General features: G+C 40.9%; 4 protein-coding genes across 4 annotated transcripts; all 4 read left to right on the top strand.

Annotated features, from left to right (window-relative positions):
• The first annotated feature begins 19,467 nt into the window (after positions 1-19,467).
• LOC125450321 (deleted in malignant brain tumors 1 protein-like) lies at positions 19,468-87,591 on the top strand. Its single transcript, XM_059652930.1, has 28 exons — positions 19,468-19,577; positions 24,117-24,239; positions 26,699-26,725; positions 29,296-29,319; positions 30,741-30,767; positions 32,201-32,212; positions 32,355-32,477; positions 34,078-34,104; positions 35,932-35,961; positions 38,127-38,138; positions 38,356-38,478; positions 43,793-43,819; positions 47,966-48,110; positions 52,335-52,540; positions 54,840-54,962; positions 56,056-56,082; positions 59,265-59,276; positions 62,349-62,360; positions 62,578-62,700; positions 67,677-67,706; positions 68,238-68,360; positions 70,444-70,470; positions 74,616-74,760; positions 78,951-79,156; positions 81,444-81,566; positions 82,660-82,686; positions 84,430-84,441; positions 87,509-87,591. The coding sequence occupies exons 1-28, from the start codon at positions 19,511-19,513 to the stop codon at positions 87,589-87,591; spliced, it is 2,046 nt and encodes a 681-aa protein (XP_059508913.1). The 5' UTR covers positions 19,468-19,510.
• Positions 87,592-87,728: 137 nt separating this feature from the next.
• LOC132210773 (deleted in malignant brain tumors 1 protein-like) lies at positions 87,729-110,355 on the top strand. The gene is made up of 10 exons (XM_059652931.1): positions 87,729-87,860; positions 92,839-92,868; positions 93,400-93,522; positions 95,606-95,632; positions 98,550-98,694; positions 101,715-101,920; positions 104,208-104,330; positions 105,424-105,450; positions 107,194-107,205; positions 110,273-110,355. Exons 3-10 carry the CDS (start codon positions 93,513-93,515, stop codon positions 110,353-110,355), a joined length of 633 nt encoding a protein of 210 aa, XP_059508914.1. The 5' UTR covers positions 87,729-87,860; positions 92,839-92,868; positions 93,400-93,512.
• A 142-nt stretch (positions 110,356-110,497) lies between these two features.
• On the top strand, positions 110,498-133,116 carry LOC132210774 (deleted in malignant brain tumors 1 protein-like). The gene is made up of 10 exons (XM_059652932.1): positions 110,498-110,624; positions 115,603-115,632; positions 116,164-116,286; positions 118,370-118,396; positions 121,314-121,458; positions 124,479-124,684; positions 126,973-127,095; positions 128,185-128,211; positions 129,955-129,966; positions 133,034-133,116. Exons 3-10 carry the CDS (start codon positions 116,277-116,279, stop codon positions 133,114-133,116), a joined length of 633 nt encoding a protein of 210 aa, XP_059508915.1. The 5' UTR covers positions 110,498-110,624; positions 115,603-115,632; positions 116,164-116,276.
• A 145-nt stretch (positions 133,117-133,261) lies between these two features.
• Positions 133,262-160,586, top strand: LOC125450326 (deleted in malignant brain tumors 1 protein-like). Its single transcript, XM_059653072.1, has 12 exons — positions 133,262-133,385; positions 138,362-138,391; positions 138,923-139,045; positions 141,130-141,156; positions 145,303-145,447; positions 147,821-148,026; positions 152,535-152,682; positions 153,764-153,972; positions 156,870-157,045; positions 157,521-157,921; positions 159,672-159,943; positions 160,096-160,586. Exons 3-12 carry the CDS (start codon positions 139,036-139,038, stop codon positions 160,281-160,283), a joined length of 1,782 nt encoding a protein of 593 aa, XP_059509055.1. The 5' UTR covers positions 133,262-133,385; positions 138,362-138,391; positions 138,923-139,035; the 3' UTR covers positions 160,284-160,586.
• Positions 160,587-221,790: the final 61,204 nt, after the last annotated feature.

Below are 221,790 nucleotides of genomic sequence, written 5' to 3' on the forward strand. Positions count from 1 at the left end.
GCTAGGTTTCTATTCAAGCTGCTTTATTTCCTCCTGTACCATATATCTGAAAGCTTCACCATAAGTATCTTGCGTGTTGCCTAATTGAACACTTTCCAGAATTCCAAACACATTACCTCCACTTTAACCATCCAGTCAGGCAATTCAGTTATTGATTTTAAATATTACGGACTGCATATTTCCTCTGTTCTCATTTTCTTCAATGTTCCTCTGTCACCTTTTCTCTGTAAGACTTTAATTTGTTTTATGAACCTGATAATGTTGACCATTTACATTAAAATATAATTGTTTCTCAGGAAATGCATTTTTGCCAGGAATTTATTATTGCCAGCAGTGAGGCACTGACTGGCAGGCAAATCAAAGCCCAACATAAATGTTATTCACGACCTTCTTTGAGCTGTTCATGCCCACAATATTCTGTGTAACTAGAACAAAAAGTTCCGAAGAAAAAGAATGGGAGTTTTATTATTGAATAAGACACTGGCTCCTTTTGTAATGATTCATCAAACTGCCCTTTCTTCTCTTGATGTCCAAGGTGAAGTGCTTTGACAGCTGAGGCTGTTGGTTAGTGAGGTGGTTATATAGGAATGTTGTCAGAGGCAAACCTATCAATTTTATTTCCACAATTATTTGTGATTTCTATCACCATATCAGTGCAACTTGGAATGGACGGAGACCATGTGGATTTTATGATTCTGATGCAGTTACATAAATACCAACTGTGGCTTATAAAGCAATAATTCATTCAAATGTAGATTTTATGACTATAATATGACTATAAAGTTGGCTCAATGTTAACTTTTCCGAACAGCCGCTCCCCTCTCCTGTTGACTCAGTGTAGAATAATCACGTGATAAATATACATTTAACTTCTGTGAGACACTTCAAGTTGAACATTTAAATATACAACACAAAAACATCTTTTGTTGATCTCTGAGTCATGTTACTGATACATTTGAGATGAGTTATATGCATCAGTATCTGTGGAAGTGAATTTCCTCTGACCCCCCTCCTGCTCTGTCAATGTAGCGCTGGTGGAAACCCTGTGTTAACATATTGTAAGATGTTATACTACAATTTAAATGGTAAGAACTATATGAAATACAATTATAGACTGAATGTTGAAAGAGAGCCAACCTAATGTTTACTAATCCTATTTAGCTACAAGATTCATTTCAGGTTCCAATATTTAACATAATCTATTATATTTATTGTGAGTACAAAATAAATGGTGCTGTATAAAAACAGTGGTTTATGGATCCATTTTGGAATGCCAGTTCATGATAATTAATAGAAATAGAAAATAGAACATTACAGCACAGTACAGGCCCTTCGGCCCTCGATGTTGTGCCGACCTGTCATACCGATCTCAAGCCCATCTAACCTACACTATTCCATGTACGTCCATATGCTTATCCAATGACGACTTAAATGTACCTAAAGTTGGTGAATCTACTACCCTTGCAGGCAAAGCATTCCATTCCCTTACTACTCTCTGAGTAAAGAAACTACCTCTGACATCTGTCCTATATCTTTACTAGATAACCGGGCACCGGTCTCTTGTTCTTTTCTTTTAACTGAGAAGTTCTTCTGTCTTGAGGACCAAACCCTAAACATCAGGCCTTATGCTCTATGTTAGCCACTGTCGCCTGCGCATGATCAGACGCATCCTGAACTTTAATTGGCTATTAGTTCATAAACAATGTATCAATACGTCATGGTCAACCTTGGATTGGCTAGGTAATATCTTCCCAATTCCTGATTGGTTTCTTGAAAAATAATGCTCATCTTAGTGACATCACTTTCTACTGTCTCCTCATTCATTCTACATCATATCGCTCACTTTTTAAGATTGTCCATTTTATAACCGATTGACTCTCTAAGCTTATCAATTCGCTAGGTTTTGTCTCGATAACATGGTGCCAACGAATCTATTTATGCTTCTGCTTAGAACATTTTGTGTCATGTTCTGGTGTTCATCTGTCATGGCAAATGATGCATCTGAAAGTTTTCCAAAGTTCTCTAAGAGCCATGTGTGACTCTACAATAACCATTGATAGTAAAATAAATAAAAGCTCAAAATAATCATACAATTTAATACATATTGGCCTATTACATTTTTCTTAGATTTAACTCAAAGACAAAGCTTTGTTTTTAAATGGTATGTCCACTTCAAAGCATTCTCACTCATTAGCCTAAGTTTATTTTGGCTTGAACCATAGAACAGTAATAAAACCAAAAACTTTACCTTGATCTAGCCATACACCGTCTTCCCTAAAGAAACTGTTTCAACAATAAACTACAATTAAACAAAGTATAATTGAACTTTCCTTTTCTTAATCATTTTAAACTAATCAACTATTGAGAAATAACTTAATCCTACAATGTGAATCAAGTTTCCACCCCAAAATTGCAGTGGACTCCAGAAGTTTGAGTCTGGAGACTGTTTGCAGACGTAGCCCTGCCCATTGTTGCCATTGATGCTGTATGAATCTGCCAGCCAAACTGATTGATCAGCAACTCTCTGAGGTGAGTCTTCCGCTTGACAATGGATGGAAGTCTTACCTTTAGTTCCTTGGAGAATTAAGTGACCGTCGGGCAGCTAAGTTTGTTGGAAATGCAGTACACTGAATGGTTTGGCCACAGAATGGGAGATCCTTCCCAATGCATCAACATACCAGTCACATGGAGGACTGCAAAAAATATACTCAATAAACCTCCAGCATTTTGAATTTAAAAGTGTGGCAATTTCAAACTAATGAGAATGAGGAGATATAATATAAACCTTCTGATAGATTGTTAATGGGAACAATCTCGCTAGCCGTCAATGTACAAAAAAGGCGTGCTTTAATGGTAATTTCCTCAGTTGAGGTATCATTCAAGCAATTCCAAATGCCTGAAAGTCTAAACTACACAATAGATGCTGCTGTCATGTCGGAAATTGTGAGAGAAACTGTATGTGGACACCAGATGCAGTGCTAACTATATGCACAAACTTAATTGTTCCTGGTACTGAGCTGATCAGCACCAAGAGTTCAAGTGTTATATTAAATGGGTTAATCCTTTCTCCATAATGACAGGCTGTCACTGAACTTTTTTCAACATTAGATCACCAAAGTCATCAACCATAATTTCAAGGATTTTAGCTGTTGGGAAAGGAATATGCAAGTAATTAAGAATCAACTGCTCTTTGGGGATTGATAACTTCTCAGGCTAAACACATATTGTAAGTTGCTCGGACATGAGCTCGAACTTTTCTCTCTGGAGAGAAGGAGGAAGAGAGGTGACCTGATCGAGGTGTACAAGGTAATGAGAGGCATGGATAGAGTCGATAGCCAGAGACTTTTCCCCAGGGCAGGATTGACTGCCACGAGGGGGCATAGTTTTAAGATGTTAGGAGGAAGGTATAGAGGAGACGTCAGAGGGAAGTTCTTCACCCAGAGAGTTGTGAGCGCATGGAATCGTTTACCAGTGGTAGTCGTGGAAGCAGGGTCATTAGTGACATTTAAGCGACTGCTGGACATGCACATGGACAGCAGTGAATTGAGGGGAATGTAGGTTAGGTTATTTTATTTTTGGATTAGGATTATTCCACGGCACAACATCGTGGGCCGAAGGATCTGTACTGTGCTGTACTTTTCTATGTTCTAAGTTAGAAAGCAAAAATGATTGCAAACAACCAATTTCTGTGAATGAAGTTATATTGAGGTTATATAGGTCACTGGTGAGGCCTCTTATGGAATATTGTGCCTAGTCTGGTCACCCAGTTATGAGGAGGATATTGTCAAGCTGGAGCGGGTTCTAAAGAGATTTACCAGGGTGTTGCCAGGTATGGCAGCTTTCAGTTGTAAGGAAAGACTAGATAGGCTGAGACTTTTTTCATTGGCATGTTGGAGGTTGAGAGGTGACCTGACAGAAGTTTATAAAATAATGAGAGATATAAATAAAGTTGATGGTAGTTGTCTTTTCCCTAAGATGGGGATTTTCAAGACTGGGAACCACATTTTTAAGGTGAGAGGAGAAATATTTAAGAAAGACGTGAGGTAATTTTTTTTAACAGAAGGTGATTCATGTGTGAAATGAACTTCCTGATGAAGTGATGGATGTGAGTACAATGACAGTGTTTGAAAGACATTTAGACGGATGTATGAATAGGAAAAGTTCAAAGGGATACAGGCCAGGAGCAGGCAGGTGGGACTAATCTAGTTTAGGATTAAGTTCAGCATGGCCTGGTTGGACCAAAGGGTCTGTTTCTGTGATTCATGTCTCTCTGTGTAAAACATCCTAGTGGCTAAATCAGTTGGCTTGTGATGCTGAGCGTTACCAGCAGCGTGGCTTTCAGTTCTTGTACCAGGTAAAAACTTTTCCATGCACGCTTGCCTTTCATGATTTTGGTGGGGGTATGGAGACCTTCATGTTGAACTCATCCTCCACTCCCATTCTCTCTCTCTGTCTCTCTCTGTCTCTCTGTCTCTCTCTCTCTCTCTCCATTCAGAGAGTAGCCTATGGGACTATGACAACATTCAGTGGAGTTGCAGAAGTGTAGACACAGCACATGGGACCCTGAAAGATGAACTCCCTTAGAGGATAGTATATTTAAAATATTCCTCTCTTTACTAAAGAAAGCTCAATTATTTACAACAACAAGTGGGCTTATGAGTCTATATAACATATAGATAATTTGCTAATGTGTCCAGATCTCATGGTGATAACTTTGTCTGGAGTTGCCATTGATTTTCATAGCATTTAATGATGCTATCAATTAGTCGTGTTCTTGTTTTGAAGTTTTTCTTTCACAGACTGTATTTGCTGTTCCAAAACTTACTTATCCTGAAGCATTACAACCAAGGTCAGCTGTATCCCAATAAAACCAGAGCATTTTGTGGACATTCTAACAATATGTTTTTGACCTTCCCTTGCTTGCTATCAACCCACATCATACAATGATCACACACATTTTTTAAGTGGATTAAATTGGGTTTTTGATAGGGATATCTGTTTATTAGCATGACCCTCAGATGCTGTAATGGACAAAGACATTAACTGCTGTCTCAAGCATGTTTAAGACTGTCAACCTGTGTTTTAACTGAAGGTTAACTTACATACTGATTGCTCAAGCATGGTAGGCCTCACCAACATGATGCTTTTGAGCACTGTTCATCACATCATGTTAATGATAAAAGTCTAATATCAATTGCTCACCAGAGATTGATGCACTTTCTGGGTTAGTTTGTTTAATCCAGTAAAGTACATTGTAAGTTATAAAGCAGACATGTGTGTATTTGCAAATACAAACTGAGCTAACGAGTAGTGTTGTAACATTGTATACACATAGCACATGGAGTACTTAAAGGTGAATTCTGTTACAGGCAAGGTACACTTACGACAGTAAACAAAAAAAAGTGACAAAATGATTTCATGTCAGGAAGATTGAAACATAACCAAGATATTACTTGGCTTTTTAATATTTATTGCCAGTCTCCAATCTGCAGCTGCAATATGAATATTTGGAGACAGAATGCAGAAAATTAGTTTTAACAGAGAACAAAATGACATCTTCTTTGGATCAATATTGATTTCCAAATGTTAGGTAAAAAATGGCTGATGATCTGATATTACGCATAATACACTGTGGTTGAGGACCAGGTTCACTCCTGATATTTTTATAATTACATTTGGAAGCAACACCAAGTCTAAACACAAAAAGTAACCGAGATGCCATGCTCCCAGTGCCATGCCCCAACTCATTAGAACACATATTGGAAATTCATGATTTTGGAGTAATGTATTTAAATCATATGGAGAAACTCTGCACTCCTGCTGTGGACTCTAACCATGAAAATTCCCCATCAGAATGTGAAGTCAGGCAAGTGTGACACAATGGTTAGCACTACTGCCTCACAGCACCAAGACTGGGTTTGATCCCAGCCTTGGATGACTGTCTGTGGAGTTTGCATGTTGTATGGGTTTGTACCAGGTGTTCCAGTTTCTTCTCACAATCCAAAGATATGCAGGTTAGGTGAATTAGCCATGCTAAATTGCCCGTAGTGTCTGGAGATGTGCAGGTTAGGTAGATTACCCCTGGGAAATTCAGGATTGTGGGGATAAGATAGGGGCTGGCTTTTGGTTGGAAGCTCTTTGGAGGATTACTGAGGACTTTATGGGCCAGAAAAGCCTCTTTTTGCACTGTAGAGGATCCTGTGAGTTACTCCATAGAAGCCTGCGTTTCTGGGCCTGAAATTTTCCTCAGCAAACTTTCGAGAAAAGCCCAGGCTGTTTAGAGCAAAATCAGTTCAAGAATCCCTCTCCATATTTTCTTCGTGCTATCACATTACTTTGTGCTTTCACAAATTTGTAGCTTGGTGTAATTGCCAGCAGCCTTCATCACCAGTCCTAATTGTGAGAACAACAATGCTGTTACAAGTTGTAAAAACATTAGACAACAGTTTGATTTTACTATCTGTAAGTAAACATCAAATTATGATGTTGAAAAGTCAACAAGCAGTAAAGATTTCTTTGGAGGTGATTATAATTTTTACTTGGCTGTACGGTCTTGGTGAAAATGTTCCCTATCTTCTAATATTTCTTCCAACTATTTTAATGCCCCCCCCCCCTCAGCTGTAATTGAGCTCAGTTCTTTGATTTAAATTAATGCTGTATGAATAGATTTTCATTGTTCCAACATGCTGTTGAAATGATGAACAAATTAGTATTTTGCTTTAAACTTCAGAATTTGCAGAGTTAATTTAATAAATTAGAACCACAGTGTATTCCATTTCTTATCAAATTCCTCCTCTGCCTTCGCTGTATTTAACTTTCTTTTCCACTGATTTTCATGAAATTATATTGGTTCTTATCTTTTGAAACATCTTATAGCCTGTATTTAAGAATAAGTGGCAACACAAGTGGACAAGGTGGTCAAGATTCGATTAGATTCCCTACAGTGTGGAAACAGGCCCTTTGGCCCAACGAGTCCACACTGCCCCTTGAAGCATCCCACCCAGGCCCATTCCCCTGAACATTATGGGCAATTTTAGCAGAGCTGATCCACCTGGCCTGCACATCTTTAGATTGTGGGAGGAAACTGGAGCACCCGGAGGAAACCCACGCAGACACAGGGAGAATGTGCAAACTCCACACAGACAGTCACCTGGGGCTGGATTGAACCTGGGTCCCTGGTCCTGTGAAGCTGCACTGCTAATGTTCACCATCACTTCAAGGAGCAAGTATTGGGTACAATGCCATCTAGTAGTTGATATGTTGATGTTTTCTAAAGATCAGAATATGGTTTAGGAATGTTCGTGTTTATAAAAGTGATAATTGTAAGAATGTACAGATTAAATATGAGCGCAAGGAAATGACGCAGCATTGTATCATGCATTTATACATGAAATGATTACTTTACAGGTAAAGTAGAGAAATAGAAAAACAAAATATACCAAGGAAAAGTCCATCTGGATTCCCAACTTGTTAGTTTAGGGACTGACTTGCCTTTCTGTTGAGTAAAAATGAAAAGATTCATAGTGTAAATCAGTGCTCATAATATCTGGCATCAAAAACTCGTAGTTCTTACCATGTTTGTTATAATCCTGGACCAGATCTCTAAATTTATGCTCTGATCAGCAACTTTTTAGAAGTCACAGGAAAGATATTACTAAACTGGAGAGGGTTAGAAAAGATTGACCAGGACATTACCGGAACTGGAGAGTTTGAGTTACATAACTAGGCTGGATAGGCTGGGGCATTTTTTAAACTGGAGTGTAGGAGGTTGAGGAGTGAACTTAGAGAAGTTTATAAAATCAAGAGGGGCATGGACTAATTGAATGGCAAAGGTCTTTTCCTTCAGTTGGGGGGGCATTAAAACAATGGGCATATTTTTAAGGTGAGAGGGGAAAGATTTGACAAAGACATGGGTGGCAACTTTTTTTTTACACAAAGGGTGATTAGGGTGTGTAATGAACTGCCAGAGGAAATGATGGATGCAGGTACAGTTACAATGTTTGAAAGACATTTGGATAAGGACATGGATAAGAACTGTTTGGAGAGATATGAGCCAAACGTAGGCAGGTGGGACTAGTTTATTTTGGAAAATATGGTCGGCATGGACTTGTTGACTGAAGGGACCGTTTCCATACTGTATGGTTCTCTGGCTCTAAGAAGGGAAGTGTGTGATCCAGAGGATTTACTAGAAGAACAAAGCCACAGGATTGTTCAGTTTTGAGCAAACAGCATTTGGCACAAAGGATCAATTGGCTACCTTTCACATCTCAATTTGCGCTGTTTTTACATCATTTCGCAGATATGATGTTCTGCCTGCAAGGGGGTGATTTCCCAGCATCCAAGGATACACACCCTAATGAAAGAGCAGGCAGTTGAGCAGAGGGGGAGGGTTGCCTTGTTAGTAAGAAATGAAATTAAATCAATAGCAAGAAACAAAGTCAGAGAGTGTAGAATCTTCATGGGTAGAGTTGAGTAACCACAAGGAAGAAATTTGGGAAATGTGTACAGGCCTCCGAGCTGAAATAACTCCATACAATCTGGTCTCCCGTCACCAAGTCATCCTTTATTTACATGGGGAAAATCCTTGATGCAGCTCCCTTACAACCAGCTCTCAGAATGAACATAATGTCTAACACTCTTGTTCTTATCTGTCAGCCCCAATCAGGGAACTTATATCTATGAGGTCCACCTGGCTGACTTTGTTACAATCACTGCATCCCATTCCCTCTGTGTCCGAGAGTGTAGACCAGTTCCTTTTCTTGTAGCTCCTCCTGCGGCATTTAAGCACCAGGTCAGGTTCCTTTGACTCTGCCTCAGGAATAGGTGTCATGTAATGCACAGTAGCTCACCTCTAGTGCCCAGAGCATCTTGGAAGAAATTCAAACACTTTTTCAGGTGGCAAGGGCATCGGGGCAGGACATACACCGTGTCCACCTCTGAGTCTGAGTCCTTTCGATGTTTGATGGAGAGGGAGAACCCAATAGTTACAACAGCCATTCCAACTGTTTGAAGGAGCCAGGCACATTTTGCTCCTGCACTGTTTGTGAATTTGCAGTTTTCAGATGGTCCACATGCTTGTTCAGGACTGTTGCACCTACCCAAACGTTATACATCACAGTACCTGACCTTATGTTTACCCTGCCTCATACGCACACAGGGCGATTCCAATGGTTCCTACACCAAACGTCATCATGTAAACTGTCTCTCTCACTTGGCAGAGTCTGGTGTCTGGCACTGACATTCACAATATAATTTCACACCTTTCTAGGTCCATGAAAGTCAGACTTATCCTGGTGCAAAGTCTTCTCCTCATTAGCAACTCTACTGGAGCTATCCCTGTTGTTAAATGAGGATAATCAAATAGGAACCGAGTCAGTTTGGTGTCTAGTGAAGCTGTAAGCTGTTTCTTTAAGCCTGCCTTCAAAGTTTGGATTGCTCTTTCTGCCAGACCATTGAATAATGGATGGAATGGAGCTGTCCTTATATGTTGAATCGCATTCGACTTTAGGAAACACTCAAATTCCCTGTTGTTTCTCCAGTCATTGAGAAATGACTCAAGGGGAGGTGATAGTAGCCTAATGGTACTATCGCTAGAATATTATTCCAAAGCCCCAGCTAATGTCCTGGGGACATGGGTTTGAATCCCACCATGGCAGATGGAAGCATTTAAATTTAAATTTGGTGGAATTGGAATTAAGAATCTAATGATGACCATGAATCCATTTTCAATTGCTGAAAATACTCATGTGGTTCACTAATGCCCTTTAGGGAAGGAAGCTGACATCATTACCTGGTCTGGCCTACATGTGACTCCAAACCCACAGCAAATTGGTTGACTCTTAAATGACTCTCTGGGCAGCTAGGGATGGGCAATAAATGATGGCCTAAGCTGCAGCACCCTTATCCCATGAACGAATAAAAAAAGTGTCATCCCAGCTCAGCTGATGATCTGAGCCATAGGGAGGCTGCAGAGGATGGAATGTGAATCTGTGAACCAGAAATAAGCAAACACATATTTACTGTCACTGTTTCTAGTACCTGAAAATAAGATTAGTGGACCCAAAGCCATCAAGGTCACCACGTACAGATTTAGCAGGTAATGCAGGCATGTACTATTAGTAAGGAAGATATCTGTGGAAAAGACATTGATTGAGTGCAGCTGCTGGCTAGGGATCAGGCCAAGTCTTGGCAGAAGAAGAATTAAAATCTTTTTTGAGAAAGACACAGTTTAGAAGCACTTTGGATGAGCTATAATACAGTGTGGCATATTACTGTGAGATAAATACTGTGTGGCTATGAGGTAGCCTCATATATTTTCCCAAATGCTACTTTACCACATCTGGCTGTCCAATATCAGGTGACACTGCAGTTGAGCAACCATGTATCTCTTACATTCCATTCTGTACACCCTCTTCCACTCTCAACCCTCCCCTTGTGTTTTTATAGCTTTAGATAGCCAAGAAGTGCCAGCTGGCCAGCCAACGGTATCTGAGGATGAAGGCCCAGAGAGAGTGCACAGTTGACCTGGCACTCCTAGTCACAATCTCAGATATTGACAATGTGTGAATCTTGGAGGGTGGCAACGAGGTGGGACTAGCACATGAGAAGTCACCAGGCATAAGTGAACTGTAAGTAACCTGGAGAAAAGGACAGTGTGTGTACCAATTCCCCAGCAGCCGAGATTATGTGTGAATACAGTTGTAAAGGACAGACATGTGGACTTTGAATGGAAAGTACAACTGAAAAGGCTGGTGGTATGCACACAGAAATGTTTTGTGGATTAGCACCATGCCAAAAGCTGTTGTTACTGTAAAGAAGCATGGAATTCTCATGGAGAGACAGTCCTTTCAAACATGCACCATGAGTACACAAGAATCTGATCATAATGCAGTGACTGATTAGCAATGTCTCAGCTTGCCTACGGTGTGGGCAGAAGATGTCCATTGTCTGAAAACTGCAGACGATTCACAGACAATGGATATGAAATCTATGATTATCATTCAAGTCCAGTTTGGCGCAGTGCACATTCAGACTGCTGCCAACAGGTTTGTTTTTGAACTTGGAGTTTTTAATTCATGAACACTAAGGTACAAATTTTCAATGCCTTGGTTCAAAAATAACTTTGTCCATTGTATTATTTTAAGGTTTACCCTTTTCAATGAACAATGACAAAGGAAGTTCATATGAGTGCTTTAATCTCTTTGATGTGATTTGGCATCTTTGGACAATATGTGTTGCCTACCCCTAATTGCCCTTGAACTGAATAGTTTATTTTTAGGGTGTAATTAAGAACCATTCACATTGCTGCAGGTCTGGAGTCACATGTAGGTCAGACCCAGTAAGGATCGCAAAATTTCATTCCTGAAGGTCATTAACGATCCAAGTAGGTTTTAACAATAAACAAGTGATAGTTTTGTGGTTTTCCATTAGTGAGGCCAGTTTTCAGTTCCAGATTGATTAAATTAATTTAAAATTCTACCAGCTGCTGTGTGTGGGATTTTAACCAAAGCATTAACCTAGGCCTCTGAAGCAACATTGCCATTATGCCTTCATTTTTGTTAAACTTCTCTCCACTAGATTTTTGTCTCTGTGTTGCAGCCAAGAATGAAACACAAAACCTGCCCCAACAGCGAGAGAAAGGCAGTGAAAATATTCATGAGAGAAAGTCTGTGAAGGTGGGAATATGTGATGATATGATAAGGCTAAGTGCACTTAAATAAAGCTACTGCTTTGAAATAATCTATGTTATGACTCGGTGACTTCACAGAATGGATTTTGTATTGGTTTAAATAATGCCTAGCAGATATAGAAAATACACACAGTTAAGATGAAAGTAAAGCTTGAGAAGAACGACATACTGAACTGTTAACAAATATATGTTCACATGAATTTATAAAAGATATAATTAAATATTGCAAAGCACATTTTGTAGGTACAAGCACATATGTTTATCTTCGTTGATAACGTTGCTATGTATAAAGATAAAAAAAAGTCTATAATATCTCCTTCTGTTCACTGACACAATTCTAACTTCTGCTTGTCATAGGGATAGTTTCCAGTAATCAGGCAGGGAATTGATAATCACGCTATGACTAGAATGTGGACATTGCTAGCTGGCCAGCATTTATTGCCTGTCCCTATTTGCCCTTGAGAAGGTACTGGTGAGCTGCCTTCTTGAACCACTGCAGCTCACATGCTGCGGGTTGACCCACAATACTGTTAGCGAGGCAATCCCAGGATTTTGACCCACTGACAGTGAGGGAGTCAGGATGATGAGTGGCTTGGAGGAGAGGGTGAAGGTGGTGGTGTTCCCATATATCTGCTGCCCTTGTCCTTCTAGATGGAAGTGTTCATGGGCTTGGAAAGTGTTGTCTGAGGATCTTTGGTGAATTTCTGCAGTGGATCTTATAGATAGTACACACTGCTGCTACTGAGCATCAGTAGCAGAGGGAGTGGTTGCTTGTGGATGTAGTGCCAATCAAGCAAGCTTCCTTGCCCTGAATGGTGTCAAGCTTCTAGAGTGTTCTTTGGACTGCACCCATCCAGGCAAGTGGAAAGTATTCTATCACACTCCTAGCTTATGCATTTTAGATGATGGGCAAGGGGGTGAGCTACTTGCTACGGTATTCCTAGCCTTTGACCTAGCCTAGCCTTTTGTAGCCACTGTACTTATGTTGTGAGTCCTGATGAGGTTCTGGTCAGTGGTAACGACCACAAGTTTAATAATGGGGATTCAGTGATAAAACACCATTGAATGTCAAGATTGTCTCTTGTGATGGTCATTGCCTGACATTTACGTGGCACAAATACTGCTTGCCACTTGTCGACCCAAGCCTGGATACTGCTCAGATCTTGATGCTTTTGAACATGGACTACTTCAGTTTCTGAGGAATCATCAAAGGTGCTGAACCTTATGCTGTCATCAGCAGACATCCTCAGTTATGACCTTATGATGGATGGAAGGTCATTGATGAAGCAGCTAATGATGTTTGGACCTAGGACACCACCCTGAGGAACTCCTGCAGAGATTTCCTGGGCTGATACAACTGGCCTTCGACAACCACAACCATCTTCCTACATGCCATGATTCCAACCAGCAGAGACTTTGCCCCCAGTGCCCATTGATTCCAATTTTGTTAGAGGTCCTTGATGCCACACCTGTTCAAATGCAGCATTAATCTCAAAGACAGTCACTCTCACCTCACATCTGGAATTCAAGTCATTTGTCCATGTTTGAACCAAGGCTGTAACAAGGTTAGGATCTGAGTGGACTTGGTGAATCTCCAACTGGGAATGGTTGGCTTCAAGGAATTGAGGAGGGAAACTCCAATTGGGAAAGAAGAGAGAGGCTGCAATTGATCATGAATTTCCTCTCTCTTCCAAAATGACCTTCAGCTTCATGTTTCATGTTTATGTCTAGTTGATGTGTTTCTAGTTTGGTTTCCTTAATTTTGTTGACAGCTTTGATGATTCAGCCCTGTGAACCCATTGAAGCTCACTTTAGTGGGAGCTCCCTTTATTCAGTAAAGCTGTGCTCAGTGTTTCATAATGTTACAATTATGTACTGTGGACGGTTAACTCAGTTGGCTGGCTGGCTAGGTTATGATGCTGAGTAATGCCAACAGTGTAGGTTCAATTCCTATAAAGTGAAGCACGCCCTGTCTTCTCAATCTCTCCCCTTACTTGAGGTGTGATGTCCCACTTTTCTCTCTCTTCCTCTCCCTCTCTCTCTCTCTCTCTCTCTCTGTCTGTCTAATGAGAGAGCAGCCCTCTGAGGCTATGGCAACTTTATGATATATTACACAAACCCACTGACTCCCACAGCTACCTGGATTATACATCTTCACACTCAACTTCCCGTAAAGACTCCATCCCATTCTCTCAGTTTCTCTGTCTCTGTCACATATGTTCAGATGAGGCCAACTTCAACAAGGGAGCCTCCGAAATGTCCACCTTCTTCCTCAACCGAGGATTCCCCAGCTTCACTGTCGACAGGGCTCTCAACCAGGCCCAACCCATCTCCCGCACTTCTGCCCTCTCCCCTTCTTTTCCCTCCCACAACTGCGATAGGGTTCCCCTTATCCTCACCTACCATCCCACCAGCATCCACATCCAGAAGATCATCAGACACCATTTCTGCCACCTCCAGCAGGATGCCACCACTGGACACATATTCCCCTCCATTCCCTTGACGGCTTCTGCAGCGACTGTTCCCTCTGGGATATCCTGGTCCACACTTCCTTCACCCCCAACATCTCCCCACAGCCCTACGGCACCTTCCCCTGTAACCAGCGAAGGTGCAACACCTGTCCATTTACCTCCTCCCTCCCCAGTATCCAAGGACCCAAACATACCTTACAAGTGAAACAACACTTCACCTGCATTTCCCAAAATCTAGTCTGCTGCATTCGCTGCTCACAATGTGGTCTCCTCTACACTGGGGAAATGAAGCATAGGCTTGGCACCTGCTTTGCAGAACATCTATGTTCTGCTTGCAAGAAAGACCCTGAGCTACCTGTCGCCTGCCACTTCAATGCACTACTCTGCTTCCTGGCCAACATCTCTGTCTCTGGCTTACTGCAGTGTTCCAGTGAAGCCCAATGCCAGCTGAAGGAACAACACCTCATTTTCCACTTGGCGACCCTACAGCCCTCTGGACTCAACATTGAGTTCAATAATTTTAGGGCCTAAGCTCTTCCATGTCCCAGCCCCCTACCCCACACACTAGGCCTTGCTACCACATAGTCTGCCACTACACATCCCCTGTTGTTAGTCACTAACAGTCCCCATTAACAACTATTCACCCTCCCAGCCTGATCGTTAGGAACTTCTTTGTCTGTCCAGCTGTCTTTCTCTCTCTCTGGGCTCTATCTTATCGTTTACTCCCTACCCCACCCATCTCCCTATTTTCTGCATATAAACTTACATTTTCCCAGCCACCATCAGTTCTGAGGAAGGGTCACTGGACCTGAAATGTTAACTCTGTTTTCTCCTCCACAGATGCTGCCAGACCTGCTGAGCTTTTCCAGCAACTTTGTTTTTGTTTATGATGCATTACACTGGAAAGAATTGGACATATATAACACAGCAACTGCTGGTCAGTCCCCAGTTTCTAACTTTGCTTGTTTGTTGAGATTCATAGCTCTTTTAGGAAAACATTTTATCATAGTTTGCTGACTGAAACTTGTACAATGGCCACATCTCTGTCTCCTCCTGAACATGCCCAGTGCTAACAATTTACTTAACCTGGAGATATTTTGAACCAAGGCCCAACAAAGCCAAAACCAGTTTGAAATATTATACTTCCCTTGGGCACAACTCACTCATTGTGGAACAGCAACATATCAATGCATGGAGAATATAGTGCCAACAGGCTATACTTTAGCCAATAGAATTCTGTTAACCTTTCATCTTTTCTACTCTGTTTAAAACTTCAGGGAAGTTGTGAACAAGTTGTCAGCCATTCCCACCAGCAAAGTAGGAAATCCAATAGAAGGATGTCTGTTAACAGGTAGAATTCCAGACCGGTAATCCCAGATGGGCTGAATTTATGCACACTTCTCATATGATGTGCCACGCAATTGGAATGGAGTTGGGATACAAGAGAATCTAACGTCATTGTCAGGTCCATAGTGATGGCTTAAAAATAGTTTCATTTATGTCCCGAATGCGCACACACCAAAAGATACTCCAACAAGGTCAAACATGGATGTTACAGATTTAAATAGGGAGAAAGGGGGGCGCGGATAGAAGATAGATAAAGGAGAAGATAGGTGGAGAGGAGACAGACAAGTCAAGGAGGCGGGATTGGAGCCAGTAAAGGTAAGTGTAGGTGAGGAGTTAGGGAGGGGATAGGTCAGTCCAGGGAGTACGGACAGGTCAAGGAGGCGTAATGAGGCTAGTACGTAGGAGATGGGGGTGGGGTTTGAGGTGGGACGAGTGGATAGGTGGGAGGACAGGTTAAGGAGGCAGGTATGAGCTGGGCTGGTTTTGGGATGTGGTTGGGGGAGCAAAGATTTTGAAGATTGTGAAGTCCACATTGACACCATTGGGCCACAGCATTCCTGTTTATCCATCTTCTATGTGCACTCCTCTTTCTCCCAATTTATTTCAGAATCCCCTTCCCCGCCCCCCTTTCTGAAGAAGGGTCTAGGCCCGAAACATCAGCTTTCCTGCTCCTCTGATGCTGCTCGGCCTGCTGTGTCTATCCAGCTCTACACATTGTAATCTCAGATTCTCCAGCATCGGCAGTTCCTACTATCTCTGAGACAGATTTACCACGTTCTACCATACTACTTTTATGGTCCCGAGACAATTTGTGTAATGATTGAAAGCGAAGCCAGGATTACATCGCTGCTTTTGTCTGCGGCAATGTGAATGGTATCAAACTGCTGCCATTTCTATGTGATAGGAAAGTCCAAGACGCCACATCATTCCTTTGCAAATTTTCAAGATTAGAATCATTTTTGAGGTCAGAAGAAAGGAAAGATGAGCCTGCTTGCCGAGCTGGTAAGTTTGTTTGCAGGCATTTCATCACCATGCTACACACATACCACCTCCAGTGAAATGTCAGTGTTCTGTCCTGTTTGCTTTTTATGCATCTCAGTTTGTTGGGTTGGGTGCCGTCACTTCCCGACTTGTTTCTTTGTGGTTGGTACATGGGGTCCAGCTCCACATGTTTTTCATGGAGATCCCGTTTGAGTGCCAGGCGTCCAGGAATTCTCGTGCATGTCTTTATTTGGCTTTTCCTACAATAGCTACTTTGTCCCTGTTGTTCATGTGTATTGAAATGGATGATAGTTTGGGGTCATAGTTTTAAGGTGTTATGAGGAAGGTATAGAGGAGATGTCAGAGGGAGGTTCTTCACCCAGAGAGTTGTGAGCGCATGGAATACTTTGCCAGTGGTAGTCATGGAAGCGGGGTCATTAGTGACATTTAAGCGACTGCTGGACATGCACATGGACGGCAGTGAATTGAGGGGAATGTAGGTTAGGTTATTTTATTTTTGGATTAGGATTATTCCACGGCACAATATCGTGGGCCGAAGGGCCTGTACTGTGCTGTACTTTTCTATGTTCTATGTTCTATAGTTAGTCACATCTCTTGGTAGCCAGTTGGTGTTTGTCACTTATTTCAATACACATGGACAAAAAGGGACACCAGTTTGCCTCGGGCTATGTGGCCATACCAGGACATGCCAAGCAAAGACATGCACGAGAATTCCTGGAGGCCTGGCACTCAGATCAGAGCTCCAATAACAAACATGTAGAGCCTCACCCCGTATAATTACTACTACCAAGAAACAAATCCAGAAGCAATGCGACCTGCACCAGTAAACCGAGGCACATAATTTAGAAGCGGAACAGAACACTGATGCTTCACTGGAGGTGCACTGATGATGTTACTGAGCATGGTGACGAAATGTCTGAAAACAAACTTAAAACAGCTTGGTAAGCAAATCAACAACCACATCAACAACCTCAGCTACAAATCTTCTCAAAAACCTTGTTCCCTCTAATTCCCCGAGGCCCTGCATGGCAGCATAGTCTGGAACCAGAAGTCAACGCTGCGATCGGCGTAACATCTTTAACAACTGGTTGTCGACCATGTTATTTTTAATCAAGCTGTTTGGACGTGTCATTACACACCTCTGCAGCAGGCAGAACTTGAGCCAAAATCTTCTAGCTTAGAGGGTGGAGCATTACCACTGATTAACAAATCACTTCCTCCACTTTCTTACATGATCTAAAAATCAGATTGTGTCTGAATCAGGGCACGATTTCAACACAATGCATGTCATACGTGCTTAATGGGCAATTTGTCAAAATGCTATGGAGTAAGGGGCAATATAGATCAGTCACTGATCTATCTGATGATATGTGCATGAAATAAGCAGAGTAATCTAACTAAAGATTGAAAGGGAAGAGACACCCTGTGCCTGAAGAGACATTGTTCTAACCAAGACTGTACTAATTCTTACAGAGTGAAGAAATAGTTAGAACGACTTTACTATGCTTATGTTCAGTTTTTTGATAGAGTAGAATATACAAGATTTACCAACCAAACCCATCTTATGAGGCCTGGGGTAAACCAAGCCAGGCATAGAAGTCAGACCAAGTCATCCACTCCCAAACCATTTTTATATTAAGCCCATAATAGCATTACTTTGCGATGCAGCTTTCTAAATTTACATGGCAGGAATAGCACATATTTTGCCATCAGTACACTGATCAACAGAAAATGTTATTAATATAATACTGAATTAATAAACTGTACATTGGAAAGCAGATGACTTCAATTGATTTAATGAAGGTAAAGTGCATATGTTAGCAATTCTGGGGCCTGTTACTTGCAAGTTGAAAGTGTTAATTATTTGAAAAAGTATTGACTAGATGTTTATATTGTTGCCCTTCTCTGAGAGACAATGGTATATCCATCGATGAAGATACAGTGGAGACACTGAAGAGTTCTATAAAGCTCAATTAAATTAAGTACTTAAATGAATAACACATGCTTTTCACTGATATTTCAATCACTGCCTTTCACTATCCTGGGTTATGCAACTGACCCCAGAAGTTATTACCCAGGACAGTTAGCAGCTGGCCAAGTTGAACTCTTCTCAATGTCTTCATCACATCTCCTGACATAGGGTACTTCCTGCTGAGTTATTCTTTTAAGTTCTGCTGAAAATCAAGGATTTTCCTCGGCTGCTTAATACACAGGTCGTTGTCTGAAGTGCGTGCCTTATTTGGAACTATTCGTGAATGCGATCAATCCTGAATGTTTCAACATTATTTGGTAGAGACAGCATACAATCATAGAATCCCTACAGTGTAGAAGCAGGCCATTCAGCCCACTGAGTCCACACCGACCCTCCAAACAGCATCCTACCCAGACCCCTATTCTATCCCTGTAACCCCACATTTCCCATAGCTAATCCTGCACACTCCTGGATACTACAGGAAATTTAGCATTGCCAGTTCACCTGACCTGTACATTTTCAGACTGTGGGTGGAAACCTATGCAGACCCAGGGAGAATATTTGATTACCCGACTGTCTGTCCCCAAGAGTACAATCAAACCTGGGCCCCTGGCCCTGTGAGGCAACAGCGCTAACCACTACGCCATTGTGCAGTTACTAATTACTGAACAACCTTAGCTCATAGCAGACCTGACTGAGCCAGTGTAATTCCACTCACATAAAAGCTTCTTATCAGTTCCTGTTATCTTCAGCCTTATCCAGCAATACTCAGAGATCATAAAACATGCTATCATGACCATTATCCAGTATGTATATAGCCTAATAATATAAAATTCCATTTGCAATATTTCCACGACATTAACAAGCAATGCAAATTTCCCTATCAGTTTATTGGGTGTTATTTTGAAAGTATACACACTTAAAAAAATCAAATTATATTACTTAATCGTATAGAAGTTTATGACACACCCACTTCTGTAGTTTGGGTATAAATGAAAAGTGCTGTCTGTAGCCTTTTATCATACCAAAATGGCATCCAAAACAAAAGTTCTTTTATATGTCTTTCTCATGACATTTACTTATGCTGAGAGCTACGGTAAGTAAAGAAAATGACAATTACTACGATAAATGTTATTTTATTCAAAAGATATACTGACAAGTTATTATTTTAAATTATTCAGTTGAATGAAGGCCAGTCCATGTCATTGTGAATTTTGTTATTTAAGTATATTTAATCTTTTAAAGAGATGAACTCAAAATAAAGAATAAAAATATATGATTTCAAATTCTGATTCATATTGGTGTTAGCATGTTTTTCAGTCTTAAAAACAGAATTGACACATTGCTGAATATTACAAATAGAGTCTTGCTTTGGACAGGGTACAGAAAAGGTTTACCAGGGTGTTGCCTGGTGTGGGGCATTTTAGCTGTGAGGAAACATTCGGTAGACTGGGTTTGTTTTCACTGGAATACAGAAGGTTGAGGAGTGACCTGACGGATGTTCATAAGATTGTGAATGGCATGGATAGTGTGGAAAGCATGAGGCTTCTTCTCAGCATGGACAGGTCACTTATGAGGGGGTCACAGGTTCAAGATGTGGGGAAAGAAGTCTAAAAGAGATGTGCGAAGCAGGTTTTTCACGCCAAGGGTGGTGAGTATTTGGAATTCGTTGCCGGGGAGGTGGTCGAGGCTGACCCAATAGAAGCTTGCAAGGAGCACCTGGATGAAGATATGAATAGGAGGGACTAGAAGGATACAGATCCTGTCAGTGAAGAAAGTTTTAGTACGAAAGGGCAAATGTGTCAGTGTAGGATTGGGGGGCCAAAGGGCATGTTCCTGTGGTGTGCTGTTCTTTGTTCTTTGTCCTTTGTCCTGTGTTCATTTCCTGATAGCAGCACGTAGTTAGTTTGCTTTACTTCTAACTGATAAGAAAATCAGAAAGTAGATGAAAAATGCACTTTAAAATCCAATGAAGTATGAAAAATAATTTTGCTCATTGAAAGTTTTTTTTGATAGACTACTTTACTGCAACAGCATTCAACAACAAATATTCTTAATTTGAAGGTGATTTTTTTCATGACTATGCTATGCAGTACAGATATACACATGGTTTAAAATAGTAACCGAAGATTGTTGAGTAATATTTCAGTCTAAACACTCAGTGTCAGTCTCCTTCAAATGTGAAAACTGAAGTTACATAATATACTTGGTTCAAATGTCAAGGTTTGCTCACTATTAAGGAATCAGTGGTAAATTGCAAGCTTATGTCTTTTACATACTAACAGAGCACAGATCTGGGATTTTACAATTCTGTTTCTATTATATTATCAGATAAAATTAATCAGACTCCAGTCCCAGCACCCAACCTGGTGCACATGAATTGGAAAATCTGTTGTTTTGCCCAATTTGGAGCAAATACCATTTTCAAAGCTATGAAACCGGATTGAGAAGTAACCCTTCCTCAGGCAATTATAATCCTGAATTAAATTAAAATTTCAGGAACAGTTCCCTTGTAAATTACACAAATTTCAGTGAAACATGCTATATAGACAAAAAAGATGAAAACAGATCCTGGTAGAAAGTCCAAATCTCCTTTCAACTAATTTTTAGAGCAAGATTGTTGCTGTTTCTATGCTTTTGAAATCTAGTTTTTGTTGTCATATTAATCTTGCTGGTGCGTATTTTATTTGCGTCTGTATTTCATCATCTGAAGTCTTCTGTTGAACCTCATTCTCTTAAAGACTTGCTGCTAACTACTGAAGTGGCTAACAAAATTTTCAAGGAGATGGGTAAAATCTGTAACCACTCTATGATATTAACAAAATTGGGAAGGTTGGAGTCCCTTTTGCTTTTCCTATAGTGCTGTAGGTTAGCATCTCCAGATCAAATGACATTTCAGGAAGTATGTTTACCTCCGCCAATATCTAAATAACTGTCTTTACAGATCAACAGATTCGTAAGTATTTGTCAGAGGAGATCTGTTGTTATCACTTGCACTTCTCTGAAGAAGTAACAATCAAATTATGACTTTGCTAGTTGGAGGAGTGGTTTAAGATGCAACTGTAAATATTGCAAAATAATAAGCTTCTCATTGAACTGTAGAAACTGTAAATTCACAAATACAATCGCAATATATGTACACACAGATTAGAAATAAGACGAGTCCAAAAACTTTTACAAAATAATTATAGGGTCAATTTCTGAATTATTTGTGAAGAGCAGATATGATAACATTGCAGCTGTTATTTGATGGCACTAGTAGCTGTGATATTATCTGTTGAACAGTTGTTTTTTGGGATTCAAGTTCCGCTGATTCATTTTTTAACTGGTTTGCAGCATTCTGAGTGAGATGTTTTTCCTTTCCCTACTTGCGTTGTGGGGGTGCTTACTTGTTGTTCTCAAGCTACGACATTCACTGCTAATAACACATGGCTAGTATCGAAGATTTCTTTCAAACCCTTTCTTTTGTATATTCCTGGAAGATGAAATCCTGAAACTATCTGGAAGAGGTTGCTCTCTTTCATGAGATGATGGGGAGCAATGGATTTAATCATACAGTCATACAGCATGAAAACAGAAGCGTTGGTCCAACCAGTCCACGCCAACTATTTCTTCAAACTAAGCTAGTCTTGCCTTTGTTTAGCCCACATCCCTCCAAACCTTTCCTATTCATGTACTTATCCAAATGTCTTTTAAACATTGTAGCTGTACCTGCATCCACCTCTTCCTCTGGCAATTCATTCCTCAGATAACCCACGGTCTGTGTAAAATCTCAAGTCATTATGTCTCTGTTTGAAGTTTTTTCAAAACCTTTAGGTGTTACACTCCATCAGAGCCAATTAAGCACAGCATCCCTGCTCTTGTACTCTTTGCTCCTATTAATAAAGCCCAAGATACTCAATGAAATATCGACTGCTCTCTCCAGCTATCCTGTCACCTTTGATGACTTAAATACATTTGCACCTAGTTTCTCTCTGTTCCTGAGCTGTGTTTAGAGATTAATTCTCATTTTATCTCGTTTCTCCATACACTTTTGACCAGAATACATCTCAAATATCTCTGGTTTGAACTTAACTTGTCATCCATGTGCTACTTCACCAAGCTGCCAAAGTATTTTTGGAGTACTGCACTGCCGTCTTTCCAGTTTACAATGCTTCCAAGTTTAATGTTGGAATTGCATCCTGTACACTGAGGTGTAAATTATTAATATATATCAAAGCAAAAGGAAGGCAAGTATCCCAATATTGACTGCTGGAAACTCCACTACAAACTTTCCTGTAGCCCCTCCCTCAAAATTGATTAATCTTTATTCTTTGATTCCTGTAATTCTGCCAATTTTGTATCCATATTGCTCCTGATCCTTTTATTCCATGAACTCCAACATTGCTTGTAGGTCTGTTGTACAGTTAAACACCTTTTCAAAGCTCACGTGCACCACATCAAAGGATTGCTTTCTTCAACCATCTCTGTTATCTCTTCAAAAATTTCCAGAAGTTTTTTAAACATAATTTTCCCTCAGAGAATCCATGGTGTTTCTCATTAATTAACTTATATTTGTTGATGGGTCTATTAATTCTATCCTGAATGATTGTTCCTGAAAGTTTTCATGCCCCTGAAGTAAACTGACAGTTGGTAATTGTTATGTTTATCTTTACAATATTTTTGAGCAAGGGCATAATGTTTACAATTCTCCAGTCTTCTGGTACTGCTGCTGAGTTTAAGGAAGACCAAAAAATTATGGCCCTGTGCCTCCTCAATTTCTACTCTCATTTCCTTCAGTATCCTTGTATTAATTTCATCGTGTTCCAGTGCTTTGTTAGCTTTAACTACAAACAGCCTTTTCAATACTTCTTCCTTATCAATTTTGAGCTCAGGAAATGTGCTATTGAATGAACTTTCTCATCTATCAGCATGTCCTGGGTATCACCTGCTTCTCCCATAAACATAGAAAATAATACTAATTTAAAACCTTCGCCATGCCCACTGTTTCCATGTGTGGAAATCTTTGTTGCTTCCTAACTGACCTATGGAAGATTTTAAGATTTACTCTTATGCTAGCTGCCAAACTCTTTTCAGAATCCCACTTTGCTTCTAATATTGGAATTTTACCCTCTTTTCTGAAACTCCTATGTTCATCATGATTCTAAATTGTATTTTCTACTTTATACCTATGATAAACAACCTGTATTTTGTTTTCTTAATTTCTATTTCCTTTCTCGTCCAGGGACTCTGCACTTGGTTGTCCTCCGTTTTCCTTTAAGGGAATATACTTTGGCTATGCCCTAATTGTCTCTTTTTTGCAGGTAGCCTATTGTTCAGCTATAACTTTTCCAATCAACCTTTGTTTTATGTCTATCAGGCCCAGTTCCATCTTGCTCCCGTGAAGTCAACTCTACCCCACTTAATTGTTTGCACTCTGCATTGCTCATTGGTGTTCCTAACTCTTGACCTCTGTGTCCCTTCAGCTACCACTATCCCAGTCTACATTTGTATAATTAATGTATTCCATTATAATTACTCTATAATTTCCTTTCAGATTTGCTCCTCACCAGAGAAATATTATAAAATTGCAATTTGAGACCTTGCTAAAATTATAAATATCTTCTAATCTAATTTAATATTCACTGTTCAACAGGATATGGCTCATGCCGGTACAACTGTGGAAGATATACGTCCGATTGTTCCTGTGATTACAATTGTTGGTATAATGGCAGTTGTTGCTCCGATTTTTGTGATGAATGTTCTTACATGGGCAATGGTAAGAGAATTTTCAGAAAATGAACTAATCTTTAAGTATATGTCCAAAATTGATACATTCCAAAGAGGACCAGGGGGCCAAAGTGTTAAGCAGCAGGAGCTTTGTGATGGGGATGTTCACTGTATAGGCAGCAAAGTTAGAAAGAGATCTGCCTGTCTGAAAAAGCTGAAGACATTATATTATCGGACCTTCAGTTGACATTCCACTACACTTACACAAATGCTCAATAAAGATAAAATTATAAAGAACTGAGGAACAGCCAATGTACCAATGAGATTTTCTTGAAAGTTATTGTGAATTCGTATTGTTGAGACCTTATGATATTAGATGCTTTTTCTGTGCTGTGTAATATTATCGATGGTATTACTTTCAAGACTTTTCTATATTGACTCAAATGTTGAAATCAGTTTAACCTAGCCCACAGAAATTCTGTTCAGTTACATTGTCAGCTTTGAAACATGCCTTTCACATAATTAACTTTTATTCTCAATTTTACTGCTACGGAAGATGTCTGTGATGAGGAAAGGAGACACCAGTGGTAGTAGATGTATTCTTTTTGTTTCAACTAAATGGGATAAGGAAGACGGAGAGGGTTACAGCTTCATGTTACATAGGACATAGAACAGTACAGCAGAGTACTTCGGCCCAAGATGTTGAGCTGACCTATTATCCTACTCTAAGATCAAGCTACCCTGCATACCCTACATTTTACAATCATCCATATGCCTGCCCAAGAGTCGCTTAAATATCCTTACTATATCTGACTCCACTACCACCGTTGGCAGCGCATTCCATGCACCCACTACTCTGTGTGAAGAGCCTACCTCTAATATCTCCCCTAGACCTTCCTCCAATCACCTTAAAATTATACCGCCTTGTAATAGTCATTTTCACCCTGGGGAAGAAGTCTCTGGTTATCCATTCTATTTATGCCTCTCATCATCTTGTACATCTCCAACAAGTCGCCTCTCATCCTTCTTCACTCCAATGAGAAAGGTTCTAGCTCCTTCAACCTTTCCTCATAACACCTGCCCTCCAGTCCAGGCAGCACCCTCTCTAAAGCTTTCACATCCTTCCTCAACCGGAACTGAACATAACATTTCAAGTGTGGTCTAACCAGACTTTTATAGAGCTGCAGCATAACCTCGCGACTCTTCAACTCAATTCCCCTGCCAATGAAAGCCAACACACCATATGCCTCCTTAACAAACCTATCAACTTGGGTAGCAACTTTGAGGGATATGAACATGGACCCCAAGATTTTTCTGTTCCTCCACACTGCCAAGACTCCTGCCATTAACCCCGTATTATGTATTCCAATTTGACCTTCCAAAATGAATCATTGCTTACCTTTCTGGGCTGAATTCCATCTGCCACTTCTTTGCCCATCCTGTCAATGTCCCACAGCAATCTACAACAGCCCTCCACTCTATTCACAACTCCACCAACCTTCATGTCATCAGCAAACTTTCTAATCTACCCTTCCACTTCCTCATCCAAGCCATTTCGAAAGATCACAAAGATCAGGGGTCCCAGAACGGATCCCTGTGGAACACCACTGGTCACCAAGCTCCAAGCTGAGTACTTTCCATTTACTATCACCCTCAGTCTTCTATCGGACAGCCAATCCTGTATCCAGGCAGCCAAATTTCCCTGAATGCCATGCTTCCTTACTTTCTGAAGTAAGCCTGCCATTGGGAGCCTTATCAAATGCCTTGCTAAGATCCGTATACACCAAATCCACTCCTCTACCTTCATCAATGTGGTTTGTCACATCCTCAAAGAATTTAAGAAGGCTTGTGCGGCATGATCTGCCCCTCACAAAGCCATGCTGTCTATTTCTAATCAAACCATGCTTTTTCAAATAGTCATAAATACTATCTCTCAGAATCCTCTCCAATAATTTGCCCACCATAGCAGTAAGACTGACTGGTCTGTAATTTCCAGGAATATCCCTATTCCCTTTCTTGAACAAGGCATTAACATTTGCCACCCTCCAATCATTTGGTACTACTCCAGTGGACAGTGAGGTTTAGACAGTGACAGTCATATAAAGGCAGATGAGAACAGATATTTAGGATGTAATTATCTTCCCAAAGATGGGTGATTGAACCAGGCTGAAAACTCAAGCAGTGTTCCTTAAAATACCACCCGAACTGGTCTCTGGCTAGGATGGAACCACCTCATGCAATAGGTCGGTATTGTACTCACATGTGAATTTTCCCACTTTCATTAATTTGCCTAATATTGTGTTTGATTTCTGGATGGTGGTGGAGGTGTATGTATTGTGCTATGGGTGACAGACTGGCTGCACTAGTGAGCCTTTGTTCATTAATGCCAATAGCACCCAACGTTAACTATTTCTCTTTATCATGTGTTATTATTAATCTTTCTATTAATGATAGAATGTGCTTCAAAATACTTGCAAAATCAAATAAGCTGAATGTGTTCCTTTATAGGATACTGTCATTCCAATTTCGCAACAGGTCAGTACGATTTAAATTCATTTTCTTTCAATTGGTTGGTTTTGTGCATTTGCCAATGACATTATTGTTGGAGCTGGCTCGTGGGGGTCAAATGCCTTACTTCTGCTCCTAATTCATATTCTTGCATGTATATTTGCATATCCCATTTAATCCTGTGTTAAGTCTCTAACCACATACATACTCATGCCATCACTAAGGCTTTTCTACCTTGATAACATAATTCCACTTAATCTTAATTCAATCTTGAAACAAGAAATCTGTAATCCTCTACAACAAATTCTTGGCTGGTCTCCTACAATTTATCCTCCATAACCCAAAGATTGCTCATGAGGCTGCTGTCTGAACTGTCAACCCACTTGGGGCCCATTACTTCCAAGGTTGTCACACAAGTTAAAAATTTAACCAAAGTACCCACACTATTGTCTGATGAACTCAGGTTAACAGAAAACATTGAACATGTTACTGGACTTAACAGAAAAACACAATTTACTGCAAATAAATCAACTCTAACTGCAAGAAAACAGAAATATGAGTTATCAACATATAACTGCACTAGTTGAAACTCTGTCTTCTTAAGCCCCTGTATACCCATACAGGCAAACACAGTCAAATAAGCTAACATAGCATTATGAGTGGAGGGCAAAATAGGAAAGACAGTTCAATCTGTTGGACTTGATGAGGCATCCTTTTGCTTCCCAGGGCCCTCTGATCATTTATCTCCTTGCTTCTGGATACTTTCAATTTCTGGCAGAAATCACAGGTTGATTTGCACTCTAATTGCAAAGTCTTTCAGTTATTCATTAGAGGTAATCACTTACAGTGATTGGTGGAAAAGAATATCTAGCTGTCAACCAGGCTTTGGTTACTTCATACAGAGACAGAGAGTGACATTTTTCTCCTCTGCAGTCTGGAACCTTCGTTACCTGTATTGTTCACACCCAAAGTGTTCACACTGCCAGGACTGAATCAGAGAGTTATCATTGTCTGATGACTTTTGGATCTGCGAATGATCCTCGCCGCGTAAACCAAACAGCAATCTGTTACTGGGCAAAGCTCACTCTGCACACACTGTCCTGGTGCTGTTGCATCTTAACTCTCTTCTCCCAGGGCTGAACAAAGCAACTGGGTAAACACAGCAACTTGTACCTAAATGAACACCACTGGGAGGTGAGCATCACTGACTGGCCAGCATTTATTGCCTATTCCAAGCTGTCCTTGACAAGGTACCTTGAAGACAGCTAGTTCTTTAATAGCACAAAAACAAAGTTGCTGGAAAAGCTCATCAGATCTGGCAGCATCCGTGGAGGAGAGAACCTAGTTAACATTTTGGGTCTAGTGACCCTTCCTCAGAACTGAGGAACTGAGGAAGGGTCACTGGACCTGAAACGTTAACTCTGTTTTCTCCTTCACAGATGCTGCCAAACCTGCTGAGCTTTTCCAGCAACTTTGTTTTTGTTCCTGATTTACAGCATCCGCAGTTCTTTTGGTTTTTAATTCTTCAATGGTCTCTGCATGCTATCAATGAAACTGTGAACTCAGAACTCAGAACCTGTGATTGAGATAACTGTCGTCTTTAAAACTCAGACAAGTATTCATTCCTGAAGGGATATATGATAACCCTTCAGGAAATGTCAATAAAAAGTTTGGGCTGCATATCTAAGGAAAGATGTGCTGGTTTTGGAGGGGACCCGGAGGTTTACAAGAATGATGCTAGGGATGAAGGGCCTTTTTTTTGCTTTATTCATTTATGGGATGAGGGTATCAGTGGTTAGGCAGCATTTATTGTCCATCCCCAATTTCCCAGAGGGCAGTTTTGAGTCACCTGTATTGCTGTGGGTCTGGAGTCACATGTAGGCCAAACCAGGTAAGGATGGCAGTTTCCTTCCCTAAAGGACACTACTGAACCAGTTTGGTTTTTCCAACAATCAGCAATAGTTTTGTGGTCATTATTAGATTCTTGAATCCGGATATTTATTGAGTTAAAATTCCACCATATGCCTGGGCGGGATTCAAATCCGGATATGAGAATGTTATCTGGATCTCTGAATTAACAATCCAGCAATAACACCACGAGGCCATCACCGTCCCCCCACCACCACCCCTAATCAACCTATCAAAGAAGTAACCATTGAGGATTCTGGGTCGATATTTGATGCAGTTCAGAGGATGAGGGCAATCTCATTGAAACTTACAGAACACTGACAGCCCTGGATAGAGTGGAAATGTCAAAGATGTTTCCACTAGTAGAAGGCACTACTACCCAATGACACAACATCATATTGAAAGGATAATCCTTTACAATTGAGATGAGGTTAAATTTCCTCTGCCAGAGGATAGTTACTCTGCGGAATTCACAGATGCAGAAGGATGTGGAGCCGAGTTATTGTGTGCCCTTAAGACAGTGATAAGTTCTTGATGAGTAAGAGGATCTGGGGATATGGGGGAAAGCAGAAGAATGGGTTTGAGAAACATATCAGCCATGATTGAATGATGGAGCGGATTCGACAGGTCAAATGACCTAATTAGCAAATATTCTTGATATTAATGCATGATTTCTAATGTTTTGACAGAGTTTACTACATTATCAACAACAGGTAGGAAAATGCCTTAATCAAATGTATTCATTCATATTTGAATGATTAAATTTCATTAAATGTGTTGCACTTGCTTCAACCAACTTCCCCACCATCCCGGTTCCGAACAAACTGCGAATCATTATTCCTATATGCTTATTGACCAAACTAGTGTATTTCAGTAAAATACACTGAACATATTGAATAATTTACTGCTCTCTGGTAAAGTATTATGTAGAGCAATCACATTCCTGGAAAATAAATTTCTTTTCAGCTGCGTCCTCAGTGTATGCTCGAAAATTACAATTTTTTTTGCATTCCCCAACAAGGGGCAATATCATGGACTGAATTTGATGGGTTATCTGTAAGAGAGAAAGTGGTCAGATTTGTGGCTAAAATTAGATTACTGTCTGTTTGATGATGTGCCTGATGAGATGAGCCGAAAATGATGCCAGACCTACACGGGACTGGGGCCACCAAGGTGTTTCATTTCCTCCTGGTACACCAGCTATACCGGGAGTGGGCACCTCTCTTGGTGTGTCACAGAGTTCTGGTCTCAGACCGGTCACTGCTCCAAGGGTTGGATCTTCCTTGTTGAGAGCATAAAACATCGTCAGGACATCGTAGACTATGGAGAAAGTACAGGTAATTGGGATGAATGGAGCCTGATATCTATTTGTCTGTACAGACATGATTGGCCGATGCCTGGTTCTATGTTGTATGCATCCGTGACTCTACATTTGAAGGTCTCACTTTATACAAATCAAAGGGACATCTCGTGAAAAACTAAAGATCTTGTCAAATAGTACTGGACTCCTCAGTAATTATGCTGTGGTGCTAGGTGCCAACACTTGTTGTACAATCTATCCCTACAATTCTTGCTGGTATTGATGCTCTAGTGGAATCTCCTCATATACTTCTATATTCCTGTATATTAATGGAATTGTCTATTTCTTTTCGATCGTTTGCTGGTCTGGCTTACAACTATTTGCCCATCAAATTCAATTATAATTACATCCGCGACAGTCTCACCCCTATCTATGAGACTATGTATTTTTCTGAATTGCCTGTTTGAAATCTCTAAGGCAATTCAATATTGATTTTCAAATATTCCTTATCACTCATTTGAAAAGTCTTGAATCTCGGTCAAGTTGACTTGTGCCAATTCCCCATTTTCTCTGTAGCACACAATTTGCATCCCTCCAAACAGATTGATGCCACTATTATCAGACTGGAGCAACACTTAATAAAGCAATAATGGACACATCTTGAGTAAGCTGGGTGATAGGAGCATTAATATAAAATAATTGGCAGAAGGCAATACCAGACTGAATCAATATGTTTTCTTTCATGCTGTTGCAAAGGATCACATGAGATCTGCCACAAGAAAGGGTATGGCATATATTCTTGAGACTAAAACATTATTTTTAATGTTTTGACAGCCCCTCCTGAAATAACGTCAACACCAGGTATGGCAAATATCTTCAGGAAACTGTATTGAATCTCTTTTCAGTGATGAAAGTTCATTAGATGTGTTTTGTTTGCTTCACCCAAACCACACCACCAGCTTCATAAACCACCAAACCCCAACAACTAATCATTGCCCCCGATACGTTCACAGGCCAAACCTGGTCTAAAATACCTTGGACATAGTTCATGATTCACTGATCTGTGGTGGAGTATGATGTAAAGCAATCACTTGCCAGGAAAATAAATTTCTTCTCAGCTCTGTCTTAAGTGTTTACTGTAAAATTCAATGTTTTTAAAAATTCTACAACAAGGGACAATATCATCTAATTTTATGGGTTACCTGGAAGAGAGTATGCAGTCAGATATAGAACTCAAATTAGATCACTGTAGTGGTGTTGGTGTGCCTGGCAACATGAACCAATCATTGTCAGACCTGCACGGGACTGGGTCCGCCCAATGTTCCATTTCCTCCCGGTACCCCAGCCATACCGGGAGCTGCCACCTCTCCTGGAGTGATCCAGATCCAGAATGGTCTCAGACTGATCGCTGCTCTAAGGGTTGGGCCTTCCTCCTTGAGAGCATAAAATACCACGGCATCGTAGACAATGCACCAAGTGCAGGTAAACAGGATGTGTATAGTCTGGCATTTATATGTCAGTGTAGACATGATTAGCTAAACCGCCTCATTCTGTAATATGTGTGCTCCCATGACGCGACATGTGGAGGTCTCACTTCACACAAGTCCATGGGATCATTCTGGAAAAACTGAAGTCAGACAAATTTATCAAATGGTCTTGGGCTCACCTCAGTAGTTAATGCTGTGGTGCTGGGGCCCCATACTTGTTGTACAATCAATCCCTATAATTCTTGCTGGTATTGATGCCCGAGTGGGGCCTCCTCATGTACTTCTTTATTCACGTCTTTTAATGGACTTGTCTATTCCTCTTGATTGTTCTCTTGTCTCACTTCGACTTTCAATTATCATCTACATCTGCAACAGTCCCACCACTCTCTACCTGAGGATGTTTTGCTCTGAACTGCCTGTTTGATTTCACAATGTAAATTCAGTATTGATTTTCCAGTTTTGCTGATCGCTCATTTGGAAAGTCTTGGACCTTGACCACGTCAATACCTGCCCATTCCCCATTTTTTCTGACATTCCCTCTTTGAATCCGTCCATTCAGATTGATGTTCCTGTTATAAAACGAGGTCAACACTTAATAAAGTCACAAAGGACATATTACGTGAATGTACTGGGCGATAGGAACATTACTTTGGAACAATTGGCATAAAGTTATTTCAGACCTAATCGTATTCACTTTTAAATGTTGTTTGAAAAGATCACATCATGTTTGAAGCTTGAAGATGTATGGCAATAATTCCTGTTACTAAAACATTATTTTTTATATTTTGACCGTACCTCCTTGAACAGCAGTAACAGCAGGTATGGAAAATATTGTGATGAGAATGTGTTGATCCACTTTTCAATGATGAAAGTTCAATATATTGCTCTGATTCTAGTAATCTATAACTTTGTTAACAGTCAACATAACTTCAGACCTAACTCAGTTTTCACTCTATAACAGATATCGTTTCATGCCAAGATAACTGTGGAGCATATAACTCTGTGTGTTCCTGCAGTTATGACTGTTCTTACTATGGCAACTGTTGCCCAGATTTCTGTGATCAGTGTGCTTACATGAATTCTGGTAAGTGGATTTTTAGCGAATACTTAAATTTATATTTGTAGGCGCATTATCATTATAAAACTCAGTGATAGTCCTGAGCCTTGGACGCGTAGAAAGATTCTTGCTCCTTTTATGCATTATTGTAGTGAAGTTTAGATGCTATGTGATTTCTCTTCCGGCAGCATATGGTGTGATCCATGATACTATGATGAGGATAGATCTGTGCTGTACCGTTTCAAACGTCTGGATCAGTCTTAGAGTCCGTGGCTGAGAAATATATTTCCATCATACCCAGGTTTCCAGGAACTCAATACCGTCCACATTTTTTGTGAGGGCATTGGACGGGTGTTAGAAATATGTCCTGGATATTATCCAGTAGATCATCAAGATCATCGATCTTCCTGTCGATCGATCGATCTGTCAGGATCAGATGTCAACTGGGTTTTCCTAAGAATGAGAATGTTGAGATTTTTCTGTTGATGTTTAGAATTTGGGGACATTTCCCGCAAGTAGTGTCACATGTGGTGAATGACTTTGCTTTGTACTTCAATGGCTCAGGTCAGATCACTTGCTCTCTGAGACATTGCTCACCTTGTCATCATCGTGGGGGTCGGATAGATCAATTGGCTGGATGGCTGCTTTGTAATGCAGAGTGATGTCATCAGTGTGGTCCTAATGGCACCATTGGCTGAGGTTTCTACAAAGAACTCTTGTTTTCAGCTACTACACTTGCCTGTTGTGTATTAACCCTCTGGTTAAACCAACACCAGTCTCTCTCTAATGACAGAGCAGCCCAATGTTCTGGTAAGCCTATGGTCACTTATCACCCTCTGGAGCCTGCAGTAGGTCAGGCAGCACAGTTGAAGAGATGATGCAAGGAGGGAAAAGGAGGAAAGGGAGGCAGCTTTCAACACAATGCCACATTCACTCAGTGGCTTCAAGGAACACAATCCTTACATCAACCTCATCAAGGAACAACTGATGTGACGACTCTCATTTCCAAAGCGGTCGCTCATTGAAATATCTTACTACTGGCAGAGAGAACTGCATTGTCCTCTGACATTGTCAGTCACCTCCGAATTTGCCATCCTTATAGGAAGTTACTGACCCTCGGAGTGACGAGGCAGTTGTGTTTATATTTTGTCCCCCTGGTCATCTGTGGCTTTGTCATGTTATACAAGATATCATTAACTGAATAAAAACAGAAATTGTTGGAAAAACTCAGCAGGTCTAGTGGCATCTGTGAAGGAAAAAATCAGAGTTAACGTTTTGGGACCGGTGACCTTTCCTCAGAACCGTTCTGCTGAAGGATCACCAGACCCCAAACGATAACTCTGAACCATAACAGCTAAGACATCCACTACTGAATTTATGCCGGTGTGCAGCACATTTCATTTTATTTATAGATGTACATTTATTGTCGTCATTGAATTCGGTTTGAGACTAGCTGCCTGAAGATCTTATCATTTTCTCCTGATCATTTGTTTTCAATCTCAGAATACCTGAAATTTATAGCCTCTTTTTCTCATGTTTTTATATTAATATTTTTACAAGCAGTAATGGCGAAAGATTCTTCCTACGTACTTGACAAATTCAATAAGTTGTATATGTTCCTCTATAGGATACTGTGGTGAATATTCAACAACAGGTCAGTAAGAGTTAAATTAATTTGTTTTGATTTGTCGGTTTGTACATTCGGGGACACTGAGCCATTCACAGTAATTGATCTGAATGACCATACTCAAAGAATCATATCATTGGTTTGGTGTTGTCTTTGTGTATTCTGTCTAAATCCTCCGTATTTGCTCTTTAAATTAGAGATCATCTGAAACTCTGCTGCCAGTTCTCCATTTGAGTTACAACTGGCCATCGCATGTAATGACCCAGGAGCACTACTATCTCCACCGTTTCTAAACGTGGGGGGAAATTGTCATTTATCTAGACTGCTGTCTCAGGCTAACATTCACAGTATCTTTCTTAGGCACAGATAAGCTAGACATTGATGACCTCATGAAGACATTGTCTGGTCATGATTTTTTTTGTTTAATTCTGATCAAAAGCATGAACTGATTTTGGAGCTTGAAAATTATGGAATCAACGATTGGCATAACATCTGCACGAGATGAACTTGGAGCAGGGCATGGTCATTTGGGCCCTCGACTTATTTCCACCATTCAACACGAGCACAAGCTTCCAAGTCCCCCACAAACCCTGAATCATTCCTCCTGACTCCTTTGCAGACAAAACTGTTCTAAATTACCTTGAACACGTTCAGTAATTCATGGCTCTGAGATGGAGTATTAAATACAGCAATCACTTCCAGGAAAATAAATTTATTCTCAGCTCTGTCTTAAGTGTTTATTCCAAAATGTGGGCCAAAATATGTCAGCGACCACCTGTTCTTCCATTTCCTCCTTGCACACCAGCAATACCAGGAGTGTCCATCTCTCCTGGAGTGACACAGAACTGTTGGGCTCAGGCTGGTCACTGCTCCAAGAGTTGGTCTTCCTCCTTGAGATCATGAAATGCCAGGGCATCATAGGTTAAGAAGCAAGTGCAGGTGAATGGAATGGGTGTAGTTTGCGTTTTGCTTGTCAGCACAAAAATGTTGGGATGAAGGGCCTGTTCTCATGCAGCATTGTGTTATGACTCTTTCCCTGGAGGCTTCTCATTGTATAAATGAAAGGATTAACTCATGAAATACTAAAGTGCACTGATCTGGTCAAATGGTGTTAGGCTTGTTTCAGTAATTATTCTGTGGTGTTGGGAACCAATCCTTGTTCTACTACCAATCCCTATCATGCTTGCTGACACTAATGCTCTCGTGGAGCCTCCTCATATGGATCTTTATTCATGCCTTTTAATAGAGTTTTCTATTCCTGCTCAATTGTACACCTTGCATCTACTTATATGTCAGAGACAGTAGGAACTGCCGATGCTGGAGAATCTGAGATAACAAGGTGTAGAGCTGGATGAATGCAGCAGGTCAAGCAGCATCAGTGGAGCAGGAAAGCTGATGTTTCGGGTCTCTATGTTCATCGGATTTCAATTATCATCTACATCCGCAACGGTCTCACCACTTTTTATTTCTGAATTGACCATTTGATTTCTCAATGACAGTTCAATACTGATTTTCTAATATTGATTATTGCTTCATTGGAATGTCTTGAACCTTGAAAATGGCAACACCTGCCAATACTTCATTTTACCTGGAGCTCCCTGTTTGAATCTATCCAGTCAGATTGGTGCCCCTGTTCTAATTCTGGATCAAAAACTAATGAAGTCATAAAGAACATTCAATGTGAATATGCTGGGTGATGGCAGCATTAATTTAAAACAATTAACATAAAGTCATATCAAACCAAATCATTCTTCCTTCTTTAAATCTGTTCAAATGGATCACATGAGGTTTGAGGCTTGAAAGGGTATGGCAAATATTCTTAATACTAATGCATGATTTTTCATGTTTTGACAGACTTTATTACAACAGCAGAAACATCAATAGGTATGGAAAGTATATTCAAGCAAATATATTCATTCACATTTGAATGATTAAATTTCACTAAATGTGTTTCGCTTGCTTCCACCAACTCCCCCACCATCCACACCCCCAACAATACTCTAATCATTATTCCTGACACCTTTATTGACCAAACCTGGCCAAAAATACCCTGAACGTATCGAATTATTCACTGCTCTCTGGTCGCGTATTATGTAGATCAATCACATTCCTGGAAAATAAATTTCTTCTCAGCTGCGTCCTCAGTGTTTGTTCGAAAATTACAGCCCCTCTTTTGCATTCCCCAGCAAGGGGCAATATCATGGACTGAATATGATGGGTTATCTGTAAGAGAGAAAGTGGTCACATTTGTGGCTAAAATTAGATTACTGTGTGTTTGATGATGTGCCTGATGAGATGAACCAAAGAAGATGCCAGACCTGCACGGGCCTGGGCCACCAAGTGTTTCATTTCCTCCTTCACAGGCCAAACCTGGTCTAAAATACCTTGAGCATATTTAATGATTCACTGATCTGTGGTAGAGCACGATGTAAAGCAATCACTTTCCGGGACAATAAATTTCTGCTCAGCTCTGTCTTAAGTGTTTAGTCTAAAATTCAATTTTTTCAAGAATTCTACAACAAGGGACAATATCGTAGTCTGAATTTTGTGGGTTACCTGGAAGAGAGAAAGTGGTCACGTTTCTGGCTAAAATTTGGTGACTGTCGTATTGTTGGTGTGCCTGCCAACAGGAAGCAAATATCACGTCAGCTCTCCAATTGAATGAGTCCACCCATTGTTCCATTTCCTCCTGGTACCCCAGCCATTCCGGGAGCAGCCACCTCTCCTGGAGTGATCCAGATCCAGAATGGTCTCAGAGTGGTCACTGCTCAAAAGGTTGAGTTTTCCTCGTTGAGAGCATTAAAATTTTAGGGCATCATAGTCTATGGAGGAAGTGCAGGTAAATTGGATGACTATAGTTTGGCATTTGTATGTCAGCATAAACATGATTGGCCAATGCCTGTTCCTATGCTGTATGCCTCCAAGACTCCACAGATGGAGGTCTCAATTCATACAGATCAAAGAGATGTCTCATGTAAACCTAAAGTCAGCCAAAGTTGTCTAATGGTCTCGGGCTTGCCTCAGTAGTTATGCTGTGGTGCTGGGAGCCTCTGCTTGTCCTTCAATCTCTCGCAACAATTCTTCCTGGTATTGATGCTTAAGTGGAGCATTCTCATAAACATATTTATTCATGTCTTTTAATGGATTTGTCTATTCCTTCTCGATTGTTCATTCATCTTGATTCTACTTTTATGTCCATAGGATGTCAATTATCATGTAGGGCATCGAATCTAATCTACATCTGCAATAGTCTCACCACTCTGTACATGAAGATTTTTTTTTCTGATTTGCCTGTTTGATTTCACAATGAAAATTCAATTTTGATTTTCTAGTTTTGCTGATCGCTCAGTTGGAAAGTCTTGACTCTTGACCATGTCAACACCTGCCCATTCCCCATTTTTTCTGACATTCCTTTTTTGAATCCCTCCAGTCAGATTAGTGTTCCTGTTATAAAACCAGGTCAACACTTTATAAAGTCATAAAGGGCATCCGATATAAATATGATGGGTGACAGGAGCATTAATTTAGAACAATTGGCATAAAGTTATTTCAGACCTCATGTGTATGCTTGTCTGCTTCTCCTGTTTTGTCTATAAGACTTCAATGGTTATTGGCATCTGCAACAGTCTCACCACGCTGGAGCTGAGGATTGTTTTCTGAATTGACTGTTTCTTTTCACGATCACAATACAACATTGTTGTTCCAGTTTTGCTCATCTGTTAGCTGGATATTCTTTTAACGATGAGCATGTCCACATCTGCAAATTCCCAATTTTTCATAGAGCTCCCTGATTGTATGCTTCCAGTCAGTTTAGTGCCCATGTTATAATGCTGGACAAACACTTAATAAATTCATAAAAGATATCCCATGTGAATGTGCTGGGTAATAGGGGTATTATTTTAAAACAAATTTATATCAGACTGAATCAATCTTCTTCCTCTGATGCTGTTGAAAACTATCAAATAACATTTGAAGTTTGAAGGAGTATGAGAAATATTCTTGTTACTAATGCATTATTTTTTATATTTTGACCATGCCTCCTGGAACAGCATCAACAACAGGTATGGAAAATATTTTCAAGAAAATCTATTCATTCATTTTTCAATCATTAAAGTCCATGACCGTTGTGTGAACGGTTTTCAAGGATTGAGTGAAGATTTGTGGCTCGGGTGCTGTTTGTAAATGTTGTACATCTACATTTCTCTGACAATTATAATCTGCAACCGTCTTTCGAATCACCATGACTTCAGACCTAACTCAGCATTCACTTTATCACAGAAATCGATTCATGCCGATACAACTGTGGAGGGTATGCATCGGGATGTTCCTGCGATTATAACTGTGCTTACTATGGCAACTGCTGCCCAGATTTCTGTGCTCAGTGTTCTTACATCAATTCTGGTAAGTGGACTTCCAAAAAAAAACCTACTTATTAAATTTATTGTGTGTGTATTTTGATTAGAAAACAGCTATTAGATCAAGAACAGAACTTCAAAAAATCTTGTTGCTCCTTTTCTGGTTCCATACAGTTGTCACGCAACTTTTTCACTGCAGTGTATGTGGTGATCCATGATATTGGGTTTTTGTACCATTGCAAAGAAAACACTGTCGCTATGGAACAGAGTGGCTGCAAAACTTGCTTCCATATCAACCAAGTTGGCAACATCCCGATACAGACTTGATTTCACTGAGAGCAATGGGCAGGAATTTGGAAGTGTGCAAAGTAGATAGACCACAATATCAGTCAGTGAAAAACATTGTTTTGACTTCAGTCTGTGTGCTGTTTCCATCCAGCCAACGTCCTTGCTTAGACTCATGGAGCTGATCACATATTTAGTGACAGGAACAACCACACATCAGCCCGATTATAAAAGGATTGTCAACTACTTGGCTGTTACTGTTGTTACGATATCAGCTGATGATAATCCTGGACACATCAAACCTTCGAGTGAAACCTGGTTTGACAGACCACAAGTTTTATTTTTGCAATTTTGTGACTGTGGTATTCGGTTACTGAACATAATGTGATAGGCTGCCAATATACTTGGAACAAAAGAACATAAGTTTACCAGAGAAAAGAAAATAAAAAGAAACAAAGATTTATAATTAAGTATGACATGATTAGAAGGAATTTCAGATTTTAGATTTTCACAGTTAAATGATCCCTCAATACTAATATCAGAGTCTCTTAAGACATGAGTCAATGTAAATCAAAGAAGGCCTTGGGGTGGAGGAGGAGAAAGAGAATGCCATTCAGCCTGTCGAGCCTGCCGTGCATTCAATACCATCACAGATAATCACCACTTCAATTCTTTTTACCCACCCCATCACCAAAGCCCTGTATACCACTGGTAATCAGAAATCTACCAATCTCTGCCTTAAGCATTCTCAAGGACTGAACTTCTGAGATGGAGTTCCAAAGGCTCAAAATCTTAACATTAAATTTTCTTTCTCTTCATCTCAGATCAAAATGGCATCTGTCGTATTTTTAGCTTCGCTCCCTGTTTCTGGACCCCACAACCGAGGAAACATCGTATCTGCATCTACACTATCAATCGCAATATCTACTTTGTAAAGTTCAATGAAATCATTTCTCATTTTTCAAAGCTCCAGAGAACACAACCGCAACTTGCCCAATCTCTCATAATAAGTCAGTCCCACCATCTTGGGAACAGGCCTGGCGAACCTCAATTGCAGTCCCTCAGAGGAAATAATATCTTTCCTGAGGAAAGGAGTCCAAAACTGTACACAGTACTCCAAGTGCAATTTAATCTGAAGCAGGAATTCACTATTCTCGGATTTGTATCATTGATAGACACTTGTGAGGTGCCAGAAGACTGGAGGTTGTCCAACGTGGTGCCACTATTTAAGCAAGGTGTTAAGGAAAAACCAGATATCTACAGAGCAGAGGGTCTGACATCAGTGGTGGGCAAGTTTTTATAGAATCCTTACAGAGTGGAAGCAGACCCTTTGGCCCAACAGGTCCACACCAACCCTCAGAGCATCCCACCAAGACCCAACCCCTATAACCCACCTAATCTATGCATCGCTGAACACACAGGGCAATGTAGCATGGCCAATCCACTGAACCTGTATATCTTTGGATTGTGGGAGGAAAGCGGAGCACTCAAAACAAACCCATGGTGTCATGGTGAGATTGTGCACACTCCACACAGACACTTAACCAAAGGTAGAATTCAACCTGGGTCCCTGGCGCTGTGAGTTTGCAATGCTAACCACTGAGTCACCATGCCACCCCAAAGGAGAAATTGCATTGCCTGACTGTGAATCAAATCTGGGCCACAGTAGTGAGAGCACCAAATCCTAACCACGAGACTACCAGGGAAGGCACTTTGTTGGAGGAAGTCCTGAGGGACAGGATTTACATGTATTTGGAAAGGCAAGGACCCATTAGGGACAGTGGACATGGTTTTTGCGTGGGAAATCATGCCTCACTAAATTGATTGAGTTTTTTGAAAAGTAACAAAGAGGATTGATGAAGGCAGAGGCATGTATGTGATCTATATAGACTTCAGAAAGGCATTTGACAAGGTTCCTCATGGTCCACTGGTTAGCTAGTTTAGATCACATGGAATAAAGAGAGAACTAGCCATTTGGACACAGAACTGGCTGGAAGGTCAAAGACAGAAGTGGTGGGGGCTTACTTTTCAGACTGGAGGCCTCTGACCAGTGATGTGTCACATGGATCATTGCTGAGCCCACTGCTTTTCACAATTTATATAACTTACTCAGATGTGAACACGGGAGGTATGGTTCGTAAGTTTGCAGGTGACACCAACGTTGAAGACATAGTGGACAGCGAAGCTGGTTACCTCAGAGTACCATGGGATCTGGAACATATGGGCCAATCGGCTGAGGAGTGGCAGATGATGTTTAATTTAGATAAATGTGAGGTGCTGCATTTTGGAAATGCAAATCAGGGCACGACTTATACACTTAATGGTAATGCCCTGGGGAGTTGTGCTGAAAAAACAGCTCTTGGAATACGGGTTCATAGTTCCTTGAATGTGGAGTCGCATGTAGACAGGATAATAAAGAAGGTATTTGGTATGCTTGCCTTGATTGGTCAGTGTATATTGAGTATAGGTGTTGGGCGGTTATGTTGTGGCTGTGCAGGACATCAGGCCATTTTTGGAACACTGCATGCATTTCTGGTCTCCGTGCTGTTGGAAGGCTGCTGTGGAATTTGAAATGGTGCAGAAAAGATTTACAAGGATGTTGCCAGGGATGGAGAGTTTGAGTTATAGTGAGAGGCTGAATAGGCTGGGGCTATTTTCCCTGGAGAGTTGGCGGCTACAGAGGTTTGTAAAATCATGTGGGGCATGGACAGGGTTAAATGGGCAAGGTCTTTTCCCCAAGGTAGGGGAGCACAAAACTAGAGAGCATAAGTTTAAGGTGAGAAGGAAAAGACATAAAAGGGACCTAGGAGGCATCTTCACACAGAAGGTGGTGTATGTGTATGGAATGAACTGCCACAGGAAGTGGTGGAGGCTGGTACAATTACAACATTTAAAAGGCATCTGGATGGTTATATGAATTGAAGGATTTGAAGCTACCTGGGCCAAATATTGGCAAATAGACCAGATTCATTTAGGATATCGGGTCTGCATGGATGAGTTAGATTGAAGGGTCTGTTTCTGTGCTGTACAGCTCCTTGACACTATGACTCTGTAACTCAAATTGTCTTGCTTCAAATGCTAACACTCCATTGGTCTTCCTAATAGCTTGCTGTGCCTGCACGTTCGTCTTCAGTGAAGTGTGGACAAAGCCACTTCTGTTCCTTTGCACATCTACACTTTGCAATCTCTGAACATCAAAGAAATACTCTGCTCATCTGTTTCTCTGATTAAAGTGGATCACCCCACGTTTTCCACATTATATTCCATCTGTCATGTTTTTACTCATTCACAAAGCCTGTTCAAACCTCCCTGAAGCCTTTACATTTTTCCAACAACACATCCTTTGTCTCATCCACAAATTTGGAAACACTACATTTGGTCCCTACATCCAGGACATTGTGAACAGTTTGGGCCAAGTGTTGATCATTGCAGCACTACAATAGTCACAGCCGACCAATGTTTCAATGAGGAACTTTTCACAGAAGTTTCTAAGGAAGTCTGTAGTGTTGAACAGAACCAGTAAATGCAGCTCTGGAGCAGTCTGATCTCAGGCCTTTCTATACAAGCAGGTGGTGAGAATTGAAGAGGTAGAATTTTCATTTCCTCAAGCTTGAAGCCTGATTTTGAAACTTCACGGAAGACAGCAATATGTAAATATTCAAATGTATATTGTTTACAAGCAAAATATTTTTAAAATTGGCAAAATTACCACTTGATTGAAGACTTTTGCTCATACTGTGAACCGTGCAATTTACTTCAGACAAAGTGAAAGTTTTTTTTCTGCAGAGTATAGTATTATTCATTACAAAATTGTCAGGACTCATTTATGCTGCACTCAATTATTGAGACTCGGTCAGTCTGGTTAATGGGAACTCAGTGCAGTTATATGTCGGTGTTAGGGTCTCTTCTTTGACACTGCTATGTGTTTTCTGCAGCTTTACTGCTAGAGGTAGTGAGGTTTATTCCACGAAGGAAGGCGAGATCACGAGAGAGAAAAAAGTCATGGATGCTCAGTTTTAACTTACATTTTACAGTAGTGTGATGTAGGCATTCAGGTATATTTGCAAACAGTGAAGTTCTTAAAAACCTGATTGTTGTAATTTTAAGATGCTACAATTATTTCTGCCATATTCTCAAAATAGTATAGCGATCAATTCATGGTACACAGACAAAACAAGTTGTGCAAGGCCTTTTAACTGAAAGGCTAGATTTATTTCCCGATGAACACGATGAGCAGAATTTTCACCCCAGTCGTAGGTGAGTATAGAGATCATCTGGTGAAGAGACTTGTGCCTTCAGCCAGTGTACCAGACTCATCCCGCCACTGGACCGTTTAGGTAGAGCAGCCAGCCTGCCAGTGTCTGCTAGTCAATCACAGTGAAGTAACTGAGGCTTAATTGACCTTTTCAGAGGCGGATGGTGAAAACCAGGAAACAAAACAGACGATGCTGGAAAAGCTCAGCAGGTCTGGCAGCATCTGTGAAGGAAAAAACAGACTATACATTTCTGGTCCGGTGACCCTTCCTCAAAATTGATGGTACATGGGAAAATGTCAGTTTAAGTGCAGAAAAAAGCGGGACGGGGATGGGGTAAGGAGGCAGTAATAGCATAGAGCCTAAAATGAGAGAAGAATAGCTGGACAGACGAACAGTTGATAATGATAAGGCTGGGAGGGTGAACAGTTGTTAATTGGAACTATTAGTGGCTAAGAACAGTTAGTGAGTAATGGCAGGCTATGTGGTAACAGGGCCTGGCATGTGGGGTTGGGGCCTGCAGCATGGAAGAGATTAGGCCCTAAAATTATTGAACTCAATATTGAGTCCATTGGGCTACAGGGACCCCAAGTGGAAAATGAGATGTTGTTCTTCCAGCTTGCATTGAGCTTTGTGAGGACACTGCAGCAAGCCAGAGACACAGATGTTGGTGAGGGAACAGGTGATGCATGAAAGTGGCAGCAGCTAGTTCAGGGTCTATTTTAATAAGCAAGCAGAATGTGGATGTTAGCGCTTTAATTTGGATTTGAGTGTAAAGTTTTTGAGATACTAACCTACTGTTTTCAATTCTATTATTCGTAGGATACTGTTATGCCACTACATCTAGCCGTAAGTAAAATTTGAACATGTTTGCTGTTTAGTAACTTGCAACCTGGAGTAAATATGTCAATGTTGTCATTTTCCAAAATTCACTTTGTAGACCTTTGTGGGGAGAGCTCGTGTCAACAAATAAATTACCTTTAGTATTGATTAAATCTTTATATATTTAAATGTCAGTATATTCAGTGAAGAAGACATTGTTGAATATTGAGTCATCAGGTAGAGCGCTGTATCACCTCCCCTTGACCATCAATAATATTATCATCACAAACCCTCTGTCCCAACTTAATGAGCAATCCAAGCACTACAAGTATCAACTCCATGGGATCAGCCATAACAACATGATGTCATTATGGCCGTGTCAGAGCCAGTTATTCTGTAACAAGTGGATCTCTTCCTGGCTCCCAAAGCCTGTCATTCAGCCAGAAACAAAACTCAGGGTCAGATTGAAGCATCTCTACTTGCTATGATGGTTGCTGTTGTAAAAGCACAAAAGGACCTTGACATGACCCAGGACTCAAAACCTCGTTGGTTGGAAGCCCACACATCAGGTTAACTATTCAATCCATGCATCATGCGTGTCCCATTGCTGCAGAGTGCACCAAGGATAGAATGCTCTGAAAAACTTCAGAAGCCCTTTTGACAGCACCTGTCAAATCTGCAATGTCCACTGCCGACAAGAAAAACAGCAGTCGGTTCCTAGGAATTTCACCACCTCCAACCTCCCTCAAAGCCTTACACCATTTCAACATATCACCGTTCATCCATCATTACTGGATCAAAATGCTGAAATTGTTGACCTGACAGAATTATAGGAATATTTTGACGACAAAGGGACTAAAAATGGAGGTGATGGCCCTATGGTATTACCGCTGGACAGTTAATACAGAGACCTGTATAATGTTCAGGGGACCTGGGTTCAATTCCCACTGTGACAGATGGTGGAATTTGAATTCAATACATGTCTGGAATTAAGAATCCAATGATAAGCATAACTCTGTTGTTGATTGTCGCGAAAATTCTACCTCGTTCATTAATGTCCTTCAAGGAAAGAAACTGCCATCCTTACCTGGTCTAGCCTACATGTGCCTCCAGAACCACAGCAATGGGGTCGACTTTTCACTGCTGTCTGGCATTTAGGAATGGACAATAAATGCCAGCCGAGCCAGTGACGCGCTCATCCTGTTAATGAATAAAGAGAAAAAAACATGGACTGTAGCAGCTCAATGAGGAGTCCAACAGTATATTCTCAAGGGTATTCAGAAGGATCTATAAATGGTAGCCTGTATGGTGACACCTATATCATAACAAAGTTAACATTCAAGGTTAGATGAAGTAAATACAAAAAGGGATGACGAAATATGATGACAATAGATTAATAATGAATGGAATTCTTTCTTCAATTCAAGTTGAAAAATTGTCATAAGTTTTTTGAGGTTATCAGCCTATTTTCAAGTTGCAGTTTCAATGTATTGTGTCTCTTTCACTTGTCAAAAGTAGTTTATTAGCTGTTTATGGTTAACTGACACATTTTCCCAGTTTTATTCTGTACTTGGTAAAATCTTTTCAGCCCTAGCATCATTTTACATATCTCTAGCTGCACTGCTCCATGGGAAGAGAATCTCAAAGTCTCACTGTCTTCTGAGTTTTAATTATTCTCATCTCTGAGTTAAAGAGGCAACTCAATATGTTTAAACTGTGTATCTCATTCTAGTTAACAAAGTGTGGAGCTGGATGAACACAGCAGGCCAAGTAGCATCTCAGGAGCACAAAAGCTGACGTTTCGGGCCTAGACCCTTCATCAGAGGCATTTGTGCTCCTAAGATGCTGCTTGGCCTGCTGTGATCATCCAGCTCCACACTTTGTTATCTTGGATTCTCCAGCATCTGCAGTTCCCATTATCACTATTTCATTCTAGTCTCCCTTACAAAGGAATCATCCTCTCAGTTACCACCCTTTCAAATCTCAACAACAAGAACAACAAAGTTGCTGGAAAAGCTCAGCAGGTCTGGCAACTTCTGTGCAGGTGAAAACAGAGTTAACGTTTTGGGTCCAGTGACCCTTACAAACAACTGGTGAATCTTTCAGGTCTCCTCGTAACATCTTTTTTTCAATAAGATCACCGCGCTCTCTTCTAACATTAAATGGAAACAACTAGTTTTCATAAGATAACACTTGCATTCTGAGTATCAATTGAGTCAACCATCTCTGAACTGCATTGGATGTATTATATCCTTTCTTACATAATAAAATCACATCTGGTGTGTTAATATGTTTGCTGCAATGTCTCCATTCCAAACATCTTAGTAGGATCTCTCATTTTGTGGATACGATGTCTTGTGCTCGGATAAAGTAATGTTCAAGGCAGCAACTATCTGCTATTTCACCAGGTTGTTACTCCACAGATGAGACCAAATTGTTGCTGAGTTACGCAACAATGGAGCCACGTTTGTCAAAACTACGGTATAATTGAGAGATGAAAATTTGACAGTTACGGGGAAAGATAAAATGCCAACTTCCACTTCTGGAAACATTGTAAATACTAATGGAAAATTGTCTTTAAATTGCAGAAATCTAATGGTCTGCAGTGCAGCAGCAAAAGAAAACAATTCACTGAAGACTAGGCACAGTAAATTGCATTGGAGCAGGAATGTTCCACTGCTGCATGCTTCAGCTATTCTACAGTACAGAGTTAACATTCACACCGAAAGATCACAAAACTTTATGCATCTTTTTGGGCAAGAGTACAACAAAACCTATAAGTTGATATTTGGAATACTCTCAGCAGGCAGCAATTCTGAATCAACTGCTTTGATAAACATTTATTTTGATATCTACATATTATTCTATATATTTGGCTCCACCAAATACTGTCCAAGTATATTCAGTGAAAGTGGAAGGGTCCAGCTATGAATTCTTACATGTGATTAACAATTGTGTTATCTGGCCTCAGCCAAAACTATGGTAGAGTGTTATTGGGCTCAGTATCCAGATCGCCATGCGGCTTTAATGCAGAGCTGTGATCAGGCTTTCCTCTTCATCGTCCCTGGCGTGGAATTCTGATGAAATCAGAATCTAGTTCATCTTTTGGTTAACCCGTGAGCATTCACTATCAAAACTGGAGGAAGGTCAACAGTGACATAAGAATCTTACTAGATGGTGCTTGGCAACAATGGAGCCATGTGGCAACAGGCAGTAGAGATTACCAGGGAAGGAGGATGAACCAGGATTAAATCCATCAGAAATTGAACTGGACAAGTGTAAAATTAATGTGGCCACAAGGTCAGGTCGAAGGCTATAAATTCAGTGATGAGTAACTCATCCCGAATGCCCAAAGTTTGTCCACCATCTTCAAGGCACAACCCATCAGTGTGACAGAATGCTTTCCACTTGTATGGATGTGTGTCATTCCAAGAAAAGACACCATCCTAGAAAAAGCAGCCCTCTTGCTTACAACTCAATCCACCTCTTAACCATTCATTCTGTCCATGTCTGATGCAGAATGGCAGCAGTAGGTATCATCTACAAGACACTGCTGAAACTCTATCAACTGCACCATCCAAACCTATTACCTGTGCTACCTGTAAGGAAAAGGGCAGGATTTGCATGGGAGCACCTCCTATAAGACACACACAATGCTGAATTGTTTGTACATCTCTGTTCCTTTAGCACCACTGGGCCAAAACCCTCTAATCCCTTTCCTCAACTGCACTGCAGGCATGCCTCAATTCAAGGATTGCAGCGGGTCAGAAACGGAGCTCATCACCACATTCCCAATGGTAATTGGGGTGGGCAATAAACGCTAGCCTAACCAATAAAGCCATATCTAGTGAAAGGGCAGTTGTGACAACGTGAATCACCAACCAGGTCTGAAGTAAGAAAAGCCAAAAGTACTGCGATTGCTGTAAATCAGAAACAAAAACAGAAATTGTTGGAAATGCTCAGCAGGTCCGGCAGCGTCTGTCGAGAGAACTCAGAGTTAATGCTTTAGGTCGCGTGACCCTTCTTCAGAACCTGAAGCCTGAAGCAATGCCTACTTAGACGTTTTACATTCAGGACAATTAGTGAATACTTTGGTTAGAAAGAAAAAGTATAGGTTGCTCTTTTGCCATGTATTCCAATAAATTAACTGATCTATTTCCTTCCTGATAATAGCTACTTGTGGAGGGTACCTGGATGCTGCCAATGGAACTATCAGTAGTCCCAATTATCCATACAACTATCCAGATAATGCAGCATGCTTTTGGTACATAAGAAGAAACGTAAACCAAAGAATCGTGCTGGTATTCACTGAAATACAGTAAGTGAAATTGTTTCAGAGATAATGGGAACTGCAGATGCTGGAGATTCCAAGATAATAAAATGTGAGGCTGGATGAACACAGCAGGCCAAGCAGCATCCCAGGAGCACAAAAGCTGACGTTTCGGGCCTAGACCCTTCATCAGAGAGGGGGATGGAGGGAAGGAACTGGAATAAATAGGGAGAGAGGGGGAGGCGTACCGAAGATGGAGAGTAAAGAAGATAGGTGGAGAGGGTGTAGGTGGGGAGGTAGGGAGGGGATAGGTCAGTCCAGGGAAGACGGACAGGTCAAGGAGGTGGGATGAGGTTAGTAGGTAGCTGGGGGTGCGGCTTGGGGTGGGAGGAAGGGATGGGTGAGAGGAAGAACCGGTTAGGGAGGCAGAGACAGGTTGGACTGGTTTTGGGATGCAGTGGGTGGGGGGGATGGGGCCACCCGAAGGTTGCAGGAACAGCAACTCATATTCCGCCTGGGAACCCTGCAGCCATATGGTATCAATGTGGACTTCACCAGTTTCAAAATCTCCCCTTCCCCCACTGCATCCCTCAACCAGCCCAGTTCATCCCCTCCCCCCACTGCACCACACAACCAGCCCAGCTCTTCCCCCCCACCCACTGCATCCCAAAACCAGTCCAACCTGTCTCTGCCTCCCTAACCGGTTCTTCCTCTCACCCATCCCTTCCTCCCACCCCAAGCCGCACCCCCAGCTACCTACTAACCTCATCCCACCTCCTTGACCTGTCCGTCTTCCCTGGACTGACCTATCCCCTCCCTACCTCCCCACCTACACCCTCTCCACCTATCTTCTTTACTCTCCATCTTCGGTACGCCTCCCCCTCTCTCCCTATTTATTCCAGTTCCCTCCCTCCATCCCCCTCTCTGATGAAGGGTCTAGGCCCGAAACGTCAGCTTTTGTGCTCCTGGGATGCTGCTTGGCCTGCTGTGTTCATCCAGCCTCACATTTTATTATCTTAAGTGAAATTGTTTCCACTTTTATATTATAGGAGTAGATATGACAGAAGTATTGGTGTCAATTACATTGCTGATTCACTTAAATTGCGTCAGTTCTCTGGGGCGGGGGGTGGGTGGGTGATGTGGGGCAGAATGTTATGTTGAGTGCCAGGTATTTTTGATCGCCAGAAGATGCGGTGAAACTGAAATACACTCTTCAGAAAATCAGCAAGGAGCTATTCTCCCTGTTGCTGACAAGGAATAATATGTTGAATCTGTTAGGAGTCAGAGGGATGTGGCTTAAAGTGAGACGTATGGCACAATCAGGCAACAAGTGCGGTCAGGCCCATCTCGACATCAAGATCACTTTGGTTCATGTTTTATGCTTTTCACGAGCTGGCCTGGCAAACTTCTCATTCGGAAATGTCACAATGACAATGGATGATCACTGTTGTCTGTTAAATCCCCGTACCCATTTCACAACTAATCAGATTATTGTTCAGCATTCCATTTTACCAATCTTACCAAACAAGCTTAACATCAAGTAAACGCAACAATGAAACCAGAGCGAGCACCTGCTGGATTCAGCTCACAGATCTTCATGTTGGAAAATGGATATCAATATCTCTGGAAATGCTAAATGCGATATGATCACACATCCAGACTGATGACAGCAGACTGCTGCTTGCTCTTATTGTCTTCACCCACTTTGAGCCTACTTGGATGCTCACACCACCCTTATCTTGCATTGCTTTCCCTTACATTGTTATGCTTGGTACTGTCAACCAGAGATACCTGGCTCATATTGCTGCTGTTTTGCCCCGCTGTTTACTGCAGACATAAAACCAGGAAGCCTGTCATAGTTGTCAGCAAGCCACAGTCAAGGTAAGGGAGATACGCTTCGCTCATATCTGCTGCAACAGTAAGTCCAGTACCAGCCCAGGTCCTGCCTGAGGTGGTCAGAGTCAGAATCCATTTCTCCATAAGGGGTGAGGAGTGGAATGATGGGGAAGTCATCGCCCGTCTTGACTCTTTTGCCACTGAGAATCTTTATTATCGCCAAGAATTGCAGAGAAACAGTTATTTCGTGAGATGAAAGTGTGTGGCACAGATGTTACTTACACAGGCGGTGGTGCCCCACACGAGTGAGTAGAAAGTGCCAGGGTCATGCAGGATTTGGTGTGTCAGAGCTTGGATACTGTGTGTGAGAGAGTTTGAGAGGGAAAAGAGAGTCAATGTCCATGTACAAGATGAGTACACCAGCAGAGATAGAGTGAGTTTGAGATATTGGAGAGGAGATGGTAGCACTTCCTCTGGTGGAGTGGAGAAGGATATTTACATTCTTCCTACAGCGATGTTCTCTGAAATAAGTGGCAACCTTGTGCCATGCTGGTACGACCTGGTGTTGTGGCCTCCACATGCTGGTCCTGTGGAGGAGGAAGCCTTGACTGAACACCACCCGGTCCAGCTGCACCTCCAGTTCAATGCCTACACAATGGGATACCATCAGCCCCCAGACTGCCGTGTGTGGAGTAAATAATAAATACAGTGCAGGTATGAAAAAATCTCACATGACGGACTGAAGCATGAGATCAGAATTCTTTCCTGCCTGGCTGATGAACAGTTGAGTCGAGATCAACATTTTACTGTGAGGAATACCATAAATGTAATCCGGTAACAAGTGTTAAGGAATCTGAAAATCAGACCAATCAGACTTCAAAAGGAGAGATCGATAAATCTTGATGAAATAGATATAATTTCAAGAAATAAACTCACAGAGGAGGGATTGGTAGACAAACTGTTCTTAGATTATTATAGATTAATATAAATTACTGAAATGACAACAGAAATAAATTTTCAGTCGGCCTGGCAGCCACTGCAGAGAGAGACTGAAAGATAACAGTTTGTCATTCCTGTGAGGAGGCCAGATGTACGGGTATTTCCAGTATTTTCAGTTTTTAGTTCAGGTCTCTAGCATCTGCAGTACTTTACTTATGTACAAGTGAATAAACAGTGGAAGAAGATAGATAATCGAGTGTGTACAAGACAGGATTATTCATTGTGGAAATTGGAGAATTAAAAGATGTGCCTGCTAATCATTCATTGAAAGCATTCTGTCAATGAGAAGTCACTGTCTGCATGGGCAATCCCATATTAGTACACCTGTCAAAGACATTTCATTACAAATCAAAACAGGTTTTCTTCTGAGTTCGTATCGTCGAGAGTGTTGTGCATTATAGAATCCAGAGAACTACAGTCGGACTTCGATTCGGAATTTCCTCCAGAGTCTCCCCATTTTGCTCCTGTATCTGTGATGGGAAAATGATTTGTTCAGTCTATCCAATGTTTCTACAGATCTTCTCCTGAAGTTACAGGAATTCCTAGCATGCATTCTCCTATCCTGACAAGAACGAATAGAACCAAACCAGGTCTTTGATATATTGCTTGGAAAGACCTTTTACTCGGGATGTATGGAAGCTGCATTATATTGAATTGGGCACACAATTGCTTAAAATGCTTATTATGATGCGTGGGAAGAAAGCAGTCAGGGTAGAAGAAATGAAATTGGAACTGGATAGATTCTCAGTTACATGCTTGATCATTGTGAAAAGTTGGGAAAGGATTTAAATTAAATTTATCAAATTACTTGCTGTCAGGAATCACAAATCATATTAGATCTGTTGAAAGAATGGAATAAGATGCATTATATGTGAGTGAGTGATGACTCAGAGCAACCTTCTCATATCATCACTTGTTTCTGGGTTCAAGACTTGCTCCAGGACTTGACACAAAAATCAAGACTTATGCTCCAGTGTAAAAAGAATATCTTCAATGTTGGTCATGCTGCCTGGTGGATGAACCTGAAATTGAGGTCCTATGTGCCTGCCGGGGTGGATACAGAAAATTCTACACTACTATTTCAAAAGAGAGCTGGGACTTTATTTTTCAATCAACATAATGAACATAGATTATGCTATTGCTTTTTGTGTGATTTTATTGGTCTATCCTCTGTTTACCATATTTCCAACATTACAATAGAGTCTACAATTCAAAGCTATAACATTGGCTCTGACATGCTTGTCATGAAATGTGCTTTATATATAATCCTTGTCCATTTTTTACATGACCAGTATTTTCACATGTTCTTTGCTTCAACCCTGAAATGCACGCAAGAACGCGTATCTATAAAAGTACAATTTACTAAGTCAATTGAGTAATAATCATCAGTAAATTACTGCTGCATTAAATTTCAAACTCTGTTGATTCTTGTTACAGGCTAGAAGTTACATCAAGTTGTTCATACGATTATATTGAAGTTTTTAATGGGCCATCAACGCATAGTGATTTGCTTTCAAAATTTTGTCAAGGATCACATCTGAGATTTGTATCATCATACAATAGTATGACAATTTATTTTAGAACTGATTCCAGTGTTACTAGACGTGGGTTTACAGCAAACTACTACACTCTGGACAATGATGGTGAGTTATTGTTCTCTCATTGTTGTCTCCAAAGACCAAAAATGTACTTTAGCCACAAAGAAATGTTGTGAAATTAGGAATTGATGTGTCTTAAACATTGAAATTTCAATTTGAAAAGCTTTGTTAGTATATTGAGGTTAAAAAAGAAGACAAAATGCCAGATTTAAATTGTCAATTGTTAATTGTGTAAAGTTAGTCTTGAAGTTGTGCACCCGTTATAAAAGTCGCCCAAGTTCATTTCCGTTGTTTTCTATCACAATGTCTGTTTCATGCAGTGATAACAAGTTCTGAATGTACCACATATTTTAAAATAAGTTATCATCAGGTTTTTCCTCGTTTCAAACACCAATTAACATTATAGCACAGGAACAGGACCTTCGGCCCACTAAGCCTGCACTTGACACGTGACACCATTCTGAACTAAAACCTTTTTGCATCTACATGGTCCATGTACCTCTATTCTCTGTCTGGTCGTGTATCTGTAAAGCTGCCTCTCAAATGTTGCTGGTGTGTCTGCTTCTACCACCTCCTGTGGCAGTGCATTCCAGGCATTTACCACCCTCTCTATAAAAAAACTTGCCTCTCAACATTCCAAATGTGGCCTAACTAATGTATTATAATGCTGCAACATGATTTGCTAATTTTTATAAACTATGCCCCAACCGATGAAGCCAAACATGCCGTATGCCTTCTTGACTACTTTATCCGTTCCTGTCACCACTTTCTGGGAACTGCAGACCTGTGCACCAAGATCCCTCTGTACATTGATGCTTCTGATGTTTCTGACATCCCCTCTTGTATTAAACCTTTCAAAATGCATTTTCTCACCTTCCTCTGGATTAAATTCCATCTGCCGTTTCTCTGCCCAAGTCTCCAGCCTATCTAAATCCTGCTGTATCCTCCGGCAATCCTCCTCACTATCCACAGTTCCCTCAATCTTTGTGCCATCCACAAACCTACTTATCAGACCACCTACATACTCCTCCAAATCATTTATAAATGTATTACAAACAACACGGCTCCCAGCACTGATCCCTGTGAACACCACTGTTCACCACTGGAGGACCAATCGAGAAAATACCCTTCTACTGTTACTCTCCATCTTCTGTGATCAAGCCAGTTCTGTTATCCATCTTATCAGCTCATTGCAGATCCCATGTCACTTTACCTTTTACATCAGCCTGCCTTGAGGGACCTTGTCAAAGGCCTGGCTAAAGTCTACGCAGAAAACATCCACCACACTACTCTCATCAATTAACTTTATCCCTTCCGCAAAAATTCTGCCACATTTGTCAGATACAACCTCCCCTGCACAAAATCATGCTGCCTGTTGCTAATAAGTCCATATTTTATCCAAATGTGAATAAATCCTGTCTCGAGGAATCTTCTCCAATAATTTCCTTACCAGTGAAGTAATGCTTATCAGCCTGTAATTTCCAGGACTATCTCGAGTGCCCTACTTAAACAAAGGAACAATATTGGCTATTCCCCAGTCTGCTGGGACCTCTCCTGTGACTAATTCTTCAAAAGTTAAAAAATATTCTCTACTTATCAATGAACCACTGCATTTACTACTTTTGTGATCGATTTATGTGAGGCACCAGATCCCTCTGTTTCCATATCATATTGACCTGTTTAATTTTAAACAATTATGTGCTCCGGTTATGTTTATTTCAAGATATATAGCCATGTATTTATCTAGATTGAAATTCATTCATAAATTTCCAGCTCAATCTGCAAGTTGATTAATTTTTTCTTATAAGTCTGATGAAGGCTCTAGGCCCGAAACATCAACTTTTGTGCTCCTGAGATGCTGCTTGGCCTGCTGTGTTCATCCAGCTCTACACTTTGTTATCTTGGATTCTAGAGCATTTGCAGTTCCCATTATCACTAATTTTTTCTTATGTTGTGTTGCAGCTCTTTCCTGTAGTAACTATAACACCAACTTGATGTCATCTGCAGATTAGTGAAGTGAATTTCCAGTTCCTAAGTCCAGGTTATTTATATATATTTTGCAAAACAGTGAATGTAGGATCATTTTTTTCTGAAGCCTGCGTACCATCATTTGTCAACTGAATAACTACAATGAGTTGCTCCTCTCTATTTTCTTGTTTACAGCTAGTTTGAAGGAATATGGCAAATTTTCTTCTTAATAATGCAATACTTGTATATTTGACCCTACCTCCTGGAACCGATTCGTACACAGTTACTGAAAATATTTTCTAGGAAATGCATTCAGTCACTTTTCAATTATTAAAGTTCCTTTCTCTGGAATAACTGAGCATTCACTTGCTAACAGAAGTCGGTTCATGCCGATATAACTGTGGAGGATATTCATCAGGATGTTCCTGCGATTACAACTGTCCTTACAATGGCAACTGCTGCCTGGATTTCTGTACTCAGTGTTCCTACATCAATTCCGGTAAGGGGAATTTCAGCAATAATTTAACTTTCGTATTTCATTACAGATGTGGAGCTGAAGGAACACAACAGGCCAGGCAGCATCAGAGGAGTAGGAAAGTTGATGATTCAGGTTGGGAATCTTCTTCAGGTCCCGAGCCAAAACCTCAGCTTTCCTGGTCCTCTGGTGCTGCCTGGCCCATTGTCTTCTTCCAGCTCCACACTGTGTTCTCTCTGACTCCAAAATCTACAGTTCTTACTATTTCTGAGTTAAATTCAGATGATGTGAAATTTTTCTTTCTGCAGTCTATGCTGTGATCTGTGATCTTACATGAGAAAAAGTCTGTTCTATCAAGTTTCAAACAGCTGGTGCAGTCTGAAACAAAGTGGCAGAAAAATATGTTTCCATAGCACTCAGGTTTCCAGTGGCTCGATACAGTCCTGGACATGCGTCAGAATTAAGTCCTAGGGTTACACCATCAAAACAATTCATTGAGGTTTGAACACAACGTTGTATTCACCCAGGGTCTTCAAGGAACAAACACCTGACATCAATATCACCAAGGGACAACTTCAGTGACAACTCTCTTTCCCAAAGCAGGTGCTCTTTGAAATTTCTCGCTACTGGCAGACAGAGCCGCAGTGATGGTGGCTAAGAGCACAATATTCACCTCTCAGTTTGCTGCTGACTGCGTCAAAGGAGGTGATTGATCAGTCCAAGTTATTTATATTTGCGCTCTGGTCACTTGTGGCTTGGTAACATTTTGCAGGGTATCATTGACTGAATACACATGCCTTTGTAAGTTCTGCATTTAAATACCAAGATTACAACACAACAGCAAAGACAGCTACTGCTGAATTTATGCTGGTGTGCAGAATATTTCATTCTATTTCTGGACATACATATAGTGTCGGCATTGAATACTGCGTGTGAAAATCCGCCTGCAGCTCTGATCATTTTCTGCCTGATCATTTGTTTTGTCAATCTCAAAACCAGCTAAAATTTATGACCTCTCTTTGTCATGTGTTATATTACTATTTTTATGAATAGTTGTTGTACATGAATGTTCCTATGTCACTGACGAGTTCAATAATTTACATGTATTCCTCTGCAGGGTACTGCGGTGAAAACTCAACAACAGGTCAGTCCGAGTTAAATTAATTTGATTGAATTTGCTAGTGTGTACAGGTGGGGATATTGTGCCAGTAATAGTTACTGATCTTAATTTCCGTGCTCAGAAAATCATTTCACTGATTTGGTGCAGTCTTTGTATATTCTGTCTAAATCCTCTGTATTGTCGCTGGGGACGAGAGATCATCTGAAACTCTGCTGCCCATTCTCTGTTTGACTTATAACTGGCCATCAGACGTTAAGAATCAGTGAGATCAGAATCTCTCTTTTTTCTTTAACTGTGTTCAAAAACATCACATGATGTTGCATCTTCGACGATTACGGCATCAGCTATTAGCATCACATCGACAGGAGGTGAATTTGGAACACCAGGAGGCCTTTGACCCCTCCAGTCACTTCAACCATTCAATATGAGCATGTGTTGCATCATTCCCCTCAAAGGACTTCAAAGTTACCCATGATTCCTCTGGAGACCAGAATTGGTCTCAATTCCCTTGAATGCATTTAACGCCTCACTGCTCTGAGTTTCAGAATTCCGAACAGCAATTGCTTTTCGGGAAAACAAATTTCTTCTCGGCCCTGTCTTAAGTATTTATTACAAAATTACATCCCTTTTTGGGCTTCCCCAGCAGGAGGCAATATCATGGCCTGAATTTTATGGGGACACTGTTGGAGAGAAAGCAATCATGTATACGGCTAATTGAGCTGACACAAGTGTAGATGCTGTGCCTGTTGGAACAAGCCCAAAATTATGCCGACCCACGTGAGTCAGAGGCCACCTGTTGTTTCATTTCCTCCTGGTATACCCACATTACTGGGCATGGCCTCCTCTCCTGGTGTGGCAGCGTGTTGCTCGTGTTAGATTGGATACTTCTCCGAGATAATGGGAACTGCAGATGCTGGGGATTCCAAGATAATAAAATGTGAGGCTGGATGAACACAGCAGGCCAAGCAGAGGAGGGTAACTTCTTCAGGTTAGGCATCCCTGGAAGAGGCTTCGCAGTGAGGTTAAAATAGTATCAGAGATAATGGGAACTGCAGATGCTGGGGATTCCAAGATAATAAAATGTGAGGCTGAATGAACACAGCAGGCCAAGCAGCATCTCAGGAGCACAAAAGCTGATGTTTCGGGCCTAGACCCTTCATCAGAGAGGGGGATGGGGGGAGGGAACTGGAATAAATAGGGAGAGAGGGGGAGGCGGACCGAAGATGGAGAGTAAAGAAGATAGGTGGAGAGAGTGTCAATGGGAGAGAGATTCCCTGAGGTTGGTCCGGAGGGAGGAGGGTAACTTCTTCAGGTTAGGCATCCCTGGAAGAGGCTTCGCAGTGAGGTTAAAATAGTATCAGAGATAATGGGAACTGCAGATGCTGGGGATTCCAAGATAATAAAATGTGAGGCTGGATGAACACAGCAGGCCAAGCAGCATCTCAGGAGCACAAAAGCTGACGTTTCGGGCCTAGACCCTTCATCAGAGAGGGGGATGGGGGGAGGGAACTGGAATAAATAGGGAGAGAGGGGGAGGCGGACCGAAGATGGAGAGTAAAGAAGATAGGTGGAGAGAGTGTCAATGGGAGAGAGATTCCCTGAGGTTGGTCCGGAGGGAGGAGGGTAACTTCTTCAGGTTAGGCATCCCTGGAAGAGGCTTCGCAGTGAGGTTAAAATAGTATCAGAGATAATGGGAACTGCAGATGCTGGAGATTCCAAGATAATAAAATGTGAGGCTGGATGAACACAGCAGGCCAAGCAGCATCTCAGGAGCACAAAAGCTGACGTTTCGGGCCTAGACCCTTCATCAGAGAGGGGGATGGGGGGAGGGAACTGGAATAAATAGGGAGAGAGGGGGAGGCGGACCGAAGATGGAGAGTAAAGAAGATAGGTGGAGAGAGTGTCAATGGGAGAGAGATTCCCTGAGGTTGGTCCGGAGGGAGGAGGGTAACTTCTTCAGGTTAGGCATCCCTGGAAGAGGCTTCGCAGTGAGGTTAAAATAGTATCAGAGATAATGGGAACTGCAGATGCTGGAGATTCCAAGATAATAAAATGTGAGGCTGGATGAACACAGCAGGCCAAGCAGCATCTCAGGAGCACAAAAGCTGACGTTTCGGGCCTAGACCCTTCATCAGAGAGGGGGATGGGGGGAGGGAACTGGAATAAATAGGGAGAGAGGGGGAGGCGGACCAAAGATGGAGAGTAAAGAAGATAGGTGGAGAGAGTGTCAATGGGAGAGAGTCTAGGCCTGAAACGTCAGCTTTTGTGCTCCTGAGATGCTGCTTGGCCTGCTGTGTTCATCCAGCCTCACATTTTATAATCTACTTCTCCGAGAGTTGGTTTTTCCCATTGAGAACATACAATGCCTCCGCATAGTAGGCTATGGAGTAAGTACGGGTAGGTGGGACTTGTATGCTTTGGCATAAATACAGACACGGTGGGCTGAATGGACTGCTCCTACTTTGTATGGCTCCATGACTCTTTCTGTGGAGGTATCACTAGATACAAATCAAAGGGCCATCTCATGAAATGCTAACATGAACAGCCCTTGTCACGTGGAGTTGAGCTCACCTCAGTATTTATGCTGTGGTGCTGGAGCCTATTCTTGGTTTACAATCTGTCCCTCCCATTCTTGCTGGTATTGAAGCTGTCGCAGAACCTCATTTTTTAGTCACATTTTTTAATGTCATTGTCCATTCCTTCTTGATCAAATGCTTGTCTGCTTCTACTATTTTGGAATTACGAGCTTCAGTTGGCACCTGCATCTGCAACAGTCTCACCATTCTCTGTTTGAGGATTTATTTTCTGAACTGTCTGTTTCTTTTCTCGATCACAGTACGATACTGATTTTCTAGCATTGCTCATCTGTTAGCTGCAAATTCTTGAACCTTCAACATGTTGTCACCCGCGAATTCCCCATTTTTTGTAGAGCTCCCCATTTTTGTGCCCCCAGTCAGATTGGTGCCCATGTTATAATACTGGATCAAGGCTTAATAAAATCATAAAAGACATCCCACATGAATGCACTGTGTAATAGGGGCATTAATTTCAAACAATTTGCAATCAGTTATATCAGACTGAATCAATCTTCTTTCTTCAATGCTGTTGAAAAACATCAAATGACGTTTGAGGCTTGAAAGAGTAGGGCAGATATTCTTGTTACTAATGCATTGTTTTTGATATTTTGACCATGTCTCCCGGAACAGCAGTGACAGCAGGTACGGAAAACATTTTCAATTTCATATTCATTCAATTTTCAATGATTCAATTTCATGACATTTCTCTGAAAATTGTAATCTGTAATTATATTTATAATCATAATAACTTCAGAATGAACTTAGCATGAGATGAATTTGGAACACGAGATCGCCTTTGACCCCTCAAGCCACTTCCACCATTCGACAAGAGCATGAGTTGCCTCGTTTCCCACAAAGGCCTCATGATTGCCCATGATTCCTTCGTAGACCAAACTTGGTCTGGGTGAGCTTGAATATATTCAAAGACTCATTACTTTGAGCTTGAGAGCCCCAACGAGTCATTGCATTCAAGCAAAATAAATTTCTTCTCAGTTGTGTCTTAAGTGTTGATGCCAAAATTATATTCTTTTATTGTCGTCCCCAAGAAGAGGCAACACTGTTGTCTCAATTTTACGAGGTAACTGTCAGAGAAAATGTGATCACATATGTGGCTAAGTTAGCTTAGTCTGGTGTTGGTGCTGTGCCGATTGGAACGATTCCAAAATTATGCCAGGCCCAAGCATGTCAGAGGCCATCTGTTGTTTCATTTCCTCCTGGTATACGAACAATACTGGGCATCGCCTCCTCCTGGTGTGATGGAGAGTTGCTGGTGTTAGATAGGATACTTCTGCAGGGGTTGGTCTTCTTCCTTGAGAAAACACAGTGCCTCTGCATAGTAAGCTACAGAGCGAGTGCAACTAACTGCTATCAGCATGGTTTGGCACAGGCACGGACACATGCACTGAATGGGCTCTTTCTATGTTGTATGACTTCGTGATTCTTTCTGTGGAGGCCTCACTTGACACAAATCAAAGGGCCATCTCATGAAATACTAACGCAAACAGACCTTCTCACATGGAGTTGAGCTCACCTCATTAATTATGCAGTGTTGCTGGGAGCCTATTCTTGGTGTATGATACCAATCTTGCTGATCTTGAAGCTGTCGCAGAACCTCCATACGTGCTTTTTTAATCACATTTTTAATGTAATTGTCTATTCCTCCTGGATCAAAGTCTTGTCTGCTTCTCCTATTTTGAAGATAGGAACTTCGATTAGCACCTACATCTGCAGTAGATTCACCACTCTGAATTGCCTGTTTCCTTTCTCGATCTCAATATGATATTTATGTTCCAGTATTGCTCACCTGCTGTAACTGCCTCGTGCTCCCAAGAGGAGCTCGAACATTTCATACACTTCACCAACACCTTTCACCCTGACCTCAAGTTCACGTGGACTATCTCCCACGCATCCCTCACCTTCCTGGACCTCTGTGTCTCCATGTCAGGGAACCACGTAGAACCAGACATCCATTTCAAGCCCACCGACTCCTACAGCTACCTAGAATACACCTCCTCCCACCCACATTCCTGTAAAATTCCATCCCCTATTTCCAATTCCTTTGCCTCGACCGCATCTGCTCCCAGGATGAGGCATTCCACTCCTGTACATTTCAAATGTCCTCGTTCTTCAAAGACCGCAACCGCCCCCACGCAGTGGTTAAGGCCGCCCTCCACCATGTGTCCCACAGCTCAACACTCACACCCTGTCGCCACATTAACCGCCAAAAGAAAATTCCATCGTCCTTGTTGAAATGCCCATCAGCCAAGGTTAAATGATGGAATGGACTCGATGGGCCGATTCATCTTACTTCCACTCCTATGTCTTATGGTCTTATGGTCCTCACACACCACCCCACCAACCTCTGGATACAACGCATCATCCTCCAACACTTCCGCCATCTACAATCCAACCCCACCAAAGACAGTTTTCCATCCCCACCCTTGCCTGCTTTCCAGAGAGACCACTCTGTGACTCACTTGTCAACTCCACATTCCCCTCCAACCCCACAACACCCGGAACTTTCCCCTCAACCACAGCAATTGCTACATCTCCTCCCTCACCCCCATCCCAGGCCCCAAGAAGGCTTAACACCTCAAGCTGAGGTTCACCTGCACATCTGCCAATGTGGTATACTGCATCCGCTGTACCCATTGTGGTTTCCTCTACATCGGGGAAACCAAGCGAAGGCTTGGGGACCGCTTTGCAGAACACCTCCGCTCGGTTCGCAATAAACAACTGCACCTCCCAGTCGCGAACCATTCCAACTCCCCCTCACATTCCTTCCACAAGCCTGGGCCTCCTGCAGTGCCACAACGATACCACCCAAATGTTGCAGGAACAGCAACTCATGTTCCGCTTGGGAACCCTGCAGCCCAATGGCATAAATGTGGATTTAATGACCTTCAAAATCTACCCTCCCCCACAGCATCCCAAAACCAGCCCAGCACGTCCCCGCCTCCCTAACCTCTTCTTACGCTCACCTATTCCCTCCTCCCACCTCAAGCCGCACCTCCGTTTCCTACCTACTACCCTCATCCCGCCCCCTGGACCTGTCTGTCCTCCCCAGACTGACCTATCCACTGCCTACCTCCCCACCCACACTCACCTCCACAGCTCAAACGCCAGCCCTTAAACTTGTCTGTCTCCTCTCTACCTATCTTCTCCTCTATCCGTCTTCGGTCTGCCTCCCTCTCTCTCCCCATTTATTTCAGAACCCTCTCCCCATCACCCTTTTCCGATGAAGGGTCCAGGCCCAGAACATCAGCTTTTGTGCTCCTGAGATGCTGCTTGGCCTGCTGTGTTCATCCAGCTCCACACTTTGTTGTCTCGGATTCTCCAGCGGCTGCAGTTCCCATTATGTCTTGCTCATCTGTTCGTTGGATATTCTTTAACGATGAACATGCCAACGCCAGCAAATTCCCCATTTTTCGTAGAGCTCCCTGTTTGTATGCTTCCAGTCAGATTGGTGCCCATGTTATAATACTGGATCAACACTGAATAAAAAAGTCATAAAATAAATTCCACATGAATGTGTTGGGTAATCGGAACAATAAGTTCAAATAATTTGCAGCAAGTTAAATCAGACTGAGTCAAACATCTTCCTTTAATACTGTTGAAAAATATCAAATAACATTTGAACCTTGAAAGAGTTTGGTGAATACTCCTGTCACTAATGCATTATTTTTCATATTTTGACCATGGCACCTGCAACAGCATCGACAACAGGTACGGAAAATATTTTCAAGAAAATCTATTCATTCATTTTTCAATCATTAAAGTCCATGACCGTTGTGTGAACGGTTTTCAGGGATTGAGTGAAGATTTGTGGCTCGGGTGCTGTTTGTAAATGTTGTACATCTACATTTCTCTGACAATTATAATCTGCAACCGTCTTTCGAATCACCATGACTTCAGACCTAACTCAGCATTCACTTTATCACAGAAATCGATTCATGCCGATACAACTGTGGAGGGTATGCATCGGGATGTTCCTGCGATTATAACTGTGCTTACTATGGCAACTGCTGCCCAGATTTCTGTGCTCAGTGTTCTTACATCAATTCTGGTAGGTGGACTTCCAGAAAAACAACCTACTTATTAAATTTATTGTGTGTGTATTTTGATTAGAAAACAGCAATTAGGTCAAGAATACAACTTCAAAAAATCTTGTTGCTCCTTTTCTGGTTCCATACAGTTGTCACACAACTTTTTCTCTGCAGTGTATATGGTTATCCATGATATTGGGTTTTTGTACCATTGCAAAGAAAACACGGTCGCTCTAGAACAGAGTGGCTGCAAAACTTGCTTCCATATCAACAAGTTGGCAACATCTCGATACAGACTTGATTTCGCTGAGAGCAATGGGCAGGAATTTGGAAGTATGCACAGTAGATGGATCACTATATCAGTCAGTGCATAACATTGATTTGACTTCAGTCTGTATGCCGTTTCAATCCAGCCAACATCCTTGCTTAGAGACATGGAGCCGAGCACATATTTAGTGACAGGAACAACCACACATCAGCCCGATTATAAAAGGATTGTCAACTACTTGGCTGTTACTGTTGTTACGATATCAGCTGATGATAATCCTGGATACATCAAACCTTCGAGTGAAACCTGGTTTGACAGACCACAAGTTTTATTTTTGCAATTTTGTGACTGTGGTATTCGGTTACTGAACATAATGTGATAGGCTGCCAATATACTTGGAACAAAAGAACATAAGTTTACCAGAGAAGAGAAAATAAAAAGAAACAAAGATTTATAATTAAGTATGACATGATTAGAAGGAATTTCAGATTTTAGATTTTCACAGTTAAATGATCCCTCAATACTAAAATCAGAGTCTCTTAAGACATGAGTCAATGTAAATCTAAGAAGGCCTTGGGGTGGAGGAGGAGAAAGAGAATGCCATTCAGCCTGTCGAGCCTGCCGTGCATTCAATACCATCACAGATAATCACCACTTCAATTCTTTTTACCCACCCCATCACCAAAGCCCTGAATACCACTCTATCTGCACTATCAATCTCTTTAATTCTTTGTAAGCTTCAATGAAATTACCTTTCATTCTTCAAAACTCCAGAGAACACAGACACAACTTGCCCAATCTCTCATAATAAGACAGTCGCACAATCTTAGGAACAGGCCTGGCGAGCCTCATTTGCAGACCCTCAGAGGCAGTAATATCTTTCCTGAGAAAAGGAGTCCAAACTGTCCTCAGTATTCCAGGTGCAGTTGAATCAAGTACCAATACAATTGAAGCAGGTCTTCACTATTCTTGAATTAGTATCATCGATAGCCATTTGTGAGGTGCCAAAAGACTGGAGGTTATCCAATGTGGTGCCGCTATTTTAGCAAGGTGGTAAGGAGAAACCAGATATCAAGAGAGCAGAGGGTCTGACATCAGTGCAGGGCAAGAATTTACAGAACCCTTACAGAGTGGAAACAGGGCCTTTGGCCCAACGAGTCCACACTGAACCTCAGCGTATCCCACCCAGACACAACACCAATAACCCACTTTATCTACACATCCCTGAACACACAGGGCAACATAGCATGGCCAATCCACTGAGCCTGCAAATCTTTGGATTGTGGGAGGAAAGCAGACCACCCAAAAGAAATCCATGTTCTCACGGTGAGAATGTGCACACTCCATACAGACACTTAACCAAAGGTGTTATTGAACCTGGGTCCCTGGTGCTGAGAGTTTGCAATGCTAACCACTGAGTCACCATGCCGCCCCAAAGGAGAACTTGCATTGCCTGACTGGGAATCAAACCCAGGCCACGGTGGTGACAGTGCCAAATCCTACCATTAATCTACCAGGGAAGGCAAGTTGTTGGAGTGAATCCTGAGGGACAGGATTTACATGTATTTCACAGGCAAGGACCCATTAGGGATAGTGGACATGGCTTTTGCATGGGAAATCATGTCTCACTAACTTGATTGAGTATTTTGAAAAGTAGCAAAGAGGATTGATGAAGGCAGAGGCGTGTGCATGATCTATATAGAATACAGTTATGCATTTGACAAGGTGCCTCATGGTAGACTGGTTAGTCAGTTTAGATCACATGGAATAAAGACAGAACTAGCCAATTGGATACAGAACAGGCTGGAAGGTCAAAGACAGAAGTGGTGGGGGCTTACTTTTCAGACTGGAGGCCTCTGACCAGTGTTGTGTCACATGGATCATTGCTGAGCCCACTGCTTTTCACAATTTATATAACTTACTCGGATGTGAACACGGGAGGTATGGTTCGTAAGTTTGCAGGTGACACCAACGTTGAAGGCATAGTGGACAGCGAAGCTGGTTACCTCAGAGTACCATGGGATCTGGAACATATGGGCCAATCGGCTGAGGGGGGGCAGATGGATTTTAATTTCATTAAATGTGAACTCCTGTGTTTTGGAAAGGCAAATCAGGGCAAGACTTCTACACATAATGGTCAGTCACTGAAGAGTTTTGCTGAAAAAACAGCCCTTGGCGTGTAGGTTCATAGATCCTTGAATGTGGAGTCGCATGTCAACAGAATAACAAAGAAGGTATTTGGTATACTTGCCTTGATTGGTCAGTGTATATTGAGTATAGGTGTTGGGCGGTTATGTTGTGGCTGTGCAGGACATCAGGCCACTTTTGGAACACTGCATGCATTTCTGGTCTCCGTGCTGTCTGAAGGATGTTGTGGAACTTGAAAAGGTGCCAAAAAGATTTACAAGGCTATTGCCAGGGTTGGAGGGTTTGAGTTGTAGTGTGAGGCTGAATAGGCTGGGGCTATTTTCCCTGGAGAGTTGGAGGCAAAGGTGTGACCTTACAGAGGTTTATAAAATCATGTGGGTCATGGACAGGGTTAAATAGGCACGGTCTTTTCCCCAGGGTAGGGGAGCACAAACCTAGACAGCATAGGTGTAAGGTGAGACGGGAAAGATTTAAAAGGGAACGAAGAGGGAACTTCTTCACACAGAAGGTGGTGTGTGTGTATGGAATGAACTGCCACAGGAAGTGGTGGAGGCTGGTACAAATGCAACATTTAAACGGCATTTGGATGGTTACATAAATAGAAGGTTTTGAAGATATCTGGGCCAAAGGTTGGCAAATGGGACTAGGCTGTCAGGTCTGAATGGATGAGTTGAACCGAAGGGTCTGTTTCTGTGCTGTACAGCTCCATGACGCGATGACTCTGTAACTCAAACTACCTTGCTTCATATGCTAACATTCCATTGGTCTTCCTAATAGCTTGCTGTGCCTGCACGTTCGTCTTCAGTGAAGTGTGGATAAAGCCACTTCTGTTCCTTTGCACATCTACACTTTGCAATCTCTGAACATCAAAGAAATACTCTGCTCATCTGTTTCTCTGATTAAAGTGGATCACCCCACGTTTTCCACATTATATTCCATCTGTCATGTTTTTAGCCATTCACAAAGACTGTTCAAACCTCCCTGAAGCCGTTACATACATTTGGTCACGACCTCAAAGACATTGTGAACAGTTTGGGCCAAGTGTTGATCATTGCAGCACTACAATAGTCACAGCCGACCAATGTTTCAATGAGGAACTTTTCACAGAAGTTTCTAAGGAAGTCTGTAGTGTTGAACAGAACCAGTAAATGCAGCTCTGGAGCAGTCTGATCTCAGGCCTTTCTATACAAGCAGGTGGTGCGAATTGAAGAGGTAGAATTTTCATTTCCTCAAGCTTGAAGCCTGATTTTGAAACTTCACGGAAGTCAGCAATATGTAAACATTCAAATGTATGTTGGTAACAAGCAAAATATTTTTTACATTGGCAAAATTACCACTTCATTGAAGACTTTTGCTCATACTGTGAACCGTGCAATTTACTTCAGACAAAGTGAGACTTTTTTTTCTGCAGAGTACAGTATTATTCATTACAAAATTGTCAGGACTCATTTATGCTGCACTCAAATATTGAGACTGGGTCAGTCTGATTAATGGGAACTCAGTGCAGTTATCGATGTCCGGCCTTGGGGTCTCTTCTTTCAAACTGCGAAGTGTTTTCTGCTGCTTTACCGCTAGAGGTAGTGAGGTTAATTCCACAAAAGAAGATGAGATCACGAGAGAGAAAAAAGTTGTGGATGCTCACAGTTTCACCTCATATTTTACAGGAGTGTGACGTAGGTATTCAGATATATTTGCAAACAGTGATGTTCTTAAAAATCTGATTCTTGTAATTTTAAGATGCTACATTTATTTATGCGTTTGTCCCCTTCATGGTACTCGGCTGCTGAGTATGCTATTTCATGTAACACTTTAAAAACTTGGAGTCAGCAGCCTCAAAACAGGTTCATTTCAGGATTTTTCAGGGCCCATGTTAGAGGCAAAACAGCACTGGAGGCCAGGGTGGATGAAGCCCAGAGAATATCCTGTGTGCCTAGGGAGCAGGAGTCCACTCCACTCTTCTCTCCCTCCGGTTGCTCACTCTCTTACCAATGAATAAAACCCATTGCAACATTCCAGTGTCAAACACTCCCATTCTCATGCTAACTGCTGTAATGTGTCCAATATGGTGGAGTAGTATAACATTTATTCTTTACACTGAAGTCTGGGAAAGGGTCCCAATGTGTTTCAAAAGAATTTTTTAAACTTCTAGCCATGAATATGATATACCTTTAAGTATTGCTTTCAACTCCTCCGCAATGGGCTGGTTGAGGTGAGGGGAATGCATTAGATTTCTGCTTGACACCCAGACATCACTCAATCTCATTAATGAGTGCTGGCAAGCACTTTGTGTGGCATTGCCTCTTATATGCCTCTAACACACAAATGGTGCACATCTTTGCCTAAGACAAGCTAGACTGACCCTAACCTTTTTTCATGCTTATACCATTCTGTGATCCCAAACAAATGACATGTGTAACATAGGCGGTGATTTTAATCATCAGTGATGCCAATCTTGTCAGTCAGGTCTATCCGAACAACTGTAATTTTTAAAAGGGGTTAAATTACTGTTCATTAATGCATAAACATGAGTGACTTGTTTAAAAACTCTTAGCAAAATAATATAATTATGTTCCTCTGCAGGCTATTGCAATGCTGTTAGCACCACTGTTGGTGAGTAATATTTACATGGTAACTCTGACACCTTTATACTTTTCTGATAAATATTCTGAGTAGATGAGACTAAGAGCATTGCAGAACTTTTAATTTCTCAGCCAAAACTTCCAATTTCTTGAAAGTAACAGTATTGCTTGACAAAAGACTTCTGCATTTCTCCATTTGGATCCCAATGAGATTCTCACATAATTTGGCCCTCTCTTCCAGACATTGCCCCCTTTATCATCCTCAAGATATGTGCATCGGAGCCCTCGATACATTTTCAATTTCATGTATTCCAGCCAATCTTTCCTCTTCTCAAATCATTCGCTCTCTTCATTCAGTTCCTTTTCAATGACTCACTTGGACGCGGTGAATATTAAAAGATTCCTTCACTGTTATGTGCTCAGACTCGACAGACTTCCTTCCACTTGGTATGACCCCGCCCCCCACCCACAACCCTGCCTCACCCTGCAACCCTCTGCATGCAGCCACTGAACCTCCAAGAAGCCTCTTCAGATCTATAACTAACCATTTACTGTATGACAGGGTACGGCTCATGCAGATACAACTGCGGAGGACAATCTTCAGGTTGTTCCTGTGATTACAATTGTTGGTACAATGGCAGCTGTTGCTTTGATTTCTGCGACCACTGCTCTTACATGGGTGACGGTAAGCAAACTTATAAAGCTGAAGCCGGTATTTAGATACTTGCTCCAGTTCAAAATTAATGAGTGTGAATACTTTTTGCAGTTAGGACAAATTGTACGGCCTCGTCGCTCTATCACAGTGTGATTGAATAGAGGAGAAGACACGTGAAGAATGCATCAAGGGCACAAAAGCAGAAATTAGGAAACGGCAACACAGTGGTTAGCACTGCTGCCTCACATTGTCAGGGATGAGCGTTCGATTCTGGCCTTGGGCAACTGTGTTTGCACGTTCTCCCTGTGTCTGTGTGGGTTTCTCTGTCAGCTTTTCCAGTATCTCTCACGTGTTGGTTGGATAGGCCATGCTAAATGTGGGGTTACGCGGATCAGGTAGAGAGTTGGGTTTGGGTGGGATGCTCTTTAGAGGTTTGGTGCAGAGGTGTTGGTCCAAATGGGAAACTGACCAGCTGAATAAACAATAAACCAAGGGCCAAGTTAAGGTGATGATGACCTGGTTTGGTTATGTGTAACCTGGAGAATGGATGATTCAAAAGTGTTGTACAATGTGGGAAGTCAGCTACAAATGTTGTAACAATCTCAGTGAGGCAGATGGGACGAGAGCAATATTTTTGAGAATAAGTGGATTGATGTCAAGAGTGAAGATGTTCACAAGATAAGTATCGACCGCTAAAGGTTTTTGGAGTCAGAAGTAACAGGATAGATGCCACAGCTGAATGCTTTCCCAGAGTCAACACCAGGATTTAGAAGGAGATGGTAAGAACTGCAGGTGGTGGAGACAGAGATACAGCAGTATGGAGCTTCTTCGGAAGGGTCCTGTCAACTTTACTGCTCCTCTGATGCTGCCAGGCCGCTGTCTTCCTCCAGAAGCACACTGTGTTGCCAGGATTTATGAAGCTTCTGGGAATGAATATTAAAATTTGTCTAGTCCTGGGATTGAAGGATGAAACAAAATTATTATGAAGCTTAAAGTCGAGAGTCGAGGTATTCCAGAGCTTCATGTTTCGAGTCAAGTTGTTTCAGCGGTCAGGTTTGGAATCCAGGATTTTTGTTGTACTCAAGTCAAGAATCAATGACATACGTACTGCCTATTAAAAGCTTGGGGACGAATTCTGGAGAAAACCTGTTTCTCCTAGCAATTATGGAATTACGAGAGTCAATGTTAGATGCAATTGTGATTCATGTGAAAGTTTGCAGAGTAAGAATAATTTTGGAAATCAGGTTAAGAGAGAAGTGGTTTTCAAGGGCTGTCCCAGCAGTGAATCTGCTCCATTGATGAGCTGAAATGGATTGAGGACAATGTGCAGTGCAACCCGAATTATAGCTGCTTTCATTCTCGGTATTGTCTTGGAACCGATAAAATAATTTTGAAAAATTACTCTCAGTTCCCAGTTAGTCCTATAAATGTTCAATAAAAAGTGTAAGAACTGCAGATGGTGAAAACCAGGCAACGAAACAGAAGATGCTAGAAAAGCTCAGCAGGTCTGGCAGCATCTGTGAAGGTCAAAACAGAGTTAACATTTCTGGTCCAGTGACCCTTCCTCAAAATTGATGGTACATGGGAAAGTGAAAGTTTATATGCAGAAAAAAGGAGGACGGGGATGGGGTAAGGAGTTAACAATAGGATAGAGCCTAAAGAGAGAGAAGGGCAGTTGGACAGACAGAGTTGATAATGATAAGGCTGGGAGGGTGAACAGTTGTTAATTGGGACTATTAGTGACTAAGAACAGTTCGTGAGTAATGGCGGGCTATGTGGTAACAGGGCCTGGCGTGTGGGGTTGGGGCCTGCAGCATGGAAGAGAATAGGCCCTAAAATTATTGAACTCAATACTGAGTCCATTGGGCTACAGGGACCCCAAGTGGAAAATGAGATGTTGTTCTTCCAGCTTGCATTGAGCTTTGTGAGGACACTGCAGCAAGCCAGAGACACAGATGTTGGTGAGGGAACAGGTGATGCATTAAAGTGGCAGCAGCTAGTTCAGGGTCTATTTTAATAAGCAAGCAGAATGTGGATGTTAGCGCTTTAATTTGGATTTGAGTGTAAAGTTTCTAAAATACTAACCTACTGTTTTCATTTCTGTTATTCATAGGATACTGTTATGCCACTACATCTAGCCGTAAGTAAAATTTGAACATGTTTGCTGCTTAGTAACTTGGAGCCTGGAGTAAATATGTCAATGTTGTCATTTTCCAAAATTCACTTTGTAGACTTTTGTGGGGGAGCTGGTGTTAACAAATAAATTACATTTAAATATATGAAGATTTAATCAATAATAAATGTCAGTATATTCAGTGAGGAATACATTTTTGAATATGAGTCATCAGGTAGAGCGCTGTATCACCTCCCCTTGACCATCAATAATATTATCATCACAAGCGCCCGCCCAAATTAAATGAGGAATCTAGGCTCTACAAGCATCAACTCCGTGGGATCAGCCATAACAACATGATGTCATTATGACCGTGTCAGAGCCAGTTATTCTGTAACAAGTGGATCTCTTCTTGGCTCCCAAAGCCTGTCTTTCAGCCAGAAACAAAACTCAGGGTCAGATTGAAGCATCTCTACTTGCTATGATGGTTGCTGTTGTAAAAGCACAAAAGGACCTTGACATGACCCAGGACTCAAAACCTCGTTGGTTGGAAGCCCACACATCAGGTTAACTATTCAATCCACGCATCATGCGTGTCCCATTGCTGCAGAGTGCACCAAGGATAGAATGCTCTGAAAAACTTCAGAAGCCCTTTTGACAGCACCTGTCAAATCTGCAATGTCCACTGCCGACAAGAAAAACAGCAGTCGGTTCGTAGGAATTTCACCACCTCCAACCTCCCTCAAAGCCTTACACCATTTCAACATAGCACCATTCATCCATCATTACTGGATCAAAATGCTGAAATTGTTGACCTGACAGAATTATAGGAATATTTTGACGACAAAGGGACTAAAAATGGAGGTGATGGTCCTATGGTATTATCACTGGACAGTTAATACAGAGACCTGTATAATGTTCAGGGGACCTGGGTTCGATTCCCACTGTGACAGATGGTGGAATTTGAATTCAATAAATGTCTGGAATTAAGAATCCAATGATAAGCATAACTCTGTTGTTGATTGTCGCGAAAATTCTACCTCATTCATTAATATCCTTCAAGGAAAGAAACTGCCATACTTACCTTGTCTAGCCTACATATGACTCCAGAACCACAGCAATGGGGTCGACTTTTCACTGCTGTCTGGCATTTAGGAATGGACAATAAATGCCAGCCGAGCCAGTGACGCACTCATCCTGTTAATGAATAAAGAGAAAAAAACATGGACCGAAGCAGCTCAATGAGGAGTCCAACATTATATTCTCAAGGGTATTTAGAAGGATCTATAAATGGTAGCCTGTATGGTGACACCTATATCATAACAAAGTTAACATTCAAGGTTAGATGAAGTAAATACAAAAAGGGATGACGAAATATGATGACAATAGAATAATAATGAATGGAATTATTTCTTCAATTCGAGTTGAAAAATTGTCATAAGTTTTTTGAGGTTATCAGCCTATTTTCAAGTTGCAGTTTCAATGTATTGTGTCTCTTTCACTTGTCAAAAGTAGTTTATTAGCTGTTTATGGTTAACTGACACATTTTCCCAGTTTTATTCTGTACTTGGTAAAATCTTTTCAGCCCTAGCATCATTTTACATATCTCTAGCTGCACTGCTCCGTGGGAGGAGATTCTCAAAGTCTCACTGTCTTCTGAGTTTTAATTATTCTCATCTCTGAGTTAAAGAGGCAACTCAATATGTTTAAACTGTGTATCTCATTCTAGTTAACAAAGTGTGGAGCTGGATGAACACAGCAGGCCAAGTAGCATCTCAGGAGCACAAAAGCTGACGTTTCGGGCCTAGACCCTTCATCAGAGGCATTTGTGCTCCTGAGATGCTGCTTGGCCTGCTGTGATCATCCAGCTCCACACTTTGTTATCTTGGATTCTCCAGCATCTGCAGTTCCCATTATCACTATCTCATTCTAGTCTCCCTCACAAAGGAATCATCCTCTCAGTTACCACCCTTTCAAATCTCAACAACAAGAACAACAAAGTTGCTGGAAAAGCTCAACAGGTCTGGCAGCATCTGTGCAGGTTAAAACAGAGTTAACGTTTTGGGACCAGTGACCCTTACAAACAACTGGTGAATCTTTCAGGTCTCCTTGTAACATCTTTTTTTCAATAAGGTCACCGCGCTCTCTTCTAACATTAAATGGAAACAACTAGTTTTCATAAGATAACACTTGCATTCTGAGTATCAATTGAGTCAACCATCTCTGAACTGCATTGGATGTATTATATCCTTTCTTACATAATAAAATCACATCTGCTGTGTTAGTATGTTTGCTGCAATGTCTCCATTCCAAACATCTTGGTCAGATCTCTCATTTTGTGGACACGATGTCTTATGCTCGGATAAAGTAATGTTCAAGGCAGCAACCGTCTGCTATTTCACCAGGTTGTTACTCCACAGATGAGACCAAATTGTTGCTGAGTTACGCAACAATGGAGCCACGTTTGTCAACACTATGGTATAATAGAGAGATGGAAATTTGACAGTTACGGGGAAAGATAAAATGCCAACTTCCACTTCTGGAAACATTGTAAATACTAATGGAAAATTGTCTTTAAATTGCAGAAATCTAATGGTCTGCAGGGCAGCAGCAAAAGAAAACAATTCACTGAAGACTTGGCAAAGTAAATTGCATTGGAGCAGGAATGTTACACTGCTGCATGCTTCAGCTCTTCTACAGTACAGAATTAACATTCACACCGAAAGATCACAAAACTTTATGCATCTTTTTGGGCAAGAGGACAACAAAACCTATAAGTTGATATTTGGAATACTCTCAGCAGGCAGCAATTCTGAATCAACTGCTTTGATAAAAATTTATTTTGATATCTACATATTATTCTATATATTTGGCTCCACCAAATACTGTCCAAGTTTTCCAGTGAACGCGGAATCGTCCCACTATGAATTCTTATATGTGATTAACAATTGTGTTATCTGGCCTAAGCCAAAACTATGGTAGAGTGTTATTGGGCTCAGTATCCAGATCGCCATGCGGCTTTAATGTAGAGGTGTGATCAGGCTTTCCGCTTCATCGTCTCTGGCGTGGAATTCTGATGAAATCAGAATCTAGTTCAGCTTTTGGTTAACCCGTGAGCATTCACTATCAAGACTGGAGGAAGGTCAACAGTGACATAAGAATCTCACTAGATGGTGCTTGGCACCAATGGAGCCACGTGGCAACAGGCAGTAGAGATTACCAGGGAAGGAGGATTAACCAGGATTAAATCCATCAGAAATTGAACTGGACAAGTGTAAAATTAATGTGGCCACAAGGTCAGGTCGAAGGCTGTGAATTCAGTGATGAGTAACTCACATCCTGAATGCCCAAAGTTTGTCCACCATCTTCAAGGCACAACCCATCAGTGTGACAGAATGCTTTCCACTTGCCTGGATGTGTGTCATTCCAAGAAAAGACACCATCCTAGAAAAAGCAGCCCTCTTGCTTACAACTCAATCCACACCTTAAACATTCATTCTGTCCATGTCTGATGCAGAATGGCAGCAGTAGGTATCATCTACAAGACACTGCTGAAACTCTATCAACTGCACCATCCAAGCCTATTACCTGTGCTACCTGTAAGGAAAAGGGCAGGATTTGCATGGGAGCACCTCCTATAAGACACACACAATGCTGAATTGTTTATACATCTCTGTTCCTTTAGCACCACTGGGCCAAAACCCTCTAATCCCTTTCCTCAACTGCACTGCAGGCATGCCTCAATTCAAGGATTGCAGCGGGTCAGAAACGGAGCTCATCACCACATTCCCAATGGTAATTGGGGTGGGCAATAAACGCTAGCCTAACCAATAAAGCCATATCTAGTGAAAGGGCAGTTGTGACAACGTGAATCACCAACCAGGTCTGAAGTAAGAAAAGCCAAAAGTACTGCGATTGCTGTAAATCAGAAACAAAAACAGAAATTGTTGGAAATGCTCAGCAGGTCCGGCAGCGTCTGTCGAGAGAACTCAGGTTAATGCTTTAGGTCGCGTGACCCTTCTGCCGAACCTGAAGCCTGAAGCAATGCCTACTTAGATGTTTTACATTCAGGAAAATTAGTGAATACTTTGGTTAGAGAAAGAAAAAGTATAGGTTGCTCTTTTGCCATGTATTCCAATAAATTAACTGATCTATTTCCTTCCTGATAATAGCTACTTGTGGAGGGTACCTGGATGCTGCCAATGGAACTATCAGTAGTCCCAATTATCCATACAACTATCCAGATAATGCAGCATGCGTTTGGTACATAAGAAGAAACGTAAACCAAAGAATCGTCCTGGTATTCACTGAAATACAGTAAGTGAAATTGTTTCCACTTTTATACTATAGGAGTGGATATGACAGAAGTATTGGTGCTCGGGGGGGGCGGGGGGTCGGTGGGTGAGTGATGGGGCAGAATGTTATGTTGAGTGCCAGGTATTTTTGACCGCCAGAAGATGCGGTGAAACTGAAATACACTCTTCAGAAAATCAGCAAGGAGCTATTCTCCCTGTTGCTGACAAGGAATAAAATGTGGAAGCTGTTAGGAGTCAGAGGGATGTGGCTTAAAAAGTGAGACGTGTGGCACAATCAGGCAACAAGTGCGGTCAATGAAACCAGAGCGAGCACCTGCTGGATTCAGCTCACAGATCTTCATGTTGGAAAATGGATATCAATATCTCAGGAAATGCTAAATGGGATATGATCACACATCCAGACTGATGACAGCAGACTGTTTGCTTGCTCTTATTGTCTTCACCCACTTTGAGCCTCCTTGGATGCTCATACCACCCTTATCATGCATTGCTTTCCCTTACATTGTTATGCTTGGTACTCTCAACCAGAGATACCTGGCTCATATTGCTGCTGTTTTGCTGCGCTGTTTACTGCAGACATAAAACCAGGAAACCTGTCATAATTGTCAGCAAGCCAGTCAAGGTAAGGGAGATATCCTTCGCTCATATCTGCTGCAACAGTAAGTCCAGTACCAGCCCAGGCCCTGCCTGAGGTGGTCAGAGTCAGAATCCATTTCTCCATAAGGGGTGAGGAGTGGAATGATGGGGAAGTCATCGCCCGTCTTGACTCTTTTGCCATTGAGAACCTTTATTATCGCCAAGAATTGCAGAGAAACAGTTATTTTGTGAGATGAAAGTGTGTGGCACAGATGTTACTTACAAAGGTGGTGGTGCCCCACACGAGTGAGTAGAAAGTGCCAGGGTCATGCAGGATTTGGTGTGTCAGAGCTTGGATACTGTGTGTGAGAGAGTTTGAGAGGGAAAGGAGAGTCAGTGTCCACGTACAAGATGAGTACACCAGCAGAGATAGAGTGAGTTTGAGATATTGGAGAGGAGATGGTAGCACTTCCTCTGGTGGAGTGGAGAAGGATATTTACATTCTTCCTACAGCGATGTTCTCTGAAATAAGTGGCAACCTTGTGCCATGCTGGTGTGACCTGGTGTTGTGGCCTCCACATGCTGGTCCTGTGGAGGAGGAAGCCTTGACTGAACACCACCCGGTCCAGCTGCACCTCCGGTTCAATGCCTACACAATGGGATACCATCAGCCCCCAGACTGCCGTATGTGGAGCAAATAATAAATACAGTGCAGGTATGAAAAAATCTCACATGACGGACTGAAGCATGAGATCAGAATTCTTTCCTGCCTGGCTGATGAACAGTTGAGTCGAGATCAACATTTTACTGTGAGGAATACCATAAATGTAATCCGGTAACAAGTGTTAAGGAATCTGAAAATCAGACCAATCAGACTTCAAAAGGAGAGATCGATAAATCTTGATGAAATAGATATAATTTCAAGAAATAAACTCACAGAGGAGGGATTGGTAGACAAACTGTTCTTAGATTATTATAGATTAATATAAATTACTGAAATGACAACAGAAATAAATTTTCAGTCGGCCTGGCAGCCACTGCAGAGAGAGAGTGAAAGATAACATTATTGTTAAATCAGTTTGTCATTCCTGTGAGGAGGTCAGATGTACGGGTATTTCCAGTATTTTCAGTTTTTAGTTCAGGTCTCTAGCATCTGCAGTACTTTACTTATGTACAAGTGAATAAAGAGTGGAAGAAGATAGATAATCGAGTGTGTACAAGACAGGATTATTCATTGTGGAAATTGGAGAATTAAAAGATGTGTCTGCTAATCATTCATTGAAAGCATTCTGTCAATGAGAAGTCACTGTCTGCATGAGCAATCCCATATTAGTACACCTGTCAAAGACATTTCATTACAAATCAAGATAATAAAATGTGAGGCTGGATGAACACAGCAGGCCAAGCAGCATCCCAGGAGCACAAAAGCTGACGTTTCGGGCCTAGACCCTTCATCAGAGAGGGGGATGGGGGGAGGGAACTGGAATAAATAGGGAGAGAGGGGGAGGCGGACCGAAGATGGAGAGTATTACAAGAGAGTTGCAATGGGAGAGAGATTCCCTGAGGTTGGTCCGGAGGGAGGAGGGTAACTTCTTCAGGTTAGGCATCCCTGGAAGAGGCTTCGCAGTGAGGTTAAAATAGTATCAGAGATAATGGGAACTGCAGATGCTGGAGATTCCAAGATAATAAAATGTGAGGCTGGATGAACACAGCAGGCCAAGCAGCATCCCAGGAGCACAAAAGCTGACGTTTCGGGCCTAGACCCTTCATCAGAGAGGGGGATGGGGGGAGGGAACTGGAATAAATAGGGAGAGAGCCTGCTGTGTTCATCCAGCCTCACATTTTATTATCTTGGAATCTCCAGCATCTGCAGTTCCCATTATCTCTGATACTATTTTAACCTCACTGCGAAGCCTCTTCCAGGGATGCCTAACCTGAAGAAGTTACCCTCCTCCCTCCGGACCAACCTCAGGGAATCTCTCTCCCATTGCAACTCTCTTGTAATACACTCCATCTTCGGTCCGCCTCCCCCTCTCTCCCTATTTATTCCAGTTCCCTCCCCCCATCCCCCTCTCTGATGAAGGGTCTAGGCCCGAAACGTCAGCTTTTGTGCTCCTGGGATGCTGCTTGGCCTGCTGTGTTCATCCAGCCTCACATTTTATTATCTTGGAATCTCCAGCATCTGCAGTTCCCATTATCTCTGATACTATTTTAACCTCACTGCGAAGCCTCTTCCAGGGATGCCTAACCTGAAGAAGTTACCCTCCTCCCTCCGGACCAACCTCAGGGAATCTCTCTCCCATTGCAACTCTCTTGTAATACTCTCCATCTTCGGTCCGCCTCCCCCTCTCTCCCTATTTATTCCAGTTCCCTCCCCCCATCCCCCTCTCTGATGAAGGGTCTAGGCCCGAAACGTCAGCTTTTGTGCTCCTGGGATGCTGCTTGGCCTGCTGTGTTCATCCAGCCTCACATTTTATTATCTTGGAATCTCCAGCATCTGCAGTTCCCATTATCTCTCATTCCAAATCAAAACAGGTTTTCTTCTGAGTTCGTATCGTCGAGAGTGTTGTGCATTATAGAATCCAGAGAACTACAGTCGGACTTCGATTCGGAATTTCCTCCAGAGTCTCCCCATTTTGCTCCTGTATCTGTGATGGGAAAATGATTTGTTCAGTCTATCCAATGTTTCTACAGATCTTCTCCTGAAGTTACAGGAATTCCTAGCATGCATTCTCCTATCCTGACAAGAACGAACAGAACCAAACCAGGTCTTTGATATATTGCTTGGAAAGACCTTTTACTCGGGATGTATGGAAGCTGCATTATATTGAATTGGGCACACAATTGCTTAAAATGCTTATTATGATGCGTGGGAAGAAAGCAGTCAGGGTAGAAGGAATGAAATTGGAACTGGATAGATTCTCAGTTACATGCTTGATCATTGTGAAAAGTTGGGAAAGGATTTAAAGTAAATTTATCAAATTACTTGCTGTCAGGAATCACAAATCATATTAGATCTGTTGAAAGAATGGAATAAGATGCATTATATGTGAGTGAGTGATGACTCAGAGCAACCTTCTCATCTCATCACTTGTTTCTGGGTTCAAGACTTGCTCCAGGACTTGACACAAAAATCAAGACTTATGCTCCAGTGTAAAAAGAATATCTTCAATGTTGGTCATGCTGCCTGGTGGATGAACCTGAAATTGAGGTCCTATGCGCCTGCTGGGGTGGATACAGAAAATTCTACACCACTATTTCAAAAGAGAGCTGGGACTTTATTTTTCAATCAACATAATGAACATAGATTATGCTATTGCTTTTTGTGTGATTTTATTGGTCTATCCTCTGTTTACCATATTTCCAACATTACAATAGAGTCTACAATTCAAAGCTATAACATTGGCTCTGACATGCTTGTCATGAAATGTGCTTTATATATAATCCTTGTCCATTTTTTACATGACCAGTATTTTCACATGTTCTTTGCTTCAACCCTGAAATGCACGCAAGAATGCGTATCTATAAAAGTACAATTTACTAAGTCAATTGAGTAATAATCATCAGTAAATTACTGCTGCATTAAATTTCAAACTCTGTTGATTCTTGTTACAGGCTAGAAGGTACATCAAGTTGCTCATATGATTATATTGAAGTTTATGATGGGCCATCAACGCATAGTGATTTGCTTTCAAAATTTTGTCAAGGATCATATCTGAGATTTGTATCATCGTACAATAGTATGACAATTTATTTTAGAACGGATTCCAGTGTTACTAGACGTGGGTTTACAGCAAACTACTACACTCTGGACAATGATGGTAAGTTACTGTTCTCTCATTGTTGTCTCCAAAGACCAAAAATGTACATTAGCCACAAAGAAATGTTGTGAAATTAGGAATTGATGTGTCTTAAACATTGAAATTTCAATTTGAAAAGCTTTGTTAGTATATTGAGGTTAAAAAAGAAGACAAAATGCCAGATTTAAATTGTCAATTGTTAATTGTGTAAAGTTAGTCTTAAAGTTGTGCACCCGTTATAAAAGTCGCCCAAGTTCATTTCCGTTGTTTTCTATCACAATGTCCGTTTCATGCAGTGATAACAAGTTCTGAATGTACCACATATTTTAAAATAAGTTATCATCAGGTTTTTTCTCGTTTCAAACACCAATTAACATTATAGCACAGGAACAGGACCTTCGGCCCACTAAGCCAGCACTTGACACGTGACACCATTCTGAACTAAAACCTTTTTGCATCTACATGGTCCATGTACCTCTATTCTCTGTCTGGTCGTGTATCTGTAAAGCTGCCTCTCAAATGTTGCTGGTGTGTCTGCTTCTACCACCTCCTGTGGCAGTGCATTCCAGGCATTTACCACCCTCTCTATAAAAAAACTTGCCTCTCAACATTCCAAATGTGGCCTAACTAATGTATTATAATGCTGCAACATGATTTGCTAATTTTTATAAACTATGCCCCAACCGATGAAGCCAAACATGCCGTATGCCTTCTTGACTACTTTATCCGTTCCTGTCACCACTTTCTGGGAACTGCAGACCTGTGCACCAAGATCCCTCTGTACATTGATGCTTCTGATGTTTCTGACATCCCCTCTTGTATTAAACCTTTCAAAATGCATTTTCTCACCTTCCTCTGGATTAAATTCCATCTGCCGTTTCTCTGCCCAAGTCTCCAGCCTATCTAAATCCTGCTGTATCCTCCGGCAATCCTCCTCACTATCCACAGTTCCCTCAATCTTTGTGCCATCCACAAACCTACTTATCAGACCACCTACATACTCCTCCAAATCATTTATAAATGTATTACAAACAACACGGCTCCCAGCACTGATCCCTGTGAACACCACTGTTCACCATTGGAGGACCAATCGAGAAAATACCCTTCTACTGTTACTCTCCATCTTCTGTGATCAAGCCAGTTCTGTTTTCCATCTTATCAGCTCATTGCAGATCCCATGTCACTTTACCTTTTACATCAGCCTGCCTTGAGGAACCTTGTCAAAGGCCTGGCTAAAGTCTACGCAGAAAACATCCACCACACTACTCTCATCAATTAACTTTATCCCTTCCGCAAAAATTCTGCCACATTTGTCAGATACAACCTCCCCTGCACAAAACCATGCTGCCTGTTGCTAATAAGTCCATATTTTATCCAAATGTGAATAAATCCTGTCTCGAGGAATCTTCTCCAATAATTTCCTTACCAGTGAAGTAATGCTTATCAGCCTGTAATTTCCAGGACTATCTCGAGTGCCCTACTTAAACAAAGGAACAATATTGGCTATTCCCCAGTCTGCTGGGACCTCTCCTGTGACTAATTCTTCAAAAGTTAAAAAATATTCTCTACTTATCAATGAATCACTGCATTTACTACTTTTGTGATTGATTTATGTGAGGCACCAGATCCCTCTGTTTCCATATCATATTGACCTGTTTAATTTTAAACAATTATGTGCTCCGGTTATGTTTATTTCAAGATATATAGCCAAGTATTTATCTAGATTGAAATTCATTCATAAATTTCCAGCTCAATCTGCAAGTGGATTAATTTTTTCTTATGAAGTCTGATGAAGGGTCTAGGCCCGAAACGTCAACTTTTGTGCTCCTGAGATGCTGCTTGGCTTGCTGTGTTCATCCAGCTCTACACTTTGTTATCTTGGATTCTACAGCATCTGCACTAATTTTTTCTTATGTTGTGTTGCAGCTCTTTCCTGTAGTAACTATAACACCAACTTGATGTCATCTGCAGATTAGTGAAGTGAATTTCCAGTTCCTAAGTCCAGGTTATTTATATATATTTTGCAAAACAGTGAATGTAGGATCATTTTTTTCTGAAGCTTGCGTACCATCATTTGTCAACTGAATAACTACAATGAGTTGCTCCTCTCTATTTTCTTGTTTACGGCTAGTTTGAAGGAATATGGCAAATTTTCTTCTTAATAATGCAATACTTGTATATTTGACCCTACCTCCTGGAACCGATTCGTACACAGTTACTGAAAATATTTTCTAGGAAATGCATTCAGTCACTTTTCAATTATTAAAGTTCCTTTCTCTGGAATAACTGAGCATTCACTTGCTAACAGAAGTCGGTTCATGCCGATATAACTGTGGAGGATATTCATCAGGATGTTCCTGCGATTACAACTGTCCTTACAATGGCAACTGCTGCCTGGATTTCTGTACTCAGTGTTCCTACATCAATTCCGGTAAGGGGAATTTCAGCAATAATTTAACTTTCGTATTTCATTACAGATGTGGAGCTGAAGGAACACAACAGGCCAGGCAGCATCAGAGGAGTAGGAAAGTTGATGATTCAGGTTGGGAATCTTCTTCAGGTCCCGAGCCAAAACCTCAGCTTTCCTGGTCCTCTGGTGCTGCCTGGCCCATTGTCTTCTTCCAGCTCCACACTGTGTTCTCTCTGACTCCAAAATCTACAGTTCTTACTATTTCTGAGTTAAATTCAGATGATGTGAAATTTTTCTTTCTGCAGTCTATGCTGCGATCTGTGATCTTACATGAGGAAAAGTCTGTTCTATCAAGTTTCAAACAGCTGGTGCAGTCTGAAACAAAGTGGCAGAAAAATATGTTTCCATAGCACTCAGGTTTCCAGTGGCTCGATACAGTCCTGGACATGCGTCAGAATTAAGTCCTAGGGTTACACTATCAAGACAATTCATTGAGGTTTGAACACAACGTTGTATTCACCCAGGGTCTTCAAGGAACAAACACCTGACATCAATATCACCAAGGGACAACTTCAGTGACAACTCTCTTTCCCAAAGCAGGTGCTCTTTGAAATTTCTCGCTACTGGCAGACAGAGCCGCAGTGATGGTGACTAAGAGCAGAATATTCACCTCTCAGTTTGCTGCTGACTGCGTCAAAGGAGGTGATTGATCAGTCAAAGTTATTTATATTTGCGCTCTGGTCACTTGTGGCTTGGTAACATTTTGCAGGGTATCATTGACTGAATACACATGCCTTTGTAAGTTCTGCATTTAAATACCAAGATTACAACACAACAGCAAAGACATCCACCGCTGAATTTATGCTGGTGTGCAGAATATTTCATTCTATTTCTGGACATACATATAGTGTCGGCATTGAATACTGCGTGTGAAAATCCGCCTGCAGTTCTGATCATTTTCTGCCTGATCATTTGTTTTGTCAATCTCAAAACCAGCTGAAATTTATGACCTCTCTTTGTCATGTGTTATATTACTATTTTTATGAATAGTTGTTGTACATGAATGTTCCTATGTCATTGACGAGTTCAATAAGTCACATGTATTCCTCTGCAGGGTACTGCGGTGAAAACTCAACAACAGGTCAGTCCGAGTTAAATTAATTTGATTGAATTTGTTAGTGTGTACAGGTGGGGATATTGTGCCAGTAATAGTTATTGATCTTAATTTCCGTGCTCAGAAAATCATTTCACTGATTTGGTGCAGTCTTTGTATATTCTGTCTAAATCCTCTGTATTGTCGCTGGGAACTAGAGATCATCTGAAACTCTGCTGCCCATTCTCTGTTTGACTTATAACTGGCCATCAGACGTTAAGAATCAGTGAGATCAGAATCTCTCTTTTTCCTTCAACTGTGTTCAAAAACATCACATGATGTTGCATCTTCGACGATTACGGCATCAGCTATTAGCATCACATCGACAGGAAGTGAATTTGGAACACCAGAAGGCCAATTGACCCCTCCAGTCACTTCAACCATTCAATATGAGCATGTGTTGCAACATTCCCCTCAAAGGACTTCAAAGTTACCCATGATTCCTCTGGAGACCAGAATTGGTCTCAATTCCCTTGAATGCATTTAACGCCTCACTGCTCTGAGTTTCAGAATTCCGAACAGCAATTGCTTTTCGGGTAAACAAATGTCTTCTCGGCCCTGTCTTAAGTATTTATTACAAAATTACATCCCTTTTTGGGCTTCCCCAGCAGGAGGCAATATCATGGCCTGAATTTTATGGGGACATTGTTGGAGAGAAAGCAATCATGTATACGGCTAATTGAGCTGACACAAGTGTAGATGCTGTGCCTGTTGGAACAAGCCCAAAATTATGCCAACCCACGTGAGTCAGAGGCCACCTGTTGTTTCATTTCCTCCTGGTATACCCACATTACTGGGCATGGCCTCCTCTCCTGGTGTGGCAGCGTGTTGCTCGTGTTAGATTGGATACTTCTCCGAGAGTTGGTTTTTCCCATTGAGAACATACAATGCCTCCGCATAGTAGGCCATGGAGTAAGTACGGGTAGGTGGGACTTGTATGCTTTGGCATAAATACAGACACGGTGGGCTGAATGGACTGCTCCTACTTTGTATGGCTCCATGACTCTTTCTGTGGAGGTATCACCAGATACAAATCAAAGGGACATCTCATGAAATGCTAACATGAACAGCCCTTGTCACGTGGAGTTGAGCTCACCTCAGTATTTATGCTGTGGTGCTGGAGCCTATTCTTGGTTTACAATCTGTCCCTCCCATTCTTGCTGGTATTGAAGCTGTCGCAGGACCTCATTATTTAGTCACATTTTTTAATGTCATTGTCCATTCCTTCTTGATCAAATGCTTGTCTGCTTCTACTATTTTGGAATTACGAGCTTCAGTTGGCACCTGCATCTGCAACAGTCTCACCATTCTCTGTTTGAGGATTTATTTTCTGAACTGTCTGTTTCTTTTCTCGATCACAGTACGATACTGATTTTCTAGCATTGCTCATCTGTTAGCTGCAAATTCTTGAACCTTCAACATGTCGTCACCCGCGAATTCCCCATTTTTTGTAGAGCTCCCCATTTTTGTGCCCCCAGTCAGATTGGTGCTCATGTTATAATACTGGATCAAGGCTTAATAAAATCATAAAAGACATCCCACATGAATGCACTGTGTAATAGGGGCATTAATTTCAAACAATTTGCAATCAGTTATATCAGACTGAATCAATCTTCTTTCTTCAATGCTGTTGAAAAACATCAAATGACGTTTGAGGCTTGAAAGAGTAGGGCAAATATTCTTGTTACTAATGCATTGTTTTTGATATTTTGACCATGCCTCCTGGAACAGCAGTGACAGCAGGTACGGAAAACATTTTCAATTTCATATTCATTCAATTTTCATTGATTCAATTTCATGACATTTCTCTGAAAATTGTAATCTGTAATTATATTTATAATCATAATAACTTCAGAATGAACTTAGCATGAGATGAATTTGGAACACGAGATCGCCTTTGACCCCTCAAGCCACTTCCACCATTCGACAAGAGCATGAGTTGCCTCGTTTCCCACAAAGGCCTCATGATTGCCCATGATTCCTTCGTAGACCAAACTTGGTCTGGGTGAGCTTGAATATATTCAAAGGCTCATTACTTTGAGCTTGAGAGCCCCAACGAGTCATTGCATTCAAGCAAAATAAATTTCTTCTCAGTTGTGTCTTAAGTGTTGATGCCAAAATTATATTCTTTTATTGCCATCCCCAAGAAGAGGCAACACTGTTGTCTCAATTTTACGAGGTAACTGTCAGAGAAAATGTGATCACATATGTGGCTAAGTTAGCTTAGTCTGGTGTTGGTGCTGTGCCGATTGGAACGATTCCAAAATTATGCCAGGCCCAAGCATGTCAGAGGCCATCTGTTGTTTCATTTCCTCCTGGTATACGAACAATACTGGGCATCGCCTCCTCCTGGTGTGATGGAGAGTTGCTGGTGTTAGATAGGATACTTCTGCAGGGGTTGGTCTTCTTCCTTGAGAAAACACAGTGCCTCTGCATAGTAAGCTACAGAGCGAGTGCAACTAACTGCTATCAGCATGGTTTGGCACAGGCACGGACACATGCACTGAATGGGCTCTTTCTATGTTGTATGACTTCGTGATTCTTTCTGTGGAGGCCTCACTTGACACAAATCAAAGGGCCATCTCATGAAATACTAACGCAAACAGACCTTCTCACATGGAGTTGAGCTCACCTCATTAATTATGCAGTGTTGCTGGGAGCCTATTCTTGGTGTATGATACCATTCTTGCTGGTCTTGAAGCTGTCGCAGAACCTCCATACGTGCTTTTTTAATCACATTTTTAATGTAATTGTCTATTCCTCCTGGATCAAAGTCTTGTCTGCTTCTCCTATTTTGAAGATAGGAACTTCGATTAGCACCTACATCTGCAGTAGATTCACCACTCTGAATTGCCTGTTTCCTTTCTCAATCTCAATATGATATTTTTGTTCCAGTATTGCTCACCTGCTGTAACTGCCTCGTGCTCCCAAGAGGAGCTCGAACATTTCATACACTTCAGCAACACCTTTCACCCTGACCTCAAGTTCACGTGGACCATCTCCCACGCATCCCTCACCTTCCTGGACCTCTGTGTCTCGATGTCAGGGAACCACGTAGAACCAGACATCCATTTCAAGCCCACCGACTCCTACATCTACCTAGAATACACCTCCTCCCACCCACCTTCCTGTAAAATTCCATCCCCTATTTCCAATTCCTTTGCCTCGACCGCATCTGCTCCCAGGATGAGGCATTCCACTCCTGTACATTTCAAATGTCCTCGTTCTTCAAAGACCGCAACCGCCCCCACGCAGTGGTTAAGGCCGCCCTCCACCATGTCTCCCACAGCTCAACACTCACACCCCGTCGCCACATTAACCGCCAAAAGAAAATTCCATCGTCCTTGTTGAAATACCCATCAGCCAAGATTAAATGGTGGAATGGACTCGATGGTCCAATTCACCTTACTTCCACTCCTATGTCTTATGGTCTTATGGTCCTCACACACCACCCCACCAACCTCTGGATACAACGCATCATCCTCCAACACTTCCGCCATCTACAATCCAACCCCACCAAAGACAGTTTTCCATCCCCACCCTTGCCTTCTTACCAGAGAGACCACTCTGTGACTCGCTTGTCCACTCCACATTCACCTCCAAACCCACAACACCCGGAACTTTCCCCTCAACCACAGCAACTGCTACACCTCCTCCCTCACCCCCATCCCAGGCCCCAAGAAGGCTTAACACCTCAAGCCGATGTTCACCTGGACATCTGCCAATGTGGTATACTGCATCCACTGTACCCGGTGTGGTTTCCTCTGCATCGGGGAAACCAAGCGAAGGCTTGGGGACCGCTTTGCAGAACACCTCCGCTCGGTTCGCAATAAACAACTGCACCTCCCAGTCGCGAACCATTCCAACTCCCCCTCACATTCCTTCGACAAGCTTGGGCCTCCTGAAGTGCCACAACGATACCACCCAAATGTTGCAGGAACAGCAACTCATGTTCCGCTTGGGAACCCTGCAGCCCAATGGCATAAATGTGGATTTCACAGCCTTCAAAATCTCACCTCCCCCACCGCATCCCAAAACCAGCCCAGCATGTCCCTGCCTCCCTCACCTCTCCTTACTCTCACCTATTCCCTCCTCCCACCTCAAGCCGCACCTCCGTTTCCTACCTACTACCCTCATCCCGCCCCCTGGACCTGTCTGTCCTCCCCAGACTGACCTATCCCCTTCCTACCTCCCCACCCACACTCATCTCCACAGCTCAAACGCCAGCCCTTAAACTTGTCTGTCTCCTCTCTACCTATCTTCTCCTCTATCCATCTTCGGTCTGCCTCCCTCTCTCTCCCCATTTATTTCAGAACTCTCTCCCCATCACCCTTTTCCGATGAAGGGTCCAGGCCCAGAACATCAGCTTTTGTGCTCCTGAGATGCTGCTTGGCCTGCTCTGTTCATCCAGCTCCACACTTTGTTGTCTCGGATTCTCCAGCGTCTGCAGTTCCCATTATGTCTTGCTCATCTGTTCGTTGGATATTCTTTAACGATGAACATGCCAACGCCAGCAAATCCCCATTTTTCATAGAGCTCCCTGTTTGTATGCTTCCAGTCAGATTGGTGCTCATGTTATAATACTGGATCAACACTTAATAAAGTCATAAAATAAATTCCACATGAATGTGTTGGGTAATCGGAACAATAAGTTCAAATAATTTGCAGCAAGTTAAATCAGACTGAGTCAAACACCTTCCTTTAATACTGTTGAAAAATATCAAATAACATTTGAACCTTGAAAGAGTTTGGTGAATACTCCTGTCACTAATGCATTATTTTTATATTTTGACCATGGCAACTGGAAAAGCATCGACAACAGGTACGGAAAATATTTTCAAGAAAATCTATTCATTCATTTTTCAATCATTAAAGTCCATGACCGTTGTGTGAACGGTTTTCAGGGATTGAGTGAAGATTTGTGGCTCGGGTGCTGTTTGTAAATGTTGTACATCTACATTTCTCTGACAATTATAATCTGCAACCGTCTTTCGAATCACCATGACTTCAGACCTAACTCAGCATTCACTTTATCACAGAAATCGATTCATGCCGATACAACTGTGGAGGGTATGCATCGGGATGTTCCTGCGATTATAACTGTGCTTACTATGGCAACTGCTGCCCAGATTTCTGTGCTCAGTGTTCTTACATCAATTCTGGTAAGTGGACTTCCAAAAAAACAACCTACTTATTAAATTTATTGTGTGTGTACTTTGATCAGAAAACAGCTATCAGGTAAAGAATAGAACTTCAAAAAATCTTGTTGCTCCTTTTCTGGTTCCATACAGTTGTCACGCAACTTTTTCTCTGCAGTGTATGTGGTGATCCATGATATTGGGTTTTTTGTACCATTGCAAAGAAAACACGGTCGCGCTAGAACAGAGTGGCTGCAAAACTTGCTTCCATATCAACCAAGTTGGCAACATCTCGATACAGACTTGATTTCGCTGAGAGCAATGGGCAGGAATTTGGAAGTGTGCAAAGTAGACGGATCGCTATATCAGTCAGTGCATAACATTGTTTTGACTTCAGTCTGTATGCTGTTTCGATCCAGCCAACGTCCTTGCTTAGACTCATGGAGCCGAGCACATATTTAGTGACAGGAACAACCACACATCAGCCCGATTATAAAAGGATTGTCAACTACTTGGCTGTTACTGTTGTTACGATATCAGCTGATGATAATCCTGGACACATCAAACCTTCGAGTGAAACCTGGTTTGACAGACCACAAGTTTTATTTTTGCAATTTTGTGACTGTGGTATTCGGTTACTGAACATAATGTGATAGGCTGCCAATATACTTGGAACAAAAGAACATAAGTTTACCAGAGAAGAGAAAATAAAAAGAAACAAAGATTTATAATTAAGTATGACATGATTAGAAGGAATTTCAGATTTTAGATTTTCACAGTTAAATGATCCCTCAATACTAAAATCAGAGTCTCTTAAGACATGAGTCAATGTAAATCAAAGAAGGCCTTGGGGTGGAGGAGGAGAAAGAGAATGCCATTCAGCCTATCGAGCCTGCCGTGCATTCAATACCATCACAGATAATCACCACTTCAATTCTTTTTACCCACCCCATCACCAAAGCCCTGAATACCACTCTATCTGCACTATCAATCTCTTTAATTCTTTGTAAGCTTCAATGAAATTACCTTTCATTCTTCAAAACTCCAGAGAACACAGACACAACTTGCCCAATCTCTCATAATAAGACAGTCGCACAATCTTAGGAACAGGCCTGGCGAGCCTCATTTGCAGACCCTCAGAGGCAGTAATATCTTTCCTGAGAAAAGGAGTCCAAACTGTCCTCAGTATTCCAGGTGCAGTTGAATCAAGTACCAATACAATTGAAGCAGGTCTTCACTATTCTTGAATTAGTATCATCGATAGCCATTTGTGAGGTGCCAAAAGACTGGAGGTTATCCAATGTGGTGCCGCTATTTTAGCAAGGTGGTAAGGAGAAACCAGATATCAAGAGAGCAGAGGGTCTGACATCAGTGCAGGGCAAGAATTTACAGAACCCTTACAGAGTGGAAACAGGGCCTTTGGCCCAACGAGTCCACACTGAACCTCAGCGTATCCCACCCAGACACAACACCAATAACCCACTTTATCTACACATCCCTGAACACACAGGGCAACATAGCATGGCCAATCCACTGAGCCTGCAAATCTTTGGATTGTGGGAGGAAAGCAGACCACCCAAAAGAAATCCATGTTCTCACGGTGAGAATGTGCACACTCCATACAGACACTTAACCAAAGGTGTTATTGAACCTGGGTCCCTGGCGCTGAGAGTTTGCAATGCTAACCACTGAGTCACCATGCCGCCCCAAAGGAGAACTTGCATTGCCTGACTGGGAATCAAACCCAGGCCACGGTGGTGACAGTGCCAAATCCTACCATTAATCTACCAGGGAAGGCAAGTTGTTGGAGTGAATCCTGAGGGACAGGATTTACATGTATTTCACAGGCAAGGACCCATTAGGGATAGTGGACATGGCTTTTGCATGGGAAATCATGTCTCACTAACTTGATTGAGTATTTTGAAAAGTAGCAAAGAGGATTGATGAAGGCAGAGGCGTGTGCATGATCTATATAGAATACAGTTATGCATTTGACAAGGTGCCTCATGGTAGACTGGTTAGTCAGTTTAGATCACATGGAATAAAGACAGAACTAGCCAATTGGATACAGAACAGGCTGGAAGGTCAAAGACAGAAGTGGTGGGGGCTTACTTTTCAGACTGGAGGCCTCTGACCAGTGTTGTGTCACATGGATCATTGCTGAGCCCACTGCTTTTCACAATTTATATAACTTACTCGGATGTGAACACGGGAGGTATGGTTCGTAAGTTTGCAGGTGACACCAACGTTGAAGGCATAGTGGACAGCGAAGCTGGTTACCTCAGAGTACCATGGGATCTGGAACATATGGGCCAATCGGCTGAGGGGTGGCAGATGGATTTTAATTTCATTAAATGTGAACTCCTGTGTTTTGGAAAGGCAAATCAGGGCAAGACTTCTACACATAATGGTCAGTCACTGAAGAGTTTTGCTGAAAAAACAGCCCTTGGCGTGTAGGTTCATAGATCCTTGAATGTGGAGTCGCATGTCAACAGAATAACAAAGAAGGTATTTGGTATACTTGCCTTGATTGGTCAGTGTATATTGAGTATAGGTGTTGGGCGGTTATGTTGTGGCTGTGCAGGACATCAGGCCACTTTTGGAACACTGCATGCATTTCTGGTCTCCGTGCTGTCTGAAGGATGTTGTGGAACTTGAAAAGGTGCCAAAAAGATTTACAAGGCTATTGCCAGGGTTGGAGGGTTTGAGTTGTAGTGTGAGGCTGAATAGGCTGGGGCTATTTTCCCTGGAGAGTTGGAGGCAAAGGTGTGACCTTACAGAGGTTTATAAAATCATGTGGGTCATGGACAGGGTTAAATAGGCACGGTCTTTTCCCCAGGGTAGGGGAGCACAAACCTAGACAGCATAGGTGTAAGGTGAGACGGGAAAGATTTAAAAGGGAACGAAGAGGGAACTTCTTCACACAGAAGGTGGTGTGTGTGTATGGAATGAACTGCCACAGGAAGTGGTGGAGGCTGGTACAAATGCAACATTTAAACGGCATTTGGATGGTTACATAAATAGAAGGTTTTGAAGATATCTGGGCCAAAGGTTGGCAAATGGGACTAGGCTATCAGGTCTGAATGGATGAGTTGAACCGAAGGGTCTGTTTCTGTGCTGTACAGCTCCATGACGCGATGACTCTGTAACTCAAACTACCTTGCTTCATATGCTAACATTCCATTCGTCTTCCTAACAGCTTGCTGTGCTTGCATGTTCGTCTTCAGTGAAGTGTGGATAAAGCCACTTCTGTTCCTTTGCACATCTACACTTTGCAATCTCTGAACATCAAAGAAATACTCTGCTCATCTGTTTCTCTGATTAAAGTGGATCACCCCACGTTTTCCACATTATATTCCATCTGTCATGTTTTTACCCATTCACAAAGACTGTTCAAACCTCCCTGAAGCCGTTACATACATTTAGTCACGACCTCAAAGACATTGTGAACAGTTTGGGCCAAGTATTGATCATTGCAGCACTACAATAGTCACAGCCGACCAATGTTTCAATGAGGAACTTTTCACAGAAGTTTCTAAGGAAGTCTGTAGTGTTGAACAGAACCAGTAAATGCAGCTCTGGAGCACTCTGATCTCAGGCCTTTCTATACAAGCAGGTGGTGAGAATTGAAGAGGTAGAATTTTCATTTCCTCAAGCTTGAAGCCTGATTTTGAAACTTCACGGAAGTCAGCAATATGTAAACATTCAAATGTATGTTGGTAACAAGCAAAATATTTTTTACATTGGCAAAATTACCACTTCATTGAAGACTTTTGCTCATACTGTGAACCGTGCAATTTACTTCAGACAAAGTGAGACTTTTTTTTCTGCAGAGTACAGTATTATTCATTACAAAATTGTCAGGACTCATTTACGCTGCACTCAAATATTGAGACTCGGTCAGTCTGGTTAATGGGAACTCAGTGCAGTTATCGATGTCCGGCCTTGGGGTCTCTTCTTTCAAACTGCGAAGTGTTTTCTGCTGCTTTACCGCTAGAGGTAGTGAGGTTAATTCCACAAAAGAAGATGAGATCACGAGAGAGAAAAAAGTTGTGGATGCTCACAGTTTCACCTCATATTTTACAGGAGTGTGACGTAGGTATTCAGATATATTTGCAAACAGTGATGTTCTTAAAAATCTGATTCTTGTAATTTTAAGATGCTACATTTATTTATGCGTTTGTCCCCTTCATGGTACTTGGCTGCTGAGTATGCTATTTCATGTAACACTTTAAAAACTTGGAGTCAGCAGCCTCAAAACAGGTTCATTTCAGGATTTTTCAGGGCCCATGTTAGAGGCAAAACAGCACTGGAGGCCAGGGTGGATGAAGCCCAGAGAATATCCTGTGTGCCTAGGGAGCAGGAGTCCACTCCACTCTTCTCTCCCTCCGGTTGCTCACTCTCTTACCAATGAATAAAACCCATTGCAACATTCCAGTGTCAAACACTCCCATTCTCATGCTAACTGCTGTAATGTGTCCAATATGGTGGAGTAGTATAACATTTATTCTTTACACTGAAGTCTGGGAAAGGGTCCCAATGTGTTTCAAAAGAATTTTTTAAACTTCTAGCCATGAATATGATATACCTTTAAGTATTGCTTTCAACTCCTCCGCAATGGGCTGGTTGAGGTGAGGGGAATGCATTAGATTTCTGCTTGACACCCAGACATCACTCAATCTCATTAATGAGTGCTGGCAAGCACTTTGTGTGGCATTGCCTCTTATATGCCTCTAACACACAAATGGTGCACATCTTTGCCTAAGACAAGCTAGACTGACCCTAACCTTTTTTCATGCTTATACCATTCTGTGATCCCAAACAAATGACATGTGTAACATAGGCGGTGATTTTAATCATCTTTGATGCCAATCATGTCAGTCAGGTCTATCCGAACAACTGTAATTTTTAAAAGGGGTTAAATTACTGTTCATTAATGCATAAACATGAGTGACTTGTTTAAAAACTCTTAGCAAAATAATATAATTATGTTCCTCTGCAGGCTATTGCAATGCTGTTAGCACCACTGTTGGTGAGTAATATTTACATGGTAACTCTGACACCTTTATACTTTTCTGATAAATATTCTGAGTAGATGAGACTAAGAGCATTGCAGAACTTTTAATTTCTCAGCCAAAACTTCCAATTTCTTGAAAGTAACAGTATTGCTTGACAAAAGACTTCTGCATTTCTCCATTTGGATCCCAATGAGATTCTCACATAATTTGGCCCTCTCTTCCAGACATTGCCCCCTTTATCATCCTCAAGATATGTGCATCGGAGCCCTCGATACATTTTCAATTTCATGTATTCCAGCCAATCTTTCCTCTTCTCAAATCATACGCTCTCTTCATTCAGTTCCTTTTCAATGACTCACTTGGACGCGGTGAATATTAAAAGATTCCTTCACTGTTATGTGCTCAGACTCGACAGACTTCCTTCCACTTGGTATGACCCCGCCCCCCACCCACAACCCTGCCTCACCCTGCAACCCTCTGCATGCAGCCACTGAACCTCCAAGAAGCCTCTTCAGATCTATAACTAACCATTTACTGTATGACAGGGTACGGCTCATGCAGATACAACTGCGGAGGACAATCTTCAGGTTGTTCCTGTGATTACAATTGTTGGTACAATGGCAGCTGTTGCTTTGATTTCTGCGACCACTGCTCTTACATGGGTGACGGTAAGCAAACTTATAAAGCTGAAGCCGGTATTTAGATACTTGCTCCAGTTCAAAATTAATGAGTGTGAATACTTTTTGCAGTTAGGACAAATTGTACGGCCTCGTCGCTCTATCACAGTGTGATTGAATAGAGGAGAAGACACGTGAAGAATGCATCAAGGGCACAAAAGCAGAAATTAGGAAACGGCAACACAGTGGTTAGCACTGCTGCCTCACATTGTCAGGGATGAGCGTTCGATTCTGGCCTTGGGCAACTGTGTTTGCACGTTCTCCCTGTGTCTGTGTGGGTTTCTCTGTCAGCTTTTCCAGTATCTCTCACGTGTTGGTTGGATAGGCCATGCTAAATGTGGGGTTACGCGGATCAGGTAGAGAGTTGGGTTTGGGTGGGATGCTCTTTAGAGGTTTGGTGCAGAGGTGTTGGTCCAAATGGGAAACTGACCAGCTGAATAAACAATAAACCAAGGGCCAAGTTAAGGTGATGATGACCTGGTTTGGTTATGTGTAACCTGGAGAATGGATGATTCAAAAGTGTTGTACAATGTGGGAAGTCAGCTACAAATGTTGTAACAATCTCAGTGAGGCAGATGGGACGAGAGCAATATTTTTGAGAATAAGAGGATTGATGTCAAGAGGGAAGATGTTCACAAGATAAGTATCGACCGCTAAAGGTTTTTGGAGTCAGAAGTAACAGGATAGATGCCACAGCTGAATCCTTTCCCAGAGTCAACACCAGGATTTAGAAGGAGATGGTAAGAACTGCAGGTGGTGGAGACAGAGATACAGCAGTATGGAGCTTCTTCGGAAGGGTCCTGTCAACTTTACTGCTCCTCTGATGCTGCCAGGCCGCTGTCTTCCTCCAGAAGCACACTGTGTTGCCAGGATTTATGAAGCTTCTGGGAATGAATACTAAAATTTGTCTAGTCCTGGGATTGAAGGATGAAACAAAATTATTATGAAGCTTAAAGTCGAGAGTCGAGGTATTCCAGAGCTTCATGTTTCGAGTCAAGTTGTTTCAGCAGTCAGATTTGGAATCCAGGATTTTTGTTGTACTCAAGTCAAGAATCAATGACATACGTACTGCCTATTAAAAGCTTGGGGACGAATTCTGGAGAAAACCTGTTTCTCCTAGCAATTATGGAATTACGAGAGTCAATGTTAGATGCAATTGTGATTCATGTGAAAGTTTGCAGAGTAAGAATAACTTTGGAAATCAGGTTAAGAGAGAAGTGGTTTTCAAGGGCTGTCCCAGCAGTGAATCTGCTCCATTGATGAGCTGAAATGGATTGAGGACAATGTGCAGTGCAACCCGAATTATAGCTGCTTTCATTCTCGGTATTGTCTTGGAACCGATAAAATAATTTTGAAAAATTACTCTCAGTTCCCAGTTAGTCCTATAAATGTTCAATAAAAAGTGTAAGAACTGCAGATGGTGAAAACCAGGCAACGAAACAGAAGATGCTAGAAAAGCTCAGCAGGTCTGGCAGCATCTGTGAAGGTCAAAACAGAGTTAACATTTCTGGTCCAGTGACCCTTCCTCAAAATTGATGGTACATGGGAAAGTGAAAGTTTATATGCAGAAAAAAGGAGGACGGGGATGGGGTAAGGAGTTAACAATAGGATAGAGCCTAAAGAGAGAGAAGGGCAGTTGGACAGACAGAGTTGATAATGATAAGGCTGGGAGGGTGAACAGTTGTTAATTGGGACTATTAGTGACTAAGAACAGTTCGTGAGTAATGGCGGGCTATGTGGTAACAGGGCCTGGCGTGTGGGGTTGGGGCCTGCAGCATGGAAGAGAATAGGCCCTAAAATTATTGAACTCAATCCTGAGTCCATTGGGCTGCAGGGACCCCAAGTGGAAAATGAGATGTTGTTCTTCCAGCTTGCATTGAGCTTTGTGAGGACACTGCAGCAAGCCAGAGACACAGATGTTGGTGAGGGAACAGGTGATGCATTAAAGTGGCAGCAGCTAGTTCAGGGTCTATTTTAATAAGCAAACAGAATGTGGATGTTAGCGCTTTAATTTGGATTTGAGTGTAAAGTTTCTAAAATACTAACCGACTTTTTTCATTTCTATTATTCATAGGATACTGTTATGCCACTACATCTAGCCGTAAGTAAAATTTGAACATGTTTGCTGCTTAGTAACTTGGAACCTGGAGTAAATATGTCAATGTTGTCATTTTCCAAAATTCACTTTGTAGACTTTTGTGGGGGAGCTGGTGTTAACAAATAAATTACATTTAAATATATAAAGCTTTAATCAATAATAAATGTCAGTATATTCAGTGAGGAAGACATTTTTGAATATTGAGTCATCAGGTAGAGCGCTGTATCACCTCCCCTTGACCATCAATAATATTATCATCACAAGCGCCCGCCCAAATTAAATGAGGAATCTAGGCACTGCAAGTATCAACTCCGTGGGATCAGCCATAGCAACATGATGTCATTATGACCGTGTCAGAGCCAGTTATTCTGTAGCAAGTGGATCTCTTCCTGGCTCCCAAAGCCTGTCATTCAGCCAGAAACAAAACTCAGGGTCAGATTGAAGCATCTCTACTTGCTATGATGGTTGCTGTTGTAACAGCACAAAAGGACCTTGACATGACCCAGGACTCAAAACCTCGTTGTTTGGAAGCCCACACATCAGGTTAACTATTCAATCCACGCCTCATGCGTGTCCCATTGCTGCAGAGTGCACCAAGGATAGAATGCTCTGAAAAACTTCAGAAGCCCTTTTGACAGCACCTGTCAAATCTGCAATGTCCACTGTCGACAAGAAAAACAGCAGTCGGTTCGTAGGAATTTCACCACCTCCAACCTCCCTCAAAGCCTTACACCATTTCAACATATCACCATTCATCCATCATTACTGGATCAAAATGCTGAAATTGTTGACCTGACAGAATTATAGGAATATTTTGACGACAAAGGGACTAAAAATGGAGGTGATGGTCCTATGGTATTATCACTGGACAGTTAATACAGAGACCTGTATAATGTTCAGGGGACCTGGGTTCGATTCCCACTGTGACAGATGGTGGAATTGGAATTCAATAAATGTCTGGAATTAAGAATCCAATGATAAGCATAACTCTGTTGTTGATTGTCGCGAAAATACTACCTCGTTCATTAATATCCTTCAAGGAAAGAAACTGCCATCCTTACCTGGTCTAGCCTACATGTGACTCCAGAACCACAGCAATGGGGTCGACTTTTCACTGCTGTCTGGCATTTAGGAATGGACAATAAATGCCAGCCGAGCCAGTGACGCGCTCATCCTGTTAATGAATAAAGAGAAAAAAACATGGACTGTAGCAGCTCAATGAGGAGTCCAATAGTATATTCTCAAGGGTATTTAGAAGGATCTATAAATGGTAGCCTGTATGGTGACACCTATATCATAACAAAGTTAACATTCAAGGTTAGATGAAGTAAATACAAAAAGGGATGACGAAATATGATGACAATAGATTAATAATGAATGGAATTATTTCTTCAATTCGAGTTGAAAAATTGTCATAAGTTTTTTGAGGTTATCAGCCTATTTTCAAGTTGCAGTTTCAATGTATTGTGTCTCTTTCACTTGTCAAAAGTAGTTTATTAGCTGTTTATGGTTAACTGACACATTTTCCCAGTTTTATTCTGTACTTGGTAAAATCTTTTCAGCCCTAGCATCATTTTACATATCTCTAGCTGCACTGCTCCGTGGGAGGAGATTCTCAAAGTCTCACTGTCTTCTGAGTTTTAATTATTCTCATCTCTGAGTTAAAGAGGCAACTCAATATGTTTAAACTGTGTATCTCATTCTAGTTAACAAAGTGTGGAGCTGGATGAACACAGCAGGCCAAGTAGCATCTCAGGAGCACAAAAGCTGACGTTTCGGGCCTAGACCCTTCATCAGAGGCATTTGTGCTCCTGAGATGCTGCTTGGCCTGCTGTGATCATCCAGCTCCACACTTTGTTATCTTGGATTCTCCAGCATCTGCAGTTCCCATTATCACTATCTCATTCTAGTCTCCCTCACAAAGGAATCATCCTCTCAGTTACCACCCTTTCAAATCTCAACAACAAGAACAACAAAGTTGCTGGAAAAGCTCAGCAGGTCTGGCAGCATCTGTGCAGGTTAAAACAGAGTTAACGTTTTGGGTCCAGTGACCCTTACAAACAACTGGTGAATCTTTCAGGTCTCCTCGTAACATCTTTTTTTCAATAAGATCACCGCGCTCTCTTCTAACATTAAATGGAAACAACTAGTTTTCATAAGATAACACTTGCATTCTGAGTATCAATTGAGTCAACCATCTCTGAACTGCATTGGATGTATTATATCCTTTCTTACATAATAAAATCACATCTGGTGTGTTAGTATGTTTGCTGCAATGTCTCCATCTACAAGACACTGCTGAAACTCTATCAACTGCACCATCCAAGCCTATTACCTGTGCTACCTGTAAGGAAAAGGGCAGGATTTGCATGGGAGCACCTCCTATAAGACACACACAATGCTGAATTGTTTATACATCTCTGTTCCTTTAGCACCACTGGGCCAAAACCCTCTAATGCCTTTCCTCAACTGCACTGCAGGCATGCCTCAATTCAAGGATTGCAGCGGGTCAGAAACGGAGCTCATCACCACATTCCCAATGGTAATTGGGGTGGGCAATAAACGCTAGCCTAACCAATAAAGCCATATCTAGTGAAAGGGCAGTTGTGACAACGTGAATCACCAACCAGGTCTGAAGTAAGAAAAGCCAAAAGTACTGCGATTGCTGTAAATCAGAAACAAAAACAGAAATTGTTGGAAATGCTCAGCAGGTCCGGCAGCGTCTGTCGAGAGAACTCAGAGTTAATGCTTTAGGTCGCGTGACCCTTCTGCCGAACCTGAAGCCTGAAGCAATGCCTACTTAGATGTTTTACATTCAGGAAAATTAGTGAATACTTTGGTTAGAGAAAGAAAAAGTATAGGTTGCTCTTTTGCCATGTATTCCAATAAATTAACTGATCTATTTCCTTCCTGATAATAGCTACTTGTGGAGGGTACCTGGATGCTGCCAATGGAACTATCAGTAGTCCCAATTATCCATACAACTATCCAGATAATGCAGCATGCTTTTGGTACATAAGAAGAAACGTAAACCAAAGAATCGTGCTGGTATTCACTGAAATACAGTAAGTGAAATTGTTTCCACTTTTATACTATAGGAGTAGATATGACAGAAGTATTGGTGCTCTGGGGTGGGGGGGCGGGTGGGTGATGGGGCAGAATGTTATGTTGAGTGCCAGGTATTTTTGACCGCCAGAAAATGCGGTGAAACTGAAATACACTCTTCAGAAAATCAGCAAGGAGCTATTCTCCCTGTTGCTGACAAGGAATAAAATGTGGAATCTGTTAGGAGTCTGAGGGATGTGGCTTAAAAAGTGAGACGTGTGGCACAATCAGGCAACAAGTGCGGTCAATGAAACCAGAGCGAGCACCTGCTGGATTCAGCTCACAGATCTTCATGTTGGAAAATGGATATCAATATCTCAGGAAATGCTCAATGGGATATGATCACACATCCAGACTGATGACAGCAGACTGTTTGCTTGCTCTTATTGTCTTCACCCACTTTGAGCCTACTTGGATGCTCACACCACCCTTATCTTGCATTGCTTTCCCTTACGTTGTTATGCTTGGTACTCTCAACCAGAGATACCTGGCTCATATTGCTGCTGTTTTGCTGCGCTGTTTACTGCAGACATAAAACCAGGAAACCTGTCATAATTGTCAGCAAGCCAGTCAAGGTAAGGGAGATATCCTTCGCTCATATCTGCTGCAACAGTAAGTCCAGTACCAGCCCAGGCCCTGTCTGAGGTGGTCAGAGTCAGAATCCATTTCTCCATAAGGGGTGAGGAGTGGAATGATGCGGAAGTCATCGCCCGTCTTTACTCTTTTGCCATTGAGAACCTTTATTATCGCCAAGAATTGCAGAGAAACAGTTATTTTGTGAGATGAAAGTGTGTGGCACAGATGTTACTTACAAAGGTGGTGGTGCCCCACACGAGTGAGTAGAAAGTGCCAGGGTCATGCAGGATTTGGTGTGTCAGAGCTTGGATACTGTGTGTGAGAGAGTTTGAGAGGGAAAGGAGAGTCAGTGTCCACGTACAAGATGAGTACACCAGCAGAGATAGAGTGAGTTTGAGATATTGGAGAGGAGATGGTAGCACTTCCTCTGGTGGAGTGGAGAAGGATATTTACATTCTTCCTACAGCGATGTTCTCTGAAATAAGTGGCAACCTTGTGCCATGCTGGTACGACCTGGTGTTGTGGCCTCCACATGCTGGTCCTGTGGAGGAGGAAGCCTTGACTGAACACCACCCGGTCCAGCTGCACCTCCGGTTCAATGCCTACACAATGGGATACCATCAGCCCCCAGACTGCCGTGTGTGGAGTCAATAATAAATACAGTGCAGGTATGAAAAAATCTCACATGACGGACTGAAGCATGAGATCAGAATTCTTTCCTGCCTGGCTGATGAACAGTTGAGTCGAGATCAACATTTTACTGTGAGGAATACCATAAATGTAATCTGGTAACAAGTGTTAAGGAATCTGAAAATCAGACCAATCAGACTTCAAAAGGAGAGATCGATAAATCTTGATGAAATAGATATAATTTCAAGAAATAAACTCACAGAGGAGGGATTGGTAGACAAACTGTTCTTAGATTATTATAGATTAATATAAATTACTGAAATGACAACAGAAATAAATTTTCAGTCGGCCTGGCAGCCACTGCAGAGAGAGACTGAAAGATAACTTCATTGTTAAATCAGTTTGTCATTCCTGTGAGGAGGCCAGATGTACGGGTATTTCCAGTATTTTCAGTTTTTAGTTCAGGTCTCTAGCATCTGCAGTACTTTACTTATGTACAAGTGAATAAATTGTGGAAGAAGATAGATAATCGAGTGTGTACAAGACAGGATTATTCATTGTGGAAATTGGAGAATTAAAAGATGTGTCTGCTAATCATTCATTGAAAGCATTCTGTCAATGAGAAATCACTGTCTGCATGGGCAATCCCATATTAGTACACCTGTCAAAGACATTTCATTACAAATCAAAACAGGTTTTCTTCTGAGTTCGTATCGTCGAGAGTGTTGTGCATTATAGAATCCAGAGAACTACAGTCGGACTTCGATTCGGAATTTCCTCCAGAGTCTCCCCATTTTGCTCCTGTATCTGTGATGGGAAAATGATTTGTTCAGTCTATCCAATGTTTCTACAGATCTTCTCCTGAAGTTACAGGAATTCCTAGCATGCATTCTCCTATCCTGACAAGAACGAACAGAACCAAACCAGGTCTTTGATATATTGCTTGGAAAGACTTTTTACTCGGGATGTATGGAAGCTGCATTATATTGAATTGGGCACACAATTGCTTAAAATGCTTATTATGATGCGTGGGAAGAAAGCAGTCAGGGTAGAAGGAATGAAATTGGAACTGGATAGATTCTCAGTTACATGCTTGATCATTGTGAAAAGTTGGGAAAGGATTTAAAGTAAATTTATCAAATTACTTGCTGTCAGGAATCACAAATCATATTAGATCTGTTGAAAGAATGGAATAAGATGCATTATATGTGAGTGAGTGATGACTCAGAGCAACCTTCTCATCTCATCACTTGTTTCTGGGTTCAAGACTTGCTCCAGGACTTGACACAAAAATCAAGACTTATGCTCCAGTGTAAAAAGAATATCTTCAATGTTGGTCATGCTGCCTGGTGGATGAACCTGAAATTGAGGTCCTATGCGCCTGCTGGGGTGGATACAGAAAATTCTACACCACTATTTCAAAAGAGAGCTGGGACTTTATTTTTCAATCAACATAATGAACATAGATTATGCTATTGCTTTTTGTGTGATTTTATTGGTCTATCCTCTGTTTACCATATTTCCAACATTACAATAGAGTCTACAATTCAAAGCTATAACATTGGCTCTGACATGCTTGTCATGAAATGTGCTTTATATATAATCCTTGTCCATTTTTTACATGACCAGAATTTTCACATGTTCTTTGCTTCAACCCTGAAATGCACGCAAGAATGCGTATCTATAAAAGTACAATTTACTAAGTCAATTGAGTAATAATCATCAGTAAATTACTGCTGCATTAAATTTCAAACTCTGTTGATTCTTGTTACAGGCTAGAAGTTACATCAAGTTGCTCATATGATTATATTGAAGTTTATGATGGGCCATCAACGCATAGTGATTTGCTTTCAAAATTTTGTCAAGGATCACATCTGAGATTTGTATCATCATACAATAGTATGACAATTTATTTTAGAACTGATTCCAGTGTTACTAGACGTGGGTTTACAGCAAACTACTACACTCTGGACAATGATGGTGAGTTATTGTTCTCTCATTGTTGTCTCCAAAGACCAAAAATGTACTTTAGCCACAAAGAAATGTTGTGAAATTAGGAATTGATGTGTCTTAAACATTGAAATTTCAATTTGAAAAGCTTTGTTAGTATATTGAGGTTAAAAAAGAAGACAAAATGCCAGATTTAAATTGTCAATTGTTAATTGTGTAAAGTTAGTCTTGAAGTTGTGCACCCGTTATAAAAGTCGCCCAAGTTCATTTCCGTTGTTTTCTATCACAATGTCCGTTTCATGCAGTGATAACAAGTTCTGAATGTACCACATATTTTAAAATAAGTTATCATCAGGTTTTTTCTCGTTTCAAACACCAATTAACATTATAGCACAGGAACAGGACCTTCGGCCCACTAAGCCTGCACTTGACACGTGACACCATTCTGAACTAAAACCTTTTTGCATCTACATGGTCCATGTACCTCTATTCTCTGTCTGGTCGTGTATCTGTAAAGCTGCCTCTCAAATGTTGCTGGTGTGTCTGCTTCTACCACCTCCTGTGGCAGTGCATTCCAGGCATTTACCACCCTCTCTGTAAAAAAACTTGCCTCTCAACATTCCAAATGTGGCCTAACTAATGTATTATAATGCTGCAACATGATTTGCTAATTTTTATAAACTATGCCCCAACCGATGAAGCCAAACATGCCGTATGCCTTCTTGACTACTTTATCCGTTCCTGTCACCACTTTCTGGGAACTGCAGACCTGTGCACCAAGATCCCTCTGTACATTGATGCTTCTGATGTTTCTGACATCCCCTCTTGTATTAAACCTTTCAAAATGCATTTTCTCACCTTCCTCTGGATTAAATTCCATCTGCCGTTTCTCTGCCCAAGTCTCCAGCCTATCTAAATCCTGCTGTATCCTCCGGCAATCCTCCTCATTATCCACAGTTCCCTCAATCTTTGTGCCATCCACAAACCTACTTATCAGACCACCTACATACTCCTCCAAATCATTTATAAATGTATTACAAACAACACGGCTCCCAGCACTGATCCCTGTGAACACCACTGTTCACCATTGGAGGACCAATCGAGAAAATACCCTTCTACTGTTACTCTCCATCTTCTGTGATCAAGCCAGTTCTGTTTTCCATCTTATCAGCTCATTGCAGATCCCATGTCACTTTACCTTTTACATCAGCCTGCCTTGAGGAACCTTGTCAAAGGCCTGGCTAAAGTCTACGCAGAAAACATCCACCACACTACTCTCATCAATTAACTTTATCCCTTCCGCAAAAATTCTGCCACATTTGTCAGATACAACCTCCCCTGCACAAAACCATGCTGCCTGTTGCTAATAAGTCCATATTTTATCCAAATGTGAATAAATCCTGTCTCGAGGAATCTTCTCCAATAATTTCCTTACCAGTGAAGTAATGCTTATCAGCCTGTAATTTCCAGGACTATCTCGAGTGCCCTACTTAAACAAAGGAACAATATTGGCTATTCCCCAGTCTGCTGGGACCTCTCCTGTGACTAATTCTTCAAAAGTTAAAAAATATTCTCTACTTATCAATGAACCACTGCATTTACTACTTTTGTGATTGATTTATGTGAGGCACCAGATCCCTCTGTTTCCATATCATATTGACCTGTTTAATTTTAAACAATTATGTGCTCCGGGTATGTTTATTTCAAGATATATAGCCAAGTATTTATCTAGATTGAAATTCATTCATAAATTTCCAGCTCAATCTGCAAGTGGATTAATTTTTTCTTATGAAGTCTGATGAAGGGTCTAGGCCCGAAACATCAACTTTTGTGCTCCTGAGATGCTGCTTGGCCTGCTGTGTTCATCCAGCTCTACACTTTGTTATCTTGGATTCTACAGCATCTGCACTAATTTTTTCTTATGTTGTGTTGCAGCTCTTTCCTGTAGTAACTATAACACCAACTTGATGTCATCTGCAGATTAGTGAAGTGAATTTCCAGTTCCTAAGTCCAGGTTATTTTTATATATTTTGCAAAACAGTGAATGTAGGATCATTTTTTTCTGAAGCTTGCGTACCATCATTTGTCAACTGAATAACTACAATGAGTTGCTCCTCTCTATTTTCTTGTTTACAGCTAGTTTGAAGGAATATGGCAAATTTTCTTCTTAATAATGCAATACTTGTATATTTGACCCTACCTCCTGGAACCGATTCGTACACAGTTACTGAAAATATTTTCTAGGAAATGCATTCAGTCACTTTTCAATTATTAAAGTTCCTTTCTCTGGAATAACTGAGCATTCACTTGCTAACAGAAGTCGGTTCATGCCAATATAACTGTGGAGGATATTCATCAGGATGTTCCTGCGATTACAACTGTCCTTACAATGGCAACTGCTGCCTGGATTTCTGTACTCAGTGTTCCTACATCAATTCCGGTAAGGGGAATTTCAGCAATAATTTAACTTTCGTATTTCATTACAGATGTGGAGCTGAAGGAACACAACAGGCCAGGCAGCATCAGAGGAGTAGGAAAGTTGATGATTCAGGTTGGGAATCTTCTTCAGGTCCCAAGCCAAAACCTCAGCTTTCCTGGTGCTCTGGTGCTGCCTGGCCCATTGTCTTCTTCCAGCTCCACACTGTGTTCTCTCTGACTCCAAAATCTACAGTTCTTACTATTTCTGAGTTAAATTCAGATGATGTGAAATTTTTCTTTCTGCAGTCTATGCTGTGATCTGTGATCTTACATGAGAAAAAGTCTGTTCTATCAAGTTTCAAACAGCTGGTGCAGTCTGAAACAAAGTGGCAGAAAAATATGTTTCCATAGCACTCAGGTTTCCAGTGGCTCGATACAGTCCTGGACATGCGTCAGAATTAAGTCCTAGGGTTACACCATCAAAACAATTCATTGAGGTTTGAACACAACGTTGTATTCACCCAGGGTCTTCAAGGAACAAACACCTGACATCAATATCACCAAGGGACAACTTCAGTGACAACTCTCTTTCCCAAAGCAGGTGCTCTTTGAAATTTCTCGCTACTGGCAGACAGAGCCGCAGTGATGGTGGCTAAGAGCACAATATTCACCTCTCAGTTTGCTGCTGACTGCGTCAAAGGAGGTGATTGATCAGTCAAAGTTATTTATATTTGCGCTCTGGTCACTTGTGGCTTGGTAACATTTTGCAGGGTATCATTGACTGAATACACATGCCTTTGTAAGTTCTGCATTTAAATACCAAGATTACAACACAACAGCAAAGACATCCACCGCTGAATTTATGCTGGTGTGCAGAATATTTCATTCTATTTCTGGACATACATATAGTGTCGGCATTGAATACTGCGTGTGAAAATCCGCCTGCAGTTCTGATCATTTTCTGCCTGATCATTTGTTTTGTCAATCTCAAAACCAGCTGAAATTTATGACCTCTCTTTGTCATGTGTTATATTACTATTTTTATGAATAGTTGTTGTACATGAATGTTCCTATGTCACTGACGAGTTCAATAAGTTCCATGTATTCCTCTGCAGGGTACTGCGGTGAAAACTCAACAACAGGTCAGTCCGAGTTAAATTAATTTGATTGAATTTGTTAGTGTGTACAGGTGGGGATATTGTGCCAGTAATAGTTATTGATCTTAATTTCCGTGCTCAAAAAATCATTTCACTGATTTGGTGCAGTCTTTGTATATTCTGTCTAAATCCTCTGTATTGTCGCTGGGAACTAGAGATCATCTGAAACTCTGCTGCCCATTCTCTGTTTGACTTATAACTGGCCATCAGACGTTAAGAATCAGTGAGATCAGAATCTCTCTTTTTCCTTCAACTGTGTTCAAAAACATCACATGATGTTGCATCTTCGACGATTACGGCATCAGCTATTAGCATCACATCGACAGGAAGTGAATTTGGAACACCAGAAGGCCAATTGACCCCTCCAGTCACTTCAACCATTCAATATGAGCATGTGTTGCAACATTCCCCTCAAAGGACTTCAAAGTTACCCATGATTCCTCTGGAGACCAGAATTGGTCTCAATTCCCTTGAATGCATTTAACGCCTCACTGCTCTGAGTTTCAGAATTCCGAACAGCAATTGCTTTTCGGGTAAACGAATGTCTTCTCGGCCCTGTCTTAAGTATTTATTACAAAATTACATCCCTTTTTGGGCTTCCCCAGCAGGAGGCAATATCATGGCCTGAATTTTATGGGGACATTGTTGGAGAGAAAGCAATCATGTATACGGCGAATTGAGCTGACACAAGTGTAGATGCTGTGCCTGTTGGAACAAGCCCAAAATTATGCCAACCCACGTGAGTCAGAGGCCACCTGTTGTTTCATTTCCTCCTGGTATACCCACATTACTGGGCATGGCCTCCTCTCCTGGTGTGGCAGCGTGTTGCTCGTGTTAGATTGGATACTTCTCCGAGAGTTGGTTTTTCCCATTGAGAACATACAATGCCTCCGCATAGTAGGCCATGGAGTAAGTACGGGTAGGTGGGACTTGTATGCTTTGGCATAAATACAGACACGGTGGGCTGAATGGACTGCTCCTACTTTGTATGGCTCCATGACTCTTTCTGTGGAGGTATCACCAGATACAAATCAAAGGGCCATCTCATGAAATGCTAACATGAACAGCCCTTGTCACGTGGAGTTGAGCTCACCTCAGTATTTATGCTGTGGTGCTGGAGCCTATTCTTGGTTTACAATCTGTCCCTCCCATTCTTGCTGGTATTGAAGCTGTCGCAGAACCTCATTTTTTAGTCACATTTTTTAATGTCATTGTCCATTCCTTCTTGATCAAATGCTTGTCTGCTTCTACTATTTTGGAATTACGAGCTTCAGTTGGCACCTGCATCTGCAACAGTCTCACCATTCTCTGTTTGAGGATTTATTTTCTGAACTGTCTGTTTCTTTTCTCGATCACAGTACGATACTGATTTTCTAGCATTGCTCATCTGTTAGCTGCAAATTCTTGAACCTTCAACATGTCGTCACCCGCAAATTCCCCATTTTTTGTAGAGCTCCCCATTTTTGTGCCCCCAGTCAGATTGGTGCCCATGTTATAATACTGGATCAAGGCTTAATAAAATCATAAAAGACATCCCACATGAATGCACTGTGTAATAGGGGCATTAATTTCAAACAATTTGCAATCAGTTATATCAGACTGAATCAATCTTCTTTCTTCAATGCTGTTGAAAAACATCAAATGACGTTTGAGGCTTGAAAGAGTAGGGCAAATATTCTTGTTACTAATGCATTGTTTTTGATATTTTGACCATGCCTCCTGGAACAGCAGTGACAGCAGGTACGGAAAACATTTTCAATTTCATATTCATTCAATTTTCATTGATTCAATTTCATGACATTTCTCTGAAAATTGTAATCTGTAATTATATTTATAATCATAATAACTTCAGAATGAACTTAGCATGAGATGAATTTGGAACACGAGATCGCCTTTGACCCCTCAAGCCACTTCCACCATTCGACAAGAGCATGAGTTGCCTCGTTTCCCACAAAGGCCTCATGATTGCCTATGATTCCTTCGTAGACCAAACATGGTCTGGGTGGGCTTGAATATATTCAAAGACTCATTACTTTGAGCTTGAGAGCCCCAACGAGTCATTGCATTCAAGCAAAATAAATTTCTTCTCAGTTGTGTCTTAAGTGTTGATGCCAAAATTATATTCTTTTATTGTCGTCCCCAAGAAGAGGCAACACTGTTGTCTCAATTTTACGAGGTAACTGTCAGAGAAAATGTGATCACATATGTGGCTAAGTTAGCTTAGTCTGGTGTTGGTGCTGTGCCGATTGGAACGATTCCAAAATTATGCCAGGCCCAAGCATGTCAGAGGCCATCTGTTGTTTCATTTCCTCCTGGTATACGAACAATACTGGGCATTGCCTCCTCCTGGTGTGATGGAGAGTTGCTGGTGTTAGATAGGATACTTCTGCAGGGGTTGGTCTTCCTCCTTGAGAAAACACAGTGCCTCTGCATAGTAAGCTACAGAGCGAGTGCAACTAACTGCTATCAGCATGGTTTGGCACAGGCACGGACACATGCACTGAATGGGCTCTTTCTATGTTGTATGACTTCGTGATTCTTTCTGTGGAGGCCTCACTTGACACAAATCAAAGGGCCATCTCATGAAATACTAACGCAAACAGACCTTCTCACATGGAGTTGAGCTCACCTCATTAATTATGCAGTGTTGCTGGGAGCCTATTCTTGGTGTATGATACCATTCTTGCGGGTCTTGAAGCTGTCGCAGAACCTCCATACGTGCTTTTTTAATCACATTTTTAATGTAATTGTCTATTCCTCCTGGATCAAAGTCTTGTCTGCTTCTCCTATTTTGAAGATAGGAACTTCGATTAGCACCTACATCTGCAGTAGATTCACCACTCTGAATTGCCTGTTTCCTTTCTCGATCTCAATATGATATTTATGTTTCAGTATTGCTCATCTGCTATAACCACCTTGTGCTCCCAAGAGGAGCTTGAACATTTCATACACTTCATCAACACCTTTCACCCTGACCTCAAGTTCACGTGGACCATCTCCCACGCATCCCTCACCTTCCTGGACCTCTGTGTCTCCATGTCAGGGAACCACGTAGAACCAGACATCCATTTCAAGCCCACCGACTCCTACAGCTACCTAGAATACACCTCCTCCCACCCACCTTCCTGTAAAATTCCATCCCCTATTTCCAATTCCTTTGCCTCGACCGCATCTGCTCCCAGGATGAGGCATTCCACTCCTGTACATTTCAAATGTCCTCGTTCTTCAAAGACCGCAACCGCCCCCACGCAGTGGTTAAGGCCGCCCTCCACCATGTCTCCCACAGCTCAACACTCACACCCCGTCGCCACATTAACCGCCAAAAGAAAATTCCATCGTCCTTGTTGAAATACCCATCAGCCAAGATTAAATGGTGGAATGGACTCGATGGTCCAATTCACCTTACTTCCACTCCCATGTCTTATGGTCTTATGGTCCTCACACACCACCCCACCAACCTCTGGATACAACGCATCATCCTCCAACACTTCCGCCATCTACAATCCAACCCCACCAAAGACAGTTTTCCATCCCCACCCTTGCCTGCTTTCCAGAGAGACCACTCTGTGACTCGCTTGTCCACTCCACATTCATCTCCAAACCCACAACACCCGGAACTTTCCCCTCAACCACAGCAACTGCTACACCTCCTCCCTCACCCCCATCCCAGGCCCCAAGAAGGCTTAACACCTCAAGCTGACGTTCACCTGGACATCTGCCAATGTGGTATACTGCATCCACTGTACCCGGTGTGGTTTCCTCTGCATCGGGGAAACCAAGCGAAGGCTTGGGGACCGCTTTGCAGAACACCTCCGCTCGGTTCGCAATAAACAACTGCACCTCCCAGTCGCGAACCATTCCAACTCCCCCTCACATTCCTGCGACAAGCTTGGGCCTCCTGCAGTGCCACAACGATACCACCCAAATGTTGCAGGAACAGCAACTCATGTTCCGCTTGGGAACCCTGCAGCCCAATGGCATAAATGTGGATTTCACAGCCTTCAAAATCTCACCTCCCCCACCGCATCCCAAAACCAGCCCAGCATGTCCCTGCCTCCCTAACCTCTCCTTACTCTCACCTATTCCCTCCTCCCACCTCAAGCCGCACCTCCGTTTCCTACCTACTACCCTCATCCCGCCCCCTGGACCTGTCTGTCCTCCCCAGACTGACCTATCCCCTTCCTACCTCCCCACCCACACTCATCTCCACAGCTCAAACGCCAGCCCTTAAACTTGTCTGTCTCCTCTCTACCTATCTTCTCCTCTATCCATCTTCGGTCTGCCTCCCTCTCTCTCCCCATTTATTTCAGAACTCTCTCCCCATCACCCTTTTCCGATGAAGGGTCCAGGCCCAGAACATCAGCTTTTGTGCTCCTGAGATGCTGCTTGGCCTGCTCTGTTCATCCAGCTCCACACTTTGTTGTCTCGGATTCTCCAGCGTCTGCAGTTCCCATTATGTCTTGCTCATCTGTTCGTTGGATATTCTTTAACGATGAACATGCCAACGCCAGCAAATCCCCATTTTTCATAGAGCTCCCTGTTTGTATGCTTCCAGTCAGATTGGTGCTCATGTTATAATACTGGATCAACACTTAATAAAGTCATAAAATAAATTCCACATGAATGTGTTGGGTAATCGGAACAATAAGTTCAAATAATTTGCAGCAAGTTAAATCAGACTGAGTCAAACACCTTCCTTTAATACTGTTGAAAAATATCAAATAACATTTGAACCTTGAAAGAGTTTGGTGAATACTCCTGTCACTAATGCATTATTTTTATATTTTGACCATGGCAACTGGAAAAGCATCGACAACAGGTACGGAAAATATTTTCAAGAAAATCTATTCATTCATTTTTCAATCATTAAAGTCCATGACCGTTGTGTGAACGGTTTTCAGGGATTGAGTGAAGATTTGTGGCTCGGGTGCTGTTTGTAAATGTTGTACATCTACATTTCTCTGACAATTATAATCTGCAACCGTCTTTCGAATCACCATGACTTCAGACCTAACTCAGCATTCACTTTATCACAGAAATCGATTCATGCCGATACAACTGTGGAGGGTATGCATCGGGATGTTCCTGCGATTATAACTGTGCTTACTATGGCAACTGCTGCCCAGATTTCTGTGCTCAGTGTTCTTACATCAATTCTGGTAAGTGGACTTCCAAAAAAACAACCTACTTATTAAATTTATTGTGTGTGTACTTTGATCAGAAAACAGCTATCAGGTAAAGAATAGAACTTCAAAAAATCTTGTTGCTCCTTTTCTGGTTCCATACAGTTGTCACGCAACTTTTTCTCTGCAGTGTATGTGGTGATCCATGATATTGGGTTTTTTGTACCATTGCAAAGAAAACACGGTCGCGCTAGAACAGAGTGGCTGCAAAACTTGCTTCCATATCAACCAAGTTGGCAACATCTCGATACAGACTTGATTTCGCTGAGAGCAATGGGCAGGAATTTGGAAGTGTGCAAAGTAGACGGATCGCTATATCAGTCAGTGCATAACATTGTTTTGACTTCAGTCTGTATGCTGTTTCGATCCAGCCAACGTCCTTGCTTAGACTCATGGAGCCGAGCACATATTTAGTGACAGGAACAACCACACATCAGCCCGATTATAAAAGGATTGTCAACTACTTGGCTGTTACTGTTGTTACGATATCAGCTGATGATAATCCTGGACACATCAAACCTTCGAGTGAAACCTGGTTTGACAGACCACAAGTTTTATTTTTGCAATTTTGTGACTGTGGTATTCGGTTACTGAACATAATGTGATAGGCTGCCAATATACTTGGAACAAAAGAACATAAGTTTACCAGAGAAGAGAAAATAAAAAGAAACAAAGATTTATAATTAAGTATGACATGATTAGAAGGAATTTCAGATTTTAGATTTTCACAGTTAAATGATCCCTCAATACTAAAATCAGAGTCTCTTAAGACATGAGTCAATGTAAATCAAAGAAGGCCTTGGGGTGGAGGAGGAGAAAGAGAATGCCATTCAGCCTATCGAGCCTGCCGTGCATTCAATACCATCACAGATAATCACCACTTCAATTCTTTTTACCCACCCCATCACCAAAGCCCTGAATACCACTCTATCTGCACTATCAATCTCTTTAATTCTTTGTAAGCTTCAATGAAATTACCTTTCATTCTTCAAAACTCCAGAGAACACAGACACAACTTGCCCAATCTCTCATAATAAGACAGTCGCACAATCTTAGGAACAGGCCTGGCGAGCCTCATTTGCAGACCCTCAGAGGCAGTAATATCTTTCCTGAGAAAAGGAGTCCAAACTGTCCTCAGTATTCCAGGTGCAGTTGAATCAAGTACCAATACAATTGAAGCAGGTCTTCACTATTCTTGAATTAGTATCATCGATAGCCATTTGTGAGGTGCCAAAAGACTGGAGGTTATCCAATGTGGTGCCGCTATTTTAGCAAGGTGGTAAGGAGAAACCAGATATCAAGAGAGCAGAGGGTCTGACATCAGTGCTGGGCAAGATTTTACAGAACCCTTACAGAGTGGAAACAGGGCCTTTGGCCCAACGAGTCCACACTGAACCTCAGCGTATCCCACCCAGACACAACACCAATAACCCACTTTATCTACACATCCCTGAACACACAGGGCAACATAGCATGGCCAATCCACTGAGCCTGCAAATCTTTGGATTGTGGGAGGAAAGCAGACCACCCAAAAGAAATGCATGTTCTCACGGTGAGAATGTGCACACTCCATACAGACACTTAACCAAAGGTGTTATTGAACCTGGGTCCCTGGCGCTGAGAGTTTGCAATGCTAACCACTGAGTCACCATGCCGCCCCAAAGGAGAACTTGCATTGCCTGACTGGGAATCAAACCCAGGCCACGGTGGTGACAGTGCCAAATCCTACCATTAATCTGCCAGGGAAGGCAAGTTGTTGGAGTGAATCCTGAGGGACAGGATTTACATGTATTTCACAGGCAAGGACCCATTAGGGATAGTGGACATGGCTTTTGCATGGGAACTCATGTCTCACTAACTTGATTGAGTATTTTGAAAAGTAGCAAAGAGGATTGATGAAGGCAGAGGCGTGTGCATGATCTATATAGAATACAGTTATGCATTTGACAAGGTGCCTCATGGTAGACTGGTTAGTCAGTTTAGATCACATGGAATAAAGACAGAACTAGCCAATTGGATACAGAACAGGCTGGAAGGTCAAAGACAGAAGTGGTGGGGGCTTACTTTTCAGACTGGAGGCCTCTGACCAGTGTTGTGTCACATGGATCATTGCTGAGCCCACTGCTTTTCACAATTTATATAACTTACTCGGATGTGAACACGGGAGGTATGGTTCGTAAGTTTGCAGGTGACACCAACGTTGAAGGCATAGTGGACAGCGAAGCTGGTTACCTCAGAGTACCATGGGATCTGGAACATATGGGCCAATCGGCTGAGGGGTGGCAGATGGATTTTAATTTCATTAAATGTGAACTCCTGTGTTTTGGAAAGGCAAATCAGGGCAAGACTTCTACACATAATGGTCAGTCACTGAAGAGTTTTGCTGAAAAAACAGCCCTTGGCGTGTAGGTTCATAGATCCTTGAATGTGGAGTCGCATGTCAACAGAATAACAAAGAAGGTATTTGGTATACTTGCCTTGATTGGTCAGTGTATATTGAGTATAGGTGTTGGGCGGTTATGTTGTGGCTGTGCAGGACATCAGGCCACTTTTGGAACACTGCATGCATTTCTGGTCTCCGTGCTGTCTGAAGGATGTTGTGGAACTTGAAAAGGTGCCAAAAAGATTTACAAGGCTATTGCCAGGGTTGGAGGGTTTGAGTTGTAGTGTGAGGCTGAATAGGCTGGGGCTATTTTCCCTGGAGAGTTGGAGGCAAAGGTGTGACCTTACAGAGGTTTATAAAATCATGTGGGTCATGGACAGGGTTAAATAGGCACGGTCTTTTCCCCAGGGTAGGGGAGCACAAACCTAGACAGCATAGGTGTAAGGTGAGACGGGAAAGATTTAAAAGGGAACGAAGAGGGAACTTCTTCACACAGAAGGTGGTGTGTGTGTATGGAATGAACTGCCACAGGAAGTGGTGGAGGCTGGTACAAATGCAACATTTAAACGGCATTTGGATGGTTACATAAATAGAAGGTTTTGAAGATATCTGGGCCAAAGGTTGGCAAATGGGACTAGGCTGTCAGGTCTGAATGGATGAGTTGAACCGAAGGGTCTGTTTCTGTGCTGTACAGCTCCATGACGCGATGACTCTGTAACTCAAACTACCTTGCTTCATATGCTAACATTCCATTGGTCTTCCTAATAGCTTGCTGTGCTTGCATGTTCGTCTTCAGTGAAGTGTGGATAAAGCCACTTCTGTTCCTTTGCACATCTACACTTTGCAATCTCTGAACATCAAAGAAATACTCTGCTCATCTGTTTCTCTGATTAAAGTGGATCACCCCATGTTTTCCACATTATATTCCATCTGTCATGTTTTTACCCATTCACAAAGACTGTTGAAACCTCCCTGAAGCCGTTACATACATTTGGTCACGACCTCAAAGACATTGTGAACAGTTTGGGCCAAGTATTGATCATTGCAGCACTACAATAGTCACAGCCGACCAATGTTTCAATGAGGAACTTTTCACAGAAGTTTCTAAGGAAGTCTGTAGTGTTGAACAGAACCAGTAAATGCAGCTCTGGAGCACTCTGATCTCAGGCCTTTCTATACAAGCAGGTGGTGAGAATTGAAGAGGTAGAATTTTCATTTCCTCAAGCTTGAAGCCTGATTTTGAAACTTCACGGAAGTCAGCAATATGTAAACATTCAAATGTATGTTGGTAACAAGCAAAATATTTTTTACATTGGCAAAATTACCACTTCATTGAAGACTTTTGCTCATACTGTGAACCGTGCAATTTACTTCAGACAAAGTGAGACTTTTTTTTCTGCAGAGTACAGTATTATTCATTACAAAATTGTCAGGACTCATTTACGCTGCACTCAAATATTGAGACTCGGTCAGTCTGGTTAATGGGAACTCAGTGCAGTTATCGATGTCCGGCCTTGGGGTCTCTTCTTTCAAACTGCGAAGTGTTTTCTGCTGCTTTACCGCTAGAGGTAGTGAGGTTAATTCCACAAAAGAAGATGAGATCACGAGAGAGAAAAAAGTTGTGGATGCTCACAGTTTCACCTCATATTTTACAGGAGTGTGACGTAGGTATTCAGATATATTTGCAAACAGTGATGTTCTTAAAAATCTGATTCTTGTAATTTTAAGATGCTACATTTATTTATGCGTTTGTCCCCTTCATGGTACTCGGCTGCTGAGTATGCTATTTCATGTAACACTTTAAAAACTTGGAGTCAGCAGCCTCAAAACAGGTTCATTTCAGGATTTTTCAGGGCCCATGTTAGAGGCAAAACAGCACTGGAGGCCAGGGTGGATGAAGCCCAGAGAATATCCTGTGTGCCTAGGGAGCAGGAGTCCACTCCACTCTTCTCTCCCTCCGGTTGCTCACTCTCTTACCAATGAATAAAACCCATTGCAACATTCCAGTGTCAAACACTCCCATTCTCATGCTAACTGCTGTAATGTGTCCAATATGGTGGAGTAGTATAACATTTATTCTTTACACTGAAGTCTGGGAAAGGGTCCCAATGTGTTTCAAAAGAATTTTTTAAACTTCTAGCCATGAACATGATATACCTTTAAGTATTGCTTTCAACTCCTCTGCAATGGGCTGGTTGAGGTGAGGGGAATGCATTAGATTTCTGCTTGACACCCAGACATCACTCAATCTCATTAATGAGTGCTGGCAAGCACTTTGTGTGGCATTGCCTCTTATATGCCTCTAACACACAAATGGTGCACATCTTTGCCTAAGACAAGCTAGACTGACCCTAACCTTTTTTCATGCTTATACCATTCTGTGATCCCAAACAAATGACATGTGTAACATAGGCGGTGATTTTAATCATCTTTGATGCCAATCATGTCAGTCAGGTCTATCCGAACAACTGTAATTTTTAAAAGGGGTTAAATTACTGTTCATTAATGCATAAACATGAGTGACTTGTTTAAAAACTCTTAGCAAAATAATATAATTATGTTCCTCTGCAGGCTATTGCAATGCTGTTAGCACCACTGTTGGTGAGTAATATTTACATGGTAACTCTGACACCTTTATACTTTTCTGATAAATATTCTGAGTAGATGAGACTAAGAGCATTGCAGAACTTTTAATTTCTCAGCCAAAACTTCCAATTTCTTGAAAGTAACAGTATTGCTTGACAAAAGACTTCTGCATTTCTCCATTTGGATCCCAATGAGATTCTCACATAATTTGGCCCTCTCTTCCAGACATTGCCCCCTTTATCATCCTCAAGATATGTGCATCGGAGCCCTCGATACATTTTCAATTTCATGTATTCCAGCCAATCTTTCCTCTTCTCAAATCATATGCTCTCTTCATTCAGTTCCTTTTCAATGACTCACTTGGACGCGGTGAATATTAAAAGATTCCTTCACTGTTATGTGCTCAGACTCGACAGACTTCCTTCCACTTGGTATGACCCCACCCCCCACCCACAACCCTGCCTCACCCTGCAACCCTCTGCATGCAGCCAATGAACCTCCAAGAAGCCTCTTCAGATCTATAACTAACCATTTACTGTATGACAGGGTCCGGCTCATGCAGATACAACTGCGGAGGACAATCTTCAGGTTGTTCCTGTGATTACAATTGTTGGTACAATGGCAGCTGTTGCTTTGATTTCTGCGACCACTGCTCTTACATGGGTGACGGTAAGCAAACTTATAAAGCTGAAGCCGGTATTTAGATACTTGCTCCAGTTCAAAATTAATGAGTGTGAATACTTTTTGCAGTTAGGACAAATTGTACGGCCTCGTCGCTCTATCACAGTGTGATTGAATAGAGGAGAAGACACGTGAAGAATGCATCAAGGGCACAAAAGCAGAAATTAGGAAACGGCAACACAGTGGTTAGCACTGCTGCCTCACATTGTCAGGGATGAGCGTTCGATTCTGGCCTTGGGCAACTGTGTTTGCACGTTCTCCCTGTGTCTGTGTGGGTTTCTCTGTCAGCTTTTCCAGTATCTCTCACGTGTTGGTTGGATAGGCCATGCTAAATGTGGGGTTACGCGGATCAGGTAGAGAGTTGGGTTTGGGTGGGATGCTCTTTAGAGGTTTGGTGCAGAGGTGTTGGTCCAAATGGGAAACTGACCAGCTGAATAAACAATAAACCAAGGGCCAAGTTAAGGTGATGATGACCTGGTTTGGTTATGTGTAACCCGGAGAATGGATGATTCAAAAGTGTTGTACAATGTGGGAAGTCAGCTACAAATGTTGTAACAACCTCAGTGAGGCAGATGGGACAAGAGCAACATTTTTGAGAATAAGAGGATTGATGTCAAGAGTGAAGATGTTCACAAGATAAGTATCGACCGCTAAAGGTTTTTGGAGTCAGAAGTAACAGGATAGATGCCACAGCTGAATGCTTTCCCAGAGTCAACACCAGGATTTAGAAGGAGATGGTAAGAACTGCAGGTGGTGGAGACAGAGATACAGCAGTATGGAGCTTCTTCGGAAGGGTCCTGTCAACTTTACTGCTCCTCTGATGCTGCCAGGCCGCTGTCTTCCTCCAGAAGCACACTGTGTTGCCAGGATTTATGAAGCTTCTGGGAATGAATACTAAAATTTGTCTAGTCCTGGGATTGAAGGATGAAACAAAATTATTATGAAGCTTAAAGTCGAGAGTCGAGGTATTCCAGAGCTTCATGTTTCGAGTCAAGTTGTTTCAGCGGTCAGGTTTGGAATCCAGGATTTTTGTTGTACTCAAGTCAAGAATCAATGACATACGTACTGCCTATTAAAAGCTTGGGGACGAATTGTGGAGAAAACCTGTTTCTCCTAGCAATTATGGAATTACGAGAGTCAATGTTAGATGCAATTGTGATTCATGTGAAAGTTTGCAGAGTAAGAATAATTTTGGAAATCAGGTTAAGAGAGAAGTGGTTTTCAAGGGCTGTCCCAGCAGTGAATCTGCTCCATTGATGAGCTGAAATGGATTGAGGTCAATGTGCAGTGCAACCCGAATTATAGCTGCTTTCATTCTCGGTATTGTCTTGGAACCGATAAAATAATTTTGAAAAATTACTCTCAGTTCCCAGTTAGTCCTATAAATGTTCAATAAAAAGTGTAAGAACTGCAGATGGTGAAAACCAGGCAATGAAACAGAAGATGCTAGAAAAGCTCAGCAGGTCTGGCAGCATCTGTGAAGGTCAAAACAGAGTTAACATTTCTGGTCCAGTGACCCTTCCTCAAAATTGATGGTACATGGGAAAGTGAAAGTTTATATGCAGAAAAAAGGAGGATTGGGATGGGGTAAGGAGTTAACAATAGGATAGAGCCTAAAGAGAGAGAAGGGCAGTTGGACAGACAGAGTTGATAATGATAAGGCTGGGAGGGTGAACAGTTGTTAATTGGGACTATTAGTGACTAAGAACAGTTAGTGAGTAATGGCGGGCTATGTGGTAACAGGGCCTGGCGTGTGGGGTTGGGGCCTGCAGCATGGAAGAGAATAGGCCCTAAAATTATTGAACTCAATACTGAGTCCATTGGGCTACAGGGACCCCAAGTGGAAAATGAGATGTTGTTCTTCCAGCTTGCATTGAGCTTTGTGAGGACACTGCAGCAAGCCAGAGACACAGATGTTGGTGAGGGAACAGGTGATGCATTAAAGTGGCAGCAGCTAGTTCAGGGTCTATTTTAATAAGCAAACAGAATGTGGATGTTAGCGCTTTAATTTGGATTTGAGTGCAAAGTTTCTAAAATACTAACCTACTGTTTTCATTTCTATTATTCATAGGATACTGTTATGCCACTACATCTAGCCGTAAGTAAAATTTGAACATGTTTGCTGCTTAGTAACTTGGAACCTGGAGTAAATATGTCAATGTTGTCATTTTCCAAAATTCACTTTGTAGACTTTTGTGGGGGAGCTGGTGTTAACAAATAAATTACATTTAAATATATAAAGATTTAATCAATAATAAATGTCAGTATATTCAGTGAGGAAGACATTTTTGAATATTGAGTCATCAGGTAGAGCGCTGTATCACCTCCCCTTGACCATCAATAATATTATCATCACAAGCCCCCGCCCAAATTAAATGAGGAATCTAGGCACTGCAAGTATCAACTCCGTGGGATCAGCCATAGCAACATGATGTCATTATGACTGTGTCAGAGCCAGTTATTCTGTAACAAGTGGATCTCTTCCTAGCTCCCAAAGCCTGTCATTCAGCCAGAAACAAAACTCAGGGTCAGATTGAAGCATCCCTACTTGCTATGATGGTTGCTGTTGTAACAGCACAAAAGGACCTTGACATGACCCAGGACTCAAAACCTCGTTGGTTGGAAGCCCACACATCAGGTTAACTATTCAATCCACGCATCATGCGTGTCCCATTGCTGCAGAGTGCACCAAGGATAGAATGCTCTGAAAAACTTCAGAAGCCCTTTTGACAGCACCTGTCAAATCTGCAATGTCCACTGCCGACAAGAAAAACAGCAGTCGGTTCGTAGGAATTTCACCACCTCCAACCTCCCTCAAAGCCTTACACCATTTCAACATATCACCATTCATCCATCATTACTGGATCAAAATGCTGAAATTGTTGACCTGACAGAATTATAGGAATATTTTGACGACAAAGGGACTAAAAATGGAGGTGATGGTCCTATGGTATTATCACTGGACAGTTAATACAGAGACCTGTATAATGTTCAGGGGACCTGGGTTCGATTCCCACTGTGACAGATGGTGGAATTGGAATTCAATAAATGTCTGGAATTAAGAATCCAATGATAAGCATAACTCTGTTGTTGATTGTCGCGAAAATTCTACCTCGTTCATTAATATCCTTCAAGGAAAGAAACTGCCATACTTACCTGGTCTAGCCTACATGTGACTCCAGAACCACAGCAATGGGGTCGACTTTTCACTGCTGTCTGGCATTTAGGAATGGACAATAAATGCCAGCCGAGCCAGTGACGCGCTCATCCTGTTAATGAATAAAGAGAAAAAAACATGGACTGTAGCAGCTCAATGAGGAGTCCAATAGTATATTCTCAAGGGTATTTAGAAGGATCTATAAATGGTAGCCTGTATGGTGACACCTATATCATAACAAAGTTAACATTCAAGGTTAGATGAAGTAAATACAAAAAGGGATGACGAAATATGATGACAATAGATTAATAATGAATGGAATTATTTCTTCAATTCGAGTTGAAAAATTGTCATAAGTTTTTTGAGGTTATCAGCCTATTTTCAAGTTGCAGTTTCAATGTATTGTGTCTCTTTCACTTGTCAAAAGTAGTTTATTAGCTGTTTATGGTTAACTGACACATTTTCCCAGTTTTATTCTGTACTTGGTAAAATCTTTTCAGCCCTAGCATCATTTTACATATCTCTAGCTGCACTGCTCCGTGGGAGGAGATTCTCAAAGTCTCACTGTCTTCTGAGTTTTAATTATTCTCATCTCTGAGTTAAAGAGGCAACTCAATATGTTTAAACTGTGTATCTCATTCTAGTTAACAAAGTGTGGAGCTGGATGAACACAGCAGGCCAAGTAGCATCTCAGGAGCACAAAAGCTGACGTTTCGGGCCTAGACCCTTCATCAGAGGCATTTGTGCTCCTGAGATGCTGCTTGGCCTGCTGTGATCATCCAGCTCCACACTTTGTTATCTTGGATTCTCCAGCATCTGCAGTTCCCATTATCACTATCTCATTCTAGTCTCCCTCACAAAGGAATCATCCTCTCAGTTACCACCCTTTCAAATCTCAACAACAAGAACAACAAAGTTGCTGGAAAAGCTCAGCAGGTCTGGCAGCATCTGTGCAGGTTAAAACAGAGTTAACGTTTTGGGTCCAGTGACCCTTACAAACAACTGGTGAATCTTTCAGGTCTCCTCGTAACATCTTTTTTTCAATAAGATCACCGCGCTCTCTTCTAACATTAAATGGAAACAACTAGTTTTCATAAGATAACACTTGCATTCTGAGTATCAATTGAGTCAACCATCTCTGAACTGCATTGGATGTATTATATCCTTTCTTACATAATAAAATCACATCTGGTGTGTTAGTATGTTTGCTGCAATGTCTCCATCTACAAGACACTGCTGAAACTCTATCAACTGCACCATCCAAGCCTATTACCTGTGCTACCTGTAAGGAAAAGGGCAGGATTTGCATGGGAGCACCTCCTATAAGACACACACAATGCTGAATTGTTTATACATCTCTGTTCCTTTAGCACCACTGGGCCAAAACCCTCTAATGCCTTTCCTCAACTGCACTGCAGGCATGCCTCAATTCAAGGATTGCAGCGGGTCAGAAACGGAGCTCATCACCACATTCCCAATGGTAATTGGGGTGGGCAATAAACGCTAGCCTAACCAATAAAGCCATATCTAGTGAAAGGGCAGTTGTGACAACGTGAATCACCAACCAGGTCTGAAGTAAGAAAAGCCAAAAGTACTGCGATTGCTGTAAATCAGAAACAAAAACAGAAATTGTTGGAAATGCTCAGCAGGTCCGGCAGCGTCTGTCGAGAGAACTCAGAGTTAATGCTTTAGGTCGCGTGACCCTTCTGCCGAACCTGAAGCCTGAAGCAATGCCTACTTAGATGTTTTACATTCAGGAAAATTAGTGAATACTTTGGTTAGAGAAAGAAAAAGTATAGGTTGCTCTTTTGCCATGTATTCCAATAAATTAACTGATCTATTTCCTTCCTGATAATAGCTACTTGTGGAGGGTACCTGGATGCTGCCAATGGAACTATCAGTAGTCCCAATTATCCATACAACTATCCAGATAATGCAGCATGCTTTTGGTACATAAGAAGAAACGTAAACCAAAGAATCGTCCTGGTATTCACTGAAATACAGTAAGTGAAATTGTTTCCACTTTTATACTATAGGAGTAGATATGACAGAAGTATTGGTGCTCTGGGGTAGGGGGGCGGGTGGGTGATGGGGCAGAATGTTATGTTGAGTGCCAGGTATTTTTGACTGCCAAAAGATGCGGTGAAACTGAAATACACTCTTCAGAAAATCAGCAAGGAGCTATTCTCCCTGTTGCTGACAAGGAATAAAATGTGGAATCTGTTAGGAGTCTGAGGGATGTGGCTTAAAAAGTGAGACGTGTGGAACAATCAGGCAACAAGTGCGGTCAATGAAACCAGAGCGAGCACCTGCTGGATTCAGCTCACAGATCTTCATGTTGGAAAATGGATATCAATATCTCAGGAAATGCTCAATGGGATATGATCACACATCCAGACTGATGACAGCAGACTGTTTGCTTGCTCTTATTGTCTTCACCCACTTTGAGCCTCCTTGGATGCTCACACCACCCTTATCATGCATTGCTTTCCCTTACGTTGTTATGCTTGGTACTCTCAACCAGAGATACCTGGCTCATATTGCTGCTGTTTTGCTGCGCTGTTTACTGCAGACATAAAACCAGGAAACCTGTCATAATTGTCAGCAAGCCAGTCAAGGTAAGGGAGATATCCTTCGCTCATGTCTGCTGCAACAGTAAGTCCAGTACCAGCCCAGGCCCTGTCTGACGTGGTCAGAGTCAGAATCCATTTCTCCATAAGGGGTGAGGAGTGGAATGATGCGGAAGTCATCGCCCGTCTTTACTCTTTTGCCATTGAGAACCTTTATTATCGCCAAGAATTGCAGAGAAACAGTTATTTTGTGAGATGAAAGTGTGTGGCACAGATGTTACTTACAAAGGTGGTGGTGCCCCACACGAGTGAGTAGAAAGTGCCAGGGTCATGCAGGATTTGGTGTGTCAGAGCTTGGATACTGTGTGTGAGAGAGTTTGAGAGGGAAAGGAGAGTCAGTGTCCACGTACAAGATGAGTACACCAGCAGAGATAGAGTGAGTTTGAGATATTGGAGAGGAGATGGTAGCACTTCCTCTGGTGGAGTGGAGAAGGATATTTACATTCTTCCTACAGCGATGTTCTCTGAAATAAGTGGCAACCTTGTGCCATGCTGGTACGACCTGGTGTTGTGGCCTCCACATGCTGGTCCTGTGGAGGAGGAAGCCTTGACTGAACACCACCCGGTCCAGCTGAACCTCAAGTTCAATGCCTACACAATGGGATACCATCAGCCCCCAGACTGCCGTGTGTGGAGCAAATAATAAATACAGTGCAGGTATGAAAAAATCTCACATGACGGACTGAAGCATGAGATCAGAATTCTTTCCTGCCTGGCTGATGAACAGTTGAGTCGAGATCAACATTTTACTGTGAGGAATACCATAAATGTAATCCGGTAACAAGTGTTAAGGAATCTGAAAATCAGACCAATCAGACTTCAAAAGGAGAGATCGATAAATCTTGATGAAATAGATATAATTTCAAGAAATAAACTCACAGAGGAGGGATTGGTAGACAAACTGTTCTTAGATTATTATAGATTAATATAAATTACTGAAATGACAACAGAAATAAATTTTCAGTCGGCCTGGCAGCCACTGCAGAGAGAGAGTGAAAGATAACATCATTGTTAAATCAGTTTGTCATTCCTGTGAGGAGGCCAGATGTACGGGTATTTCCAGTATTTTCAGTTTTTAGTTCAGGTCTCTAGCATCTGCAGTACTTTACTTATGTACAAGTGAATAAACAGTGGAAGAAGATAGATAATCGAGTGTGTACAAGACAGGATTATTCATTGTGGAAATTGGAGAATTAAAAGATGTGCCTGCTAATCATTCATTGAAAGCATTCTGTCAATGAGAAGTCACTGTCTGCATGGGCAATCCCATATTAGTACACCTGTCAAAGACATTTCATTACAAATCAAAACAGGTTTTCTTCTGAGTTCGTATCGTCGAGAGTGTTGTGCATTATAGAATCCAGAGAACTACAGTCGGACTTCGATTCGGAATTTCCTCCAGAGTCTCCCCATTTTGCTCCTGTATCTGTGATGGGAAAATGATTTGTTCAGTCTATCCAATGTTTCTACAGATCTTCTCCTGAAGTTACAGGAATTCCTAGCATGCATTCTCCTATCCTGACAAGAACGAACAGAACCAAACCAGGTCTTTGATATATTGCTTGGAAAGACTTTTTACTCGGGATGTATGGAAGCTGCATTATATTGAATTGGGCACACAATTGCTTAAAATGCTTATTATGATGCGTGGGAAGAAAGCAGTCAGGGTAGAAGGAATGAAATTGGAACTGGATAGATTCTCAGTTACATGCTTGATCATTGTGAAAAGTTGGGAAAGGATTTAAATTAAATTTATCAAATTACTTGCTGTCAGGAATCACAAATCATATTAGATCTGTTGAAAGAATGGAATAAGATGCATTATATGTGAGTGAGTGATGACTCAGAGCAACCTTCTCATCTCATCACTTGTTTCTGGGTTCAAGACTTGCTCCAGGACTTGACACAAAAATCAAGACTTATGCTCCAGTGTAAAAAGAATATCTTCAATGTTGGTCATGCTGCCTGGTGGATGAACCTGAAATTGAGGTCCTATGCGCCTGCTGGGGTGGATACAGAAAATTCTACACCACTATTTCAAAAGAGAGCTGGGACTTTATTTTTCAATCAACATAATGAACATAGATTATGCTATTGCTTTTTGTGTGATTTTATTGGTCTATCCTCTGTTTACCATATTTCCAACATTACAATAGAGTCTACAATTCAAAGCTATAACATTGGCTCTGACATGCTTGTCATGAAATGTGCTTTATATATAATCCTTGTCCATTTTTTACATGACCAGAATTTTCACATGTTCTTTGCTTCAACCCTGAAATGCACGCAAGAATGCGTATCTATAAAAGTACAATTTACTAAGTCAATTGAGTAATAATCATCAGTAAATTACTGCTGCATTAAATTTCAAACTCTGTTGATTCTTGTTACAGGCTAGAAGTTACATCAAGTTGCTCATATGATTATATTGAAGTTTATGATGGGCCATCAACGCATAGTGATTTGCTTTCAAAATTTTGTCAAGGATCACATCTGAGATTTGTATCATCATACAATAGTATGACAATTTATTTTAGAACTGATTCCAGTGTTACTAGACGTGGGTTTACAGCAAACTACTACACTCTGGACAATGATGGTAAGTTATTGTTCTCTCATTGTTGTCTCCAAAGACCAAAAATGTACTTTAGCCACAAAGAAATGTTGTGAAATTAGGAATTGATGTGTCTTAAACATTGAAATTTCAATTTGAAAAGCTTTGTTAGTATATTGAGGTTAAAAAAGAAGACAAAATGCCAGATTTAAATTGTCAATTGTTAATTGTGTAAAGTTAGTCTTGAAGTTGTGCACCCGTTATAAAAGTCGCCCAAGTTCATTTCCGTTGTTTTCTATCACAATGTCCGTTTCATGCAGTGATAACAAGTTCTGAATGTACCACATATTTTAAAATAAGTTATCATCAGGTTTTTTCTCGTTTCAAACACCAATTAACATTATAGCACAGGAACAGGACCTTCGGCCCACTAAGCCTGCACTTGACACGTGACACCATTCTGAACTAAAACCTTTTTGCATCTACATGGTCCATGTACCTCTATTCTCTGTCTGGTCGTGTATCTGTAAAGCTGCCTCTCAAATGTTGCTGGTGTGTCTGCTTCTACCACCTCCTGTGGCAGTGCATTCCAGGCATTTACCACCCTCTCTGTAAAAAAACTTGCCTCTCAACATTCCAAATGTGGCCTAACTAATGTATTATAATGCTGCAACATGATTTGCTAATTTTTATAAACTATGCCCCAACCGATGAAGCCAAACATGCCGTATGCCTTCTTGACTACTTTATCCGTTCCTGTCACCACTTTCTGGGAACTGCAGACCTGTGCACCAAGATCCCTCTGTACATTGATGCTTCTGATGTTTCTGACATCCCCTCTTGTATTAAACCTTTCAAAATGCATTTTCTCACCTTCCTCTGGATTAAATTCCATCTGCCGTTTCTCTGCCCAAGTCTCCAGCCTATCTAAATCCTGCTGTATCCTCCGGCAATCCTCCTCATTATCCACAGTTCCCTCAATCTTTGTGCCATCCACAAACCTACTTATCAGACCACCTACATACTCCTCCAAATCATTTATAAATGTATTACAAACAACACGGCTCCCAGCACTGATCCCTGTGAACACCACTGTTCACCATTGGAGGACCAATCGAGAAAATACCCTTCTACTGTTACTCTCCATCTTCTGTGATCAAGCCAGTTCTGTTTTCCATCTTATCAGCTCATTGCAGATCCCATGTCACTTTACCTTTTACATCAGCCTGCCTTGAGGGACCTTGTCAAAGGCCTGGCTAAAGTCTACGCAGAAAACATCCCCCACACTACTCTCATCAATTAACTTTATCCCTTCCGCAAAAATTCTGCCACATTTGTCAGATACAACCTCCCCTGCACAAAACCATGCTGCCTGTTGCTAATAAGTCCATATTTTATCCAAATGTGAATCAATCCTGTCTCGAGGAATCTTCTCCAATAATTTCCTTACCAGTGAAGTAATGCTTATCAGCCTGTAATTTCCAGGACTATCTCGAGTGCCCTACTTAAACAAAGGAACAATATTGGCTATTCCCCAGTCTGCTGGGACCTCTCCTGTGACTAATTCTTCAAAAGTTAAAAAAATATTCTCTACTTATCAATGAACCACTGCATTTACTGCTTTTGTGATCGATTTATGTGAGGCACCAGATCCCTCTGTTTCCATATCATATTGACCTGTTTAATTTTAAACAATTATGTGCTCTGGGTATGTTTATTTCAAGATATATAGCCAAGTATTTATCTAGATTGAAATTCATTCATAAATTTCCAGCTCAATCTGCAAGTGGATTAATTTTTTCTTATGAAGTCTGATGAAGGGTCTAGGCCCGAAACATCAACTTTTGTGCTCCTGAGATGCTGCTTGGCCTGCTGTGTTCATCCAGCTCTACACTTTGTTATCTTGGATTCTACAGCATCTGCACTAATTTTTTCTTATGTTGTGTTGCAGCTCTTTCCTGTAGTAACTACAACACCAACTTGATGTCATCTGCAGATTAGTGAAGTGAATTTCCAGTTCCTAAGTCCAGGTTATTTTTATATATTTTGCAAAACAGTGAATGCAGGATCATTTTTTTCTGAAGCTTGCGTACCATCATTTGTCAACTGAATAACTACAATGAGTTGCTCCTCTCTATTTTCTTGTTTACAGCTAGTTTGAAGGAATATGGCAAATTTTCTTCTTAATAATGCAATACTTGTATATTTGACCCTACCTCCTGGAACCGATTCGTACACAGTTACTGAAAATATTTTCTAGGAAATGCATTCAGTCACTTTTCAATTATTAAAGTTCCTTTCTCTGGAATAACTGAGCATTCACTTGCTAACAGAAGTCGGTTCATGCCGATATAACTGTGGAGGATATTCATCAGGATGTTCCTGCGATTACAACTGTCCTTACAATGGCAACTGCTGCCTGGATTTCTGTACTCAGTGTTCCTACATCAATTCCGGTAAGGGGAATTTCAGCAATAATTTAACTTTCGTATTTCATTACAGATGTGGAGCTGAAGGAACACAACAGGCCAGGCAGCATCAGAGGAGTAGGAAAGTTGATGATTCAGGTTGGGAATCTTCTTCAGGTCCCAAGCCAAAACCTCAGCTTTCCTGGTCCTCTGGTGCTGCCTGGCCCATTGTCTTCTTCCAGCTCCACACTTCTCTCTGACTCCAAAATCTACAGTTCTTACTATTTCTGAGTTAAATTCAGATGATGTGAAATTTTTCTTTCTGCAGTCTATGCTGCGATCTGTGATCTTACATGAGGAAAAGTCTGTTCTATCAAGTTTCAAACAGCTGGTGCAGTCTGAAACAAAGTGGCAGAAAAATATGTTTCCATAGCACTCAGGTTTCCAGTGGCTCGATACAGTCCTGGACATGCGTCAGAATTAAGTCCTAGGGTTACACTATCAAGACAATTCATTGAGGTTTGAACACAACGTTGTATTCACCCAGGGTCTTCAAGGAACAAACACCTGACATCAATATCACCAAGGGACAACTTCAGTGACAACTCTCTTTCCCAAAGCAGGTGCTCTTTGAAATTTCTCACTACTGGCAGACAGAGCCGCAGTGATGGTGGCTAAGAGCACAATATTCACCTCTCAGTTTGCTGCTGACTGCGTCAAAGGAGGTGATTGATCAGTCAAAGTTATTTATATTTGCGCTCTGGTCACTTGTGGCTTGGTAACATTTTGCAGGGTATCATTGACTGAATACACATGCCTTTGTAAGTTCTGCATTTAAATACCAAGATTACAACACAACAGCAAAGACATCCACCGCTGAATTTATGCTGGTGTGCAGAATATTTCATTCTATTTCTGGACATACATATAGTGTCGGCATTGAATACTGCGTGTGAAAATCCGCCTGCAGTTCTGATCATTTTCTGCCTGATCATTTGTTTTGTCAATCTCAAAACCAGCTGAAATTTATGACCTCTCTTTGTCATGTGTTATATTACTATTTTTATGAATAGTTGTTGTACATGAATGTTCCTATGTCACTGACGAGTTCAATAAGTTCCATGTATTCCTCTGCAGGGTACTGCGGTGAAAACTCAACAACAGGTCAGTCCGAGTTAAATTAATTTGATTGAATTTGTTAGTGTGTACAGGTGGGGATATTGTGCCAGTAATAGTTATTGATCTTAATTTCCGTGCTCAAAAAATCATTTCACTGATTTGGTGCAGTCTTTGTATATTCTGTCTAAATCCTCTGTATTGTCACTGGGAACTAGAGATCATCTGAAACTCTGCTGCCCATTCTCTGTTTGACTTATAACTGGCCATCAGACGTTAAGAATCAGTGAGATCAGAATCTCTCTTTTTCCTTCAACTGTGTTCAAAAACATCACATGATGTTGCATCTTCGACGATTACGGCATCAGCTATTAGCATCACATCGACAGGAAGTGAATTTGGAACACCAGAAGGCCAATTGACCCCTCCAGTCACTTCAACCATTCAATATGAGCATGTGTTGCAACATTCCCCTCAAAGGACTTCAAAGTTACCCATGATTCCTCTGGAGACCAGAATTGGTCTCAATTCCCTTGAATGCATTTAACGCCTCACTGCTCTGAGTTTCAGAATTCCGAACAGCAATTGCTTTTCGGGTAAACAAATGTCTTCTCGGCCCTGTCTTAAGTATTTATTACAAAATTACATCCCTTTTTGGGCTTCCCCAGCAGGAGGCAATATCATGGCCTGAATTTTATGGGGACATTGTTGGAGAGAAAGCAATCATGTATATGGCTAATTGAGCTGACACAAGTGTAGATGCTGTGCCTGTTGGAACAAGCCCAAAATTATGCCAACCCACGTGAGTCAGAGGCCACCTGTTGTTTCATTTCCTCCTGGTATACCCACATTACTGGGCATGGCCTCCTCTCCTGGTGTGGCAGCGTGTTGCTCGTGTTAGATTGGATACTTCTCCGAGAGTTGGTTTTTCCCATTGAGAACTTACAATGCCTCCGCATAGTAGGCCATGGAGTAAGTACGGGTAGGTGGGACTTGTATGCTTTGGCATAAATACAGACACGGTGGGCTGAATGGACTGCTCCTACTTTGTATGGTTCCATGACTCTTTCTGTGGAGGTATCACCAGATACAAATCAAAGGGCCATCTCATGAAATGCTAACATGAACAGCCCTTGTCACATGGAGTTGAGCTCACCTCAGTATTTATGCTGTGGTGCTGGAGCCTATTCTTGGTTTACAATCTGTCCCTCCCATTCTTGCTGGTATTGAAGCTGTCGCAGAACCTCATTTTTTAGTCACATTTTTTAATGTCATTGTCCATTCCTTCTTGATCAAATGCTTGTCTGCTTCTACTATTTTGGAATTACGAGCTTCAGTTGGCACCTGCATCTGCAACAGTCTCACCATTCTCTGTTTGAGGATTTATTTTCTGAACTGTCTGTTTCTTTTCTCGATCACAGTACGATACTGATTTTCTAGCATTGCTCATCTGTTAGCTGCAAATTCTTGAACCTTCAACATGTCGTCACCCGCAAATTCCCCATTTTTTGTAGAGCTCCCCATTTTTGTGCCCCCAGTCAGATTGGTGCTCATGTTATAATACTGGATCAAGGCTTAATAAAATCATAAAAGACATCCCACATGAATGCACTGTGTAATAGGGGCATTAATTTCAAACAATTTGCAATCAGTTATATCAGACTGAATCAATCTTCTTTCTTCAATGCTGTTGAAAAACATCAAATGACGTTTGAGGCTTGAAAGAGTAGGGCAAATATTCTTGTTACTAATGCATTGTTTTTGATATTTTGACCATGCCTCCTGGAACAGCAGTGACAGCAGGTACGGAAAACATTTTCAATTTCATATTCATTCAATTTTCAATGATTCAATTTCATGACATTTCTCTGAAAATTGTAATCTGTAATTATATTTATAATCATAATAACTTCAGAATGAACTTAGCATGAGATGAATTTGGAACACGAGATCGCCTTTGACCCCTCAAGCCACTTCCACCATTCGACAAGAGCATGAGTTGCCTCGTTTCCCACAAAGGCCTCATGATTGCCTATGATTCCTTCGTAGACCAAACATGGTCTGGGTGGGCTTGAATATATTCAAAGACTCATTACTTTGAGCTTGAGAGCCCCAACGAGTCATTGCATTCAAGCAAAATAAATTTCTTCTCAGTTGTGTCTTAAGTGTTGATGCCAAAATTATATTCTTTTATTGTCGTCCCCAAGAAGAGGCAACACTGTTGTCTCAATTTTACGAGGTAACTGTCAGAGAAAATGTGATCACATATGTGGCTAAGTTAGCTTAGTCTGGTGTTGGTGCTGTGCCGATTGGAACGATTCCAAAATTATGCCAGGCCCAAGCATGTCAGAGGCCATCTGTTGTTTCATTTCCTCCTGGTATACGAACAATACTGGGCATTGCCTCCTCCTGGTGTGATGGAGAGTTGCTGGTGTTAGATAGGATACTTCTGCAGGGGTTGGTCTTCCTCCTTGAGAAAACACAGTGCCTCTGCATAGTAAGCTACAGAGCGAGTGCAACTAACTGCTATCAGCATGGTTTGGCACAGGCACGGACACATGCACTGAATGGGCTCTTTCTATGTTGTATGACTTCGTGATTCTTTCTGTGGAGGCCTCACTTGACACAAATCAAAGGGCCATCTCATGAAATACTAACGCAAACAGACCTTCTCACATGGAGTTGAGCTCACCTCATTAATTATGCAGTGTTGCTGGGAGCCTATTCTTGGTGTATGATACCATTCTTGCTGGTCTTGAAGCTGTCGCAGAACCTCCATACGTGCTTTTTTAATCACATTTTTAATGTAATTGTCTATTCCTCCTGGATCAAAGTCTTGTCTGCTTCTCCTATTTTGAAGATAGGAACTTCTATTAGCACCTACATCTGCAGTAGATTCACCACTCTGAATTGCCTGTTTCCTTTCTCGATCTCAATATGATATTTATGTTTCAGTATTGCTCATCTGCTATAACCACCTTGTGCTCCCAAGAGGAGCTTGAACATTTCATACACTTCATCAACACCTTTCACCCTGACCTCAAGTTCACGTGGACCATCTCCCACGCATCCCTCACCTTCCTGGACCTCTGTGTCTCCATGTCAGGGAACCACGTAGAACCAGACATCCATTTCAAGCCCACCGACTCCTACAGCTACCTAGAATACACCTCCTCCCACCCACCTTCCTGTAAAATTCCATCCCCTATTTCCAATTCCTTTGCCTCGACCGCATCTGCTCCCAGGATGAGGCATTCCACTCCTGTACATTTCAAATGTCCTCGTTCTTCAAAGACCGCAACCGCCCCCACGCAGTGGTTAAGGCCGCCCTCCACCATGTCTCCCACAGCTCAACACTCACACCCCGTCGCCACATTAACCGCCAAAAGAAAATTCCATCGTCCTTGTTGAAATACCCATCAGCCAAGATTAAATGGTGGAATGGACTCGATGGTCCAATTCACCTTACTTCCACTCCCATGTCTTATGGTCTTATGGTCCTCACACACCACCCCACCAACCTCTGGATACAACGCATCATCCTCCAACACTTCCGCCATCTACAATCCAACCCCACCAAAGACAGTTTTCCATCCCCACCCTTGCCTGCTTTCCAGAGAGACCACTCTGTGACTCGCTTGTCCACTCCACATTCCCCTCCAACCCCACAACACCCAGAACTTTCCCCTCAACCACAGCAACTGCTACACCTCCTCCCTCACCCCCATCCCAGGCCCCAAGAAGGCTTAACACCTCAAGCTGATGTTCACCTGGACATCTGCCAATGTGGTATACTGCATCCACTGTACCCGGTGTGGTTTCCTCTGCATCAGGGAAACCAAGCGAAGGCTTGGGGACCGCTTTGCAGAACACCTCCGCTCGGTTCGCAATAAACAACTGCACCTCCCAGTCGCGAACCATTCCAACTCCCCCTCACATTCCTGCGACAAGCTTGGGCCTCCTGCAGTGCCACAACGATACCACCCAAATGTTGCAGGAACAGCAACTCATGTTCCGCTTGGGAACCCTGCAGCCCAATGGCATAAATGTGGATTTCACAGCCTTCAAAATCTCACCTCCCCCACCGCATCCCAAAACCAGCGCAGCATGTCCCTGCCTCCCTCACCTCTCCTTACTCTCACCTATTCCCTCCTCCCACCTCAAGCCGCACCTCCGTTTCCTACCTACTACCCTCATCCCGCCCCCTGGACCTGTCTGTCCTCCCCAGACTGACCTATCCCCTTCCTACCTCCCCACCCACACTCATCTCCACAGCTCAAACGCCAGCCCTCAAACTTGTCTGTCTCCTCTCTACCTATCTTCTCCTCTATCCATCTTTGGTCTGCCTCCCTCTCTCTCCCCATTTATTTCAGAACTCTCTCCCCATCACCCTTTTCCGATGAAGGGTCCAGGCCCAGAACATCAGCTTTTGTGCTCCTGAGATGCTGCTTGGCCTGCTCTGTTCATCCAGCTCCACACTTTGTTGTCTCGGATTCTCCAGCGTCTGCAGTTCCCATTATGTCTTGCTCGTCTGTTCGTTGGATATTCTTTAACGATGAACATGCCAACGCCAGCAAATCCCCATTTTTCATAGAGCTCCCTGTTTGTATGCTTCCAGTCAGATTGGTGCTCATGTTATAATACTGGATCAACACTTAATAAAGTCATAAAATAAATTCCACATGAATGTGTTGGGTAATCGGAACAATAAGTTCAAATAATTTGCAGCAAGTTAAATCAGACTGAGTCAAACACCTTCCTTTAATACTGTTGAAAAATATCAAATAACATTTGAACCTTGAAAGAGTTTGGTGAATACTCCTGTCACTAATGCATTATTTTTATATTTTGACCATGGCAACTGGAAAAGCATCGACAACAGGTACGGAAAATATTTTCAAGAAAATCTATTCATTCATTTTTCAATCATTAAAGTCCATGACCGTTGTGTGAACGGTTTTCAGGGATTGAGTGAAGATTTGTGGCTCGGGTGCTGTTTGTAAATGTTGTACATCTACATTTCTCTGACAATTATAATCTGCAACCGTCTTTCGAATCACCATGACTTCAGACCTAACTCAGCATTCACTTTATCACAGAAATCGATTCATGCCGATACAACTGTGGAGGGTATGCATCGGGATGTTCCTGCGATTATAACTGTGCTTACTATGGCAACTGCTGCCCAGATTTCTGTGCTCAGTGTTCTTACATCAATTCTGGTAAGTGGACTTCCAAAACAACAACCTACTTATTAAATTTATTGTGTGTGTACTTTGATCAGAAAACAGCTATCAGGTAAAGAATAGAACTTCAAAAAATCTTGTTGCTCCTTTTCTGGTTCCATACAGTTGTCACACAACTTTTTCTCTGCAGTGTATGTGGTTATCCATGATATTGGGTTTTTTGTACCATTGCAAAGAAAACACGGTCGCGCTAGAACAGAGTGGCTGCAAAACTTGCTTCCATATCAACCAAGTTGGCAACATCTCGATACAGACTTGATTTCGCTGAGAGCAATGGGCAGGAATTTGGAAGTGTGCAAAGTAGATGGATCGCTATATCAGTCAGTGCATAACATTGTTTTGACTTCAGTCTGTATGCTGTTTCGATCCAGCCAACATCCTTGCTTAGACTCATGGAGCCGAGCACATATTTAGTGACAGGAACAACCACACATCAGCCCGATTATAAAAGGATTGTCAACTACTTGGCTGTTACTGTTGTTACGATATCAGCTGATGATAATCCTGGACACATCAAACCTTCGAGTGAAACCTGGTTTGACAGACCACAAGTTTTATTTTTGCAATTTTGTGACTGTGGTATTCGGTTACTGAACATAATGTGATAGGCTGCCAATATACTTGGAACAAAAGAACATAAGTTTACCAGAGAAGAGAAAATAAAAAGAAACAAAGATTTATAATTAAGTATGACATGATTAGAAGGAATTTCAGATTTTAGATTTTCACAGTTAAATGATCCCTCAATACTAAAATCAGAGTTCTTAAGACATGAGTCAATGTAAATCAAAGAAGGCCTTGGGGTGGAGGAGGAGAAAGAGAATGCCATTCAGCCTATCGAGCCTGCCGTGCATTCAATACCATCACAGATAATCACCACTTCAATTCTTTTTACCCACCCCATCACCAAAGCCCTGAATACCACTCTATCTGCACTATCAATCTCTTTAATTCTTTGTAAGCTTCAATGAAATTACCTTTCATTCTTCAAAACTCCAGAGAACACAGACACAACTTGCCCAATCTCTCATAATAAGACAGTCGCACAATCTTAGGAACAGGCCTGGCGAGCCTCATTTGCAGACCCTCAGAGGCAGTAATATCTTTCCTGAGAAAAGGAGTCCAAACTGTCCTCAGTATTCCAGGTGCAGTTGAATCAAGTACCAATACAATTGAAGCAGGTCTTCACTATTCTTGAATTAGTATCATCGATAGCCATTTGTGAGGTGCCAAAAGACTGGAGGTTATCCAATGTGGTGCCGCTATTTTAGCAAGGTGGTAAGGAGAAACCAGATATCAAGAGAGCAGAGGGTCTGACATCAGTGCTGGGCAAGATTTTACAGAACCCTTACAGAGTGGAAACAGGGCCTTTGGCCCAACGAGTCCACACTGAACCTCAGCGTATCCCACCCAGACACAACACCAATAACCCACTTTATCTACACATCCCTGAACACACAGGGCAACATAGCATGGCCAATCCACTGAGCCTGCAAATCTTTGGATTGTGGGAGGAAAGCAGACCACCCAAAAGAAATCCATGTTCTCACGGTGAGAATGTGCACACTCCATACAGACACTTAACCAAAGGTGTTATTGAACCTGGGTCCCTGGCGCTGAGAGTTTGCAATGCTAACCACTGAGTCACCATGCCGCCCCAAAGGAGAACTTGCATTGCCTGACTGGGAATCAAACCCAGGCCACGGTGGTGACAGTGCCAAATCCTACCATTAATCTACCAGGGAAGGCAAGTTGTTGGAGTGAATCCTGAGGGACAGGATTTACATGTATTTCACAGGCAAGGACCCATTAGGGATAGTGGACATGGCTTTTGCATGGGAACTCATGTCTCACTAACTTGATTGAGTATTTTGAAAAGTAGCAAAGAGGATTGATGAAGGCAGAGGCGTGTGCATGATCTATATAGAATACAGTTATGCATTTGACAAGGTGCCTCATGGTAGACCGGTTAGTCAGTTTAGATCACATGGAATAAAGACAGAACTAGCCAATTGGATACAGAACAGGCTGGAAGGTCAAAGACAGAAGTGGTGGGGGCTTACTTTTCAGACTGGAGGCCTCTGACCAGTGTTGTGTCACATGGATCATTGCTGAGCCCACTGCTTTTCACAATTTATATAACTTACTCGGATGTGAACACGGGAGGTATGGTTCGTAAGTTTGCAGGTGACACCAACGTTGAAGGCATAGTGGACAGCGAAGCTGGTTACCTCAGAGTACCATGGGATCTGGAACATATGGGCCAATCGGCTGAGGGGTGGCAGATGGATTTTAATTTCATTAAATGTGAACTCCTGTGTTTTGGAAAGGCAAATCAGGGCAAGACTTCTACACATAATGGTCAGTCACTGAAGAGTTTTGCTGAAAAAACAGCCCTTGGCGTGTAGGTTCATAGATCCTTGAATGTGGAGTCGCATGTCAACAGAATAACAAAGAAGGTATTTGGTATACTTGCCTTGATTGGTCAGTGTATATTGAGTATAGGTGTTGGGCGGTTATGTTGTGGCTGTGCAGGACATCAGGCCACTTTTGGAACACTGCATGCATTTCTGGTCTCCGTGCTGTCTGAAGGATGTTGTGGAACTTGAAAAGGTGCCAAAAAGATTTACAAGGCTATTGCCAGGGTTGGAGGGTTTGAGTTGTAGTGTGAGGCTGAATAGGCTGGGGCTATTTTCCCTGGAGAGTTGGAGGCAAAGGTGTGACCTTACAGAGGTTTATAAAATCATGTGGGTCATGGACAGGGTTAAATAGGCACGGTCTTTTCCCCAGGGTAGGGGAGCACAAACCTAGACAGCATAGGTGTAAGGTGAGACGGGAAAGATTTAAAAGGGAACGAAGAGGGAACTTCTTCACACAGAAGGTGGTGTGTGTGTATGGAATGAACTGCCACAGGAAGTGGTGGAGGCTGGTACAAATGCAACATTTAAACGGCATTTGGATGGTTACATAAATATAAGGTTTTGAAGATATCTGGGCCAAAGGTTGGCAAATGGGACTAGGCTATCAGGTCTGAATGGATGAGTTGAACCGAAGGGTCTGTTTCTGTGCTGTACAGCTCCATGACGCGATGACTCTGTAACTCAAACTACCTTGCTTCATATGCTAACATTCCATTGGTCTTCCTAGTAGCTTGCTGTGCTTGCATGTTCGTCTTCAGTGAAGTGTGGATAAAGCCACTTCTGTTCCTTTGCACATCTACACTTTGCAATCTCTGAACATCAAAGAAATACTCTGCTCATCTGTTTCTCTGATTAAAGTGGATCACCCCACGTTTTCCACATTATATTCCATCTGTCATGTTTTTACCCATTCACAAAGACTGTTGAAACCTCCCTGAAGCCGTTACATACATTTGGTCACGACCTCAAAGACATTGTGAACAGTTTGGGCCAAGTATTGATCATTGCAGCACTACAATAGTCACAGCCGACCAATGTTTCAATGAGGAACTTTTCACAGAAGTTTCTAAGGAAGTCTGTAGTGTTGAACAGAACCAGTAAATGCAGCTCTGGAGCACTCTGATCTCAGGCCTTTCTATACAAGCAGGTGGTGAGAATTGAAGAGGTAGAATTTTCATTTCCTCAAGCTTGAAGCCTGATTTTGAAACTTCACGGAAGTCAGCAATATGTAAACATTCAAATGTATGTTGGTAACAAGCAAAATATTTTTTACATTGGCAAAATTACCACTTCATTGAAGACTTTTGCTCATACTGTGAACCGTGCAATTTACTTCAGACAAAGTGAGACTTTTTTTCTGCAAAGTACAGTATTATTCATTACAAAATTGTCAGGACTCATTTACGCTGCACTCAAATATTGAGACTCGGTCAGTCTGGTTAATGGGAACTCAGTGCAGTTATCGATGTCCAGCCTTGGGGTCTCTTCTTTCAAACTGCGAAGTGTTTTCTGCTGCTTTACCGCGAGAGGTAGTGAGGTTAATTCCACAAAAGAAGATGAGATCACGAGAGAGAAAAAAGTTGTGGATGCTCACAGTTTCACCTCATATTTTACAGGAGTGTGACGTAGGTATTCAGATATATTTGCAAACAGTGATGTTCTTAAAAATCTGATTCTTGTAATTTTAAGATGCTACATTTATTTATGCGTTTGTCCCCTTCATGGTACTCGGCTGCTGAGTATGCTATTTCATGTAACACTTTAAAAACTTGGAGTCAGCAGCCTCAAAACAGGTTCATTTCAGGATTTTTCAGGGCCCATGTTAGAGGCAAAACAGCACTGGAGGCCAGGGTGGATGAAGCCCAGAGAATATCCTGTGTGCCTAGGGAGCAGGAGTCCACTCCACTCTTCTCTCCCTCCGGTTGCTCACTCTCTTACCAATGAATAAAACCCATTGCAACATTCCAGTGTCAAACACTCCCATTCTCATGCTAACTGCTGTAATGTGTCCAATATGGTGGAGTAGTATAACATTTATTCTTTACACTGAAGTCTGGGAAAGGGTCCCAATGTGTTTCAAAAGAATTTTTTAAACTTCTAGCCATGAACATGATATACCTTTAAGTATTGCTTTCAACTCCTCTGCAATGGGCTGGTTGAGGTGAGGGGAATGCATTAGATTTCTGCTTGACACCCAGACATCACTCAATCTCATTAATGAGTGCTGGCAAGCACTTTGTGTGGCATTGCCTCTTATATGCCTCTAACACACAAATGGTGCACATCTTTGCCTAAGACAAGCTAGACTGACCCTAACCTTTTTTCATGCTTATACCATTCTGTGATCCCAAACAAATGACATGTGTAACATAGGCGGTGATTTTAATCATCAGTGATGCCAATCTTGTCAGTCAGGTCTATCCGAACAACTGTAATTTTTAAAAGGGGTTAAATTACTGTTCATTAATGCATAAACATGAGTGACTTGTTTAAAAACTCTTAGCAAAATAATATAATTATGTTCCTCTGCAGGCTATTGCAATGCTGTTAGCACCACTGTTGGTGAGTAATATTTACATGGTAACTCTGACACCTTTATACTTTTCTGATAAATATTCTGAGTAGATGAGACTAAGAGCATTGCAGAACTTTTAATTTCTCAGCCAAAACTTCCAATTTCTTGAAAGTAACAGTATTGCTTGACAAAAGACTTCTGCATTTCTCCATTTGGATCCCAATGAGATTCTCACATAATTTGGCCCTCTCTTCCAGACATTGCCCCCTTTATCATCCTCAAGATATGTGCATCGGAGCCCTCGATACATTTTCAATTTCATGTATTCCAGCCAATCTTTCCTCTTCTCAAATCATACGCTCTCTTCATTCAGTTCCTTTTCAATGACTCACTTGGACGCGGTGAATATTAAAAGATTCCTTCACTGTTATGTGCTCAGACTCGACAGACTTCCTTCCACTTGGTATGACCCCGCCCCCCACCCACAACCCTGCCTCACCCTGCAACCCTCTGCATGCAGCCAATGAACCTCCAAGAAGCCTCTTCAGATCTATAACTAACCATTTACTGTATGACAGGGTACGGCTCATGCAGATACAACTGCGGAGGACAATCTTCAGGTTGTTCCTGTGATTACAATTGTTGGTACAATGGCAGCTGTTGCTTTGATTTCTGCGACCACTGCTCTTACATGGGTGACGGTAAGCAAACTTATAAAGCTGAAGCCGGTATTTAGATACTTGCTCCAGTTCAAAATTAATGAGTGTGAATACTTTTTGCAGTTAGGACAAATTGTACGGCCTCGTCGCTCTATCACAGTGTGATTGAATAGAGGAGAAGACACGTGAAGAATGCATCAAGGGCACAAAAGCAGAAATTAGGAAACGGCAACACAGTGGTTAGCACTGCTGCCTCACATTGTCAGGGATGAGCGTTCGATTCTGGCCTTGGGCAACTGTGTTTGCACGTTCTCCCTGTGTCTGTGTGGGTTTCTCTGTCAGCTTTTCCAGTATCTCTCACGTGTTGGTTGGATAGGCCATGCTAAATGTGGGGTTACGCGGATCAGGTAGAGAGTTGGGTTTGGGTGGGATGCTCTTTAGAGGTTTGGTGCAGAGGTGTTGGTCCAAATGGGAAACTGACCAGCTGAATAAACAATAAACCAAGGGCCAAGTTAAGGTGATGATGACCTGGTTTGGTTATGTGTAACCTGGAGAATGGATGATTCAAAAGTGTTGTACAATGTGGGAAGTCAGCTACAAATGTTGTAACAACCTCAGTGAGGCAGATGGGACGAGAGCAACATTTTTGAGAATAAGAGGATTGATGTCAAGAGTGAAGATGTTCACAAGATAAGTATCGACCGCTAAAGGTTTTTGGAGTCAGAAGTAACAGGATAGATGCCACAGCTGAATGCTTTCCCAGAGTCAACACCAGGATTTAGAAGGAGATGGTAAGAACTGCAGGTGGTGGAGACAGAGATACAGCAGTATGGAGCTTCTTCGGAAGGGTCCTGTCAACTTTACTGCTCCTCTGATGCTGCCAGGCCGCTATCTTCCTCCAGAAGCACACTGTGTTGCCAGGATTTATGAAGCTTCTGGGAATGAATACTAAAATTTGTCTAGTCCTGGGATTGAAGGATGAAACAAAATTATTATGAAGCTTAAAGTCGAGAGTCGAGGTATTCCAGAGCTTCATGTTTCGAGTCAAGTTGTTTCAGCAGTCAGGTTTGGAATCCAGGAATTTTGTTGTACTCAAGTCAAGAATCAATGACATACGTACTGCCTATTAAAAGCTTGGGGACGAATTCTGGAGAAAACCTGTTTCTCCTAGCAATTATGGAATTACGAGAGTCAATGTTAGATGCAATTGTGATTCATGTGAAAGTTTGCAGAGTAAGAATAATTTTGGAAATCAGGTTAAGAGAGAAGTGGTTTTCAAGGGCTGTCCCAGCAGTGAATCTGCTCCATTGATGAGCTGAAATGGATTGAGGACAATGTGCAGTGCAACCCGAATTATAGCTGCTTTCATTCTCGGTATTGTCTTGGAACCGATAAAATAATTTTGAAAAATTACTCTCAGTTCCCAGTTAGTCCTATAAATGTTCAATAAAAAGTGTAAGAACTGCAGATGGTGAAAACCAGGCAACGAAACAGAAGATGCTAGAAAAGCTCAGCAGGTCTGGCAGCATCTGTGAAGGTCAAAACAGAGTTAACATTTCTGGTCCAGTGACCCTTCCTCAAAATTGATGGTACATGGGAAAGTGAAAGTTTATATGCAGAAAAAAGGAGGACGGGGATGGGGTAAGGAGTTAACAATAGGATAGAGCCTAAAGAGAGAGAAGGGCAGTTGGACAGACAGAGTTGATAATGATAAGGCTGGGAGGGTGAACAGTTGTTAATTGGGACTATTAGTGACTAAGAACAGTTCGTGAGTAATGGCGGGCTATGTGGTAACAGGGCCTGGCGTGTGGGGTTGGGGCCTGCAGCATGGAAGAGATTAGGCCCTAAAATTATTGAACTCAATACCTGAGTCCATTGGGCTACAGGGACCACAAGTGGAAAATGAGATGTTGTTCTTCCAGCTTGCATTGAGCTTTGTGAGGACACTGCAGCAAGCCAGAGACACAGATGTTGGTGAGGGAACATGTGATGCATTAAAGTGGCAGCAGCTAGTTCAGGGTCTATTTTAATAAGCAAGCAGAATGTGGATGTTAGCGCTTTAATTTGGATTTGAGTGCAAAGTTTCTAAAATACTAACCTACTGTTTTCATTTCTATTATTCATAGGATACTGTTATGCCACTACATCTAGCCGTAAGTAAAATTTGAACATGTTTGCTGCTTAGTAACTTGGAACCTGGAGTAAATATGTCAATGTTGTCATTTTCCAAAATTCACTTTGTAGACTTTTGTGGGGGAGCTGGTATTAACAAATAAATTACATTTAAATATATAAAGATTTAATCAATAATAAATGTCAGTATATTCAGTGAGGAAGACATTTTTGAATATTGAGTCATCAGGTCGAGCGCTGTATCACCTCCCCTTGACCATCAACAATATTATCATCACAAGCCCCCGCCCAAATTAAATGAGGAATCTAGGCACTACAAGTATCAACTCCGTGGGATCAGCCATAGCAACATGATGTCATTATGACCGTGTCAGAGCCAGTTATTCTGTAACAAGTGGATCTCTTCCTGGCTCCCAAAGCCTGTCATTCAGCCAGAAACAAAACTCAGGGTCAGATTGAAGCATCCCTACTTGCTATGATGGTTGCTGTTGTAAAAGCACAAAAGGACCTTGACATGACCCAGGACTCAAAACCTCGTTGGTTGGAAGCCCACACATCAGGTTAACTATTCAATCCACGCATCATGCGTGTCCCATTGCTGCAGAGTGCACCAAGGATAGAATGCTCTGAAAAACTTCAGAAGCCCTTTTGACAGCACCTGTCAAATCTGCAATGTCCACTGCCGACAAGAAAAACAGCAGTTGGTTCGTAGGAATTTCACCACCTCCAACCTCCCTCAAAGCCTTACACCATTTCAACATATCACCACTCATCCATCATTACTGGATCAAAATGCTGAAATTGTTGACCTGACAGAATTATAGGAATATTTTGACTACAAAAGGACTAAAAATGGAGGTGATGGTCCGATGGTATTATCACTGGACAGTTAATACAGAGACCTGTATAATGTTCCGGGGACCTGGGTTCGATTCCCACTGTGACAGATGTTGGAATTTGAATTCAATAAATGTCTGGAATTAAGAATCCAATGATAAGCATAACTCTGTTGTTGATTGTCGCGAAAATTCTACCTCGTTCATTAATATCCTTCAAGGAAAGAAACTGCCATACTTACCTGGTCTAGCCTACATGTGACTCCAGAACCACAGCAATGGGGTCGACTTTTCACTGCTGTCTGGCATTTAGGAATGGACAATAAATGCCAGCCGAGCCAGTGACGCGCTCATCCTGTTAATGAATAAAGAGAAAAAAACATGGACTGTAGCAGCTCAATGAGGAGTCCAACAGTATATTCTCAAGGGTATTTAGAAGGATCTATAAATGGTAGCCTGTATGGTGACACCTATATCATAACAAAGTTAACATTCAAGGTTAGATGAAGTAAATACAAAAAGGGATGACGAAATATGATGACAATAGATTAATAATGAATGGAATTATTTCTTCAATTCGAGTTGAAAAATTGTCATAAGTTTTTTGAGGTTATCAGCCTATTTTCAAGTTGCAGTTTCAATGTATTGTGTCTCTTTCACTTGTCAAAAGTAGTTTATTAGCTGTTTATGGTTAACTGACACATTTTCCCAGTTTTATTCTGTACTTGGTAAAATCTTTTCAGCCCTAGCATCATTTTACATATCTCTAGCTGCACTGCTCCGTGGGAGGAGATTCTCAAAGTCTCACTGTCTTCTGAGTTTTAATTATTCTCATCTCTGAGTTAAAGAGGCAACTCAATATGTTTAAACTGTGTATCTCATTCTAGTTAACAAAGTGTGGAGCTGGATGAACACAGCAGGCCAAGTAGCATCTCAGGAGCACAAAAGCTGACGTTTCGGGCCTAGACCCTTCATCAGAGGCATTTGTGCTCCTGAGATGCTGCTTGGCCTGCTGTGATCATCCAGCTCCACACTTTGTTATCTTGGATTCTCCAGCATCTGCAGTTCCCATTATCACTATCTCATTCTAGTCTCCCTCACAAAGGAATCATCCTCTCAGTTACCACCCTTTCAAATCTCAACAACAAGAACAACAAAGTTGCTGGAAAAGCTCAGCAGGTCTGGCAGCATCTGTGCAGGTTAAAACAGAGTTAACGTTTTGGGTCCAGTGACCCTTACAAACAACTGGTGAATCTTTCAGGTCTCCTCGTAACATCTTTTTTTCAATAAGATCACCGCGCTCTCTTCTAACATTAAATGGAAACAACTAGTTTTCATAAGATAACACTTGCATTCTGAGTATCAATTGAGTCAACCTTCTCTGAACTGCATTGGATGTATTATATCCTTTCTTACATAATAAAATCACATCTGCTGTGTTAGTATGTTTGCTGCAATGTCTCCATTCCAATCATCTTGGTCAGAGCTCTCATTTTGTGGACACGATGTCTTATGCTCGGATAAAGTAATGTTCAAGGCAGCAACCGTCTGCTATTTCACCAGGTTGTTACTCCACAGATGAGACCAAATTGTTGCTGAGTTACGCAACAATGGAGCCACGTTTGTCAACACTATGGTATAATTGAGAGATGAAAATTTGACAGTTACGGGGAAAGATAAAACGCCAACTTCCACTTCTGGAAACATTGTAAATACTAATGGAAAATTGTCTTTAAATTGCAGAAATCTAATGGTCTGCAGGGCAGCAGCAAAAGAAAACAATTCACTGAAGACTAGGCAAAGTAAATTGCATTGGAGCAGGAATGTTACACTGCTGCATGCTTCAGCTCTTCTACAGTACAGAATTAACATTCACACCGAAAGATCACAAAACTTTATGCATCTTTTTGGGCAAGAGGGCAACAAAACCTACATGTTGATATTTGTAATACTCTCAGCAGGCAGCAATTCTGAATCAACTGCTTTGATAAAAATTTATTTTGATATCTACATATTATTCTATATATTTGGATCCACCAAATACTGTCCAAGTTTTTCAGTGAACGCAGAACTGTCCCACTATGAATTCTTATATGTGATTAACAATTGTGTTATCTGGCCTTAGCCAAAACTATGGTAGAGTGTTATTGGGCTCAGTATCCAGATCGCCATGCGGCTTTAATGTAGAGGTGTGATCAGGCTTTCCGCTTCATCGTCTCTGGCGTGGAATTCTGATGAAATCAGAATCTAGTTCAGCTTTTGGTTAACCCGTGAGCATTCACTATCAAGACTGGAGGAAGGTCAACAGTGACATACGAATCTTACTAGATGGTGCTTGGCACCAATGGAGCCATGTGGCAACAGGCAGTAGAGATTACCAGGGAAGGAGGATTAACCAGGATTAAATCCATCAGAAATTGAACTGGACAAGTGTAAAATTAATGTGGCCACAAGGTCAGGTCGAAGGCTGTGAATTCAGTGATGAGTAACTCACATCCTGAATGCCAAAGTTTGTCCACCATCTTCAAGGCACAACCCATCAGTGTGACAGAATGCTTTCCACTTGCCTGGATGTGTGTCATTCCAAGAAAAGACACCATCCTAGAAAAAGCAGCCCTCTTGCTTACAACTCAATCCACACCTTAAACATTCATTCTGTCCATGTCTGATGCAGAATGGCAGCAGTAGGTATCATCTACAAGACACTGCTGAAATTCTATCAACTGCACCATCCAAGCCTATTACCTGTGCTACCTGTAAGGAAAAGGGCAGGATTTGCATGGGAGCACCTCCTATAAGACACACACAATGCTGAATTGTTTATACATCTCTGTTCCTTTAGCACCACTGGGCCAAAACCCTCTAATGCCTTTCCTCAACTGCACTGCAGGCATGCCTCAATTCAAGGATTGCAGCGGGTCAGAAACGGAGCTCATCACCACATTCCCAATGGTAATTGGGGTGGGCAATAAACGCTAGCCTAACCAATAAAGCCATATCTAGTGAAAGGGCAGTTGTGACAACGTGAATCACCAACCAGGTCTGAAGTAAGAAAAGCCAAAAGTACTGCGATTGCTGTAAATCAGAAACAAAAACAGAAATTGTTGGAAATGCTCAGCAGGTCCGGCAGCGTCTGTCGAGAGAACTCAGGTTAATGCTTTAGGTCGCGTGACCCTTCTGCCGAACCTGAAGCCTGAAGCAATGCCTACTTAGATGTTTTACATTCAGGAAAATTAGTGAATACTTTGGTTAGAGAAAAAAAAATGTATAGGTTGCTCTTTTGCCATGTATTCCAATAAATTAACTGATCTATTTCCTTCCTGATAATAGCTACTTGTGGAGGGTACCTGGATGCTGCCAATGGAACTATCAGTAGTCCCAATTATCCATACAACTATCCAGATAATGCAGCATGCGTTTGGTACATAAGAAGAAACGTAAACCAAAGAATCGTCCTGGTATTCACTGAAATACAGTAAGTGAAATTGTTTCCACTTTTATACAATAGAAGGAGATATGACAGAAGTATTGGTGTCAATTACATTGCTGATTCACTTAAATTGTATCAATGCTCTGGGGTGGGGGGGGGGATGGGTGGTGGGGTCAGAATGTTATGTTGAGTGCCAGGTATTTTTGACCGCCAGAAGATGCGGTGAAACTGAAATACACTCTTCAGAAAATCAGCAAGGAGCTATTCTCCCTGTTGCTGACAAGGAATAAAATGTGGAATCTGTTAGGAGTCAGAGGGATGTGGCTTAAAAAGTGAGACGTGTGGCACAATCAGGCAACAAGTGCGGTCAGGCCCATCTCGACATCAAGATCACTTTGGTTCATGTTTTATGCTTTTCACGAGCTGGCCTGGCAAACTTCTCATTCGGAAATGTCACAATGACAATGGATGATCACTGTTGTCTGTTAAATCCCCTTACCCATTTCACAACTAGTCAGATTATTGTTCAGCATTCCATTTTACCAATCTTACCAAACAAGCTTAACATCAAGTAAACGCAACAATGAAACCAGAGCGAGCACCTGCTGGATTCAGCTCACAGATCTTCATGTTGGAAAATGGATATCAATATCTCAGGAAATGCTCAATGCGATATGATCACACATCCAGACTGATGACAGCAGACTGTTTGCTTGCTCTTATTGTCTTCACCCACTTTGAGCCTACTTGGATGCTCACACCACCCTTATCTTGCATTGCTTTCCCTTACATTGTTATGCTTGGTACTCTCAACCAGAGATACCTGGCTCATATTGCTGCTGTTTTGCCGCGCTGTTTACTGCAGACATAAAACCAGGAAACCTGTCATAATTGTCAGCAAGCCAGTCAAGGTAAGGGAGATATCCTTCGCTCATATCTGCTGCAACAGTAAGTCCAGTACCAGCCCAGGCCCTGTCTGAGGTGGTCAGAGTCAGAATCCATTTCTCCATAAGGGGTGAGGAGTGGAATGATGCGGAAGTCATCGCCCGTCTTTACTCTTTTGCCATTGAGAACCTTTATTATCGCCAAGAATTGCAGAGAAACAGTTATTTTGTGAGATGAAAGTGTGTGGCACAGATGTTACTTACAAAGGTGGTGGTGCCCCACACGAGTGAGTAGAAAGTGCCAGGGTCATGCAGGATTTGGTGTGTCAGAGCTTGGATACTGTGTGTGAGAGAGTTTGAGAGGGAAAGGAGAGTCAGTGTCCACGTACAAGATGAGTACACCAGCAGAGATAGAGTGAGTTTGAGATATTGGAGAGGAGATGGTAGCACTTCCTCTGGTGGAGTGGAGAAGGATATTTACATTCTTCCTACAGCGATGTTCTCTAAAATAAGTGGCAACCTTGTGCCATGCTGGTGCGACCTGGTGTTGTGGCCTCCACATGCTGGTCCTGTGGAGGAGGAAGCCTTGACTGAACACCACCCGGTCCAGCTGCACCTCCAGTTCAATGCCTACACAATGGGATACCATCAGCCCCCAGACTGCCGTATGTGGAGCAAATAATAAATACAGTGCAGGTATGAAAAAATCTCACATGACGGACTGAAGCATGAGATCAGAATTCTTTCCTGCCTGGCTGATGAACAGTTGAGTCGAGATCAACATTTTACTGTGAGGAATACCATAAATGTAATCCGGTAACAAGTGTTAAGGAATCTGAAAATCAGACCAATCAGACTTCAAAAGGAGAGATCGATAAATCTTGATGAAATAGATATAATTTCAAGAAATAAACTCACAGAGGAGGGATTGGTAGACAAACTGTTCTTAGATCATTATAGATTAATATAAATTACTGAAATGACAACAGAAATAAATTTTCAGTCGGCCTGGCAGCCACTGCAGAGAGAGAGTGAAAGATAACATTATTGTCAAATCAGTTTGTCATTCCTGTGAGGAGGCCAGATGTACGGGTATTTCCAGTATTTTCAGTTTTTAGTTCAGGTCTCTAGCATCTGCAGTACTTTACTTATGTACAAGTGAATAAACAGTGGAAGAAGATAGATAATCGAGTGCATACAAGACAGGATTATTCATTGTGGAAATTGGAGAATTAAAAGATGTGCCTGCTAATCATTCATTGAAAGCATTCTGTCAATGAGAAGTCACTGTCTGCATGGGCAATCCCATATTAGTACACCTGTCAAAGACATTTCATTACAAATCACAACAGGTTTTCTTCTGAGTTCGTATCGTCGAGAGTGCTGTGGATTATAGAATCCAGAGAACTACAGTCGGACTTAGATTCGGAATTTCGCGTATGTATAAAAGTACGATTGACTAAGTCATTTGAGTAATAATCATCAGTAAATTACTGCTGCATTAAATTTCAAACTCTGTTGATTCTTGTTACAGGCTAGAAGTTACATCAAGTTGCTCATATGATTATATTGAAGTTTATGATGGGCCATCAACGCATAGTGATTTGCTTTCAAAATTTTGTCAAGGATCACATCTGAGATTTGTATCATCATACAATAGTATGACAATTTATTTTAGAACTGATTCCAGTGTTACTAGACGTGGGTTTACAGCAAACTACTACACTCTGGACAATGATGGTAAGTTATTGTTCTCTCATTGTTGTCTCCAAAGACCAAACATGTACTTTAGCCTCAAAGAAATGTTGTGAAATTAGGAATTGATGTGTCTTAAACATTGAACTTCCAATTTGAAAAGCTTTGTTAGTATATTTAGGTAGAAAAGAAAACAAAATGCCAGATTAAAACTGTTAATTTACCATGCAGGTGTAAAGTTAGTCTTGAAGTTGTGCACCCGTTATAATAGTCGCCCAAGTTCACTTCCATTGTTTTCTATCACAATGTCTGTTTCATGCAGTGATAACAAGTTCTGAATGTACCACATGTTTTAAAATAAGTCACCAGGTTTTTCTCTTTTCAAACACCAATGAACATTATAGCACAGGAACAGGACCTTCGGCCCACTAAGCCTGCATTGACACATGACACCATTCTGAACTAAAACCCTTTTGCATCTACATGGTCCATGTACCTCTATTCTCTGTCTGGTCATCTATCTGTAAAGCTGCCTCTCAAATGTTGCTGGTGTGTCTGCTTCTACCACCTCCTGCGGCAGTGCATTCCAGGTATTTACCACCCTCTGTATAAGAAAACTTGCCTCTCTCATTGGATTCAAATTTTCCAATTTTTATTTTAATCAATGTCCCCTAGTAATTGGCAGTTATATTCTGGAAAAAGACTCTGACTATGCATTCTATCCGTTGTGTCTCATTTTTTGTCAATTTCTATCAGATGACCCCTCACCCTCCAACATTTAAGCGAAAACAAACCAAGATTGTCCAATCTCTCCTCAAAAGGTCATACTCTCCAAACCAGAAAACATTCCAGTCAACATTTTCTGTACCTTCTCCAAAGCTTCCACATCCTTCTGTAAGTGAGGTTACCAAAACTGGACACAACATTCCAAACGTGGCCTAACTAACAATTTATATAGCTGCAACATGATTTGCTAATTGTTATAAACTGTGCCCCAACCGATGAAGCCAAACATGCCGTATGCCTTCTTGACTACTTTATCCGTTCCTGTCACCACTTTCTGGGAACTGCAGACCTGTGCACCAAGATCCCTCTGTACATTGATGCTTCTGATGTTTCTGCCATCTCCTCCTGTATTAAACCTTTCAAAATGCATTTTCTCACCTTCCTCTGGATTAAATTCCATCTGCCATTTCTCTGCCCAAGTCTCCAGCCTATCTAAATCCTGCTGTATCCTCCGGCAATCCTCCTCACTATCCACAGTTCCCTCAATCTTTGTGCCATCCACAAACCTACTTATCAGACCACCTACATACTCCTCCAAATCATTTATAAATGTATTACAAACAACAGGGCTCCCAGCACTGATCCCTGTGAACACTAATGTTCACCACTGGAGGTGAAAATACCCAATCGGGAAAATACCCTTCTACTGTTACTCTCCATCTTCTGTGATCAAGCCAGTTCTGTTATCCATCTTATCAGCTCATTGCAGATCCCATGTCACTTTACCTTTTACATCAGCCTGCCTTGAGGGACCTTGTCAAAGGTCTGGCTAAAGTCTACGCAGAAAACATCTAACACACTACCCTCATCAATTAACTTTATCCCTTCCGTAAAAACTGTCAAATTTCTGAGAATCAACCTCCCCTGCACAAAACCATGCTGCCTATTGCTAATAAGTCCATATTTTTCCATATGTGAGTAAATCCTGTCTCTAAAAATTTTCTCCAATACTTTCCTTACCAGTGAAGTAATGCTCACCAGCCTGTAATTTCCAGGATTATCTCGAGTGCCCTGCTTAAACAAAGGAACAACATTGGCTATTCCCCAGTCTACTAGGACCTTGCCTGTGACTAATTCTTTAAAAATTTAAAGTGACTTCTCTACTTTTCAATGAACCGCTGCATTTACTACTTTTCTGATCGATTTATGTGGGGCTCCAAATCCCCCTGTTTCCATACCGTATTGATTTATTTAATTTTAAACTATTGTGTTCCCATATATTTTTGTTTCAAGATATACAGCCGTGTATTTATCTAGATTGGAATTCATTGACAAAATACCAGCTCAATCTGCAAGTTGATTAATTTTTTCTTATATTGTGTTGCAGCTCTTTCCTGTAGTAACTGTAACACCTACTTGATGTCATCAGCAACTTAGGAACTGGAAGTTCAGTTTAATAAGTCTAAGTTACTTATATATATTTTGCAAAAGAGTGAATGTAGAATCATTTTTTTCTAAAGCATGCATCCCATCATTTGTCAACTGAATAACTGCAATGAGCTGGTCCTCTCTATTTTCCTGTTTATGGCCAGTTGCTGCTCATTTTGCTACTATTTGTTGGACTGCACATTGCCTGTTCTTAGCCATGCGTTTATAACCCGCACCTTATCAAATGTTTTTGGAAAGTTTCCAAATATTAGCTTTTAACTCTTCACAAATAATGAATTGGACTTTTGCATTTCTGACACGTTTTCATGCAGATTTTAAAAAAGCAGAAATATTTAAGTGATTTGACCATATGGTTCAAACAGTTGGCTTTATGCTGAATAATATTCATCTATTTAATAGATTTTTAATTGATACCTATCATGGTTATTCTAACACATCCTTATGTAACAGCTAAATGCCATTTTATATTTGCCTTAAATGGGCTGAATTTCAAAATTGTTTGTTGGTAGTAAATCTCTCTCTAGCATTTCTGTTTTCATCAACTAAATCGACTGAAATTTTCACATTCATGTTATTAACCATGAAAAAAAATTTACTTAACTGTGAACTTATATTGTAGATTAATATCAACATTGCCTTGCCAGTGTTAATGACACTGAGAAGCAGTTCAGAGACCTTAAAAATTGTGACAGAATTACCAGAAATTGAACAACATGTTTCCAACCTTAACTTCATTTGTGAAGAAAGGAAATAACAATGTCCTTCTCCATTTAAAGGCTATTTCATTCCAAAGAAAACTTCCTCAGAGTTTAAAACAGTGCCTGAATACAAATCGAGATTCATTCATGCAGTGACAAATGCCAATTGATCGTCAAAGCAATCATCAAGCAGACTCATTCTTTTTAAAACATGATTTGAATTCCCAATCATTGACTGAAAGGGTTACACAAAACTTCACATTTTAGGAATTTAGTTTAATCAGTAAGCTAAAAAATTGCCTAAATAATATTTAGTAGGTAACTAACATATGCTAAACTACTCTACTTCATAACTTTAAAGCTCATGGTACAGTTCCATGAAAATAACTCAAAGAATAGTCTCAATAGACTTACGTATTTGAGTGTGACATTGCTGCACAATTTCATTTTCTCAATATTAACTTTACAACCTCAAAATCAAACAGTTCAATATTTTATGAATGAGGAGAAAATAATCAGTATTTAAAGGTTCATAGTGTTGTACAGTATGGAAACAGAACCTTCGATCCAACTCGTCCACAGCGACCAGGTATCCTAAATTAATCTCGTCCAATTTGCCAGCATTTATCTCATATTCCTCTAACCCCTTCCTAATCATATACACATCCAGCTGTCTTTTAAATGTTGTAATTGTACCAGCCTCCACCATTTTCTCTGGCAGCTCATTCCATACATGCACCACCCTCTGCATGAAAAAGATGCCCCTTAGGTCCCTTTTATATCTTTTCTCTCTCACCTTAAAACTATGCCCTCTAGTTTTGGACTTCCTACCCTGGGAAAAAGACCTTGGCTATTCACCCTATCTGTGCTCCATCTAACGTCACCCCGCAACCTCTGATGCTCTCGGCCTATAGTTCAAACCCTCCAAAATCCTTGTAAATCCTCTCTGCACCCCTTCAAGTTTAACAGCATCTTTGCAGGGAGGACAGGGTTGAATGCCTCATTGCAAAAGTGGTCTAACCAATGTCCTGTACAAGTGCAACATGACATCCTGTTATATCTGGGATATTCCCTGTAACTAGCAATTCAGAATTTTTTTTTTACATGAAATTTTTTTTGTTCAGTACTATATGGTAGAATAAAACTTTGGCTCCACCAAACATTCTCAATGTTTGTTCAGTGAAAAACTCAGCCATACTAAAAAGGAATTTATTTGCCATTTATGTTTTGATCTTAGCCGCGGCAACGGTAGGTTTATTTTTGGCCTTAGAGCTCAGATAAACTAGGGAGGCTAATGAAGATAACCTCTCAGTAGCTCTCATCAGTAGTCTATGAGAACGGGCAACTGATGAAATCTGAATCAGGCTCAGCTGTGATGCCTCAATAGTTGACCCATGAATATCTTTAGTCAAGAAAATCGACAGTGATTTAAGCCTGGTACAAGATGGTACCTTTTAGCCCTTCAATCTTATGGTAACAAGGAGTGATTTGAGCAAGATTATGAGATGAGAAAGATAAATCATGATCAGCTTTAAATAGCAGAGAAAACTTAGGTGTGTGTGTGAAGCATACTTGTGCTCATTTTTTCTAAATCTGGAGAAAACTGACAAAGAATTTTGGTAGAGGAAACAAAATCATTCTTTTGCCATGTATTGCACTATATTTCCTTATTACTAATAGATGGATCATGTGGAGGCTATCTTGAAGCTGTGTATGGGTCAATTACAAGTCCCAATTACCCATTCTTCTATGGAGATAATGAACAATGCATTTGGTATATAAGAGGGGACAGTGACCAAAGAATAAAGCTGAAATTCACCTATGTTGAGTAAGTAAATATGTTTTCACTACCATATTTTAATATTGGTGTGAGTGGAGTACTTTTTGTCAATTAACCATTGCTGATAGGTTCGTTCTACTTGCATCCAATAATTTGTTAATGAGTATCAAGAATTCTTGGCCCCAGAGAAATAGCTTTAAACTGAATGTATACTCTTTAGAAAAACAGTAAGGAGGCATTCTCACTTTACATCAATTAGAAACAACACATGACTAACTGAAACATATCAGAAATCGTTCCTGCCTGTCTGGTACTCTGTTGAATAGAGATTAGCATTTTACTGTTAGAAAATTTACTGATGTGATCCGGCTACAAGTATTAGGGAGTCTGGAAGCATTCAAAGTGAAATGGAACAATTATTTCAGACGACAAAGGGAAGTGCAGATAAATCTTTTTGAAATAAAAATAGTTCATGAAATAACAAGTCAACAAAGGGACTAGTGGACAAATACAACTTAGATCATTAATGATAAATATCAGCAAATTAATTGAAACCAGCTAGGTTGGACAATGGATATTGGATCTAGAATGTTTTCAATTATATGTATGATAATCTTGAGAAGTTGGGGGACACAGTCAATCTAACTATTTTAGAGCATTTTCTCCTGAAAATCACAAAGCATGCCAGTACTGTTGAAAGAATGGGCAATTTGGATTGAGATTGTGAGCCATGACTCAGTTGACAATACTTTTGTCAGTAAGTTGCAGACTTCTGGGTTCATGTCCTAGGGTTTTGCGTGCTAAAACTAAGGCTGATGCTCCAGTATAAGAGGAAACCCTGAACTGTTGCAGATACCATCCTACAAATGAGATATATAACTGAGGACCTTTCTGCCTCCTATGTAGATGAAAAAGATTCCATTGCATTATTTCCAAATTATAGAAGAGTACTATCCACCAATAGGGATAGGTAACAAGACCCATATTCCACAAAGGATTGTAAAAATTCTCATGTTCCTTGTTTAGGCCATGAAATTCCTGTTAACATGCTTATCTTTGTAAGTATAACTTTGAATTGCCTTATTTATTAAGTAAGTTCATTTTTAATTACTGATCATTTTCTTAACAGTCTGGAAGTTTCGTCAAACTGCAGATATGATTATATCGCAATATATGATGGACCGTCAACAAATTCCACTTTGGTTGCAAAATTCTGCAGTGGGTCAGATCAGACATTTACATCAACATCTAACAGTATGACAGTTTATTTTAAGACTGATTCCAGTGTAACTAGACAAGGGTTTTCAGCAAACTACTACGTTCTGCCAAATGATGATGGTGAGCTTTGTTATACATCTTGTGTCAAAATTGCAATGTAATTTAAGAAATGTGGTGAAATTATGAACTGACACATCTTATTTGAATTTCAGTTTGAAATTTTTATCAATACTTTTAAACAATAAATGAGGCCAAAAAACGTCACAGCAAGGTTTTCAACTTACCACCCAGGTGCAAAGTTGAAGTTGCGCGCCCATTACAGAAGTGGCTTAATATTCACTTCCATGGCACCCAATCATAATGACTGCATCACATAGTGGAAGCAAGCTGTGAATCTACCCCTTATTTTCAAAGAAGCTGTCATCACATTTTGTGTTTTTGTGGGAAGAGCCTGGAGTTTTTCATCATTTACTCAAAGAGCTAATTTAAAAATGGCAGAAAAGTTCAATCTTTCATCACAGAACAACATTTCAGTTCTGGGAACTTCCTAGATAATCCTTTTTGCACAACTCTCCATGCTTTTGTCACCTTTCTTGAACATAGAGATAGTAATTCTTCACAGCATTCCAAAAATGGTCTATCTTTGCTCTGTACAAATTTAACATTACCATTTTCATTTTCAATTGACCTCAGGGTGAATACTTTTAGTAATTTGTCTATTTGTACCAGATCCATTTGACTCCATACCACATTGATACATTTATTTCCTGAGCAGTATCTAACTTTAATTTACCACCAAAATCTATTACCATATACTTAGCTAGGTTCAAATTCTTTCGTCAGTTGCATTTTGCAAGTTTATTCTCATCTTCTTATAGTTTGTTGCAGCTCTTTCTTGTACTTTATGTTTCACTATACATTTTGAGTTGTAATTTTGACTCCTGAATCCAAGTTGTTGATGTACATTTTGATAATTAGCATTTGCAGCACAACTCTTTCTGAAGCCACAATTCCCACCATTTATCAATCAAATGACTGTGTTAAAAACCAAAAGAACTGTGGATGCTGTAAATCAGGAACAAAAACAAAGTTGCTGGAAAAGCTCAGCAGGTCTGGCAGCATCTGTGAAGGTAGAAACAGAGTTAACGTTTTGGGCCTGGTAAGGAAGGTCACCGGACCTGAAACGTTAACTCTGTTTCTTCCCTCACAGATGCTGCCAGACCTGCTGAGCTTTTCCAGCAACTTTGTTTTTGTTCGTGAAATGACTGTGTTGAATTGCTCCTCGCTGTTTATTCATTTGTGGCCAGTTTGTTCTTCATTCTGATCCTTCTCCGACTCCACATTTTTTGATCTTAGTCAGATTCTACGCAGCACCTTATCAAATGTTTTTTGAAAATTGAACAGCATTTGCAGAAAAAGACTGTAATCAAAAGCAGAGTATGAACTGCCCTTTTGCATTTATACATGTACACATTTCAGACAGAATATCAATCAAATTAAGAATGGAGTCATATAACTTCAGGGATTTTGGTAGGGGCAGTAGCTTTTGACATGCCTGACACAATGCAATTTCTGTCAGGTACTCTCTTTATTGTCATTTCCTGACACCAAGGCTAAGCTGTGATTCTTCTTCCTTAGTGATCCTTCTGTGATTGATTGCCATTTGAAACTGGTATCCTGGCCTTCACATATTGTCTTTGGTGACTGAAATAACTGCAGAGAGGCCAGCCTCCCATCACCAAGTCACCCGTTATTCATTTTTGCACAGCACACTGCCTGTGGCCAGCCAGCTCGGAGTCAGTCCCCTGTTTATATTGGTCAGCCCGAACTTCCTGATTGGCCCAGGTTAACAACCCAGTCGTAGTTAGCAAGATCCACCTAGTTCCAATCACTACAGTGACATATCCATCAATCTCTTGCAACCACATGCACGACTAACAGTATTTTTCTAGTCAAATCCAAGAACAGCTTTAAAACCTTTTAAACTGATGCGAGGGTGGGGGTGGGGGTGGGGTTGTGGATGTAAATATTGTTGTTGGCAGAAACATGGGGGAAGTATTGTTGATTAATCAAGAGTATTGTGTTTGCCAGAGACCTGGAACTATCAAAAAGATATCTGAATTCCAGTGAATGACTCAAATGGGTCACATAACAAGATTTCTGTAAGATGTCACCTTTGAAACATTTACTGTAACAGACTAAAATCAACAAATGACTAAACAATATTTGTTATGCAGCTAATATGCCAAAACTAGAAAAAGCTACTTTATTGCACCAACAAACTCTTTATGTCACACTTACAAATTATACCACACCGTCCACAGAATTGTAGTCTTCGCAGGCGCCATTTCAAAGTTACTCTGTGCATCCAGCGTGCTGTTTTTCTGAGTCGTAATATCCAGTATACATTGGAAGTCACTCTTCTGTCTTCTGAGAATTCTCGGACTGACCAGCAGCAGCGCCAACTCTGGTCATTCATTCTTTCAGTTGCGCCAAGCCAAATCTTCTGGTATCCTTAAGACTTTACCCAACTGTTCAACTGGAGAACATGAGCTCATTCACATTTTGCCTGGCTGCTAAGAGAAAATTCTGTCTCTCTCTCCTATTTGTAGCAGTTGCTGATTATTTGTCTCCTTCCCTGAGCTTCTCTTTTTTATTGTTCAGGCGTTCTCCAGGTAGGTCTATGTAAAGCAAAACCAGCTTCTCCTTTCTTTCGTATTCATATGAAATCTGGCACTTAGGTCTCAATCCAACTTGGCCTGAAATTAATGCCCTATGGCAAACAGGACAGATATGCTTATTGTCACAGAACTACTAGTAAGTCCCATATCCCTATTCACAACTCCAGTTTACTTTGAATTAACAAGAATTAAAACATAATCATTTTAAACAACCTTGCAAAAGAGAAATTAATTAAAATTATATATTCCTAAACCAAGAGCAGTGCCCATTATTGGTTTTTAAAACAGGTTTCTTAATAATACAAAAGATTGATCAGATTTGATTTTTTTTTACAGAATTGTTGACGTGTTTATCTGATTATATGGAAGCAAAAATTAGTAGGTCCTACCTCAACCTTCTGGGTTTCAGTGAACACAGTCTTTATCTGAATGATCGAAACTGCAGACCGATAATAACAGCCAGTGATGTAATCTTCAAAATACCACTTAATAGATGTGGTACAGAATGGCAGGTAAGGAAACCAGTAATAAGAGGTGGATTTCACAGGATTCCAACTTTATTCTTTTATATCTCATGATGGCCTAATTGTTGAAAATGTTCAAAGGTCAACCCGCCCACTAACTATGATAATATTGCCCTTGTATAAATACTTTCTAATGCTATAAACAATATTTTGATGCTTATATTGTATACAGCTATGATTTCACATAACAATTCTGCTCTCTGATACTTAATGAGTTGTTTATTATTGTGTTGAATGTCTTCAGAACCTCTCACACAGGTTGGTATTAAGGCTTCCTAAATAATGGCCTCCCACCTATGTTTTCTTACATCTTCCAGCAATTTAGTTTTCTGCAATTGCAATTTTGTCATTGTTTTTTAACTCTGAAAATACATTTTTCAGACATCATTAACTTTCTACTCTGCATCAAGTACTTAATCCTTGAAGTAAACTAAATTTTAATGTGTGCATTTTACATTTGCAGGAAAACAACAGCAGTATCACATATTCCAACACCATCCGATCTTCACCTTCTGACTCAATTGTAACTCGTGAAACAAACCTTCTGTTCAATATTGGCTGTGAAATGCAACAAGATACAATGTCCAAAATAATGTATGTGACGAAAGAAAACACAACCGGTGACATCATAGATAATATCACAGAATCTGGCATGTTTAATGTCAGCGTGAGATTCTATGAATCACCATCATTTACCCAGCTAGTGCTAGACTCACCTTACTATGTGGATCTCAGGCAGAACCTGTATGTGCAGGTCGAACTGCACAGTTCAGACAAGAATCTTGTTGTTTTTGTGGAAGCCTGCACTGCATCACCTTATAGCTTTGACTGGACTTCAAAGACCTATGATCTGATAAAAAATGGGTAAGGAATGCTATTCACTGCATCAAAATTGGAAAGAATATTTCTGACTATCAGAAATGTCTTGAAATCCAAATAACTAAACATTTTCTGTGCTATTTTATGTAATAGTGTGTCATAAAAACAAGTTTGTATCAAATTAAATCTTTCTCAACCAGCATTTGAATTAACACTTCAATGTGTGAATAAGTTTTCTTTTTGGTCTCCGATCAGAAGAAGTTTAAAATGTACTCTATTTCCCCATTCTTGCTTTATATCTTATCGGTTGTACTTGCAAATTTTAAAAAGCCATGAAATGTGTGCACAAGTATAAAATGATTCCTAGTTTAATTCTGAATTACCTTTTAAAGTTTTCTTCACACTGGGCACCTTACAGTATGGATTCCACACTTCCCTGATTTAAGTTCTTAGTATTTGAGGTTCTTTTATTCCTCTTCACCTTTTCTATATCCAACATTGTACACTGATGAAATCAAACATTTTCTCACCATCCACATTCCACTGACTGCATTTTGCAGTGCAAGGAGTTAGCAGCCAGAGCACTACAGCTAGTACAGGGGAGCAGGGGGAAGATTGAATTTGTATCACAACTGCATTCCCAATGTAGAGACTTTTTCTGTGAATATGGTGAAGCAGAAATAGGATGCATATTACTGATGCTAGCTTGATACTACGTTTGAAAAGCAGGTTAAATACAGAAAAATCAGAAGGGAAGTGAAAAAAAAATGAGGACAATGAAAAGAAAGTATGAGAACAGATTGGAGGCTAACATGGAAAGGAATCCAAAAGCTTTTATAGGCATACAAATTTTATTATCTAAACACAAAAAAACTGATTAGGAATCAAAAAGGATTTATCCAAGGACACATAAAGCATCTGAGATATTACGTGTGTATTTAATAACTTTTACAAAAGAAGAGGATGCTACCAAAATCATAGTCAAATAGGAATAATTAAGATACTGGATAGGCTAAAAATTGATAAAGAGGATATATTGGAAAGCTTGGCTGTACTTAAAGTGGATAAGTCATCAAGGCCAGATGGGATTTATCTTAGAATAATAATAGAAACAATGACAGAACTTAGGAGGCAATGAGCCGCATCTTCCATCTCTCCTGCAATGGAGGGATCGTGTTCCATTATTCCTAGCAGCAGCAGGGCTCAGTAGCATGCATGGTCAGGAGTGCAGAAAGAAGCCTGAAGAGAATCTGCCGAGAGAAGTTAAGACCCAAGATTCTACCACAGCAAGGAATTGTGGAGCCCGGCGAAAGGTGAAGGAGGGCGAGTTCTGGTGGGCAGGCATCACAGAAGGAAGGGGCTTGACAAGGGGTGGGATCACAATGTGCACAGGAACCTCAAATGATGTGCCCCCCTTTCCTACCTAGTTTTGTCTCATGTAGACCTTTGCAAACAACCTGCCATTCTGACCTGATTACTCATACCCATGCCAACTGTATTTTGGTGTAGGTAACATATTATTTAGGTCTAAAGATTTGTTAACACGTTTAAAAGGCCCTTAAATATTTGTTTAAATATGGTGGGTAGACTGTTGATTTCAGCTCCCATCTCCCCAACATATTATGAGTGTGAGCTCACAAGTAATGGAAACGTGGTGATTAGCTACTCAACCTGTTTTGTATGTACATCCACTGAAAACATTCCCAGCTGTAATTTACCAATGTATTTTTAGTTTCAATGAAACTCTAGTTTGGAGTGGGATTTTACATATTAAAATTATTGTTTTTTTTAATAGATGTGTTAAGGATGGGACATATGGAAATTATCCCTCACCAACTCATAATGTTGCGCGATTCAAGTTCAGTGCCTTTAAATTCCTCAATCTTCATCCTTCAGTCTACCTGCAGTGTAAAGTTGTGGTCTGTAAAGCTTATGATTATTCATCTCGGTGTTACCGTGGATGCATCTCTCGGCAAAAAAGGGCCATAAGTTCCTCAAAGGGGAGCACTGATGTTCTAATAGGACCCATTGAACTGAAAAAAGATCTAAAACAATATAAAGCTGAGGGTGAGTCGATCATGTGATTTACTAATTACATCACTAATAAAAGGGCTAAATTAGAAATTTTATATTTCAGAATGTGCAGTAATAGTCATCATTTCGTAGCTCTCATGACTAGTACAGTCAAAAGTAAGAGATTGTTTTGAATTTTTTTTCAGGATTTGAAGAAGTGAATGAAGCTGTGGAGACAAATACCCAATCCAGTTTTCCATTTGTTCTATCTTTGATTGCTCTGATTGTAGCTGTTTCAGCTTTGGTTGTCACTGTTCTAAAATACAGGAAGCAACAAAGGCACTATGCTCGTGAGCGGCTGCGAGACAATGTCCAAAGTGTAACAACTCACTAAATGGAATTCGGCTCTGAAATGATCCTATCAACCAATAATCATGATGATTGAATTCAATGTTGGCTCCCATCAAACTTATTGAATGGACAGAATTCAAGAGCTCATTAAATGACTGTCTGCAGGAACTAATTTGATTACTGAAAATAGATGAGAACAATTCACCTATTGTGTCTGAAAAATTGCTAATAGAATACAATGATTGAATTTATTTGTTGAATTGTTATGGTTCTCCTCAAATTTATTGCAAAAAAATGTGTTGCCTAAAATCAATAGCAATGCAATAAAATATTTTCTTCTGCATTATACTGTTGTACTTTATTCAGGTTTTGCAAGATGGTAACTACCTCGTAAAGGAGAAAAAAATCACTAGCACCAAATATGGCAAACTGTTTACTGGACAGTTTGATGTCCAAACTGCTGAGTTTCCATCACTCCATACAGAAAGCAGAAATGCTTAATAGAATGTAATATCTGTCTGGGGAGCACCAACCCACCCTAAACTAAAAAGGAGCATCAGAGCACAATAAAAAAATCTCAAATCCTTCACAGATGATGCCAGACCTGCTCTTTTCCAGCAACTTTGGTTTTGTTCCATTCTTTAAGCCTGTCCTTATTCAAACCCTTATCTCTGTCTTTTGGCAAAGATAACTCGAAATACCATAATCACTTTCTGTTGCTGTGAATCCTATTTAGTCCCTTTTATCTTGGAGACTAATTCGTTCTATGTCCTTCTGGCTGCTCATAATAAACAGAAATAACCTTATGCAATCAGCAAAATTCAGTACACATTGTCTAACACTTGCTGTGATTCCACAAGTGAGCAGCTCTGGCTGAAAAAAACCTGACTGTGCTAATAGTTGTGTGAACAACCAACATAATATTCTCAACAGGGCTTACTATGTGGTTCATTTACACTTAGAAGTGACATATATTCATAAGCAGGGACCTGTCATGTGACCATATGGATATTCTCTGCAACAAAAAGGAATATGCCCAGGCCTAATGTCTAATTTTCAATTAAACAAAGCATGGGTAGCATCTTATCCGTGGTGCCTTCTCCACAGTAACACTAAGCTAATCAGAATTGAATTGCCAACCAATTAGCACCCTTTTTCATTGCACTGTAAATTGTTGGGTCCCTTTGAAACATTCTTGCACCTGTCCTAATGACCGCAAGGTTAAAAAACTTTAATGTCATATCTCAATATCAGCAATATTTAATTATTTTACAGTAACAAAATATATATTCTTCTTTCCCAAAAATAACAAAACAAAGAAAGAAAATCAACTCTTTTGTCTAAATTCCTCTTTAATATCTTTTGCAATAATTCAGGGATTCTTTTTAATTAGCAGAACATATAGATTGAATCTTCCTTCATGTTAACACTTCTGTGGTCATTTTGAGATATGTTAAATGTGCTTGAGTTCACATCTAATTTCACAGGCAAGCTGCTTGCAAACTGGAAACCATGCAGACTCTAGGACTCAACATCAAGTTCAATAAATTTAGCCCTGATTATATCTTTCCATGTTTTTTTTAGCTACCTGCACACCTAATCGTGTTATGAGTGATTATGGGAACTGCAGATGCTAGAGAATCTAAGATAATAAAATGTGAGGCTGGATGAACACAGCAGGCCCAGCAGCATCTCAGGAGCACAAAAGCTGACGTTTTGGGCCTAGACCCTTCAGCAGAGAGGGGGATGGGGCGAGGGAACTGGAATAAATAGGCAGAGAGGGGGAGGCGGACCGAAGATGGAGAGAAAAGAAGATAGGTGGAGAGGAGAGTGTACGTGGGGAGGTAGTGAGGGGATAGGTCAGTCCAGGGAAGACGGACAGGTCAAGGAGGTGGGATAAGGTTAGTAGGTAGGAGATGGAGGTGCGGCTTGGAGTGGGAGGAAGGGATGGGTGAGAGGAAGAACAGGTTAGGAAGGCAGAGACAGCTTGGACTGGTTTTGGGATGTAGTGGGTGGAGGGGAAGAGCTGGGCTGGTTTTGGGATGCGGCGGGGGATGACATAGGTTGTTTTTAGCACAGCCAACATATTCTCAGGCCTACTATCACACTACATGAGGTTACTTTCTGCATACCCCATCCATTGTCTCCTAATCTCAGTCGGCATTATCACTTTTCCAGCTTCTCTTCAGTCCTGGCCTACTATTAATAAGCCCCTAGTTTACATACCCTTTTCATATCTCTCTCTGCCTGGGCCACCTCTCCACTCACTGCTTTCCTTAAACCAGCCCCAACCCCGTCTTCAGCATAAGAACCATTTTATTCCTAGTTGCTATTAACTCTGATGAAGAGTCACTACATTTGAATTATTATTGCTTTCTACCATAGATGCTGCCAGACTTGCTGAGTTTCACCACCAATTCTGTTTTTGTTCCAGCATCTGAAGTTCTTTGTTTTAACCTTGTATAGTCGGCTCTCTGGTCAGCTTTAGAACATACTGAACTAAGAAACCATCCTGAAAATATTCTATGAGTCCCTCCTTTAGGCTTGTTTTACCCATTCAATTTATCAAGTCAAAATGCTGGTTAAAATCTCCCAGTATTAAGGACTGGCATTTTTGACAAGTTCTCGTTGTTTCTCCCTTAACTCTCCCTGGAGTTGTAATTACAGGATCTACATATCACTTTCGTGAATGACTTCTTGCCTTTATTATTTCTCATTTCTATCCACATCTTGTTTTCCTGAACTTAAATCATCCATCTCTAATGCGCTAATGACATCATTAACAAACAGAGCCACTCCTCTAACCTTTTCTTACGTTAGTCTCATTCCTAAATGCTTCGTACCCTTCAAGATTCAGATCTCATTCATGTCATAATGCAACATTGTCTCTGTAATGGCTACCAGATTTTGTTATTCATTTCCGTTTGCACTCTCAACTTATTTTTTTCTTTCAAGTGCTGAGTATTCAAATACAAAATCTTTAGTTTCACCTTTTAAATTTCTTTGTAAATTCTAGTCTTATTGACTCTTAGATTCATACTTGCTACCTCTTCCTGTCATAGCCTTTTATCAATTACTAGATTAATACCTTTCTCTTTGGCCTTGACTCTACACTTCCATTTACCGCATATTTCCAAAGTTGATCCCTTGACCCCACTATTCAGGTTTTTTTATCCTCTATACTTCCCATGTTGTGCGGTTCACAAAACCATCAGCCTCACCATGGTTCAGGTGAAGATTGTCCCATCAATACAGATCCTACTTTCTCTGGAACTATTGACAGGACCCTACAAACCAGATCCCAATTCTCTCACATCAATCTCTGAGCAATATCTGATCTGATTTGTCCTGTATCAATTTGTATGTAGGTCAGGTAATAATGCAGAAGTTATGAGCTTTGAAGTTCTGCTTCTTGGTTTAGCACTCTGCTCCTCATACCGACTACACAGAACCTTCTTTGTTCTGTCTATGTCATTGTAGTCCATTAATGTACCAATGACTGGATACTTCCTCCCCCACTGCACGTTCCTTACCAGTGCTGAACTGATGGCTGAACACTGGCAGTGGACAGCAAATACAGCCATCTTGATTCATGCTCTTTGCTGCAGAGAATAATGTCAATCCCCCTCTCTAAACTGTCTTCTCCTACCACATTATTTTTCTTTCGTGCCTTCTGTTGAAAGGCTCTCTGTGCCATGATGCCATGGTCAGTTAGCTCATCTATTCTGCAGCCCTGAATCCCATCTAGACAAGCTGAAAGACTCTCAAATCTGATGAATAACTGCAAAGCTTGAGGCTCCTGTGCTCCTATTCTCTGGGTCTCCTTACATGGCTAATTCGTAATCATACCTCGCCTGTCCCTGAAGACTGACCAAATTAGATGACCCAAATCTAAAAGGTGCAATTGCTGCCTGGTGCAAAAGTATCCAGGTTACTGTTGCCCAGCATAATGCTGTAGGTTCATGATCACTGACTGCAGATGTGTTTGCTGAGGACCAAATGACATCCAGGAACTCCCATATGCTACAGTATGACACATCATCTGTTCTATCATCCTTAATGGTTTTTAACTAATTATATTATTCACTCATTTATGCTGCTTTTTACATATTTTATTAACTACATCTAACTATATCTAACACTTTTTGGAAACATTCAATATTTTAGTCTCAACCGCTTTCTTTGGCAGAGAATTCCACAGGCTCACCACTCTCTGGGTGAAGAAATTGCCCCTCATCTCAATCCTAATTGGCCTGACCGCTAAGGTACCGCCCTCCCCCAGTCACCATCTGCCAACTGGAAAAAGACTTGCTAACTCCTAACCAATTTGCATGCTATGTTAAAATTGCAATTAAGGAAGCTCTAAACAGAGCTTATCAGAGACATATCAAACAACTAACTCTGTTCTCAATAGAGGAAGAGCCAATTCCAATCAGCTCCAATCTATCTCTGGCTGCCTGTTTTGGAGTCCTTCCCTCACCTGCTCCTCTAAGCCACTTTATTGCATATGGTAAGAACAGAAAAGGTCAAAGTGGGCACACTTTATTTCACCAATACATAACCTTGAAATTCTGGAAGAAAACTGCTGGTGTCATGATAGCCCAATCTTTTACCACACTTTACCCATGGGTTGCTTTTTACTGTAGCAGTTCCTGGATATTGATAGAAAATGAGGCTCAATGCCTGATATCAGAGGTATGCAAATTTCTGAGCTGTAGAGGATTCTGAGCTGTTTTAAAAGAGGGGTGGCCAAAAGTTTTGTCAAAGAGAAGGGATTTTAAGGAACATTTAAAATAAGAAGGAATTGGAGGGTCATGAAGATTAGGAATGCAGTTTTAAAGTGGAGCACAGCCACTATTAGAAATGTAGAAAATAAGAACAGCAGTCCTTATTGGCTCTTCGAATCTGCTATGCCATTCAATACGATCATGGATGATTATCCACCTCAGTAGCCTTTTCCTACTTTTTCCCTGTGCCCTCTGATCACTTTAATTGAGGGGTGAAAGATATAGGACAGATGTCAGAGGTAGTTTCTTTACTCAGAGAGTAGTAAGGGAATGGAACGCTTTGCCTGCAACGATAGTAGATTCACCAACTTTAGGTACATTTAAGTTGTCATTGGACAAGCATATGGACGTACATGGAATAGTGTAGGTTAGATGGGTTTGAGATCGGTATTACCGGTCAGCACAACATCGAGGGCCGAAGGGCCTGTACTGAGCTGTAATGTTCTATGTTCTAACTATATCTAACACTTTTTGGAAACATTCAATATTTTAGTCTCAACTGCTTTCTTTGGCAGAGAATTCCACAGGCTCACCACTCTCTGGGTGAAGAAATTGCCCCTCATCTCAATCCTAATTGGCCTGACCACTAAGGTACCGCCCTCCCCCAGTCACCATCTGCCAACTGGAAAAAGACTTGCTAACTCCTACCCTTCGCTTTCCATATGTCAACCATTCTTTATCCAGATCGATACATTACAGATGCACCACTGCAAGCATACTATCCAGTTACATAATGGCCTGGTATGTCAACTGCTCTGCAGTTTCTCTCAGTTTTGGGCAGAGTGTGGTGTGCCCAGCCCTGATCATCCAATGAAGCCAACCTTTCATCCAGGGACTCCATTTATATAGCTGATTGCCGTGGAAGGCCACAAACATCAAAGACCCATCACACCCCGGTAATGATCTCCTCCAACCTCTTCCATCAGGCAGAGGATACAGAAGCCCAAAAACATGCATGAGCAGGTTCAGGAACAGCTTCTTCCTGGCTTCCATTTATCAGACTGATGAATGGTCTCTCTAGTCACAAATAATACTGATCTTGCTAATGTAGGTCTTGCCTAGCACACGCCCTGTGCAATGTAACAAAGTCTTTTTGATCTGTACATCCTTTGCTTACTATGATCTTCCTGTACTGCTTGCAGAGAAAGCTTTTCACTGTATTTTGGTACACATGACAATAAATAAAATCAATCTTGTGCTCTACAGTTTTATCTGCTAATCTCTTATCCCTTACAATGACATGCAAATTGTTCATCCTGGTTGCCAGAAATAAAGTGAACAATGTGTCAGGGAACATGTCATTTATTGTTTTACCAATAAAGGTAAAAAGCTATTTCAAAGCAGAAATTTTCTTGCATTTTGAGATCATTCACGAATAAACAATTTAATTTCAAACATTGTGTTTTATTCACTAAAATTCCACAATGGACATTTATGGCAACAGAGATACTGCACATTTATAAATTATTTTCATTCATTTCAACTTATTTGCAGTAACATTCATAATTGCAGTCAGTATCAGGTTAAACAAGTCAAAACTTATCTCAAGAGTCTTAAATAATTTGACTTGCTATCAATTGGATCTATGAAGTAAGGTAGTTATGTGATTGGTAAACAAAGTGTTAATTTCATAGTTAATAAAATGTGAGGCTGGATGAACACAGCAGGCCAAGCAGCATCTCAGGAGCACAAAAGCTGACGTTTCGGGCCTAGACCCTTCATCAGAGAGGGGGATGGGGGGAGGGAACTGGAATAAATAGGGAGAGAGGGGGAGGCAGACCGAAGATGGAGAGTAAAGAAGATAGGTGGAGAAGGTGTGGGTGGGGAGGTAGGGAGGGGATAGGTCAGTCCAGGGAAGACGGACAGGTCAAGGAGGTGGGATGAGGTTAGTAGGTAGCTGGGGGTGCGGCTTGGGGTGGGAGGAAGGGATGGGTGAGAGGAAGAACCGGTTAGGTAGGCAGAGACAGGTTGGACTGGTTTTGGGATGCAGTGGGTGGGGGGGAAGAGCTGGGCTGGTTGTGTGGTGCAGTGGGGGGAGGGGATGAACTGGGCTGGTTTAGGGATGCAGTGGGGGAAGGGGAGATTTTGAAACTGGTGAAGTCCACATTGATACCATATGGCTGCAGGGTTCCCAGGCGGAATATGAGTTGCTGTTCCTGCAACCTTCGGGTGGCATCATTGTGGCAGTGCAGGAGGCCCATGATGGACATGTCATCAAGAGAATGGGAGGGGGAGTGGAAATGGTTTGCGACTGGGAGGTGCAGTTGTTTGTTGCGAACTGAGCGGAGGTGTTCTGCAAAGCGGTCCCCAAGCCTCCGCTTGGTTTCCCCAATGTAGAGGAAGCCACACCGGGTACAGCGGATGCAGTATACCACATTGGCAGATGTGCAGGTGAACCTCTGCTTAATGTGGAATGTCATCTTGGGGCCTGGGATGGGGGTGAGGGAGGAGGTGTGGGGACAAGTGTAGCATTTCCTGCGGTTGCAGGGGAAGGTGCCGGGTGTGGTGGGGTTGGAGGGCAGTGTGGAGCGAACAAGGGAGTCACGGAGAGAGTGGTCTCTCCGGAAAGCAGACAGGGGTGGGGATGGAAAAATGTCTTGGGTGGTGGGGTCGGATTGTAAATGGCGGAAGTGTCGGAGGATAATGCGTTGTATCCGGAGGTTGGTAGGGTGGTGTGTGAGAACGAGGGGGATCCTCTTGGGGCGGTTGTGGCGGGGGCGGGGTGTGAGGGATGTGTCGCGGGAAATGCGGGAGACGCGGTCAAGGGCGTTCTCAATCACCGTGGGGGGGAAGTTGCGGTCCTTGAAGAACTTGGACATCTGGGATGTGCGGGAGTGGAATGTCTTATCCTGGGAGCAGATGCGGCGGAGGCGGAGGAATTGGGAATAGGAGATGGAATTTTTGCAGGAGGGTGGGTGGGAGGAGGTGTATTCTAGGTAGCTGTGGGAGTCGGTGGGCTTGAAATGGACATCAGTTACAAGCTGGTTGCCTGAGATGGAGACTGAGAGGTCCAGGAAGGTGAGGGATGTGCTGGAGATGGCCCAGGTGAACTGAAGGTTGGGGTGGAAGGTGTTGGTGAAGTGGATGAACTGTTCGAGCTCCTCTGGGGAGCAAGAGGCGGCGCCGATACAGTCATCAATGTACCGGAGGAAGAGGTGGGGTTTGGGGCCTGTGTAGGTGCGGAAGATGGACTGTTCCACGTAACCTACAAAGAGGCAGGCATAGCTGGGGCCCATGCGGGTGCCCATGGCCACCCCCTTAGTCTGTAGGAAGTGGGAGGAGTCAAAAGAGAAGTTGTTGAGTGTGAGGATGAGTTCCGCTAGGCGGATGAGAGTGTCGGTGGAGGGGGCCTGGTCGGGCCTGCGGGACAGGAAGAAGCGGAGGGCCTTGAGGCCATCTCCATGCGGAATGCAGGTGTACAGGGACTGGACGTCCATGGTGAATATGAGGTGTTGGGGGCCAGGGAATTGGAAGTTCTGGAGGAGGTGGAGGGCGTGGGTGGTGTCACGGACTTTCATAATTTTGTAATTGTTTACATTAACCTTTCCACACAGGCAAAAATGCATGAATTATCAAAGAGCAGAATTTCATACATTTTGTTCTGTTGATTGGTTTTTTGAGAATTATGCCTTACAGTCATTGATAGGAATATCCTCTCTGACGTTTCCTGTCTGGGTCTAGTTTCATGATGACTAATAAATGATTGCAACCTGAGCATCAGAGATAAGAAAATGGAAAACTAGAATTACCAGTTATCTTTTAGGTTGTATTTTTTGCCAGTCCTACAAGTTATATTTTAAAACCATTTGATAAATATCTTGAGTTTTCAAATAGCTAATTCAAGTGAATATTATTCAAATGTAGTCATGCTGCTAAATCCTCATGACAAATATACCAAGTAATTACATACTACACATTTAGCATGAGAGAGTTATGGTGCAATAAAACACAAATCATTATTGCACGCACTGCAAATGTCTGTTATCAATTTGCTATGCTTCTTGATGACATGTGGAAGTTGATACAGGTGTACTTCTGAGGGATTAATGCTAGGTATTAAAATGAGCTATTGAACAAATACTTTATTCAGCATGCAGCTAAAAAGCAGATTGCATTTGACTTACAACAAGAAAACCACAAGAAACACAGTGCTCACCTTTGCAGTGTTCTTGGCTGTCTTCGTCTCCAAGGGTTCACCCACATGGAGTAGTACATTTTGCTGATAGTATATTTTCAGGAATTGAGTCTATTTGCAGATCCAGAATCCACAAAGATCTCCATTCTCCCTATGTTGTCAGCTCTGCAAGCCTACTGGGACAGGAAGTGGCTGCTGAGGCAGAGAGGTGAATATTAGGACACCTCAGCATGGGGGCCCCTTGGAAGTGTGACAAAAGTTCCCAAAATGATAACACCTGAAGCTGCTAGTTTTTGAACCATGATATGGATGGTGTGCTTGAAAATCAAAAATCTTCACAAGGACCACTAGTTGCCTTCATGTTAATTTTTTTTTAAATATACAGAGACATACCAATCACAGATAAAGATTGGTGAAACAATAAAGTGGGTTCTTCATTTGAATATTTACAGGGAGATGGTGTACAGTATGCTTGACTACTGCTTCAGATTTACCCAACAAGTCATGAGGCTAACACTTCATATCCCGTTGAGGTAGATAACAATTAATAGGAGTTTACAGACCTCTAAAACGGTATACATATTATTATATCACAATATTAACTAAATGCTACAAAACACAGAATGAAAAGTACAGAAAGAGGCCACTTAGCCTGCAATATCTGTACTGACTCTTTGGCAGAGCTATCCAATTAGTCTTACTACCTTGCTCTTTTCCCACAGCTTCCATACCTCAGATTTAAACAATCACCCTGTTGAAAATTGTTATTGAATCTATTTTCACCATGCTGTAAAGCATTCTACATAATAAGTTGCTATGCAATTATTTGCTGAAATTTTGTACCAATTCCTCAGCCACTGAAAACAGTTTCTCTAAGTTACGTCAAAATAATCACTACTTTGAACATCTCTATCAAAACTCCTCTTCAACTTCTCTGCATTCAGTCCAAATCAACATTCAATGCCCTTTACCTAGTATTTTATTCACTGGCTAAAGTTCCAAAGTTAGCCACAATTCTCCAGCTAGGGTCTAATCAATCATTTATAAAGATTTAGCATAACATTACTGTAGGGGTGACCTGTGCCTGGCTATGTAAGATGACTGGTACATGAATACACTAAGCGGCCATGCCTGTTTACAAGATGGCAGACAGAAGTGAAGCAAAACTAAGTAGACTGCTCACACAGTGAAATACAATGGTACTTTGAACAGAACTTCCAGAAGGTCAATAAAAGAATGCTGTATGCTCCCATCCAAAACAGTTCTGATAAAAGGATGCCTTAGGACAGAAAAATGACCAATTCCAGCCTTATTAAAGAAAGGATGATTGTTCCAGTAAATGAATAACATCAGGTGCTAGATGAGGTCCCTAAGCAGCTGCAAGGATAACAGTAGATTAGTAAACTGTTGTCTCTTTGAAACTACCAGCAACATTAAAATGTTTTTAGCTAGAAACTATTTAAGTCATAAAAGTTGGTTTCAATACATAACTAGAACATAAATCAAGCCTTAAAAAACATTTAAGCTTAGATGTGAAAATTAACTAGCCTTAGGAGGTAATAAAATGTGAGGCTGGATGAACACAGCAGGCCAAGCAGCATCTCAGGAGCACAAAAGCTGACGTTTCGGGCCTAGACCCTTCATCAGAGAGGGGGATGGGGTGAGGGTTCTGGAATAAATAGGGAGAGGGGGGAGGCGGACCAAAGATGGAGAGAAAAGAAGATAGGTGGAGAGGAGAGAGTAGGTGGGGAGGTAGGGAGGGGATAGGTCAGTCCAGGGAAGACGGACAGGTCAAGGAGGTGGGATGAGGTTAGTAGGTAGGAGATGGAGGTGCGGCTTGGGGTGGGAGGAAGCGATGGGTGAGAGGAAGAACAGGTTAGGGAGGCAGAGACAGGTTGGACTGGTTTTGGGATGCAGTGGGTGGAGGGGAAGAGCTGGGCTGGTTGTGTGGTGCAGTGGGGGGAGGGGACGAACTGGGCTGGTTTTGGGATGCAGTGGAGGAAGGGGAGATTTTGAAGCTGGTGAAGTCCACATTGATACCATTGGGCTGCAGGGTTCCCAAGCGGAATATGAGTTGCTGTTCCTGCAACCTTCGGGTGGCATCATTGTGGCACTGCAGGAGGCCCATGACGGACATGTCATCTAAAGAATGGGAGGGGGAGTGGAAATGGTTTGCGACTGGGAGGTGCAGTTGTTTACTGCGAACCGAACGGAGGTGTTTTGCAAAGTGGTCCCCAAGCCTCCGTTTGGTTTCCCCAATGTAGGCCAATGCAGCCCAAATGGTATCAATGTGGACTTCACCTGCTTCAAAATCTCTCCTTCCCCCACTGCATCCCAAAACCAGCCCAGTTCGTCCCCTCCCCCCACTGTACCACACAACCAGCCCAGCTCTTCCCCTCCACCCACTGCATCCCAAAACCAGTCCAGCCTGTGTCTGCCTCCCTAACCTGTTCTTCCTCTCACCCATCCCTTCCTCCCACCCCAAGCTGCACCTCCATCTCCTACCTACTAACCTCATCCCACCTCCTTTACCTGTCCGTCTTCCCTGGGCTGACCTATCCCCTCCCTACCTCCCCACCTATACTCTCCTCTCCACCTATCTTCTTTTCTCTCCATCTTCAGTCTGCCTCCCCCTGTCTCCCTATTTATTCCAGAACTCTCACCCCATCCCCCTCTCTGAAGAAGGGTCAAGGCCCGAAACGTCAGCTTTTGTGCTCCTGAGATGCTGCTTGGCCTGCTGTGTTCATCCAGCCTCACATTTTAACCTTATAGCAATTGGTTAAAACTAAATGATATTTTAATTTTTCCATGATGTAATTGGGAAAGTGGGAAAAAACAGTAACTGAATGTGATGAAAGACAACATCAAAATATAATGGGTATTAGAACTCAAGCTGTCCTTATAGATAAACAAGCCTGAGAAGACCCAAAGAAATATAGCCATTAAAACTTCTGGAATGTGAATGAATAGGATTCACAGAAAGATCCCAATGCCTACAGATTACAATGTCCAGCTAATACTGCAAGATCATGGAAACCTGGGGCTATCCATAGAAGTGCCCATCATTGATTAGGTGTCCCATAGGATTGGGTACTTGGATTAGAGGGAAGGACAATGAATATTGTTGCATTTGATTACTGTAACACAAAGCATATAAAAATTTGGTATTTCTTTGTAAATCGGAGGGTGTATCATTGATCTATCTTCCAAAGCCAGGTTCAGGGAAGATCATTTGGCCCTCTCCTTGCATAAACGGCTTTCTGTTTTAATAAAATTTTCCACTTACCTGAATCCTGCCCACCTCCTGTGTCTATGTCCCCGTTCGGGAAAAACACTCCTACAATTACATTGTGCTTTATGTCTCTAAGGCCAACAATCTTATGTGTTTTCATAACCAAAGGCATGTAAAATTTTGATGGTTCTAGCATTCCTTTAGAAGTGTCCTTTATCGTTTATAATGCTCCCCTCTTTCTTCCTAGCAAATGAATGATTTCAAATTGCTTTGGGTTAAGTGTCACTTGCCATTCACCATACTATGTCTTCCTAATTATATACATTTCCGAGACATTGAGTCAGTTGTATAGCATGGAAACAGATCCTTCACTCCAATTTATCCTTAATGACCAGATATCTTAAATTAATCTTGCTCCGTTTGCCAGCATTTGGCCCATATCCCTCTAAACCTTTCCTATTCAGATACCTACCCATATGTCTTTTACATGTCATAATTGTACCAGCCTCGTCCCTTAGGTCCCTTTTAAACTTTTCCCCTCTTGCCTTAAACCTATGCTCTCTAGCTTCCGACTCTCCTACCCTGGGAAAATGACAATGGCTATTCACCCTTTCCACGTCCCTGTTTATTTTCTCAATCTCTACAAAGTCACCCTTCAGCTTTCAATACTCCACAGAAAATAACCACAGCATATTCAGCTTCTCCCTATTGCTCAAACCATCCAAACCTGGCAACATTTTGTAAATCTTTTCCAAACCCTTTCAAGTTTAACACCACTTTTCCTATACCAGGGAGACGAGAATTGTATGCAATATGCCAAAAATGGCCTAACCAATGTCCTGTACAGCCACAAAATGACATCCCAATTCCAATGCTCAATGCACTGATCAGTAAAGGCTACCTTGTCTACCTGCGACTCCACATGCAAACTTTGATATTAAACACTGTTTAATAGAATGGGATTTCATGTTTGTCTACAAAGCTATTTTGGTGTACTTTATCAAACTCACTTTGAAGATCTATACACATTATAACTGACAGCCCTGACCAATTCTCTCTTGTTACTCTAGTTGATAACTCGATTAAGCTCATTAAACATGATCCGTCTTTAACAAATCGGCTCTTTCACTTATCAACTCTTTATTCCTCCAACCATTAGCCTTGTTCCAGGTAGAGGTCTCCAAGCAATTACTCCACCACCACCGTTACCCTGACAGGTCTCTCGTTGTCAAGTTTATTCACCTGCCTTGGTACAGCAGTTTTTTTTTATAAAATGCTTCAACTAACTTGAGACTGGGACTCTAGAAAAACAAAGTTACTTATGTCTTAAGATAAATTTAAGTGGTTTGCAACATCACTTAACTTGGAAAAATACTCCGTAAACATTGCAATCACCATAATTGTCAAATTATAAAGTTGCTGCTTGTAGTTGCACGTGTTACTTCAGGGCAGAGATAGTTCACATCTCCTTTATATGCAATTACTTACGTCACCTGTAGATGGAGTCAGTTAAAATTTAAAGGCGTTTCCAGAAATGCTAAATACATGAGAGCAAATAACACGCCTCAGAGATAACTTCTTGGCTTGAGTCCCACTTCAGAATATGATGAACATCATACCATATCTGAAAAGGTTGATTACAGTTTTGTTTATGAAGAGACACTGCTGGGAACGCTGCATTAGCTAAGGCGCACAAGTTTTGTACAGAAATCTATTAAAATAAAAGCATTAGGTCCAGTTTGATACTTCAACTAGTCAGTGATCGAATTAACCATCTCCTACATGACTTTGATGAAATATTGGCAGACATTTTGGACAAATGCTGCAAATATCCATTTACAGCATTTCTGTAGAATTCACATGAAACCAACAATAAATTGCAGAGAGAAATCCGATCGATGCTCTAGCTGAATCAGAGCAGTGATCAGGACCTGACTTTCCAGGTAGGTTTTCCTGGACAAATGCTCCTTGACACAGTTAATACATTAGCGAAAACTAATATACTTTTCCATTTTTATTACATCTTTAAAGGTATCAATATGTTGACGGAATTTATAGCAGTGAGCATTGATTGAATGAGAATTAGGAAGGTAACTGAATGGATAAGTACGTGCAGAGCAACAATAATGAAGACCTGTCGTTACAAGTGGCTAATCCCATTATCTGTCAGAAATTTCTAGGGAGGAATCAGTCGAAAGTGATACAGAAAGGAATATTTGGCAGTTATGTCCAAAATGATTACATTTTTAAACAAAATGAATGAAAAATCTTAGTTGATCCATAATGGGACTTTGAACCTAATCCTACTTGTCGCAACATTTTCCTTCTGTTCTAAATTGAGCTGTATTGAAGTTTAATTTACTGATTTATATTGACAGAGAATAGTAATTTGCAGTAAAGCCATCATGAGTTCCAATATGATCAGCTTTAAAATGAACTGCCATGCTATCGGATGATGATATAAATGATTGTTCTGATCCACTGCATCTTTTTACGATCAGAGGATAATTTTCTGAAGGCCCGTCAAATATCATAATATAATCAGATTTGCAATCTGATGAATATTCCAGCCTGTGATGGGAATGATCATATATATTCAACATATATATCAACGCATTTCTTTAGTAAACATGATGCAAATTTTTTTATAAACCATGTTACACAATGCAAATAAACACTATGAAGAGACATTGCACATCTACCCACAATATAAAGTTCAAGAAACATCAAACGTGCGAACCAGTCGTCTATAGCCAGATCTTTCTACAAATAAAATACACCTTTTCTGTGCATGAACACATAGTAATTTAGTTCATAAACTTTGTATTATCCCCAAGGGAATAATTCTATAACATTCTTCATCGACATTTAATAACTAATTCATGAATATTTTCTTTGCTTACCACTGGCTGGTTTCTTTAACCTTGTAACTTTGTATTGGTGTTATTACCCAATTCCTCTTAAAGTATGCCTTAAAAGTCTATTAATTCTGAAAGATAGGTGTAGAGTATGACTGATGACGCACATTAAAATTTAAGTATTAAGCTTTTAGGTTTACATAGGAACAAATAATTGTATATCTTCCTGTTAAACTCCTGCTGTTGGCCGTACGGCTAGGTGTGTTAGTGGTAAAATATGGAACATCAATATTCAAATTCTCCATTTGATCTTAATACACAGGACTTCCTTGAACTAAAATGTTTTTAAATACAAAGAAACATGGAACTAACGTGGCTGCAGTGATCACCTGACCACAGCTTAAAGCAAGTTTCAGAAATATACGTGAAATTAATAGAATTGTTGAAGACAAAATTACCATTCCATGTAACGATATTGAAACCATTTGGCTGAATCAAGTATCAAAGAAACGCACACATAAAAGCAAAATAATGTGGATGCTAGAAATTGGAAACAAACATAGAATATGCTTGAGAATCTCAGCAGGGTCAGACTTCAACTGTAAAGAGAGAAACAAAGTTAATGCTTTATGTCCAGCATGACTCTCCAGCCCGATTCTACAAATTATTCATATGGGTTTCAAAATATTAACTCTGTTTCTGGTTCCACAGATGCTACTCAAATTTGTATGTCTTGTCTTAAATTACACTTTTATGATACTCAAAATGTTGTCTGTAACTATCCAGCTTGGACAGACAATGATGACAGACTCAGAAATAAATATGAACTGTATTTCAGAAGTTGTTTGGCACAGCAGCAAAAGGGAAAGAAAAGAATGGAAAGAAAAGAAACTAACATCAGAAACAAAGTCAGACATTGCTGAAAAAACACTCTGCTGGTCTGGCAGCAACAAATTTTCCCGTCACTAAGAATACAGGGCGGCACGGTGGCTCAGTGGTTAACACTGCAGCCTTACAGCGCCAGGGAGCCAGGATCAATTCCAGCCTCGGGTAACTGTCTGTGTGGAGTTTGCACATTCTCCCCGTGTCTGCGTGGGTTTCCTCCGGGTGCTCCGGTTTCCTGCCACAGTCCAAAGATGTGCAGGCTAGGTGGATTGGCCATGCTAAATTGCCCACAGTGTTCAAGGGTGTGTGGGTTATAAGGGGAATGGGTGTCGTTGGGTTGCTCCAAGAGGTGGTGTGGACTTGTTGGGCCGCAGGGCCTGTTTCCACACTGTAGGGAATCTAATCTAAATCTAAAACATCAAATAAATAACCGTAATTTCAGTTTCAACTCCTACCACACAAGGATTCTAAAAACATCCAAAGTGAATATTATTTATTCTTCCCCACTTTATGGGTGTTCATGTGTGTTTTTGTTACAATTTATTATTTTACTCAATGTTAGTAAGTAATAAAATTTCTCTTTCTTTCTCAAGAAAACCTTGAAATCACTCTGTCATTCTGAATTAGAGAATGACATTCTAATTGAAGTGTAATATAGCTCTGTGCTAAAAAGAATTAAAATCTTTGTTTTGACCCACTGAGGGAGATTTTTAAGTGAAAAATGACCTGGTCATAACAAGAGAGAATCATATGGACTAAGTTTCAGACTTGAATGACACTGAGATGTTGAATTGTGTTTAGCTGAGAGGACCCAGTGAGAAACTGAGTGGGCAAAATGAATTTCATCCATTCTAGCACCTGAGAGTGAGGTATTTCCCTTCCTAAAAAATTGACATCATACACAATGTTCCTGTTCTGGTGCTTTGATTTAACTGTGTTCTCCTAGAGCTTTGACTCTTCTTAAATGAACCTATTAGAAATTGTTAGTGAACAAGATATGTTTAACATTAACTATAATTAAAATTGCCAATGCCCCCCACTTACTTAATTTCACTGAAGACCAACCCAAATCATCAATTATTGGACACACATATAAGCCAAATGCATTCCATGTTATTTTCATACTGGTGTAGATGATTGGGTCTGGTAAAAGATCCACTCTCAGCCATTAGAAGCCCTCCACACTCTGCTCTGAACAAGAATACAGACAGTTTACTTACAATAATTTCACTTCCTTACTTTGCTCAAGGATTTTAACTCTCACCATAACAATCATTTTCTTTGACCTCACTGAATTAGCTGATATTCTTAGCTGTCATTTCACTGTGCATGCTGAGACTGTGTGATGGACAATGTAACATACACTGACCTTGTTCTTTTCTAACATCCATGCATTTTCAGTCTCAGCTGTGGCTGTTGTATGCAAATTATTGCTTTTTTGCTTTACAAGCTGGATATGGTAATGGGCTAAGGACTGGAATGAAACCACATGATCAACTGAGAAAGGTACGGAAGTGAGACAATTAATTAGAATTGATATTTCAATGTACATTAATAGCTTGGAAGAGAACAGTGTAGCTATGAGCACATTCCTGAAGACTGAAGGTAAATATAGCCAATTCTGTAAGCACGAAGGGATGTGAAGCCAATTCTGTGCGAAACTGCATAAGACTCCGAGTTGTAAAACTGAATGATCTTCACAGGATGAATAACAACATTAAGGTGATAAAGAAGTGGGCAGGGAGGAAGTAGAACCATAGTGAGAACAACACTTCACAGGGTTGTTGGAAACATGAAAGGGACATTTACAAGGCTGATATATCTTTATGAATGAACAAAGCTATGTGTGATGTAAGTGATAAGATAGTCAATAATAATTACATTGTAAAATATTGTAATGAAATATGAAAATTCAAAGTATAAATTGTCATGATGACTGTTTCAGTAAGAGATCCTGGTGAACTTTATACTAAGTGAAACTCTAACATATGCTTGACTCAAATCTTCAGCCCAAAACGTGAAGTAGACGCCTTTAACCACTACAGCAATATTATTATGGGAAATGGTGAGAAATATTATGTAAAATATGGAGTCTGTTGCCTAAGAGGGTGGTGGGGGCTGGTAGTGTCACAACATTTAAGAAACATCTGGAATGAGCACTTTAAATGCCAAAACATAGTAGGCAATGGACTAAGTGCAGGTGAATGGGATTAGTGTAGTTTGCAGTTTGTTGGCCAATGTGATGGTCTGGAGGGCCTGTTTCTTTGCTGTATGAAATTATGAGAAAGCTATTAAATGGGAAACGATGATGGGATTGTGATAGGAAGAGGTTAAAGTACAAATGTAACAGCAAATCAACAGAAAAGGCAAGAAGTTACAAAAAATAATAAAATGCATGCAGCATTCAAAACATAACAGATAAGCTGATAGCACAGATAGAAATAACTAAGTCCAATTTGACAGCTATTACAGAGACTTGAGCACAGGATGACATCAATTGGCTATCGAATATTGAAGAGTACAGGACATTTCAGAAGTATAGGAAGCTATGATAAGGTAGAGGGTAAGGACTGTTAATTAGTCATGGCATTAGCAGAATAGAGATGCCCTGGGTTGAGGAAACCATGATATAGAAGCAGTTTAAGCAGAGATGAGAAGTTATAAAGGCAAAAAGTCACGTGTGGGAGTGATGCCCAGTTACCATAATAGTAACTATGTAGCAAGAATTTGCTTAAAGGAAAAACTAATGGAGCTTGTCAGAAATGTACAGTAATAATTATGGGGTATTTTAACTCATGTATAGACTGGAAAAATCAAGTGATCTAACACAAAATGAACAAAGGAGTCCATTGAATACTTTTTGGAATAGTTTCTCAGAGCAGCATATTCCGAGCCAACTAAAGAGCAGACTATATTAGACCTGGTATGTGTAATGAAATACAATGAGTAAATAGTGAAGGCAGCCCTACCTAGCAGAGATGATAATAAAATTGAATTTTACATTCAGTTTGAGGGACGAAGACGTTGGACAAAGATTAGTATATTAAACATAAATAAGGGAAATTGTGAGACCATGAAAGTACAGCTAGCTCAAGTCGTAGAATGGGTCAATAGGGAAGAAGTGGTTGATTTTTAAGGGGATATTATGGAATACTTATGTCATAAGTAAAGGTAGACACAATTAAGAATAAACTCAAGCCTGCCACCAATCCTTATGCAATTTGTAAAAAAAATAAGTTTGGCACTATTTAGAATATTTTGTGATGTTGGGATGCCTGTGTTGGACTGGGGTGGACAAGGTCAGAAATCACAGGTTTTCAAATAAACCTGTTGGACCGTAACCTGGTGTCCTGTGATTTGACCTTGAATATTTTAGTTGTCTGTGATTGGCAAATCCTCACCTTAGAAAATTTCTCTCCCATTGGCATATATTATTTAAGTGCTGAGACTTTGCAGAGCTTCGAGATGCAGAGGGATCTAGGTATACATATGCCTGAATCACAGAAGATTTATATCCAGCCACAATAAATGAGCAGGAAGGCTAGTAGAATGATATTGTTTATTGCATGGGGAGTTAAATGAAAAACTAAAAAGAGTTTATACTTCAGTTTTACAGAACATTCATGAGACAACATCTACAAAACTACACAATATTGGTCACCTTCTTTAAAGAAGGATGTTGAGTTGTGGGAAACAGTTAATACCTGGAAATGGTAGATTGCTCTGTGAGAAAATGTTGGGCAGGCTAGGCATCTATCTGCCCACATTTAGACGAATAAAGAGTGACTTGATTGAAACATATAAGACACTGAGGGGTCTACAGGGTCGATGTGAAATTTTGAACTAAGGCTCAGTATTTAAAAATAAGGGCTGACCATTTAAGATAGAGAGGAGAAGATTTTTTTCTCTCACAGAGGGTCATTAGTCCTTGAAATTCTCTTCCTGAAAAAGGAGCTGATTATTTGAATGTGATTAAGGAAAGTTAGGTAGATTTTTGTTAAGGCGTAGTGAGTAAGGAGGAGGAATGCGGCGTAATCAGGTCAGCCATGATCTTACTGAATGGCAGAGCAGGTTTGAGGGGTTGAGAAGCCTGTGTCTGCCCCATGTTCATGTGTGCACGTGCCATGTGCAGAATAGCAGCATGCTCCATTTAGTATGTATACATAGTTATTTGTAACTGCAAGTTTTAGGCTGAACTATTAAATAATCGTCTGTCAGCCTATCAAGAGAACTGAATGTATGGTATTCAACCTGTGTTACTACCAATAACTCAGATAATCTGGCCCAGATCAGAACAAGAAGCCTGATGGTTTTCTTCTTTTACTCCAGAAATGTCTATGATTCTCACCCTTTTTGAGAATGGGTATATCCTCCCTGGGGCATAATTTAACAAACATAGTTGTCTTCTAGCACCTCGTTCATGATTTTTTTAATGGCTATAGTAGACTCCTCATTATTTGAGTATGTCCAAACTGTAAGTGACTTTGAATGTCACACCTTACAACTAAACCTACACCCTGAGTTTACAGTAGAAAAACAATACATGTTGCCATTCTCGCACTTTCTTCCAAACTCTCTCAGATGCTTTTGCCAGAAACAAAGAGGATCCAAGACTTCCGTGTAACTCGACAGCAGCATCACTATAGGTCTGGTTCAAAATCCTGGAATTTTATCCCTAATCGCAATGTGGGTCAACCCACAGCAGGTAGATTGCAGTTCAAGATGACAGCTCACCACCACCTTCTCAAGGGCAACTACGGATGGGCAATAAAGGCTAGGCCCAGCCAGCGACGCCCACATCCCACAGATGAATAAATTTTAAATAAAACTCAAGACCAGAGATACATGGGCACTGCAATAAGTCACCATTTCCAGTGCCATCTTAGGTACAAAGATGCGTAGGTATAAAATTAGAGAAATGAATAAATAAAGTTAAAAGACCAGCAATAAAGTCCTTTCAAAGTCAGGTACAAGGATACATCGGTACAAAAATCAAAATAATAAAGTAAAGCAATAAAAATAAAAATTCAGCATTTCAGTCCTTCTAAAGTGGGGAGTCTGCACTGTGCTTCACCTCAAGATTGGGAATGGGTGCTTAGACTTCAAGGTCTTTTGCTGAGCTTTGCAGAGATGGGCAATGATGGAACAAGGAAGAGCCGCAGAAAATGAAAACATGCACAGCAGTGGCAGTTCCCCAAAGTTTACAGAAAGAAAAAGTGAACATTATTTTTAATGATTTTTGTACATAACTTGCGACTTAAATATTTGGTTATTAAAATTAAAATCAGATTGAATTTATTTTGAAAAAGACATAATGAAAATCTTTTCCTTAACATTTTATACCTGTTTGAAAATAGTCATCTATTATGAATCAGTTTCCTTCCATGCTGATCTAAGTTGCACTGAGCAAGATACAAAATCTAACAGTCTAACCTAGCATGGAGATATAATCTGCAGCAAAGCCCCACCTAGAACTGCTGAAATCAGATTTAAAATGAACGGTCATTCTGTTGAATGATGATGTAAACATAGTGTCAGACCTTTGACACGTTCTTCCAAGCAAAACATTTCTTCTTGAAGGTCCGTCATATATCTCAATATTATCAAGACTGCAATTGTTTGCCGTTCACCATGCTGTAGAAAGAATGATGCCAGATTGAAAATTTATTTAGCGTTAATTTTTCATTATTAGAATTTTTCATAAATCTATTTAAGATATATAAACATCATTAGGGGACACTGGGCACAAGGAACCATGAAACTTCAATCATCCAACTCAATCTTTCCAAAATCAACTAACTTAAATGTGTTTCGGAGGGAAAATTACCATAATTTATTTTCCTGTAACATTTAATATAATTAAGCAAGTTGTCAGAACATCTTTCTAATTGCAATTTCCATTCCTCAACTCTGACTGAATTCTCTTCACTTGTAACTTAATTGGGTACTCAGCATCATTTTCTCATTGATCATAATAATTTTGAAATTGAGGCTAAAGAGTGTTGGAGTTAGGAAAGCTGGAAAAATATGCCTCTTTGCCATTGTATTTCACGAGAGGACTTGTGGATAGTTATAAGCACCCATTAGGTCCTTCTGAAAAGTAGGAAAACAGAAAGAATGGGGATTGTATTGTCTCAAGTGCTATTTTCATGTTTAGATTTTGATTTTACAGCATTAAACAGGGGGCTGTTAACTGCTTTTCTTCTTATTCATCTCCAGCAAGGGGTTATCTAGCTGAACATGGATCAATATCTTTCCCTCCCTGCCTCATATAAGAAGTCTAAACACTGTATTGATTAATTTTCCAATCTTAACTAACACTGAGTGGTTGAGTTATATTTAGCTAGTCAGACACACTAAGTGACAACTGGACAGCAAAATGTTCATGTAGTACATCATTCAGATGAATGGCTTTGAATTCTGAAAATTTAACATAATACATCAGTGACAAAACCAGAGATATAAAAATTCTTTTGTGGGAAAGACTTCATTTTGAAAATGCACACCTGTTTCTTTATAACTAGTCATTCATACAGATAAAGTCACCAACGTAGCATTCTAATTTATATTTTATTGTGCAAGAGAATCAATTTATCATACATACTGTCCACCAATGGTTTTGGGTAATAATATGTAGTAAAGTCTATGTTCTATGTTCTATGTTCTAAAGCTTAACTTGTTCCATCATTATCAGATGTAAAAGAAATGGTTATACTGTTGGATGATGAATTAAATAAGTTGTTTGATGAAGTACATGTTTTAGAAATCAGAGGAGAATATGTTGAAGGCCCATCAATTAGAACAATAAAATCTTTTGAGCAACTTGTAGAAAGTTCTATGTTGTGGAAAGAATGATAATAGACTGAAATGTAGTTTGTAGTGAAACAGCTTGTCTTTATCAAATTGTTTCATAGACACATTGGAATATTTTATTGATTACAATTGCCCAACTCTAACCAGTTTCTCTCTATTTCAAATAGAATAGCCCTTGTTGTCTGTCTCAACATTCTCAAGTGTTCAAACAAAACAATCTATTCTTCACCCATTCTGAATGATTTGCTAAAACAAGACCAAAATTCTGCAGGTGCAGAAAATTTGCAACAACAGAAAACAATGAAAATAATCAAAACATTTTGATAAGTCAACAAAGTTTAAAAATTCAGGTCAGTCCTGCTGATTCAGAAAAATCTCATTTTTCTCTCATATTACGGTCATCTCTCTCTCTCTCTCTCTCTCAGATGCACAGACACAGGTTGTAAAAAAAAAGTGTCTCCTGAAATACTGAAATTGATAATTAAACCATTTCATTCACACAGATGAAAACCCACATGCCACTAGTTCAAACTCCAAAATCAGAAATAAATGATATTAATAATTGCATATTAATCACATTCTTCACATCACACACAAGAATGAAAGAAAGTTACTTTAGAGTCATTGACATAGAATCATACAGCACTGAAACAGACCCTTTGGTCCAACCAGTCCATGCTGAACATCATCCCAAACCAAACAAGTCCCACTTGTCTGCTCCTGGCCCATATCCCTCCAAACATTTCCTGTTCATGTACTTATTCAAATGTGTTTTAAATGTAATAATTGTACCTGCATCCACCACTTCCTCAGGAAGTTCATTTCGTACATGAATGACCCTCTGCGTAAAAAAAGTTGCCTCATTTCTTTTTTTACGCAGAGGGTCGCCTTAAAAATGTGCCCCTGGGCTTGAAATCCATCATCCGAGGGGAAAAAAAAAAACGGCCATTAACTCTATCTATACCTTTCGTTATTTCATAAATTTCTATCAGGTTGCCTCTCAACCTCCTATGTTCCAGTGAAAGAAGTCCCAGCCTATCCAGCCTTTCTTTATAGTTCAAACCTTCCATACCCTGAAACATCCTATTAAATCACGTCTGAACCCCTATCCAGCTTGATAATATCCTTCCTGTCACTGGGCAACCAGAACTGGCCACAATATTCCAGAAAGGACCTCAAAAATCCTGTACAACCTCAACATGACTTCTCAATTCCTATATCAAAGGACTGAGCAATGAAGGCAAGTGAGTCAAAAGCTTTTTAACCAGCCTGTCTATATGTGACACAAACTTCAAAGAATTATGTACTCCCCACCCCCCCCCCCCCGCACCCCGGTCCCTCTGTTCTACAACACTACCCAAGGCACTACCATTAATTGTCTACCTTTGCTTGTTGTTCCAAAATGTAATACCTCTCATGTATTCAGATTGAACTCTGTGCCACTTTTCAGTGCAAGATCCATTTGATCAAGATTCCTTTGTAATCTTAGAAAACCTTCTTCACTGTCAACTCTGCTACCAATTTTAGTGTCGACCACAAACATACTAATCTTGTCTTCTACATTCTCATCCAAATCATTTAAATAAAATGACAAAAGAGGACCGAAAAACAATCCCTGTTGAATATTGTGGGTGACAGGCTTCCAGTCTGAAAAACAACCCTCCACTACCACTGTCTGTCTGTGGCCATTAAGAGAATTATGTATCCAATTAGCAAGCTCACCCTGAATCCCATGTGGCCTAACTTTACTAATTAGTCTACCATGCAGAACCTTATCAAAGGCTTTTCTAAAATCCAAATAAATAACATCTACTGCTATGCCATCAATCTTTTTGGTAACTTTCTCAAAAAAAATCTAATTTTGAGAGACACATTTTCATCGCACAAAACTGTGATGACTATCCCTAATCAATTTTTGTTTCTCTAAATGTCCATAAACCCTATCTTATATAATCACCTTCAACAATTTACCCATACCTGAAGTCAGACTCGTGGGTCTACAGTTCCCCAATTTCTTCTTACCTTTCTTAAACAAAATGTACATTGGCCACCCTCCAGTCATCAGGCATCCATAGTTACAGATGGTGCAAATATCCTGGTCCTGGTTTTCAACCACTGAAAAAAATTAAAGAAATATAAATGTATATTCTGAAATGGTATAAGTCAATAATAAGAAAAAGTGCAATAAGCATTTTGCACCTACTTACACTGATACAACTGACACACACGGTAAACAAATTATTTATGTTGGCTATAATTGGTAGGCCCAACTTTGTAAGCACCTCATCACACATTAACCTCTTCAACTGAGATATAACTTGTGAACATTAATTACATCATTTCCACTGCAAGTATATCCTTCATGAAACATGAAGTTCAAAATTGCTCACAGCAATTCAGACACAGTTTCACTGAAACTCTAATTGTAAAATTATTCGTCCTTGTCCTCCAATCATGTTACATTGAAGGCCAGCATACCACTTGGCTTCCTAATTGCATGTGATACCTGCAAATTGAGTTAATGCATTTTTTGAATGACTATATTCACGTCTAATTGAACATCAACATTTACGAGATTCACACCATTTAATATACGTTCGGGTTTTCTATCTTATCACCTAAATGAATAACCTATCACTTCCCACACGGTCATATTTATCCCAATTCTCTGTCTTGTTTTAGCTACACAATCCTCTATCCATGTTAATATATCATTTTCAGAACCATGGGTTCTTATTTTATTAAATGGCCTAATGTGTGGCACCTTACTGAGCACCTTATGAAAATCAAACTATATTATATACACCGGCTTATTTTTATCCATTCTAGTTGTTACTTCCTCAAAAAGAACTGTAATAAGTTTGGTAGGCCCGACTTTCTCTTCATCAACCTATGCTCCATTATTTCATCCTTTATAACAGGCTCTAACATTTTCCCTATAATATGTTAAAGTACGGAAAAGCACAATATTTTGTAAATGTTGCAAACATTGTTAATATTGGTTACTATTTGCTCTGCTTGCTAAGGATTTTTCTCTGTCTGGGGTACTAATTTTGGAGCTTACATCTGTCAGTCTCTTGTTTATATAATAAAGTCCACTAAACTGAGACTTCAGTGGCTCCCATAAAAGGGGCAATTGAATCAGCAAGTCATCCCTGCACTGAAAAAAACTCAGGCTTGTGGTATTTTATCTGCTTGGCTTCTTCTATATCAAACAAAAGCCTGCGTGAGCTTACAACGGTCTTTTTTGAAAGATATACATGGAAGTGAAAATATTTTTTTTCTTTTTCAGTCTTCTTTAATAAATGTAGGTGGCTGTCATATGGCAAGATCATACACTAGTTCAAAGGGTTGCAGGCCAATGATGCATCAGGTGCATCTCTAATGACATAATAAAAATGAAATTCTTTTATCAAAGTTCATCGTGTTACACTTTGAGCAAGATGATAGACATCAAAATGCCTAATCTCAAAATCTTTAAATCTATTTGCACCTCCCAGTGCCCTTCCGGTTTCTTAGTTTTGCACCTAGAATTGTATCAACAGAAAATTTAGATACATTAATCTCTAACTCTTTATCTAAGTCAATGATATAGATCATAAATCTCTCAGGTGTCTAATCAATCCAAACTAAATTCACCTAATCTCCACAATTTGCTGAAATAAGAGAAAATACTGCCGATGCAGGAAACTCACAATAAGAACAGAAAATTCTGAAATATGCTCATTAAGTTGGGCAGCATCTGTAGTGACAATAACAAAGTGAATCATTCAGATCAAGACCATGGCTGTTGATTCTGAAATGTTTCATTGTTCAATAATAATTCATTAAGCTCTTAAATAAACATGCTGTGACTCCGGCTGATGTTATTATCAGGAAAGTCAGATCCCAGACTACAATCTGCCTTGATAGATAATAATTTTGATTTTTATGGTTAAACATGCTGGTCTTTCACTGAATGACAATGATACAATGCTGCTGATTTGCTGTCAACAATGAGACAGAAGTTTATTATGCAAAAGGAAAAGATGATAAGTAGAATAAACTGAACTATTTATATCTAACAAAATATGAAATGTTTCACAAACACACTGTAAACGACACTTCCATCTATCCAAATTCAATCACTGTATAGTACATAAACCCCAGAGAGAGTTCCATTCTCTATCACATTTATAGGTTAGATTGATTTGTGTTTCAAGAGTTCGGTAGTTTTTTTAAACCTATTTAAATCACAAAATGAGCTTAGATATTGTCAGCTTCAAATAATCCCTTCTGTGTACCACCCAAATATCTCTGGTCTGGAACTGTCAAACCAAATAAATCTAAGGAAACCTATTTCCAAATTGCTCTGTACTCATGCTTTTCTCTCGGCAAAATTGTTTCTAACATTGAACTTCAACCATGACTTCTGCAAACACAAAACTGAAGCATTCCCAGGTATAGGTTTTTACCTTATACAACATTTAAAAAAATCAATTCTGATTCTTCTAAAATAAAAGCAATCTCATGTTTTTCATTGACTAGTCCAATTGTAAAACTGTCACAAGGCAAACAAATTTCTAATTTTACTCCATACTAGTACTAATAAAAATGTTTTTGGAAATGTTGACAAGTTAGTCATTAAATTACCTCACATACGCAGATGAAAAAGACACAGGCCATATGTTCACACTCCAAACTCTTATAATTAATGATGTTGATAAGTCACACACCTTCACATCAAACATGAGATGGGAATACAATTGCCTTTCCTGATCTTACCCCCAACTCCGTGAATCCTTATTTGCCTAGGATCCTTTAATTGTACATACTTACTGAATACCTGGCAGTAAATCAGATCAGGTCAACTGGTATCTCAAGGAGTCTTAGAAAGATTGTATCAAACAGTAAAATAAATGATCAAGGTTTAATGCCTGGAATATCCTGCAGATTTGGTATAATGGCTTTGTTATGAGCCACTAGTGATTGACCAATTGAATCAATGGTTTCAGTCTCTTTGAGTTAGTCTACAGTCATGCTGCATGGGGAGCTTTTAAGCCAATTAAAGAAAAATCAAGGCCTACAAAGAAACAAATCACATTTTTGGAATATGTGTCCTATCTTCAAGATGGACTGCTGAAATTTTGCACTGTATCCCATACATTTCTTACAGTTTCCAAATAAATAACAAAAAATTGAGTAGTTAAGACAGCAGAACCTCTCTTAATTTGCCTAAGGAAAGGTGCTGGTTCCTTCACTAGGGAAATGCCATTGAAGGTGCAGTTTGGTGGATTTATATATTTTTCCAGGAGACTCACGGAATTAAACTATGTTGTTAGAAACCAGACAGAATTCTAAAGTCAACGTTCCTTTCAAATTAAAAATCGCTTCATTTGGCAACCTTTCCAGCTGCCCAATCAATCCAAACTAAATTTGCCCATTCTCCATGATTTGCTAAAATAAGTGCAAAACATTGCAGATACAGGAAACCCACAGAACAGAAAATTCTGAAAAATGCTCAGCAACTAGAGCAGTATCTTTAGCAATAGTAACAAAGTTTATGATTCAGATCAGGATCACTGTTGTTGATTCTCAAATATGTCATACTTCAATAATAATTTATGAAGCTCTTAAATAAATGTGTTATAGTTTCAGTAGATGTTTCCACCGGGCAAATCAGATCCCAGTCTGCAATTTGGCTTGATAGATCATAAGCTTTAGAGTTTAACATGGTCTTTCTCTGAAAGGCAAGGATTTAATGATGCTGAAGGTTTCCAAACACACAGTAAATTACAATCCAGTCTATTCAAACTCTATCACTTTACAATACGTAAACACCAGAGAGAGCTCCCTTCAGTATCACATCTATAGATTTATCTGAATTCATTCTTGGGCGTTTAATTGTTATTTTCTTGTTTTGTTACACAAATGAGCTTAAATACGCTCAGCTTCAATAACCCCTTCGGCATTCTATGCAAATACTGGCCTGGAACTGCCAAACTAAATCCTTGCAATTAGGTAAGTTATTTCCTAACTGCTCTATACTAAATCTTTTCTCCAGACAAAATTGTTGCTTATATTGAACTTCAACCATAATGTTTCCAAACTGATTACTGAGACATTCCCAGCTATGGGCTTTCTTCATTCTTTTAAAACAAAAACAATCTAAAATATTTAAGTGATTACTCTGTGTAACTGTAACACTGTCACAATGAAAACACATTCCCAGTTTCACTCCAGCGATTCTCTCCCGTACTAGCATTAAAAGAAAAACAAGGCTTTAGAAATACTGACAAGTTAATGATTAAATCATCTCATAAACACAGATGGAAAACAACAGACCATTAATTCACAGCCAAAACTCTTATAATTAGTGATAATTAATTAAGTCACACACCTCCACATCAAGCATGAGATGGGAATACAACTGCCTTACCTATCCTACTTCTGGTTTTGAGTTCACTGAAAATATTAAAGGAGTAGACATTAATATTTAGAAATAGTATTACCCAATAGTAAACAAACATTGGCAGCCTTTTGCATGTATATATACTGATATGTTTAAGTGACATAATCAAATCTATTCAGTAACAGTATTGTTTTGATTGCAGTACACCTCTCCAAGATATTTGTCCTTCAGCTCAAGAACAGAAGAAAGTGGAGCAAGGGTAGACCATGTGGTGCATTATGTTCTGTCATTAAAGATGATCATGGCTGATTATGGCCTTCAACTCCATTTTTTCTCCCATTCCCCACACCCCCGTGATCACAGATCAAAACCTGTCCATCTAGGTTCAAACATGTTCAACAATGGAAAGTCCAAATCCTTTTGGATAATGAATTTAAAAAGATTCACACCCCTTGAATTAAATAAATTTTCCTCATTGCAGTTATGAATAATTGGTCCCATTATCTTGAGACTATCACCAAACATTTTAGATTCCACGATCAGTGCAATGAGTTGTCATCCAATGCAAGTATATTCTTCTTTTAACTTTCAGACTAAATGACACACAAAGTTCCAGATGTGGTCTCAGCAAAATCCTATACAACTGTAGCAAGAGTTCCTCATTTCTGTCCTCCAGCCTTCGTAATATAAACCAACATTTCATTCGCTTTTACCTATTTCTAACTCATGACCCTTGCATAAACATACCCAGGTTTATCTGAACATCACCATTTATACCACTTGTAAAATTACTTCCCAAATTGCACTCAATCTGCATCATGTTGCCTACTCATCTGACATCTCCACATTTGTTGCAGAGAAGTTATTACACAAACTGAAGCAGGTGGGACTAAACCCAGGACTCCTGGCTCAGAGATAGGGATACTATCACTGCATCAAAAGAGGCCCCTGTCTGTTCATTTAAGTATATATTGTAAACAGCTGAAGCCTTGACACTGATCCTTGTGGCATTCCATTAGTCACAAACTGCCAGTTCAAAATTACTTCATTTATTCCCCTCTCTAGTTCATATCCTTTACACTCCTCTATCTATGCTGCTATCTTACCCTCAACTCCATGAATCCTCATTTTCCTCGGAACATTTTTTCTTTATACATTCTTACTGAATACAGAGCCTGGGAAGAAAGTGGAGTAGTTCGTCTACTGTTTCAAGGAGCCTTAGAAAGATTCCATCAAACCGTAAAATGATGAATAAGACTTAATGCCTGGAATATCCTGCGGATTTGGGATAATGATATCTCAGCCTCATTACGTGCCATCGGTGATGTACCAAATTAATCAATGGCTTTAGTTTCTTCGGATTAGTCTGCAGTCATGATGTACGAGGACACCCAAAGTCAATTGATGAAAAATCAAGATCCCAAATGAAGAAATGGGTTTTTGGTTCAACTGTCTAACCTTCAAAAATTTTTCAGAATTTTCTGTTCTTATTGTAGGTTTCCTGCAGTGTTTTGTTCTTAATTTAGCAAATAAAGGAGAATTTAGTTATGATGGATTGGACACCTGGGATTGTTAACAAGTGGAACGATTTTTGATTCGTCTTAAAAGTCTTATGGTTTCCAAAGAAATAATTTGAGAAGCTAAGACACAGGGCCTCATTCAGTTCAGCTGGGAAGCAATTGCTCGTTGCTTCACCATGAGACACACTGAAGTTTTGGTTTAGTGAACTTAATTATGTTATCAGGAGATTCAGAACTAAACTATGTTATTAGAAACCTGAGAAGTTTAATGTAAATGTTCCTTTTGAAATTAAAATTGGTGCCATTCAGCAACATTCTTACATGTCCAATCAATCCAAACTAAGTTCATCCACTCACCCTGATTTACTATAATAAGAGCAAAACACTGCAGATGTAGGAAACCCAGAGTAAGAACAGAAAATTCTGAAAAATACTCAGCAACAATGGCAGTATCTGTAGCACAATTAACAGAGTTAATCATTCAGATCAGGTTCGCTGCTGCTGATTCTGAAAAATATCATCTATCAATAGTAATTCCATAAGTTTCTTCAGTTTACTCCTGAAGAAATCTACGTTACTATTCCAGGCAAATCAAATCCCAGACCATAATCTGGCTAGTTCACAGTTTTGAAATACGAAGTTTAACATGCTGGTCTTTCACTGAAAGAAAAGGATGAAATGCTGCTGACATGCTTTCAGCAATAAAACAGAAGCATATTACACAGTGATAATGGGAACTGCAGATGCTGGAGAATCCAAGATAATAAAGTGTGAAGCTGGATGAACACAGCAGGCCAAGCAGCATCTCAGGAGCACATGCTCCTGAGATGCTGCTTGGCCTGCTGTGTTCATCCAGCTTCACACTTTATTATCTAGCATATTACACAACTGAAGCTATATAGAATAAACCCAAATATCTATAGCTAACAAAATTTGAAAAAGTGTCCCATATACAGTAAATTACAATCCTATCTACTTCAAATACCAGTATATTACACTACATAAAACACCAGAGAGAGCTCCCTTCACTATCACAGCTATAGGTGTGACTAAATTGTTTCTCTCCATTTCTGATCTTCAGAGTTTGATAGCATTTTTCTCCCCCCACATTTAGTCACGAAACAAGCTTAGACATTCTCAGCTCATACTTCTGGTCGGGAACTGTTAAATGAAACCTTTGCAGTGAGGTTCTCTCTTTCCAAACTGCTCTAAACTAACTCTTTTCTCTAGGTAAAACTATTTTTTACATTGAACTTCAACCATGACTTGTGCAAACTGATAAGTGAAAAACAAAATCACACCTACAGGTTCTTCCCATACTCAAGAAAACATCAATCCGTGATTCTTCCAAACCAAAACAAGCTAATATTTTTTCTGTGTTAATTTGTAAAACTGTCAGAATGAAAACAAATTCTTAATTTCACTCCAGGTACTCTTGCTCATATTAGTTTTTATTTAAAAAACAAGGCTTTAAAATGACTGACAATTTAGTTATTAAAGCCCCCCCACACACACACACACACTAAAACCACAGGTCACAAGATACAATTGCAATCCCAACAGCAACCACAACCCAAAACTCTAATTGTTAATGATGTTGACAAGTCACATACATTCATATCAGGCATGAGAAAGGAATACAGTTGCCTTACCTGATTTTATCCCTGAACTCCAGCCCACTGAAAATATTAAAGCAGGAGAAATGAATACTCAGAAATAGCACTTGTCAATGGTAAAGAGAAAAACAGTATGCTATATGTGATTACTGACATAAACATTTTTAAACTTGGACAAAAACAGAAATTGCTTGAGAAACTTATCAGATCTGGCAGTTTCTGCAGAGAGAAAGCAGAGATAATACAGTGACCCTTCTCCTGAGCTCCCAACCCCCACCCAACTTCAGCATATACACCTACCTTTTCCGAGCCACAATCAGTTGTAAAGAATTTCATTGGACCCGAAACATTAACTATGATTTCTCTCCACAAATGCTGCTATACTGCCCGAGTTTCTCCAGCAATTTCTGTTGTTGTTTCAGATTTCCAGTATCCACAGGCTTTGCTGGTTGTATTCGCTTCATCGGGTGTGCCACTGAAGATTTGCTTTAATGATCACAATATTGTTAAAACAAGGCTCAAAGACATAAATTGTGTAACTTGCATTGAGTCAGACAAAAACTTCAGCAAGAGTGTCAAATAAATGTTTTAATTCTGATTAATTATGAGATCTTCACCTCTAAGGAGAAGGACTACATTCAGACCATAGGTTTCTGAAAGGACTTTAAATATCATCACGTTTACTTTTCTCCTTAAGAAAAATTGTGCATCTTGTACCAACTCAAGGAAGATTTTTAATACTAAAGTTGACATTCCCTTTAAAAGTAAAACAATGCTAGGCTTCGCAAGAATCTCAGGTGCACAATCAATCCAATCTAATGTTCCTCTATTCTCCATGAATTGCTAAATTGAAAGCAGCAGTGTTAACCACAGAGCCACTGTGCCGCCTGTTTAAAACAGAGGGAAACAGACGTGAGAATATGGGCTATTTATCAGTTAATAATTGGTGATTATCACAGAATTGTGCTGTGTAAATATCATGGTTGACTGGATAATATAAAGATGGCAATAGCATAAACAAGTTAAAAGACACAAACAAGTCTTAAGGATTTAACGTGGTAGATGTTATGTTTGTAATGTTATTCAATGCTCAAAATGATCATTTGCTGAAGACTGGACAGTGTAAATGTTTGAATGCATAGCTTCTTGGTGTGGAAGAACTATAAAGAAAGCTTGTTTCAGAGCATAACTATCTAGTTTGTCTAATCATTGCCATGAGCAGTGAAATTTATTTCTAGCATCCAGAATTCAACAGTAATGAAATTATATTACATTTATATCAAATAATGGTGATGCCACACTAAAAGTACTGTGTGCAAATCTGTTCTCCAGAGTATAAAAATTACTTTTAAAAAGGATGGTATCAGAACTTGGAAAATATAGTTGTCAGAAATAATTAAACAAATTGTGGATTTTTCATCTTGGCTGAACTCTGGAATGACCTGACTGAGGCCTTTAAATTTATGAATAGTGTGGCCTGTGCAAAAATGAGACAATCCTAAAATATAGGCCCAAAATAGGGTATGTGGAACATTCCTTGTTCCAGCTCTATTCCAATCCCCACCACAACACTTGCTCTGATACATTGGTGATATCAATGGTGCTGCTTTGCTCTCACTCATTGGAATTGAAAAAGTTCATCGATTTCCCTTCAAATTTCCACCCTAACCTCACTTTCACCTATCTCTGAGTCCTCCCTTCCCTTCCTCAGCATCTCTGTTTCCATTTCTGTGGATAGACTGGCCACTAAAATCCACTATAAACCCACTGACTCCCACAACTACCTGGACTATACATCCTCACACCCCACTTCCTGTGAAGACTCCATCCCATTCTCTCAGTTCCCCCATCTCTGTTGAACTTGTTACAATGAGCCCAGCTTTGACAAGGGAGCCTCTGAAATGTCCACTTTCTTCCTCAACTGAGAATACCCCAGCACCTTTGTTGACAGGGCCCTCAACCAGGTCCGACCCCTCTCCCAGACTTCTGCCCTCATCCCTTCTCTTCCTTCCCGCAACAGCAATAGGGTTCCCCTTATCCTCACCTACGATCCCACCAGCATCCTCATCCGGAAGATCACAAGACACCATCTCCGCCACCTTCGGCGACAAGCCACCAACAGACACAAATTCCCCTCTCCTCACTTGTCCGCCTTTCGCAGCAACCATTAGCTCTGGGACACCCTGGTCCACTCTTTCTTCACTCACAACACTCCCCCCTTCAACAGCAGAGCCACAGAGAGTTCTTGAAACTCAAACATGGTATCAAAAGGCTATACTGTTAGCAGGCAAAGCAGCATTTTTACCCAGACAAAAGGTTTTTGAATTTAGCTAATTAATTTAAACCAGGCCTGAGATACCTGAGCCCAATTAAACTTAAATCTGATGGTTTTGACAACCTTGGACCAATCCTACTGTAAGAAATTAATAAGTCATCAAGAGTACAAAAGAAAACGCCATTTGAAAATTGGTGTGAGAGCAAATTGCCATCAATTAAGCAAACAGCTCTCAATAGTCAAATCACTGGCTGTCACAGAAAGCTCAAGTTCTCAAAGTTAGCACTATCTAAGTAAAGGGACTACAGCACTGTTAGCTAATATATCTGATTTTTCTGACTGGAGGACAGCTGAGAAGGCAAAGGACATTCTGGAAGACTTATCCAGGCTATAATTTTGAGAGATTAAGTTTTATTTCTTTTTATTAATTTGGTTTATATAAGTGGCTTTTGGTTTGGTTTATATCTATTGGAATAGCATATCAGAATTTTGTTCTATTCAGGGATAGTTAGTAGTTAAGGGGGAATTGTTATGTTTGTTAATAGTTCTGTTAATTTGTTAACTATTAGAGTTAGATAAAGTGCTACCTGTTGCTTATAAAGTGAGTATCAGGGATTTCTTTCATTTAACCACTCCTTTGTTACAGATTGGGAGCTTTTTACAGATTACGAAGTAAAGTGAGCTTCTCTGGGGGTTTTGGTTTTAATTATTTGAGTGGTTTGACTTACTCCTCCATAACAGTATAAAACCATTATGGGTATTAATTGTGGCATACTTCTGGGACCCCTCATCCGGTCGCAATTGTAGGTATGCATAGCTCATGTCCAGTGTCATGAAGGACACTCCCCCCCACCCCCACCCCCACCCCATCCTACCAGTTTTGGGTAAGAGTCGTCTATGCGAGGGATTGGGTATTTGTCCAGCTGCTAGAAACTGTTTATCATTTGCTTAAAATCCCTGCAAAGGTGAACTGACCAATCAAGCTTTAAAATTGGTATGACCCGTACTGCCCATTCTGCAAACTTGACTGATTTGATGATTCTTTTTCTTTTCTGCCTCCTGATTTCTGCCTCCAATTTTTCCCGTAAGACAAATGGCAGTGGCAGACCTTGCAATATCACAGAATTGCTACCGGGTCAACATGCAGAATTGCCTTGGCACCTTTTGATGGTCCCTAGACCTTCCTGAAAAATATCCAGGTATTCACTGAGGACTTCACTCAGTCAGCCATTTTCTAATCAAAAATGTTGGGCCAGTAAAGCTGAATCTTTCTCATCCAATTCTGCCCCATTAAGCTTGGGACCAAGCTTTTTACTACAATTGGTGGTAACTGAACTGGCTGCTTCTCATATGAGACCAGAACCAAAGTCACACTCTTAATCTGTAATAGTTCTCTGGTATACGTTCTCAGTCTGGCTGAGGTCTTCCACAAGCTTAAGGGTTAGAGTCCCGAGCAAATCTTGTTAAGGACTGATTCTGCAGGTGCTAATACAACTGTGTCAGTATTGTCTTTCATGAGAACCATGTGACCATTTAACCAGCCATTTATTTTGATTGGATGTGATTTGCTAAGCACTTTAGCTGTTCCATATCATCTGTAGGTAGACTTTCCACAATGTAGACTCTCCTGTACACCAGTCTACAAGTTCTCTTACTGACAGCAGACCTTATAGAACTGCTTTTTTGTCTTGTGCTCACATACCAGCAGCAATTACAATGGCTTGCCTGCCTGGAGCCTGAAGAAAATTTTAGCCATTTGGCTGAGGCTTGACTTTGCTTTGGGGTTTTGCTGTGGGCTGTCCTTGGGTCCCTCTGCTCAGGATATGCCCTGTGTGAGACTCTGCAATTGCCTATACTGAAGTGGTGACCCCCCCAGAAATAGTCAAGATAGGGTGAAGGTGCCCTTTAGCTCCCATACTTGATGCATTCTGTAATGCCAAAGCTAGTTGCAGTACCTGTTTGAAGTCCAGTTAGGCTTCAGCTAACAGATGCTTTTGCATGGTTTTGTAATTGATCTCACACACCAACCAGTCTCTCAATGTCTTATTCAATTTAACCCAAAATCACATGCCTCTGCCAGTCACCTTAACTTTGTCAAAAATCCCAATACGGATTCCCCGGTTCTCGGACTACTAAATAAAATTAATAATGTCTCAGAATAGATGAGACTTTTGATCGTAATATTCCTTAACTAAATCCATTAACTCTTGAAAAGTTCTAGCATCTGGTACCTCTGGGAAAATTAGGTTCCTGATAATGAAAAATGCTGCAGGTCTGCATGCTGTAAGAAGAATTACTCATTGCGTTTCCTCTGCCTCAATGTTATTTGCCTGAAAAATATGCATTCTTTCCACATTCTGGGCTGAGTCTTCAACGGCAGGATCAAATCAGTCAAGCTTCCCAAATAAAGTCATGATGCCAGATATGCTTACCCCAACTCAAAGATAACTGTTGTGAGTTAATTGTTTTCAGGAGTGTAATGTTTTCTCACGTCACCACTGAGATAACCGCACAGAGGCCAGTATCCCATCACCGAGTCACCCTTAATTTACACAAGCACTGTACATTGACTCTGACCAGCTAACTGAGTGCCAGTCCCCAGAGGGAGGAGACCCTGAGACTCCTGTTCATATCTGTCAGCCAAGGTGCTATGATGGGCCCAGGTTAACAACCCGAATCAGGGAACTCATGCTCAACAAGACCCACATAGCCAACCTTGTCCCAATCACTGCACTTAGGTTGACAGTCCAGAATCTGTGTTAACTTCATTTAACAACATCTTGTCCTCAAAGTTTGCTTCGTAACAATAATTTCTTTATTTTCCTTGCTGCATGATTTCCATTTCTCTGAAACGTTTTGTTTTGCAGGACTTTTTGTTTGCTCATGAGGTGATGAAAGTGCCGCTAGTTTGTAGCTTTTATTAAGAAAATTATGTAGTTGATTATTTTGATGACACTCACCTTCCCCAGTCAACATTGTTTGTGTTTAATTTTTTTATTTGGACCTACATCTTGTGCAATGCAATGCGGTCAATTTTTCAAATTCTCTCTCTTTTGGCATTTTGGCAAGCTTTCAGGATGCTGATGATGCCATCTTGAGGTTCAATTATTTGACAGTTCTAGAATAATTCCTGATACTACTTTCCAGAATTATGTGCCTTAATTTCTGCCTTTGAAGTGAATTGGGTTGTCTGTTGCAATGTTAAATCTTTCTTAAATTGGAGATTTCAAAACCTCTTATCCTTCATACTATTGTATTGTGTCTAATTAATTCATTCTTTAAAGCTCTGTACCCACAACATCTGGCTACTTGACATAAATCTCAAAAAATGCCTCTATTTAATCTCCCAAATGTTGAAATCTTTCAATAAATCACACCCATTTTACAACTAATTTTTTTTTCTGGGACTATCGTAGATGCTGAATGCGTTTTTCAATACTCCATATTCCACAATCCTTTCTTCCAAGCTTTGCCTTTCTAGAATATTATTGGCTATTGGACCTACAGCAAATAAAATCAAACTGACTTGATGTTGCTGCTCCTTTGCATTACAAACCTGATATAGTTCTGCAGCGCCAAAAATGCCACCTCCAGATCTCCAACTCCTGGCCTCATCGTGGGTCCTTCTCCTTTTTGAATGGCAGTGTCAATGCTGCGATCCTTACAGAATATTGTGCACTATTAACCTTGGTGAGCACTTATGTTTTCCCTGTTTTCCTTATTGTCAAAGTGTTTCATGTCTATGTTTTTAACCCTCCACAGTATTCATAATTTGTGAATTGGCTTCAAAGTCTTCCGAAAGTTCTTTACCTGGCCTTCAACTCTTTTCTTTTTCTAGCTTTTTACTTAAAGTCTTCTGAGGTCTGACTTTTGCTTTTGAACTCTTTCCCTTTTCAAGCTGTGCCTTGTGGACATCATTCTAACTTCAGATCTTAGCTTTGGAGGTTTTGTTTCCCCTGGCTACCATCATTCTTTATTGTGTGCTTTAAGCTAATACGGCTATCAAAAGATAACATGGTGTGAAGCTGGATGAACACAGCAGGCCAAGCAGCATCAGAGGAGCAGGAAAGCTTGGCGTTTCGGGTCAGGACCCTTCTTCAGAAATGGCGGGGGGGAAGGGGATTCTGAAATAAATAGGGAGATGGGGGAGGCGGATAGAAGATGGATAAAGGAAAAAATAGGGCGAGAGGAGACAGACAGGTCAAAGAGGCAGGGTTAGAGCCAGTGAAGATGAATATCGGTGGGGAGTTATGGGGGGGATAGGTCAGTCCAGGGAGGACGGACAGGTCGGAGGCGCCGGATGAGGTTAGTGGGTAGGGGATGGGGGTGGGGTTTGGGTGGAAGGAATAGTTAGGGAGGCGAGGACTAGCTGGGCAGGTTTTGGCATGTGGTTGGGGGAGGGGAGATTTTGAAGCTTGTGAAATCCACATTGATACCCTTGGGCTGCAGCGTTCCCAAGCAAAATATGAGTTGCTGTTCCTGCATCTTTCGGGTGAGTGTCACTGTAGCAATGCAGGAGGCCCAGGATGGACATGTTGGCCGAGGAGTTGCGGGGAGATTGGGAATTGAAATGGTTCACGACTGGAAGGTGTAGTTGCTTGTTGTGAACAGAGCGTAGGTGTTCTGCAAAGCAGTCCCCAAGCCTCCACTTGGTTTCCCCGATGTAGAGAAGGCCACATTGGGAACAGCGGATACAGTATATAACATTGACAGATGTGCAGGTGAACATCTGTTTGATGTGAAAAGTCTTCCTTGAGCCTGGGATCGGGGTGAGGGGGGAGCTTTAGCAGCAGTTGTAGCACTTGCTTCAGCTGCAGGGAAAAGTGTCGGGTGTGGTGGGGCTGGAGGGGAGTGTGGAGCAGACAAGCGAGTCACGGAGAGAGTGGTCCCTCCAGAAAGCACATAAGGGTGAGGAGGGAAAAATGTCTTTGGTAGTGGGGTCAGATTGCAGATGGCGGAAATGTCGGAGGATGATGCATTGGATTTGGAGGTTGGTCAGGTGGTACATGAGGATGAAGGGGACTCTGTTTTGGTTATTATTGCGAATAAGGGGTGTGAGGGATGAGTTGCGGCAAATGTGTGAGACACGGTAGAGGGCATTTTTGATCACTGTGGAAGGGAATTTGCAGTTTTTGAAAAAAGAGGACATCTGGAATGTTTGTGAGTGGAATGCCTCATCTTGGGAGCAGATGCAGCGGACGTGAAGGAATTGGGAATAGGGGGTGGCATTTTTACAAGAAGGTGGATGACAGGAGGAATATTCCAGGTAGTTGTGGGAGTTGGTAGGTTTAAAATCGATATCAGTTTCCAGGTGGACAAACAGTTACTGCTGCCAAAATTCTAGTTTCATGACTCTCTGTACCTGGGCAGTGGGTGGGGATACATGCATTATCCCTGAGGCTATTGGCTCCTTTTGTCTAAGTTTTTGTGCAGCCCCAAGGAAATCACATTGTGAGTTAATTTTGTTCTAATAGCCTGTGAGTTGAGACTTAATAAGAGACAAATTGGAAAGTAAAGATAAATAGATGCCCTAAATGCTTCATCCATTTACAATTTATGCAGCTGCTACACTGGAAATACAGATTCCCATAATATTTAAAGATATTTATAGTTTCACATTTACAGCTTCATAAACAGGTCTGGCTATACAAATAGAACATAGAACACAGAACATAGAACAATACAGTGCAGAACAGGCCTTTCGGGCATCGATGTTGTGCTGACCTGTGAACTAATCTAAGTCCCTCCCCCTACACTATCCCATCATTATCCCTATGTTTATCCAAGGACTGTTTAAATGCCCCTAATGTGGCTGAGTTAACTACATTGACAGGCAGGGCATTCCACGCCCTTACCACTCTCTGAGTAAAGAACCTGTCTCTGACATCTGTCTTAAATCTATCACCCCTCAATTTGTAGCTATGCCCCCTTGTACAAGCTGAAGTCATCATCCTCGGAAAAAGACTCTCACTGTCCACCCTATCTAATCCTCTGATCTTCTTGTATGTCTGGGAAATGTTGGGAAATGGTAATACTGTCTCGTAATTCAGGCAGAGAGGCTTTTTTAAAAAAATTGCTGTTCCATTTTCGAGTACTCAAATGGTGGCATGGTGGCTCAGTGGTTAGCACTGCTGCCTCACAGAGCTAAGGACCCAAGTTTGAATCCAGCCTTGGGTGACTGTGTGGAGATTGCACATTCTCCCTGTGCCTGTATGGGTTTCCTCTGGGTACTCTGGTTTCTTCCCACAGTCCAAAGACTTGCAGAGTTAGGTGGACTGGCTATAGTGTCCAGGATGTGCAGGCTAGAGTGGGTTAGCCAAGGGAAATGCAGGGTTACAAGAATGTGGTGCGTCTGGGTGGGATGTTTTTTGGAGGTGTCAGTTCGATGGGCCAAATGGCCTGCTTCCACACTGTGTGGATTCTATGATCTATGCATTTTGCACTCCTGCTGCACTGCAATGTATATTTGTATACCACAGTTTGCTGAATACAGCTCTCATGCAGTGTCTAAGACCTCTCTCTTAACATGCTTCTTCTCATCAAGTATCTTCTCTTGATCTTTCTTACTGATATCAGGGGTACATCATCAGTTACATCATCACCATTTACAGATACTGTAATACTCCAGGTGCCAGAACTCTCTGTTCCTTTGCAGTGGCTGCAGATTTCCTGGGTAGGCCTGCCAGTACACCAAGAATTTTATTGCATATCAGTCCTTCACTGTAGGCTGCTCGATTGTTGACCGAGTCCCTGCTGCAGAATTTGCATTCAACACCATTCTTTGATGACTTGGGCCCAATACCATCCACACTGCTTGCTCTGGTTTCAGTCTACTCATGTCTAGGGTTCCATACGTATGCCTGAGCAGCACAGAATAACATTGACTATCAATGAGTTTCAGTGAGTAGCCATCTTTCCACTTACTCCTTATAACTGCAGATGACATCAGGGGCATTTAGTGCTGAATAAAATCATGATCGATCCACTTAAGGGGCTGTGATAATCTGCATTTTGTCATTGTGGATTACTATGATTATCCTTTCACAAACTCGAGTTTCCAGAATGGAAAAAAATGTACGCATGTGATACATCAGATCATCAAGCAAGAAAGTTACAGCATACAAGGAAGCCATTCAGCCCATTGTGCCTGTACTTGGCCTTTGAAAGAGCCAAATGCCATCACTGGCCTTTTATAGTCCTGATGCCAACTAATGTTCCTATCTACCACTCTCTGCCCTTTCCTTTGTGCCAACTCACCAGTATCCAGAATGGGCACACTGTAGGACACATCCTTACAGAAAATGAAGCTGTTAATCTATTCATATCTCAATTGAAAAAAAACTCATTGGTACAAAAAAGTCAAATATTTTGAAATTGCTTCAACTAATCCTTATCGAGAAGAAACACTGCACTTTAGTACTTATTAAAATATGTAAACAAACTTTCACTTACAAACGCAATGCCTTTCATAAGCAAATATTTTATAATCAATTGAAGCTGTTCAGCGAAATTCTCACTGTTGGCATGCTTTTGTAAAAATAATAATTTGGGAAATCATTGAAGTGGTTTTATATCAGCGGGCACACTGATTGAAGCCTTGGCAGTGCTGTAAATGAAGAAGATGACAGTGTTTTCAAACCATATTCTCATATTCCACTGCATCCCACACATACCTCCTGATGCCTGAAACACAGATGTGGTGAGAACTGAAGGAAGTGAGTGATGAAGGAAGATCCCAGCAGAGGCCAGAGTGCAGATTTGCTGTTGTCTATCCAAGACCTGGCCACAAATGGCATCATGTTGGCAGGGCCTTCCCTAGACCTTCCCAATCCAGTAGAAACAGTAATTAAGATAATAAAATGTGAGGCTGGATGAACACAGCAGGCCAAGCAGCATCTCAGGAGCACAAAAGCTGACGTTTCGGGCCTAGACCCTTCATCAGAGAGGGGGATGGGGAGAGGGAACTGGAATAAATAGGGAGAGAGGGGGAGGCGGACCGAAGATGGAGAGTAAAGAAGATAGGTGGAGAGAGTGTAGGTGGGGAGGTAGGGAGGGGATAGGTCAGTCCAGGGAAGACGGACAGGTCAAGGAGGTGGGATGAGGTTAGTAGGTAGCTGGGGGTGCGGCTTGGCGTGGGAGGAAGGGATGGGTGAGAGGAAGAACTGGTTAGGGAGGCAGAGACAGGTTGGACTGGTTTTGGGATGCAGTGGGTGGGGGGGAAGAGCTGGGCTGGTTGTGTGGTGCAGTGGGGGGAGGGGACGAACTGGGCTGGTTTAGGGATGCAGTAGGGGAAGGGGAGATTTTGAAACTGGTGAAGTCCACATTGATACCATATGGCTGCAGGGTTCCCAGGCGGAATATGAGTTGCTGTTCCTGCAACCTTCGGGTGGCATCATTGTGGCACTGCAGGAGGCCCATGATGGACATGTCATCTAGAGAATGGGAGGGGGAGTGGAAATGGTTTGCGACTGGGAGGTGCAGTTGTTTGTTGTGAACTGAGCGAAGGTGTTCTGCAAAGCGGTCCCCAAGCCTCCGCTTCTCTTCCCCCCCACCCACTGCATCCCAAAACCAGTCCAACCTGTCTCTGCCTCCCTAACCGGTTCTTCCTCTCACCCATCCCTTCCTCCCACCCCAAGCCGCACCCCCAGCTACCTACTAACCTCATCCCACCTCCTTGACCTGTCCGTCTTCCCTGGACTGACCTATCCCCTCCCTACCTCCCCACCTACACTCTCTCCACCTATCTTCTTTACTCTCCATCTTCGGTCCGCCTCCTCCTCTCTCCCTATTTATTCCAGTTCCCTCTCCCCATCCCCCTCTCTGATGAAGGGTCTAGGCCCGAAACGTCAGCTTTTGTGCTCCTGAGATGCTGCTTGGCCTGCTGCGTTCATCCAGCCTCACATTTTATTATCTTGGAATTCTCCAGCATCTGCAGTTCCCATTATCTCAGAAACAGTAATTAAGTTTGTTTAAAAAGCTTATTGAGAGCTTGTTGAGGGCCATGCTCAGATTGTGATGGGAGATGCACTAGCCACATGCTAAGCCTGGGACAGACCAAGAATGGAGCTGGATATGCAGCAGGAGTGCCAGACACGCTTCCCAAACAATTCAGGAAAGAGTGTACAAAGCGGAACAGTGTGGAGGGTGACAGCCATTTGTTCATTAGTGTCATTAGGTCAGGGCAGTTGTTGAGTACATGGGCAGCCAGAGATCAAGCAGCACCTTTTTTGGCACCATGGGTAAAGGACAATGCAAACTGGTAGGCTAGCTGATCAGAAAGATGGCAACCACTGCCAGTCAGGACATGCATTTCAGATTTTGAGTTGAGGACGAACAAACTCCAGAGTAAGGGCTGAATCCTGAGCATTGGGAGGGTCAGGAATAGATGAGAGACCACATCATCAGCCTGAGAGCTGTCAGTATGGACAAAGCTCCTTCTGCTCAGTTGGCTTGATATGTTCTTAGTTGGAGAGAGATTCCTGAGCTGGGCACTCACAACAATATAGTAATACAGGACACAGCAGGCCATAATGAATTGGGGAACACCTAGGAGTACTGCAGTGCTCCTGCATTGTTGGCAGGAAACTGAAGCACCTGCCATTGATCTGCTCAGTAAGTTCTTATGAGGGAATATGGCTGTGTGTGTTTTGGTCTGATGAAGGTCTAGGCCCAAAACGTCAGCTTTTGTGCTCCTAAGATGCTGCTTGGCCTGCTGTGTTCATCCAGCTCCACACTTTGTTACCTAGCATTCCAGTGTAGACTAATTGCATCCATACTGCTTTCAGGGCAGCAGGCATTGTTGTACACCATCAGCACATTCAGGGAAGGGAATGATTTGCCGTAGCAGCAAATCTCAGCATTTAGGTAAAGTCCCTTCGAGTGCTGTGTGTGTAACACTGACATTGTGCATCTTGGGGAAACCCACGAGTCTCCACATAGGAGGATGTGGCTACATCTCTCTAGTGAAGGAGAGCACAATGAACTCTTCTCTCTTCTGGTATAACAACTCCCATCACCACCATGATGTAATTGCGGCAAGTGAGCTGGGTGATTTTATAGATATCCTTCATTACCCAGAATCTCTAGGTTGGAAAAGTCACCTAAAAAACATCAGCAGTACTGCCCTAGCCCTGCTCTGAGATTACACGTTTATCTGCGTATACTTTTCCTGGCTTAGGTTGAGGAAAAAAACCTGGAGGTTGCTGGCTGTAGATGTTCTCCTACTGAGAACTCCCTTGTCTATCTCCTCTTGCCTCTGTGTGCAGTTTGTTCTATTTTGTGCTGTTTCTGCTATTGCCCACTCAATATCAATGGGTTTCTGGGGGCAAACTCTCTGTTGTTTAGCTCAATCCTAGCATTTAGGAAGATGGCCATGGTTGTCAGGCATCCGTCGTCTCAACTTCTGGACATCTCTGCATAACTCCTGAGTAGTGTCCTAGGCCCAAGCATTTTCAACTGTTTTATCAATGACTTTTCATCCATTATAAGGTCAGAAGTGGGGATGTTTGTTAATAACTACACAGTGTTCAGCACCATTCATGACTCCTCAGATACTGAAGCAGTCTATGTTCATATACAGGAAATCTGGACAATATTCAGTTTTGGGCTGAAAAGTGGCAAGTAATATTCACATCACACAATTGCCAAGCAATGATTATCTCCAGCAAGAGACAATCTAACCACCACCCCAGACATTCAAAGGCGTTACCATCATTGAACCTTACACTATCAACTTCCTTGGGCTTGACAATAGCCCAAATCGCAATTGTACTTGCCATGTAAACACAGTGGCTGCAAGAGCAAGTCAGAGTGTGATAGAATACTCTCCACTTGCAAGGATGGATGCAACTCCAACAACACTCAAGAAGCCTGACACCATTAAAGACAAAGCAGCCCACTTGATTGGCACCACATCCATAAGCCATCACTCGCTCCACCACTGACGCTCAGTAGCAGCAGTGTGTACAATATACTAAATGTGCTGTAAAGAATTCACCAAAAGGTCCTCAGAAACACCTTCCAAACCCACAACTGCACCCATCTAGAAGAACCAGGGCAGCAGATGCATTCAAGTTCCCCTCCAAGCCACCCGTTATCCTGGCTTGGGAATATATCACAATTTCATTATTGTCAATGGGTCAAAATCCTAGAATTCCCTACTTAAGGGTGTTGTGGGTCAACCCACAGCAGATGGACAACAGCAGTTTGAGAAGGTCTGGGTAACAAATGCTGGCCAGCAACACAAGTCCCACAAATTAATTTTTAAAATATACAAAGTAGACAGTTTCTATAGAAGCAATGACAAATTGCCAGCCTCCCCCATTCTTTTCACATTGACCTTCAAGTCATTTATTTTCAAGAATTTATGCAATATCCTTTCAAAACTACTTGTTATACTTGTTTTGACCATCGTTTAGGCAGTACATTCCAAACCATAACAATTTATCTTGTAAAATGTTTTTTCTTCATCTCACCTCAAGTTCTTTTGCCAATTCTCTTAAAGTTTATTTTTTCTGTTTGCTGATCCTCCTGGAAAATGTTTCTTATTATTTAACCCATCAGACTCCATCATGATTTTCAGCAACTCTATCAAATATTGCCTTAAACCACTCTAAGGAGAATAAAACCATTTTGTTATGTTCCTCCCTCAGGTGATCAGACCAATTACATACAATTTGCCCTGAAGTGAATACTATTTAATTTCAATATTTCATTTGTATTGAGATTGTGGCTTGATCAACGCTTGGTCCTTGTTTCCTTTTTTCTGTAGAGATATGTGACAAATAGTATTTTTAAAGTAAATTATTAACAGTGTAAAAAATGCTCTCTTTGCAGCCTGGACATTTCCCCACATTGCTCAAATGGCTATGTTACAATATATAATGGCCCTTCAACAAACTCTCCTGCACGTGCTACAATATATATTGGGTTAGGCAATGTACTTACATCATCATCCAATACCATGACTGTTTATTTTCAATCTGATTCTGGTAATACTGGTCCTGACTTTTCTGCACATTATGTAGCGGTGTCTTCAGATCAAAGTAAGTGTTAAATTACGACTCTTGATCAGTGCTATTCAAATTAGAACACTAAGCTGATGATTTAATATGTGTGATTTCATTTAAAAAGTTGGCAAGTGTTTACTAAGGGCACCTCTCATTACACTTCACATCATGATCTTGTTACAGAACATTGCAAAAAAATTCAACAAAGGTATAAGGCACCAAACAAAACTTTGTTTGTGTTTATCTACCACATATGCGTTTGTTGTTCCAGTCTGCTTCAGCTAGTCTTTCAGTGTTAATTCCTATTCTAGTTTCTCTCATGTAATCATCCAGTTTTCATTAGAAAATACCTAAGCTGTATGCCTTAACCATCTCTTGTGATACTGTGGTCCACTCTCTGAGTAAAGAAATTTCCATTACTTCTTTATTAGATTGGTTAGGAGCTGACTGATATCTTGGGCCACTGTTTTTGGATTCTGTCAATGTTTCATTGGCCAGAAAGTTCATAATTTTGAAGATGTCTATCAGATGTTTCAAGATTTCTTTTTTTGAAGGAAAAATATTGCAATTGTTCATAGCTCATGGTAACTCTTGTCTATTAGTTCTGATACCATCCATGTTAATCAGTTTTGTGCTTTCTCCAATATTTCTGTTTTAGAGTATGGAGAACAGAACTGTGCATAATGCTTTTATGTGGTCTTGCCATGGTGCAATACAAATTTAATGTAACTTCAATAGTGGTGAATTATGTATCTTAGAAATCAATCCCACTTCATGATTTAAATTGTTTTGTTGGTATTCAATGATGTTAATTCATTCACCAATGCCCAGGCTTCTCATTTGTATTTTCAGCGAATTGGCTTTTTTTATTTTTTGGATATTTAAGTCTTATCCCTTCTTTATAAATCATAATGCATCACACTATTTGTATATGTGAAACCCCATTTATCAATCAACTGCTTGGTCTATAAATGTTCTAATGTTTACTAGAATGATATTGTGGTAATTGTTTCTTAACATAAATAATGAATTTAAATTGGATGGATCAAGGCAATGATTGAAAGGTTTTTATGGGCCTAAAGGCAGTGTTCAGTGCTATCATTGGTCAGGTCCTGAAGGTTGGTGGGTGATGCTTCCATTACCTTGATTAGTTTGCTTCAACTGTGAAATACGCACGGCAGAGGGTGGTGTGGACAGTAATGATCTGTTGTGCACTTCACAACCTGCTGCTGCCATGTGGATCGATGTTGCAAACAGAAGAACATGAGGAACATCAGCCCTCTTTAAATGTTGAGGATTTTTAGAGCCTGGCGATGAGGCCATAAGTCCAACTAAGCTTTTCTTAGATGACAGGGCCATGGAGAAATATACAGGAGATGCTGAGGAAAGCAACATTGTCATATCAATAGACACGTCTGCATCACCACCATCTACTCCCTGACTTCCATCATCTTCTTGGGCTGGAGACATAGCCCTGCAATCTTCCCTTGTGCCAAGTAAGAAACCTGCACTTTCTACCACTCAGAATAGAATAGGAACAGAACGTTTCCATATACACACCCCTGAGAGTGCTGGTACCAAGGACACCTTGGGGGCTGGTGACCACGTTGCAGCCTGCTTTGCCCAGTAATTTCGATTGAGCACCATCTGTCATCTGGTTTGAATGAAACTGCACCTTTCTCATTTATACCCACTGAGAATAAAGCAGGCCAGTATCATCCAGAATGTAGAGATGAGGAGAGAGCCGTGCCTCCCTTTTAGACCAAGAGCCTGTTATAGTACTTTTGATCGTATTTGAAAATCTAAATACAAGATATCTAACCTATTAGCTTTTTCATCAGTTTAATTAAACAACATTTAACCTTTCAGAATCGATACTGACTAACACATAATTTTGGTTATTTTCACTGGCTTTTGTTTTAGTCAGAGAGCAGATGTACCCCAAAAGATACGTACTGGGATCACTGCAGTGGTCCTGATGCACTGGCTGCAAGGGAATTACCTAGCATGTTTACATTTCTAATGGGCAATTAGCTTGCATCTGCAACCCTCCACTAAATCTCCAACTCTCAGCTAGTCAAAAACTTCAAAGGATTCTGCCTCACTTAGCCGTACTGTTAACCAGGAAATATTAAAAAGGTTAAAACCAGCAGTAACTCCTGGGAAACTGTACATCCAACCTTAAGTTTTCCTCCCCACCTCCCTCCAACTCCATTTCCAATCCCTGACCCCTTAGCTGATTCCTCTAACTAACTGAGCCCTGACCTGACTAACCCCTTTAGCCATCTACCACCCTATCCCCTCAGCCACCCACTTGTTACCTTACCTGTCGCTCAAACATTTGAAGTACCTTCCCCTTCCACTGTAAGCTGAGGTAACTTGGGCATTTTACAGGAACAAGAGTCACCGCTGTAGGGTTTTTCATGAGTCTGCATGACATGTAGCAAGAACTGATTTGGAAATACCTGAGCAGGGCAGCCATTATTCTCTAGGCTGTTCGTGTGTTCACCATGCAAGCCAAATGCTGAAATGGAGTATATCTGGCCCATCCAGGAGATAAATATTGAAGGACAAAGATACTGCCTATTTTCTGCTCCGACATTTGTTTATTTTTATCCTTATTACTAGGTGTACAATGTGGAGGGAGACAATGAGGATGGATCTTTTGCCAGCCCTAATTATCGACACAATCATCCAAATAATGCAAAATGTACCTGGTATATATCTGTGGATCACGACGAAAGAGTAAGGTTGAATTTCATTGAAATTCTTTAAGTGACAATGTTTCCACTTGCTCATTTTGACTGCATACTGTTAGAGGTCTCTATTGCTTAATAGCTTTTCCCAATGGATTAATTTAAAAAGCATCTGTATTCCATGTCTGCATTTTTAAACTGATGTCTATCCCCATAGAAAAGGTGTCAATGAAAAGCACCATCATGGTGATTTGTCTGATCTAAACTTGAAGAGCACTTAAAGAACTTGCTTAAACATTTCTCCAAGGTGGACGTATACCTTAGAAGGGAAAAATGAGTGTTCCAAGCACCTCAAGTGACCTAATTGGACTGCAGAGATGGCAAGGCCAGTGTGAGGGCAATCAAAGGTGCCCCAGCTTCCACATCTGTATTGGAGCTTAGGTCATTCCTTGAGTTGGTGAATTATTACAGAAAATTCATATGTAATCTGACCTCCATCTTGGCACTCTTACACCTGCTATTGAGAAAGGATCTGCCTTGGAAATGGTTATGTAGGCAAGAAGTAACCTTTAACGAAGTGAAAAAGCAACTATCATCATCTAAGGTATTGGCCTGCTACGATCCCAAGCAAGATATGGTGCTGACATGCGATGCTTCCGTGTATGGTATTAGGATAGTGTTGGCTCACTAGTGGCCCAATGGAGAGGAACATGCTTCCTGGACTTTGGCTGATACAGAACGCACATACACCCAGATAGAGAATCAAGGTTTGGCGCTTATCCTTGGTATAAGAAAGATCCACCAGTACCTTTACAGATGTAAATTTGTTATAGTAATGGACCACAAACCTCTTTTAGGGCTAATTAAAGAAGACAAGGCCATATCGTCCATAGCTTCCGGTCAAGTTCAGCGGTAGGCCCTTATTCTCTCACCTGTCATGGTTGACTAGCTGGCTGTCCATGTGAGATGTGGTTGTGAGGTTGAAAGCAATATAAAGTATGCTGGAATTAGGTGAAACATTTGTCTATTAGTAACTACTGTTAGGTGAAGAATGGGGGTCTGTGAAGCTTGAGGTGGAGTTGAAGAGATTAATAATTAAGTTGCAATTTGAATGAATTTTCCCATCTGTCACTTTATTCTGGGCTTTTTTGGATGAAGTTTATCTTACCTTCTCTAATCTTAACTATGTGTCCCTTTATTACCTAAAATTGTAATCTTCCCAATTAACTGAATGCTTCTACTGAACCCACATTCAGCAAATGATGATGAGCCATACTGACAACAAACAATTGTTTCTCTTTGAACACTTCACATGGTGCACATTATTTGAAATATATATTGACAGCTACTATTACTCACAAGTTTATGACTAACGTTATAATTTAATAAGTAGCTCGATATTGCATGCTTTTGAAATAAGTGATTTTGCCATTGTTTTCCTGTGAACTGTGGAAATATTCCATTCTGAAACTTTAGGAGTAACAATGTTCCCTGCAATTTTGCCCTTCGTTACCTTTCACATAATGCTATGGTACACTGGTGAATACTCATACATCACTGTACATTAAAGTATTTTATCATGTCCTGCTGAAGGAATAAAGTGTTGAAACATAACAAACTGAATGCTCAAGTATCTTGTTTGACTTCACATTTTGCCTTTATCTGCTTTGCTGAACTCTTAATTTCTGATGAATTGTATAGATTACATTATAAGAATGTTTAGCCACTTAACATTGTAAGAAAACAACACCAAAATAGTACACAGTAGAACACTTTGCTTAGCTACATGGATAAGATGCAGACCTTAGGGAAAAGCATACAAAGACTTTACTAAAGCAATAATTTGAACCTGAGTACAACATGCACTGATCAATAAAGCATCAGCCAATATACAAATTAACAATGCTTCCGAATAAATGAGTTCAATATTTCTCATCCATTATGGCAGTACCTTGCCAGCAACACCCATGTTACATTTATAACATTCTTGCTCATAGAAATATTAACCCAAAATAAAGGTTACATTTTACAAAATTGTATCCAAATTTGCTCAGTATTATACAATATCAATGTGAAAATATTTTTGTCAACCTATTTCACTGAGCAAAGATTTCCTCTGGTTGTTATGTACAGTAATTTCAATACCTAGCAAGAGAGATCTTCTAATTACTATTTTATTTGCAGAATAATTAGCATCTTCTTTAGGACCATGGTTAAACTTTACTAAGGTGTACAAACATTGAAAATCTTTCCACCATATTTGTGACATTACTAATTAAGTAAGAATTTGTAAGAATTTTATCATCGGCAATTTTATTGTAGGCCTGTTTATCAAGGTTTATCTTCTTTTCTCAATGTCAAGCTGTGTGAACCCTTCACTCCCTAACATTGTGATTTCTCTGTCTTAAATGCTTCTGCTGAGCCCACATTAAGTGAACAAGTTGGAATCTGTGTCATGGCTTAGCAGCCCAGTTACAACTATCATCCTTCAGTCAGAATTTAGTTGTGTCTTTTTAGTTTAGTTCAAGCACTTTAGCATAGTTTACCTTATATTACCTAATCAAGACGTGTTCAGAATCACTATAGAGAATCATTTTAAAAATAATGCCGTTGTCTTCCTAGAAAAATTGACATTTGAATTAAAAATTCCAATCACAGCACAATAAAATCAAAGCTCTGAACGATTACAGTAAACAGAGTTATACAGCACGGAAGCAGACATTCAGTCCAACTTGTCCATGCTAACATATCCCTTTAAACTTTCACATTCATATGCCTGTCCAAATGTCTTTTAAATCTTGTAGCTGGATCTGCATCTACCACTTCCTCTGACTGTTCAATCCACATGCGAGCCACTCTTCAAATCTCTTTTAAAGCTTTCTCCTCTCACCTTTAAAACATCCCCTCTACTTTTGAATTTATTATCCCTCGGGAACAAACCATTGCTATTCACTTTATCTCTGCCCCTCATGATTTTATATACCTCTTAAGCCTGCTACACTCCAGTGAAAAAAGCCCTAGCCTATCCATCGTCTCCTCATAACTCAAATCCTCCAGTCCCAGCAACATTCTTTCTGAACCCTCTCCAATTTAACAGTATCCTTCCTACTGAAAACTTCTGATTCTGTAAATATTTGAAAGTTTGCAAAATGTTGCTAGAATCCTGCAACATGTATCACCTGACACTCACTTGATCTGTCTTTTATTGGTGCAATCAACCTCTTTGCAAACAGTTTCTAAAGTAACAAAAAAGTCAAACAACCTGTAACTGAAACTGTGCTTCAGATTGACTCCAGATTTAACATTTTGAAGGAGTGAAACAAAGATGTGTCTTGAAAGTAATCTAATGAATCACATTATACACTGCAGAAAAGTATCTCACATTTTTAGGACTCAGTTACATTGATTAACAATGATTGCAGTAAACTTAATTTTAAAAAAAACCCCTAATTCTGACAGTCTTTATATTGTCTGATTTTAATTACATTATACCTTTAAACATTTGGGTGTTTTTCTTAAAAACTCTCTCCATATAATTAATGTAGAACAATGTTTACAACACTGGGGGCATCTGCTTCTGTTGTAACAGTTGTAATTGCAAGAACAACCTGATCAATATTCCCTACAGCTGGACCTGTATAAATCAAATCATGTTACACCGAAAATGTTAGGTTACAAATTAAGTCATTTAAATTGCAAACTGATTACAATCTTCAGATTTAAGGGTAATTAATTATCATCATTCTGAAATGCATCAATTACTTTCTCCTTAATTTATTTTAATGTCTGTATGACATTCAATGACTAAATGGAATTATTTGGTACTTATGCATTTAACTGCTGCCATTCCAGTTGTGAGCTCATTGTTGTCTCAGAAGGATAAATGGTTCATTTTTGTTTGTATTTTTGAAAAATGTTCAAATAAAATTATCATGAATAGAACATTCGTTCTATTTCAGTACATGACCAAGAAGTTATTGACATGGCACAAAACAAGATTGATTGAAAGGTGAGATATTTGGGGGCATCTGCAATGCTGTGACTGACAAGATTGGAGTATCAGTATCTACTCATGGACAATCAATCTGGAACAAGTAGTTCAAAGTTCTGTCAAGGTATTAATATTATTAACCACATGCTCCTGTATGTTCTTTAGATTGCTATTATCATATTTTTATGGTAAATGTACAAAAGAAAGAAATTCTAACTTCTCCTAAAAGTAAATAATTAAAGTCATTAATATTATGTAGCTCTTATGTTATTCCATACTGTTCAGCCAAACTGTTTTTGTTAGTATCAAGTAATTCAAGCGTTTTATTATTGTATGAAGAATTTGCTGTAATGGTGCAAAGGACAAAATGTATCTTGTTAGATTATATCAGTTCAAGAGTAAATATTATTTAATGTTGTTGCAAAGATTAAATAATATTATGTAAGTAAATATTATACATAGAATTTAAGTGCAGCATTTTGTTGAATCTAATATCGGATTATTTTGCAGCAGAAATTTTTTTAAACCTAATTATGAAATTTTTGGCCTTCTCTTCTCCCCTTTCCTTCCAATACAATATACTGAAACTACTCATTAGTATTTTAAAATGTCTTTTATGTGCCACACCTCTATTTGTATTTTTATAGTCAACAAATGATTTACTTCTGACCTGTTGAACAGGTCAATGTGCTGTGCCTGCAGCGTGATAAAGGCAGCTAGCACACTTGCCACTTCTGCTTGTCAGTTTTCAGCCTAAACTGCTGGCAAAACAGGGGAGCAATTGTGTGAGTTTCACCCAGTCAGTTGCACAGTAAGTCCTCAGCAGCGACTCCTTGTGGTGACACATGAAAACTGGAATTTTTGTAGTTTGTTTTGCGGATAGTTTCAGAGGAACTGGGGGGCTCTTTTACTCCCTCAGGCATGCAGTGTGCAAACGCACCTGTACACCCTTGTACTTGAGAACTAAACTGCCAGCTAAGGGCAAATAACTCAGCTGCCTTTTGGATATCTCAAAAGGGTGGAAAGCAAAGGGAGTAAATCTTGGCTAAAAAATCTGGAGCACAAAGACAATCCTATGTCTAAATATGCAATCATTTCGGTAACACATGCAACCAAGCCAATACTAAGCAAGGTGTTTTGTTTCCCTTTGGACTTGTCGAGAAGTTATCCTGATATTTGAATAAATTTTACCCAGGTTTTGCAGTCTGCAGAGAATATTCCAGTCTGACATAATAGAATGCAACAATCGTGAATCATTAGCTGAACTCGAATGGCAAGGGGGAGAAAGCATTATGGACCGTCACTGATTGACGAGTGGGAGGGTCTATTGCATCCAACTGGTCAGTCATCCACCTCAAAGGAGGCAACCTTTGACTAATATGATGTTGACCCATTGTTATCCATCTGCTTCAAACGGAGGCATTGGATTGAGTATGTCTGCTCAACAAGAGGACTAAATACACTCAAAAAGGCAAACAAACAACAAACACTAAGAAAGAAATTGCCAACTTCTGACTGACAGCGAAAGCCAATTGCTCATGATTGACAGACTTGCAGTTGATCGGAAATGCATGCAAGGCAGCTGGAACTTGATAAGCTAAATATTGGCAACGCTTTTCTGCAAAGCATGTTGGAAGAAAATCATCGAAAGAAAGACATTACATCTAGCAGTGCAAGAGTTCAGAGGAACTACATGAGTAGGATGTAGGTTTAACTATAAAGAAATTTGTTGCACCAGTGCAAGAGGATTACTGTCATATAAGTTATCAATTCTAAGGGGTCAATGCTCATGTTACTTTTGCTGCACCCATTCTACTGAAGTCACACAGTCTGCAGGTGAAAACAAGGTGTTCTTTTGTAACCATCAGAAGGAGCAGATATACCTGTACAAGCTCCCTCATGTCCTGGTAACTATACCTGAGCAAATACAGTTGTAATTATTGCTGTCATGCAATAAACTTTCTTGTCATCTAACAGTGCATTTTCTGTAAATATTCTACAATGGTGTATCCTCTACCGCCAATCACTAGCTAGGCTCGAGACAAGTAAGGATTAGTGACAGTGAGCCAACACAAACAACCCTTACCCAGCACCACATCATCGTAGAGGTAGCCAATTTCACCAGGTGCCAGCAATGGTCACCTGGGAAAATGCCACGGCCACAAAAATTGCAACAAGTCATCTCCCTGCTGACAATTATGAAAAAGTAATTTTTTGTGTCACTCTTGTCCATCCTGTACAAATGCATAAATCGTTTTGTTTCAGAAGTGGAAGATGTGAAATTGAAATTATCTTCTCACTAGAAGCTGCGAGCAAAACACTATTACCTTCTCACCAAGGCATTTTGACGTGGAAACAGATGCAGCCCGTTAAAGCTGCTGGGAAAAACTGATTGTCAACCAAGGCTGCTACATGTGATTTCTTTTGTCCATAACATGATGGCTAATGTCAGCCATAATGGCACAGCCTTGGAAACCTTTGAGATCTGAGGTGGATCAACCTGTGTTTCATTCAAGCACCAACACTTTCCAGCATATTTATCTCTTTGCTGAGGTCACATGCCTTCAGGTAACCTACAGGGAGTATCTACCTACATACCAGAACCGACAGAAATTTGCTGAATCTTACCCACCTGAGATCAAAGACAAAGGTGCAATAAGTCTTAAGAATTGCTCAATGATTACAATACCACACTAAAAAACACTCAGCAACAAAATGGGCACTGTCTCACACCTACTCCTATTTGCAATACTTGACAACTGTCACATGTTAACGGTAAATAATTGCACAGTTCTATATCTTAATAAGCTTCGTTGATATCTTGTTGAAAGATAAAAACATGCTAAGTTATCATGCATCAGCATCAAGACAAATGCTTTAGCCCAGATTCTGGATATTGCCATTCTCCCACTTATTGGCATTGAAATTATGACACTGAATGCTGTTGATAACTCCTTAAACCTAGGCTCTACAATTACCTGCAATCCATCAACTGACGCTGAAATCAACACGGCAATAGCAAAAGTTGTAGATGATGTGTCCAAGCTGAGTAAGAGTCAGGAACAACAACAGTCTGATAGAGAAAGCCAAATTTAGAGTCTATCAAGCCTGCATCTTCAGCCCACTCCAACATAGTCATGACACCTAGACAATACATGCTCGACACGTGGAAAAGCTGAAGAGTTTCCATTTTTGCTCAGATGTATTCTTAGCATTTCTTGGAAGGACATGGTCACTGACTGAAAGGTCCTGGAGTATGCCAACTTCTTGAGCGTACGCTCATTGACAAGCCAATGCTATCAGTGCTGGCTTAGCTATGTTTGTCAGATGAATGATGGATATATATGTATACATTTTATGTGTGATCACAATCTGCTGGGTGCCTGCTAGGGGGAACTTAGTGGTAAACGAGCTCCAAGCCAAAGTCAGCAGCTTAGCAACAAGATAATAAAAGTGTGTTAACTGTGTATGAAGTACTATAAACCTATAGCATTCATACAATCAGTTCGTTGTTACCACGAGCAGTTCACTAGTTCTTTGTTATTGCCATCAGATCTTGTTAATGCAATTCAGTTCTTTGTCGATGCTAGGGCAGGTAGGAGTCTCTGTCTTTGAGACAGGGCAGAGGCAAAGTGTTTGCTAGGGTCAGTTAGGATCACTGTTCCTGAGTTCAGGGTAACAGTCCAGGGACAGGGTTGGGAACTGGAGGAGGAGAGTCGGAAGATCTTCTGTGTTTGAATGTATGTCGGTTGGGGGTAAGCATGGTGAGGCCACTCTGCTCAACGCTTGGCTTGCTGTTCTCCAGTCAGTATTCAAACACCAGTGGCAGGTCTGCAGTCCCAGGCCAGGAGCAGCACTGGATTCCCATGGTATCTGTCCAAGCCACTGGTCCATGAATAGATTGATGGGGCTGGTAGATTTCTGATTATGCCTGATGTGGATGAAAGGTCGAGGCGGATGACAGCCACAGTGTATGCAAGAAGTGTTGTGAAGAGAAAGTTGGATGATGGCCAGGACAAGATTTTACAAGCTGTAGCTCCATGTACCCACTCCAATTTACACATCAGGAATCTGTGCCCTGTAGTTTTTCAGTGGTGAATCCAATAATGAAAAGTTGGTGGAAAGTAGGATGAGTATTTTTTAATGAAATATATGGAAATAAGGCATTTGCCATTCAAGCAAGATTCTGACATTGCCATTTAAGCTTGAGGAGAAAATCAGGAACATTATTCTCATTGCCTAAAACATTATTTTTTTATTCTCACCATATTTCCCCACTTTCTTATACTCACTACACTGGGGAGCAGGAAATTCCACCCATCATGTTCACATGAAGTAGGCTGCAATTCAAACTTTGGCAATTTTAGCAAAAATGACTCACTAAAATCTCAAAAATTACCAAAGGGAACAATTTCAAACATCAATGTTTATTTTCAAGAATACAAATTTTACATTAATCAATGTTAATGTTTGAACCAACATATAAATGTTAAGTTAGAGATTATAGACTCTAGCTCCCTCATCTGTTGCAACAGTGAAAGATACTAAGTTGAGCAACACACTACTTCCTGAGTGATGGTTTTTCCACAAATTCTCCATTGTCCTTCCAGCAATAAAAGCATTTTGTTTTAAAGGAAACAGAATTCTTCCTCTTTATAAATGTTGTTTAGATTCATAGAAACATCGAAAACAGGTGCAGCAGTGGGCCATTCGGCCCTTCAAGCCTCACTAACATTCAAAGTGACCATGGCTGATCATGCAATCTCAGTATCCCATTCCTGCTTTCTCTCCATACTACTTCTTCAGCCACAAGGGCCACATCCAGCTCCCTCTTGAATATATCTAATTAACTGGCCCCAACAGCTTTCAGTTCAAATAAACTGGTCCCTGTCAGTTTGTTTATATATACACAACAAAACTGTCAGCTGAGTGCTTGTCTGCAATGTTTACTAAAACAGTAAGTCAACTTGAGATCTAATCTTATGCTGACTGACATCTCTGTAATGATTATAATAATTCCCCACACATTCTGCTGAAGAACACTAGGTGCTCTCCATACTTCCATTTCCCACAAAACGTATGTGATTGGCTTTTTATAGACAATTCCAACTGAACTATCCCAAGAAAACATCATTTTATATCAAGTGGGTTCATTATGTATACAAAAAGATCTGAACAACATTCACGCTGAGGCTGATAAGCAGCGAGTAGCACTCACCCCACAGAAGTGCCAGAAAATCCCCTTGACGTTTAGCAGCACCACCATTGCTGAACCTTAACTGCACCTGCTTTACAAATACTGTGCTGTACAGGAAGACGGAGGCTGACAATTCTGTCATGTAACTCGCCACCTGCTTTCTTGAAGACTATTTGTTATCAATAAGAAATAATTCAGGAGTATAATGGAATATTCTCCTTTAAAGAACCAGAAGCAGGAACAAACAATACAGCACCACCCCACCCCCCACCCCAACCAGCCTGCTCTGCCTTTAAGTACCATTATGGTTGAACTCATCTCAGCCTCAACTCTACTTTCCTGCCCAATCCTGACAGCCCTTTAACACATTACTAACTAAAAATCTGTTCATGTCTTCACATTTATCCAGCATCCCACCATATTCTTGGTAGTGAATTCCAAAGTTTCACAACCTTTACAGAAAAATAGTTTATCCTCATCTCCGTTTTAAATTTGTCATCCCTTGGCTTAAAACTATGACCTCTCATTACAGGTTGCCCCACAAGGGGAAACATCCACTCTGTCTATTTTGTCAATCCCCCTTAGCATTTTATATCCCTCAATTAGATCTCCTGTCATCCTAATAATTCTAGCCAGTACATGCCTAAACTGCTCAATCTCTCCTCACAAGACAAGACTTTCATCTCTGGAATTAATCTAGTAAACCTTGTCTGAACCATCACTAATGCAATTACATTCTTCTTTGTGGGTGCTAAAACTGAACACAGTACTCCACATGTGGTTTCACTAATGCTTTGTACACTTGCTTCTTGTGACTCATGCATAAAGACACCCAGATCCCTCTGCACTGAAGCATTTGAAGTTTCCTTCCACTTAGGAAACAACTTGCCTTCTTACGTTCCTGACCAAAATGCATAACCTCAGACTAATCCACATTAAAATTTTGGCCCATTTACCTATCTTATCCATTTCCATTTGTAAATTTCTTATTTCTTCTTTGCAAATTATTTTCCACTTATTTTAGTATCATCTGCAAATGTGGCTACATTCATGTCATTAATATGAAGCACTGAACCCTGTGGTACTCCATTAGTTTCAGCTTGCCAACCAGAAAGACTCTTATCCCAGATCTCCACTTTCTGTTTGTTAGTTAATTCCTTATCCAAGTTAATATATCACACCCACCGCAATGTGGTCTTACCTTGCACATTAAACTAACTAAATAAGATTTCTAGAATCCACAGAATGTTGGCATATTATATAGGATGCATTGGCTGTTTCTGCTGTCACTTCCTTTAAGAGACTAAAATGTAGACCACCTGGAGTCCTGTCTGCTTTTATTCCTAATAGCAGACACAATACTTGTTCCCTAATCATGGTGATTGTTTTAAGTTCCCCTTTTTGCATAATGTCTGTATCACCTGAGATGGTTTCAGTATCCTCCAACAAGAAAACCGAGACAAAATATTGATTTAACGTTGCTGCTTTATTTCTGTGTTCCCCACTATTAACATTCTCTTCGGGATCAACATTCACTTTAACTACTCTCTTCCGTTTTACATACTTATAGAAGTTTTTGCTTTCCTTCTTTCATGTTTTGTGCTTGTTTTCTTTCATAATTAAAATTTGCTCTTTTAATTACTATTTTTTAAGCAATACTTTGTTGATCTTTAAAAGTTTTCCAATCCTCCAGCCAACAAGTGATGACTACAGCTCTACCACTGTTCAAGAAGCTTGACACCATCCATGGCAAAGTAGCCTTCTAGATAGGTACCCCATCCACTGCCAGCACGCAGCGGAAGCTATGTTTATAATCTACAAGGTACACTATCACAATTTGCTAACGTTCCCTTGATAACACCTTCCAAAGCCCAACCTCTATCACTTAGAAGAACTAGGACTTGGGTAAGATGGGAAACTCACCTGTAATTTCACCCCTGCCCTGTAGTCATCCTAAACGCTATATGATTGCCACAACTGCCAACATCCAAGTGTCATTTAATCTATTTGGCCCACCTATTCTGAAAAGCCACGTCTAGTAGTGTTTCCCTTCTTGTTTAATATTAATGGAACGTGAAAAGTAGAACTGCTGTATTGACACAATTTATAATACAGTAAAATAATAATTTATAAACATCAATCTACAAAGTTAAGTCAAGGTAGCTCACCACCAGCTTGCCTGAGGTCTAGTGATGGGCAACAATTGCTAGCCCTGCCAAAACTTACATCCCAAACACATATAGAGAAATTTTAGGTGAAAGATAGAAAGTAGGATCCAAAATCCATTAATAGGAAAGAAACCAAGAGCAGGGTATTGAATACTTGTGTCTCACTGCACTTGTGTTAGGGATCGGGATCTCAGAGTAAATCACTGTCTACTCTGCCATGAAAGTTTCTAAGGGATACTGCAGTATGATCTGGATATGAAGTCAAGTTCCCTTTACACCTTGCCCTCAGTGGGACAGAGTAAGAAAATTGTTCTAGTAATTTAGAGGTCTGAAACAAAGGGAAATCCAAACAAGATTGAAGTGATTTAGAAGAGTGTGATCAATTGTTATTGGTGTATAGAGGATTATTAGACAATGAAATGTATAATTGGATTAGTAGTTGAGATAAAGACCACAGTTAAAAAAATTCAAAATAGATTAGATGGGTGGCTGAATGGAAGAACAATAAATGGTTATGGAAACAAAGCAGACCCAAATGACACTGCGTATGAGATAAAAACCAAAATTAATCAATTGGGCCAAATTATAATCTCCATAGTCATTTCCACATAATTCCACAATCAAGATTTGAATTCACAAACGTCTGCTTCAGAGGAAAGATTACTTTTTTTTTAAGTACAGCCTCATTTTAAGTTTAAAAGGATCACGACAGTACTTTTATTAATAACTTTATTAATTTTTTTAAATAAAAAGAGTGAAAAAATATAACCTCAAAGTAGATCCGTCCACTAAAACATGCACATTTTACCAACAGGAACACCACACAATTATATTAAATCACAACTATCCAAACTTTTTCTACAATAAAATTAATAGTGCTCAATCTCACTGTTTAATTAGAAAATCTAAAATTTCTGAACAATTACTAGGTATAATGCTTTAAAATATCAAAAACATTTTATATGTTATTGAAATGTT

Source organism: Stegostoma tigrinum, chromosome 20, assembly GCF_030684315.1.
Source record: "Stegostoma tigrinum isolate sSteTig4 chromosome 20, sSteTig4.hap1, whole genome shotgun sequence".
Classification (NCBI taxonomy): domain Eukaryota; kingdom Metazoa; phylum Chordata; class Chondrichthyes; order Orectolobiformes; family Stegostomatidae; genus Stegostoma; species Stegostoma tigrinum.

Bases quoted from the DNA above. Each gene is read 5' to 3' on its own strand.
- LOC125450321 (XM_059652930.1), top strand. From the start codon at position 19,511: ATGGCATCCAAAACAAAAGTTCTTTTATATGTCTTTCTCATGACATTT. The intron at 34,105-35,931 runs GTCAGTAAGAGT...ATGTTTTGACAG, and splicing joins TGGTGAATATTCAACAACAG to ACTTTATTACAACAGCAGAA. The intron at 79,157-81,443 runs GTAAGTTACTGT...ACTTGCTAACAG, and splicing joins CTACACTCTGGACAATGATG to AAGTCGGTTCATGCCGATAT.
- LOC132210773 (XM_059652931.1), top strand. The intron at 95,633-98,549 runs GTAAGTAAAATT...TCCTGATAATAG, and splicing joins TTATGCCACTACATCTAGCC to CTACTTGTGGAGGGTACCTG. The intron at 101,921-104,207 runs GTGAGTTATTGT...ACTTGCTAACAG, and splicing joins CTACACTCTGGACAATGATG to AAGTCGGTTCATGCCAATAT.
- LOC132210774 (XM_059652932.1), top strand. The intron at 124,685-126,972 runs GTAAGTTATTGT...ACTTGCTAACAG, and splicing joins CTACACTCTGGACAATGATG to AAGTCGGTTCATGCCGATAT. The intron at 127,096-128,184 runs GTAAGGGGAATT...ATTCCTCTGCAG, and splicing joins GTGTTCCTACATCAATTCCG to GGTACTGCGGTGAAAACTCA.
- LOC125450326 (XM_059653072.1), top strand. The intron at 141,157-145,302 runs GTAAGTAAAATT...TCCTGATAATAG, and splicing joins TTATGCCACTACATCTAGCC to CTACTTGTGGAGGGTACCTG. The intron at 148,027-152,534 runs GTAAGTTATTGT...TATTACTAATAG, and splicing joins CTACACTCTGGACAATGATG to ATGGATCATGTGGAGGCTAT.